At 44.6% G+C, this 245,508-nt stretch overlaps 4 protein-coding genes and 1 long non-coding RNA gene across 28 annotated transcripts; 4 read left to right on the forward strand and 1 right to left on the reverse strand.

Annotated features, from left to right (window-relative positions):
- Positions 1-21,021: 21,021 nt before the first annotated feature.
- Positions 21,022-43,902, reverse strand: TFAP2A (transcription factor AP-2 alpha). 7 transcript variants are annotated; one of them, XM_057698555.1, is made up of 8 exons: positions 43,744-43,902; positions 34,522-34,579; positions 34,145-34,382; positions 30,999-31,050; positions 28,697-28,928; positions 26,672-26,790; positions 24,609-24,750; positions 21,022-22,763 (listed from the first exon to the last, which is right to left on the reverse strand). In XM_057698555.1, exons 1-8 carry the CDS (start codon positions 43,814-43,816, stop codon positions 22,475-22,477), a joined length of 1,203 nt encoding a protein of 400 aa, XP_057554538.1. In that variant the 5' UTR covers positions 43,817-43,902; the 3' UTR covers positions 21,022-22,474. The 7 variants fall into 7 exon arrangements, with proteins under 7 accessions (XP_057554538.1, XP_057554535.1, XP_057554539.1 ...); XM_057698552.1 differs by lacking the exon at positions 43,744-43,902 and adding an exon at positions 36,825-37,899; XM_057698556.1 differs by lacking the exon at positions 43,744-43,902 and adding an exon at positions 35,464-35,636.
- Positions 37,945-40,622, forward strand: LOC130831060 (uncharacterized). Of its 2 annotated transcripts, none has more exons than XR_009047953.1 (3): positions 37,945-38,133; positions 38,807-39,293; positions 39,549-40,622. It is a non-coding gene; the product is annotated as an uncharacterized LOC130831060 (long non-coding RNA). The 2 variants fall into 2 exon arrangements; XR_009047954.1 differs by having other exon boundaries at positions 37,951-38,133; positions 39,019-39,293; positions 39,549-40,620.
- Positions 43,903-97,817: 53,915 nt separating the features above from the next.
- LOC130831390 (N-acetyllactosaminide beta-1,6-N-acetylglucosaminyl-transferase-like) lies at positions 97,818-233,402 on the forward strand. 17 transcript variants are annotated; one of them, XM_057699450.1, is made up of 6 exons: positions 97,818-98,156; positions 109,138-109,197; positions 131,861-132,146; positions 132,292-133,317; positions 225,504-225,596; positions 231,037-233,402. In XM_057699450.1, exons 4-6 carry the CDS (start codon positions 132,399-132,401, stop codon positions 231,225-231,227), a joined length of 1,203 nt encoding a protein of 400 aa, XP_057555433.1. In that variant the 5' UTR covers positions 97,818-98,156; positions 109,138-109,197; positions 131,861-132,146; positions 132,292-132,398; the 3' UTR covers positions 231,228-233,402. The 17 variants fall into 17 exon arrangements, 15 of the variants coding, with proteins under 15 accessions (XP_057555433.1, XP_057555444.1, XP_057555438.1 ...); XM_057699461.1 differs by adding an exon at positions 227,423-227,515 and having other exon boundaries at positions 131,861-133,317; positions 231,037-231,137; XM_057699455.1 differs by lacking the exon at positions 131,861-132,146 and having other exon boundaries at positions 109,138-109,294.
- Positions 143,588-144,897, forward strand: LOC130831496 (N-acetyllactosaminide beta-1,6-N-acetylglucosaminyl-transferase-like). The gene has a single exon (XM_057699701.1). The coding sequence runs from the start codon at positions 143,956-143,958 to the stop codon at positions 144,895-144,897; it is 942 nt and encodes a 313-aa protein (XP_057555684.1). The 5' UTR covers positions 143,588-143,955.
- LOC130831391 (N-acetyllactosaminide beta-1,6-N-acetylglucosaminyl-transferase-like) lies at positions 173,151-174,610 on the forward strand. Its single transcript, XM_057699463.1, has one exon. It carries the CDS (start codon positions 173,645-173,647, stop codon positions 174,608-174,610), a length of 966 nt encoding a protein of 321 aa, XP_057555446.1. The 5' UTR covers positions 173,151-173,644.
- Positions 233,403-245,508: the final 12,106 nt, after the last annotated feature.

Below are 245,508 nucleotides of genomic sequence, written 5' to 3' on the forward strand. Positions count from 1 at the left end.
AAAAGTAGTTTCAGGTTGGTTCCAGGAAGACCTTACTTGCCAGCCTAAAAGTTTTAGAAGCTGAGCTTTATGAAAGGGGAACAGTTGCAGTTTTGTGGAGAAGAGATTGATATCATTAGACCTACATTTAGGAATACAACTCTAGGCTACAATAAAATACTCAGCATTAATCCAGTGGGGCAGATGAACTGGATTGAAGAAAAACTGTCCACGGGGATCTCAGAGGGGAAGACTTAGTGCTGACTCATTCTCAGCCTAACTGTAAAGCCACCTTAAAGCACTGCAATTTTACAGTATCCATTATTTTGTCTAACCCACCCAACACTCCTGCGAGACATACAGTATCATGCCCATTTTACAGGTGAGGAAATGAAAGCTCATCTGTACGAAATAGCTTGCCCACAGCGAAAAACCGTCAGTCCCTCGGCCTCCCAATCCACTCCTCTTCCCACTAAACCACAGCCGACCCCAAATATGTCCATCTGCATTTTACAACGAGGGTTATTGACTCAGAGGTACCAAGTGCTGCAGGTAAAAAGATGGAATAAAAACTAGTTTCCTTTAGAAGAAATTGCCTCTTGGGTCATGCTTGTGTGTGAACACAGACAGACGCACACCCAAGACACTTGAAGGCCAAGATTTAAAGTGATGCAAATGTTAGCAGTCAACTTTTAAACTTTTGAAAATGGTGTCATTAAAGGAATAACAGCCACAATAACAAGGCTACAATACAGCAGTCAACACTAATATGGTGTGAATGAGAGGAATTGTTTGCTACTTTCCCTCAGGAATGTGGGTCAACCTTCTCATGGCTCCCCTTCAGCCCCGTCTGAAGCATTAACAAATGGCTTTTGTGTCCCTGTCTGTGTGACTATGGTATGTGACTGGACCAGCAGCGACTTCACACAAGAAGGGTTTATGTAGAAAGGCTTGGATCTGCAGTAGCCACTTCTGACCCAGAAGAACTGCCATGCTATTTGAGAAGCACGGCGTGGTCCCAGCCCCCTCCTGCTCGGCTCTGTCTGGGGAAGTCACTAACCAGCTGACCAGCTCTGCCCTTTGTTGGCCATGAGTCCTAAGCCAGGTTTTCTGCCAGCTGCCTCCCCCACCCTCCTTGTGTCCTTAGGACTACCCAGGACGTCATTGTGGGTGGTAGGGCTTTTTATTTTTTAAGCTTCCATGGAAGGGGGAACAGGAAGCGCTATGATTCCTTTTAAATGAAGCCATTTCAGGTAAAGCTATTTTTGTGACCCTTTTCATGCCCATTCCCCCCTCGGGCCACCATTCGTTCTCCCTTTCCACCCAAGTGGCTCCGTAATTATCATCATTTCTGCTCTCTTGATTGTTAGAGTCCAACTATTAGTATATTTCTCAAGCAGTCTTATGTTCCACTACTTAAATGTCTTTATACAGTGAAAAATTTCTTCCAAAGCTCTATCCAAAAATCTCAGATGTTGGGCCCAGCAATCTCCTAGGTTAAGCTTTGGGCAAGATATAGAAGTGGTAATTACAGTTAGCCCAAAGGATGAGAACTACAAACCAAAAGAATAAATTACTTACAACCTCTTGAAGGGACTTTATGGCTTTCTCTGTGTAAAAAATTTGATATCTTAACCTCTGCAAGAATGGAAGGATCATGTTTGCAAATTCAACAACCATCTGTTTGTAACTAAGAACATAGCACATCATCTGTCTAAAACGTCTAGCTTCCTGGGGTGTCAACATCTTATCTGGCAGCTTCCTCTGGCAGCGGGGAAACTGAGGCCAAAAGTTCATTTTCAGTGCTTCTCCAGAGTTAACTCATTTCTGAGAAAACGAGGAATATTTGGGAATTCACTCTTTTTATTTTGAGACTTGGGGGGAGCAGGGCAGGAATCTGTCTATATCAAGACACAAATCAGGAAAATTTTTATCGGTAAAATAATGAGAAAGTTTTGGACAAATTAGCCAAGCTAATTGCTGCTTTTTCACTAACTGAACACAGTAACCACAATAGCCACTCTGGTAGTCTTAGACAGTCCCTGCGTTAGTAAGGGAAATTCATCTGTCTAGCCCAGTGGTTATCAGTCTCTTTTTTTTATTATTATTATCACTCCCTCCAAGAAGAAAAAATAAGTTTGAGTTAAAGTCTATGTAACAGGGACTTCCCTGGTGGTGCAGTGGTTAAGAATCTGCCTGCCAGTGCAGGGGACACAGGTTCAATCCCCGGTCAGGGGAGATCCCACATGCAGCGGAGCAACTAGACCCATGCGCCACAACTACTGACCCATGTGCTGCAACTATTGAAGCCCATGCTTAGAGCCCGTGCTCCTCAACAAGAGAAGGCACCACAGTAATAAGCCAAGGCATCACAACAAAGAGTAGCCCCCGTGTGCGGCAATGAAGAACCAATGCAGCCAATTAATTAATTAATTTTAAAAAGTAATTAAGAAGCCAGTATGTCCTTAATAGCTCTGCTTCTTTATGCCTTGACTAACTGACCCAAGTTTCAAACAGGAAAGACATCTCCAGGTGTCGCCCCACACAAGGGACTCATGTGAAAAGGCACTAAAGGTTTTCAAACACCCACAAGGTCTAGCCCACTCTTTGGAGGATGACAGGTGCAGTAGGCTGTGACAGAGACTTGATGCTTGTTTGATGTCTTTGTGACCATTTCTCAACCAGACACAATAAGGTGTGGGAAGTAGTAATTATGTTGTCTCAAGGCAGCATTGCAAATGTACTCACCAAAATGAACACTGCACCTTTCTCACAGTTGTGCCCAGACTGGCTGCTATGAGTGATGGCTGACAGCAGGGCTGATGGCCCAGGCAGGGCAGAAGAGAGCACCCTGCAATTAGGAGGGAGGCTATTCCTAGGGAAGACTGAGGAGGGTAGGCAGGGGGCCTCAAATCCACTCCTGCCAGGCCCTGAGATCCCGCAGGAGGCAGGGAGACGACTCGGGAAGAGTCAAGTCATGTCCATTTAACCAGCACATTAAAAGTGCTGCCTCATCCCCACCAGATCCATCACCACCCAAGTCCCAAAACAATTGTTCGGCCAAAGTTCAATCAACTTCGGCAGCACGTTAATACTTTCACAATGCTTTTGAATCTTATCTTCACCACACTGTGAACAGTATAGACTAGATAGATATTTGTTCCATTTCATAGATAAGGAAGCTGAGGGCAAATGACTTGCCCTTGATCACAATGGCAGAAAGGCCTATGGTGTGTTCTCCATTCTAGAGCCAGGGGTTCCAGTTCCAGAATTCCCTAGTGGCACAGTGGTTAAGAATCTGCCTGCCAATGCAGGGGACACAGGTTCATTCCCTGGTCCAGGAAGATCCCACTTGCCGTAGAGCAACTAAGCCTGTGTGCCACAACTACTGAGCCTGTGTGCTGCAACTACTGAAGCCCATGCACCTAGAGCCCGTGCTACACAGTAAGAGAAGCCACTGCAATGAGAAGCCCAGACACCGCAACGAAGAGTAGCCCTGGCTCGTCACAACTAGAGAAAGCCCATGAGCAGCAATGAAGACCCAATGCAGCCAAAAATAAAAATTAGTAAATAAATAAATAAAATTAAAGTCCTTGCTTTTAAAAAATATTTAAAAAAATAAAGATACCACCAATAGCACTTATCTCAAAGGGTTTTTGAGAGTTTGAACGAGGTAACGCTTATAAGGCACTAAGCACAGTAACTGGCAAAAGATAAGGGCTAAAAAAAATGAGAGTTACTAGTATTAGTACTCACATCTAGATGACGAAATATTAAGCATTGTGTGCAAAACCAAAAGGACTTGATTTCGGTGGCTTTCAAAGGGAACAGGAAAATATTCAAATTGTCCTAAGTATTTACAAAAGAATAAATAAATCTTTTCTCTCCTTCAGAAATAAAGCCAGAAGACAAAACGATCACATGAAAGGAATATAAAATATTTTCCTTCAAAACATATCTTTAAAAAAGCTGTGTATATTATTCAGCCTTAAAAGAAGGAAATCTTGCCATTTGTGACAACATGGATGAACCTGGAGGACATCATGCTGAGCGAGACGAGCCAGACATAGAAATAGAATCTAAAATAGTTGAACTCATAGAAGCAGAGTGTAGAATGGTGGTGGCCAGGGGCTGGGGGGAGGGGGGATCAGGAGAAGGTAGTCAAGGATACAAAGTTTCAATTATGTGAGATGAATGAACTCCAGAGATCTAACAGTTAGCCATACTGAATTGTATACTTGAAATTTGCTAAGAGGGTAGGTCTTAAGTATCCTCACCAAAAAGAAAAAGAAAAAGGTAACTATGTGAGGTGATAGGTATGTTAATTAGCTTGAGTGTGGTTATTTCACAATGTACACATATATCAGAACATCAAGTTGTACACCTTAAATATATACAATTCCTATTTGTCAATTACATGTCAATAAAGCTGGGTGTGCGGGAGGAAGCATATTCTTTATATAATGAATTTCAGCAGTTGAGCTCACATCTCCAAAACTCCATTTGATAAAGAGGAAGCTGGAAGGTGGAAATTAAAGTATTTTTCCAAAGTTAGTTAGGAGGTCATTTGTCCAGTCATGTAAAACAATACATCTACAAAAACACCCCAAATCAAAACGTAAGCTTCATGAGGGGAGGGATTTTTGTCCGTTTTGTTTGTTTGCTGTGTCCCCAGGGCCAAGAACAATTCTCACACACAGTAAGTTATCAAAAAAAAGTGTTGAATATTGAAACTATTGAGTGCTTGAGCATCTCAGATGTCATCAGGTAGATTGCCCATTGAGTTATCTAACTTTCTGTTATTGGTCCATTCAATCATTCACTTTTCAGCACACACCTATTAAACACCTACTATGTACCAAATACTGCTGAGGATAGAAATAACAGAATAAGATTGCTTGCTCTAGGAGCTTACAGTCTGATGTGCAAAGAGAAAGGGAAAAAGCAAGGGTGTCCCGCAGGTTGTGGAAGATAACGAACTGGCCAGTCTCTCCTCTTCTAGGCATCTCCATAGGGCTCCTTTTACAGCATGAATTTTGAGGACGTTTGAGTCGATAACAAGCACTCTGTTGCAAAAGAAAAGAAATAGAGGAGCATTTCCCTTTCTCTCTGATCCACCAGCTTCTGCACCTCTACATTTTTGGCTGTGTCATTGCTGCGGCAGTTACACTGCAGTTGCTGTTCCTGTCCAGGGAAACACCAGTGGCCAACCCAGATCGGATATAAGGGTGCGACACTGGACCGGGCCTCCAACCACATTAGCCATGGGCCGCATTGTTGCTGCCGCTGCTGTTATTTTAATTATGATTGTACGTTAACCACCACCTTCCTTCCTCTGCCTCCCTTCAGCTGCAATGATGTATGTTACTTTTTGGTAACTGGATTTCATTAACATTTATGAACTCTCATAAAGTAGTAGAAAAAGCAATTTGTGTGGAAGAATTTTCCACCTCATTAAACAGTGTTCTTTTGGGGGTCAAGCTGATATTTTGTTGTTGTTGTTGGACTTTTTTATAGGTCCTTTGTCCTTCCCGGAGCCCTGGGGGATGAAAGGAGAGCGGTCCACACTCGGCGGGGCTGGTGGGACCTATAGAGGGCGCTAGACCCAGCGCGGGCTCCTCGCTCGCTTCTCTGCCGGGCTTTACCCGCCGGCTGCTCAGACGCCCCAGGTCCCTGGTAGCCACTCTCGGTCGCTGTGGCCTTGTCCCTCCTTGGCCAGGTCTGGCGCCTCGGTCGCCTGCACTATAGAGGAGCGAGATGGTGTCGGCCGGCTAAGGGGAGCGTGCGGTGGTCCCTTGGCCTCAATGCTGCTCACGCCTGGGGCATAAGAGGATGCTCCGTGCTTTCTCCGGGGCCGAGGTGCTCAGCATCCCGGCGCCTGGTAAGGACAGTCCCCAGCTCGGCTCTCGCCCTTCGAAGCGCCCCGTGGCACAAGTGCACTGGCGCCCCCCACCCAAGCCCCCTCGGCTTTGAACGCAGCTCCAATCCCGGGAACGCAGCTCCAATCCCGGGAACACAGGCCTGGGAAAGTGGGAGGAGAGACCCGACGAGGGGCCCCGGCTTGGGTCTTTTTAAAGCCCTTCGCGGTCTTTCAAGCTTAGTTGTATCCTCTAGCCACGGTCCCCTGGCCCAAAGAGATGGCGTTTCTCCCTCCATCCCCCCACCCCTCCCGCGGGGACAGCAGGCGGAGTCGACCTTGGTGCGCGGCGGGCTGCGGGGAGTCGGGCAGAGCTCCGGCCGGCCGCAGGCGACGCCTCCACTCCCCAGCTGCCCCCCAAATCCCGCATCCACCCTCCGGGCCTTGGCCCCGGGACGAGCCAGCAGGCGCGCTGCAGCCACTGAAGAGGGCCGGGGGGACCCGTGCCCGAAAGAGGAGCCTCCCCGACGGCTGGGCCCAGGGAACTGGGGGCTTTGGCCGCGATTGTGATGGGCCTTGGTTAGGGACGCGCTCTGGCCCAAGCTGGGCCCGATAACCCGCCTCTGGGCCCCGGGGAAAGAAGTAAAAAGGCCTCGGCGGCCTTGAAGCTTGGGGGAATAAGGCGGAAACTCGAAGACGCCGCGGCCTGAGAGCGCAGCCAAGTCACCTAGGAGCCAGGTGACAGGTGCTGGGGGAATTTAACAGGGCCGCCTTTCTTTATTCTCAATGTAAAAATGTAAAACAATGGTTCCAACTCAAGGATCTGTGTGTCTACCTCGATTAAAAAACAACACTCAGCTCTCCAAGAGACTATTTGGTATGTGAGATGTTTTTCTGCCAGACAGCTCCCAAATCAGGTCTTATGAAAGGAGGCCTTTGAGAGCCGTCAGCAGGTGACCCGGGCAGGGGCAGGGGCGGGTCCGCCGTCCAGCCTCGGGAGAGGTGGTTCGCCTGGGCCGGTGTGGACCGGGTCCCCGAGCTTATCCGACTTGCTGAGTCAGCTGCCGGCGCCGCGGGCTTGGCTGTTTCCAACCCGGGCGACTGTGCTTCGCTGACTGGTGTGTCGACTTGGTGGTGTAATTATTGTTTTGTTTTCTAATATGTAATTACTCTTTGTCGTTGCTATTATGAATCCGCCGAGCCTGACTCGAGCAGCAAGATGGATTCAAGTTTGGGGTTAGGATTCCTTGCGTGGGAAACACTAGCTTCCCCCCACGCACAGGACATTCGGCCCACCCGTCTCCTCCCCATCAGCCCAGCAAGGAAGAGGGCGCCTGGGGTTCCCTAGCGGACCTGAGGCCGCAAAGGCCGATCCCCGAAAGGCAGATCCCTCTCTCTGAACAGGAATTGCTGAGGCTCTTTTTTTCTCTTCAGCATATTTATAAAGAGGGAGATAGAGGCAGGGAGAAAGGAAAGGGGAAGAGAAAAGGAAGAGAGAAAACACGGGGTGGGCAGGGGCGGGGGTGATGGAGAGTTGTGGACAGGAAGAGGGGTGGTCGATTTAGAGAGCTGAGACCAAGATGAAAGAGTAGAGAGCAAGAGAAAGAGAGAGGGAGAGAGGGGAAGGTAGGAGATAGACTGAATCATTTTCTTAGACTTGAAATTCTGAAAAGTTGTCTCCATGTGCCACTTATTTACCACTCCCTGCTTTAGTAAACCATCCTCCCACTACCACCACCAGTGGCCGCCGGGTCCCAACACCAGCTCCCCCAACCTTGCCCCCCGCTGAGAGCCAGGCTCGCGCGGTCCGGTCCCTCCACCCGATGGGGCGACCCCTCGCGCGTCCCACAGAGCTGCTTGGATCCGAGGCCCTGAAAGTGCCAGAACAAAGAACTGACGCCGCGAGCGCCTCCCTGGGCTCCGCCCGCAGAGTCCCACCTCCGGGCTGAGCTCGGCCGCGGAGGCCCCCGACCACTTCGCGGACGGAAGTTCGTGGCTGGACCCGCGGACCCACCCGGCCCGCCGCCCTCTGAGGCCTGCTTGGCACGCAGAGAGCAGCCGTCAGCCTTACAGAGGGACCCGCTGCCCGAGGCCGGGAAGTGGGGTCCCCAGCCGAGGAGAGCGATCCATTTTCTCTAACCATTTGCCCAAGAGCTGTCAGGTTAGCGCTGCCTCCTCGGCCACCCAGAGAAGAATGTGTTAAAATTCTTTGCCCTGGAGTCTCCCCAGACCCAATACACCACACAGTGGCATTCGCGGCGCCGAACGCCGGTCCCTAACCTCGGCCACCTTCTCCCGTTGAAATATGCACATCGCTCTTCAATAATTTAGACACCTGGGAGACTGGACAAGTATAATTTTTTTTCCAAACACACGAGCATCCGGGTTGCCATCAATCATGCTTTTGTTTTATGTGAGATGGGCTTTGTGTGTTTAGCTGCCCGGCTCCATCCTATTTGCATGTGGCTATTTAATGGGCATTTATTTTAGCTTTGAAGATCTGCTTAAAAATCTAAACCCAGAGAAAGGGGGAGGGGCGCCCCCCCCCTTGCGGTTGGGGTGGATTTGCCTCGGGGCCCCTTCCTTTGAGGAGACGGACCCTGCGGGTCTCGATTACAGATGAATTTTGATTCCGAGGAGGGACTCCTAATGGAACGGAAAAGATATGTTCTCTTTCCTAAATCTCAGGGTTTCTTTCTAGCAAACAATGCTCCAGTCAGTATTTGTGTATGAGACAAGTAATTGTGCTCCAAATGCTTAAATAAATCATTGATGGGTGAAATTACACATGCTCACTTAAAATGTAATGTGATTAAGAGATTATGAGATTGAAGCTAATATCTTGTCTCCCAGCTCCTGGCCCCAAATCTTGACACCAGAAATTTGTCAAACTGCAACTGTCCTGAAATTTACAGATACAATAGTTTTCTATTGACAACGAATCAAAGCCAACCTATAAAAAATAAAAAATATGTATGTGTGTGTCTCTATATTGTATTGGTCGTGGTTTGTTACAAAAGGACAGGAGAGGAGAAAAAGACTGAGATGATAGAGAGCGGGTGTTGGCTTGTTTTATCTTTTATTTTTTGAAAAGTACATGTGGGGGCGGGGGAGGGCCGGGGCGGGCGCTACGTCTGCGAGCTGATTACTGTTCGTCTGAAAGCGGCTCCATTTCCCGCACGGTGGGTAAGTCCTTTATCGGGGGACGCCCCGGCCTCGCCCGCAGCCATCCTTCGCCTCGAGGCGCGCGCTGGGCCGGGGCGCGGGAGCCGCTCGGCGACTCTGTAATGACCCGGGTTCGCCGCAGCTGCGTCCTGACTCTGTGTGATGGCGCCGATAGCGCTCGGGTGAAATTATGTCCTTCTCCGGGTGTGAAATTACCATGTTTATTAATTGAGCCAGACATTAGCTTTACCTTTTCTTTTTAAGCCGTGAAAATGTGTGATTCAGGGCAAATGATTCTCCGACAGACGCTCGGCTCCGCATCCCACCCCGCCCGGCCGGCGCCCCCTCCCCTCGCGGCTCCCCTTCCCCCACGTCCCGGGCAGTTCGGAAAAGCTTTTTAGGTTGCCACGCTGGAGAGCCCAAGGAGAAAAAGCAAGCGGGCCTCTGAGTGCGCGAGCGCCTGTGTGTGTCAGTGCGCACGCGGGGTTTCTTCTCGGGAAGTGTTATCAAACAATAATAACAACCCCGACTCTGAATTACAGCCTTTCCCCCAGAATTCTTGATCAGGAAAACCCAAATCGTTTTCAAGACAAAGAAGCATCAATCAGCGACAAGGACAGATTTAACGTATTAAATCTTTACTAAAGTGAAGTCATTCTTATTGAAATGATGTATTGGGTGTGCAGAAAGATGGGATTCTTTTTTTTTTTTAATGATGCTTAAGATGGAGGTGGTGGCGGAGAACCGGCGGCGCGTCTTGCCCTTATTGTTCTGGGCGTGGGTTGGGTTCCTGGGACCCTGCCGTGGGGCCCGCGCCGGGAGCCCCGCCTTGGACTACGGGAGAGAGGCTGACCCCCTTCCTCCTACCGATCCCCACTTTGATTTCTCGAAGAACAAGTGTCCCCGGCCCCCCTCTGTAACTTCCTGGCTTGGTCCGCACGTTGGGGAAACTGAGGTCTCGCGCGCAGCCTGGCCGCACATAAGTGAGCGGAGTCAACCGCTCCGGAGGCCTAGAGAGGAGAAGGCACGCCCAGGGTTTCCCCTTGGTTTCGCGAACAAGACCCAGTCCTCTCCATGGCTTAAAGAAAGCCCTTGCGCCCCAGGTCTTAAGGGGACAGGGAACGTGTGTCTGCTCTCAGAGCCCTGCCCTCCTCCCAGCAGGACTGCAGGCAGGAGCTGACCGCTTTCCCGTCTGGGATGGACTCGCAACTGAATTGGCCCTTTGGACCTCGGGTCCTGTCAACGGCGAGGAAACCGTGACGAGAGGGAGTTCAGAGAAGAGTCCTTCCCCACCCAGCATCCCCACCTCCACGGGCTACCCAGAGGTTTCCGCATTGCATCTTAAATGACTCAATTCTCATCTGGTGGGGGGAGGATGGGGGGGATCAAAAACTGTGAGCTGCTTCTCAGAATGGCAGCCACAGCTTCAACAAGATGGATTTGTGTCTCCACCCTCAGACACACAGACATCTACCCCGACTGAAAATGAACTGTTGGAATCAATTTCCTTGGAATACCCAACTTTTTTTTTCTATCGTATTTCAGCAATGGGCTGAACGCTATAGCCCGTTGATTTAATTTTGCATTTGCATAACCAGAAGAAAAGAGGTGCTTTGCCAACTCAATGAATAGGTCTCTTGTTTGGGGTGTGTGTGTGTGTGTGTTGGGGGGGTAGATTTTTAAATACATGTAGGGAAAAGGAAAAAGAAAAATAAATAAAAGAAAATCAAATACATGTAGTGGAGGAGGCCAACAGGAGGGCATCTCTAGGACTGTGTTACTGTTCCATCAGTCTGAAACAGAGAAGTTGCTGCTGGGATGGTGACAGACCATTGTTTCCTTGATCCTAGCACTCTCTTCTTAGAGCCACCCATAGAATCTTCTACATGCGAGTATTCACTAATTGGATCTTTTCTTTCGTTTGTTCCAGGCAGTCCTGCTTTTAAAGATAAATTGCTTTGGTAAACTGTGAAATAATTCAGTGCCAAGGAAAGATGGCAGTGCTGTTTTCTACTCTGCACACAGGGAAGGAACAGACAGATTTTCAGGGCAGTCTTCAGAAATAGAGCCAGTTTTAATAGGATCCCAACCACTGCACTAATTAAATATTTCACAGCTCCCAAAGTTAATGTGCTAACATTGGGATTCTTTTTCCACCAAATCATACAAATTGGCCTTCTGTAACACCATCCCCCACCCCAGCTACCCCTCCCATCCCCACCCACACACACACACTCCCTGCCACAAACTCCTACCCACCCGTTTTCTGAATGGCATTACAAAGAATTTTGTTAAAGAAAAGTCAGACTAATTACTGCCAGAAGACCCGTCTCTCAGAGAAGTCTGGTTTTCATAAGCCAGATTCAGTAAGGGTTGTGGTTAAATCTAAGCCTACTAGAAGGTTCTTAAGGTTTTCTCAGCAAAGGAGGGAAATACAAAGAAACACTAAGTTCAGTCAAAATATTCAGCAGGGAAGGAGGGGAAGGTGAGGAGGGAGGGGGACTCAAGAGGATTCTCTGAAGCCTTGTTTCCTTCTTGCTTCCTTTCCTTGGGACTTTCTCCATACTTACTAACACCCATTGAGATGGTTTCCCTGAGTAGCTCTAGCTTTGCACAGTCACAGACCAGTGACTTGATTCTCTTAAGGTGTCACCAACTTCCAAGGGCAGGGGGTTGCATTTGACGGTATAGTGAAGAATTTTCCAACCACACTGATTGAGGCACCTCCCTGCTCCAGGCTTCCCTCAGACCTCCTGATGGACTTAGTAGCAAAAGGCCCCTTCAGAAACAAGCAGGTGGATTCTCCCTCTTGTAAGCCACATCACCGAGGAACACATGGCTTTTCTAGAGCCCAAAGGGTCGGTGCCAGTCCAGGTATCCCTGTCAGCATTCTCCTTGGCTTTCCTGAACCAACCCAGCAAGATGCTTCCCAGCCTTGTAACGGAGGTAGATGGTATCGGTGATGTCTGGAGAGATCAATATCTCTTTAAGTGTTTGAAAAAGAAAAATCCCTCTAAGAATGGTCTCCTTATTAAGGGGCTGGTTTAAGTTTCGATTTACCTCAAAAGAACTTTCCTCTATTCTCTTGTTCCTGGAACTTTTCTAGGCACAGTTCCAGGATGGTTAGAAGCCCCCTGGAATTCATCATCTCCTCACGTCTCCCTCATCCACCTGTTTCAGGAGCCACCTGCTTAGGTCTCCTGATGTGAGGAGAAAGCCACCCAGTTCCTAACCTCCGAACTTAATAGGAATCTTCAACACGATTTTGACTTGGAGAAACATCCTCAAGGTTAGAACCCTTCACTTCCATGCTCCTTGATATTCCAGAAAACAAACTCCTATCTTGGAACCTATTATCTTGGGTCCTTCCATTCAACCGACTATGGAGGGTATGATGAGAACTTGAGAGAATATGTAACAACTTCGTTTACTGATCATGGTCTCCCTCACTAGAGGATTCTTACTGTCCTTGCCATTCTGGTCTTTAACTTCTTTCTCCTTCCCAAGATTACTGCTTCCTTCCAAATTCCCCTTCAGTCCCCCCTCCCCCCACCTTACTGCGGGGATGAAAAGAGGGTTGGAGAAGGTCTTGGTGTTACTATGTCTTTCTTTTGTTCTATAATTACAGAAGGATCATAATATAAGCAAATGAATAAAGACTTAAAAATCACTCCCCTTCTTTTCCCTCTGATGATCCTTCTGGTTTAAACTTTGAAGGATCTTAACCATTCTTTAGTGTTTCATAATCGTAACAAAGTAATTTCTAGTTCTCAAGGTATGAAGCTACTTAACTAAGAAATGTGTCTTATCTTCCAGTTTCCAGGATGAGTTGGGACAGCCTTCCCCCAAAAGTCCTAACCCTTCCCATCCCACAGCCTGAACATTTTTAGAGGACGTCAGGCATCACATTTCCAGTCACCTATTTAAACTGTGGTCCTGGAGGTCTGCCTTAAACACCTGGACCTTGGCATTCACAGCAAACTTGGCTTATTCATTTGGTTAATGGAGGGGACTTCAAGGATTTCATCTGACTTTGGAAGTGGACCTTGGCTACCAGGGTTGCCATTGTAGGGTCTATGTGAGCAGGAAAGAACTTATCACTTTCAAGTCTTTCATAGTCTTCCTTAGCTTGGACATGTGAGGAGTAAGGGGAGTCACCAAAAGGCCCCATGGAGTTTCATACCATAAAGGCCGGCTGTATTCCAAGACTGTCGAACAAGTGGTCATGTCCATTCACATTGCCTTTCTCCTCCTCAATATCAGGGAATAAATTGCTGCAGAAGGAAAACTACCTAAGTCCCTGAAATCAGTCTCAATATGGGGTGATTTGGGATTTGAAGAAACCCATTCATTACTCTGACGTTCTCATTTTATAAACAAGCAGCAAAGCTGTGTTTCTATAATAGAACAACAATCTCTTCTGTTTGTGTGTATTTGCATAATAATTGCTACACAAAATCAAACCTCGTGCTTCATCTTTTGCATTTGGCTTCATTACTTTTTTCTACAGCATCAAAAATATTAAGATCTGCTGCTGGGGTCTTGCCCAGAGTTCATCTTTTCAATCTCTCATTCTCCCTTTCGTTTTCTCCTAATCAATGAAAGCTTTTTCTCCTAAAGCTGGGAATCCAGTCAAAATATTACATCAAAAGTGTGTAAGACTTCCATATTTACCAAGAGGGTATTACCATAAGGCAGAGGTCTTCAGATTCAACTTTCATTTATCCCTGTCACCAGCAACAAAAAGGAAGAGATTGGATACTACAGCACTGGGGATTTTTTTGTGAGAGCTTTCTGGGAAAGAGGCTACCAATAACATTCTTCAGACGTGGTTCTTCCCTCCTCAACGCCCATTTTCCTAAGCCTGTTTCTGCCTGTCTCTTTAGCCCACTGGACTGCCCAAGTACTCCACAGAGGCACTTGATTTCTGTAATTTCAAAGAAAAAAAATAACAGATGAAACATGTTTTCACTTTGAGGGTGACCCCTGACCTTTCCTTTCCAATACACCTGACACCAAAGTCTTTGGAAAAAGACCTGTTTGGGTCTAGGATGCTGATGGTGCTTTTTTGTTGTTTTCTCTCCTCTCTTTCTCCTCTCCTCACCTCCCCCCCCCCCCCCCCCCCAGAGGCTGACCTCAATGAAAAGTTGTTGCAATAATCTCAGCTCCCTGCTCCGCCAGGGCTGAGGGAGGCGGGCGGAACACCGAGGGTGTTTTGTTAAATGCTCCGGTCGTTCGCAGGGGCTGGGAGTTGATAAAAGGAGACAGTTTTCTGAAAAGATTTGATTGAAATGGCGTGTGCCAGGGCTGATGGGAGCCAGCGAGGGACAAAGCGCCGCGAATCCATGGACACTCGAGCAATTATGCCTCCACGCTGAAGGTGGATTAGCGCGCTGGAAAGAAGCATATGTTTGGCCTGGGGCGACACTTCCCCCCGGCTGAGCTTAGAGAATGGGAGCGCGGAGAGCGGCTGGACCCGGAATACCAACTATCTGCGAAGCCCCCCTTCCCAGCCCAGCCCAGCCCAGCCGCCCCCGCCCCAAAAGTCGGAGCGCATTTTTACAAAGAGAGGAGGAGGGGGAGGGGGGAGGAGGATGGGGAGGAGGGAGGAGGAGAGGTGGGAGAAGGGAGCGGGGAGGAGGGAGGCAGGGAGGCAGGGAGAGGGGGAGCCCAGAGGTGCAAATGGGCCTGGGATTGGCAAGGATAACCACCCAAGGCTTTCATCTCGGGTCATCTTAATGCTGGGTGTGGAGACCCAGAGCGGGGCACAGAAATGGTCCTCCATAAACCCTCCCACTGCTAAGGTAGTCCGGTCTGGGATGCTCGCTCTAACGGGTGTTGGAAGGTCAACTGAACTGTTGCAATAAAACAAGGTCTTAATGAGTTTGTAAAGGTTCACTTGGCCAACGGTCATTGTCCTGCGGTGGGCAGGAGGCGCTGGGCGGGCGGCGCGGTCCAGGCCGTGCCTTGGGTCTCGGTGAAGGGAAGCCTCGGGGGAGATGTCGGACAGTTAGATATTTGGTGAAATGGGCTGAGAATGAAAAGCTCGGGGAGGCCTGATCGGAGAGAACGGGTGAGGGTGCCGAGAGTCGAAGCCCCACGCAGCTCTGTCTGCTTAGAGACCCGGGCCGGGGATGCTGAAACTTCGCGCTGCCTTGAGAGACGAGACGTGGAGCAAGAAAGTTTCCCAAGTACCGCCTCCACTCATTAATTAAAGCGCCCTTCCCGTGAAAAAGGCCCTGAAAACTCTGACCTAAAGCCTCCCAGCTCTCGCTCGCCGCACGCCGACCTCAGGGTTTGATTGCAGCTTAATTGGGTCTAACCCGGAGGAGTGGCTCTGGCCGCCCCCCGGGCCGCCCACACCCCCTCCTGGCCTCCTGCGCACCCCCAACCCCGCCTCCGTCCCACCCCAGGCTGGGCTCGAACCTCCCGGCGCCTATCCCAGCTTCACCGCCTCGCCTCCCACCTCCTACTCCAGACCTTCAAAACCAACTTGCTAGTTGCGTCTAACCCAAAGGGGCGCGCGGCGGGATGTTTTCGGGAAATTGACCTAGGAAGGCTCCCGGGCCGGCGCCGAGGGGGTACGGACTGCGCTGTCCCCTCCCGGGCGGGGTTCTGGAACCCGGAGCTGAGCCCCGGGCGCTGGAGGCGGACTCCATGCTATGGACAAAGGCGCAGCCCAGACCTGGGGGCTCCAAGAAAACACAGGGTGGGGGGTGGGGTGGTGGGGTGGATCCTGACATAGGATTTGGTAGCTGACAAGGCAAACGGAAATTTGATCCCAGCATTAACTGAGTGCCTCGGGGAAAATTCTTTTAAGCTAGGTTAGTTACATTTAGTTTGACCAGACACCTCGGATATAAATATAAATAAATTTATATACATATGTGTGTACATTTCCCCCAAATAGGCTGGATTTTAAACGGGTGATGAGCAAGAACAACTCGAGAGAGATTGGAGAGGTGTGGGCCCAGAGGAAACCAAGGGCCTGGGGCCTTTCCACTCGCAAAAGCTGAGAATTGTGATGGACACCCAACAAGGGGCCATGAGCAGGCAGAGGCTGGACGGGGAGACTCCACCCTCAGTTTGAGGGCTTGTGTTTAGGATTGTTATTGAAATTTAGCAGATAGAATCTTTGTTTCCATAGAAAAACCACGTGCAAAAAATACATAGCATGGATTTGGGCCACTTTGAGAAAAATCCCTGCCCTGCTGTTGAAAATATTCCCACTGCTAAATGGATCTTGGTGAGGAAAATCAAACTGATTCTACCAAGCTCCCCCAAAGACATTAAACTTATTCTGGAGTTAGAAAGAGAGACAGAAAGAAAAAGAAGAAAGTGGGATGGGGAGAGAGGAAGGAAGGAAGAAAGGAAGGAAAGAGGGAGGGAGAGAGAGAGAGGAAGGAAGGAAGGAAGGAAGGAAGGAAGGAAGGAAGGAAGGAAGGAAGGAAGGAAGGAATGTAGGTATCCGTAAGTATCTGCTGTGGAAAGGTCATCTTCCCCTGAACGTCCTTCTTCACTAACACAGATTTCTCCAGCAATATGCTAAGTGGTGCTTTTTTGTTAAAAAAAATAAATCTCTCTGTGAAAGCAAAGTTGGTTCAATACTGCCCTTTCTGGCATCAAAGATGAAAAAAATACAGTTTTACACATAAATAACACTTAAAACTTAGTTATAGGGCTCCCAGGTTCAGCCCCAAATCTCTTTCATTCCCTCCTTTCCTTTTCTCAGTCACGAGGAAAAGGAGAAGAATATTTTTTTAAACATAAGACCTTCCCATATACATGATTTACACAATTTTCCATTCCAATGTCCTTTTCTCTCTGCACTCTGATGGCCACCCTGCTGTCCTCCATGGGAAACACCAATTACTTCTTTGGAGAAGGACTTATGTTCATGATTTGATTGAGAATGTTTTTCATCTATACCCACAGGGGCAAAGATGAGTTTGGGCTACTGCTTTCATAGAAAGAAATTATAATTTTCTTAAATCATACAATTTCTCTCTGTTTATAAATACTCCACCTCGGACTAATTCATTCCTGCCTTCAGAATCACAGTTGAGTAAACTCTGATCATTAATGGAGTCTTTAGTTCTTAACTCATGGTTAACTTGGCAAATGTTTTTAAAGACAAGCTTCTAGGAGAAACCCATCACAGGGTCAAACTTTTTCAGTTTCTTTCCCACGGTGTGTCCCAAGGAGGACAGTATCATCATAGTAATAACAATGTGAAGCTGAGATGGCACACCTGTGCAGAACCAAGTTTAATATGAAAAAGAATTGTTCATTGAAATTCACAAGGAAAAATACCCCTAAGCATCCTAAGCGGTAATGCAGAGGTGTGAGAACTACTGTTACCTGGTGTGTTCTGTGGTTTCATTCTTCTGACACGGGCAGTTGGGTGATGCTAGGAGTTGATTGGGGTTTGTCTGTAGTGTGTGGGGATTATTTCCTCTTCTTTCCTTGCATTTTAGATTTCTTTTTACCACACAGGACTAAGCGATAGGGAAACATGGATGTGTTTCTTCAAATGCCCCACTTGGATAATCAAACAAATTAACAAATTTCTGTACTCTTGCCTCAGGACCACTGCCATCTCTGCACCTGTAACTCAGAGAATGAAAAGGCTGATTATTTATGTTGTACTTTCCTCCTCTTGGATCTCTAGTGAGTTGACCCGATTTTTAAAGCCCTTTTACCCAAGCAGTGAGGATTCTTCCCCTCACTTCACCTCCGCCCGACCCCACAACGGAGTGGCTTAGGAGAAGATCTGTAACTGGGATGAAGCAGCTGTTGGCTTCATGCCGTCCTCTAACTTGATTATTCTTTGGACACGTTAGGCAAGCATTAGTGATTGATAATGACGCTAATTAACCCCTTTCCTTTCCAAACAGTAAACTGCTGCCAGCAGGATGCTGCAAACAATAAATATAAAACACTGCATACATCAATATCTGTTTAAAGCACAACTTCATTTGGGCACATTTAACGGCACTGCTTTCAGTTAACAATTCGCTATTTATTCAAGCACTTCTCCAAAAGCCAGAGGGGGGAAGCAAAGGAAGAGAGAGGGTTAAGAAAAGGGGCCTGCGGCTTTAAGACCACAAAATGCTGTCATACCTGTCAGCTGCAGCAAAGTTAAGCTCTAATGGAAACCATGCGTAATTTTTTTTTAAATTTCAGGTCAATACTTTTTTAAAAACTTAATTAATCCAGTTCTGTTCTTAACCTATTTAAACTTAACACAAGGCTGATGACCACATACGAGATTTTTTTTTCTTTGTGGGGAGAAAGCAGCTCTCCTGCCTGACCTGAAACTATTATGAATTTACTTTTGATTGAGAAAGGAATGGGGAGAAATTGTTTTGTAAAGAGTGGTGAAATTTCTATTTTAAGCAGGATTGGGGGAACCAGGGTAAATTTGACCTGATTGTGTAATCCAACATAACCTGAGTTGTAAAGAAATGTACATTAAATTTGAAATTTTGATAAATGAATATTCCTAGCAAGTGAATAAAATGTATTCAATTAACTAAAACCCTGTGCACTTCTGAACTGAAGTGGAATCGACTGTAATTGATTTATTTGAAACCAGAGGTTAAGGACTGAATTAGCTAAGTACAACTGGGTATTTCAAGCCACTGACTTCTCAAATGTCAAATCCCTTCTATTTTAAATATTATTTCAGCTGCGGGGCATTGCAGTCCTGATGGTAGTTCCATCAAGAACTCAAATTATATTAATATTCGATTTTGGGGAGGAATGGATTGGATTGTGATTTTTAAAGGGTGTTGGAGAATAGAAGGGGTAAGGATGACTACCAAACTGGAAGGAGCCTTGTGTTTCCATAAAAACTGGGCGTGGTAATTAGCACAGCCTAGCAAGCAACCTTATAATTCAACTGTGTATCCTAACTTGAGTTAGTCCAAAGAGAATCACCGTTGTTAGTGTATAAGAACCTGACCTGTCAAGTAATCACCATGTGTTTTAGAAGATACACATTGATCACAGCAGAGAAAGCCAAAATCCATATAGCCATAAAGTCATCTTTAATAATACCCTCTCCAATCCCCTCACCCCTTAAAAATATGCATAGTTTCTTTAAATGTTTGGTTTAAAAAGAAAAAGAAAAAGAAAGTGACAATATCATGATCCTCAAAATGTCCAACTACAGAATAAAAACAACTCATTCTGTGCATTTGGAAACCATTGTTTATTATGACCTTGTAATGTTCTAACCCACTATTTCCCTTCCATCTTTCTCAGGATGCAAGGATTATATTGGGTTCAGGTTTTCCAACATAACAAGCATCTGTAAATCCAGATATGAATGAATGGTATTTAATAAGATTGTTTTCGTTTCAAAATGAGTATTTATGTGTCGTTGGAGAAAGAGCAGCAATGTATGGCTGTTTATGAATGCTATTGTGCCTGAGGTTAGGATCCCCCACACAATCTGAGATGCAGCCAAGAAAAACAGCCTTGATAGACAATGCTTCACTTCACCTGCTACGATGCTGTGTGCATTTCATTTCTGTCAAGAGTATGTACAGTTAGGGTTCATTCGCCTCATTATTTTGTTACATCTACGTTACAGTTAACCAGTCTCTCTAGGAAATAATAAATAACCGCTTTAAAAAACAATTGCCGCATTGCGTTGTGAGGATACACTTTCCATCTGAATTTTTTTTTTTGAAACCCACCATTGTTATGAATTCTCCGGCTTTGGAAAATAGAATTTAGACTCCACCAACTCTCGTTCGTCTGTCGAGATTGATTTTACACTGCCTTCCACAAGGAGATTAGAAAGCAAAAGGCTGCAGAATGGACACCGTCTACCGCTTTGCTTCTTTAGTCCTTCAGGATGTCAAACCGGAAGAACAAATGTTGAATCTCCTCCAGTGTGTGTACCTAGACACTTTTCCTAGGACCCTTCCTACGAACCTTCCAGTTAACCACCTCCACTTTCTTCTTTAAGAACCAGTAAAAATCCTCCTCACTTCCAAAGCAAAGACTTTCCAAATCAGTTTACAAAAGCTCTGAATTCGCCATTTTTCTGTACAGGAAGTCTTTCCTTGTGTGAGAGCTAAGCGATAGGACAGGTCTGCAGAGGCAGGGTCTGCATCCCTCCCCCACCCTCTCCACCCCACCTCAGAGGACGTCCTAGGAGGAGCCCCGTGCTGACAGAAAGGGGTGGGTGGGCATTTAGGGGGCAGGCAGAAAAGATTCTGGGAATCAACAGAATTTCCCAGTCCCCTCTGCTACCTCAAGAGCTACTAAGAACAGCACAGTAATGAATTCATCTCTAAATGAAATATTAAAATAAATGGGAGGCAATTTGGCCTCCTCTATCTCCGCTCCATGTACATTTCTGCCACTCTTCCCAGAAAACTAGAGCCAGTTTTAGCGCATTTGCATGTCTTAGCCACTGAGAAGCCAGAGCAAGTAAGTGAATTTTGAAGTGGGTATTTCCTTTGTGTTAATGAACTAACAATTTAAATTTCAGTTATCCTCTGAGACAGATTCCAAAGGAGCTATAGGGGGCGAGGGGGAGGTTCTTCTGGTCTGCTCTCCATCTTCCTTGTCATCCTTAAGGTTTGGCTCTGAAGGTTTTATGTTTTGGTTTTCAAAACACACATGAAAACCTAAAGGATCAACATAAATAAAATAAAACTTTACTTTTAATAATAAAATTAATGTTTCTAGTAAGGAAAACATAGTATGTCATTCCTTTAACAGCACAATCTTTTATCCAAAAGAATACATTGGGTTTTATTGTGTCATTTGTCTGAATACAGACTCAATGGAATATCTAAATGATACCCTGCTCTGAACTCCAAGTTGAAAGTAAGTTTTTATTATACTTGAGGGAAACAATGGGTTCAGCTGCTTATTGCAAGGAGCAATTGCCAAGGGAGAGTTAAACTCAATTACTGTAACCATACTGAATAAAAAATACTGCCAAGAACAAAAATACGCCTGGGTAAAGACAGCCACTGAATAAAAAAAAATCGACATAAAGCGTATCAAATATTTATTTATCTGGGCAACAAAGGACTATGATACATTGACAGGCATGGAAACTACTGCCAGCACAACTCAATACAATACAGCTAGAACTGCTTCCAAAATGGCCAGTGAAAATACAGAATACCAGGTGGTCCCAAATGTCTGAAGTTCTTTGAACAAAAAGAGAGAGAGAGAAAGAGAGAGGAAAAAAATCCCTAACCCTTGGGTTTAAAGACAACACTCATTTATTGCTCAAATGATGCTTTTAAGGGAGGACAGTGGAATAAAATAAACTTTTTTTTTTCTCCCCACAATACATAGAACGGTTATCAAACCACTCAAGTTAAAAATCTTTCCAGGGTCCAATATCACTTCTTTCTTTCAGTTCAATGAAAAGCTAAATGTAACACTAATTATTTATAAAATTTTGACTTTTTTTTATTGGTTCAGCTGCTTCATTGTCGTCTTTAACATGCTACAACAGGGCTAAATTCATGAATCCCAGAGAAAAAAACATCCCCCAAACCTTGGATTCCTAAATAAGTACCATGAACCACATGAAGAACTAATAGGGAAGAATCAAAACCCACTAAACAAGAGGTAAACGAGATCACCAGATAAATAAAAAAAAAAAAAAAAAAAAAAAGCTTAAAACAGACTCACCATATTTACAATTCCCATTAAATTACACATAAATAAATATATACAGAGACGTGAACACTGATTCCCTTATAGAGCTGTGAATCGTGTTACCAGAGAAAGTTCAAGTTGGTCGCTTTACCTTGAAGAAGGAAAACTTCTACATCTGAAGACAAGACATGGAACTTCGAGTATCTGTGTTCAAGTTTATTCACAATACTGATAAAAATGTCATTATCCTTTTTGCCTTTTTTTTTTTTTTAAAGTATGGCTACAATCTGAACTGAAGTATGTAAGGGAAGGTGGTGATTCCGTCCAGTGAAGCTCATATAATTTTTTTTTTAATTTTTACGTTCTTTTTTCTAAAAAAAAAAAAAGTTTTAAATTTTTGTTGTCGTTGTTGATTTGTTGGTTTAAACAAACAAACAAAAAAACAGGTTCACAAACTCGGACAGAACTTTTCTTTGCTGGCTTCACGGCCTGTTCTGTTCTCTTAGGCTCCACACGAGGGCAAAGGGGAGTCGGTGCCGATGGGCGGAAGGGGTGCGGGGTGGGGTCCGGGCCGGGGCCTGAGACCGCGAGGTCACCCCCTCACAGTGGAGCGCTGTCCCGGGTACCCCGAGACTCCGGACCGAAGGCGGCGGCGGCAGCGGCGGCAGCAGTAGCAGCAGTGGGGGGGTGCTGATCCCGGAGCTGTCACCTGCCGGAGGTGGTCGGTGGGGGGGGGGATGGGGATGGAGATGGAGATGGAGTGGGTGGAAGCGCGGGAGGCGGGGGGGCCGCCGGTGAGGCGCGGGCAGGGGGCGGGGCGGGAGGAGAGCCTCACTTTCTGTGCTTCTCCTCTTTGTCACTGCTTTTGGCGCTGTTGTCCGTGTGGCTGTTGGGGTTGTTGCTGAGGTACATTTTGTCCATGGCCTTGAGGGCCTCGGTGAGATAGTTCTGCAGGGCCGTGACCGCGGCGCACACCGCCGGGCTGCCGAAGCCGTGGGAGATGAGGTTGAAGTGGGTCAAGCAGCTCTGGATGCCGGGCTCCAGGATGGGGTTGGGCCTCGAGTTCCCCAGGGGAGATCGGTCCTGAGCCAGCAGGTCAGTGAACTCCTTGCATATCTGTCTGCAGCACAAGTGGAGCGGAGAGGGAGAGAGAGATGAGGCCCCTCTGTGAGCAGCACCAGAAGCAAAGAGGAAACCTTTCTCCCTGCAGTCACCACTGCCTGGATCACGCGGACGCCTGACCTGACCCGGAGCCCCAGAGACAGACTGGGGGGAGGGGCACATATTGGGAGACCAGCGCCCTCCCAGAGCCCACCCAGACGTCTCCTGCTCCTTAAACACCTCCACAAATGCCTCTCTCTCTGTGTCTTTCTGTGTGTGTCTCTCGCCTCTCAGCTGCACCAAACTTCTAACCCCCTCCTTTCTCACTCACACCAAGCATCCTAGATGCAGGAAAACATTTCACACATCAGGAGAGAAACAAAGGTGACAGGGGCAAGGAGTCAGAAACAGGAGCATCTCCTGACTAGCACCCATCAGCTGAGCTGCTCAAAATTCTAGAGACCCTTTCCCCTGACCTTCCAGAGAGACCTCAGCAGCAGTCTGGGGGGATGAACACTCCACTCATGCACCTTCAGATCAGGGCGGATGTGGACAAGAAAGGCAAAACTTTTCTTGGGATTATTTTGCCTTTAAAACTAAAAGGCACCGGAAAAAACCTGCTACTTTGGGATAATTCAGAGCGGTTTAGAAAGAAGAAAGAGACATTTCGGTCTCCCATTCCACCTCTTTTCCCACACACCAAAAAAAAACTTGCCTAGGGAAGTTATGAGTATGGATGTGTTTAGGAAGCTAGGAGAAGAGGGGAACGTTGAAGTTCAGTGATGAGGCCTGAATCTGGGAAGCAGAGACTAGCTGGGCCCTCCTGAGGCAGCCGCAGCCTTTGGGTGGAGGACTGGGAAAGTAAGAGGGAGGATGGGAGCACTGACAGGCTGCCTCCTCCAAGGCCAGCTGATGTCCCCAGGCCAGAAACTGCCCCGCCTGAGGCCTCTGCCTCTGCCCTCTGGTTCCATGCCCTCCTGTGACATCGACTTTGATAATTAAGGGCTTCCAAACAAGCCTTTTAATTTCCAGAAAACATATCAAAACAGTCATTTTCTTTTCACACACCACCTGGAGAAGCCTATTCAGCCCAGGCACCAATGGGAATATAACTTGGGCCATTCTGAAACCTATTTGACATCTCGCCTGTAGGCTAGAACTTGTGTGTGTGTGGGGGGGGTGTGGGGGTGTGGCGGTGTGCGCCCACAGTGCACAAAACACTTTTGAGGAGGATGAGAAAGGAAGGCAAGAAATGGGAGAAGGGATTAGGGTTGAAACTAGGACAGCTTCTGGCTTGAACACTTTGCAGGCCACTGCTTAATCCTTGCCCTTGGAGAACATACTGATAAGAGACAAAAACTGATACAGGGAAGTCTGTCACTCCTTTAAGAACCTGATTGTGAGAATTTCAAAAAGAATAGATACACATATATGTACAACTGAATCACTTTGCTGAAACTATCACAACACTGTTAATCAACTATATGCCAATATAAAATAAAAAGTTAAAAAAAAAAAAGAACTTGATTCTGGTCTTTCTGAAATAACATAGTCACAAATCCACACTCAGCTTCCATCAAAGCCCCACGACACCCCACCCCCATACACTTTAGTTTGTTTTTTTTTAATGAGAAGCTGGGGCGGAAGAGAGGGAAAAGAGGGAAATACACCCTCACAATCTTCCTTGTATTTCCCCTTTAGAATTGATTATGGTTTATAAGATTGTATTGTAACTTCAATATTTACAACAACAAAGCTGATTAACACAACAGGAAAAGAGGCCAAAAGTGAGAGCAAAAACGATTTTGATTTTTGTTTCTCTTGACAGTGAGACACAGAGACCCCGAAGAGGTGAATGTCTTACTTTGTAGCCAGGAGCATGTTTTTTCTTGTCACTTGCTCATTGGGATCGGAATGCTGTCGGTTGAGAAATTCAGCTACTGCTTTGGCAGGAAATTCGGTTTCGCACACGTACCCAAAGTCCCTGGCTAGGTGGACGGCTTCTCCTGGCAAGAGGTGAGAGGAGGGAGGGCAGGGCAGGAGAATGAAAAAAGTTGGGATCCAAACTTCCTCCCAACTCCCTTATTTTCTTAACCCAGATGTTGTAGGAAACACAAACTACTTGTTTTCCCATTGCAGGCATTCCCATTCTTTCCTTCTCTGTAGGATTTGGTGGATGCATTTCCCTGGGGAAAATGGCCACTTATCCTAGAAGGCCAAGATGATTTGAAAATATAAAATCCCATCCACTCCCCTCCAGCCTCATCCTCCACCCTGATGACATCCTCCCACCTTGTCTTTTAAAATGTCTTTTGTATTCCAACCTCACACCTATCAACACATTCATAAATGATATTCATAATTACTCCCTGAGCTTTTCTGCAAGGGAACGACTAAGGGTTTACATTTTAACTTTATCGCATATAATTATCTGTTCATCCAAACCGATTAACCAAGAGGATTTGAGGGTCACTCCACTGAGTCTGTCTGTGTTGTTGATTTTCGAATCTTTGGTTTTAATTTCCTGAACCAGTTGGTTTTTACTGCAGGGCTTCCTGCCATTAGCTCCAGCTCCGGAAGAACGCATGCGCCAATTAGAGCATCAAAGCCCTCTCCGCTGAGCTTGTTTCCATAAAATGGAGCGGATCACAAACAATAACAGTTCTCCAGAAACTGCCTCCCTGCTACAGGACTCAACCCCCAAACCCATGCACACTCTCACCCTACACCCAAAGCCGCTACTACCATTTTCTCAGCGTATAATTCTTTCGGGGTCTGAATGGTGGGTTCCCAATGTACTGCTATTCTTTTTAATATAATGCTGCTGTGAATGAGTTTCTGGCACTGAACAATTGCTTATGACTTAATAGTTATGTTAGTAGCATTTTTGACACCATTAACAATGGTTCATAGGATTTCTCCTCAATTTTATGTTTTTAATATTTTTTAAATTATTTACAAAGCTAGAACTCGAATTCAATTATACTATGTCTCCTCAAATACAAGATATAAATAAGATAAAGTGCCTTCTTTAAATATAAACGGTAGTTTTGAAATCTGTGCCATAACTTAAGTGCCTTTTCTTTTTTCTATGGGCATAAGACATTTCCAACAGAACACAAAGGAAAATGCAAGAGAACTATACATTTTTTCCAACACACCCAAACTTAAGCCAATTTAGTATCAGAGAAACTTAACAGGGATCTAGAGGAAGTAAGGAGGTGACTGGATTCTGCTGCATCTGAAACAGGGAGTGAGCATAGGGTGAGCTTTTTGTTTTGAGGGGTTTAGAAGCCTCGTGTGTGTGTGTGTGTGTGTGTGTGTGTGTGTGTTAAAAGCTGACATGAGACACTTTCTGCAATGTTTATATTTCTTTTTTCTTTTCCTACCCAAATAACTCAAAGTCTAAAATTGCTCACTTTTCTTCCTCTCCAGTAGAGAAGCACAATTAAATGAGAGATAAGGGAGCATATGTTTGGAAAATAAAAAGCTAAAAGGGCATATAACCCTGAGCTTTCAGGATGGTCTTAAATCAGGATGCAGGTCAAAGATTCCCAAATTAATTCAGGAAGTAATGGTCACGCATTTCTCAAACGCAGATGTCAGAATAGCGTAAGTGATTTACTGCTGAGCTCTATAAAGGAGACAGGAACTTGAAGAATATGCAGTTCTTAAATTTTCACATTGTTTAGGTCAGAATTGGACTAGGGAGGTGTAATTTTGTGGCAGAGGGGAAGAGGAAAGGAGGGGAGGAATAAATGCAAACAGTTTTTTGACATGCAAGAATTCCATTCACTTCCGGCTATATTCTCTGGAAAAAATGAAACTGCCCAATTGACACAAAATACAACCAAACATCTGGCCACTGAGTATTGTCCATTTTCCCAGAAGGAACTTCCCTTCTTGTCAGCAAGGGAACTTGCTTACCCTCCACTAGTGACGTGAGCAGGGTGACATTGGCAGCTTTACGTCTCCCTGCTGGCAGATTTAATCCTATTTTGTCCAGTTTTTCTCTTAAAGATCTTCCTCCATTTTTAGACTTCGCCCTGTTTCACAAATATATGCGAGAAAGGGATTTAGAAAACATTCGGTTGCTCTGCATCACACTGTAGTTATTTTGACAACTTCCTAAAATGTGCTTTTAAAAATTAAGAATCCTGACCCTGAGATACGTAAGGAAGGGAAACCTAGGAAGGAATGGTACAGCAAGATCATGGGAGATAAATGCCTGTTAAACTGTAAAGAACCCCCTGTGTCCAGTTATTACTGCAACTATTGTGGCAGGTTGGAAGGTTTTGATTTTCCAACTCTGTAAAGAAGAGCCGCAAACAAACAAACACAGCTCTCATCTCTAGGGTGTGAAGTATTTTTGAGTTCAACTGATTACTGCATATTTTCCCTGTTGTTACAATCACACAAATCCCAGTGGGGTCTTTAAATTGTCTTTGCAAGATTTGCTGTTGGGTTGTTCAGAGTAACCAAAGTTACCATCACTCTCAGGTATCTTGCTCTGGCTTTAGCCCCAATGGGAAATTCATTTCACCAACTGTTTACATGCCATGTCACCAGCCTAACTGGAGATGTCAAAAGTTGCTATCAGCCTTTAAAATTTTCACTGATTTCAGAGACAATGGAGGTGGTTCTAAATAGATGTCTAAATAGACTCCCATAATCAGAAAGTGGTTAAGACAAATTGTTTAAATAAAACAGCAAATTAATTAATTTCAGATTTTATTCCCTACTCAAGTGCTCTTTAATTGTGTGGATTAGATTATACTCCCCTAGGTAAACAGTCTCCAATATTGGGGATGGGGGAAGGGGAAGGAAAAGGCAGAGGGCAGATTCAGATCTGTGTCAGTGAGACATCACAAAGGGACAGCAAATGACTGCAGGAGGAAGGAAAGAGCAGGACAGCTGATGTGAAAATCTGCCAAAAAACGGGTTTGGAGTCTTTGTGTGGGATGTACCCATCACAGCGCAACTCTGGGTTCTGTAAATAGCTCTGTGAATACAGGTCAAAGGAATGAAGTTTTTGGCCCACTCATTAAAAATTAAAAAGGAGAAGAAGTGGAAAATATTATCCGGGTAAGTTCAACGCAAGACCCACCACACACAACGTTGGGTGGAAGCCTAGGAGCAAAAAGCCCACAGGAGGGACAAACCTGCCCTGAGGGAAGGTGCTTCACCTCGCTGCCCCTTATAAAATCTCATCTGCGAAACGAATCATTCCGACCTCACGCGGGTGAGGTGAGCATCCCTGGCTACGTATACAACATGCAGGCGTCGGTGGCGGCCACACATAATGCACGTACACGTGGGGCCGCGGTGCATCGGAACCATCAGTGCGAGCACCTCGGGCACGAGGGTCTGCGTCCGGCCGGGGGGCCGCAGTGACCCGGGGGGGGGTGGCGGCAGTGACCCGGGGGCATGGCGTGCAGACTCTAGAGAAAACCATTGTCTTCTACCTTAAGCCCTATTCAAGAGACGGCGGGCTGCAATCGGAGACCCTACGTGGAGGTAAGGCAAACTGAGGAGCCTGAAAGGAAGTTTTCCAAGGCTTGCAAGGTGTGCGCGAAGAGGGGGAACCGCGGGTGCACGGCGCCCCGCGGCTGCAGCGGCCGGGACTGAGCCCGCGGCGGAGCGAGCTGCGCGTGCGCGCGGGGAGGGGCAGGAGGAGGCAGAGGGCCCGGTGAGCGCGCAGCGCCGGCCGACCAGGGCGCGCCCCCGGAGCGGCGGAGCGCGAGGTGGAGGAGGGGGAGTGCGCAGGCGCGCGCCGCCTCGCCCCGCCCCTCAGCTCCCACCCACCCCGTTCTACGCCCTTCTCCCCGCCCCTTTCTCTTCCCGCTGAGGGAGGGCCCTGGCGCGAGGCCCGTCGGCGTCGCCGCCCCAGCGCAGGCGCAGTGTCTCCCCCCGGCCGCGGGGCGGGGCGGGCAGGGCCGCGCCGGGCCTCACCTTCGCAGCACTCCGCCCAGCAGCGAAGCGTTGAGACACTCGGGCGGTGAGAGGCGTCGCTGTACTTCCGCCACCGTGACCTTGTACTTCGAGGTGGAGCTGAGGAGCGAGAGACGACCCGGAACTGAACAGAAGACTTCGTTGGGGTTCACGACGCCGCCGAAGAGGTTGTCCTTGTTGATGGGGATGGCGGAGACGGCGTTGCTGTTGGACTTGGACAGGGACACGGGGCCTGCGGAGACAGACGGGGAGGCGGCGTGTGGGCGCCGAGGAGCCCTCCCGAGCCCGGCCTGACCCCGGCCCTCCACCCAGCCGGGGCCGGCGCCCAGGCTTGCGCCGCAACCCCCGCTTTTCTTCCGGCCCTGAAAATCCCAGGGTTCCTTCCCCGCCTCCCACCCTAGTCCCTGCTCCATCCCGGTCCTGGGGATGCAGCTTGTGCCCCTCGGCGAGTCTCCCCGGCGGCCCGGCCCCGCCAGCCAGGCCTGTGCTCCTGCCCGGACCCTTTCCATTTATTTAACCGCTGGGATGCTGTCTAAAGATGGTAGTGAAATCGGGACACTCTCTCCTCTCAGCATCCGAGGAGAGTGGGCTAGACGGGGTGCAAGAGCACGGACGTGGGGTGCAGGGGAGGGGATTGTTTGTAAACCGAGAGCAAGCCATGTGGACTCGGGAGTTTTCGTGGGGCGAGGGGTTTAGTGTTGGGGAGAAACGGCTTCAAAGACCTATAATTAAAATCAGCCCAGAGTTTAGCTGGCTAAAAGCAGCCTGTAAATGAGCATTTCAGCCAAGGCCCCAAGCCGGGAAGTGGTGGATTCTGTCGTCACACCCCATCCTTTTGATAAATAAGCCCTTTCCTATGTTTATTTGTGAAGAAGACTCGAGTTGTGGAAATCCATCCCGAGCCCCGTTTTTAACTGGGAGAAAGAAGGATGAACAGGCCTACCATGGAGTACTAGCAATGTGTTATTTTAATGAGCAAAGAGTTAATAGCCCTACGCTTAAGCGTCTTCTTTGGGAACGGGGGAGGGGGAGGATATACTCTTGTTAGTTAAAATCATAAGGTCTTCATTGTTGGATCCACCATACCTAGAAAAAACTTCAAGGCCAGCAGAAAGTGGGCTAAGGTTACATTTCTAACACCAATATAGTTCAGATGTATTCATAAGCTTTTAAGTACATTACGCATTAGTATCTTAAAGTCCCACATGGAGACATACATAATAGTACACACGTACATGCTCATCACAGTACTCCTCCCTCTTTAATGGGGGTATTTTAGACGTATAGGGAGGTGGGGGGACTCTAGGTTTTGGATAGATCACTTGTGACATTAATAGCTCTGGGGAGGCTAATAGAGACAATAGGAGTTAAACGAACTCTTGAGAGATTACTAATAAAAGAGCCAATTATCATGTCGACTTGGAAAGAGCATCTCTTAAGATTTATCCCTTGCACATCTAATTTGACATGACAAAGACTTCACAGATGCAAAAATGAAACTTTAAACTCGCTAACAATATACTGATTGGCGTTAGAAATGAGAACAGTTTTATATAGCATCGTCCTCTGGTGGTGCCTAGAATCCTGAAATGTAACATTGCCACCATAACCAAAAAAAAAAAAAAAAAGCTGCTGTGAATAGCATTTAATCCAGTAAACTTTATTTCTACTCACTAAACAACACAAATTACAAATCACTTGACACTTTTTAAAAACAACTTCTGCTCTGAACAATTATGATAATAAACCTGACATCATCAAGAAGCTAATTTTACCAAAAGCCAAATTTTTGTTAACCTAATTCACTAAGTTTAAAAAACCCTTAAAAACAGCTAATGAGAAATTAAATTGAAGAACATGAAAGCTTTTTTTCCCTCTGCTAAGGAGTGCTATGTCTTTTTATCATCTGCCCCCACATTAATACTAAATTACTTGCACTGTTTTTAGCATTATACACTTAACACTCATGGCCACTCACGCAATGGATTAACTAAACTGTTAAAACCGTCACAAAATTGAAATGCCACTTCCAAATCTGTTCAACTACTGCACATTACATGTTTGTCCAGATATTAAACTAAATTAAATGGTCAAGTCATGAATCAGAACAAAGCTAGCCTGTTGCCATTACTAACACACTGAAAGCCGATCATTTAAGCACTGCTGTTCTATGCCTATCTATTCGCTAATTCTGAGCCTTTAGGAAATCCTACTTGAAAAAAATAAATACAGCTCTGCAAGTTCTTTTAAATAGCACTGTGCCTGTAAGGACATGCTTGGAATGCAGAAGGAAATGGCTTACCTTTCTTAATTACAGTTTGATCTGGGATGTTAATACCCGGGTCTTCTACATGCTGCAACAAAAGGATACACATGGATGTAAGTGTATAATCAAAACAAAAGGAAATGAATATTTCATGCAAGATAGGGGGAGGGGAAGGTGTAGAATTGAAATCCCCCCTCCCATCTAGTAACATTTATATATAAACATCTCATCTTGGCTTATTGGAATTTGGGGCTTTGCAGCTCAAGAGGTTTCACTGTACACCCACGGCCAATTTCTCATCCCCCAGCAAATAATCCATGTTTGAAGGAGGTGGGGGTGGGGAATAAAACTTTCTTTGGAAATTAAATCGAGTTTTGAAGCACCTAATCTTTCTCATAGTCAGTTCAACCTTTAAAAATACACCTAGCTTTAGTTTGGCGCCTCAGCGGCTTCGGACTTTAGCGATTCCAGTGTTCAGGCAGCAAAAGGCAGAGAAACAATGGAAATGAAAGGCAGGAGTAACGGGAGTATCAGCAATGTTTTAGGTGATATGATAAAGAGCAAATGTGTATACACACCTTCACTTATGGATAAATGAAAAAAAACAAAAAAGGTCTACTGTCTAAATTGGATATCACATAGGAATATGAAAAATGATAAAAAGAAAAGACAAAAAAAACCTCTGAGGTTTTCCTACGTCCAGCAGTCCAGCAGCAGATTTGTTACTGTAGGTTTCTTTTCTCCCTTTTTCTTTTTTTTTTTTTTACAGATGGATGGGTATACATGTGTGCTAGAGTCAAAACGTGATTAGAAAGTAAAATGAAATCATGTTTTCTAATGCAGAAACTGACAGGCAATATAATGTCTGGCTGTGTTTACAAATTAGCACCAGGGCTGCTGAGATAGAAGATTTCGCAATCGTTACCAAACACAGGCATTACCATTTAAAAAAACTATTACTTCCTTCTCTAGTCTTTGTCCAACAATAATACTGATTCCAACATTTTCCATTCTGTCTTGGATTTATGCTCCTGTTAATTGTGCCTGATCGCAATGATTCCGGGTGGATGGTACTAAGTTGCTTTATTACAGGTTTTATTATACTCAATGCTCTCATTTGTAACTTGCCTAAAGTGCTTCTGGATTTAAGTATAATTAAATTGAGAAATGTTCAGAACTGACTACTGCTGCAGTTCTTGTGTTTTAACTATATGGGGAAATATGATCCCTTTATGCATGCACCCTAAACCCATAAAGTAAATGTAGTGTGGCATAATACTTTTATTTGTGTTATTTCTAGACCTTGTCCATACAGGGAAGACTGTTAAGTTTAAAACCCCACTGAGATATTAATGATTAAATAATTTTCACCATCGATCTGATTTTCTTAAATATTTGGCGGTCGTTCTTATTAAAGGTTAACTGTTGCAGCAATGGGAAAATTGAAAACAACCCTTTTCCTGACCCAAATTCCTTTGAAAGAATTTTTTTCTTAAAAGGTGGGGGAGGGAAGGGGAAGAGCAGCAGCAACTGGGTTTCCTTGTTTTTATTTGATCTTTTGGTTAATTTCTCCTATAGGCCAATTTCACCACAAAGAGTGACTATACAGGTGTTAAGAATTCACACCAGTCACTTTGGAATTTTTGCAAAGTAGAGCAATTCTAATTCACAGTAGTTCCAAAAGCTTGCAACGCTATTTTGCAATTCAAATATTTCCAAGGAGCAGGCTCGGATAAGGATTCAGAGAATCTTTGGGAAGGGGAACTAAAATGATCCCAAGTTCCAAGTTTGTTTTTTAATGGCCCTTTCCTCAACTATTGCTCCTCTCATTTCACTTTCCAAGAAATGCACAGTTCAGTATCAGTTTCTAAAAACATGTATGAAAACACACACACATACACACAAATGCACAGAATGCTTACTGAACCCCACACTGGATCAACTGCCTACTTTCCTGCTTTCCATGCTAGGCTGCTAAACATAACCAACAAATTTCAGTCATTAACTAGGCCAAATGAGAGATGTAATAAATTTTCTATTTTCCTATGTAACTTAAATAATGTTTTAAATTCACCAAGCAAGCAGGTAAGTTCATCTGACCATTTTCTTTGCAATCTAATGCAGTAATCATTAAACTGTCAACGGACATATTGCTGCAATATTTGATGCAGTAATTTGAAATAGCATTTTAGCAAAAATCACATCCAGATACATTTCCTCTCCAAAGAAAAACAGCATTAACAGAGCCTTTACAGCTTTAACAAAATTATTGGCTTGTTCTAATTCCATTTCAGGAAGGTTGTGAGGAAACCATAAATATGTAGAATTGAGGCAGATGCTGGTTTAAATTTAATTTCAGAAAGTATTTTCAAATTATCAATAGCCTGGTTTGCATTGCAAACAGTAAATGCGCTAATACCATGCTTATTTAGAAATTATTTTAAACTGCATTTATTGATAACTGGATTAGAACTCAAAGAATGCATTGCCCAATAGTCTCAAAACATTAATTTAATATGGGGGTGTAGCAGGTTCTGATAGGCGCTGGGAACACAGCTAACGATTTATGAGGTCAGCACTTAGCACCCCTAGGAAGAGAAAAAGGCTGCATTTAATGTCCTCCTGCTCGGATTTGCTACTTACTATTCTTTAATCAGGGTAGGGTATACACATAACTTTCCGACAGCACTGGCACTCAAAAAATCCGGTAAAAATAATTTTCTTAGTGTGTCTTCTACACTTTCTTTTAAATGGCTAGGACATTTAAATGCGCTCTTTCGGTTGACTCTAACATGTTTTTCAGGACTGGGCGAAATCCCCACGACAGACACAGCGGTGGAATTAGATCCTCTCCCAATCGAAACAGTGTACTGTCGTCGAAAGGGGAAGGTACCGTCAGCGGTGACAGTCGCCTGATTTATAAATGGTAACGCAGGCATTGTGTGAAGGCGCCCCAGGAACCATTGTTCTAGGGGCAGAACTCTCAACTACATTTTCATTTTTGCAATGCGGTTGTCTAGGTGGGTCCTCAAGGTGTCCACCCGAAAAATAAAAGGAGGTTTTGAAAACGTAAACACCAGGGAGGAAAGCCGGGGCCCCCGGGCTGCACGATGCGGGGATCTTCTCGGGGGTGGGCGAGTAGGGTCTGCGTGTCCTCTCCCGCCGCCCGCGCGGCCTCTTACCGGAACGTCCTCGATGGCGTGAGGTAAGGAGTGGATCGGGAGGTCTCCGAGTCCTGAGCCAAGCCCGTGGGGGCCGTGCAGGAGGTCCTCGTGCCGCCGGTAGTCCCTGCGAGGATCCAGGCCCGACAGCTGGTGGGGCAGCCCCCGGTGCGTGTGCAGGAGCCCAGTCTCCTGGCTCTGCCTCTGGCCGGGCCAGCCCGGGTGCTGCGGCTGCGGCTGGGCGTGCAGGGGGTTCAGGCTGTAGGGGTCGTTGACGTGGGAGTAAGGATCTTGCGACTGGGGGTAGATAGGCTGGTAGGGCGGGGGGAAGTAGGGGGGCTGGAAGTCGGCATTGGGGGTGTGGGACAGCGGCGGGGCGCTCGTGTAGGGAGATTGACCTACAGTGCCCAGCTGGGGCAACCGTGCCGTCCCGTTGCTGGTGCCGTCGTGACGGTCCTGCAAGAGAGCGAGACCAAGGGGAGAGAACAAGAGATCAGGCGTCGAGTTACGGCTGCCCCCCCTAAATCCACGCCGCGGGACTGCGTGGGAAACCGCTCTTCCCTGTCCGCAGGCCGCCGCGGGAAAGGAGCCCTAAGTGGTTCTTTTCAGAAAACGCTCCAGGAGCGAACCGGGCCCTTCCCCAAACGCAGGGAATTCGATTGTGCCAACGAGGGGGCATGAGAGACTCTCCTTAGGCGTTTCTTTCAAAGGGGGGAAAAAGGCGGAAAAGGGCCTCCCAGAACACAGCCCGTTAAGCTGCAGAGTGAAACCTCCCTTAAGCAAAATTAAAATTCCTACTCAATATTCAACAGCAGAAGCGGCCTTTTCTCTGTTCCTGCGTTTGGACCTGTCTGCCACTGCGTTATTGTTTGCCCTGTTCCATTTATTTGAAGGAAAAACTCATACCCATTCAAAGGCTATTACCATTTCACGACTATTTAAGTAGAAACATATTTCGTAGAGGGGCTGTAAGGAAAGCCCACGTTTAAATTACCAGCTTAAAGACGGTTTTAACTGCGGGATGGGGGCTGTCTTTTCTGCTTCCTCAGTTAGGAGCCTTTTCCTGGATAGGGTCGATTTGTGATAGGGACGGAGAGAGGGGGACGTCAAGTCAAGGTTTAAAATGGAAAGATTCCGCCTGATATTGGGTTTTAAAGAGAGAGGTGCACCCCGGGCGGAGGCCCCCGCCCCTTCCACCCCAGCCCCAAAGGGCAGAAGAAACGCCTGACTTATGTTCTTCTATTGCAATTCGCTTGCAAAACAAGCGAACAGAGTTGATCCCAGGGAATGCGAACCCTCGGAGGTTCAGCTCCGGGCCCCGAGGGGAAGAAGGGGCACACCGGGCAGCGTTTTTCCTGGAGCCGGATTAAGCATCCAATGTTGAGAACATCTCGGGAACAAGTGAAGAGGCGAGGAAATAAAGATGAACGTGGCGAGAAACACGCCTTGGGAAGTAGCTGCGAGGTAGGTCTGCGCGCCGGGAGAGGTCGAGCGGGGGTGGGGGGTACCGCATTCGACTGAAGGATGGAAAAGAGGGAGCGAAACGAGGAGCGAGGGAGATGCAAACGGAAAGGGGGTGCCCTGAAGGAAAGCCAGGCGAGGAAGCCGAGGGCTCGGGCCGCTCCGCAACCCCAGGTTTCCAGAGTAGAATTCCTAAGGAAACAGGGATGGGGGTGGGGATGGGACTCACCATAGCTGAAAAACTGTGAACTAACATCTGCGAAGAGTCTGGGGTAACGAGTCAGAGTGGAAAACAACAAGCAAGCCCGGAGAGCCCGGCTGCCCCGCCGCCCGAGCGCGCCCCACACAAAAGGCGCCGAGAGCCCCGCGCCACCCAGGACTCCGGTCACGGCGCCGCCGCTCCCCCGAGCGCTGGAGCCCCGCTCTGGTCCATCCGAACTTGAACCACCGACTCGAGCGGCGCCTTCAGCTGGTCGAACCCACGGTCTCTATCCTGCCGTGATCGGGTAGGATTCAAAGTTCCTTTAAAAATGAAAAACCCCAAAAAGGCAAAAAGCAAAAAGTGTGTGTGTGTGTGTCTGTGTGTCTGTGTGTGCGCGCGTGTTCCTTAATCCGTGTCTCCCCCTCTTTTCTTAGCGGCGGCTTCGCTTGAGCTTCTAATAACCGCGCTGGGCAGCGTTCCTGGAGCCTCCTAATAGCAGATATTCATGACTATTAATATTACACGAATACTTAATAAGGGAAGAATGCCTGGAAATCGAGCGTGAAGCGGAGAGGCAACTCGCGCCGGAGCCGGCTCTCAATGCAGTCCATTGACGGGAGCCTCAGTGTAGCAAATCGGAGGAGGGGAGAGGGAGCGCGAGAGACAAAAAGCGGGCGAGAGAGGGAGCGGGCGAGCGCGCGGGGGGCCGGGGCGCGGCGGCTGGCGAATCACAGGGAAGGGGCAACATTTTAAAAGGTTGCAGGGCAGGCAAAAGTGAAAGAGAAAGAGGGAGAGAGGGAAACCGAGGGCGAGCGCGCAGAGAGGGAGAATGTGCCTGCGTGCGTGTGTGAGAAAGAAAGTGTGGGCGCGAGAGAGGAGCCCGGAGTGGGGAGAAGGGAGGGCGGGAAGGAGGGAGAGCCCGAGAGGAGGGAGGGAGGGAAGGAGGGAGGGAGGGGGAGGGGGCCGAGCCGGAGCGCACGGAGGGGGAGGCCGCGGGGGAGGGGGAGGGGGAGAGGAAGCGAGCGAGGACAATCAGACCTAAAAGGCTGGGGCAGACCTCTGGATGCCGCGGGGGCCGCGCGTCGCGCCCGGGAGCTGTCGGGGACCGCGGCCGGCCGATCATCGGGCTCTCGGCACCCGAGCTGCTTCCCGGCGCCCTCCGGCCGCGGGCTGCTCCGCTCCGCAGCCGGGCCTGGGGCTGGGGGTTCGGGCGCCCGCCGCCGCGCCGCTCCTCCATGGCCCGGCGCCCCCTCCCGGGACCGGCCCTCGCCTGGGCCGCCGTTCGAGCTTCCCGCGGACTCCCGGGGCCGGACGCTCGGCGGCGGCCGCCCCGCCCTCGGCTCTCCGGGGCCGGGGCTCGCGGAGGGGGAAGCCGGGACGCGGCCCAGCCCGGGCGCCGCTGGCACGGGCTCCCGGCTCCCGGCGCAAACCCGTCCGACTGGCTGGGCCACTCCCGCCCGACGCCCCCCCGGATGACACGGCTCGCTCTCTCCCAGCAGCCGCTGCCAGCCTGCCCCGCCGGGGTGTCAGAACAAGCGGCACCTCGCCTCCTGCGTGTCCCTGCAGAGCCCGACATAATTAGACAGCCCCGAGCCGGCTCGGAAACCCGAAATCCCTGCTCCGGCGCTCGCCTGCCGCAAAGTTGTTGAAACAGCCTTCACTCTATTTATCCTCCTCTCTCTCCTCTCGCTTCTCATCTCGCTCTTTTTTTTTTTTTTTTTTTTGGTTTCACACGCACATGCACACGCGCCCCCACAGGGTCCCTCTCCGGGGGTGCAAGTTCATCGCCTCCCACCTGGGTCCCACAGGCGCCTGGCGCCGCGCGGAGCTTCGGACCCCGCCCGCCCGGGGGTTCGGCCTCCGAGAAAGTGAATGCCCGAGGCCTGGGTCACGGCCCGGACGCGACAGTCCACCCTGGGAGGCTTAGGGGCTCAGTGTCACCCCGACCGGCTCGCAAAGGGTCCCCCCAGCCCTGAAAACAAAGCGACTGGTCGGACATGGAGTCTCTGCGCTCGGCACCGCGCACGACACGAGTCCCCAGATAAGCACCCGTCCCCTTGGGATGTCACCTCGGGCTCGATTCACAGAGTGGGGGCGGGGGGGGCGAAAAAGGAGGGCCCGGAAAGGGGAAAGATTCAAAAGAGTCTGCAGAAAGGAGAGGAGGAAGGGGACGCGTGACATATCGTTCACATAAGCTCGGGTTCTGATTTCAAGCAAGGAACCCCGCCGCTGCGCCCTCACAGACCTCTACGTTTGACATTCCAATCTCCAAATGCCAAAAAGGAAAGAGAGAAAAGAGAAGGGGAAAAATAGCAAAAGCCGCGACTGCTACCTATTATTTACTTAGGTAATCTCTGGTCGCAGCCCCCTCCCCAGCCCCCTCCCGTGACTCATCTGCTCTTTTTCGAGGGGGGTTGTAAGGGGATTGGGGCAGCGGCCGCCAGGCCCATTCCCATCGCCTCCCGCCGGCCGACCGGTCGTCCTGGGGCTTCCCCGGCTGCCCCAAGAAGCCGAGCTCCGGGGATCGTGGGTTTTAAAATGGGCTCCAATGCTGCGCGCTCTATCGGCCGGGCGGGCTCCGCGCACCAGAGGCTGTGACAGCCCCTCCAGGATTCCCACGGTCACGCAGCCGAGTGCCCGGCGGCTGCAGGGTTGGATGTGTAGGGACCCGGCGGCCAGCAGGCTCCGCGCGGTGCAGCCTCCCACCCCCACCCCAGGGATGCGCTGACCAAGTAGTTCTGAGAGAGAGGCTGCCTAGAACTTCCTGAATAACGTAGTGTACCTGGAGGAGCCCCGCAGCAGTTTGGGAGATGAGTGCTCCCAAGTTGAACCCGCTCACTGGGAGGTGAACCCCAGCTCAGAGTGTGCGGGCCCTTTCTCCAAACAGAAAAGAGCCTTTTTAGAAAGGGTTGGGTGGGGGGGACGGTAGGAAGGAAGGAAAGAATGGATAAATAAAAGAAGGAATATTGAAGATGAGAGACAGTTAAAGAGGGGAAAGGATTTTTCCTTTCTTTTCCTAGTGACTTGGGCCCTCAGGACCTCGTTGGAGAACACGCAAGAGTGCACAGCCGCGTGCCCAATTGCCAGCAATTGTTCAAAAACCCAAGCTCGTCTCTCTTCGCTCTGCTCTCAGGCACAGTCAAAATTGGTCAGGAGAGAAAGGGGGAGAGTGGAACAGGGGCTCTGAAGGAGAGAAATGAAAGAAGGGAACGTCCTCATCCTCCCTCTCCAGCTTCTCCCCTGCGCTCTTCGGGCGAATCGGAGAGGCGGGCGCTGCGTTGGGGAAAGTTTGTCCCACCCGCATTTCGCAGCTGGCTGCGAGGAGAGGAGGAGGAGCGGGAAGTACAGCTCGGAGCCTGCGGCCGCGAGGATGACTGAGCCAATGCCGCGCTTACCTCGCAGTCCTCGTACTTGATGTTATCCGTCAGTTTCCAAAGCATTTTCATGGATCGGCGTGAATGGATTTGCCCCCTCTCCGCCTCGCACCCAAGTGGAGCTACTCTCTGGGTAAGCGCAAAGTGCCGGCTGCGGGCGGTGAGCGCAGGAGGAGGAGGAGGAGGGCGAGGAGGAGGAGGAGGAGGAGGGCGAGGAGGAGGAGGAGGAGGAGGGCGAAGAGGAGGAGGAGGGCAAAAAGGAGGAGGAGGAGGGCGAGGAGGAGGAGGGTGAGGAGGAGGAGGAGAGACGGGAAAGAGCTCCCGTGTGCGCTCGGAGATCTCCCTCTAATGGTAGAAACTTTTCCCTTTTCCTGCTCTTTACCAACAGCCTAATCGCCTCATTAGCATATCAACAATAGTCCAATTGCTCGCCAGCACCACAATCTGCCGCCGGCCGCTCCGACCCAGGTATAAAGGCCTCTCCGAGCCGCGAACTTTCTCCTAGAGCGCGCTCCTGCCGGGGAGCCCACGAAATCTCCCCTGAGTCCCGCCGCGCGCCCCTGCCCCGGCGCCCCCGCCCCCATGCCACCCTGCTCCTCTCCTCCCCTTCTCCTCCTCGCCGGAGATGCCCCGGCGAAAGGCCGGCGCTGCGCGGGGTCCGAGTGGCCGCGCCTGGGGCCCAGCTTTCGGCACCTCTCCCCCATCCCTGCCTCCACCAGCGGCTCTGTCCTTTTCGGCCCCGTCCAATTTTATGAGAAATTATTATCCCTTTCGCAATTAAATATAACCACCAAACCAGGACCAGCGAAGTCGCTCCAGGATTTTTGCCCAACGAGAGATCGCCTCCGCTCCCGGCAGCCGACACCTCCGGCCGCAGCGTCCTGGGAGTTTTATTGGCTTCGCGTTTACCAACCCCCCCCGCCCCCCCAGGCTGGAGATTTTGCCAAACGGCTTCAGTCGCTCGGCTAGGGTTTGCGATCCTTTAATTGCCGCGTGTAAAATAAAAAGTGTACCCTGAAGAGGTTACTTGACAGCTCCAGGGGTTGAATGATTTTCCTCGCATTTGTATGAAGCTAGGGCCAACTGATAATTCAGCGTGGTATTTGGGCTAAGGACTTCCTAGGTGCGATGTGGACAGGAATACAGAACTCCTATGGAGACTCACAAGCGCTTCTAGAGTTGAGCCGAAATGCCGACAGTGTGCGCCGTGTCATGCATGCATCAAAATAAATCGCTGGGAACCAACCCTTCGCTGTGCTAATCTGCTCCAGTTTTCCCAAGATTCCCCTTTTTAATTAAAGCAGGGAGAGTTCCTTCATGATTTGGTGCTGTTACTAACGCGGGCGCGCTCGCGGCGCAGTGCCCGGCTGGCGCGGAACCGGGAGGCCCGGGAGCCACCCCCTCGTCCAGGTCCGCCAGTCTCGGCTCTCCCGCTCCACACAGGGGCCTGCTCGCCCCACCCGGGCTTTATTTTTTTTTTTTTTCTTCTGTGAAACAGCATTTTTTTTTTTTTTTTTTTTTTTTTTTTTTTTTTTAGTAAATAAAGACCCGAAAAAGACATGCTGCGATCCTTGGAAATATAGAGTAATTAATTTCTCTGACTGAGCTTCTTGGTTTGCCCTCCGTAAAAACCTTCTTTCTCCCTTTCCAATACTGCAAACTCCCCCACAACAGTAGGGCTAGCCTCAGAGTTGCTCTAGGAACGACCTCTGATTCCGTCTGGGCCTTGCTTCTTGCAAATCTCCAGGCCTCCCAGGTTTCAGAGTGCGTCCTCGAGGGGGGGAGGGGGGAGGTAGAGGCTATTGCAAATGCGAGCGCTGCCTAACAGGTGGAAGGAAGGCGAGAGGAGGGGGACCCTTCTCCCCACCAAGCTGCCAAAGGGCAATTCTCCCTCCAGACGACCGCAGCCCATTCCGCAAGCCCGGCAGAGTAGGCCAGAGGCCCCCACAAAAGTTAGGAAGAAGACCAGAGCTAGCAGGGGGATTTGGAGCCGGAGGGACTCCCTCCCCAAGCCCTGGGCGCTCGCCTGCACTCCCTTTCCCCACCTGATCACCGGCACAGCCCTTTGGCTGAACCCAGCTCCAGGCTCGGCGCCGCACTCCGCCAGCAAAATGGTCAACTTCCAGCGCGAGCGCCACGCACCCTGCGGGCTGCCCCGGGGCCGCCGCCCAACGCAGCGGCTGGAAGTCGGGAGGTGGGCCGCCGGGAGGACCGACACCCCCCCAGCCGCGGCCGCAGCCCCAGAGCGTGATCTGGAGGCCAAACCCTAGACCTGGGAGCAGGGGGTTTTACACCCCCAGACGTCGCCACTGTGTGCTTGGGAAACTCTGAAGTTTCGCTTTCTTTCAATTTCTGGGCTGGGGAAGGCTTTTAAGGGCCTTCATCTTCAGCGTCACCCCACCCCCACCCCCCACCCCACCCTTGCTGATCCGCACCCCGCAGATCTCCGGCTCCGCACCCGCCGGGGGGGCTAAACTGTTGTTGTTTTCCCGCCGAGGGCGCCTTTGAGGTGCAGATTGGGGCCTGCGGGCTCTGCGCCGCCGCCCGCGTTGCGAGCGCTGAAGAAAGGCCCGGGCGAACGCCCCGGTCGCCCCTGGAGCCAGCGGAGCCGCGGTAGCGCGAGCGTCATTACCACCACAAGTCGCTTCATTGCATGTCAATGCTCTGGCCTCGCCGGGACCCCAGGACAGCAGCGCCAGGCCTGGGGGCAGGGGTCGGGGGTCCAGGCCTAATATGGGGGGGGGGGTGGAGAGGGCGTTCGGAGAAGAGTGAGTATCTGTGTGAGAGACAGAGACACCGAGAGAGACAAAGAGACAGTGAGGGAAGCAGAATGACTCCATTTTCTCTGGCTGTCACCATCCAGTGGGTCCCAGGAGCCCCAGAGGCCATGCCCTGGAGGATCCGGCCCCTCCAGGCCCCAAATCCGTGTGCCCCACCCGAGATCCAGGCTTCCCACAGCTTGCCAAACTGTGAGCCCACAGGAGGCAGGCCCAAGGGTCACTCCTGTCTCCTTTAGGCTGGAATCTTGCTGCTTCCAAACCTCATCGGGGCCCACTGGAGGCCCAGACCCTAGCCGAGCCTGCATTCAGGGTGTTTTCTCACACCAAGGAATTCGGCAGCAAAGTTGGCCTGGCTTGAGGAGAAACCCAAAAGACCTCCTCAAGGAGGCCTCCAATCTTCACCCTCCAGAGAAGAGAATGAAGAAGGGCCCTGAGGTCCACAGGGGCAAGGGAGGGAAAGGTGTGGATGCCCAAGATTTGAGTTTGGTGTGGGATTTGTACCCTTAAACCACAAAGTCTAACTTTGGAGGTGAAATAGCATTTATTTAGGTTTAACTGGGAGGAGAGGTCTGAAAGAGCTCACAGCTGATAAAAAGGATAAATACAAGGGAAGAAATAAATACTGCAAGGTGACTTCCTTTTGCCAGCTCCAGAGAATGTAGTGAAGACAAGACTCCTCTTAACTTTACTTCTAATGGCCGAAATCTGAAACAAGCGAAAGAACTCGCCCAGGAAGGCGCAGCGCCTCACTTTTTCTTGGAGAAGGCCGGGGGGTTTGGTTCAAATCGGCTCGCAGGCTTTTAGGCACATAGACTCTCGCCCTCACCAGGCCTCCGCGTGGCTAGGGCAAAAAGAGGGCCCCGCGGTCTCCATTAGGAAATCGGCGACGGGGGAGAGGCGTCTTAGCCTCCCCAACCTGGCTGGAGCCGCCCTGTTTCCCGTAGGGGAAATGTCCGGAAGGTAGAAGGGGAGCGCGGGACGAAGGCTCCCTTGGCCGGGGTCGGGCCTGGGGCTCAGGGAGAGCAGGATCTGGAGCCTAGTTGGCCCTGCGGTGCCCGCGGCCTAGCAGGGCCAAGTTTGGGAGACATTGGTTTCGACAAATTCTAGGCCTTCTGCCTCGTCACTCGCCACTCACCGCCCCCATGCCGTCACCCCCACCCGTAGCCCAAGCGGCCAAAACTGGCTTCGGGAGCAAGACTGAGTGAGGAGCTCAACTTTGCGCAAACTCTTCTATGCATTCCCCTAAAGAACGTGCTCGCCGGCGCGACCCGTGCAGCCGGACCCCCCTTCTATTCTCCACGCCCCCTTGGTCCCCCAAACTTGGAGACGCGAAGCGAGACAGGTGCACCAGAACCCCATCTCCCGCGCAGCCCTGGGGTCTGGGGCAAGATGCGAGGCGTAGCGAGCGGGGAGCCTTCCTCCCGGCGCGGCGCACCCCCGCCCTGCGCCCTGCCCCCGCCTGGATTAGTCATCCACCCCAGTTTCTACCTGGGGTGGGGGGTGGGGCGGCTCTAGCGCAAACCACAAGTGACCCCCGGGGCCACCTGTGGAGCGTGCGCCGGACTTTCCCCAGCGCCGGGCCCGCCGGTGGCGCGCGTGGCCCCCAGCGCCGCGGCCGCCGCCCGCGCCCGTTTTTCCTGTCCTCTTTCTCTGCCGGGAACACTCCCGGGCGCTGCCAGGCGCGCCTCACCTACGACTCTGCCGCCCTGGGCCACGACTCTTCCTCTCCGCCTCCCCCCGTCCGGCCCCCTCCCCCGCTCCACCCCCGCCCACCTCAGCCCCAGCCAAGGCAAACCCCCGTACCTGCCAGTCCCCCATTTTGGCAAGTATGGACATCGCGGCTCGGCGCTCCTGGCGACGGGTCCCCGCCGGGCATGGGCTGTAGGGCTCGGCCGGGCCCGCTCCCTGGAATCGCTTAGGCAAATCCTCCTTTTTTACCTGCTCACCAACATCTCACCTGGTCATAAAGAGCTGGGTTGCTACCTGCCGACGCATGCGCGCTAGCCCAGGAATTCACTCCGCCAGCCCTAGTCCCAGCGCCTCGCAGAGCTGACCTGGGAAGTGATGGATTTATAGCCGCGGCAATCTCGCCATCAGCTCCAGCTTTTCCCGACAGCCCCAACCCGCTTTCCCGGTCGGTCCCTGGCCGGAGAACCGAAGCAAACTGCCCGCTGGAGTGTACTGGGAGCGACGCGAGTGTGACTTGGTGTGTTTTCGCACTCAAGCAATGGGGGCATCTACACGCTCTTCGTGTGGCTCTCTTCCCCTTCGGAACTTTGGGGTTAGGAGGACCTCCACCCCTAGGTGGGGGTGGGGGCAGGGCAGGGCCCGGAGACTGGGTCAGACCCCATGGTGCCGCGCGCCTGGCATGCACGCGGTGGGGCCAGATCCGCGTCCGGGCCTCCGCAGGCCCGCCGGGTTCAACCTCGAGGATCCGAGTGTGCAACCCCCAGGGCTGCTTCAGCGTCGGATCTCAGATCAAAGTGTTTCTCAGAAGGTGAAGACGTTCACGATTCTGTTTCATTTCTGGCTTTCAGGTTTAGTCTCCTCCCTCCGCAGAGAGTCTAACACGCGCGCGCACACATACGCACGCACGCACTTGCACACTCACACACTTACATTTCTATTTCAGGTCCACCCTCTCTTCTCATTTTCACGATTTCCCGCCCCTCCCCTACTCCTCTGTGGCTTTCCGGCTCTTTATCTTTTCCACTAAAACTTTTTAAAGGGAAAATGGGGGCGTCTGTGGTTCTAGAATGAGCAACTGAGGTTTGGGTGGGGTTTGCTTTCCCATGACAGATAAAATCACTCCAGTGATTTCACCGCTGCTTCTAATTAGAAGAGAGCTTTCAAAGAAGCCACAGGATTTGGGACTCCGGAGGAGCTCACCTCCCTAGGAACCACACCTGGTCGAGAGGGAGTCAAGGATAAAGAGCTCAGCCTCGGACCCCTCTGGCCCCGAAACAGCGCCAGCCCCCCGGCCGCCAACCACCAGCCCAGGGCTTGGGCCCGGGACTCCTGGGACAGGCCCAGTTACTTTCCCGGGCTGCCGTCGCGGGGACGGCGAGAGGAACAGAGAACCAGTTTCAAATCATCTTCTCTGACATGTCGGGCAAATGTGTGCAAAAGGTCAGCTCCGCGCTGAGGAGTGGAGAAGACTTGTCCCCACACCAAACCTTCCCCTTTGTAATCCCGTGCAAGAGCCTCTATCCCCGGTGGCCCCGGCGCAAACGGCCTTGCCCCCTCCCGGCCTTCCCCAGGGTGGTGTGGTGGTGTCTCTCGGAGTTCCCGCGTCGCCTCAGCATACTGATCAGCCCTGGGCTGCGGGACTTTCATGCCGGAGCCGATTCTCTTGTTGATTGGGAACTTTCTTGGACCTGCGTTAGAACCTTGCTCAACAAGTTTGGGTTCTGTTTGCAGGTGGTTTTCCGTTTTTCTTGTGAATTTTAAATAACTTAAATTATGGTGTTTGCAACCCCTTAGTGTCTGTATTTAACTTCTCCGACTTTTTCCAGCTGTCGAAATAGTTCGGTGAGAACCGAGCTCTTCAAAGTGCAGGACTCACGCGGAGGACGCGCCTGTAGCTCTGCGAGATTCCGGCGGGGGGTGCTGTGCTCCCTTAAAAATGAGCGCAGTTTCAGGCCCCAGGAGATTGGCTTCTTCCTCCTACGGCTGTAAGAGCTGGAGGGACCTGGGACCAGGCTGGCTAGGCCCGGCCCGGGAAGGACCTGCGGGCTGGTGCTAGGGCCGAGGTGTGGCGGACAGAGTGCCAACTCCAACTTCGGTACTTTTTTGGGAGTGGGAGGTTGGGAGGGGAGGTAAAGCTGCTAGTGTGTTTAGGCGCGAAGCCAAGCCGCCGTGCAGGGCTGGATGGATGTGAACAGGACAACTTTGACGTGGAGCAGCCCAGGCCTTGGGCGTGCGGGCCACTGGTGTCCGCTCAGATGCAGGGGGCAGGGACCGGGGTGGCGGCAGGGGAGAGAAGGGGGAGGGACGCGAGGAATCCGGGAGCGGCCGGGAGCTAGAATTTAGCTCTTGAGTACGACCGCTTGAGGTCCAAACTCAGCTTAGTCGTTGACGTTTACCGGCCGAGTGATCTAGGGCAAGTTACTGAACTTGTCTGAACCTCAATTTGCTCATTTGTAAAATGGGGGATTTGTTGTGAGACTTCACTAGGAGAAAGGATGCAAAGTGCTTGGCGCCGCACGCATGTGGTGCGCGGAGGCTGCTGAGCCTGCCCAAGGGCCTTCTACCCACCCCACCCCGCCCTGTCCTCACCCTCGTAGCACCCAAGGCCGGCTCACTTCTAGTTGGTGTCAACTCCTTTGCTCCTCCCTTAGGCGCACTGCAGCCGGACGTCAATTTGGGGTCTTTCCTGCGCCTCCCGCGACTCCCTCCCCACAACCCTCGTTTCCCAAGTGTGCGCCCTCCCCCCTGCTCCCCAGACACCTGCTTCGTCCCTCAGCGCCTTTCTCCATCTCGACCTCAGCGGTAGCTCCGAACCAGCCGGCTTCTGCCGCCTCCTGGAGAGAGCCCTGGGGGGTGGGGGGAGAGGAGAGGGAGGACACCTCCCAGCTTTATCCGGCGCCCAGGCTCCAGTCGGCCCTCCCCAATGTGCCAGCTGCCTCCAGTGCCAGGGCAGGCCTACAGCCACTAACGGCTCCTGGCTACCGTCGCAGCACCCAAGCAGTCTGCTGAACTGCGGCCCCAGGCCCCTTGCAAATCAGAGCAAACTTTGACTTCTGTCTCGCTCTCCTTTTTTTTTACCGGGTTAGAGGAGGGAGATCAGCAGGAATGACCTTCCGCCTCCCCCCCCCCCCCCCAAGCAGGTTCCCTAGCTTAACAGGTCCTGGGCCTCTCAGCCCAATCTCAAACTTTTCTGTGCGCTCTAGTGCAGGCGCCTTGCGCTTTGGGAAGGAGCGGCAAGACTTGGTGTCAGATTGCAGCGAGCTCTCAGCTTCAGGTAATACTGAGCTCAGGTTCTCTGAAGCCTGTGGTGTCCCTGGATGACTGGGTGGAATCTATTCCTATGCCTGTAACCCCCGCTCCCAGCTCCATCATCCCCAAAGTTGCACCGGGAAGAATCTTTCCCTCAGGGCAAAAGCTCTGCTGGAAAGACATTCACTCCACCCAGAACCTCCAGGAATCTTCCCATCTTTTCATTCAGAGGCCAACTCCCCAGCGCCCTGGTTAGGCTCCTCAAGGGATTTGGAAATCTAGACCTGAGCAATGGGTTAACTCAGAAATTCATGCTTGCGGTGGCTCCGGCTTCCCTTCTCCTTAGAGGAGTTGGGATTACTGGAAAAGAAAGAGTGACCACCCACTGTGCCCCACCTCTCTTCTCCCACAGAGGCTCACCTTCTGTGCCCTTGGGCCTGAGAGAGCCTACGTCAATTTGGGGTCTTTCCTGGGCCCCTCTGAGGATAAACTGGCACCCAGGCTGAGCAGAGAAGGAGAGGGCTGGACCACTCAGGACAAAAGGTTGAGGCGAAATGAGAAGCACCCTGGCGCGCCAGGACCTGAGGCCTTCACCTTCAGCGATTCATCCCTCCAGTTCACAAAAGCCCGCTCCAGGTGGACTAGGGCAAAGAAATAAGGTTACCAGTAACCACGGAAGAAAGAAGCCAAACCTCTTACCATAGGTGCCCTGGGAGAGCGCAGAAGGGCGGCCCCCGCAAGCTGACGTGCGCTCACCGCGGCACCTCCAGGCAGGCGCGTGCAGCCGGAGTTGTTGGAGCAGTGGGTACAGAAGGCCTGAAGCGTGCAGCAAGCCCGGAGGCCCAGGGCCCGAAAGCCTAGAGATACCCTGGAGGCCGGAGGATCGCGACCCCGCTCGGTGCGCCCCCGCCACGAGCGGCCCGGGTCCCTCCCGGCCCCAGGCGACAGGTGCAGCCGCAGCCTCCGCCGCCCGCTGTGCCAGGGCGGCCGCCGCGCACTGGTGCGGAACCACTATCGGAACGAGTTTGCGCTTCTGTTTACAAAGCAATCCTGCCATCAAAAGAGGAACAAAATCACCACTTATCACACCCTGTCATAAAGTAATCTGCCCCGGAGGGAAACGCTAGCGAAGAAGAAGCGCGCGGAGTGTGTGTGTGTGTGTGTGTTCACGCGGGGGGGGGGGGGGGGGAGCGGGCACAAAGGAAAAGGGAACTCTCCGAAATCTTTTCCAGGGAAAATCTCTTGGACACACTGTGTCCCTCCAGGCCAGGGACACAGAGGTCACTCTACGCACTGGGGCAGGGGTGTGACAGGGGAGCCCAGGCTGGCACTGGGCCTGGCAGAGCCCCTAATCACCCTCTGGACTCTTTGGAATCCGCCCATCTGCAGCTCCCCCACTCCAATGTCTACTTTTCTGGTGTCTTCCAAGACGCTCCAAAGCAAACCTCCCCACCCCCAAATAGATGGGTAGAAAGAGAAAAAAAAGTGCACCCTGGGAAACTTCAAGGTCCCTTTTGATCTCTTTCTCCCACTGGGGACTGCATGGCCCAAAGGATAGTCTGCAGGAATTCCTAACTAGTGCGGGAGGGTTTTGCTCCCCTTACTTTCCATGTACCCACCATGCACTTGCTCCTGGATGGGGGAGGGTTAAGGACAGGAGGGTTAAGTACCCACCAAAGGCAGAAGTCTTGGGAAGTTACAATGCCTGTGACCCAGTCTCTTGGGTTAGTACCTCCATCCTGGTCCTGTCTGGTCTAGAATGAGGTGAGAAACCCTTCCCACAGCCAAAGCCATTCACAGCAAGGGCTTCTGGGGGGGTGGTCCTCTGAGGTGCAGGTGCCTCTGCCACTCCTGTTGCTCTTCGGAAGGGTGAAGAGAACAACTTTCCCATCCTCACCCCCATCTCTCAGTCTTGGTATCAGTAATTCAACAAAGTATAGCCAGAGTCTGGGTGTGTGCGCAAACGGTCCTAGACACCTAATATCATGCCCCCTTGCCTCCACTCTTCTAGCCAAGGGCCAGTGAGATTTCCCCTGTAGCCAATATTAATGTGTCAGGTCAGTGTTTGGCCAGTTTGGATGCAGCCTGGATTTGGGATTCCCATTCTCCATAAATCCGGACTGAAAAGTCGGTAATCACTAACCATGAGAGATCACTTTGGCTCCTCACGGAATATCCTGAACCCCGGTGGCTGAAGGGGCTTCCATACAGTGCAGGCAGAATTATCAATGTTACATTATCATTTGCATTTTTAAGGCCTTGGGGAGAATTGTTTCGCCCTTTATAATTCCTGTATGGTTGATGAAAGCGGATATTCAACATTGTGCTTGTGTCACTGGCAAACCATCTGTAAGTTGGAGGATTTTTCTTTCCAAAGACTGAGAAGCAAGCTCCAAAGGCGGCAAAGTTCCCAAGAGCAGGAAGGGAGAAGGTCCCTGTCCCCTCCACCCCCACAAAAGTTGTCTGGGGCAATGGATAATTTAAGTCAGTGGTGTTCAAACTGCTGTATGTTAGAATCACCTAAAGAGTTTTAAAATCCTGATGCCCAAGTGGCACCCAAATCAGTTGAATCAGAACTTCTGGGGCTAGGACCCAAGCATAAATATTTTTTAAAATTATCCCAGGTGATTGCACTGTGCAGTCAAGTTTGAGAACCAATGGCTTAGACCGTGGTTCTCAAAGTGAGGTCCAGGGACCAGCAAGATCAGCATCACCCAGGAACTTATTAGAAATGCAAATTCTCAGGTGTCACTTGAGCTCTAATGAAAATTCCAAGGGTGGGGCCCAGCCAGGAGTGTAGTAGCCAGCCCTCCCAGCGATGCTAGTGCAGGCTCAGACTTGAGAACCACTTGGCCTAAGGAAATGTGTGCCTCTATCTGAAGCATAGTTTGGGGGTTGAATTTCCAATCTGCAGCCATTCTTCAACTTCGGCTTTGTGAAAAACTTGAGACCCCATCTTTACCTGTCTGGTCTTTGGCAAAAGAGGGCGTGTCTCAGTCCTAGGTATGGCGAGGTGTCAATCTCTCAAAGCAACTTGCATTAGAATTAACTAACTTAAGGACAAGTTCAACATCACTGCTAAACCAGAGGCTACGAAACTCAGCTTTCCCTCACCTCTCTCGGTGGCGTCGGCTCTTTTCGCGGGACACAGATTTAGAACCACACCTGGGTTTTTCTTGAGGTCAGATGTAACTCTGAGCTCTGGGCTTCCTCTTCTTCCCGAACCTTCCCTCGTGCACCCCTTCTCTCCCCGCTTCCAACTCCTCGAACCCTACTTGGCGTGACGGTCTCACTCGCTCAGGCCACGTGCGAGTCCTGTGGCTCTCAAGTCCGAAAACCGCGAATCCTCCCGTTGCCTTCTTCCTGCGTCTGGGGAGGGACATCTCCATCCTCCGGTCCCTCCTAACCCCAAACTCGTCGGGTTAAGTTTGCCGATCAGCTGCGCACCCAGTTGCAGCGCCCTAGGGCCTCCTCCGGCCGACCCGAGGGCAGGTTCGCGGTAGTTGGACCCAAAGGGCGCTAGGCTGGGTGGGGAGCGGCTCCGGGGCCGTACTGCCTGCAGGCTCGCATCCCGGCGAGCGCGCCCGGCCTTCGGTCCTCGGCCCTCGGGGCTTCACCCGCCGCTGTCCCTCGGGTCATGAAATCTAGAGGAGGGCGTGTGCCCGCGTGGGGCCTGGTCACCCTTCGGGCTACATGCGAGCGTCTTTTCCTGGAAGCGCATCTGGGCAAACAGGTGGTCGGCGCAAGGGGATGCGTGGGGGGCCGCTGGCGACCCGCGCGCTCGGGCTCCCAGCGCCGCAGCCGCAGCCGCAGTCGCCGCCGCCCGGGTGCGCTCCCGGGTGCGGGGAGGAGGGGCGCCCCGCCGGGAGGACGGTCCCCCCTGCGCGCGACCCTAGGGCGGGAGGGCGCTCCGGCGCCAAAGCCGCGCGGGCCGGGGGCGGGGAGCCGACGGGGCGCATCCCCATTCAGAATTTCGCGGCCGGTGGAGACAGAGAGTCTCCTACGCGGATGCAAGTCTCCTGCAAGTCTGGGAAAGGAGCCTCAAACTTTCCGCCGGGCAGAGCTGGGCGGCGGCGAGGGCTCGGGCCGGGTTTCCTCGGTGCAGATCCTTCAAGTTCGCCCCATTGCCCGCTGCCCGGAGCGGTCCAGGGTCGTGAATCAACTCAGGCGAGGCCCCGTTTATTTTCAGTTTGTCTTAGTTGCCTGTTGGCGAAACAGGCTGAAATGCGTGCTCTGAGATTTTCTCTAGGATCTGTCACTTTAATTTAGAAATACTGTACGAAGGAAGGCCTCCCTTTAAAAAGTGGAGACCCCTCGCTTTGCCTTTTACGCCTTCCTAAAGGAAGCTCCACGGGACCCGCGGACACCAAAAGCCCCTGCTTTTTCACGTGATCCCAGACTTTAAAAGATCAAACGTCGATGGCCATGAAAACGTGCCAGACGTCCGTGTCTTAATGTCTCGTAATTTCTTAATAATGCAGCCTCACTGCTTTTGCACTTGATACTGAAAGGCTAGCACCACGCGAAGGTGCTCTGCTGTGAGTGTTTTGAGGCTGTGCAAGATTATTTATCAAGTATCTCAAAATAACAGGCCAGCCTCCTCTGGATTTCCAGTTACATAATTCAAAAGTCAAAGATGCCGGTATCTTGCTTCTTGAGTCTAGCGAGGTGTTTGAGTTTTGTTTTGGGGGTTTTTTGAACTCTTTTTTTTTTTTTTTTCCAAAATAAAGCAAAACATGGCTCTGGAATCTTGGGGTATCATTGTTCAAATGACATTGTGTTTTACTGTGCTTCTTTCAACATTGCAAGTTGCATTCGAAATTTAAGTTGACAATTTAAAACAGGGCCAGATCAAGTGCATAAGGCTTTAAAAAAAAACTGACGTGGCACATTTCATCTGTTTCCAAACTCAAAATGCATTCTTTCTGAATCTTACAACATAAATTGTATGAACAGCCTTTCTAATTAGATCATTTCAGTCCCAACGTTGTGGGTTTGGGAATTATAGCATTTTCTTCTGAAGGGTGGTGCTGAGAAGAATGAAAAGGAAGTTTTTCCTTGGGAAGTGATTGAAAACAAACACCAGAACCTGACAATTTATACACACAGTTCCGTTTCTGACCTGACTCTCCCCTTTGAGAATTAGTAGTTGAAATACCAGAGTTACAGGGTGTTAAGTTAACTGTGGTCTTCGGTTTAAATATTTTATTTCTAATTTTGAAAAACTGGTTTTCATTTGCCTCAGGAACTTCTAAAGGTGAAGTTGTCAGGACACTTTAGTTGAACAAAGACTTACATGATAATAGCATTTGACTGGTTTTAATTTCCAGTTATCTTAATTTTTTTTAATTTAAAAACTACAGCTTGAATGACCCACTCAAGTGCACTGAATAAAGAATAATTACCTTAAAACTGTTCAAATATATTTTTTTCTCTTTTCATTGTTGAAGCATTCTAGCAACCATTGCATAAAATTCATGTTAAGTAAACTATGTAAAAAGTACATATCGAATTTACATATCCTTATTGTATTCAAATATTTATACCAAAACACCCCCCAGGATATTGACAAGATTTTAAGCCCTTTTTTTTTTTTTTTTTTTTTTTTTTTTTTGCTTTTCCTTTACTACTAGAAAGAGAAGCTCACAAAGCAAAACTTCTGCAAACAACAGGATTTCCCAGCCTTGGCAGTTCCAGGATGTCCCAGTGCCAGCACTAGAAGGAGAAACTCTGACTTGTTACTTTCGAGGGCAGCCAGGCTCAAACCTCCCAACCAGAGGGAATTCAGTATGTTTCCACTGAAGAAGAAACCATCAGAATCCCAGGACTTTAGAGCCTTAGAGCTCTCTTCATCATGCTTCTCACCACAAATGCATGTCTTCTGAGCCCAGCATAGGGGCCAAGGGGGTCAGAAGAACTAGGTGTCCAGGCTAGGGCCCTTCTCCTCATCACAGCTGTTACCCACCGACTTAGTCCACAATACTGTGTCCTGGGTGTGCTCAGGATTAAAGGCCTGATTAAAATGCCTTTTTGACTAAGTGTTTGTAAACCCAGCATCCAGTCTGCTTTGAAGGACTTGGAGTTAACTATGACCTATGTGTCCATTGTTAATGGCAGATGGGAAACAACCAGGGTTGATAGAAATGACCCCCAAAGCCTTGATTCTGGGTGATGCTGGAGAAATGGTTCTTGAGTCTCATGAGTGCTGCCTCCACTGACATCACAAGAAAACCAGAAAATGTAAACTGTGGGTCTGAATATGCCTGCAGTTAACTCTTTGTTTCACGTCTTTCGAATGCTGTCTAGGAACATGCCTGATAATTTATGGCACAAAATTCCAGGATGATCAATTCCTTTTTGTAACTTCATTTTATTTATTTATTTATTTAAAATTTTGGCTGTATTGGGGTTTCATTGCTGCACTCGGGCTTTCTCTAGTTGTGGCGAGTGGGGACTACTCTTTATTACGGTGCGGGGTCTTCTCATTGTGGTGGCTTCTCTTGTTGGGGAGCACAGGGGCCTTGTGTGGGCTCTAGGCGCACGGGCTTCAGTAGTTGCAGCACATGGGCTCAGTAGTCGTGGCTCACAGGCTCTAGAGCTCAGGCTCAGTAGTTGTGGCACACGGGCTTAGTTGCTCCACGGCATGTGGGATCCTCCCGGACCAGAGCTCAATGTGTCCCCTGCATTGGCAAGAAGATTATAAACCACTGCACCACCAGGGAAGTCCCCCCAGTATGATAATTTCACGGTGAATAACGAGTGATAGTAGGAAAGCAGGAATAATTCCTCAGAAATCACTATTTGGAGTTACTAGGAGTGATAAGGAACACTTGATGAATGATAAGAAAGAAGACAATAAATGAGTTAGGAAATAAAAAATAGAAGTAACCACAAAAAGAAAATGTTTTATTCATCAGTAATCATAGCAATGAAAATGTGCTATAGTAGCTAAAGGAAATCTTCACCAATAAGTTCTCCTATACTTATTCCAGTCTGTGTGACACAAAATCTCATTAACTTCTATAAGGAAGGTGTGGTTCAATATTAATAAACCCGAAGACACTGCTGAGTGATAAGCGGTGCTTTTCATAATCCCTTAGCAATGGCACATTTGGAAGTAAAATTGAATCGCGGTAACCACTACTTTCTCTGAAATCCCCAATGCCACATTGTGACATGCAGATCATAGGCAATGTCAATACCATCAAATACACAATAATCACTCCCCCCAAGTATCCCATTTCCAAACATTTTCTGAATAGATAGCTTGCATGTTAGAAGTGAAATTTTTTTCTAAACATTTGCTGCCCCCATGTGTCCCTTTAGAAAACTGAGTCTTAAAGCTAAATCATGTTTATTTACCATCTCCTATACAGTTTAGATACACAGAACTACAATCAGAGAAACTCTCTAATTATTGTAAGGATGAGCACCAAAGGCAGGGCAGGAGAAAGGTGTAGAGAAGGTCTTACTATTGCCACAGACTCCTGATGTAATCTCTAGTAATTGCATAACTTCTCTGTGCCTCAGCCTCTTCTAATATTAAAATGGGTGGCAGCCTGGGAGGATGGTGAGAGTGTGGGAGCCAGATTTTCTCTAAGATCCCATCTAATCAGATATTTGGTCATTCTCATTGAAGATAATAAAACAGAAGTAGGAAAAACTAGTTATCCCATTTCTGAAAGTAGTCCATTTGGAGGTGTGCCCCAAACTCATGAATGAATTTCCTGTTTCATCATCGAAATCCATTACCTTGGTCCTCTGTCATCTTGACAAACCTGCTTCTCAATGTCTGAGTAGCTCTGAGCCCAAGAGACAAGAAGGAATTCATTTTCTTTTGTGGCCAATGATTATGCAGTAGACTGATGTGACTTCAGAAATGAAAATCACCTTCGGTATTTATAACATGCATCAGTGACAGGTGCTCCTAGAGCCCTGCCTAGTTCTTAAATCTTCTCTGTAACGCCATGATCGACCTGGCAAAGCCATTCTCCCCTTACTTCCTTGATAACAGAACCCCAATTTTGTTCAATTATCAGGCAACACAACCACATGTCTCAAGAAGGGCTGGTCCCTCCCTTACCCAAGGGAATGAATCTCAGTTCATCTAAGAGTTAGATTGTTCACTGGTTCTCACCCCTTGCTATTTTCCTTTATTCAGAAGTTTTTATTTTATTATTATGATTTTTAAAATTATTATTGAGGTACAATTGACATACAATATTGTATGTTTCGAGTGTACAATATAATGATTTGATATTTGTATCCATTGTGAAAAATTCATTGTAATACGTTTAGTTGACATCCATCACTATAGACAGTTACACACTTTTTTTTCTTGTGATAACTTTTAAGCTCTACTCTCCTAGCAACTTTCAAATACGCAATACAGTATTATTAGCTATAGCCCGCATGTTTTACATTATATACCTGGGACTTATTTTATAACTGAAGTTTTGTCCCTTCTAACCCCCTCCAGCCATTTTGCCCACCCCCTTCCTCCCGCCCTGGCAACCGCCAATCTGCTCTCTGTATCTGTGAGCTCTTTTGTTGTTTGTTTGTTTCTTTGTTTTTTAGATTCCACTCATAAGTGAAGTCATACAGTATTTGTCTTTCTTTGTCTGATTACACTTAGCATAATGCCCTCAAGATCCATCCACGTTGTTGCAAATGCAAAAATTCCGTTTTTATGGCTGAATAATATCCTATTTGTAATAACACGTGAATAAATAAATGACTAATATCTATTTACATATATATCACATTTTCTTTATCCATTCATCAATTGATGGACACAGGTCATTTCCATATCTTGGCTATAATAAATAATGTTGCAATGAACATGAGAGTGCATATATCTTTTCAAATTCGTGTTTTAGATTTCTTTGAATAAATGCCCAGAAATGGAATTAGTGGCTCATATGGTAGCTGTATTTTTAATTTTTTGAAGGACCTTCAGACTGTTTTCCGTAATGGCTGCACCAATTTACATTCCCACCAACAGTACAAAAGCATTCCCTTTTCTCCACATCCTCTCCAACGTGTGCTATTTCTTTTTTTTTTTTTTTAAGTATGTTTGTATGTATGGCTGCATTGGGTCTTCATTGCTGCACATGGACTTTCTCTAGCTGTGGTGAATGGGGGCTACTCTTTGCTGCGGTGTTCGGGCTTCTCATTGCAGTGGCTTCTCTTATTGTGGAGCATGGGCTCTAGGCACCCAGGCTTCAGCAGTTGTGGCTTGAGGGCTCTAAAGTGAAGGCTTGGTAGTTGTGGCACTCGGGCTTAGTTGCTCTGCAGCATGTGGGATCTTCCCGGACCAGGGATCAAACCCGTGTCCCCTGCATTGGCAGGCAGATTCTTAACCACTGCGCCAACATGGAAGTCCCATTTCTTACCTTTTTGATGATAGCTGTTCTAAAAGATGTGATCACCCCTCTCTGTTTATCAGAATCTTCTGGGGAGCTCTTTGAAAATACTAATGCCCAGGCCCACCTCCAGAGATTCTTATTAATTGGTCTAGAATTTGACAGTTTTTGAAAACTTTCTAAGTAATGCTAGCGTGCAGCCTGGGTTGAGAATCACTTATTTAAGCCAGTGATGCTCAGTCAACTTCTCTCTCTGGTGATTGTTTTAGGAATGAGCACATGATGCAATTTTCAGTCTCATAAGGAAAAGTCTGATTGGGGTTTGGGCATCTGGGATAGTTTTCTTCACTCTTAGAAGGGAATAGAAAATAGGTTATGCCTTTATCTTCTTTTCTAGGTTTTGGTTGTTACCCTGGGGGATATAAGGGATGTGATGTCTGGAGGTGCTGCAGCCACCTTGTGACCATGAAGGAAGCTCCCACATGCAAAGTGTAGCAGAATGGAGAGAAGGAAAGAATTCTAGGGTTTTAATGGTTTGGTTTTTTTAAGCTGCTAAATTAACTGCCTCTATATTGTCCTACTTCAGAACTTATTTGAGCATGTGAGTAAAAGACATTTTGTGTAGTTGAACCCCAAATCATCCTAACTGATACACTGATGGTTATGAAAAAATAGGCACACATATTTTAAATTAGATTCCTCAAACCACATCCTTGGAACCCATGGGATCCCATGGTGTTTTGCTAGTATTCTCCAGGGACATTTTGTAAGCAGGATTTTGTACGGATGTGTGTATGTTTCCATGGTGAAATGTGTGAAAAGATAATCTTAACATACTATTTCTTTCATTTTACTCTTCAAACTAAACCAGTTCGTATATTTGTAAATATCAAACAAGGACTGGGGCAGAGATAACCTACAGGTGGAAAATTTCTTAGTTGACCTGGGTAAAGTTAAACCTAAAAAGGAAACAGTTTTTTCTTACAATTCATACAAACTTAGTTCCTAAACTGTCATAATAAGTACAAGTGTTGTTTTTTACTACAATTATCTTTCTGTGTGATTGGTAGTGATATAAACTTTATTACCACTTGCCTTGAACATGTAAATCATTAAGATTTTACCATCATATCAAAGTTTTCCTATTGTTTCTTAAGAACTGTTTACTTTAATGGTCGAAATGCTTGAAAACTGTACTCAAATCTGTTTTTCTTTTTTCTTTTTTTATAAAGTTATTTATTTACTTATTTATTGGATTTATTTTTTTATTGGCTGTGTTGGGTCTTCATTGCTGCACACGGACTTTCTCTAGTTGCTGCGAGCAGGGGCTACTCTTCCTTGTGTTGCACGGGCTCCTCATTGTGGTGGTTTCTCTTGAGGAGCACAGACTCTAGGCATGTGGGCTTCAGTAGTTGCGGCACATGGGCTCAATAGTTGTGGCTCACAGACTTAGTTGCTCTGCAGCATGTGGTATCTTCCTGGGCCAGGGCTCGAACCCGTGTCCCCTGCATTGGCAGGCAGATTCTTAACCACTGTGCCACCTAGGAAGTCCTTGTTATTCTTTTAAAGAGGTGCTTTTGAGGCCTTTTTCACGTTAGCCTCTGTTATCATTTTCATCATGAGTGAATGCACTACCACTTGATGCGCTGTGAAGCCCTTTAACTCTTTCCCTTTGTTCCTTATTCTTTGCACACATGAAGCAGTAATGCAATCTTTATGCATTTAATGCACAGGATTCTGAGTCATACTCAGACTTATGAACTCTTACTCTGAATATCATATATTAGGGCTAGAATATTAATATGCTAGCGCACTATGCCTGCTAGGACAATTGTACCCCTACTTGCTTGGAGGAACCTGAGTCTACTATTCTTGTTAGCATCACATGTGTCTTGCTATGTGAATTATACGCACGTGTACCCTCACTTCTGTGGATATGTATATAAGGGAGTTATTACTTTTGGTCTGATCGCTATCTACTATGACGTGAAACTTAAAAATTCAAACCCCAAAGGCAGGAAATGCAACATTGAAGGTTAACTTAGGTGGATTTCCAAACATTTTTTTCTATTACCAGATGGCCTAATATCTACGTGAATAGAAAACGGATTTATGATGTAGAAAATATTTATGTGTACTTACCTAAGTACTAATAGTTCTGTTATTCAACTTTTTCTGTGTACCAAGAAACCAATGAAATGTATAGACATTTTTACCCACCATATTCAGAAATATGTGGTGAGAGCCACAGATATACGCCTCCTTAGAGCCAGATGTGGAGTGACGGGCGTGAAGTAACCACCTTCAGAGGCATAGCGCAGTTTGGTGGAGGCTTAAGGTGCCATGACTCTATTGAGTCCACTTGTCATTTTGCCATTTCCACAAGGATTCTCACATGTCAGTCCCCATTCTCACGCTGTGCCCATTCTTTCCCAAAGGCATATGATTCGTTTAAATACAATACATATATCCTTCTAAAAATCGTTACTCTCATAGGTAAGCCAATGCACAATTTACAGTGTTTTGGAATGTCGGTGGGTTTTCTGAGTAGCGTGGGATAAAGGAAAGAGACCCAGACTGGAATTGGAAGAATGGGATTCTAGTGTCAGTTTCGCCACAAGCGACCTGTACGTCGCTGGGCAAGTTGCTTCCTGTCTCCAGGTCACATTTCCCGACTTGTAAAGCAAGAGTGTGGATTCGATGATCTGAGGCCCCTCCCAGCTCTAAAAACCCCTGGAGTCAGATTCATTTATCTGTCAGATGAGTTCCAAAAGAACACAGCCTGGAAACAATGCTTCTAAAAATGAAAGATATAACCAAGAAACCTCAAGTCACAAGACTAGAAGACAGTGTCTAATGTCTAATGTCTAATTTCGCCACCTTCAGATTGAATCTAAGTAAGTAAATAATTTGGTTCATAAGAGACTCAATCCTATTTAAGACTTCATCATTATTAGGCAAAACCTTTTCATCTCTTTGTATTTCACTCTATACCCTAACTTATAAAATCTGAGTAACTTCAGCCTGACATGGAAATAATATGCCACTTAATCACATTATTGGCTTCATTGAAGACACCTGTATAAACACATGCGAATAATATGCAGGAATATCATAAAAATTATGACATTTCCTTAAGGGAACTGATTCATACAAGCCTATGAGCGGATTCTATATAATGATCTTTACAGGCAGGTCTGCTACTGTATTTTTTATAAAACAAGATTAGTCTTAGAATGCTATTCACTGTCTACAAAATCCTCTAAGCATTTGGGTATTTAAATGCACAAAAATCGGATAAAAAATGTATTTACTTTAGCCCTGGATACCTGGTCCAGGAAGACCACAACAAGCTGACCCATCCTTCCTTTTTGTCTTTCCACCCTGTGATGGTAAAAACCAACAAATTCAGTTTATCCTATTTCCCAACATCTCAAGAGATTTGATTGTTTTTCTTTGTTTAGCTTATTGCATTGCTTAAGGATCCTCAATGTCTGATAATTTTTTTAATTTCATCTAATACTTCATGTAGTGGTTTACATCTACATTTCCTTGTTCTTCTCTGTGTGAGACGTAGATAGCTGCTGGGAATTCTTTACACAATAACCTTTCTCATTCTTAGTAATTACCTCTAGGTGAGGTAACATGGTATGGTCCCTTCAATTATTCAGCCTGTACTCACTAAGTATCTTCCAACGTACCACGCGCTGTTCTAGATTGGGGGACTGGAACAGTAAACATAAAGGACAAAAGTCTGTGCCCTTGTGGAGTTTCTATTCTAGAGGAGGGAAACAGACTATAAATGAGATAAATAAGTAAAATATGTAATATGTTCGGTAATGGTATGGGCTAAAAAGAAATCTAAATGAAGAAAGAGAGTTAAAACGTACCAGGAGAGCTGTGATTTACAACTTAGATAGGGATGTCTTGAAGGATAAGGTGACTCCAAAGCCCCTCAGCTCAAGAAAATATTGCAGGCAGAGAAATCAGCAAGTGCAAAGGCCCTGAGGCAGAAACATGACTGGTTGATGTAGTTGGAGTATTTGAGCAAAGGAAAGAGGGAAAACAGATCAGGCCAGAAAGAAACTGAGAAATGGTGGGGGAAGGGGGGTAGAGGTACACATGCTGAAGGACCTTGTGAGAAATTATCAATACTTTGGGGCCTTCCCCGGTGGCGCAGTGGTTAAGAATCCCCCTGCCAATGCAGGGGATACCGTTCCCATCCCTGGTCAGGGAAGATCCCACATGCTGCGGAGCAACTAAGCCCGTGTGCCACAACTACTGAGCCTGTGCTCCAGAGCCTGCAAGCCACAACTGTTGAAGCCTGCATGCACCTAGGGCCCATGCTTCAACAAGAGAAGCCACAGCGGTGAGAAGCCCAAGCGCCGCAATGAAATATAGCCCCCGCTAGCGGCAACTAGAGGAAGCCCGGGCGCAGCATCAAAGACCCAAGGCAGCCAAAAATAAATAAATGTATTAAATAAAATGAAAAAAAAAGACCTTAGCTTTTCCTCAGAGGTAGAGGAGAGCCACTGGAGGCATCTGAGCCAAAGAATGACATGATCTGACTCATCTTTTAACAGGGATGCCTTGGCTGTTGTGTCACCGTCGGGGCACAAATGCAGAGGCAGGAAAACCAGTTTGGAGGCTGTAGTAATTACCAGGAGCCTGGTTGAGATCACCCGAGCGTGCTCACAGATAAACAGGGAAGAGGCCCAAGACCTGAGCCCTGGGGTCCTCCACTTCAGCGTCAAGGAGATGCAGGACACCAACAAAACATAGCTGAGAAAGGAACAACCAAAGACGAGGGAGGAGAATCATTGGGCACGGACTCTGGAAGCCGCATTTCCAGAAGAGGGATTGAGGAGCTGAGTCAAACGCAGCTGCTGGTTTGAGCTCAGTGAAGAGAGAAAGTAGACACGTGGCTGCAGCCACATAGAGGTCACTGGGGTGGAACCAGCAGGAACATTGCTATTAGGGAGCCCTACAGCTTTAGCCAGATTCACCACACGGAAAGCCTGGGTATGGTTAAGCAATCCATGTATGCCTTTGACCTTCGGTGTTCTCCTTGGTAAAACAGGTATAATAACTCTTACCTCAGGGTGGTGAGAACTTAAAGCGATAATATTAGGAAAGCCTGTGTGAGTCAGCTCGGGCTGCCATACAAAATACCACAGGCTGGGAGGCTTAAATACCACAGATTTGCTTTCTCACAGTCCTGGAGGCTAGAAGTCCGAGATCAAGGTGCCATCAGGGTTGGTTTCTAGTGAGCCTCTCTTCCTGGCTTACAGACTGCTGCCTCCTTTCTGTGCCCTCACACAGCCTTTCCTCTGTGTGCCCACGGACGGAGAGCTGTCTGGTGTCTCTTCCTCGTCTTATAGGAAGACCCTTCCTAGTAGTTTAGCGCCGCTCCCAGGGACCCCGATTTCACCTTAATTATCTCCCTAAAGACACTGTCTCCAAAGACAGTCACACGGGGGGTAGGGCTTCAACACGTGACTGGGGGTGGGGTACAGCTGAGTCCATGACAAATCCCTTGGCCCCTGCTAGTGCTCAGAAATATTAAGTCCACAATTACTATATGATTGTTATTTATGTAATTACCTCTTGAAAGTTTTTTTTAAATTTTATTTACTTATTTTTATTAATTAATTAATTAATTTATTGGCTGCGTTGGGTCTTCGTTGCTGTGTGTGGGCTTTCTCTAGTTACGGCGAGCAGGGGCTACTCTTCATTGTGGTGCGTGGGCTTCTCATTGCGGTGGCTTCTCTTGTTGCGGAGCACGGGCTCTAGGTATGAAGGCTTCAGTAGTTGTGGCACACGGGCTTAGTTGCTCCGTGGCATGTGGGATCTTCCCGGACCAGGGATCAAATCCGTGTCCTCTGCATTGGCAGGTGGATTCTTTTTTTTTTTTTTTTAAATAAAAAAGGCTTTATTGAAATTTAAATAAATATTACATTTAAATGTAGTATATTTACAGTTGCGCAACCATCATCATAAGCTAAATTTAGAACAATGCTATTACCCTTAAAAGAAATCCCATGCCTATTTTTTTTTTGGTGGGGGGGTACACCAGGTTCAATCATCTGTTTTTATACACATATCCCCATATTCCCTCCCTTCCTTGACTCCCCCCCTCGAGTCCCCCCCACCCTCCCCGCCCCAGTCCTCTAAGGCATCTTCCATCCTCGACTTGGACTCGCTTTGTTATACAACAACTTCCCACTGACTATTTTACAGTTGGTAGTATATATATGTCTGTGCTACTCTCTCGCTTCGTCTCAGTTTCCCCTTCACCCCCCACCCCCTCCCATATCTCGAGTTCTCCAGTCCATTCTCTGCACCTGCATCCTTGTTCTTGTCACTGAGTTCATCAGTACCATTTTTAGATTCCGTATATGTGAGTTAGCATACAATATTTGTCCTTCTCTTTCTGACTTACTTCACTCTGTGTGACAGATTGTAGTTCTATCCACCTCATGACATATAGCTCCATCTCATCCCTTTTTATAGCTGAGTAATATTCCATTGTATATATATGCCACATCTTCTGTATCCATTCATTTGTTGATGGGCATTTAGGTTGCTTCCATGTCCTGGCTATTGTAAATAGTGCTGCAATAAACATTATGGTACAAGTTTCTTTTGGGATTATGGTTTTCTTTGGGTATATGCCCAGGAGTGGGATTACTGGATCATATGGTAGTTCTATGTGTAGTTTTTTAAGGAGACCTCATGAAACTTAAAAGCTTTTGCACAGCAAAAGAAACCATAAACAAGACTAAAAGGCAACCCTCAGAATGGGAAAAAATAATTGCCTATGAAACAACAGACAAAGGATTAACCTCCAAAATATACAAGCAGCTCATGAAGCTTAATACCAAAAAAGCAAATAACCCAATCCACAAATGGGCAGAAGACCTAAATAGACATTTCTCCAAAGAAGACATACAGATGGCCAACAAAGACATGAAAAGATGCTCAACGTCACTCATCATCAGAGAAATGCAAGTCAAAGCCACAATGAGGTATCACCTCACACCAATCAGAATGGCCATCATCACAAAGTCTGGAAACCACAAATGTTGGAGAGGGTGTGGAGAAAAGGGAACTCTCCTGCACTGTTGGTGGGACTGTAAGTTGGTACAGCCACTATGGCAGGTGGATTCTTAACCACTTCACCATCAGGGAAGTCCAGGTTTTTCTTAATTTTGCAATTTAGTGCATAATATACAATAAAATACACATTCAATTCTTTTTTTAATTGAAATATAGTTGATTTACGATATTATATTTGTTCCAGGTGTACAACATAGTGTTTCAATATTTTTATAGGTTGTACTCCATTTAAAGTTATTACAAGATAATGGCTGTATTTCCCTGTGCTGTACAATATATCTTTGTCGCTTATTTATTTTATACATAGTAGTTTGTATCTCTTAATCCCCTACCCCATCTTGCCTCTCCGCCTTCCCTCTCCCCACTGGTAACCCCTCACAGAACTAGTTCTCTATATCTGTGAGTCTCTTTCTGTTTGGTTATACACATTTGTTTGTATTCTTTTTCAGATTCCAGATTTTCAGTTACATGCGTAAGTGATAACATGGAGTAATTGTCTTTGTGTGACTTATTTCAATAAGCATAATACCCTCTAGGTCCATCCACGTTATTGCAAATGGAAGAATTTCATTCTTTTTTTATGGCTGAGTATACACATTCAATTTTTGTTTAGAAAATTTAAAATATATCTAACTTGCTCAACAAGTTTTAATTAACATCTTGAAAAGGAACTTTAATTTTTAAGGAAAAGTTGACCAATACTGCCACCTACTGGAATTTTGTTCAAAGTTCTTCCGTGTTACCCTTTCCTCAATTCTTATATGCTGCGGTGCTTGTTTTTCTCTTTTTAATGAGTGTAAAAGTGGATGACTTTGTTCTCAGTTTAGTCTCACTAAAAGGATTCTGAGAAATACACATCTGTTAGGAATTGTTTTTTGCTGCAAGAGTCAGTAACCTCATGACAGCAGCTTAAACTGTTTCTCTTGCCAGTTAAAAAAAAATCCAGAAAGAGGCAGGTTAAGGTTTTTCAGGAGACTCCATGAACCTCAGGGTCCAGCTTCCTTTATCTTTTTCTGTCTTCGGATTGGGCTGTTTCATGGTCCAAGAAGGCTGCTCAAGCTCCAGCTTGTAGGAAGGAGGGAGACTTTTGAGAAGTGTAACATACACTAGGGCTTTGATTCCAGTATCTACAACTTAGTTGCAAAGCAAACATAATTAGGTAAAAGAAAGCATGGGAGGCACTTCCCTGGTGGTCCAGTGGGTAACACTGTGTGCTCCCAATGCAGAGAGGCCAGTTCGATCCCTGGTGGGGGAACTAGATCCCATGCATTCCAACTCCTGCATGCACGCAAACTCCCACATGCCGCAACAAAGATTTTGCGAGCTGCAACGAAGACCCGGCGCAGCCTAAATAAATAAATGTTAAAAATCTAAAAAAGAAAGCCTGAGAAATACAGTTTTTCGCTGGGCAACAGTGAGCAGCCCCAAATAAATTTGGAGTGCTGTTACAGGAGGAGTGGGACCACGGTTGTCAGGCTAGGCAACTCGTAGCTGTGTCGCAGATGCTTACCTCTATGTGATGAGGAGGGGGCATAAGTTACATGCGTATGTATGTTTGTTTGGAAAATCTTGGAATACCTAGAAATACACAAGGGCCTAATAGCGATGTTGTCTTTGCAAAGAGCTGAATGACCCAGGGAAAAGTGAGGAACAGAGACCATTTTTGCAACTGACCATTTTGTGTCTTTTGAACTTTATAGTATGCCCATGTATTTTCTTTCTTTTATTTTCTTTTTTTAAATTAAAAAAAGATTTTATTTATTCGCTGCGTTGGGTCTTCATTGCTGCCCGTGGGCTTTCTGTAGCTGTGGAGAGTGGGGGCTATCCTTCATTTCGCTGCTAGGGCTTCTTATTGTGGTGGCTTCTCTTGTTGGGGAGCACGGGCTCTAGCCTTGTGGACTTCAGTAGTTGCGGCACACGGGCTCCGTAGTTGTGGCACCTGGGCTTCGTCGCTCCGCGGCGTGTGGGATCTTCCCGGACCACGGCTCCAACTCATGTCTCCTGCATTGGCAGGAGGATTCTTAACCACTGTGCCACCAGGGAAGCCCTGTCCACATATTTTCTATGGAAAAATTATAATACAGCAGGTATTCGCTAACACTACTATAGTAATCATATTACAACACAGTATATAAAATCTCAAACCAACACACTGGACAGCTGAAACGGACACAATGTTATATGTCCATTACATTTCCGATAACAAACATTTGACTTTGAGATGCTACTCCTGACCCTGTTTTGTTAGCTAAAATTTCCTGGAGGGACTAAAGTGGACAGGAGAGGTGAAGTCCCTTTGGTGGAAGAGAAGACCTGGAGAAATGTGAGCTGTGTTTGTGACCAGTGAGAAGCCGGGGGTTGGAGCTCTGGTTTCAGGCTGACTCACACCCTTCCCATGGCTGTGCCCCTCCAGCACATGCTTCTCAGCAGAGATAAGATTTGAGAGGAGTTTGCAAGAATGGAGAGAAAAGAAAAACCCAGCGGGAGAAAATGAAATACTTGTTCTTCGGCATCGGTGACTCTTCCTTTATTATGTGCCTGCCCTCCACCACAGATACCAATATAGTTACAAATGAAAAATACACATTCGAATATTGGAATCAGGCATCCTGGACAAAATGATCACATCCGTTGAGCACATCAGAATGCTTACATTTTCTTTCCTCCCAGAGGAGGGTTTGGGGAGCTTCAGCGGTTTGCCCTGTGTATCAGCTCAGTAAGAGGAAGGTCTTCAACCAAGGGTGACCCTGTGGGTGAGTGGGTCACATGCGTGAGTGACAGGCAGCCTCTGGACTGTGCCTGGACTGACCCCCCCACCTGCTTGCTGATGCCTGAAATTCCTTAACATGAGATAAAACCTCTCAATCCGCAATTTAGAGAGAAATCGTAAAATCTGAGGGTCAGGCCGTGAAAACGGGGCTGAAATGGCGCGTGTAGAATACCAGAGAGGCTGATGGGAGGCAGTCAGCATCCTGCTGTCGCCACTGAGAGGAGAAGGGAGCTGGGAGGGCAGACCGTGGAACCAGAACGTTATCACAGCGCCAGCAAGTCTCTGCTCTGATGGGGGAGACAGGCCGCCTAAGGCCCTGAGATACAAAGATATTCTCTTTTAAGGAGAAAACTTCTATGGCCTAGGGCCAAGAGGCGTACAAGAGGAAAGGTGGCCGGGCAGAGGAGAAATAGAACTGCATTCCATTCCCACTGGAGTACAAATTTAAGAATTTATGCCCCCATCATTTGGCCGGAGAACGTGACTATGCCACGTTTGTATCACCACCAAAGTCTTTACATTAACTCTGGGGAACGTCTAGAAGAAAAATTGTGTTATCCCCCAGAGGATGAAGTAAACAAGCATGACATTCCCCCAAATGCATTACTTCACAAAAACTTGGAGGCCTATCATTTTTGTAGGTTTCTACGTAAGTAACACGAAAACGGTCACGCAATTAAAGCTCCTTAATTCTTCAGCATCTTGAGCACTTAAGGTTGTGTTCTTTCCTGGTTTTACAATAGCTTAGGCTTGCTTCTTTAATAATAGAATAGGATTCTACTGTATAAGATATCTTGGGAGACTAGGATGACACCCTCTACTAAGGTGAGAGCTATACACATGGACAGAAAATCAAGGTGAGATCTCCCCCCTCCCCAGAAGTCTAATTTTTTAAAAAAGTTTCAACTGATTTCTGGTTCAAATTTGACATTCCATAAGTCAAATTACACTGTTAGGAACTCCTTCTCTCTTTCTTTTTTTCTCTCTTTCTCTTTCCTTTTCCTTCTTTCTTTCTTTCTTTCTTTCTTTCTTTCTTTCTTTCTTTCTTTCCTTCTTTCTTTCGTTCTTTCTTTCCTTCCTTCCTTCTTGACAAAAAAAGGAACATGTTAAGTTTAAAAATTATTTATTACCACTGACCTTATGTCAGGCACTTGTGATACATCAGGAAACAGGACAGAGTCAGTGCTTTCTTCTGTACCCTCATACCTAATCAAGGCCTTGTATTCCCCCCTGCAACTTTTTTACAAAAAGTAAGCTCAAATAATCAGAAAGCCTGGAAAAATGGAACACAAATACCAAAATACCCCTCATTTGGATTTAACAATGTTATTATTTTACCACTTTTGCTTATCTCTTGATAGATAGATGATAGATAGATAGATACTATAAGATAGATACACAGATGATAGAAGATAAGAGAGAGAAGGTAGGTACACATTTTTTCCTAAGCTGATTGAAAGTAAACTGAAGACACCATCATATATCACCCCAATATATTTCAGAATGCATCTCCTCAAAATAAATATATCAAGGTTAGATTTTGAGAAGAGAAAAAGTGATTTTTTGTTTGTTTGTTGTCATTGTTTTTTAGCTAGACCAAGTCACTGAGGGACACTGACTGTGTTCTGGGCAGAGAATTACAAGGGGAAGAGAGGTTGGAGCTCAGGGCGCCATGGAGCGAGTAGTTTTGACCTGGACTTGGATTTTATAACTGGCTCAAGAAAATGGCACTCATCTTCCTAAAGCCCAGGAGTAAGATTTAGCTCATTTCTGGCTGAAGCATGTTCAGGCTTGAGAGTTCTCTCATCAAGTCAGATTTGGAAAGTAAAATAAATACATCTAACTAGGTGTATCTCTGTAGCTTAAACTCCCTGCCTGTCCCCGACACCCACCCTTTAAATTCTCACATTGAATCAAGAATAATTTTGCACAACTGGCTGAGCACATGCTGTATTTTTCACCCATTTGAGTATCGAATGTACTATATTGGAACACTGTCACAATATCAAGAAACTTCTTTGCTCCTTCCCTCTCCTTGCCTTTATATATTTGGTTCACAAGAAGAATTAGCTATATACTTACGAGCACACTATTTGATGTCGGTTCTTGTCAGAGCCTTGATTTGATACAAACTATAATTCTTTCCTCAGTTCAGTACACTGCTTTTCAGTGCAGTTTGTAATTATAATATTTACTTGATGAAATATTGCCAATATTTCTGTTTAGTGCAGAAATATTTCTGTCTGTACAGTATTATGGTTTCAAAATCCATTCTAGATTTAGTCCAACATTTTTTAGAATGCATTTTTCTATATAAAAAGAAAAAAAAATATTTTGAGATAAAAAATATCTTGTAGTTACTCTAATACAGATTTTAGTCACATTTATATTCCTTGATGTTCAACGCATATATCCACTCCGTTAGAGACTCAAGGAACAAATACAGAAACTCAAAGAACAGATAAAATTGTTATATTTACTGGCGCAATAAGCAATATGGAACATTAAAAATAATATGTATTCATAAAAAGAGAGCAAAGATGGTATGGCAATCTAAAATTAAAAAGGACATTCTAACTGGGCTGTATGGGAAGAGCCTGTCGGATTTCCTCCAAGCAATGCATTTTCATCAAAACTCATACATATTCAGCAAAACAAATAGCATGTCAATGAATTCAATGAACTGCCACTGAAACTAAAACATCTATTTCCTCGCATCTGTTTATGGGAATTATGTAAAATACTTAATACAATGTGTTTTCACTGCAATCCTATTTTTGTTTCCCATCCAGTGAATTTTCATTTAAACCTATATGTTTACCTGAGACCCGCATGCATGTGTTTATTGGAACCAAAATGCAGTTACAGATTCAGGCAACATGTCTGAGGGCAAACCAATGCATTTTGATGCAACTCAGACAATTTTCCACAACATGTATTCTCTAGGGATATAAAGTCTCCTGTAATTGTAAATGCATGTGATTGTGAGGGAAGGCAGGAGAAACTCACGGCCTGGATTGTCAGGAAACACAAGAACTGTGGCTTTCTTAAAACCTTGTTACCCAAAGTGTGCTCTAGGTACCAGCAGCAGCATCCCAGGAAGCTTTTGATAAAAGTGGAATCTTAGGGGGACTTCCCTGTTGGTGCAGTGGTTAAGAATCCACCTGCCAATGCAGGGCACACAGGTTCGATCCCTAGTCCCAGAAGACCCCACATGCCTCAGAGCAATTAAGCCCGTGCGTCACAACTACTGAGCCTGTGCTCTAGAGCCCAGGAGCTGCAACTGCTGAGCCCACATGCTGCAACTACTGAAGCCTGTGCACCTAGAGCCCGTGCTCTGCAACAAGAGAAGCCACTGCAATGAAAAACCAGCTCACTGCACACAGAGTAGCCCCTGCTTGCCACAAATAAAGAAAGCCCACGCGCAGCAACAAAGACCCAATGCAGGAAAAAAAAGAAAGGTGGAATCTCAGGCCCCACTCCAGACCTTTTGATTCAGAATCTGCATCTTAACAAGCTCCCCAGTTATTTTGTTTGAAGGGTAAAATTGGAGAAGCACTGTTTTGTTTTGTTAATTACTTTATTTTTGGCTGTGTTGTCTTCATTGCTGCTCGTGGGCTTTCTCTAGTTGTGATCAGCGGGGGGCTACTCTTCGTTGTGGTGTGTGGGCTTCTCACTGCGGTGGTTTCTCTTGTTGCAGAGCATGGGCTCTAGGTGCGCGGGCTTCAGTAGCTGTGGCACGTGGGCTCAGTAGTTGTGGCAGGCAGGCCCTAGAGCGCAGGCTCAGTAGTTGTGGTACACGGGCTTAGTTGCTCCATGGCATGTGGGATCTTCCCAGACCAGGGATCAAACCCGTGTCTCCTGCATTCGCAGGCGGATTCTTAACCACCGCACTACCAGGCAAGCCCCGAGAAGCACTGTTTTAAAACAAACTCTGACATGCCCATAGTTTTCTTTGGGGTGATGACTCAGAGTTTTCTGAGGCAAGCACTTCTTGCAGTGGATGGACAGTTTTATGAAACAGAGGTTGAAACCAGCTTACTTTACATGCCCCCCTCCTTTTTCTTTTTGTTGCACGTGTGATACATGCACGCATTTTCTTTGTCAAGAATCAGACAGTCCAGAAATCTACAGAGCAGCGTCTTCTTTTACCAGAGTTAATCTCCATCACTACTTTCACTTCCACTTTCAGTTTCTCTTCTATGAGTTGATGTACCTCTATAGGTTTAAGGGCCTTTTATAAACACAAATGGGATATATTTGTTGTATATTATACGTATCTTTTCATTTTTCTACATGTTTCTAATATCTGTCCTTGTCCATGTATTTTGGACAACCTCAACACTGTGGATAGTATAGATACACGATTGTTTGTACAGCCAGTTCCTTACTTATGGCCGTTTGCTTCCATTTTTATTTCCATTACAAACAATGCCACGTGAATATCCCCGAACACCTATCGTTGTGGTGATGTTGGAGAATTTCTTTAGATTAGATTCCTGGAAATGGAATTTTAGGGCCAAGAAAAACAAATAGAAAGAGCCTAAAATCATATGGTAATATGTTGGTTCTTAGTAGTAATCACACGTATGCAAATTAAACAATAGAACCCTTCACCCTTTCCAGGTTGGCAAAAATTTCAAAGACTGATAAATTTTTGGTGAGAGTACAAGTTGGTGAAGACTTTGAGGAAGGAAGTTTAGCAATACCCAATCAAACGTTTCAGTGTTGATGAGGTCATGTGCAGTCTGCATCCAGGGCTGGTGGGATGGGCTTCAGATGGGAGGACTTATAGCCTCAGGAGGCCCAAGTGTTACGTCTTACGTACGGCTCTTAAACAAACCTCTTTCATGCCATGCATGGTTCCCCTGCCTTCACGCAGGCCAGCCCCAGGAGGGATCAGAAGAATTTACTTGGGGGAGGCCCGCCCTGTGGCACCCACACTTCCATTGTCTCATGCAGGGTCCCCTCAACACCAGGGCTGTCCTGTCCCGTGTCTCTTGCCCATCGGAGTAGCTTTATTCTGGTTATTCTTTTGCCCTCCCCAGAATGCAGGTCTTTACTGGGGCTTCCCAGGGCCCTCTTACCAGAGATCTTGAGGTTGTCTCTTAGGAAGCAGAGGTTGAGTACCTGGGCTCTCCCCTCCCAAAAGGCCCCAGTCCCCTCTTGTGCATGGCTACGTCCCCTCCAGGACCCGGTCCACATGCCAAGCACCCAGACAGCTTCTGTTCCTCTGTTCTCCAGGACAATATGTGCCCACCCTGCCTCTGTTTGCATAAGTAACGGAGGCGTGCATGCAAGTTACCTTTCACCAAGCAAAAGAGATCAGTTAAAAAAAAAAAATACTGCACCTCACCGTGGCGAGATTCGTGGGAAACACCAGGAGCATGCCCTCACGCCATGGGCGACTCCTGGTCGTGGGTGTCCTTGGTGGCAAGTCCAGCTGCATTTCAAGGCACATTTCCTCTCGAAACCACAGTTAAGCACGAGTCAAGTGGTGCAATGTTTCCCACGTTCCCTGCATCCCATCTCTGGGAGTGTATAGACTTTGCCGTTAGGCTCCTCTTCCTACGTTTTTACAACAAGACAGCTGCTCTGAGTGGCTGAGTGGGCGCAGACGGGGCTCTCCTGAATTGGAAGAAGCCCTGGATCAGTTTTCCCGCTGCGGGAGGTTTGGGTACCCTTTCAGGCCCTCACATCCGGAACACTCAGCAGCAGTTGTTCCAGGAGTAGGGGCACTGGCTGGGCCCCTGGGGAATGGAAAGTCACGGGTGGACATGGACTCCTTCTGGGAAGATGACTGAGTGAAACCAGGCTTGAGAGCAGGTTGAGAAAGTTGCTTCACCCTTAATTTTCATCGTTTGAAGAGCCTTGTCCGTGTCATTCATTAATGGCATGTTATTATGAAATAGACTCACATGCCGCAGAGATGCCCTCTTCACCTGTTCGGCTGACGCTGTCAGCGACCTCCGGACTTGTCTGCAACCGGGGATTCTAAACAGAGTCCAAAACTCTAGGCCAAGGTGAGCATCTGGAGGAGAAAAGATGCCAATTCTAGTGGAAGAGGTAAAATGAAATGTCTCTGCTGGTGGTACTGAAAGGTGAGAGATAGTAGGTCACAGGCAGGGGTTAAGTGTGAGGAGTGGAGATCAAGACCTAGTTTGTCAGCTTCTTTCCTTCAAGACTTTGGTCTAGGTGACATCAGATGAGAACAAATCCTAAAAGCCAAAGAAAAGTCTCCACCTAGTGGGTTGTTTGCTGCTTGCTGTTCATTTTCTGCCTTTTCCTTGGTGGTGACTTGTATCCTGTCTTTGCTGCTTGCTGCGTTTTCTCTAAACCGTTGCAGAATCAGGAATTTAAAGGTAAAAATGTCAAGAATTCCCTGGCGGTCCAGTGGTTAGGACTCCGCACGCTCACTGCCAGGGGTCTGGGTTCCATTCCTGGTCGGGGAACTAAGTGTTGCCAAAAAAAAAAAAATAATGTCTATGACTTTCATATACAATTACCCTTGTTTTAGAAAGACTTCTAGGAATACTGGTTTCTCCACTGTCAAATCTGAATTGCTGTATATTTAAATACATATGTATAAAAATATATTTATTATTTATTTATTTGGTTGTGCTGGGTCTCCGTTGCAGCATGTGGGCTCCTTAGTTGCAGCATACATGTTAGATTTCGTTCCCTGACCAGGGATTGAACACAGGCCCCCGCCTTGGGAACACAGAGTCTTAACCACTGCACCACCAGGGACGTCCCCTAATATATATTTTTTAAAGTTCTTCTGGCCATTTTCTTTAAGTTGCAGGCAGCCAACTAGGTACTATCAAAATGACTGACACTTCTTAACTCTTTGTGGCATGAACTAACTTGAGAACTCTGGTTGGGTCTTGGGTGCCACCGGGGAATAGGATCCGCACGGATCCCATGTTTTCTCCACTCTCCTGAAGAGAGTGTAGAAGCCTTATGTTGTGGTTTATCTTGGAAATGACCAGATGTCTGGGCCAGAGTAAGCTCCAAGAAACCTTCTTCCACCTCCTTCCATCTGCCCAGCAAAGATATCCCAGAAATGGAACTAGCTTTCGTAAAAATAGGACATTTGATCACCTGTGTGCATGACCTCCTTAGGCGTGTTTACGTCCACATGTATTGCCGAGGGTAGGGTTAGTCAAAGTTGCTACTGATTTTTAATTATGCGATGCTTTCAGTTTTCCTTCTTTATCAATTGAGTTTATAGTGCGCTGTTTGGTTAACCCTACAATGTGTAGCAAGACATCTTTGCATACTTCTGTTTCATCCTTTCCAATAACTAAACTAGAAGACAAGTTGTATACATTACTGTTTAAATAGGAATAATTCATGGCCCGCTGTTAAAACAAGTATATGTTAATCTTTCAAATTGTGGTAAGACAGAGACGCTTCATGCCTGATGTGGTACTTATCCATGTGTTATTAATTTTCAACATGACATCAAACTGAGTACAGTAAAGTTAATTTATAAGTTTATTAGGCATTGTCTTAAACTATAATATAAACCAAGTTTATAGGTGTGCTGGGTTCTGCTGTAAATCTTTGTCTTCCAAAGTATTGGTAATTTTCCACCAAAATATGGGATGGTTAGGCAGGGGAAAAGTATTTTGGCCTGTTAAGTGAATTGTTGTACAAAGATTCAAGAGCCACTGAGTATAGAGCACCCTTATTGGGTAAGTTTTCAGGCCAGATCACCTCTTAGGCAACTGAGGTGTAGATTGGAGGCATCTGTCCAGGAGATGAGGCTGTGATAGTACAGGCATGCAAAAGCATGAGGAATTGCCTAAAGCTGTTAGTATGGCAGACACGGAGAGCTTACGAGACACATCTTCAGTGCAATAACTCTGTCCAACAAACAGGCATTTTTTGAGCATTCTTGGGCATTATTTTATAATATTTATATATTGTGTTTATAAATAAAACAATTTATGTGAACTAGGCTTCTTCTAAAGTAACCTAGTAAGCAGTGCATTGTATTATGCTCTAAATCTTTGTTATCTAAATATAACTGAGGTGCCCCCTACCGTCAAGAAGCTCATAATCTACTGGGGGTGGGGGTAGGCTTATACCGTCCAACTCTAATGAGGACATATGACCAAGAACACTCATAAAAATGAAACAGAGACGCAGGTTAAGAGCAGGAACTCTAGAGCTAGACCACCAAATCTTGTTCCAAATCTTGATTCTGACACTTTCCAGCATTCAGCTACCTACTAGCTACCTACTAGCTGTATGACCTTGAGCAAGATACCTAACTACTCTGTGCTCATTTTCTCATCTATAGAACAAGGATTAATATTTGTGAAGCACTTAAGAGAGCACTTGCATTTATTTGTTGTAAAATACTGTTTCCTAAATAAAGTTCATGTTAAAAGAGTATATGGAACAAAGACTAGCTGGAGATGGTAAGATTTCCATATGAATTTATCCTTCCCCTTTTATGTGAGCCTGGGGCACATGTTATTCTCGTGATGTAGACCAACCATGTGCGGAAACCATGTGGGATATTATAGCCACTCCATGTTCTGCGTCAGGGGACAAATTTCTGCTTTAATGGAGGCAGCTTAGAGAAGCTGAAAAGGCCTGGATCTTGGAGTCCAATTCCTGGCCTAGCAGTTGTTTAAGATGAGCTCAACTTTCTGAACCTCAGTCCTCATTAATGTAACAGAAATCATTTTATCCTTACTTTAACCACTGTCATGAGAAAGCCATGAAATAAAGTGTTCAATGGCAGTAGCTGTTGTAATGTTACAATAATTTTTTTGGCTTTTGTTTTTTTAATTTTTGTTTATTTATTTATTTATTTATTTATTTATTTACTTATTTATTTATTGGCTGCATTGGGTCTTTGTTGCTGCGCACGGGCTTTCTCCAGTTGCGGAGAGTGGGGGCTCCTCTTCATTGCTGTGCGTGGGCTTCTCATTGCGGTGGCTTCTCTTGTTGTGGAGCATGGGCTCTGGGCACGTGGCCTCAACAGTCGTGACTCGCGGGCTCCAGAGTGCAGGCTCAGTAGTTGTGGCTTAGTTGCTCCGAGGCATGTGGGATCTTCCTGGACCAGGGCTCGAACCCATGTGGCCTGCATTGGCAGGCGGATTCTTAACCACTGTGCCACCAGGGAAGCCCCTGTAATAATGTTTTATAACCAGCAGCCTGTGAGGGGTTTTGCAAACGTATCGCAAGCCTAAACTAGAACCAGTGAATCCTCTTTGCCTTGTGCTTGTTCTCTGTAGCATTTGCTACTAGCCAGCATGTTCCGTACTTACCATTTGTCAGTTTATCATCTGTCTCCCTCATTGGGATGCAGGCTTCTTGAAGGTAGCAGTATTGCACATAGTAGGCTCGTAATAGATATTTGTTCAGTTCAATACTGGGTACTAAAAGCTCTCAGGTATTGAGTGCCAACTATGGGCCAAGTCTTCCACCAGGTGTTTTACATATACATTTATATTGTGTCGTTTAATATTCCTATGAACCCTAAATGATGGCTATTTTTATCCCCATTTTGCAAAAGTGAGAACTGAGAGTGAAATCAAGTAATTGGCCCCAAACCACAGTGCTGGCAAGTATCAGAATCAGCATTCAATCCCAAGTCTCAGTTTACATTTCAAATTATTCACTTACTGTATTAGTTGCCTAGGGCTGCGGCAACACATGACCACAAACTTGGTGGCTTAACACGATGACTTATTCTCTTAACGTTCTGGAGACTAGAAGTCTGAAATCAGTGTCACTGGGCTGAAATCAAGGCATCAGCATGGCCCCTCCAGAGGCTCTGGGGGAGAGTCTGCTCTTTGCCTCCTCCACTGTCTGCTGGCTGCCCTCATTCTTTGGCCTACGGCTCCATCACTCCAATCTCTGACTCTTCCTCCTCTGTCTTGTAAAATTTCCATCTTGTAAGGACATTGTAATCGCATTTTAGGGTCTACCTTTTTAAATCAGGATAATCTCTCCATCTCAAAATCCTTAATGACATCTGCAAAGTCCTTTTTTTGCCATATGAGTTCACATCCACAGGTTCCAGTGGTTGGGACATGAACATCTTTGGAGGGGCTGTTAGTAAGGCAACTATTCACACACGGTTAAGAAAAGAATTTATGTTGAGGTTCCCCAGGCCCGAGACAAAGACCGCCACCCAGGACAGTCATGCCAATGACAGCACTCAGGCAAAGTCTGCATGTTGGGGTAACATCTGCATCAAAGAGCTCAAGGGGTGAGGAGAGTCTTTACAAGATGCAATCATTTCTCACCCTGAGTCTGGGGGACATCGCCTGGGCCAGGGACTGGAAAAACTGGATGGTTCAGATGCCAGGAGGTAAAAAGATAAAAGCTTATTTGCCAGATAGGCAGTGATTTACATCTGCAGATTCCCTGAAAACAGAAGGAAGAGAAGGGAAGGAGACACATATTTCATTAATATTAAAAGAACCTGAGTATTTACTTTAAGCAAGTGATCAAACTCAGTATCACCAATTGCAAGAAAACCTAATATTATGTGCCTTCTGATGTGATGCAGTAAAGAGATACTTGATATTATCTTTGCAGTACTCTTAGCAAAGACAAAAAAGTTAAAACATGGAGAAACCATCAGACAAATCCAGAATGTGGAACATTTTACAAAACAACTGTCCTGAACTCTTCAAAATACTTCCATGCACGAAAAACATCTGAAGGGATTGTTCTAAGACACTAAAGAGACAAGACAGCCAAATGTAACCTTTGATTTTTAATTAGATCCTAGACTTTTAAAAAGTAGCAATTAAAGGCATTTTTAGAATTATTAGGGAAATGTGAATATAGACCAAAGTACCATATGATAGTAAATCAACATTAATTTTCTTAGATGTGATAACGCTCTTTTACGCCAGAAAATATTCATAATCTTGGAAGATGCATGCTGAAGTATTCAGGGATGAACTGTCCTGGCGTTTGCAAGTAATATTTGATCAATTTAAGTCAAGGGTATGTGGGTGTTGATTGTACTCTTAATCCAACTTTTCCGTAGGCTTTGAAAAATTTTCCAAGTCAAAAGGAAAAAATTAGAAAAAAAATTTTGATGGTTACCTGGTGAAACGGTGGTGCTCATTGCCAACTCTCACAGAAGATTAAAAAAACAACAAACAAACACACAAAAAACCACCTTGCCGTTGCCGCACTCTGTCTGACTTCGGATTGCTCTGTTTTCCGTAACAATCAGGAAACAGTGAGGGAGACTCGCGAGGAGCGCAGGTGCTCCGCCATGGTTTCTCTACCATCCTGCAGGACCCTAGCCGTGATGCTGAGTCGTATAGGTTGGTTATTTGTGGTTTTCTCTTATCGGTGATTCTGTTCTCCTCTATTGGAATGGATAATAAAGCACTCATTATTGATTTAACTCTTTTGAGCATTTGATTTTGAGCCTTCATTCAGTCTGAGCACTTATTCATTCAATACATTTGCACTGAGCTCCTACAAATGGCCTGTTGTAGAAACAGAGAATTCAGGGGACAAGGTGAGGTACCTGCCATCACGGAGATAACATTCTAAATAGGAACATTAAAAATGTGTTAAAAATCTAGAAAGAGTGATTCCACTTACTTGCTGCTCTTCTCTTTACTCTCATCACATCTCCCAGGGCACAAGCTGACCATGTTCATGGCCCCAAGAGGGCTGACCTCAAGGTGGCCTCATGGTCCTCCACTGTTCCTTCCCTCCTGGTGCCCGCATCCTGGTTTAGTCCCCTCTCACTAACAGAGTGCTCAATAAATGCCCTCTTATTTTTGGGACACGAAGTCATAAGAATGGATGAGCTGGCCGAAGGAATAAGTATCAGAAGAGAGAACTCCAGGACTTCCCTGGTGGCACAGTGGTTAGGAATCTGCCTGCCAACGCAGGGGACACAGGTTCAAGCCCTGGTCCGGGAGGATTCCGCATGCCACGGAGCAACTAAGCCCATGCGCCACAACTACTGAGCCTGTGCTCTAGAGCCTGTGAGCCACAACTATTGAGCCCACGTGCCACAGCTACTGAAGCCCACGCCCCTAGAGCCCATGCTCCGCAATGAGAGAAGACAACGCACAGCAATGAAGAGTAGCCCCGGCTCACCGCGACTAGAGAAAGCCCATGCACAGCAAGGAAGACCCAACACAGCCAAAAATTAAATTAATTAATTAAATTTAATTAAATTTTTTAAAAAGGAGAGAACTCCAAAATGTGAGCCCATGGGTACCGCAGTATCTAGAGACCAGGGATATGAGAAGGAACCAGAAGAGGAAGCTGAGAAGGAGCCTCCAGAAAGGTAGGTGAAAAGCCAGGTAAATATGATGTGCTGAGGACCAAGTAAGGTAAGATTTTTAAGGAAGAGCGAGAGAGAGAGATCAACAGTTTCAAATGCTACTGAGAGTTGCTAGAAGTAACAATTGAAATGAACAAGGTCATTGGTGACCTTGAAAAGAAACTTGTCAGCAGTGTTGTGGGGAAGAGTTTCTTTGCAATGGGTTCATGAGAGAACGGACAGAGATAAGTGGGAAGCAAACCTCTACACATCACTTTCAAAGGCTTCCTCTCTAAAAGAAGGGAGACCACTGAGGTAGTATGTAGGGGGTGAGGGGTAAATGGAGTTAAGAGGGGATTGGTTTTTTGCTTTGGTTTGGGTTTTTTTTTTTTTTGGACGTGCTATGTGACTTGTGGGATCTTAGTTCCCTGACTAGGGATTGAACCTGTACCCCCTGCAATGGAAGTTCAGAGTCTTAACCACTGGACCACCAGGGAAGTCCCAAGAAGTGATTGTTTTTAAGATTAAATAACAGCGTGCTTATTAGTATACTATAGTAAAGATTCGTGTAACGCAGTGAAGAGGAACACATTTATGACACAGGAGGTGGTGGGGTGGGGAATTGCTGGTGTCATGTCCTGGAACAGGAGAGGGTGGGATGGGATCCCCGATCTTCGGAATATGGTCAGTTCATCCACATCGACAGGAGAGAAGGTAGAGCCTGTGGGAACTGATGTAGGTGTGTGGAGTGATGGTGGGTACTTGTAGCAGTCCCATTCTGCTTCACTTTTTTCTGAGAATCGGGAAGTATGTTACCAGCTGAGACTGACAGCTGATAGGAGGAGGAGTTGTTAGAGGCTTGAGGTAAGAGAAGAAGCCATGAAATGGTCATTGGGAGAGAGTGGGAGTGTGCAGGGCCCACCAATACTGATGACAATGGGTTTAAACTATTCTGCACAGTTGGGTGCTTTTCTACAGCTTCATTCAGCTGTCAGGAGACAAGCATGAAGGAGGCAGAGAGCTGGGTTTAACCAGAATTGTGGTTGAGCCAACTGGGAATGACAGAGCAAGGGGAGGGCAAAAGAGTGGTGGGGCCAAGCAAGAAGTGATGGTAATAATTGACCATGGGATTTAGTTGGATAAGAAGGAAAGAATGGATACGGGGGTGATGCAGGAAGTAAAACGATGATGGGATCAATAGGGTAAAGTCCCATGGGGGTCAAAGGATTGTTGGAATTAGAGATGTGACAGGCAGAAGGCTGGGAAGACAGTGGTGGAAGGAGAGTGACTTATGAACATTGAGGTTATGTCAGGGTTGTTGTTATTCGCCATGACAACGTCAAGGGTATGGTCATGGGACTGAGCAGTTGATGTGGGGTGGTGGACGGTAAGATCATTGGAGTAGAGGCCATGGACCTGAGAGGCCAGGGTGTTGGAAGAGTCACCCGAGTGGGTATTGAAACCACCGAGGATTAGGACAGCAGTGGTGTTGCACAGAGTGGCCACACGCCTTTACAAGGAATGAGGGTGTGACCCCAAGGTCAGTAGGTGACTGTCTACAACGAGGGGTCATGAGTGGAATAGTCTGATAATGGCATGAGATTTATAGCTGGATGTATGTATGAGAAGAGAAGGAAAATGGCTTGGAAGTTTCCTCCACCCCTAAGCTCAGTGGCACACAAGTTATAGGAGAGGAAACAGCCATCTGAGCAGCTCAGGGAAAGTGGGATCCTCCGGGGGGAGCCAGGTCTCCGTAAGAGAAAGAAGGTGATGGGGTCGGTCCCAGATGAGCCTGAATGAAGGCAGCTTCCAGAATTTCAGCTAAATGATAGCCCACAGGGCATTGTTCTTACACAACATTTCAGCTGATTTAGCAAACACCATCATTTAACAAACATGGAAGGTAATTTTTTTTTTGCAAGCTCCTTTTTTTTGTGTTGCTAATAGATACAGAAATGGCAAATTGTTGTTATCAGAGAATTAACGTGAAAGCAGGTGGTAACTGGAAAGCTCTATACAGTGAGGTTTTATTATTATTCGAGAAAGACACAGCCCTCTACCCCAGGCAAAACTGCCCCACTCGATGGCTTTGATGGTGATTCCAGAATTACTTATCCCTGCACGAGGTCTCCTTTATCAGCAAGGCTTTCTCTGTTTAACGCTCTTCATAGCACTTATCACCGCCTAGCATGTGTGTTATTTGTTTATTACCTTTTTTATTTCATGGTGAGAACAAGACTTGGTTTTTGTTCATAGCTTTATCTCAGCGGAGCCTAGATGAGCATACAGCTCAACAGATAATGCATGAATGACTGAGTAAGTGAATGAATGAGAAAATGCAATCGCCTCTCTCCAATAACAGGTCACTAGATGTGGTTTCCAGTAGGGGAAAAAGCATAGGTTTGGGAGCAAAACTCCTGAAATGTAAAGCCTAGTTTCACAGTCTCTGAGCCTCAGTTTCCTCACCTATAAAATAGAGGTGACAATGAAACCTCTCACAGTTGTTTTGGGAATGAATGATTTATCACGTGTATGCTAAACATATTGTAGGTTGGGTTCCCGGCTCATAACAACCCTGTAATTGAGTTCAGTTGCTTGGAACAGGGGTGGACACTTGATCCAAATAAGGTCAATCAGAAGCTCTTTTCTGGAAACTAGATGCTGGGATTATGAGATTCCAGTTCTATCAGAAGCAGTTCTGTCACTTGGACAGAGCAGGTGTAAACTCGAGAATTCTGGAGTGACTATATTTTTACCAACTGAGAAAAGAGAGAGAGTCCATTCAAAGAAAGAAGAGAATGAATAGCTTCCACAGAGCTTCCACATGTGGCCTCCTGACTACTTTTAGTCCCTTGTTCCAGTACTTTCCAAAGCTGATCCTGAGCCTCCATCAGGCACATCTGTAGCCTTATCACAAGATTCCTTCGTTGCTCGAGCTGGTTCAAGAGCGTTTATTACCTGCAAACAAAGACATGTGACAAGAGAATGTAGTCACTCTGGCACATAGTAGTTGATTAAGAAACAGTAGCTGCAATGGGGAAAGCGGGGAGGGTTGGGGGGGATGAACTGGGAGATTGGGATTGCCATATATACATTACTAATGAGAAAAAAATACCAAATTACGCACTCTAAATATATGCCGTTTATTGTATTTAACTGTATCTCAATAAAAGTTCTTAAAAAAAAAAATAAGAATCCGCCTGCCAATGCAGGGGACACAGGTTTGATCCCTGGGCTGGGAAGATCCCACCTGCTGTGGAGCATCTAAGCCCGTGCGCCACAACTACTGAGCCTGTGCCCTGGAGCCCACAAGCCACAATTACTGAGCCCATGGGCCTAGAGCCCTTGTTCTACCACCAGAGACACCACCGCAGTGAGAAGCCTGTGCACCACAATGAAGAGTAGCCCCTGCCCTCTGCAATTAGTGGCAGCAGCGAAGACCCAAAGCAGCCAAAAATAAATAATTTTTTTTAAAGTAAAAGAAAAGAAACAGTAGCTGCCGTTTTGAACTTTTGAAATGGTTTAATTTTTCAGTTAATTGACCAGAATTGAAAACCAGATGTCGGGTGGGTGAAGAAAAAGGTCAGAAGAGGTACCATCTGGAGAGCAAACGAGGACAGAGCTTTGAATTGGGAGCCCAGAGCTGCCTGAGGGCCCTGCGGGCTTTGGAGGGTGTGGGACGTGAGTCTGAAAGGCGTAGAGAGATTTGCCTGCTCCAGGGCTCCACCTAGCGGGAACCAGCCTTGCAGGACCAAGGCACAAAACCAAGGAGAAAAGTGACACGTAAAAGCTGCAGCCAATACTTATGTTACTAGTATTCAAAGGGAAAAATATTTTAGGGCTAACTCTGATATTCCTTTTCAGAATAAGTGGGGGGGGTTGTTTTTTGTTTGTTTCTTTGGTCAACAGTCTTTAAAACATGGAAAGTCCTGCCAACTCAAAAGTAGCTTTTAATGTAGTGATAAATTATACTATACATTGTAACTATTATTCACCTTCTGAAAGTGTCGATTTAATGCTTTCTACTCATTCCTACAGCAAGTTTTGCTGAAAAAAACTTTCTTTCGGACACTTTCTGAGCCTCCTCTCCTCCGGTCACGGATGCAAAATATTTGTGTAGTTTCATTCGCATTGCTCGTCTGTCCAGTAATCTCTTTGCCCACATTCTGCAACCCACCCCAACACACAAACACACAAAGGCAAACACAAACACCCCTTTGCCCATCCTTTACCTATTGCTTCTCGGCCCCAACCCCACCTTCCCGTTGCTCTGCCACGAGGGAACTGGGAACTTCACAAGCTATGATTCTCCTTTGCCAGGTGGTTTGGCTTCTATTCTGCCCAGCAGAGGTCGGGGGTGGGGGTGGGAGATGGGAAGGCAGGGGCGGTGGGGATACTGCCCTTTTTCATTTCACATTTGGGTGCCATCCCAGCATTGGCACGTCCCCCCTGTAGTGGCAGCTGGTTCCAGCCACCTTCTCCTTGGGCACTCCTCCCAGAACCAGCCTCGTTGCTCCCTCTAAAACATACTGCCAGCATCCAGGCAGTGCCCCTTCTCAGAGCTCTGCATCCCTGCTTTGTAGGACCCTGTATTAGTTTCTTGGGGCTGCTGTCACAAATTACCACAAAATTGGTGGCTTAAAATAACAGAAATTTATTCTCTAATATTTTGGAAGCTAAAAGTTTAAAATCCAGGTGTTGGCAGGGCCAGACTCCCTCTGAAAGGTCTAAAGAAGAATCCTTCCTTGCCTATTCCTAGTTCCTGGTGTTGCCTGCAGTCCTTGGCATCCTTGGCTCGTAGTTGCACCACGCCAACCTCTGCTTCTGTCTTCACATGGCCTTCTTATATGGACACCAGTCATTGGATTTAGGGCCCACTGGAATTCAGTTTTACTTCATCAAACTTGATTACATTTGCAAAGATCCTATTTCCAAATAAGGTGACAGTCACAGATTCTAGGTGGGTGTAAATTTTTTTTTTTTTTAATGGCATGTGGAATCTTATTTCCCTGTCCAAGGACTGAACCTGTGCCCCCTGCAGTGGAAGTGCAGAGTCTTTGTTTTTCCCTTAAGATTCTTTTCTTGATGTGAACCATTTGTAAAGTCTTTATTGAATTTTTTTACAGTACTGCTTCTGTTTTATGGGGGGTTTTTTGGTTTTTTGTCAGCAAGGCATGTGAAATCTTAGCTCTCTGACCAGGGATCAAATCTACACCCCCTGTGTTGGAAGGCAAAGTCTTAACCACTGGACCACCATGGTGGTTGTAAATTTTTGGAGGGACACTATTTAATCTACACAGGCTCTTCCACCAAGCTGTTAGGTTCTGATGAAGCCGAACTCTTCTATTTGCTCCCCCAGCCCTTGGGTGGAAAAGTCATATCAGTTTCGTTTATTTTTTGGTTTCAAATTTATTTTGTTTTTGTTTTTGGGGTTTTGGGTTTGGGTGTTTGTTTGTTTGTTTGCTGTTTCAGCCCTTTAACACCTGTGGTACCAATTCCCTTTCTTGAATTCTCTCTGTTGAAATACACTCTGCTGCTTCTTTTCCCCTGTTACTTGTCACCAGAAGAAGTAATTAAATTACAGACCTCAAGATTAGAGCATCCTGGATGATGCAGGTGGGCCATAAATCCAATGACAAGTGTCCTTAGAAGTCACACATAGAGAAGAGGGGAATGCCACGTGAGGACTGAGGCAGTGACTGCAGTGATGCAGCCACTAGCAGACGGACGCCCGGAGCCAGGAGAAGCTGGAAGAGGCAAGAGGCAGAATCCTCCCACAACCCATGGAGGGAGTGTGGCCCCGCTGATGCCTTGATTTCAGAATTCTGTCTCTAGAACTGTGAGGGGACAATTTGTACTGTTTGAAAGTTGCCTGGGGCTTTCCTGCAGGTGCAGTGGTTATATGAATCCGCCTGCCAATGCAGGATACGTGGGTTCCAGCCCTGGTCCGGGAAGATCCCATGTGCCGTGGAGCAACTAAACCTGTGCACCACAGCTACTGAGCCCATGCTCTAGAGCCTGTGTGCCACAACTATTGAGCCTGTGCTCTACAGCCCAAGTGCCACAACTACTGAAGCTCACGCACCTAGAGCCCTTGCTCTGCAACAAGAGAAGCCACCACAATGAGAAGCCAGCACACCACAATGAAGAGTAGCCCCCATTCTCCACAACTAGAGAAAGCCCGTGTGCAGCAACGAAGACCCAACACAGCCAAAAATAAATAAATAAATAAATAAATAAATAAATAAATAATAAAATAAATCTTTAAAAAATAAGTAAATAAATGCTGCCTGGTTTGTGATACTTTGATCTGGCAGCCACAGGAAACGAATACTGATGAATTCCAGACGATAGAAAAAGAAATGCCTGTGCTCACTAATGTTAAAATGCCCATGTTGCCACAGCAGACAGTGGACTAAGGGACTGAAAGACAAAGAACTGTGAGTACCAAGAGGACTATACACGTAAGACCAGAAGACCTACCAGATTTTTACGTTCCACAGAGACTCAAAGAAAATCCCATTCACAGAGGCCAAAAGGTGCCTCCATCACCAAGAAGCTCCATGGAGGCTCTCGTGGCAGACAGTAGGGGAAGTTTCTACAGAGCTGGGCTCACTGATATAGCACAAAGGCACATTAGGACCCCGAGACCAGAGGGGCTAGGTGGCAGCACTTAACCCTGAGAAGTCCAATAAGTGTGATGATCACAGTCAGTGAAAAGCTTAGCCTGGCAGCTGAGGAAGGCCGGACCACAGAGTTCGGGGGTGGTTAATAACAGACCACACCCCTGGGGCAAAATACACCTCAACAAGGACACCACGCAATTTATAACGTCGGAAGAAATCGAGGATGGATAATCAGAAGGCTGACGGCAGGTACCCCACTAAAAGTCAGGATCGCCTGCCCAGTTTCCAAATATGAGCCAGTTTTCCAAGCCTGAACCCCCGACAGGGAGGAAGGCCAGGTCTCCAAGAGGAAGGACCTTGCAACACCAGGGCGAGTGGGCACAGCCGTGGTGCTCTGAGTCTTTCTGCAGAGGGACCTAAGGACCTGGGGAACTGTTCACCGGGGAAGGAAATGTCAAGTATTTGGAGAGCTGGTGCAACTGACAACTGATACGTGGAGACTGAGGCATCATCACGCCCCCGCCCCCACCGCTCTGTTGGTGTGGAGCGTCTGGCCGCCAAGTGATAAGGGGAGCCCTGTCCATGGTCAATAGGCCCACAGACCCAGCCCGTGGTCATTTTCCCAGATTCCAAATACAATTGGTGTAGATAGTATCAGAAGTTGGCACAACCCTCATATTGGGTCTTTGGCCTGTGGGATAGGAGCCTTCAGTGGGGAAGGAAAAGCAAGTGGAATTTTCTGAAACTGCCGCCCATCCACCTAGCCAAGATGGCAAATAATATACATATTGCTGTATATATTTTATCCTGGTGGAGGAGGGGAATATGGGGACAGTGAGGAGAGGGGATTAAGGGATGCACAAAAGGAGATGGGGAAGGATGACTCAAGTCAGTGCTACCCTATAAGGATAGAAAAGATGGCAGGTTCGTGCTCCCATTATATCTTCATTAATTAACCAGTCTGGTTCCTTCAGGTGTGTCCTGAAAGAGAGCAGTAAATGACAGCAACTCAAGCAAGTAGTGGCCCACATCAGACCAGACATACAACACTTGCTAGAGCAGATTCACGTAGCATCAGGCACATGGGATGCAGACATCGGTTTGGCAAACGAGTCCTTTTCCAGTGATCCAGGACAGCACTCACCTTTCCTAAGGCTCACGGAGTATCTGACTTACTGTCACGGGATCCAGGGTAACAGTGCCCTGGATCAGGGGATCTACTCCATAAGGAATCAGGTGAGCACATAACCACAGGATCTGCTGGTCCCTTTGCCACATCCCCTGCAATCTATTGACCTGATGGAAGGTTGGAACGGGCTCCTGGGGTACAGCTAGGACTCCAGCTTGGGGCAACATCCTGTAGGGGTTTCAACACGTGGAGTAATCTCTGACTTTTATATGGTTCCAAAGTGTTTCAGTTATAGCAAAGCAGAAACAAGAGGCTGGGGCCTCCCTCTAATATTTTCAGCTTGTTAGCTTTTCATGGTGCTCTGAAAAGACCAGCAGAAAAATACAAGCAGAGAACAATTTCCTTAAATTTAAAACAGATTATTGTAATTCACAGATTCACCTGCAGGTGGTGAACAATTTCCTTAAATTTAAAACAGACTATTGTAGTTCACAGGTTCACCTGCAGATGGTACCATATTACAGCTTTTTTGTTTTTTCACTTTTCCACTTTGCTTCTCTTCATTTTGTAATATTGCCCTGAACACTATGCGTCAGAGTCTATCTGGTCACTATAAACTCAGTGAAGAAAGGTCACAGTCACTGAGTTTCAAAACATTTGGAACTGATTTTATATTAATACTGTCTGGTGTGCAACCTTCCTTGAAAAAAACAAACAAAAAAAAGATGCTATCACCATTCTATCACCAATAAAATTAAAGCAGATCGTAGAATGGTAGACCACAGTGGAATTCAGGAAGCCTAACTATCATTTTCAGATAAGGAAGTTACTTCCCCCAAGATAATATAACCAGAAATTGTCACAGCCAAGGCCGTGCTTCTAGCCTTCTGTCTCAAGGTAGTTAGTCCTGTTACCCCATTACTGTCTTTTCATGGAATAGGATAAACACTATCTTAAGAACTTGAGAACATCCTTACTGAAAATGCTTTTTAAATCCAAGTTGGCAACAATTATTACTATTGGATGGGCAATGGGTTGTATAAACGACACACGGGAATGTCATAGTCTGATTACACCAAAGCTAAAATTCTACAAATTCAGATTAAATATAGAAGAATGAATTTAGGAAATTTAGAGCGTATTCACGACTGAGAAGTGGGAAGGAGGATTGTGAGATGTGTAAGGGTAGTGGTGGTGGCATGAGCAGCATATTTTTACTCTGCAGCATTGCACACTCTTCTGGGAAAGCTACAGATGTGATTAATCTCACCCATTGGCAGAGTAGACAGTGAAATATATAATGGGGTATCAGGGGCACTGGGAAGTCTTCCAGAATCATTTAATCTTAGGTTGAATGTAAGTTTTTATACCCATCATGCTACCATTAAGGCTTATCAAGATGTAAGGTCCTGGGACTCCCCTGGTGGCACAGTGGTTAAGAATCCACCTGCCAATGCAGGGGACATCGGTTCGAGCGCTGCCCCAGGAAGATACCACATGCCTCGGAACGACTAAGCCTGTGCACCACAACCATAGAGCCTGCGCTCTAGAGCCCACGAGCCACAACTGCTGAAGTCTGGATGCCTAGAGCCCGTACACCACAACAAGAGAAGCCATCGCAATGAGAAGCCCTTGCACCGCAACGAAGAGTAGCACCCGCTCTCTGCAACTAGAGAAAGCCTGCATGTAGATACGAAGATCAACACAGCCAATACATAAATTAATTAATTAAAAAAAAATCTTAAAAAAAAAAAGAATCCTGCCAAGGCAGGGTACACCCGTTCAACCTCTGGTGCAGGAGGATCCCACATGCCGAGGAGCAACTAAGCCCGTGCGCCACAACTACTGAGCCTGCGCTCGAGAGCCCTTGAGCCATAACTACTGAGCCCACACACCTGGAGTCCGTGATCCACAATGAAGAGTAGCCCCCACTCGTCGCAACTAGAGAAAGCCCGCGTGCAGCAACGAAGACCCAACGCATCCAAAAAAAAAAAAAAAAAAAAGATGTAAGGTCTTGGGTACTAAGTGGGGACCAGTGAGATGTGACTCTAAAGCAGAGATTCTCATACTTTTTGTTTATAATTTATAAGAACACTTCATGCTCTTAAAAATTACTAAGCACCAAAAAGAGCTTTCGTTTATGTGAGTTACATCCATTGACATGCACCTTGTGACATTAAAACTGTTTTTGAAATACAAAAATACACAAGTATATGACATTCATCATTGAAACAATGACAGTACATCCTATAGCTTTTGAAAAAATCTACCACATACACGTGAGAGAGTGAGAATGTGAAAAAATGAGAGTCTAAATGGCAAATAAGGTCATAGCATTATTATGAGAAGAGTTAGACCCCATGGCGCTCCTGAAAGGATTTTGCGGACCCTCTTGGTGTCAGAAATCTATTTATTGTTGTTCCAGCTACATGGTTTGGCAACATACCATGACAGGCTAAAGGTGTTGGATACGCCTGAAAACTGCAATTTTAAGTGTTTAAAATTATTGCATTATGAAGGGAAGAAAGCGCAGATTCACTGGAGAAAAGCAGACAAATTTTATGCTTATGTGACATGAGAGCCTTCATCTTAGAAATGAAGACAAAGAAATGGTGAAACTTACTTACTTGCTTTTATATTAAGTTGAACAAAGAGAAGCAATTGTAGGAAGGCAAAAGGAAGATAATTATTTTAACAAAATTTGTGAACAAGAACTCTCTCGGTCTTTCCTCCTTCTTTTTGCATTATTTCTTGTCTTTTTTTGTATGCACTTTTTTATATCTTACTCTGCAAGATACACTTTGTACTTAACTTGCCAGTTTCCTTGAAAATCTCAAGTGGAATTTTTTAAATTTGGGATTACATTGAATGCATAGTTTAATTCAGAAAGAATGCTGAATCTCCTCACTTTGGACCATGATACGTGTCTTCGTGGAGTCAGAACTTTAAAAAAACACAGGCTGAATCAATGGATTCTTGTTAAAATGTGAACTGACTGAGGAGACAGTATCTTAGGTTATGATCGCCTATTTGCGCCTAAATGTGGGTTTGTCAGATTGCAGGGGGCGGGGTTGCTAAGCAGACTGTTAGCAAGAATGACTGAAACCTGGGGTGGTGCAAAGAAATGAACATTGGAGAGTAAGAGTTGAATGAGGGAAACTCATTCTATACATTTCTATACATTTCATAATTTTTCTAGTTCATAACATTGTGAAAAAAAAAATGCTCTTCTTTAGTTAATTTAGCACTGGGTTGCTTGAAAATAGTGTGCTTCTCTCAGGAAGAATTTTTGGATTCCCCTGATCCTTCATATCATTTCTCAAGGGCTCACTTAGCTCACTTTTCCAATTTGCATGATGAAGTGTGACCACAATACATTCCTTTACGGTCTCCACCTGCATTCTCATTCTCAACATCAGCAAGCCTTCCTCGAGAATGGATTCTACTCTCCTGAGCAAAGGAGAAAGCAGACATCATGGCTGTTGCACTTAAAAGCTTCACATCTCCTTGGGGAGATAGAGTGTCTTCACCAAGAGGAAAGTAGGAGAGAAACAAAACCGTGAACATGTAGCCCACGGGGTAGAGTCACTTGCTGCCAGAGGAGGACACTGTCATTCCCGGGGGCGGTGTTGATGGAGAGACTGCGAAGGTGCAGGTGGGTCTTGAGATGGACCAGAAGGAAGGTCAGGACTGAGTTCCAGGAAGAAGGTAGATGATCCAGGTGGCGGGAAGTGGGATGAGTGTGACAGGAGATGTTAAAACCAAAGGCTTCAAATTCAGAGACAGAAAGTCGAATTTATGGTTGTCAGGGACTGGAGAGAAGAGAGTGGGGAGTTATTCTCTAATGGTACAGAGTTTTCATTTGGGGGAATGAAAAAGTCCTGAAGAAGGATAGTGGTGATGGCCTCACGACAATGTGAAGGGGCTTATTGCCACCGAACCGTACACTTAAAAATGGCTAAAACGGTAAGTTTTATGTTACATATCTTTTACCACAATAAAAAAATTTTTAATTTTTTTAAACTCAAAGTTTTCAAGAATGGGAATCTTAAAGGCTAAGAGCTATAACAAGGAGAAAACAGGTAAATCTTGAGATTATGAGGAAGCCCAGTAAATAACTCTCTTTTCCCCATCTGAATTACAAACTACTTAAATAATTAGATGAGTCTAATAAAAAGGTCAGCTCTATTTATTAATTGATAAAATCCCTTCCCAGTTATCCAATTTGGATTTTATGGGCACTATTTTACAGTTCTATTAAGTTGTAGATAACTGATAGTAAAGCAAAATAATTCCCTTCTACAGACAAAATAATAAAATAATTATTGTTCTCACTTATAGACAGAAAAATAAATTCTGTCTAGTGCCCACTGTGGAAAACCAGTTTTTACCCCTATTTGCACATTCTTTTAAATATTCCTGACCTATAAACATGTCTGTTTTCTTCAATTTCCTTTGAATTGATTGTAATACTTCACCAGTTTCCTCATAAATGAGCTAAATAAAATCTTTAACTCAGGTTCATTTTTATACCTGTATGAGAACTGTGATTTTCCTTTTTTAAAAAAATTATCCATTAACAATATCTAGCTCAGCATCAGAATCAAATGGGCCTGCTAACTGAATTCCAAAATTAAATAGGCAAGCAATGTCCAACCAGGCCAAAGGGTTTGCTCAAGGAAGACTGAAGGCATAGAGCAAAGGTGACTTCATGTTCTCCAACAGCAGAAGAAAATGTTCTTCATTTTCCTCCAAAAGGAAAAAGAGGCTGAGCTATGTACATTCAATTTATTTCATCTAAATTTACTAATCAGATAAGTCACGTTTCTTCTCCTGGGACATATGAAGGAAGGACTTGCAGTAACCAAGTTCCCTTCTCATGAAAGGACATATAAGTTGCAGGAAAGATGTTCTCTCCAATAAATCTATTCTGACCAACGCAGTATTTCCCAAAATATAAAACACATTACCACATGCCATAATTTCAGGTGGTACATGTGCATGGAACTAAATAATATTGAATCACAAAATTTTTAAAAAAAGAATCTATAATAAGAAACAAATCTTAGCATTTTGCTGACAAGTTTTTCACTTTTCCCTAAAGGTTGCGAGCTTCCTTTTTTAACGAAGAGAACGATAGCCTCAGATTCAAAGCCTTTGGCAGGCTACCGAACCTAGCCTGAATTGTAAAGGTATTTATTTTGTTTTTATTCTATTTATTATTCATTGCCTGCTGTCTATGGCAAATTATATTGACTGCTTAATTTTATGGACATGAATGTAAGGTTTCCTTTTGAATTCACTTACTTTAATATGTGAGTAAATATTTTAAAATGTATGAAGTAAAATGCAGCTGGAACACAGCTATGCTAAGAAAATATGAAGGTGGTGCCCATACAGGAAAGAACTGTGGAGACCATTGTTAGTGAGGGACGTAGTGGGAGGTCCTCCCCCAAGCCAGAGGGGTTACAGGAGCACAGGTGGGTGGGGATCATAAAAACCAAATGAATTGGGCTTCCCTGGTGGCACAGTGGTTAAGAATCCGCCTGCCAATGCAGGGGACACGGGTTCCAGTCCTGGTCCAAGAAGATCCCACATGCCTCAGAGCAGCTAAGCCCATGCGCCACAACTACTGAGCCTGTGCTCTAGAGCCCACGAGCCACAACTACTGAGCCACAACTACTGAGTACCGCAACTACTGAAGCCCGCAAGCCTAGAGCCCGTGCTCCACAACAAGAGAAGCCACTACAATGAGGAGCCCATGCACCACAATGAAGAGTAGCCCTCACTCTCCTCAACTAGAGAAAGCCCGTGTGCAGCGACAAAGACCCGACACAGCCAATAAATAAATAAATAAATTTACTTAAAAACAAAAATGAAGACGTTTGTATTTTATCACACGGGCCGTGGGGTGTTGTTGAAGATGTTTAAGCAGGATCATGATATTTAGGAATATTTATCCAGCTGCAGAACATAAGCCAAGGCATTAGTTCTCTTCTCTTGGGAGGCATGTGCCTGGAGATTTGCACGGCCAGCCTGTTTCTTTCCTTTATGTCTTTGTTAAAATACTGCTTTCTTTTTTTTTTAATTTTACTTTTTTATTGAAGCATAGTTGATTTGTAATATTGTGTTAGTTTCGGGTGTAGAGCAGAGTGATTCAGATATATATACCTGTAAGATCTATGTGTAAAATAGTGAATATAATTCCCTGTGCTATATGGTAAGTTCTTGCTGTTTCTCTACTTCATACATTTCATATATAGTAGTGTGTGTCTGTTAATCCCATAATCCTGATTTATCCCTCCCCTCCTTCCCTTTGTAACCATGAGTTTGTTTTTTATGTCTGAGTCTGTTTCTATTTTGTGAATAAGTTCACTTGTACTATTTTTCAGATTCTACACATAAGTAATATATGATACTTGTCTTTCTCTGTCTGACTTACTTCGCTTGGTATGATAATCTCTAGGTCCATCCATGTTGCTGCAAATGGCAATATTTCATTCTTTTTTATGGCCGAGTAGTATTCCATTGTGTGTGTGTGTGTGTACCACATATTCTTTACCCATTCATCTGTCAATGGACATTTAGGATGTTTCCATGTCTTGGCTATTGTAAATAGTTCTGCTATGAACACTGGGGTGCAGGTATCTTTTCGAATTACAGTTTTTGTCTTTTCTGGATATATGCCCAGGAGTGGGATTGCCAGATCATATGGTAACTATATTTTTAGTTTTTTTTAAGGGACCTCCATACTGTTTTCCATAGTGGCTGAACCAACGTACATTCCTACCAACAGTGTAGGAGGGTTCCCTTTCTCACATTTTCTCCAGCATTTATTATCTGTAGACTTTTTGATGATGGAAAAGTCTTCTTAATGAGGTCCACCTAGACCATCCTTTTTAACACTGTAGCCTGCTCCTCTTGCCAGGGCCTCTCCCAGTAACTTTTAACCTGCTCAAACTTTTCTTCTTCTCCATGGCATTTAGTATTTCCTAATGTATAAGAATATATCTTACTTATTATGCATATTGCTTATTTTTAGTCTCCCTTCTCCCTAGAAGGAAACCCCATGAGGATAAGGATCTACTGTGTGTCTGGCACATAGTAGGTCTTCAGTGGATATTTGCTGAATGAATGAGGAGACACATGATGTGAGCCCAGGAAGCAGGTGAGGAGGACCCTTGCCGTGGAAGTGGCAGCGGAAATGGGGAACAAGAGGTGAATGAGAGGCAGTTGTGAAGGAAGTGTGCCCAGAACTTGGTGACTAACTAGAAGGAGCAGGTGGGAGTATGGAGAACTTCAAACACTGGGACCTTCGACAACTGGTGAAAGATGCTACATTTGGGAGCACTAGGCAAGTCTGGGAGGGGCTAACTGGGGCAAAATGGCAATTTTACTCCTATTAAGCTTGGAAAGGTAGCCAGAAACCTCACTGAAAAGGTCCTGTGCTAGAAAAATACAATTAAAAACAAAATCTTCTCCCAACCCAGAAAACCTCTCCACAAAGGTAGCAGGGAAAGAAAACACTTTTATTATCGACTAAACATTGTCAGAATGTGATGTATATCAAAGGTAATCTGCTAAGAGGTTGCAAAGACAGAAAGAAATCTCACCTTTTTGTAGAGCCAAGAAGACAGCCTTTACCTACATGTTCTCAAGATCAACAATAATTTGTTGAGGACTGGATGGTACCATTGGCTGCCTGTAGTTCATCCTAAATTCAGCTGGTATTTAGGGTGACCATAGGTGGCAGGTAATTGACATTATTCAAAGGAAAACAAACTTTTCTTATTTTTTTGACAGGAGGTAGTTTTGCAACTTGGAGTCACAGACCTGCTGAAACAGGCTCCTACTCTGTCCTCTGCAGAGAGTATGGGATAAACAGTAAAAAATGAAATGAATTTGAAATGAAATGAAATGAAATGAAATAAAGAAGAAGGAGGAGGAGGAGGAAGGGAAGGAGAAGAAGTGTTGCCATAATAACGGCTACTCTGTGCACCAAGGCCAAATAGAAATAGGGAGACAGAGACTTTGGAGGAAGAGAGAGATGGCTTTATTTTTCTGCCAGGCAGAAGGGAAGACACAGCAGGCTATTGGCTCAAGAGCTATGCCCCGGCTCCTCAGGCGTCGGGGAAGATTTTATATGTGGGGCTTGCAGTCCAGGTAAATGATAAGAGTCCAGGTGGTGAGGATCTTGCATTCTTTTCTTCTGCAAATTCACAGCCAAAGCTGGCATCAGACAGCGCAGCAACCGGATCTGGTGTCCCTGAAGTTATTGGCCCATGACCTTCTTTCTGAAATGAAGAGTGCTACAAGCGAGTGTAGGCGGGGGAAGAAATGCCAGATGCAATGTGTAATTTGTATGGAGTCAGAAAGTAATCAGCTTTCTGAAGGACAAGTCTAGCTACAAGCGTTTGTTAGTAGTAACAGCTAAAGAATAACCAAGATTGTTTAACTCTTTCAGGCCAGGTTATCTTTCTCCTCTAGCCTGTTTGAAGTTCTCTTTGTTTTCCTTGCTCTCAAGAGGAAAAAGAGCAATCACTTCTATTTGCATTGCAACAGAATGCGGCGGGGGGGGGGGGGGGAGGGCACCTTCCCAGGTGGTGCAGTGGTTAAGAATCTGCCTGCCAATGCAGGGGACACGGGTTCCACCCTGGTCCAGGAAGATCCCACATGCCGCGGAGCTACTAAGCCCGTGCGCCACAACTACTGAACCCACACACCTAGAGCCCGTGCTCCACAACAAGAGAAGCCACAGCAATGAGAAGCTCGTGCACAGCAACGAAGAGTGGCCCCTGCTCACCATAACTAGAGAAAGCCTGAACATAGCAACAAAGACCCAATGCAGCCAATAAATAAATAAATAAATAATTGTTTTTAAATTAAAAAAAAAAAAAAAGGAGAAGAAGAAGGAGAAGAAGAAAGCAGGTCACAGGAACTACACGCCAGCACTTCTCTCAGCGTGGCTGTGCCTCCCAGCGGAGTTAGCCACCACATGACTACTGTCTTGGCAATTGGAGACCCCAGGCTCAAACTTCTCAGTTAAGTCTCTGCTATTAATCTGAATGGAGGGAGAAGAATTGGAAAACGCATACATGGCTGTGGTTCAACTCCCCAATCCTCTTACTATCTTGACACTGCGAATATTCTCCTGCGCGGCTTTATGTAGAACTAGTGTAGTAACTTGAGCCGGCTCTGATGCTAATTGACTTTCTTGTATCAACAATCTATTTCTGCAAGAGCTTCCTTCTCTGTTTTGATGGTCAGGAGTTTCTGTGACACAGGCAGCTGTTGTGTGTGTTGAGGTGGAAGAGTGTTTTGGACAAGGATGTACCTTTTGTGACATGAGTACTGATAGAGAGTATCTGGTGACACAGGGGAGGTTTGGAGGTGACAGAGGCAGGCTGCAGACACATCTGGCGGGGGGGAGAGGTTGCTAAAGGAGCAGGCAGTCAGACATTTTTCTAGAGTGAGGTCAGGCATGCCTGACTTTGGCCCTAGGTATCACCCTTGCTTGTGGTATTAGTCATGTAATACAGCGTTTAACCCTTCAGGCTCAAGGTCATAGGTGGAAAATCTGGGACACCTACCGCTCTGAGGTGAGTACCTCTTTTCTTTTTCGTCTATATCTCACATTCTGGAGCCAGAAGGGCAGGCTTCTGCCTGCGTGAGGGCTTCCTCTTCTCTGACTCCAACGTCATAACACTTTCCCTATACATTGAGAATTTGTTCTACTAAATGGGAACTAAAGGGATTTGGAAAAATCACTCTCACATAAAACCTGGCTTTCAAGTCTATTGCTTTGCTCCAAAATGCCATGTTGCATGTCAGAAGCTGGAAAACACCTCATTATTTTTTTTTTTCAACCCCTCAGTAAAGAACGCTGCTCTTCTTCCAGGAACTGGGTGCTTTGGGCTGACAAGAGGAAAATCATCTACCTAGAAAGACGAAAAAAAAAAGCACATTTATATTTTTCTAAACATTATCCTTGTTACAAGGATACAAGTGTTATTAAATCAACTGGGTTTTCAGTGAGTTGTTTCTAGAAGAATTAACGTGAGGCAAGTTGACCTCAGGCCCTTCTAACTGTCCCCCCTGCCTTTAATCTGGCGTCTCTTTGCTCTGTGTGTGTTTGTGTGTGTGTGTGTGTGTGTATGTTGTAACTTCTAGAGCCTCACTTTTAAAAAGATGAGTGGATAGTCAAGATCATTTATATAGGGCAGTTCTTCTGAGTCTTTGTTTACCTTTGCCCAATTACCTGGTTTCTTTCTCCACACCTGACCTGCCCTAGTACCCTCCCAAACATGAGCATGCAACTTTTTTCCAAGATGGATTCCAGCCCAGGGGCCTATGGGAGGCTTGGCATCCTCTATTATGGGGTGGCAACCTCTCCTTTTTGACTCCAAGGAGACTCTCTGCACACATATAGTCGGGGAGGTCTCCTTGATGTCAAGAATGAGAAACATGTGGGGCTTCCCTGGTGGCGCAGTAGTTAAGAATCCACCTGCCAATGCAGGGGACGTGGGTTCGATCCCTGGGGCGGGGAGATCCCACATGCCGTGGAGCAACTAAGCCTGTGCACCACAACTACTGAGCCTGTGCTCTACAGCCCGAGAGCCACAACTACTGAGCCCGTGTGCCGCAACTACTAAAGTCCGTGCGCCTAGAGCCCGTGCTCCGCAACAAGAGATGCCACGGCACTGAGAAACCGGCTCACTGCAACGAAGAGTAGCCCCTGCTCACCACAACTAGAGAAAGCCCGTGCGCAGCAACCAAGACTCAACACAGGCAAAAGTAAAATTAATTAATTAATTAAAAGTAAAGAAACGTATGGTCTCTTTATCTTTTATCCGGGCAGGACGCAGCTCCTCTCTGCCCCTGCTGTTACTATTATCTGAAAGTGTCCACTGGAGGCCAAGTCCAGCTATTTACCCTGTCCCTGTTGTTATTTCTATTTGGAAGTGCAAACAGGAAGCTGGCTGTAGATGTCAAACCTGGAGCCCATCTATCTCCTGCCTGAACATGAAAATAAAGATCATAAGAAATAGCTAAAAGAATTGTCCTGGGAAGCATGAGTTTAAAGAAAAATAATACCGCTATGTTCACTATATACCTTAAAGTATTTTCTAGTTTTAAAATTATGTGCCTATATTATAGTGATAAAATACATTTTAAAATAAAACATCAGGTACTTCCCTAGTGGTCCAGTGGTTAAGAATCCACCTTTCAAAGCAGGGGACAAGGATTCGATCCCAGTTGGGGAACTAGGATCCCACATGCCACAGGGCAACTGAGCCCTCGCACCGAAATGAAAGATCCCACCTGATGCAGCCAAAAATAAAATAAATAAATACATATTCTTTATAAAAAAAAAAAACAGCAAAGATTTGATTTGGGTTTTGGCTTTTTTCCACAGATGTTAGAGATTTTCAGGCACGGTTTGATCTGGGGCCCATCTCCATTTTTCTTCTACTCAAAGTGACAACCACATAAAGTATATAAGACAAGAGGCTGAATATATTTGGAACTGCCCACACCACAGGAACAAAAGCCCTGGGTGTGGCTGGCAGAATTGTTTCATAGAGCCCTGAAACAGGAAATTACTTCATTTTGTCTCCAGCTACTGAAGTCAGATGTGAATATATTTCTGGAAAGTTGGAGCGTGCTGGAGCTAGATGAGTACTGTGGTTGTCTTCAGTGTAAGGGGTGGGGGGTGGGGGGGAGGTGGTTTAGAATGTGGAAAGAAATGAAGAAATAAGACTGCTGGAAGAGAGAATGGAATAATTTTAGTGCCTAAGGACCAAACTGGCTCCTGAGAAGTCTCTTTACATTAAGGTGATACATACTGAATCAAGCCCTGAACTCTCTGCAGGGCTACATGCCCTCTAGACTCCTCTGGAGACTGGCTCTGTTCCTGTTTTTTCGACCAAGCTTCTTTCACTTCCACATCATCTTCCATCAGTTCCATGGACACCCACCAGCTTCCCTCTAGGTAAGAAGGCCTCCCCTTGGGGATCTCAGTCCATGATGGCCTGCTTCCTGCTCCAAGGCCTGAAGATGCTTTCAGGGCTGTACAAGGCCTTCTGGTCAGGAACGGGGAAGGCCCAGCAGGACATTTGGAGTAAAGGGGGTGAATGTGAAGTCACAGAGTCGTGTCATGGGCTGATCACGTGGGCAATGTGCTTTCTCAAGGATCCTGTGGGCAAAGATACCCTCTAGATATTTCCTCACAGGAGGAGAGGAAGCCTCAATCCAAATAAGAGAAACTAAGGGGTGGAATTTAAGATTTTTTAAAGTAGAAAAAGAGGAAACGGAAAAGAAAAAGGAAAAAAGAAATGTTTTGCTTTTCTCTCATAAAAACATATTTAATTGCTTTACAGGGATGTACACAGCTAACGCATAATACTCCCTCCATGCAAAAAGTGACCAATAGATGCCTCCCCCCTTGTTTTCACTTGGTTACTCCTCCTCTGCTTCCTCGTTCCCCCCACATTAACTCTCCCTCCATCCTCAGCCCCCCCCAGGTAGCTGATGTAACATCTATATAACCTGTCATGTATTTCTTCACATATGTAATGGTTAGTTTGATGTGTCAACTTGGGTAGGTTATAGTACCCAGTTATTTAATCCGACACTAGTCTAGGTGTTGCTGTGAAGGCGTTTTGTAGATAATGTTTACACCTACAACCAGTTGACTTTAGGTAAAGGAGATTACCCTCAATAGTACAGGTGGGCCTCACCCAATCAGTGGAAGGCCTTCAGAGCCCAAACCGAGGTCCTCTCAGGACAGCAACATAAAAATTCTGCCTGGGTTTCCAGACTGGCGCCCTGCCCTACCGGCTTCAGACTTATCAGCCCCTGCGGTCACCTGAGCCAATACCTTAAAATAAAATTCTGAACAGCCCTGGCTGATATAATACTTGCTCATTTAATCATATAGATTTTAATGTACTGATACAGATATAGAGACGTTTAATATCTTTTGATTTGAAAAAATGAGAGGATATCGTAAATATGTTTCTTCATCTTGCTTTTTCTCATCAATATGTAAGAGGCTGCCTAACACTCGATGGAGTGCATATGAAACATGAAACATAGCTCATTGAGTCGTTCTCCTACTAATAGAAAATCACTTTGCTTAATTTTTTTTTTCCCACTATGAACAATGCTACAACAAATATCATTGTGTGTGTATGTGTGTGTGGACAGATGTGGAAACATTGATAGGGGAGCAAGGGTCTTGGCCCCACCCCTAGCCAGGGATCCAAGGCCTGTGCTCATGTATGGTTAACATGAGGGGGGGTGAGGGAAGACTTTTCTGAGACTCCTTGACACAGGTACCCAGTGCACTGTGAATCTGAAACATGTTGGTGAAGCCTTAATGGGAGCTAAGTTTAGATGGGGAGGATGGGAATGGAATGGTTGATGGGATTAAGATGAAAGTTTGGGGAATTCCCTGGTGGTCCATTGGTTAGGACTCTGTACTCTGCTGAGGGCCCAGGTTCAATCCCCGGTCAGGGAACGAAGATCTCACAAGCTGTGTGGTGTGGCAAAAAAAAAAGTTTGAATGAAATTGGGATTTTCAAACAGATTTTATGTGAAATGGTCATGGCTCCTTTACCTGAATGCCTTGTTGGGATGAATATGACGTCCTTCTTGGCATTGCTTCTCCTCCCTAAGTTTGTAAAACAGAAGGCATGTAAGTTTGCCCTCGGGCCAGTCGTGATTGGACATGCTGAACAGGAACCACGGGAATTGCTGAGTTCATACAGTGATTAACACAAGATAGAGGGACTTCCAGGGTGGCGCAGTGATTAAGAATCCCCTCTAGGGCTTGCGCAATGCAACCAGTGAGACTGAGTGCTGCAACTACCCACGCCTAGAGCCCGAGCTCTGCAACAAGAGAAGCCACCACAATGAGAAGCCCGTGCACTGAAACTAAGAGTAGCCCCCACTCACTACAACTAGAGAAAGGCTAGGGAACAGCAACAAAGACCCAACACAGCCAAAAAACCAACCCACCCCCCAAAAAAAACACCAATACAGAACGCCTGATTGGCAAAAGGAGATTACCACTTTAATTAACGACATGCTAGAAGCTAGAGGGCTGGTACCAGTGAATTCTCTGCACGGTGGCCCTGTGTGGCGCGGGACAGAGCTGGAGGGCTCATGAAGATTCACAGCAGACTATCGAGGCTTAACTAAGGTGGTGTTGCCCAAGCCTCAGCTTCACTACACAAAAAATACAACAGGCTCAAGAAGGCTGGGACTCTGATTAATCTCTAGAATGCTTTCTTCTCAAAAAAAGAGTTTCTGGGGCTTCCCTGGTGGCACAGTGGTTAAGAATCCGCCTGCCAATGCAGGGGACACGGGTTCAATCCCTGGTCTGGGAAGATCCCACATGCCTCAAAGCAACTAAACCCATGTGCCACAGCTACTGAGCCTGCGCTCTAGAGCCCATGAGCCACAACTGCTGAGCCCATGTGCCACAGCTACTGAAGCCTGCTCACCTAGAGCCCGTGCTCCACAACAAGAGAAGCCACCGCAATGAGAAGCCCACGCACCACAACGAAGAGCAGCCCCTGCTCACCACAACTAGAGAAAGCTGGCGCCCAGCAATGAAGACCCAACACAGCCAATAAATAAATAAAGTAAAAAAAAAAAAAAAAAAAAAAATAAAGCTCTACCTATTAAAAAAAAAGTTTCTGTTTCAAACTCAAAAAGAGCCGACCATAGTCACATGAGAAGGACCCCAATTTATGTTCACTGTCCTGTCACAAGATTATCTGAACTCACCAGTTTACTGTCATAATTTGGTCAGAAGGGATTTGGCCTTGTGGCAGGTCTCGCATGTAAGACTATAGGGTATTGATGATATTACAAACATATTGGAAACTGAAGAGCAAGCTAGGACTGACTTGAGTGCAGTGATGGGTCACATGACCAACCAAAGCTGGTTAATAAATCCAGCAAAGATTCAAAGGCCTGCCTAAACAGTGAAATTCTTAGGAATGTCATGGTCCAGAGCCATTCAAAATATTTCATAAGAGACTGAAAAGAAACTGCTGTCACCACTCACCCTTAGGACCCAACAAAAACTCCAGACGTTGGTTAGCTTACTTGGATTCTGGAGAATGTATATTCTACATTGGAAATCCTCTAGATCCTACCTGTAAGACTACCCAAGGGAAAGCCATATTTGAGTGAGGATCTGAGTAAAAGCAGGCTGTATCTGAATTACAAAAAGTGATGGCTCTCTTGAGATCCCCTTGGGATCCCCACTCAAATATGATTTTGGAAGGGTCTGCCTCTCCCGCTCCTGCAGACCAGAGCCAATGGCAAAAGCCCATGAGCGCCTACCAGTGGCAAGCGTTGGGATCTTGGACCAGAAAATTTCCGAATTCTGCCTCACAGCACACACATCAGCTGAGAAACAATTACCAGTGAGATACTGGGCATTGATTTAGACTGCCTTAATGACTGTAGATCAGCAAAAATCATGAAACTTGAAATATCCATAACGTCTTGGTGATATCAGAGAAACACTCTAACTAGGAAGGCAGTGCTCAGAGGAGCTCCTTAATAAAATGGAAATGGTTTACACAGGAGAGTGCTACCAGGGGAACACAGGGAGGTTCTCACCACACCCACACGTGGCAGCTTCTTTTCCCCATGACTCACTTTAGAACCACTTGAAGAGCTGCTGCGACCTATTGCCATGTGGAAAGTGACTGTATGAACACCTCTTGACTGAGCAACAAAGAGCTGCCTGGTTTACAGATGACAGTTGCAAGATGAATAAACAGTATCCTGTCTGGAAAGACTGATTATTCAATGGGCTGAACTGCATGCTGTTTTCCTACCAGCAATGGAAGAACTGAAGCATAGAAAAAGCTCCTACGTTTGGGTTTTCACTGACTCACCTGCAGTAGCTAATGGCCTGTTCATGTGGTCAGGTAGTTGCACAGTGGAAAACCGGACTGTTAAAGGGATGCTCACATGAGGTGTGGCCCTATGGAGAACATTCTGAGAATTTAAAAGGCATGTTGTTTCCCCAACTTTAAGATATAATTGACATATAATATTGTGTAAGTTTTCAAACTGTATGGTGTATTGATTTGATACACATTGCAAAATGATTATGACCGTAGCATTAGCTAAAACCTCCATCACATCACATAAGTACCATTTCTTTTTTATGGTGAGAACATTTAAGATTTCCTCTTTTAGCAATTTTCAAGTATACCATACAGTATTATTAACTATAATCATCATGTTATACGTTAGACTCCCAGAACGTATTCACCTCAAAACTGGAAGTTGGTACCCTCTGTCCATCACTCCACCCCTGCCACCCCGCAGCCCCTGGTAACCATCACTCTACTCTCTGTTTCTGTGACTTGGGCTTTTGCAGTTTCCACATATAAGTGAGATCACACAGTATTCGTCTTTCTGTGTCTGGCTTATTTCAGTTGGCATAATGCCCTCAAGATCCAGCACAGCCTCACCACCACGTATCATCCCTTTTTGAGCTAACCATGCTAACAGGTGTGAGGTGATCTCTCAGTGTGTGTGTCTGTTTGTTTGCCTACCTATTTATTTATTCAATTTTTGGCTGCGTCAGGTCTTAGTTGCGGCACGTGGGATCTTTTGTTGCAGCACGCAGGCTTCTCTCTAGTTGCGGCACAAAGCCTCAGTACTTGCAGCACACGGGTTCTCTAATTGCGGTGCAGGGCTCCAGAAGCATGGGCTTAGTTGTCCCGCGGCATGTAGGATCTCAGTTGCCCCACCAGGGATTAAACCCTTGTCCCCTGCATTGGAAGGTGGATTCTTAACCACTGCACCACCAGGGGAAGTCCCTACCTTGAACTTTTTGTTAGGTAGATTGCCCACCTTCACGTCACTTAGTTCTTTATCTTGTTCCTTTGTTGGGAACATATTCCTGTGTCACTTTATTTTTCTTAATTTGCTGTCTTTATTTCTAGGTATTTGGTAGGTTGGTTACATTTCCTGATCTTGGAGATGTGGCCTTTTGTAGGAGACGTCCTATGCATCCCAGCACCACAGTCGCCTCTGGTCATTAGAGCTACATGCTCTAGGGCTGCTCTCTATGTGGGCAGCGTGGGTCCTTCTATTGCGGCAGGCTGACCGCTGTGGGTGGTCTGGTAGGTGTGGCTGGGCCCCCGTCTGGTTGGGGTCCTGCCTTGTGTGGAGGCTGCCAACCACGGGTCGGCAGAGCCTGGTCACGAGGTGGCTGGCTGCAGAGTCCCAGTGGGTCCCAGAGCTAGTGCTGACCCACTGGTGGGCAGAGCCAGGTTCTGGGGTGGGTGGTTGTGGACCAGGTTTCCTGGATCCAGGGTCAGCCTCCCTGGTGGGTGTGGACGGTTCACGACATGGCTGGCTGTGGGGTCCCCGGGGTCCCAGAGATGATGCTGGCCCTCTAGTGAGTGGGGCTGGATGCGGGTGCTACTGGGTGAGGGGTACAAGGTCTCTCAGAGCTGGTTGGTCTGCTGGTGGGTGGGGCTGTGTCCCCGGGGGTCCTGGCGCTGGTGTTGGCCTGTGAGTGGGCAGGGCCAAGACCCAGAGTCTCTGGCTGCAGGGCCCCAGGGAGTCCCCAAACCAGTCTCAGCCCACTGGGGGGTGGGGCCAGACCCCAGGGCTGCTGACCGAGGGGCCCACGCTGCCCCAGAGCTGGCGCTGGCCTGGGGTGACCGGGCTGGGTCCAGAAAGGGCAGCTCGTGGGGCTGGTGGCTGATGTCTGCCCCAGCGTGGGTGCGGCCAGAGCTCAGGGGACCTAGGGGGGATTCCCTCCCACTGGCGGGTGGAGCCAGGCCCTGGGCTTCGTTTGGCCCACCGGTGGGCAAAGCCAGATCCCAGGATCTCTGGCTGCAGGGCCCTGGAGGTCCATGAGGTTGTGTGTCAGCCACTGGCGGGTGGAGCCAGGGCCCGGAGGCTGTTGGGGCTGTTGCCTGCTTCCTGGTGAGTGGGGCTGGCTCACTGGATTCGGGGCGGGGCCCTGAGCTCTCCGGTGGACAGGGTCACAGCCAGGGTGGCTGTGGGTTCAGGGGATCTTAAGACAGCAGGCCTGGGACTTTCCTGGTGACGCAGTGGTTAAGAATGCCTGTCAATTCAGGGTACACGGGTTCTAGCCCTGTTCCAGGAAGATCCCACATGCCACAGAGCCACTAAGCCCAAGAGCCACAACTCCTGAGCCTACGTGCCACAACGACTGAAGCCCACACACCTAGAGCCCATGCTCTGCAACAAGAGAAGCCACTGCAATGAGAAGCCCGTGCACGGCAATGAAGAGTAGCCCCTGCTCGCCGCAACTAGAGAAACCCTGTGTACAGGCAGCAGCGAAGACCCAATGCAGCCAAAAATAAATAAATTAATTAATTAAAAAAAAAAAAGACAGCAGGCCTGTTGGTGGGTGGGGCGGTGTCTCTGCCTAGCTCGCCGCTTGGCCTGAGGCATCCCAGTTCTAGTGCTGATAGGCCAACTGGCAGGGCCAGTCCTTGCACTCAGAAGCTAGAGGGAGAGTTCCAAAATGGTGCTCCCAGCACCGGTGTCCTCATGGTAGAGTGAGCTCCCCTAAATGGCTGCCGCAGCGTCTGTGACCCCAGTGTGAGCTCCGATTGCTTCCTGCCTCTCGGGGAGGCTCTCCAGGATGAGCAGGTGGGTCTGACCCAGGTTGTTTTCAAACGCTTGCTTCTGCCCTGGGTCCTGGAGCGTGTGAGATTCTGTGTGCACCCTTTACGAGTGGACCTTCGATTTCCCGCAGCCTCTGGGACTTCTGAAGCTAAACCCCATTGGCCCTAAAGCCAAATGTTCTGTGGGCTCATCTGCTCTGTGCAGGACCCCCGAGCTGGGCCTGATGCGGGGCTCCGACACTTGCAGCTGTGTTTATCCCATCTGAGGGTCATCCCTGCAGGTGTGGGTCTCGGCTATACCATGTCTCTGCCCCCCTACCCGTCTCCTTGTGGTTCCTTCTTTGTATCTTTGGTTGTAGAAAATCTTTTCTGCTAGTATTCCAGTTTTTCTCACCAGCAGTTGCTCTGTAAACGGTTGTAATTGTGTTGTGCCCACGGGAGGAGGTGAGCTCAGGGTCTTCCGGCCCTGCCATCTTGGTCCCTCCTGGGCAGATGTCCTCTTTGGTTCTTTTTTATGTTTTCTCTTTGTTGAACTTCTCATTTTGTTCTTTTTTTTTTTTTTTAATTTTTTCATTTATTTGGTTGCACCAGGTCTTAGTTGCGGCACGTGGGTTCCTTAGCTGTGGCATGCAAACTCTTAGTTGCAGCATGCGTGTGGAATCTAGTTCCCTGCCCAGGGATTGAACCCAGGCCCCCTGCTTTGGGAGCTCAGGGTCTTAACCACTGCGCCACCAGGGAAGTCCCCTCACTCTGTTCTTGGATGATTTTCCTGATACTGTTAAATGGTTTATCTGTGTTCTCTTGTAGTTTTCTGAGCATCGTTAGACAATTATCTTCAATTCTTTGTAGGGCAATCCCTGGCTCTCCATTTCTTTGGGGCCAGTGACTGGACGTTTACTGTCTTCCTTTGGTAGACTCTTGTTTCTCTGGCTCTGCACATTCGAAGAATCAGTCCCCTCTTTCAGACTTTATGGACTGACTTCAGTAAGGATAGACTTTCACCTGCAGGTAGGGATACGCCGCAGTGGGCTGTGACCCCAAGTCTAGGGGTGCGGAGAGCCAAGAATAGAGGCCTAGGTGTCTGGGGGTTGAGGTTGTAATGTCTCTTCAGCTCAGGTTGCTGGGGTCCCCGGCACCGACAACTGTGTGGTGCTTGGCAAGTGCTTTGGGGGGGTCCTCAGTGGCTGCAGAGGCTGTTGGGGTCCTCGGTGGTCCTTCAGGTCCAGTGGCCAGGAACGAGGGCAGGCAGTGATGGTGGCCAGAGCTGGCAGTGTGTATACACTCAGGTGCTGGGCCAGTGTAGTGGCAGGGGTTGGATGCAGACACACACGTGGTGGTGGGAGGCGGGGCCAGCAGCAAAGGCAGGACCAATGGGGGGGTGACTGGCAGCTGGTGGGGTGTGGCTTGCCACAGATGTACAGCAGTGGAGGACAGGAATGGGGCTGGAGCCGGGGCCACGCGGGTGCCTAGGTGGAGGGGCTTGGGTTTTTTTTGTTGGGATTTTTCTTTTTTCTGTTTGCTGTGCCTCAAGGCTCGCAGGATCTTAGTTCCCCCAACCAGGGATCAAACCCAGGCTCCCTGCAATGGAAGTGCGGGGTCCTAACCATTGGACCACCAGGGAAGTCCCTGGAGGGGCTGGTTTTATGTGAGCCCTGTAAATATGGACAGAGAGAGAAGACAGGGCTTGACTTGGGTCCACAAACAGCCACAGGGGCCCTGGCTACCAGGCATGTTTAATTCACAGCCCTGGCCACACAGCCTCCCCAAGGCAAGCGCCCACTTGGGCAGCTGGTGATGGGTGTCTGGTAGGCGGATCTAAGGGCACAGCTGGAGGCACTAGCCCCAAGTGCACTCGATGCTGGGGGTCAGCTGTGGGGATCCAGGCTGGCATCCTCCACCCACAGGGCTGCAGAGGCCTGGGCTGGGCTGGCTGCCGGTGTGGGGTGTGGTTCCCAGGCTCCAGGGTGGGGTTGGGGGAGGCAGGGAGGGAGCAAGGAGGGACTCAGGTGGCTGGCGTCAGCACACGTGAATACCTGGAGGGGTGGGAAGCTGAGGCCATCTTCGGGGGCCCACAGGGAGCTGTGCTGGTCCCTGGTTCCTTCTTCAGTGGCAAAAGCTGCCTGGTTTGCCTGTGTAGCAGGTCATAGAATCACGATTGCTCTCACTGCCTTTGGTATCCTGCTTCTCTTCCTTGTTCTAAGCCACCTCTGCTCTATGTCTCAGGTTTGCACTCGGAACGGGATGAAATTGAAGCAGGACCTTTGTATGGTGCCCCAAAAGGCTGGGGAAACTGGTCCCTCACCCTGCTCTTCCCTTCCTGGCAACAGGAACTCTTTCTTCTCTTGGTGCTGAGAAGTGCCAGCCTGGGGATGGAGTGAGGCAGGCAAAATTAAGCTCTCTTCCTTCTCTTTGTGTGCAGTTATTCTTGGGTGTGTTGTTCTACTCTGTTGCTGAAGTCTTTGTTTTTGTTCATGGGTAGCTGTTTAATTGTTGACCTTTGCGGGGGGGGGGGGGGCAGAGGCTGGTGTCTCCTATGCCACCACCTTGGTGACATCATTCTAAGGGGCACATTAAGTAGGACATGTCATTGTCCACCAGAAAAACTCCCTTCTTGGGAATTCCCTGGCAGTCCACTGGTTAGGACTCTCTGTTTCCTCTGCAGCATGCAGGGGGTATAAGTTCGATCCCTGGTTGGGTAACTAAGATCCTGCATGCCTCTCATCATCGCCAGAAAGGAAAGGAAAGGAAAGGAAAGGAAAGGAGAGGAGAGGAGAGGAGAGGAGAGGAGAGGAGAGGAGAGGAGAGGAGAGGACAAGAGAAGAGAAGAGAGAAGAGAAGACAAGACAAGACAAGAAAAGACAAGAGAAGAAAAAGAAAAACTCCCTTCTAGGTTTGGAAGGTGATTGGAACCACCAAGTGGACCTTTTGGACAGCTGGGTCCGTGAAATGAGCAGGTGGACATGGGGCATGCTGCAGCAGCGCAGAGATGGACTGAAGTCAGACACCCTCTGAGGCACAAAACAATAACCAGAGCTGTTCTGTCAACAAGAGAGGCAGCGACTGCAGATGGCTATGTGGGAAATTCCCGGGGGGAAGGCCTTGCACACAGCTGGGGCAAATGGACTGCACTGGACCAGTGCCAGCAGCCCGTGGGAGCAAAAACAATAATAGATGCTCACTCTGGAATGGGCTTTGCATACTCAGTGGTAGACACAAATGCTCAAAATACTGTTAAAGGATTGGAACAGAAGATCCTTACCCATTTGGGCTGCCAAGTTACATTTCTTCAGACCAACGGATGTCCTTTCTAGCCCATCATATTCAACAGTGTCCCGTATCAAATGGGCACATGGCATTGCATATCCTTATTAGAGCAATGGTTTAATGGAGGAGCAGAACAGTTGACACATTTGTTGTCTAAAACAGAGGGGAGGGAAAGGCATGAAGGGTTGGCTCACATACCTTCTCCAGTGTGTCCTCACACTCAGCATGAGGGGCCCTCAGGGAGGGTCAACGCCAGATAGATTCCTCCGCTATGGGGCAGGGGACGGATGTGTGAGAGAGAGGGTGGGAGAGGATGTTGGTACAACTATGTAACTTTCTGTTTGCTGCCCGATGCAGTGGTCCCAGGACTAGGGATACGACTGCAGGTGCTGGAAGCAGGGATGATTCTTGAGCAAGAAACTGTACCTATCTCTTTCAGCCTTTGTATCAGAATTCCTAAGGGCCTGAGAGGGTGGATTGTGCGTTCACCCCGTCTAGAAAAGTCGGGGTGACAGTGAATGCTGTTCTGTTGCCTGCACCTGTGTAACCCTACTCTGTACGAATGGGAGGGGACTGAGGGGGAGGCCCTGGCTAGACTAGTACTGCTGCCAGCCATCTGGACCGGCACAGGCCGAAATGAATGTCCCTTCCAAAGCTGAAAAAGTCTGGGTAAAAATAAATGACAAACGGGGAGAAGGAGAAATAACAGCTGAGAGTCAAGGAATGAATAAGTGGGTTATGCAATGAGGGAAATCCAACTTTCTATTCACACCTCAAAAGAGGCTCAGAACAAGAGATTCATATGATCTTTTAGGACAATTTTACCCGACACCTGGAAGGGTAAAGCTCTATTTGCCAAGTCCAGCCCAGCTTTTGGAACCTGAAAATGTCTAATAGCAGCCTTCAAACCTGAGCGGCATCCCGCTGGGGGTCATCCTAGACTTATGGTTAATGACTAAGTCAACTCTAGTCAATGACTAAGTGGGCATGACTACAACCCATGCAGTCAGTAACAGTCAGTCCAGTTCTGACTCTAGTTTTTTGACTCCTATTTTTCAGGATACATTTACTGCAAGGAATTTGGGAACACTACTTCCTTCTGGGACTTCAAACCATGAGGTGTGTGGCTCCTAGTGGACTGATCTCGAATCGGATCCGTGCGTGATCGAATACTTGGAAAGGGCCCTGGTTGTAGTGGACAAAATACACTGGCAAGGTCAGAATGGCCACCATCAAAAAATCTAGGAACAATAAATGCTGGAGAGGGTGTGGAGAAAAGGGAACCCTCCTGCTCTGTTGTTGGGAATGTAAGTTGGTACAGCCACTATGGAAAACAGTTTGGAGGTTCCTTAAAAAACTGAAAATGGAACTACTGTATGACCCAGCAATCCCACTACTGGGCATAGACCCAGAGAAAACCATAATCCAAAAAGACACATGTACCATAGTGTTCACTGCAGCACTATTTACAATAGCCAGGACACGGGAGCAACCTAAATGCCCATCAACAGATGAATGGATAAAGAAGATGTGGCACATATATACAATGGAATATTACTCAGCTATAAAAAGGAATGAAACTGAGTTGTTTGTACTGAGGTGGATGGATCTAGAAACTGTCATACAGAGTGAAGTAAGCCAGAAAGAGAAAAACAAATACCGTATGCTAACGCATATATATGGAATCTAAAAAAAAAATGGTTCTGTTGAACCCAGTGACAGGGCAAGAATAAAGATGCAGATGTAGAGACTGGACTTCAGGACATGGGGTTGGAGTGGGTGCGGGGGAGGCAAAGGGGAAGCTGGGACGAAGTGAGAGAGTAGCATTGACATATATACACTACCAAACGTAAAACAGATAGCTAGTGGGAAGCTGCTGCATAACACAGGGAGATCAACTCGATGATGGGTGATGCCTTAGAGGGCTGGGATAGGGAGGGAGGGAGGAAGTCACAGGAGGGAGGGGATATGGGGATATATGTATAAATACAGCTGTTTCACTTTGGTGTACAGCAAAAACTGGCACAACAGTGTAAAGCAATTATATTCCAATAAAGAGCTTAAAAAAAAATACAGTGGCAACATGTCCAACATGCCACGGCTAAGCATGAACACACGTCACCCTTTTTTTGTGGGTGGAAACGGATTCAGCAGAATAGGGGAAAACAGTGGGTGTCTGATGAGATTAAGGCATAAACCCATGTGGGGGATCCAGAGCCCCTGGGGAACCAGCCCACTCCGAGAACAGGAAGGATGTAGGAGGCTTCGTGGCATACCTAAACTAAATTACACCTACTCGTGACTGCCACTCATCCACCCCTATTATGGGGGACCCGACATTTTGGGGTGCAAGATATGCTTCCCAATCGTACCCATGCCACAGCACACAGTGCAACAGTAGGCATGGTGGATTATGCAACACTGGCCCACAAGACAGAAAAAGACTATAGGGGACATAGGAGCTGGCCTAGGTAGTCTGGGACAGACAGAGTTGGCTTTTAGTGAGGAGTGGCATTCAGAGGAAAAGGACTGATGAACCACAATAGGCGGATTAGAGGGAGTTCTCTTCCAGGAGAAGGGAAAAGATGAAGAGTCAGCCTGGAGAGACAACAAGGCTTTAGCAAAATGGGTCAGGCAGACTCAGCAAACAATGCTGGATCAGCTAGAACCCAGCTTTGGGGAAGCTTCTGAAACCTCACCCAATGGGGCCTCTTGGCTGTTTCAAGTACAAATGGAGGCTGAAGCAGTCACAGGGCGAGGCCCTCAGTCCTCGCTGCCTCCTCCAGCTCCTGGGGCGCACCTCTAGGAGTCTTGCGCCTCCAAATCTACGGACGTCTTCTGGGGGCACTTGTAACTTCCACTGACGTACTGTGACTGCTGTCACCCCTGGAGGAGGTCCACATCAGACATACCCCATGCACAGTTAGTAAGGACAGGAACTCTTCTAGACACCACTGCTGTCCTCCCTGTAGGAGGGTGGAGGGCACTGCCGTGTAACTTCACAGACTGGAAAGCAATCTCAACACAAGCCTGTGCGATGAGGTGGGGTCACTGACTTTTCCCCCAATTAACTAGAATTAACCCCCAAATAACTGAGTCACGGCCAATCACAATGATACCTCTCCTTAATAATATCCAGCCCAAGGGCAGCAGCAGATTCTGTTGTGAAGGCAAAGCAAATGCCTCTGTTATTGTTACTAATTTGTTCTGTAATGAAATGGAACTTAAACCATGACTGTACGGCGATGTGTGTGATTCCGGTATTGCTGGTAAGAGTCAACAACTTCACGTGAATCAGTCTTAGGACTATACTGATATTGACGATCAAAAGTATTGGGCGATTGAGTGAAAGCCTCCCCAGGAAGTGATATCTACGGACAATGACTGCCTGGGAAAGAGCTGGAGCTAAGTCACCATCAGCTGATTTCTATGGTGACTAGCTCTGCACCGGCTCCTCATAAGGTACAAATAGCAGATCGAGGGCAAAAAAAGAATAATTAAATCAGTACATGAATATGAAAATGTTTGCGGTGGCTTTATAGGGCCAATTTATAGGACCCCACCCTTCACGGGCTCCTCCAAATGTTAGACGTAATTGTGTCCGTGCTGTTGTTACATCTGTTCTATGAATGCTACACCAAATGTGACACAGAGCTTCTAAAACTCTTGGAATTCCCTTAGTGATAGGGGTGAGAGGAGCATCTGTGGTTACTCATAATCAGCCCCTTTCTTCCACATCTGAGTCTAGCGCTCTTGGCGGGTCCCGAGATGGCTTCAGAATGAGGGCTGCAGCCACACCAACCAGCCGTGTGATTCAGGGCTGGAGACTGAGTTGTCATCAACGGCCTGGGATTGAATCCGTCATGCCTTCGTGATGGAGCCGCCATAAAAACCCCTCAACAGTGGGATTCAGAGAGCTCGGAACTGGGGAACACACCCTTGTGCCAAGAGGCTGGTGCTCCCAGCGCCACAGGGACAGAAGCTCCTGTGTTTGGGACCCTTGCAGACCTACCCCCGCGAGCCCCTTTATCTGGCCGTTCATTGGGTCCTTTACAATAAGTGGGTAATAGTAAGCAGAGTGTCTTCCAGAGTTTTGTGAGCCATCCTAGCAAATTATCAAACTTGAAGGAAGGGGATCCCCCGACTTTGTAGCCACGTTGGACAGAAGTGCGGGTAACCTGGGGGCCTGATACTCGCAACTTCCCTCTGAACTTGGGGCAATCTTGTGGGACTGAGCCCTTCACCCGTGGAGTCTGAGGCAAACTCTGGGTACGTAACTGTCAGAGTGGAATTGAATTGCAGGGCACCCAGTTGGTGTCCAGAGAACCGGGTAATTTGTTGATGTGAGAAAAAACCTACACATTTTGGTGTCAGAAGTTTTTTTGGTTTTTTTTTGTTTGTTTTTTTAGTTTTTTATAAAACTTTTATTGGAATATAGTTGCTTTACAATGTTCTGTTAGTTTCTACTGTACAGCAAAGTGAATCAGCTATATGTATACATATATCCCCTCTTTTTTGGATTTCCTTCCCATTTAGGTCACCACAGAGCAGTGAGCAGAGTTCCCTGTGCTATACAGTAGGTTCTCATTTGTCATCTATTTTATACATAGTATCAATAGTGTGTGTATGTCAATCCCAATCTCCCAATTCACCCCACCCCACCCTTTCCCCCTTGGTACCCATACGTTTGTTCTCTATGTCTGTGTCTGTATTTCTGTTTTCTAAGTAAAATCATCTATACCAATTTTTTCAGATTCCACATACATGCATTAATATATGATATTCGTTTTTTTCCTTCTGACTTACTTCACTCCGTATGACAGTCTCTAGGTCCAAGCACGTCTCCACAAATGACCCAATTTCATTCCTTTTTATGCCTGAATAATATTTCATTGTATATATGTACCCCATCTTCTTTATCCATTCATCTCTTGATGGACATTTAGGTTGTTTCCATGTCCTGCCTATTGTAAATAGTGCTGCAATGAACATCTGGGTACATGTATCTTTTTGAATTATGGTTTTCCGTGGGTATATGCCCAGTAGTGGGATTGCTGGGTCACATGGTAGTTCTGTTCTTAGTTTCTTAAGGAACCTCCATACTGTTCTCCATAATGGCTGTATCAGTTTACATTCCCACCAACAGTGCAAGAGGGTTCCCTTTTCTCTTGGTGTCAGAAGTTTGTGAGTAAAATCAGCTCAATATAAGATATGTCCTACTACTATAAGATTTCAGAGTAAAAGAGTATTCATATTTTCATTAACTGATGTTGCCAGGACATCCCAAAGAGAATCTTATGTTTTGTATTTTATTCAGCAACGTTCAAGAAAACACTTTTTCTCACTTAGTGAGATTTTGAGTGTCTTGGAAATCACAACATAGTGGCCTTTGGGAAATGTCAGCTCGATTCAGTAATTGTGTTTCTCCTCTGAATCCATCAGCTTGCTAGAACTGGTTTTTCAACCAGGGCCTTTGTAGGCATGGGGAACACGAGGGTAAGTCAGCCAATGGAATCATGTAATAAGGGATTGAAAGAGTTGATGATGTTCTCTAAGGTTTCACAGCCTCCAACATTGACAAATAGACCAGGAAGCCATCATTTCTGGGGAAGCCCCAGCTGAGGCCTACTGATGTTTCTCCCAGCTTCCTGCACTGTGTTGGCGGTGCTAATAACAGCTGCCTTCCACCAAGCGGCTACTGCGTAAGCAATTCGCAATCATCTCATTTGATCCTTAACATTTTGGTATTAGGTAATAGTCTTATCCTCCCTTTAAAGATATGTAGGCTAAAACTCAGATAGTAAACAACCTCTTCAGTGCAAAAGAGCCAGAAAGTGTTGCTGCCTTGTGTAGTTAGGTCCTTCTGTGAATGAGGAAGGGAAGGCCTGCCCCAATAGACGCCTGAGTAGACTATTCAACTGCACCTTATTAGTTGAGAATTCCAAAGGAGGGCAAGTACCAACCCCTATTAGACACTCTGGAAACGAGGTTATCAACATTGCTTGCAGGAAAGATGAGTGAATCAAGTGGGTGGGAAATGAAAATGAATCTCTCCTGGAGAGACCCTTCCTCATAAAACTTCTATGAATTAGTTCCTTATGCCCATTTTGCAGATAATAAGACTGAGGCGCAGAAAGGTTAAGAAACTTCTCTGAGAACACACAGCCAGTAACTGTTAAAGTTGGAGTTTTAACCCAGGTCTGTGGGACTCCAGAGTCTTGTGAGCACCACCACTCCTCTACGGGCCACTGTGCACACTGGGCCATGCATCCTGGTGCATACTGATGGCTCCTGCTCCCCCTGGGCCATGCATCCTGGTGCATACTGATGGCTCCTGCTCCCCCAGGGCACAGCCCTCAATAAACCACAAAGTGGGCAGAGTGTGTTTTGTTTGTCCTCACACTTTATCAACCTCCACATGCCTGCTTCATCTCCCGTGTTACTCGTCGGCTGGCCATAGAAGGAGGCCTGCCCCTGACTGAGCATATCAAAGAGGTTATATTTTAAAGGGATCCTCTCTTCCATCGTCCAATCAAAATTGCCAATCCCTGCTCTCACTCCACACAACCCCTCCACCAGAAAAGTCTCTCGTCTCTATTTTTGAAATAGGTCCAGAAATCGACAACTCCTCGCCACTTCCATCACTACCAGTTTGGTCCAAGCCGCCATCATCTCACACCTGGATTAACACAGTCATCTCCTAACTGGTCTCCTTACTTCTCCGCTTTCAGCCCTTGCTCCTGTGTATTAACAATGTCCTCAGTCACACCAGCAGCATTTCAAACGGTCCACAGCTACACGTGGACAGTGGTTTTCCTGTTGTCCATTATCAAAACAGCAAGCAGATTTGTCCTTTTAAAATCAAGATCAGATCATGTCTGCTCAAGCCCTTCTCCAGCTTGCCTCATAGTAAAAGCCAAATTAACACAAGTTCCTGCTGATCTGGCCCTGCTGCCTCTCCTCCTGGCTCTTCCCTTCTCTTCACCCCTTCCTTTCTCTCCTCACTCCTTTGGTTCCATGTTGCCGTGTACTATAATTTGACTGAGCCAGACACAATCCCACCTCAGGACCTTTGCACGTGCTGCTGTCTCTGCTGTACTGCTTTTTCTCCAGCAGTCTTCAGCGCTCACTTCTGCACCCCATTCAGCTGTCTGCTCAATGGTCACCTTGACTGAGAAGCCCCTTTGACCACTCAAATGGCACGGACCACCCCTCCAGTAACCCTCACACTGTCTATCCCTCCCCCCTGCTTCAATTTTCTCTGTAGCATCTGAAGTATTACACATGCGTTTCTTTATGTGTATATTAGCTCTGTGAGTACAGGAGTTCTGTCTTAGTGTCTGAAGTATTCCCAGAACAAAGAACAGGCAATATCCCCAGCATCTTGGCACATGTTGGGTGCTCAACCAATATTGGCTGAACGCATAGTAAATAGCAAATAAAACTAAAGTCTTAATGGCTATACTGTGCCACTGAACTATCTGCATTTTATTTGAGGCTCAGAAAGGGACACACTTTCATCTGAACAAATGGGTGCTGAACACAAAGAAGTTTCCTTGTAAGTAAGGGAGATGTGTTTGGTGGAGAGGCCTTCCATATACCCTCATATCATAGCATGGCAGAGAAATTCTGCTCTTGCTACCTTCCAGCTGGGCTCTGGGTGTGAATCAGGGATGGAACCCTGGATCTAACATCACTGTCTGACAGAACTTTCTATGATGATGGAAATGTTTTATATGCACTTTCCCATAGAGCGGCACAAACCACAAAAGTGTGGCTGTTGAGCACTTGCTACGCCATCAATTCTATTTAATTTCAACAGCTCAGGGGGCTGAGTCCAGATGACCAGGGTCATCTGAAAAATAGAGCCAGGGAGCTCCCTGCAGGCTTCATGACAGCCCTGCCCAGCCCCCACCCAGAGGGTATGGACCAGCCCAATGACCTTTTACCCTGCAGCTCCCACCAGCTTCTAAGAGGACCTGAGACAACGTGTTTCCCTAACTAACTAGTTCTCTAAGGCCCAGATCGATTTCTATAAGTTCAGTGTCTATTCCCCAAAAGTCCCATGACCCCATGAGACAGCATCTTCTCTCTCTTGTCAAGAAGAGGAAACTGACTCACAGTGTAACCGTCATGAACCGAGGCCTCAAAATGATTCTCAGACTATGTGAGGCTGGGCTTAGCTACGCACCAACCCTCACCCCCTCAGCAGGTGCGCAGGGCTGTTACCTAAATACAAACCTGTTAGAACCTGAGCATCATTCTAATAGCTCTAACCATAAATGCCAGATGGAGTAGATACCAGCATTATTCCATTTCACAAGATAAGAAACTCAGGTACAGACAGGTCAGGTTTGCCAAGATGACACACCTTGTGGGAAATGATCAATGTTTTAAGATGCTGCATGTGGGAGAGGTTTGTTATGCAGCAAAAGCTAACCAATGTCAGAGCTTCCTGGCAAGACCTTCTGGCATCCCAGCTACCGCAGGATGACACGTTGGCCAAAGATGGCACAGCAGGTAAACGGTGAAGTGAGGATTGAAGCCTGGGAGTCTGATGGCAGAGCCACTAACCATGGCTGTATCAGCTGAGGTTCTTGGTGGCCGGCAACAGAGAACAACGCTCGCTAACACAGGCAGAGAAAGGATTCCCAACAGTAGGCTATGGGAAGCTCACAGATTCGATGGGCATTCTGAAGGTCCAGGCTTCACACTAGACAAGGCCCAAGGGAGGCCAGGCAACAGCGGTCATGGCCAAGGTCACGATACAGACAGGATTAGGTAAGGGCATTGGCCCAGCACCCTACCGCTGCTGCTGTGAGTGATTTCTGAATGGTCTTATCACCTTCACATCACTCCCTAAGGATTCACATCACTCAGCTGGAGCATCTAAATGGCAGGGCTCAGATCACTTGCTTGGACTCTGGCTGACACCATGGGAGTTAGAAGATCTCCCCATTTTGGTTTCCGTAATGGGTGCAGGGCACTGAGTCCTGTCAATGCCACAGAGGGTTTGCACAACCAGAAAGAAGTTTGCCCCAGATGGCCAGAGCATCCAATAAATTCCTAGTGCATCGGCTTTCCTGAATTGCTCTTGTATTTTTAATGTACCCAAAAGAGAATCCTGAGCGTGCAGCTGTAATCAGGTTCCAATGTCTGAGGGCATGAGCCCAGGTGGAGGGTAGATCTAGGTGGGAGGCAGTGGGGAGAGAGGTGGGCGCCCCTGATTGATGGGGAAACAAGCACACTGTAAAAGTGCCCTCTTTGGAGTCCGATTCTTTCTTTCTTTCTTTCTTTCTTTCTTTCTTTCTTTCTTTCTTTCTTTCTTTCTTTCTTTCTTTCTTTCTCTTTCTTTCTTTCTCTTTCTTTCTTTCTTTCTTTCTTTCTTTCTTTCTTTCTTTCTTTCTTTTCTTTCTTTCTTTCTTTCTTTCTTTCTACCTTTCTACCTTTCTACCTTTCTTTCTTTCTTTCTTTCCTTCTTTCTTTCTTTCTTTCCTTCCTTCCTTCCTTCCTTCCTTCTTTCTTTCTTTCTTTCTTTCTTTCTTTCTTTCTTTCTTTCTTTCTTTCTTTCTTTCTCTTTCTTTCTTCTTTCTTTCTTTCTTTCTTTCTTTCTTTCTTTCTTTCTTTCTTTCTTTCTTTCTACCTTTCTTTCTTTCTTTTCCTTTTTTTTTTGCCACACCGCACAGCATGCAGAAGTTCCCCAACCAGGGATCAAACCCGCGCCCCCTGCAGTGGAAGCTCGAAGTCTTAACCACTGGACCGCCAGGGAAGCCCCAGGAGTCCCTTCTTGTTGGCTCTTAACTTTGCCCCTGATGTTTCCACTGGCTCCTGAAGAAACAGGTGCTGGGCACGCGCACAGTGTCGTATATCTTTGAGTGATAGGCTGAACCACTGCTCTTGCAACATGCCGTGCAAGTGATGGTAGGAAAGGTAATAGCACCGCCTGCCGCCTTCGCTTGGAGACCCTGACCCACTGAAAAGCCCGGGCCTCTGAGGTGTGCAGAGCACTGCCCGTCTTTGGTAGCCTTTCCTACCTGCCCGTGCTGCAGGCTCCTGGTGGAACTCCCGGCCGAGCTCACACTTCAGTTCCCTTTGCTGAGAAAACCCCCTCAGTGCCGGGAGAGCAATGGTTCTGAGCAAGGGAAAGGCAGTTTTTTTCCCCACCACCTACCTCACTCTGTTGGCCCATGTCTCAAGAGTACCTGTTTAGATTTGGGGCAAAACAGGGGGTAAGGGGCCATTGTTTTCACACCCCACAATTTCTATACCCCATTCTCTCGAGGAAGAGGGTCAGATGTTTATCTGTTTGCTTTTTTTATTTGATAAAAAAATAGATTTAGAATCTGAGTGAATCTGGGCCTTACAATCACTATCAAGCAGAGGTCCCTTTCGTTTGTTTGTTTGTAATTGAAATACACTTGGCACATAACACTGTGTAAGTTGAAGGTGCACGATGTTAAGGTGATTCAGTACATTTCTCTATTGCAACGTGCCCACATTGGGCACTGGCTAACACCTCTGTCCCATCCATGATGGTTCAACACATGAATCTGGGGGGAATGCAGTTTCATCCATAACAGTCTTTCTCCAAGAAATGATGAAGCTAAGACGGAGAGAGGGTGCACCCCTTGCCCAAAGTCACAGTGAAGACATACAAGAACAAGGATATGAAGCTACATGTGTTTGTCCTCAATGCCTGCCCTCTTAGCCAGCACACCACACCGCCTCGGATGTCCGGGCAGAGGGGTTGGGATGGGCACACGCTGCCTGGGGCTGTGGTTTTGTGGGAAGGGGGTGCTGTCCCACCTAGAAGCTTGTGCAGGGCGGGTGCTCTCTCTGTAAGTTATTTTTTTCAAAATAAATTTGTTTATTTATTTATTGGTTGTGTTGAGTCTTCGTTGCTGCGCATGGGCTTTCTCTAGTTGCGGCGAGCGGAGGTTACTATTCTTTGTGGTACACGGGCTTCTCATTACAGTGGCTTCTCTTGTTACACAGCACGGGCTCTAGGCGTGCAGGCTTCAGTAGTTGTGGCACATGGGCTCAATAGCTGTGGCTCGCGGGCTCTAGTACACAGACTCAGTAGTTGTGGTGCACGGGCTTAGTTGTTCCACGGCATGTGGGATCTTCCTGGACCAGGGGTCGAACCTGTGCCCCCTGCATTGGCAGGCAGATTCTTAACCCCTGCTCCGCCAGGGAAGTCCTCTCTGTAAGTTCTTAATGATGCCAACTGTAAGCACGGATTGCTGTTCACCTGTGGACACGTGTCAGGAAGAGAAGGCAGCAGGGCCCTGGCAGGGCACGACTGGCCGAGGTAGGCACAGAGCCCAAGCTTTCCAGTGTTTAGTAATCCACCAGGAGTTCATCCGCAAGTGTCTTGGTGTATCAGCAGAATGGAAGATGTGTCTAAGTGAATATTTCTATCCAATCTTTCTAGACCCAATGGCCCCAAGTTTCTTGTGGGGATGTCCCCAACCACTGGGGTTTCCACGGCAGCCCTCTGTCCAGGCACGCCCCCTTGGTTGCTACTTACCCAACGTCCTCTGCTTTGCTCACCTGGGTTGTCCTGGAGACATTTCCTAAGGAGGGGCTCTGGGCTGGAAGTGTGCCCGTGTGAGACGAACACAGGAGCGAATGAAGAATTTTAGAAATCAGACAAACATGTTTGCCGAAAGCTTTTGAAGGACTGCAGAAAGTAATTCAAAGAGACCGCATGACATGAGCTCTGATGTCCTAGGCTAATGATTTCCAGCGGCACGCTCAGTGCAGAGTAGCGGTAAGGAGAGTGGATGCTGTCGCCGGTCGGCCTGGGTTTGATTTTTATTTATTTATTTATTTATTTATTTTGGTGTGGGCCCTTTTTAAAGTCTTTACTGAATTTGTTACAATATTGCTTCTGTTTTATGTTTTGGTTTTTGGCCCCGAGGCGTGTGGGATCTTAGCTCCCTGACCAGGGATTGAACCCACACCCCCTGCATTGGAAGGCAAAATCTTAACCACTGGACCACCAGGGAAGTCCCCTGCCTGGGTTTGAATCGCAGTGTCACTGCTGCCACCACCATGTGACCTCAGCAAGTCACTTAACATCTCTGTGCGTCAGTTTCCTCTTCTGCAAAGTAAGTAGCAGGAAAGCATCTAATTCACGGTGGGGTTGTGAAGAAGTGAGTGCACATCTGTAAAGCACTTAGACTAGGGTTAGGCCAGCACGTGAAAAGGTCTGTGTATTACCCACTACTGTACTGTTTTTATTTTTTACTATGAGTCCTTCAGATAGGGCTGCCATACTCACTGTGTGGCTGTCCTGAAGTGCCTCTGACACAGGCTTTGGCCCAGGAGTGCTAGGTGCCCAGCGATGCCAGGACAGTTTGTCAATAACCACAGCCACAGTGACAGCTGTGTGGCAGGCACCGTGTACCATGCTTTTCACGTGCATCCAGCAGCCTCGCAGGATGGTCATTTAATCCCTGTTTCCCAGGCCTTCCCTGGTGGCACAGTGGTTAAGAATCCACCTGCCAATGCAGGGGACACGGGTTCGAGCCCTGGCCCGGAAAGATTCCCCCATGCCACAGAGTAACTAAGCCTGTGTGCCACAACTACTGAGCCCACATGCTGCAACTACTGAGCCTGCGCTCTAGAACCTGCGAGCCAGAACTATTGAGTCCACAGGGCGCAACTACTGAAGCCCTCGGGCCTAGAGCCCATGCTCCACAACAAGAGAAGCCACGGCAATAAGAAGCCCGTACAGCGCAACAAAGAGTACCCCCCCTCTCCGCAAATACAGAAAGCCCGTATGCAGCAACGAAGACCCAACGCAGCCAATAAATAAAATAAATAAATAAAATTTTAATCCCTGTTTCCCAGAAAAAAGGACTGAAGCCCAGAGAGGAAAGAATGTCTTGCCCAAGGCCACATCATCAGAAGGTAGAGTCAGAATTCTCATCAGAATTGTCTGAAAGATCATACAATTTTACTGTCTTAGGCTAACTTCTTATGTAAAATCATTTAATTTCAAGATGAAGGTAATAATTGTATTCACGTCTTCCCCAACATCCAGTATGTGCAGGACATGGGGGCGGCTTTACATGCAATTATACGATTCCTACCAGAACCCTCTGAAGGACTAACGATGATTATTCCCGCTTTATAGAGTGTGATGGTTAATTTCAGGGGTCAGCATGGCTAGGCTCTGGTGCCCAGTTACTGGATCAAACCCAGTTTAGATGTTGCTGTGAAAGGATTTATAGATGGAATTGACTACTGAGGTAACTAAATCAAGTGACTTTGCTTCATGGAGATTATCCTTCATATTGTGGGCGGGCTGCTTCCACTCAGCTGAAGGTGTTAAGAGTAGAGACTGAGGTTTCCAAAAGAAGCACTTCTGCCTCAAGACAGTGGCACAAAAACCCCTCTGAGTTTCCCACCTGCTGCCCTGGAGGAATTCAGACTTAAGACTGCAGTACAACTTTTAGCTGAATTTCATATCAACTCTCAGCTGTGTCTTCAGCCTGACTGTCTGCCCTACAGATTGCAGACGTGCTAACCTCCACAATTATGTGAGCCAATTCCTTAAAATAAATCAATCTCTCAATACCAATCTATCAAGAGAGACAGAGACAGAGAAAAGAGAGAGAGAGAGATACCCTATTGGTTCTGTTTCTCTGGAGAACACTTACTGATACACAGAGTAAGTGAAAACTAAAGATATTAACAATTTGTTCCTAAGAACACAGCTTATGAGGGCCAAAGAAGGGATTGAAACCCAGGTCTGGGGACTTCTCTGGTGGCAGTGGCACAGCAGTTAAGAATCCGCCTGCCAATACAGGGTACATGAGTTCAATCCCTGCTCCAGGAAGATCCCACATGCTGCAGAGCAACTAAGTCCATGCACCACAACTACTGAGCCTGTGTGTTGTGTAATACAACTACTGAAGCCTGTGTGCCTAGAACCTGTGCTCCACAACAAGAGAAGCCACCACAATGAGGAGCCCACACACCACAATGAAGAGCAGCCCCTGCTCACCGCAACTAGAGAAAGCCCGTGCGCAGCAACGAAGACCCAACACAGTCAACAAATAAATAAATACATGTATTTCTTAAAAAAAAATTTAAAAAGTAAACCCAGGTCTGTCTGTTCCCTGCTGCCCAGTTCTGAATAAGTCCTGCAAGGGATAATGAGACAGCTAGACAATCATCCCTGGCTCAGAGCTTCCAAGGACCACAGCACCTGGGAACTGACTTTAGGTAGCAGTGAGAATGGCTCTTCTGGGCACTAATTAACAATTAGTTATTAGTTAAGTAACACAGATAAAAGCAGACCTGTGACTTGTACACACTATCGGTATGCCATCTCCCCATCATCGCCAAAGCAAAGTCGAAGGGCTTGTTCCTAATTCTCCCACAGATTCACCCTCCAGGGAGTGATGTGCCCACTATTTTCCTTTCAAGAACGCTCTCAAAGCAAGACCCAGATGAAATAAAACATTGGAGATTGTACTCATGGAGTACAAATCAGAGCAGGCTTCCCTAGTTGCCCAATGGGATTCGGGGAACAGTGACGCGCTCCCCCCCTTTCCTGCCAGGCACTCACTGGGCTGCGAGAGAAACTGGAATCCTTCTTACCCTGTTTACAAAAATAGGCACTTCCCTCTGACTAGCCGGTTTTTCCACGCAGCTCCCGAGGTTTCCAGCCCTCGAGAGGCTCAGGCCGCAGAAGCCCTGGGTTCAGAGTCAGGCTCCAGCACCTTTATCATCACGAATGTCAGCAGGGCTCGTTTTTGACCTGAGATGGAAAATAGTTATGGAAAATAGTAATTATGGAAAATAACTACTTCCAGAAATAAAAACAACAGAGAATAGGCCTGATGAGCCTTTAAGAGCCCTTGGTAACACTTCTTTCCCAAGTCACTGATTTTTCTAAAAAATATTTATTTATTTATTTATTTATTGGCTGTGTTGGGTCTTCGTTGCTACACACAGGCTTTCTCTAGTTTCAGCGAGCAGGGGCTACTCTTCATCACGGTGCACGGCCTCCTCATCCCCGTGGCTACTTTTGTTGCGGAGCACGGGCTCTAGGCACATAAGCTTCAGTAGTTGTGGCACACAGGCTCAATAATTGTGGCTCACGGGCTCAGTAGTTGTGGTGCATGGGCTTAGTTGCTCTGCAGCATGCGGGATCTTCCTGGGACAGGGTTCGAACCCGTGTCCCCTGCATTGGCAGGCGGAGTCTTAACCACGGTGCCCCCTAGGAAACCCCAAGTCACTGATTTTGATCCGAAGAGAGAGGGCAAGCCAGGATTTGTGGGGGGCCACCCAGACCCAAGAGGTGGGCGACAGAGTCTCAGGAATTTTAAGACAGAGAAATGTAAGTGACCGCATTTTTCTCAAAGCAAGGTTAAAACCAGGGCAAGATCAAACTTGCTCGAGCATTCTTCCCAGTAACTGTGTCTGCACCGCCAGCAGACAATCATCAGTTCTGGACAACAGGCACCGAGAGCTGGGGCGGGGCGTTCACGCTTCAGGAAGGTACCCCCTCTCTGCTCCCTCGGGGCTCTCAAGGGACCAGGGTCCAATGCTCCTGGATCAGCCTGCAGACCACCACGAAATCCCTTAGCTAGCTGATTAGAATTACTTCTCGGGACGGCGTTCTAGACTAAGACTGAGACCATGGTGCCAGCTCCAGAGCTACCCAAGACCAGCTTGTCTCCACGTTAATGAAGGATGGTTGCTTTACTCCATAGCTAGCCTCAGTGTTGAAGAGAGATGGGGTTCTGGAAAATTCTGAGATTGTACCACTAAGGCCTGGGGGGAGGGTTACCCAGGAAGGGAAGATGAAGGAGTGAGTGTGCCCAGAGATAAACCTATGAGGGGTGTGTGTGCATGTGTGTCTGTCTGTCTGTCTCTCAGCTAGGCTCCTCTGAGTTCAGAATCTTGCTCAAATTTACACAGTAAATACAGGAACCAGAACTCTGCTCTTCTAACCAGAGCAGCAACCCAGTAATAGGATAGTATGTGTGTGTGTGCGCACGCGTGCACTTTATCCCAAACTTTTCTGGAATGTTATCAAATCGGATTATCAATGGATGCCACAATTAATGAAATAACACTTACCCTTATTCTCTTTACGGACACAGAGGACCTGAGGTCAATTTTCCACTTAGCGGCAGGTTAAAGCTGTCAATGGTTAAGCTCCCCTAACAGTGTCAAACTTAAGCCAGTTGGCACTTTAGAGACTCCGGGCTCACACTGGCAAGGTGGCTGCAGGATGGGAGGCTCCAACAGCAATGCTGGGGTGGTCTGAAAGCCAGGCTGCACCCCCGCACCCCTAAGTGTTTCTTCCTGCGCAAGAAGTGTCCAAGCTCAGCTTTTGCTTGCATAAGAGCTGCTGATTCGATTTTTAAAATACATTTTATTTTGGAATAATTTCAAATGTACAGAAAATTTGCAAAGCTGTGACAGAGAGTTCCTACATGCCTACTATCGGTTTCCATTTCTCCTAATGGTATCCTCTCTTGTTACCTTTGTGGTACATTTGTCAAAGCTTAGATATTGACATCAACACATTACTAATAACTAAACTCCAGACTTTATTCGGATTTCACCAGTTTTTTCCATTAATCTCTTTTTTTGTTCCAGGATCCAGCTCATGGGACCTCATTCACTTAGTTGTCCTGTATCCCTAGCAGCCTCTGGTCTATGACAGTTTCTGTCTTGCCATGCTTTTCATGACCTTGACAGTTTTGAGGAGGACTGGCCAGGTGTTTTCTAGAATGGGTCTTATTTAGGGTGTGTCTGATGTATTTTCTCACGTTCATAATGTGATTATGAGTTTGGAGGGGAGAATACCACAGAGGTGACATGCCCTTCTCATCACATCCTATCAGGGGGTCTCCGACATCCACAAGATACCATTGAGGTATTAACATTGATCACTTGGTCAAGGTCAGATGTTTGCCAGATTTCTCCACAATAAAGGAACGATTTTGCCCTTTCCATATGCTATTGTTTGGCAGTGAGTTACTAGTTACTAAGGCCAGCCTAGTCTCAGCAGTGGGGGAATTACTCTACCTCTTGAGGCAGGAGTAATTGGATTTGTTTTTTTGAGAACTGGGGATCACTCTGCTGTATCCCACCCTGTTGATAATTTGCTGTTTCTTTATATTATATGAGGGAGAATGTGTCTATCATCTTGTAGCTGACTTAGGGATTAAATCAGGGATATGGGACTTAGGGGAGAACAGGAAATAGACTGATGAACAAAGTGGATGGTGAGGCAGGTGACATGAAGCTTATGCTCATGTATGAAATCACTGTGGGACATGGTCTGAATTCAAGCTGTTTCACCTGAAAAACTTGGAATGATAATATCTTCTTGAGTAATTGTGAGAATTAAGTTGTACAAAGAACTCGGAAGTACTGAGCACAATGTTTGGTATACAGCAGTGGTCCCCAACCTCTTTGGCACCAGGGACCAGTTTCACGGAAGACAATTTTTCCATGGACCAGGGGTGGGGACGGTGGGGAGGGGAGGTGGATGGTTCAGGCAGTATTGCGAGCGATGGGGCATGATGGGGGGCGGCAGATGAAGCGTCGCTTGCTGGCCAGCCGCTCACCTCCTGCTGTGCGGCCGGATTCCTAACAGGCCGTGGACCACTATGGGTCTGCGGCCAGGGGTTGGGGACCCCTGGCATACAGTAGATACTCAATAAATGTTCGTTGCCTTTCTTCAGAAAAAAAAACTACATAGTGTAGTGGCCAGGAGCTTGGATCCTGGCTGTAAACTGCCTGCTTTTGATACTTGGTTCTCTTGCTTCAAGCTGTGTGACCTTGGGCTGGTTACTTAACCTCTCAGTGCCTCAGCTTTTACTTGGGCAAAAGGGTGATAATAATAGTATCCTTCTGGGGGCAGAGAAAAGGGAACCCTCCTATACTGTTGGTGGGAATGTAAATTCGTGCAGCCACTATGGAGAACAGTGTGGAGGTACCTTAAAAAACTAAAAATAGAGCTACCATACGATCCAGCAATCCCACTCCTGAGCATATATCTGGAAAAGACAAAAACTTTAATTTGAAAAGATCCATGCACCCCAATGTTCATAGTAGCTCTATCATCAACAGCCAAGACATGGAAACAACCTAAATGTCCATCAACAAATGAATGGATGAAGAAGATGTGGTGTATATATATTCATATATATATACATATATGTGAATATTACTCAGCCATAAAAAAATAAAGTATAGCCATTTGCAGCAAGAGGAATGGACCTAGAGATTATCATACTAAGTGAAGTAAGTCAGACAGAGAAAGACAGTTATCGTGACACTGCTCGTATGTGGAATCTAAAATATGACACAAATGAATTTATTTACAAAGCAAAAATAGACTCGCAGACATAGAGAAAAAACTTATGGTTACCAAAAGGGAACAGAGGGAGGGATAAATTAGGAGCATGGGATTAACAGATACACACTACTATATATGAAATAGATAAACAACAAGGGCCTACTGTAGAGCACAGGGAACTATATCCAACATCTAGTAATAACCTATAATGGAAAAGAATCTGAAAAAGAATATATATATGTATATATACTTGTATATTTATAAAACTGAATCCCTTTGCTGTACATCTGAAACTAACACAACATCGTAAATCAACTATGCTTCAATTAAAAACAAAATAATATTCCTCTCATGAGGTTGACATGAGTTTTAAGTGATTTATTGTATGCAAAGGGCACAGGACTGTGTCTGGCACATTTGCAAATATTCCGTGTCATTCAATACATTCATAGCTTGGGCATCAGGAGAAAAATACAATATGCATTATTTTCATATTTAATCATTCCACAGATTCCTCTATCCCATTTTTTCTCTGTCAGATTCCCCCTCAGCATTATGAAGTATCATTGAGATACAATAAACTGTCCACACGTGTACAATGGAACAATTTTAACATATTACTATATCTGTAAAACCATCAGTATAATCAAAATACCGATCACATCCATTAGACCCCAAAGTTTTCTTCTGTCTCTTTGTAATTCCTCTCTTTTTTGCCTCCCACTCCTGGGATACCACTGATCTGCTCTCTATTACTATAGATTAGTTGACGTTTTCCAGGTATTTATATTAATGGAATCATATAGTAAGTTCTTTCTTTTGGGAGGTGTGGCTTCTTTCCGCATGAATATTTTGAGATGCGGCCATATTGTCGCTTGTAGCAATGGTTCATTCTTCTATCCTGAGAAGTATTCCGTGATATGGCTATACTCCCATTTTTAATCCATTCCTCTGTTAATGAACATTTGTATTATTTTATTATTTATTAGTTTACAATTATCATGTTTCACTATTGCAAATAAAGATGCCCTGAACAGCCCACCCACAACTATGTATGAATACATGCTCTGATTGCTTTTGAGTAAACACAGTTGATGCACATTATTCACTGATTCTGCATTTGCCAATTCATCCACTTTCTAAAATTTGTAGTCCCAGAATCAATCCTTGCGGTCCTTGGCCCACATGTGCAGAGCTGCAAAAAAAAACCTGAGTCGCCAGACTTGTACGTTCCCACCTAAGGTTGAACAAGATGATACTCTGCCTTCTTGATTCTGCTCTGAAGCAAACGAGCTGAGAATGGAGACTGGGGGTGGGGGTGGGGGTGCTCCGTGCCAGCAAAGAACTCCCGCTCTGGGGCCAGTCGGATGGGCTTGACTTCCGGCTCAGGCTCCTGTCAGTGGGGTGGCCTCAGACAAGTCACCTAGCATGACAGAACTTCGATGGGTGGGTTTTGATTCCCAAGACCCTCACCAACTGGGCTGGGACTCTGACCCTAGGAGTCCTTCCTTCTGTTATCATGGAAGGTGCTGTGTTGGCCTTTCTCTTGCTGATTACGTATTGTATTGATAGTAGTGGTTACCAGGGATGGGGGCGGGTGGGGTAGGGGGTAAGGGAGCCGACAGTCAATGGGGAGAGAATTATCTTCATTATGCAAGGCAAGAAAGTTCTGGAGCTCTGCTAATGATATGCATGCATTTAACACTACTGCACGCTGCAAGGTGGTTATGGTGGCAACTCTTATGTTATATGCTTGTAAGCCACAATAATAATTAAAAAAAAAAAAATGCTTCAGCAAGGCTTCAGTGCCAGTGAATAGGGGTAGAATTTGAATTTTCCAGGTTTCAGATGTCGGTATCGGGGGGGCCAGAAGGGGATTCTGTGTTCAGTTTTCCTGTGTCAGCATGTGCCCCGGATGAAAGGCTACTCTTCCATTCTGCTAATTTGACAGAAATGCAAGAATGTGTCAAATACGGAAGGAGGTGGGGGGGAGGGGTTGCGGAGAAGGGTGAAAAGCTCAGCAATGGCTTTCCTCGTGGGGACCATGGCTAAGTGCTTGGAAATACGCTGAACGGTTGGGTTAACTCTTGTTTTTATGAGAAATAATCTACTTACAGAAGATAACTAAGGCTTTAGAGGACATTCATAAGTATAAATGTTATTAGAATTAGATGCCCTTAAGAGGAATTTTGAATAAACCTCTCAGTTTTGGTCGCAAAGTTTCCAAAGTTATCTTTGTTTTGCTTTGGCTGTATTTACCTGCTCCTGCTAAGATTAGCCTGAAGAAGTATCACCCCATGCTTCAAAGTGCAAATACATTTTCAGCCTCTTTTAAAAGCACAAATATTATCTTTAGCTTAGGTTTCTAAGGGTAGAAACTGAATTGAAGACCAATCTCATGTAGTTAAGATAATCTTCTTTCATTTATCCTTCAGTTGAATGGTGAGTTAGGCCTATAGCAGCACCTCTAAAATGCTGTTTCCTGAAAACCTTAAGGAAGGGAAGGAAACGTTTTTGGAAGCAGGGCATTGCGCTGGGTCAGCCCTGACCAGCCGCCCCTCCCGGCCGTGGCGCTCACAGCTGTATAACTTAAAGCAAACTGCTTTCCTTCTCTGAATGTCATCCTGTTTTCCTCTGCAAAATGACAGTAGGTGACGAGATGACCTCTAAGCGTCTTCCCAGTTTTGTCACTGGACTCTTCTCTTATGTGACCATTTAACGTTCCTGGAAAAAAAGAAGAATCAAAAATTTGTACTCAAATTACATGAGAAGAATTAAAATGAAATGACTTGATGTTGATGAGAGGGTACCTAGGACATTGGGGAAATTTTGATGTTTAAGGCTAATGTCTAAATCTGCAAATGAATAATAGAAGTGGTGGCACATAACCCCTGGTGCATCTTACTGCCTTCGTATTCTCTCCGGGCTGCTTAGCCGTACCTGCCAGAACATCCCAAAGAATCCCTAAGAGTACCCCGTGCTCCAGACCTTGCTTGCTTTCCTTCCATCTAATCTAAGCTGTCTCTGGTACTATTTTTTCAGCACCTCTGTTAAATGTCCTTTTTTCCAATGATATTTTTCCCCCATGCACGTGGCACGTGGGATCTTAGTTCCCAGACCAGGGATCGAATGCATGCCCCCTGCAGTGGAAGCGCAGAGTCCTAACCACTGGACCAGCAGGGAAGTCCCCCAAAGACGTAATGAGATGTATAGAAGTTATTGCTATGTCGTTTTTCTTGCATAACTCACTGAAACAACTTGCTTCCTTATGAGACGTCTTAAATGTCCTTGCAGAACCCGTGGCTAGCTGGTGAGGTTGGGAACTTGAGATCTTGCAGATGTTTCACCATTGTTCAAATGCCATGTGGAGCATTCTTCCTTATGTTTTCAAAGACATGTTCTTCCCTCAAAGTTGCCCCCGGTCTAGTGGGGAATAAAATGCCGTAATGGCACTTTATATAAAAATTACAAAATTTTCTATAAAAATTCTCCCTTCCCGTCATGCACAAGATTTTCCACCCTGTCAGGCTATGCTGTCCAGGCCCACTGTGTGGCAGCACCACATTTTGCCAAAGTTTGAGCCACAATGGAGTCAGGCCAAGCTCCGTGCTCTGAATTTCCAGTTCACTAGCAGCGCAGGTGAGACTCTAAAAGTGACCGTGTGCCGATAACAATAGCTAGCATTTCAGTAGATTTTCTATTGTCAAAGTGTGTGCAAATCGCAACTCCACCTATTAATGATATTCATCCACCAAACAACCTTACTGGTATTAGCTTTATTTGACAGATGACAAAACTGAAACAGAAAGGTAAAGCTACTTGCCCAAGGTCACACAGCAAAACCAGAATCTAAACCCACACCCACTTTAAGTCTCTCGTTAAACCCCATGCTCTGCTACCAAATAGGATGTCATTCTAGCATTCACGAGGAAATCTAGAAAATACAGGAAAAAGTTGTAAAGATGTACCCAGTCCACAATAGTCACCTTGGTGTGAAAATAAACAGTTTGCAGAGACATCACTAATTACAGGGGAGGGATTAGGAAACCTCTTCTGTCAAGAGGCCAAGTAGGGACTTCCTAGGTGGTGCAGTGGGCAAGGATCTGCCTGCCACTGCAGGGGACACGGGCTCGATCCCTGCTCCAGGAAGATCCCACGTGCTGAGGAGCAACTAAGGCCGTGTGCCACAACTACTGAGCCTGAGCTCTAGAGCCCACGAGCCACAGCTATTGAGCCCCTGTGCCGCAACTACTGAAGCCCACGCACCTAGAGCCCGTGCTCCGCAACAGGAGAAGCCACTGCAGTGAGAAGCCCACACACTGCAACGAAGAGTAGCCCCTGCTCACTGCAACTACAGAAAGCCCATATGCAGCTGCAAAGACCCAATGCAGCCAATAAAGAAATTAATAAATTTATTTTAAAAAAAAGGAGGCAGAGTAAATATTCTAGTCTTGGGTGGCCAGATAGTTTCTTTTACAGCTGGTCAGCTCTGCCATTGCCGTGGGAAAGGGGCGTAGACACTCTGTAAACAGATGGCTGTGCCACACTGGCACTGTATTTATGGACACTGAAATTTGAATTTCATGTGTCATGAAATATTTTTTTCTTCAAATTTTCTTTCAGCCATTCAAAAATTCTTCTTTTTTTTTAAACTAGCTGAACAATTTTATTTATTAATTTATTTTGCCTGCACCGGGTCTTAGTTGCGGCATGCATGTGGGATCCAGTTCCCGACCAGAGACCAAACCCAGGCCCCCCGCATTGGGAGCGTGGAGTCTTACCCACTGGCCCACCAGGGAAGTCGCAACGTACAACAATTCTTAGCTCACCGGCTGTACAAAAGCATGTGGCAGGGGACTGTGTTTTTGCCCACCCCTGGTATAGCGGAAGAGGAGTGGCTAGACTTGATTTAATGATGGCCGCCTACCATCCGCGAGGGGCCAAAAACCCAGTGATCAGTAGACAGAAATCATCCTCCACAGGCTAGTGGTGAGGCAAACAGACAAGCAAATAGAGGGACACCGGGTCCTAGTAGAACAGGTGGAAGGGCTCTTAACCCAGACTTGGGAGGGCAGGGAAGGGTGCCACAGAGGGGCCGATGGACAGGAGGAACTCATAAGAAAAGGCGTGGGAAGAGAATATTCCAGATAGGATATTCTCGACAATCTTAGGTTGGAGACCCAATGCTACCATGAACCCATTATTGACTCTCAGGTGGGTCAGTGCACGGATGGGCTTCCATTTCCTCTTGTGCAAAGTGGGTATCACATCAATGCTCACCTCCCAGGTTGTCGGTGAGAAAACGGAGCCAAGCGTGTGATAGAACGTCAGTGACAGTTCATTTTCAAGGTTCTCCATTTGTGACTTGAGTGAGCTGATCTGAAAAATCTGCAGGATTCCTTCCAATCCTGCATTTCTGTGACTCTTGATTTTTATCTTTAGGTAAAGAGAAACACTGTTATTGAGCAATTCTGGGGGCTGTCAACATTAATAGCAGCCAGTGCTGGTGGTGACCTGCCCCATGACAACTGAGACGCCCCCAAGGTGAAGAAATAGACTATCCCTCGTGGTCAAACAAGACATCAGTGATGGTGATGATGTCCCGCTCTGGGGTAAAAAGGCTGTAAGACAGACACATGTTATCCCCCCTTCCCCCTAGGGGAACACCCTGAGTCTGCAGCCGTGACAGATTTGTCAAGGTCTTAACTGGAGGTGGACCTGGACCAAGGTACCCAATGCCTCTCAGCTCTTGTTCTGTTGGCTGCACTGTCTCATGTTCTCAGATCCACTCAATCCCTTCATTGTAAGAGAAGAACTCCAGGCTTGTGGCTGATACCTTGTCCCTTAAGTGAGTGGCCGTATTTCTCTTCTAGCTCAAAATAAGAAGTGGAAGTAGACTTCCCAACAGTCGGGGGATGGACCTGCAGAGTGACTTCAGCATTGGTATGAAGTGACAAACACAGAAGAGACGGTCAGAAACATGAAGCTGAAGGTATTCAAGTTTGTTGTAGGGCTTATAGCCGTTTCTGTAACTCTTTTGTTCTTGTATACCAACAATTCAGTCCTGCCAAAATATCCTCCAGAGGTAAAAATCTCAAACTCTTCAGTGCTTGCAGAAGTCTGTGACATGATTGTAACAGGAAAACACATCTTGGATGGAAATGTACCAATAACACCGCTGAGAGACATAAGTTGCCAACAATACTTGACCCAGAATCACTACATAATGAAACCTCTGTCCAAAGGCGAAGCTGAGTTCCCTTTGGCATACATCATGGTCATCCACAAAGACTTTGATACATTTGAGAGGCTCTTCAGGGCTATTTACACGCCTCAAAATGTCTACTGTGTACACGTGGATGAGAAAGCCACCTCCGCTTTCAAGGATGCGGTGGGAAGGCTCCTGAGCTGCTTCGCAAATGCCTTTCTGGCTTCCAAGAGTGAGTCTGTGGTCTATGCAGGAGTTTCCAGGCTCCAGGCTGATCTGAATTGCCTGCAAGACCTCATAGACTCAGAGGTTCCGTGGAAGTACGCCATCAACACCTGCGGGCAAGATTTCCCCCTGAAAACCAACAGGGAGATAGTTCAGTATCTAAAAGGATTTAAAGGTAAAAACATCACCCCAGGGGTGCTGCCTCCTCCTCATGCTATCAGAAGGACCAAATACATGCACTTGGAGCAGAGATACCATTTGTTTTCCTTCATGCTGTGGACTTGGATCAGAAAAACACCTCCTCCCCATAATCTCACCATTTACTTTGGCTCCACCTATGTAGCCCTTACAAGAGAATTTGCGAATTTTGTTCTCCAAGACCAGAGGGCCATTGATTTACTTGGGTGGTCGAAGGACACCTACTCTCCTGATGAACATTTCTGGGTGACCCTTAACAGGATTCCAGGTATGTGGAATTTGATTTCCATTCTATATAAAGTCTGGAAGCAGTGTGTGTGTGTGTGTGTGTGTGTGTGTGTGTGTGTGTGTGTGTGTGTTACACTTTGAAAATGTCCTTAATTGCATTATGTATGTTCACCTATGTTTCCAGCTTTATGGACACCCTGTAGACTGTTTTGTGTGTCTGTTTCAATGGAATTCATATAAGTTACACTTCTTACATATCAATAAATATACTGTTTGCTTGTAGAAAATGCTTATTAAATTTTACTACGTGGTCACAAAATCTTTGATAGGACAGGTGAAACTTTTGTAAGCAGTTCTAGTATGTTGCTTAGGAATTCAGCTATCTTCAATGTGAGTTATTCATTATGGCTTCACTTTACATGAATTTGAATGGGGCAAGTTGGAAAAGTTTGAGATCTGAAAAATGTCATCAAAATCTCTAGAAGAACGATCTGAAATAAAGCAATCTCTCCAAATCCGATTTTTTTTAACTGATCAAAACTTTCCAGAATTCAGGACTGTCAGCCATGTGAACTGTAGACCACATTGAGGCCTGGCCACACAGCAGCCTCACTTTGGTGAACAGAAACCCTGCCATCCTCTGTTAGCTGTGTACTCTAGGCTTGCGGGAGTCAAGAACTCACCCTTCGTATGAAATCTGAAACGCTGTGCTAGTTATTGATGAGGAGAATATTAAGAAACATTTTTTTCTTATTAAAAAATACAGTCCTATTGTAGAAAATCCGGGAAATAAAGAAAAGCCTAAAGTAAAATTGGTATGTAGACATTGTAAGAAAATAAAAGAAAGCAAAAGTTAAATGTTACACAAATTGAGAAGTGATTGCTCTGCATATGTTTGCATTAATCTCCTTCTCCATGTTCTGATTACTGCAGAGAGATCGCACTGGTTTACACAATCCGTATTCTACTGCTTTCACTTAACACTGTATCAGAATGCTTTCCTTATCTCCTTGAATATGGGGTGATTACATTCTTTTTCATAGTGTGGGTATACTAGAATTTGCTTACCAGTTCCCCAGTTGTTGAGTATGTGTGCGCCATTTTTCACTATGTAAAACGCCATTGGAATCAATGCTGAAAAATGTCAAAAGTTGTCACACCTGTTCACATAAAGCTTTGTCAGGTGTCAGTGTTTCTGCCTTTGGAATGAACAATTTGGAATGAACTCAGATCCAAATCTGTTAAAGGTCATTCCAGATCTGGGGCTATGGCATTTCCCACTAAGTTTAAGGTGAACTTTAAGCACAAAGAATCTGTGAAGAAAATCCAAAAGTTCTTTCTCTGGGCAAAGCAACCTCTGTGTGGGTAAATTGGACAGTAGTCTCAGGAAAATACCAGAGAAGAATTATCGTGGGCCTTATTTTAGAGTGTCCTAGTGGGAGATGCAGTTATATCAAGGGCAGTCATTTCCCCATAGCAACATCTTATAACATTTCTGGAGTTAAAAGTGTTAGATTCAGAGACTTCCTAGGTGGTGCAGTGGTTAAGAATCTGCCTGCCAATGCAGGGGACACGGGTTTGATCCCTAGTCCAGGAAGATCCCACATGCAGCAGAGCTACTAAGCCCGTGCGCCACAGCTACTAAGCCAGGGCTCTAGAGCCCAGAGCCACAACTACTGCAGCCCCTGTGCCACAACTACTGAAGCCCATGCGCCTAGAGCCTGTGCTCTGTAACAAGAGAAGCCACTGCAGTGAGGAGCCCACTCACCACAATGAAGAGTAGCCTCCCCTCTCCACTCACTGCAACTAGGGAAAACCCGTGGGCAGCGACGAAGACCCAATGCAGCCAATAAATAAATAAATTTATTTTAAAATATGTTAAACATTCAATTTACTGAGCATTAGAGAAAAAAAAAAGTGTTAGGTTCAAAGCCTCCAGGACGCTGTAGGGGAGGGATAAGCTGGCATTGGGTAGCACCTGGACAGCAGTAACTTGAGACTTCAAGTTATTCTGCTTTTAAATACCAGAGTTAACTCCATGAACCGCCTCTCCCTTAAAGAGAAGGAGGGGATTCACACTATGGCGCTTCCAGGCAACTTTATCCTCCTGGGAATAGAGAGAGATAGGAAGGGGCCAGTTTGCTGGAAAACGGCCAGAGGGAGGAGGTTGGAGCAAGATGGTTTTCTGAAAACATTACCTCTTTTTTTAAACTGCAGTATAGTTGATTTACAATGTTGTGTTAGTTTCCGGTATGTGGCCAAGTGATTCAATTATATATTTTCTTTTTCAGATTCTTTTCCATTATAGGTTATTACAAGATATTGAATATAGTTCCCTGTGCTATGCAGTAAGACCTTGTTGTTTATTTTATCTATAGTAGTTTCTATCTGCTAATCTCAAACTCATAATTTATCCCTCCCCTCCCTTTCCCCTTGGTGACCATAAGTTTGTTTTCTATGTCTGTGAGTCTATTTCTGTTTTGTAAATAAGTTCACTTGTATCACTTTTTAGATTCCACAGATGTGATATCATATATTTGTCTTTCTCTTTCTGATTTACTTCACTTAGTATGTTAATCTCTAGATCCATCCTTGTTGCTGCAAGTGGCATTATTTCATTCTTTTTTATGGTTGAGTAGTGTTCCATGGTATATATGTAACCACATGTTCTTTATGCATTTATCTGTTGATGGACATTTAGGTTGCGTCCATGTCTTGGCTATTGTATGTAGTGCTGCTGTGAACACTGGGGTGCTTGTATCTTTTCAAATTAGAGTTTTTATCTTTTCTGGATACCTGCCCAGGAGTGGGATTGCTGGATCATATGGTAACTCTATTTTTAGTTTTTTGAGGAACCTCCATACTGTTTTCCACAGTGCCTACCGATTTACATTGCAACCAATAGTGTAAGAGGGTTCCCTTTTCTCCACATCCCCTCCAGCATTTATTATTTGTAGACTTTTTAATGATGGCCATTCTGACTGGTGTGAGGTGATACCTCATTGTAGTTTTGATTTGCATTTCTTTAATAATTAGCAGTGTTGAGCATCTTTTCATGAGCTTATTTGCCATCTGTATATCTTCTCTGGAGAAATGTCTATTTAGGTGTTCTGTCCTTTTTTTATTGCGTTGTTGGTTTTTTGGTTATTGAGTTGTATGAGCTGTTTATATGTTTTGGAAATTAAGTCCTTGGAACTTCCCTGGCGGTCCAGTGGTTAAGACTCCGAGCTCCGAATGCAGGGGGCCCGGGTTGGTCAGGGAACTAGATCCCACATGCTGCAACTTAAGATCTGGTGCAGACAAATAAATAAATAATTTTTTTTTTTTTTTTAAAAGGAAATTAAGCCCTTGGGCGCATCATTTGCAAATATTTTCCCCCAGTTCGTAGGTTGTCTTTTCAGGTTGTTTATGGTTTCCTTTGCTGTACAAAAGCTTATAAATTTGATTAAGAAACATTGTCTATTTAATCCCCAATAGCATTTTAAGATCTAGTAGCCCTGTACTCATTTGGGCTACAATTATATTGCATATTTCCAGAATCTCGCACAGTGCCTGCATAAATTAAGCACACAAAAAATATTTGTTGAATGAATGAATGAATCATTTGATTTCATTTCTATTTCATCTAAGATTTCTATTTCTAAAGGTCTTTAAAAGCATAGCACTTAGTGTGTTGTTTCATTATGTGATATACTTACTGGGGGATCATGAATTTTCATGTGTTTTATTAAGTCGTTAGTATCCATAGATATCTTAGTTACAACTTTTAGCTTCTTATTAAAGGACAATGTTTGTTTCTAATTAATGGTTTGCATTATGTTCCTCAGTTCCCTACAGTCAAAGGGAAAATGTTTTCAGGATTTAATAAAGTCCTTGGCACTGTCTGGCATTTAAAATGTGCTTTATTTGATTAGTCACTCCACACAACATTCCTGTGAAGAATGAACTTCATTTGATAATATGCAAAACTGATAATAAAGCCCTGGACCAGTTAGAAAAGCGATGAGGGGGGCTTCCCTGGTGGTCCAGTGGTTAAGACTCTGCGCTTCCACTGCAGGGGGGCACGTGCTGGATCCCTGGTTGGGGAACTACGATCCCACGGCCAAAAAAAAAAAAAAAAAGTGAAAAGTGATGAGATTGTTCTGCAAGTAGTTTCTATGAAAATCCATCTTCCAGAATCAAAGATCTGGAATCCACTTAGAAAAGATCGGCTAAGTAAATTCAGGTTTTTGCCAAACACAAAGCCATTTTTCTGTCTTCCTTACTTTTTCAATTTGGGCTGTTGATAGCCACCTCTTGGAAAGAAGGTCTTCCCCATCCAGTTGGCCAAACAGAGAGTGGGCATCAATGAGTTCCTTGTAGACTGTGGACTTCGAGAAGAAATGGCAACACTGTGATCCAGCACCTGGGGACCCAGAAGAGTAGGGGATCCATTTGTTTGCACTGTGTTCTGATTGAACAGCAAATTGCAATCAGAAGGAGGGGGCCACGGTCTTGCAGCACATAATTCTCAGTGATCAGAAGCTCAAGGTCTCCCTGAGGGGGAACACTCGCTGTAGCAGTGACCATGAGTTCGTATAACTTCAAAATCAAATCAAGGGGGCTTCCTAGGTGGCGCAGTGGTTGAGAATCCACCTGCCAATGCAGGGGACACGAGTTCGATCCTTGCTCCAGGAAGATCCCACATGCCGCGGAGCAACTAAGCCCATGCGCCACAACTATTGAGCCTGTGCTCTGGAGCCTGTGAGCCACAACTATTGAGCCCATGTGCTGCAACTACTGAAGCCCACATGCCTAGAGCCTGTGCTCCACATTAAGAGAAACCACGGCAATGAGGAGCCCGCGCACCACAATGAAGAGTAGCCCCCACTCACTGCAACTAAACAAAGCCCGTGCACAGCAAAAAAGACCCCACACAGCCAATAAAATTAATTAATTAATTTAAAAAAATCCAATCAAGGGGACTTCCCTTGTGGCACAGGGGTTAAGAATACACCTGCCAATGCAGGGGACACGGGTTTGGGCCCTGCTCCAGGAGGATCCCACGTGCCATGGAGCAACTAAGCTCGTGAGCTGCAGCTACTGAGCCCATGTGCCTCAACTACTGAAGTCTGTGCCCCTAGCGCCTGCGCTCTGCAACAAGAGAAGCCACCACAATGAGAAGCCTGCACACCACAACGAAGAGCAGCCCCTGCCCGCAGCAACTAGAGAAAGCCTGCGTGCGGCAACAAAGACCCAACACAGCCACAAAAAAAAAAATGAAATCAAGGACTCTGTGGGAAGCAGAGTGGAAGAAGGAAAGAGCAGAAGTCTAGAAAGGTGAAGAGCCCAGCTGGCACTAGGATTGGACCCTTGTTCTGCTTTCTCCCCGTGACACCCAATCTCTCAAATCCAGCCAAAACTCAAACCTGAGGCCTTTCTGAGCAGAGAGATGTTAAACTGTGAAAACCTCTGGAGTTCCTGGGCTTAGCCTCTTCCCGTTAGCCTTTAGCATTGAAAGCCGAGGGTTGTCAGGTATCTTTTCAAGGAGAAGGGCTTTGGGGGCACAGACTCTAGGTAATCCCGAGGCACTCTTCATCTGTCAGCTCTCTGCCTCAGCTTTGCATTGCCCCAGCGATATTTAACCGATTATTTTGAAAAGAACCAGCTTTGCTTGCATTTTCCTATTAGTCTATTTCCAGTGATTTTATGTTAAACGATTGCAACCCTCCTGGTGTCCTCCCTTCACTCTTTTCTTCCCAAATCGCTTTCCTTCAAGATCTGAAATTTCTGAGTCTCTGGCCAGCCCCCAACTGGTTGCTTTCTGTATATTACTTCTGGAACTATCCAGCTCCACCAGGAGGTCAATGTTGGAAACATTCACACTCAGAGATGTGGGTGACCTGGCTGGGAGGAAGCCACTGTTGGAGACCCCAAGTAAGCACAGGGGTTGTTTTCTCAAATTTACCCCAGAGGAAGCTGTGAGGTGTGAGAGCAGGTGACCGGTTCAAGGGTTCCTGGCTGTCGAGAGTGGCCTTGGCCCAATTGGAGACCTTCTGACACACAATCCAGGCTCTCTCTCACCACCCTCCTGAGCTTTTTAAAGTCCTGTTACTTCAAGCTACTTCCTGTGACTGAAAACAGCAACAACAACAAAACCAACCAAACAAACAGAAAAAAAACAAAAACAGGGTTAAACAGGGTACAGAATTTCACATAGTAAATACATAAATAAACAGAGAAAAAAGAGGGAGGGAGAAGAGAGCCTGGGCAGAGAAAAAGCTGGAGGAGTTAAAAAAGACAAAATGTTGCGTGCACTTAAAACCAATGTAACCCAAGCTGCTCTTTCTCTGTGACCTCCGTGGACTCTGAGAAAGTTTCCATTTGGTTTTTCTGGTTTCTCACTTGAGGACAGAGCTGATGTCTGATGAAATGAACACACGAAAAGTGCTTTGGGTACCACAAGGCCCCAAGAATAAGACAAGGATGTCTCACAGTGTAACCACATCTGTAGAAATGGAGACCTTTTCTTCTGCTCCCTTTCTACAGTCAGTTGTTGAGATTAAACTCTAAGTGCAATTTTCTTGGTGGAATAAAAATTAGTTTATGTCCTGAAGTGAGAATTTATGAGTGTATGTTATGTAGAAATAAGCAAGTATAGGTTGAACTCCGGAACATCAATGTACACCTTACCATTTACGGAGTGGCCAAGCCACAAGTCCGTATTCGTTGCCACTTCTTCAGAATTCTGTCCTACCTGATCACTGCCTCCAACTTACAATTTGGGGTATTAACTTTGATCTAGGGACTTCCCTGGTGGCACAGTGGTTAAGACTCCGCACTCCCAGTGCAGGGGGCCCGGGTTCGATCCCTGGTCAGGAAACTAGACCCAACATGCGTGCCACAACTAAGAGTTCACGTGCCACAACTAATACCCAGCGCAATCAAATAAATAAGTAAAACGTAATCAAATAAACAAAATATTTTAAAAAATACTTTGATCTAATGTTCAAGCTGAGATAAAGGAGCACTATTTTTTTTTTTTTTTGGTCACTCATTACCATCTCCTTCTACTATTTTGCACAAATAGCAAGAGCACTGTGCCCAGAATTCAGAAGAATGATGAGTGGTACATTGCAAAAGGGCCTTAGGAAACCCAAAAGTGTCAGGAGGACCAGTGTTTCGCACGTGACCAATGGGAGAATTAACATCAGATAGCACTGGGGTGATGCAAAAAAGAAAAGGTTGATACTAACTCCTGTAAAAAATGTCAAGTTGTCAAAATCAAAAGACCCTCCAAGCATTTCAGGTGAGGTGCAGTTAAGGACTCCACTGCAGCAAAGTGCTGACCTGCAAACATTCTTTACCCTGTAACTTTAAACTCAGGGAGTTGAACATTCAGGGCAGAACAGGCAGATTATTAGAGATGCTTTTATGCATGAAATCTCTGGAGGAGATGCGAGGAACTGTGCCAGGAATGAGGAGATAGCCAAAATAAACAAAGGAAGTGTTGACGTAATCATCTGAATATATGAGGAGAAAAAGTTATAGAAATGATTCAACTAGTTTAGAAAGCATAATTAGACATTAATGCCTCCATGGATTCACCCATATGGTCAATTTTGTTTGATGTGGAGAGTGGCTGCCTAGGGGGATATTACAAATAAAATAAAAATTAACTACACTTTTGTCACCATTTTAGAAAAGATTGTTCTCATACAACTACTGTATTGAAGACATGATTTGTCCCAAAGAATTCTAGGTAAGCACATGAGAGAGAGTTATGTAAATAGATATTTGAGTTGATTGAATTCATTTTGGGTATACAGAGTAGTCTGCATGCACTTGAATCGTCCTGTACGTAGAATCTGATTCCAAACACAAGTGACGTCTGACCCCCTGGTTCTGGAAAATTTCCCTAGGTCCTTTCTTATCATTTCCTATGCTCCTGAAGATTGTAAAAGAGAGCTGGCAGCCATCTCGTTAATGCATTAGCTTCCATCTAATGGGAAATGGTGAGAAAACAACAACAAATAATAACTCCAGCCTTGTGTTCTAAGGTAATGGTTGTGAAGAAAATGTCCAGTGAAAACTGAGTAGTGCAATGGAAACTGTTATGCTCTGACAGTAAGTGCAAAACACAGGATGCAAGTTTGCGTCTCCTGAGTTCCTGGTAAAATCAGAATGTGTATGTTTATGGATAAGAAGGAAAGGAGAGCACAGGACATGAAAACACTGTGCCCACAAACTGTCTGTAATATTATGTTGTCTTTACAATTAAGATGTGTTGGAAAAAATAGGTACTTTGAATGACCCCCATCCACAGATACAAATAGAGATCACAGATCACAACATATAAATCACGTACGTCAGAATCTCACACTAATTGATCAGGGAAACTGGGAAATGCAATTAGAGCACTGGATCAGCAAGTATTTCATTGCCTAATACTATGTGCAGACAGCGGTGGGAGCCAGAAACAGACAAGCCACCTGTTGAGCCCACTGCTGACAGCTTCTCCCCAGCATGTGTGCACAGCATGCTTTCACCCCTCCCCCAGCCCTGTGCAGCTAACTACCCAATAAAACAAAACTGATCGGAGTCCTTCTAGTTGTATAATCCAACTGGCGCGGATTCCCAGAGGGAGGAGTAGGGAAGGCTAAGAACATTTCAAAAGAGAGATGGTAACTGTGTCACTTCCTTGACATGAGGGTGGGGGGGAGGGGCTTCTGTTTATTCTTCTCTCCCAGCCCTGATCTCAGGGGCCGTGGGGGTACAGTGGCTTGAAGGGGGATCTTAATTCCCTGACAGGGAATCTAACAGGGAATTGAACCCCTGGCCGTAGCGGTGAGAGTGCTGAAACCTAACCACTAGACCACGAGGGCCAGCAGGCTTGAAACAGGACCTCCGTCCTTGTCTTCTTTGAAGAAAGAATTCAGCACAGAGACAAAAGGTAAAGCGTTTATTAGAAGAAAAGCACATGCAGAAAGACATGCAGGCAGGCTCAGAGAGAGAGTCACACTTTGGGGGTGGCATGAATTGCTTGCCCGGGGGCCGTTTTCCAGGTCCTCTCGGGCCAATCATCTTCCTCTGTCTTGCTTCCTGCCCCAATGGGGTCTGACTCAGGGCCCTCCCCGCTGCGCCTGAACATCTTTTAGCCAAGGTGGATTTCAGCTCAAGGGTCTCTGGGAGGTTGTCAGGACATATTACGGGCTAGCATAGCACCTCCTGCCTTTTTTCATTTTTGTTTTTTGTTTTTTTGGCTGCCCTTCGAGGCATGCGGGACGTTAGTTCCCCAACCAGGGATCGAACCCGTGCCCCCTGCAGTGGAAGCATGAGAAGCCCTAACCACTGGACCACCAGGAAATTCCCACCCCCTCCTTTTTTGTGACCCCTGAGGAACCTTTCTGCACCTGTGCAGTCAGGGAGGTCTCCTTGACCTCAAGAGTGAAGAATGTGGTTGTCTTATCATTTTACTCAAGCAGAGCTCAGCTCCTCTCTGCTCTTGCCTTTATCTTTGCCTCAAAGCACCAGCAGGAGACAAGCTCCAGCAGCTCAGCCTGGGGCCCAGCTATCTTCTGACTCAGCCCCATCCATTGCTGGGCAGGCCATGACCCCTTGATATGTTTTCTCACTGTGTTCTCCCGACAGACCTGTGAAGGTGGTAAAATTATTCTCATGTTTTACAGACAGGGAAACTGTTGTGGAATGGTTTACATACATGAGTCTAAGACCCTCTCTCCTTGAGTTCTAAAACATCCCAACCTGAGATAGTTTCCCTCTCCTACCTCTTCAGGCATCAAGGTGGTCCCCCTGCATCCTACCTGGGCTTGGGTGAAATAAACCTGACATTCACTATCTTCAGCTTTAGCAATTTGGGGTTATAATGGGCTGTTGGTTTTCTGGGGAATTTTTTTTTTTTTAATTAGCCTTTATTCATCTTAGTGTAGTAAGTTAGGTGGTGAGGTTCGCTTGCTAATGTGCCCTTTCAAGGACCTTACCTCGCAGCAGAGAAAATTAAGTGTTCAACAGTGAGTCATATGCCATGCTTTATAGCATAGCCAGCCAATATAGAGAGGGGTGTGTGTGTGGAAAAAAGACAGGGTTAAGGGATTAATTTTTAAGCACTAAATATTTATTGACAGAATATCTCTCCAGGCAGTGTTCACAGGCTTAGAACTGGAGCTTTAAACTTGGCAGTGCTGTTTAAGCAAACAAACTCGGTCAGTTGAATGCAATGATTAACAGGAAGTTGGGAGCTGACACAGTTGCCAGCCTTTTGGACGGAAGAAGAGGCTGGGGTTAAAGTCTTAGAGCAATGACTTGCGGAATAGTCACTTCAACCCTTGGCGATTTTCCTGTAGGGGAAGGTGGACACCTTGGAGTCAGAACCTCCCCGAGGCAACTAGTTTTTGTGTAGAAACAGGTTGGAGGGTGGGGGAGGTGGGAGAGAGCAAAGCAAATCTCAAAGAGTTCCTTCAGAAATTTGAGGAAGAAAGGTGGCAATACAACGCAGCGGCAAATGCGGAGAAAAGGAAGACAGAAAACGAACAAGCATGGTCAACGGAAGGTCACGGAACAGCCCACCAGAACTGCATCTACAAAGAGGATGCTTATGGATTCTGGAGAAAATGTAAGTTAAATCTGTCCATACTCTGATCAGATCCCCAGAGACATTTTCCTCATTTCCTGGTTTTGAATGATGGGCTCTTGGAAGCATTGTCTTTTTTGTGTGTCTCTGGTCACTGCCCTGATTTTCGTGTTCGTTTACAATAACGAGTTATGGGAGAATAAAAATGTCCTGGGAGCATCTCTGGCCAATGCTTCGCTATTAGCAGAAGCCTGTCATCAGATTTTTAAGGGGAAGGTTTTTTACCCAACAGAGAATGCATTGAAAACTACCTTCCATGAACCTACCTGTAATGAGTACATGGCTCAAAGTCACTACATAACAGAAGCACTCTCTGAAGAAGAGGCTGGCTTCCCTTTGGCTTACATGATGACCATCCACAAAGACTTCGGCACTTTTGAGAGACTCTTCAGGGCAGTTTACATGCCTCAGAACGTCTACTGTGTTCACGTGGATGAGAAAGCGACAGTCGAATTTAAAGATGCTGTGAAGCAATTACTGAGCTGCTTCCCAAACGCTTTTCTGGCTTCCAAGATGGAGTCCGTGGTCTATGGTGGGATTTCCAGGCTCCAGGCTGACCTGAACTGCATCAAAGATCTTGCAGCCTCCGCGGTTCCGTGGAAGTACGCCATCAACACCTGCGGGCAGGATTTCCCCCTGAAAACCAACAGGGAGATAGTTCAGTATCTGAAGGGATTTAAAGGGAAAAACATCACCCCAGGGGTGCTGCCTCCAGCTCATGCAATTGGACGGACTAAATTTGTCCACCGGGAACTATTAAACAAAAAAGATTCCTACGTGATTAAAACCACACAATTGAAAGCTCCGCCTCCTCACAACATGACCATTTACTTTGGCACTGCCTATGTGGCCCTCACCAGGGAATTCGCTAACTTTGTCCTCCAAGACCAGCAGGCACTTGACTTTCTGTCCTGGTCCAAGGACACCTACAGTCCTGACGAGCATTTCTGGGTCACGCTCAATAGGATCCCTGGTATGTATGTCTCTTAACTTCTTTTTTTATGCATAAACATTGCGTGGCCAATACTGAATAAACTGCTGAAAAATAGTAAAATAATAATAAATCACATTTTTAAAGATCTTTAGAGTTTCAAATGTTCATTAAAAAAAATCTTTACAGCAGCTCTGCTCACAAAGTGGGTGGTATAACTCATCTCCGTTTTACAGATGAGGACACGGAGGCATAGTGATTAGCAGGGCAGAGGTAGAGACTGAGAGTCTGACTTGATTTTGCTGACATACCTTTCTGAGCCCATAGGCCCACTTCACATATGTGATGCAGTCTTAAGACATGGCAAGGAATTAAGGAACACTGACTGGCAAATGAAAGATCACACCCAGTTCTCCTTTCAACGTGTTAGTATTTAAAATCAGGCATAAATATGATGTTACGTTTGAGTGGCAATTTGAATATTTAAATAATACCTTTGCTCCGTTGAAGCTCCCATAGCTAAATTCATATCCTTCCAAAACGAGAGCAGCATACAACTGTAGCATTTTTCATTTGCAAAATTCTTTCCTAGAATTGCATCCGAAATTTAGAGCATCTTAAAGTTTCCTAGACCAGTGCCTTTATTTTACAGACGATGAAACTTCAGTGTGGTTGTACCATGTGCTAAAATTACCCAGCTAGTAAGCGAATGTGCCTATTATAAACCAGGTTGCCTAAGCCTGATGTTCCCTTAAGGTGATTTTCAATTAGGTCTCAGTTCCTAAATTAACTCCACCTTTCCTTGGTCCAAGTTCCAGATGACTTGAATAATCTCAAAGTGTTTACAATGAACTGATTCCGTTCTGCTAGTTCAATTTGAAATAAAAATTCAGATTCACAGCTCAAATCAAATTGAATCAACATGAGGATCAAGCTCATGGTTTCTTGAGATTAGTGGTTCAACCCTGGATACCTATTACCGTCACCTGGAGCTTTTAAAAATAAGTTTCTTGATTACCTGGGTGGATGTGGACTTCAGGATGTGTTCAGCCTCCAGGCAATTCTCAGGAACAGCCAGGGCTGTGAACCATTGTGGGTGCTTGTTTTTGATGTTGGTGTACAAAGCTTCCTAGACTTAGAATGCTTTTTATTTTTTTGAATTGTTTTTAAAAATATTTATTTATTTGGTTGTGCCAGGTCTCTGTTGTTGCAGGCAAGCTCTTTAGCCCATGTGTTGCATCGTATGGGCTCCTTAGTTGTGGCATGCAAACTCTTAGATGCGGCATGCATGTGGGATCTAGTTCCCTGAGCAGGGATGGAACCCGGGCCCTCTGCATTGGGAATGGGAGTCTTCACCACTGTACCACCTGGGAAGTCCCTAGAATGCTTTTTAAATCTGCAGTTTTCCCAAAGCAGGAAGTGGTAATGTTGTAGTGATGGAAGAAATCAGGACAAGGACCTACTGTATAGCACAGGGAACTATACTCCGTATCTTGTAATAATCTATAATGGAAAAGAATCTGAAAAAGAATAAATATATACACACGCACATATATATCTGAATCACTTTGCTATACACTTGAAACTAACACATTGTATATCAAACTATACTTGAATTAAAATTTTTTTAATTAAAAAAATAAAATGACCTCTTTTGGTAGAGATCCTGCTCAAAAGAGAAATCAGGGCTCAAGAAAGTAAAGTGGGGGACTTCCCTGGTGGTCCAGTGGTTAAGATTCCGCCTTCCAATGCAGGGGAGCTAAGATCCCACATGCCTCGGCAGCCAAAAAACCAAAACACAAAATAGAAGCAATACTGTAACAAATTCAATAAAAGACTTAAAAAATGGTCCACATTAAAAAAAAAAATCTTTAAAAAAGAAAGTGAAGTGGGGGAGTCATAACCATTAAACTGTTTATATGGAATTGTAGTACCCAGAATAAGAGAGGTAAAAGCCCTACTTCTCTCTTATGTGCTGCTTGGACCAAATGTGATATAGACTGTTCAGGTCTGGGCACCAGACTTTAAGGGGAGACATTGACAAAGCAGATTCCAAAGAGAGAAGCCAAGAAGATTAAAAGGCCAGACCCCCCCCACCTTTTTCTTTGCTTTTTATTTTATTTTTTTAAGCTCTTTATTGGAGTATAATTGCTTTACACCGTTGTGCCAGTTCCTGCTGTACACCAAAGTGAATCAGCTGTATTTATACATATATCCCCAAATCCCCTCCCTCCCGTGACTCCTTCCCACCTTCTCTCTCCCAGCCCTCTAAGTCGTCACCCATCATCCAGTTGATCTCCCACTGTTATGCAGCAGCTTCCCACTAGCTATCTAGTTTACATTTGGTAGTGTATGTAAGTCAATGCTACTCTCTCACGTCATCCCAGCTTCCCCTTCGCCCCCTGCCCCCATTTTTTAAAGAAGGGACCAAGACAAACAAAAAGGATATTCAATCTGCAAAGAGTTGCAGAGGGATGACTGCCTTCCCGTAGTTAAAAGGTTTACTCAGGACACAGAAATTGAACCAAGTCTGTAGCTTTGGAAAAAGAATCCAGGGTGAGTGGTGGGAGATACGAGAACCCATGGACCTGGGATTAGAGTGGGTAGCATCCTCAGTGGTGAGCAAACCCAAGGGATATTCAGAAGCAAAGGCTGGAGAAACGCTGTCAATGAAACTCCTTTATCAAGTGTTGGACAAGATGGCCTGAGAGTCTCTTCCACTCTGGAGTCTCTGCTTCTAACTAATGATTCTAACCAATTTATTGAACGGAAATGTTGAGTTCTCAGCATGATTAATCTATTGGAGCTAGATTTTTACACCTCTGGTAAATATCAGCAGTTACAGATCAGCAAAACAATAGAAAACAAATGGACTGCTCCATGCATTTCGAAAACTTAAAAGAGCAAGCCCTTGGGACTTCCCTGGTGGTGCAGTGGCTAAGACTCCTCGCTTCCGATGCAAGGGGCCCAGGTTCGATCCCTGGTCGGGGAATTAGATCCCACATGCATTCCTGCCACAACTAAGGAGTCCACGTGCCACAACTAAAAGATCCCACAACTAAGACGCGACAACCAAAATAAATAAATAAATTTAAAAAAAAAAAAAAAAACTTAAAAGAGTGAGCCCTTAAAATTGCTTCTGTATTATCTGCATGGAGGATGCTTGTTCCAGGCTGGTGGCCCTTCACTGGTCCAGCCAGTGCCTGCAGGACCTGAGGCAGGCCTGAGAGTAGGGCTTGGTCGTGCGGAGGTGAGGGAACCAGAAACTCCGGCGGCTGCCTTGTTTAACTCTTCCTCCTGCTATGTGAAAATCTGGGTCATTTCTGTCTCGCGGGTTCCTCTCTGCTGATGTATGAGTTTGTTCATTGTTTGTTTTGGACATTTTAAGATTGTTCTGGTTGATTGCAGTGATTAGGGGCTCATTAGGATTCTCAAAGAAGTAATAGGGGAAAAAAAGAAAAAAGATCTCACGGTTGAAATGGCCTCACGGTGAGCTAGAACCCCACCTGATAGAAATACAGTGTAAGCCATATCTTTTGTGGCCACATTAAAGACACCAAAATTAACGGGTCAATGAATTTAAATCGTGTATTTTATTTAACCCAATATACCCCAAATATCAACTGTGCCCATGGCTACTGGAGTGGACAGAGCAGGCAGCCAGGCATCCTCCCTGCTCTAGGGAGAATGTTCAGCCAGCCGCGGCGCCGTCCCAGCAGCATGGAGACGCAACACCAAGAAGCTGGTGTGTCAGCGTCTTCACCTCTGATTCTTTCTCTAATTCTGAAAGCTTTCCCTCTGCTTCAGAGCTTTTGCTTGCTTGTGGGCCTCTCGGCTTCTGCATTCAATGTCTCCCGCTCGTGTCTCCTGCCAGATTCTGGGCTGCTCTGTTGATGGCAGTTCCTCTCTGTCTCCTTCAGATATTTATTCCCGGAGAGCCTTGCTGTGGGTCGTGTGGTCACCGTACAAGGAGCATCCCTGCTCTCATGCCAGGCCACTTCCTGGGCCGCTGCTGACCTCTCTGTAGACGCATTGTCCTTCTTTGAGGCCCTGAACCATTCAGGTCAGGTGTGGTCAGGGTGGCAGGGTCATGTGGCTTAAAACACAAAACAAAACATGGTCCCCTGATACATAGTAAGGCCCTTCAGCAGTGGCAGGTCTTCTGGAAGCCTCTCAGAAGTTGAGAATTCGTGCATGGCCCTCTCAGGCGAAGAGGCCCATGAGGACAGAAGTGTTGCAGAAAGAGAGTGCCTTGAAAGATATTGCCCAACGGACATCACCAGCTGTTGTGAAATTAGGGTTCCTGCCCTCCCCACTTCTCCCATCTTTTCCCCACTTCGCCCCCAACTCTCTCCTCCCCCCTTCCATTGCTTAATCCCATCTACAACAAGATGGCAACCTTTTATTGATAGTTTCTCATCCGACTCAGCTGTGGCTGATTTCCAAGCAGGGAAAAGATCCTTTTACTGGCCGGAGGTACAAGGTCACCACCGCCTACCTCCCTTCTGCGTTATGGATCCTGTGCTCCTCCCAGGGCTGCATGGTTTGGCAGTGGGTATGTTTCACTCACCATGTGGTCCTTGGATTTAAAGGTTTCAAAACTGACCAGTGGTTTCTGCCTCACTTTCTACAAAGGAATATTTCTAACATGATTCAGTGGGAGGTTATTTCAAATTCATATGAATGAATGAATGAATGAGAAAAGAGCCTTTCCTCTTTCTCATTCTGAAAAAAATCTCAAAAACAAAAAAATCTGAGAGCAGGTTTTGTTGGAGATGGGAGGGAAAAGAAATGCCAAGATATCTGAAAGGGAAGGAATAGAGAAAAAGGAGAAAATTGGAGATCGTGGGCTTGGAAAACAGATTCTACTTGCTTTTCATTTCTCCCCACCCCAGGAACCAGCCTGTGGACAAGCCCTGCTGGTGTTCTCTGCCGAGGAGGTACCCCTGTGCCCTTGAGAGGGGAGGCTTGTTGAGTTTCTGCTGAGCGCCCACGCTGGCCTGACTCTCTGTCATTATTGGAGGCTGGCTAGTTGCTTTAGTCCCTTTATAGGTACAGATGTGGTGCTGAGGTCCAAGTGCTGAAGCCTTGAGAGAAGCGAGGAAGAACAGATCTAAATAAAGCTGGTTCTGGGAACTCATAGTTGTGGCCCCAGGGATTTGGCTGGGCTCTTGTTGCATCCGGAGGGAATTTAAGTTTCTCAAACACATTATGCGCACAGTTTCCGGGATCACTGGGTATACAGGCAGACTTGTAAGGGAAGTAAATTTGGGGGATAAGGTTTATTCTTAGCTTGAAGGATGTCTGTTTTTGTATCTGCTAGGAATACTGACTTTTGTCAGCTGCATAAGAAAGGAAATCAGTGAGTTGGGATACCTCTGAGTTCTTTTTCAAGGAAATTGCATCTCTTCTCAAAAAAATTAAAAATAGAACTACCATATGACCCAGCAATCCCACCGCTGGGTATTTATCCAAAGAAAACAAAAATGCTAATTCAAAACCATGTATATACCCCTATGTTCATTCCTGCATTACTTATTATAGCCAAGATACGGAAACGACTTAAGTGCCCATCGATAGATGAATGGATAAAGAAGATGTGGTGCACGCACGCACACACACACACACATGCACACACGCACACGCACGCACACTGGAATATTAACTCTGCCATAAAGAAGAATGAAATGTTGCCATTTGTGACAACAGGGGTAGACCTTGAGAGTAGTATGCTAAGTGAAATAGGTCAAATAGAGAAAGAAAAATACCAGAAGATTTCACTTATATGGCATCTAAAAAACAAAACAAATGAAAAAAAACCCCAACAAAACAAACAGAGTCGTAGATACAGAGAACAAGCAGGTGGTTGCTAGGGGAGAGGGGGGTTGAGGGGTAGAGAGAAGTAGGTGAGGGAGATTAACAGGTACAAATGTCCAGGTGCCAGGTAAATGAGTCACGGGTGTGAAATGTACAGTATGGAGAATAGAGTCAATAATACTGTAATATCTTTGGGTGGTGACGGATGGTAACTTACCGTGGAGATTATTTTGGGACATACAGAAAGAGCAAATTACCCTGTTGTGTAACAGGAACAAACGTAGGTCAATGATACTTTAAAAGCAAACAAACTCATAGACAAAGAGATCAGATTTTGTGATTACGGGGGGAGGGGGGAGAGGAGAAACTGGCAGTCAAAAGGTACAAACTTCCAGTTGTAAGATCAATATATACTAGGGATGTAACATACGTTATAATCAATATAATTAACACTGCTGTATGTTATATACAAAAGTTAAGAGAATAAATCCCGAGTTCTCATCACAAGGAAAAAGTATTCTTTTTTTCTTTTTTTTTTAAGCTCTTTATTGGAGTATAATTGCTTTACACTGTTGTACCAGTTTCTGCTGTATACCAAAGTGAATCAGCTGTATTTATACATATATCCCCATATCCCCTCCCTCCCGTGACTCCCTCCCACCCTCCCTGTCCCAGCCTGCTGAGTCATCACCCATCATAGAGTTTTTTCTTTTTCTTTTGCGTATACATGCGTGATGGATATTCGCTAAGCTTACTGCGGTCATCATTTCGTGATGTGTATGAGTCAAGTCACTATGCCACACGCCTTAAACTTATACAGCGCTGCGTGTCAATTATGTCTCAACAAAGACTTTTAAAATATCAAATTAATATTAAAATGTTATTAGTTTGGAGAAAATATTATTAATACTTAATATTCAGAAATAACATTTCTTCCTATGGTGACCTATCTTAGTTTCATACTAAGGAAGCCAAAAGTAGATTGAAGAGAAAAAAAGTAACGGGAATTAGGCCCACATGAACTAAAATCAGTGGTCACCCGTTAGCATGCATTTCAGGTTTAAGAAACTGTAGAGGGTTTTGAACAAATTATTTTAAACAGAGATCTGCTTGCTCTGTAGTGTCAGACAGTGGCTCCCAATTTGCTGGTGGGATTTAAAAGCAGACAGCCCAGGCTCTGCCACCTACCGTCTGTGTAACTTTGGGCAAGATGCCTAACTTCTCTGAGCCTGATCCGTCATCAAAATATCTCCTTGTCAGACTGCAGGAAGGATGAGACGGTACCCAAATTGTACCCAGTACCTTGTAGGAATTCATTAAATGTTCAAAGAGAGGGGGAACAGATAAACTTCTTAGATGTTGATTTTCAACGTTGTAGTGTTACAACTTTAAAACTTCTGTGTGTGATCAAAAAAAAAAAGGGATATGTGGCCCACAGAGGTTACCCTTTGGCTGTTGCTTTTCTTAGCAACATCACATGCCTAGTGGCTGGTTTCTCTTTCCTCTTATTAGGAAGTAGCATCTTATAATGAGCGGAGAGCCTCTTAACTCTGCCAAGCTTCTGTCACTCTAGCAATCTAGAAGACGAACGGTCTCCAGGCCCTCGCCCGTGCTGTCCCCTTGTTCTGAAACGCTTTTTGCTTTTGCTGCTCTTCCTGGTTTGTTCTCCAGATCTAGTTGAAATGTCACTTACTCCCTCAGAGAAGCTTCTCTGCTCCTTTCGCCTCCCACAGAAGCGGCCACCCTGCCGGTCCTCTTGACTCCTCCTTCGGCCGTGGAGTCACTCCCATCGCATCATAACTATGTGTAGGTACGCTGGTCCCCCTCAACCCTGCCTCCCTGCCCCACCCCCACCTCCTGCACCCCAAAGGTGAGAATGTGAAGTGAATCATTGGCACCGGGACCTTGACTTTGGGCCTGGCCTCATCGCGTTCTGTGGGGTTCCCGCAGAATGTTGAATAAGGAGCAATGAATGGGAGAGAAAAGAGTACCATTCTGCTTCTCTTAAATACAATATTTTCGGGACTTCCCTGGTGGCGCAGTGGTTAAGAATCTGCCTGCCAATGCAGGGGACATAGGTTCGATCCCTGGTCTGGGAAGATTCCACATGCCGTGGAGCAGCTAAGCCTGTGTGCCACAACTACTGAGCCCATGTGCTGCAACTACTGACGTCCGTGTGCCTAGAGCCCGTGCTCCACAGCAAGAGAAGCCACTGCAATGAGAAGCCTGCGCACCACAACAAAGAGTAGTCCCCGCTCGATGCAACTAGAGAAAGCCCGCACGAAGACATGAAGACGCAACACAGCCAAGAAAGAAAAAGAAAGAAATCTACTTAGAAAAATGCAATATTTTCTCCAAATGAAGGAAATTCTCCTGCAGTTTTGCAGAAAGTTTATTTTGTTATTGTCAGTTCTAACAGCTTTTAAGCCGTCCTTGGGGCCAGAGCCCCGCCCCCACTTCCTTTTCCAAAGGGCAGACATCCTTGCCACCTACGCTAAATCCATCAGAAAATCTGGGGAGGGTGGTGGGTCTGCGGGAATGGCAGCTGTCTGATCGCTGAGGTCAGTATATAGTGCCCTCTGCATGCATTTTGGGGACTGAAGCTGTCTGTTTTATTTCAGGTCTAGAAAAGTAAAATGAACAACTAAGGGCATTTGCCAGTCATTTTGACCCTGAGAGGCTCTGATTTAAAATATTGAGAAAATGTAGTTAAAGTGCTTTATTTTGCTACCCCTTGAATTCCTTGTATAATTATAAGCCCCAAGCCGACAGCTCGGCCTTTATGCCAGTTTTTCCCCTAGGCTTCTCTTTGCCTGGAGGAATTCTGATTATCTTTGAGGGCCCAGCTGAGCTGTTCTGAGCTCTGTGAAATCACTCATCACCCACCACCCCCAGGCAGAGTTTGTCCTTTGTGCTCTTTTTAGCTCTCGGGTAGCCCTTATCTTCTTAGGGTTTATTGCTGTTTCAGTATCAGTGCAGAGGGACAGAGGGCAGAGTCCTGGAGGGCCAGAGATTCCTATCTTTGTGAGCCTCAACCCACACAGTGCTGGGTGTCAGACTGAATTTGATTCACCTATGTTGCTACTATAAAATAAATGTGGTGTTGAGACAGGAGGGACGCGGACAGGGCACAACCTTTAACAGAATGACAGAGCTGTTGAGGACACAACATAACCTGATTAGAACCAGCTAGGCCCAAGATGGTGGAAGATTCGACTTCCAGTGGTCCTTGAGCCTCATCATACATTCATTGTGATGCATTAGCTAAATGACACACCCACAGGCACCGTGACCAGTCCAAGGCCAACCATAAAAAGCCAACGTATGGGTGGTGACCCAATGCCTGAAAATCTCCGCCCCTTCCCCAAAATAGTTGGAATAATCTTCCCACTAATTAGCCTATGAAACGACCCATCCCATAAAAACTAACAGCCCCTCACCCTGGGGCCTCTTGCCTTCTGAGATGGCCCACACTCTATCTATGCTGTGTGTATCTCCCTGAATAAATCTGCTTTCTCTCTACTTTGACTCGCTCTTGGATTCCTTCCTGAGCGAAGCCAAGGTCCCTCACTTGGCACCCTGTCCCAGGGACTCGCCTGAGACCTGGGATGAGACCATCCTCTAGCGCCCCATTTTTTTTCCTGCAACAGTGTTGCTTTCATGCAAACCAGGAAGTTTTCTACTGCCCAAATCGCTGACAGCTGACAATTAATCCAGGCTTAGTCACTACAAAAGAAGGCAAGTACATCACCATCACATGACTTCTTTTCAATGTCAGGCACTGGATAAACTTCCTTTTTCCCTCTAAGTTACAGCTTTATTGAGGTATAATTTACACCATAGAATTGAGGTATGTAATTCAGGTATGTAATTCACATACCATAAAACACACAATTCAATGATTTTTAGTATATTTACAGGTGCACCACCATGATGCAAATTTATTTTAAAATATTTTTATCACCTGCAAAAGAAACCTCATACCCATTTACAACCCTTTGTTTTCTGTCTTTATAGATTTGCCTTTTCTGGACATTTCATATAAATCAAGCCATATACATGCCTTTTTTTTTTTTTTTTTTTTGCTACCACTTGAATTCCTTGAATTCCTTTTTCATGTCCAGCTCCTTCCACTTAATGTGATGATTTTGAGGTTTATCCAGGTTGTGATGTGAATCAATACTTCACTCCTTTATACAGATGACTACTATTCCATTATGTGGATAGATCACATTGTGTTTATCCATTCATCCGTCGTCAAACTTTTGGGTTGTTTCTACTCTTTGGTCATTATGAATAATGCTGCTGTGAACATTTCTGGGCAAGTCCTTGTAATAGACATGTTTTTGTTTCTCCTGGGTAGATTCTAAAAGTAAAATTGCTGGTCCAGTGACTTCCCTGGCGATCCAGTGCTTAAGACTCTGTGCTTCCACTGCAGGGGACCCGGGTTCAATCCCTGGTCAGGGAATTAAGTGCTGCGCGGCACGGCCAAAAACAAAAAAAAAGAAAAAAAAATTTTTATTTTTAAATTGCTGGTCCATGTGGTAACTCTATGTTTAACATTTTGAGGAACTGCCAAGCTGGTTTCCAAAGCAGTTGCACCATTTTGCACTCCCAGCAGTAGTGTATGAGCATTTCAATGTCTTCACATCCTCACCAACACTCATTATTGCCTGTCTTTTTGTTTTACCCATTCTGATGGGTGTGCTGTGGTATCTCCTGTGGTTCCATTTGCACTTCCCTACTTAGCAATGATGTTGAACATCTTTTCATGTGCTTGTTGGCCTTTGGCCTATCTTCTCAGAAGAGAACTAAGTGTCTTTTGGACATGATTTCTTTGAACCTTGGTATTGTTGCAATCTCTGTTTTACAGATGAGGAAGCTGAGGTATGGAGTTTGTATTACTTTCCCAACGACTCCCAACTCATAAGTACCAAAGACACTTGAATTTGTTTTGAAGGCTGGGTGGACTAAAAGATGAACTTGTCCAGTGTTGAATTAAGGACACACCACATGGCTAAAAAGTTAATTCAATTTTCTTCCTCCTGAATCCTTTGGCTAAGCAATTAGCTAAGAGTCACTTAAAAAATAAAGCAACCCATTTAACGGAGATACTGTCCTAATATGTAGTTACTAAGATTTGACCCCTTTTCTGGAGTTTTATGCAAAACATAATTCCTCCTCCTTTGAAGAATCAGATGGGGCTCCCCTGGTAGCACAGTGGTTAAGAATCCTCCTGCCAATGCAGGGGACATGGGTTTGATCCCTGGGCCGGGAAGATCCCACGTGCCGTGGAGCAACTAAGCCCATGCACCACAACTACTGAGCCTGGGCTCTAGAGCCTGCGAGCCACAACTACTGAGCCCACAAGCTGCAACCACTGAAGCCCATGCACCTACAGCCTGTGCTCCGCAACAAGAGAAGCCACAGCAATTGGAAACCCGTGCACCACAACGAAGAGCAGCCCCCGCTGCCTACAACTAGAGAAAGCCCGTGCACAGCAACAGAGACCCAACACAGCCAATAAATAAATAAATAAGAAAATAAATCTTAAAAACAATATATAGATGCTGAAATCCTAAGCAAAATATTTAAAAGAGAGAGAGAGAGAGAGAGAGAGAGAGAATCAAATGGCTACAATTCCCTATCTAACAAAACCTTATTTGCTCCCTCCAGTCTATGACCTTTCCCTCCCAGCTCTTTAACAGTGAGACGAAGGGTTTGTACTGGAGTCCCAATGAGTGCTTTTATAGCTTTTACTTTTTGTTTCTTCCATTTCACAAGATCTGCCCCTTCACCGCCGCGGTCTCCATTTATACGTGTGTGCATTGGCCTGTGCTAACGATATCTGACCACTCAGAAACTTAGGAGGGAGTTGTTTAAATCCACACCACTTTGCTGCTTCAAATACTATTTCTGGTGTTACCAAGCTTGATAAATTTAGGGTAGAGTCTGACAGAGTTTCGCAAGCATTTGTTTTTACCTCCGAGGATTCGTAACTCTGTCTCTCTCGTTTTCTCCTTATTAGGAAGGAAGTGAACTTCAGATTCCTATAATCTTTGCAATCCAACTAACCTCCTTCTAGCCATGGTGAAAAATCATAACAATTTTTATGGAAGGTAAATCAGCCACCCTGGTAGAATTTTCCATTCAAATGGTAAGCCGTGTGCAGCTGCTTTTAGCTGCTCTAGGTGACTTAACAGGGCTCAGTCCTGTAAAGTCACCAGGCTTCAGTCTTGTCAATCAGGCAGACGCTAGGTGTGGGGACACAGCTTTCTAGTTTCAAAGCCATAAAAGGGAAGATTATGATGGGAGGGGAAGTGAAACTGAAGACAAGGCAGGATTGGGGATAAAATTAATTGCAACAAGTCACTATTGACAAGACGTGGAGCCTGAGAATAGAAATCTGGAGTTGTTCTGAAGGTCCCAGGGACAGTCTCACCTTGAGTGCAGCTAGAAAGGGCCCCATCTTTTCCCCAAGTGTACGGAGTGCTTTAAGTTTGTTCCCAGCCTGCCTCCTGTAACGGCAGCCTTTTTGTTTGTTATACTTTGTGCGCATTGCTGAGCTTCCCAGCTCTGCTGGGCGTGGCTGCAAAAGGGCTACCTATTGATCCTGGCAGTGTGCACCTACGGCACACAAGGCTCATGGCAGCTGGGGACACTTGGCCAGACACCTGTGGATGAGAGAAATTTGTTTTTTTTTTTTAGCAGGTGCCAGACAAATGACTGTTTTCAGTATGTGTCCTGGCGTGAGAAATGGTGCAAATTATTTCCTTGTTATGCCACCCTACATTAAAAGCCAGATTGCAAAATCTCAGCGGGGCAAAATTTCTCTTTGGTCAGAAAAGGTGGGGAGGAGCTGACCCCAGTCAAGATCATCGGGTAGAACTGTTGTCCTGTGTTAATTCTGCAGACCGGGGTTATTTCCGAATTCTAGGCGGCTCCAATGTGGGCATTGTTTTGTTGCTGCAGGTGATATAAATTTTGTCTAAAGAAGAAATTCTACACAACAAATGTTTTATCAAGGGGACAGCAGATGCTTCATTTGATGAAGTCATTTAATATCTCTCAGAAATCCTCTGAGGGAGGAAGATAGTATTATCTCCAATTTGTGGATGAGAAAGCTGAGGCTGTACAAGTTAAAATGACAATCTAGGTTTGTTTGACCCCTAATTCATGATCAGTCTAATTCCATCAGGCTGCCTGTTAGAAGTTCCTGTGGCTTAAGTAATGTACTTAATGAAAATACTACTCCTTGAATATCTGGAAAATGGTCTTAATGAGTGTTCAACATTTTATTTTAAACTAATTTCAAAATTACTATACTTATAATACTTACATACTTATAAGAATAGTATGAAGAGATCTCCTATACCCTTCAATTACACTCCCCAACCCATAATATTGTACCATATTCGCCTTATTCTTTTCTTCCTCTCTCGCTCTCTCATTTCTATTTTTCCTAAACCATTTGCAAATTACCTCTTACTATTTCAAAGTGTATTTTCTAACAACAAAGATGCTCTCCTGTATGGTATCATACCATAGTACAACTATAGTAAGTGCTACAGCATTGCTCTTTAATCTACAGACCATATTCCAGTATCACCAGGTGTAGTAATAATGTCCTTCATAAATCTATGATCTGAGTAAGGATCTCGAGCTACACTTAGCTGTCATATCTCTTTAGTCTCCTCCAATTTAGAACAATTTCTCAGCCTGTCTGTCTTTCAAGATCTTATAATTTTGGAAGCGTACAGGTCTGGTGTGTCCTCAGGATTAGATTCAAGTTATGCCTTTGGGTAAAGATAGCAGAGAAATAACGCTGTGGAAGCATGAAATGTTGATTTGTTCTGATGGTGGTGATTTTTAAAAAATATTTTATTTATTTATTCATGCTGTGCAGGGTTTTAATTGCAGCATGCAGACTTTTCTTTTTTTTTAATTGGCTGTGTTGGTTCTTTTTTGCTATGCGCGGGCTTTCTCTTTAGTTGCGGTGAGTGGGGGCTACTCTTGGTTGTGGTGTACGGACTTCTCATTGCAGTGGCTTCTCTTGTTGCAGAGCACAGGCTCTAGGCTCGTGGGCTTCAGTAGTTGCAGCACAGGGGCTCAATAGTTGTGGCTCACGGGCTCTAAAGCGCAGGCTCAATAGTTGTGGTGCACGGGCTTAGTTGCTCCGCAGCATGTGGGATCTTTCTGGGGCAGGGATCGAACCTGTGTCCCCTGCATTGGCAGGTGGATTCTCAATCACTGCGCCACCTAGGAAGCCCCAGACTTCTTAGTTGTGGCAGGCATGTGGGACCTAGTTCCCCAAGCAGAGATCGAACCCTGGTTCCCTGCATTGGGAGGGCAGTATCTTATCCACTGGTCCACCAGGGAAGTCCTGATGGTGGTGGTGTTAACTTCAACACTTGGTTAAAATAGTGCTTGTCAGTGTCTCTACTATAAATTCCTAAGTATTTTGAACTGATCCCTAATAACTGATAAATGTTTTGCAGGAGAAACTTTGAAACTATGTAGATATCCTGTTCTTCAAACATTCACACCCCAGTTTTATCATCCACCTGTTACCGAGTCCAAGCTTGCAGGACAGGCCAATGAATCAGAGACCAGATGTTGCGGCAAGGAATACCATTTTATTCGGAAAGGCGGCAGACCGAGAAGATGGCAGACTAGTGTCTCCACAAAACCGTCTTATCAGGGTCTGGATGCCAGTTTGTTTCATAGACTCAAAGAGGGAGAGGCTGTGAGGAAGTAAAGTAAAAAGGTAGAATAGAGAGGGAGAGATGGTGGGGAAGTAAAGTAGAAGGGCCATCAGCCTTACAAAACATCTCTGGGAGAAATGACCAGCCTCTGTGAGGGGATGTGTTAATTTCTCCTTTCTTGCAGGCATTCACACGTGGGCAGGGCAGACTGTCTGCCTGTGAGCTGAACAGAGGCACTTTTTTTTTTTAAGCTCTTTATTGGTATATAACTGTGCCAGTTTTTGCTGTACAACGAAGTGATCAGCTATATTTATACATGTATCCCCATATCCCCTCCCTCCCAGGATTCCCTCCCACCCTCCCTTTCCTGGCCCTCTAAGTCATTACCCATCATTGAATTGATCTCCCTGTGTTATGCAGCAACTTCCCACTAGCTATCTATTTTACAGTTGGTAGTGTCAATGCTACTCTCTCACTTCGTCCCAGCTTCTCCTTCACCCCCCACCCCGAGTCCTCAAGTCCATTCTCTACATCTGCATCTTTATTCTTGCCCTGTCCCTGGGTTCATCAGTACCATTTTTTTAGATTCCATATATATGAGTTAGCATACGGTTTTGTTTTTGTCTTTCTGGCTTACTTCGCTCTGTACGACAGTCTCTAGGTCTATCCACCTCATTACAAATAACTCAGTTTCTTTCCTTTTTATGGCTGAGTAATATTCCATGGTATATATGTGTCACGTCTTCTTTAGCCATTCATCTGTTGATGGGTGCAGAGGCACTTTAACATTCAGGCAGAGGCACAACTACTGAGCCCATGTGCTGCAACTACTGAAGCCTGTGTGCCTGGAGCCTGTGCTCCTCAACAAGAGAAGCTACTGCAATGAGAAGCCCGCACGCAACGAAGAGTGGCCCCTGTTGACCACAACTAGAGAAAGCCCATGCACAGCAACGAAGACCCAAAGCAGCCATAACTAACTAACTAACTAAATCTTTAAAAAAAAAAAAAAAGCCAGTCGAAGGCCATCAACTCCCATCTGTATCCAAGTTTTTCTAAATATGGGTTTTTCTCCCTTTATTACAGAATTAATACATGCTCACTTACAAATTAATTAGAAACTACAGATAAGCAACAAGAATGTTTAATATAATGTTTTATAATTTTCCTCAAAAATGTGGAAGGTTAAATAAAATACATTCTAAACATTTGCTTCTGTCACTAAAAACAAAAAAATTCCAGCAGAGGGGCAGTGTTCCCGGAGGCAGGCCATCCTGCATGATTATAATAACAAAAGCAGCAAAAAGCAAAGGTTAAAGTCCAACAAACAGATCCAACCTGGAGTCCGATTGAGTTCTTCTCTGTTACGCACTGATGGTTCTTGCCTGACTCTTGCTAACTCCCTGCTTCTCTGTTGATTAGTGGGCTTTCATCTACACGGTCGGGCTTTCTCTTCTCCCCGTGTGTGTGTGTGTGTGTGTGTGTGTGTGTATGTGTGTGTGTTTATATTTCCACGGATGTGGGTCCCCATTTTATGCAATGGGTTACAATCCATTTCTAGTTTTACTTATTTTGCTACTCAGAGTGTTCCAGGCTTGGCCAGTGGGGGCCTCTCCAAGCTGACTCCTTCATCCTGCCCACATCATTTCTCGAGTGCTTCCTTACCCTCTGGGACAAGGAGACCTTCCAAGCTAAACTTGTACTTAACCTGCCCCAGTTTTGGAGTCACCAGTTTCTCCAAAGAACTTGGTTCTATTTAGTAGAGATTGGTATTTAGATACCAAGGCCTGGGCACACGAGGGTATTGTGACTTCTGTGCCCTTCCAGGGGTTAGACCTAGGATAAAATTACATATGTATGTGTACACACAATGTCTGTATCCACATGTGACACACACATACACACTCACACATGTGCATTCTAAAACACATACTCCAGGAACTTCCCTGGTGGTCCAGTGGTTAAGCCTGGGAGCTTCCACTGCAGGGGGCACAGGTGCCATCCCTGGTTGGGGAACTAAGATCCTGCAAGCCCTGCTGTGTGGCCAAAAATAAATAAATAAATAAACTGTCATACCTTATTAAAATTTTTTTAAAAAATAAAACACATACTCCAACTCATTCCCACACATGTTTATCATCTATCATCTATCTATCTATCTATCTATCTATCTATCTATCTATCAGTTAAAAACCGTAGGGAATTCCCTAGTGGTCCAGTGGTTAGGACTCAGCCCTTTCACTGCCTCGGTCCAGGTTCAATTCCCTGGCCAGGGATCTAAGATTCCCTAAGCCACGAGGCGCAGCCAAAAAAAAAAAAAAATCCACAAATTCACACGCTCTCCAGTTCCAATCCAACAACAAAGGCTTTATTCCTTTATTCTCCATTTCCTTCCCCAGCAGTGAGAAACCTGGCTCCCATTAACCTCGGTATGTTCACTTATTTTCTCCATCCCACTCTATGTAAGTAGTCTTTCCCATGGTGCCCAGCTCAAGTCCTGGCTCCAGGACATGGTGGTCCCACCTCCACCAACTGTAGCCTTGGCCCCTGGGAAGAGAGAAGGCCCTCGGAGTGAATTTTGATACCCTTATAAATCTATTTGTATTGGGAGGCAGTTCAATACCTAAATATATAAATTCAGAGTTCTGCTCTAATGCTACCTAAGGTTAGGTAATATGTTGGACCTTTCTATGCCTTACTTGCTCATCTGTAAAATGGGGATAATAATTGTGCCTACTTCACAAGTCATTGTGAGTGTTAAATGATAATCTACGTGAAAATTGGTGCATTGTTCTCTGCAAAAAGAGAAGAGATAGGGATGCTTCACAAGGGCTCTGTCCCTTGAGATTAGTTCCAGGTGCCTGGTTAATTATTATTCATTCAAGGATCTGGCCTGGGAAACCCAGTTTCACCTGGGTCCAGTTATTCCCCTGGATCAGGTCAAAACCTGCAGAAATGTGATTGCCTGAAGAAGGAAGTAGAGAGGTAGAATTTGGAAGTCAATGATAATATGAACCGGAAGGAAAAGATTTGTCCAGACAGTTTTCTGAATGATAAAGCTGGAAGGAAAGGAAAAGAAATTTCATACAGCTTCAGGCCCAGGTGTGTTCTCAGCACATGCTGATGGATTGAATGTGAGAGAAAGAAAAGGTACGTTGAAAAAGAAAGTCATGTTGTAACAGGGAAGGGCTTAAATTAGACTCTATGTTGGATCTGCTTCTTTAACCTTTGCTTTTTGCTGCTTTTGTTATTATAATCATACACGAAGGCCTGCCTCAGGGAACCCTGCCCCTCTGCCTGAATGATAAAGTGCCTCTGTTCAGACAACCTGCCCTGCCCACCTGTGAATGGCTGCAAGAAAGAAGAAATTAACACATCCCCATACAGAGGCTGGTCATTCCTCCCAGACATGTTTTGCAGGGCTGATGGCCCTTTTCCACTTTGCTTCCTCACAGCCTCTCCCTCTCTAATTCTGTAAAACAAACTGGCATCCAGACCCTGATAAGATGGTTTTTTGGAGACACTAGTCTGCTGTCTTCTAGGTCTGCCGGCTTCCTGAATAAAGTAGGGTTCCTTGCCTCAACACTTCATCTCCCATTCATTGGCCTGTCATGTGGCAGGCAGAGGGAGCTTGGACTCAGTAATAACAGCACGAACTCTGGAGCAAAGCTGCTCACATTCAAGTCCTGGGTCAGCCACTGCTAGCACAGTGATCCTGGGCTGGGAGGTCACCAGGAGACCAGTGACCTTATAAGTTGAGACTGAGTTTCCTCATTGAGCAAGTAGAGGTGCTAGCCCCTGATGCCAGCTACCAGCTGTATCATTCACCCTTCTTGGTACCCTGTTTTAACATACATTCTGCTTGTCCGTACAGGTGGCCCCTCCATCCTTGTCTAATTTACAAAAAAAAAAAAAAATTTTTTTTTGGCCACGCCTCATGGCTTGCATGACCTTAGTTCCCCCACCAGGGATTGAACCCATGCCCTCAGCAGTGAAAGCGTGGAGTCCTAACCACCAGACCACCAGGGACTTCTCATCCTTATCTAACGTAGATTATAAGCGCTTAAAGGGCTGGCACTCAGTTTTGCATGGATGAGCACAAGGGGTTTTGGGGGTTTTGTTTTTTGTTTTTAAATTTTATTTATTTATTTATTTATTTATTTATTTATTTATGGCTGTGTTGGGTCTTCATTGCTGCTTGTGGGCTTTCTCTAATTGTGGTGAGCGGGGGCTACTTTTCATTGAGGTGTGCGGGTTTCTCATTGCGGTGGCTTCTCTTGTTGTGGAGCACAGGCTCTAGGCATGCAGGCTTCAGTAGTTGCGGCACACAGGCTCAGTAGTTGCGGCTCATGGACTCTAGAGCGCAGGCTCAGTAGTTGTGGTGCACGGGCTTAGGTGCTCCACAGCATGTAGGATCTTCCCAGACCAGGGATCGAACCTGTGTCCCCTGCATAGACAGGCAGTTTCTTAACCACTGCACCACCAGGGAAGCCCACATAAGGGGTTTTTGAATTCAGTATGGACATCCTGTTCTGTTTTCTCTTGGCTTCTTTTCTGTGGGGCATTGCTCACCGGTAGGAAGGAGAGGTCGTCAGGTCATGGCTGAGGGTGACTGGTGTCAGGAGCCAGAGTGGAAACAGCCTTGGTCTGCTTAGGGAAGAAGTGATGTGGGCTCTGGTATTTGGTCCTGCAGAATATTTGATGATCAGCAATAACCATAAATACTAGTTGTTCCAGAAAGTCACCTGCTCCCGCTCAGCAGGTAGGCTCCCCCGGAAGTGTATTTCTGACAGAGGACTTTGACTCATTCATTCATTTCTGGTGAAATTACATAACATAGAAAGTGCACATATCATTAGGGTTCAGCATGATGCAGTTTCACAAACTAGACCCACCCACACAATCAGCATCAAGACACAGAGCACAACCAGCATCCCAGTCACCGCCCTGATGTCTGGCAGCATAAATACTTTTACGGGTTTTTGTCTTTTATAGAAATGAAATATACAGCATGTACTTCTTCTGTCTGCCTTTATTTTTACTCAGTGTTGTTTGTGAGATTCCCTTTTTGGTGACTGCAGGCAGCTCTACAGACTCATTCTCGTTGCTGTGTAGAGAGAAGGAGGTGTGTGCCGTGGGAGGGGGGTGACTTTGCCCCCCGGGGAACATTTGACAATATCTGGAGACGTGAATGGCTGTCACAACTTGGGGAGTGGGGGCAAGGGGTGCAACTGCACCTGGTGGGTAGAGGCCAGGGGTGGTGCGAAACATCCTGCACAGGACGGCCCCCTCTCCACAACGAGGCACGTTCAGCCCCAAATGCCAGTAGTGCCAAGGTAGAGAAATCCTGCTACATAACAACTGTTGGTGGGCATCTGGGTCTATTACGAACACGGCTGCAGTGAATGTTGAGCTATGTGTCCTTTGATAAACATGTATGCAAATACCTGGGGATGGTATTGCTGGCACAGAGGATACGTCTGTGCTCAGCCTGAGTAGATAGTGCCACTTTTCCAGAGTGGTCCCAATTCACACTGCCACCAGGAGCGAGTGCGTGTTCCAATTGCTCTGCGTCTGCACCAGTATAGGGTACCTTCTGACTTTTTCTCATTTTAAAAAAAGCGTTTGTATCCTCCTACACCCTCCTCCATTTCAGTTTAGGGCACACTAGATACTCAAAACATCATTGTTTGTCGGTAAATAATCCTAATCTATATTTTGTGAAAGACTGGGATTGCGCACAGGTGTGCACGCTGTGTACAGTAAATTAGACAATGCATTTGGGGCAGGCTGACCTGCCACTAGGGTTTCTCTTATTTAAATAAATAACAGCAACTAGCACCTTTCTGTATATCCATTTTCAGCCATTCTTCCTCAAAGCACCAATTAATTTTCCGTAGGAAATCTTATTCAAGGGATCAGCTTACCCACCATTTGAATTCATGTTTATTAAGTATTTCAAAATTATACGGTATTGTCTATCCAGGAACATTGGCTGTTTTGTTTTGTTTACAGTATATTGCTTAGTACTAGGAAAATGCATCAGGTGGGATCATTGAGGAAAAAAAAATCGTAGAATTTTGGCAACTGATCCATTACTTCTCAAAGTTTTGGCCTCAAGACCTTGTTAGAAATGCAAATGATTAAATTCCACCTAAAACTAACTAATGTCTTGGGGTGGGGCCCCTGCAACCTGTTATTTTAACAATCCGTCCCTGTAATAAGATGTCAACAGAAATTTGCAAACCTTTGACCTAGACTATCCTTAACCGCAAGTCCCAGGCACACTAGCTTGGCTTTTGGAAACAAGTGTTTTGGTAAAACAGTGAGTCAATTCTTCTTCCAAGGTAGAGCAATTAATTTCCACAGGTAAATTCAGTGATAAGTTTCATCCTTACTTATTTGGGATGATTGATTTTTCATTTTCTAAGCCCCCAGTTTCAGGCTGTTCACAGTACTAATGGTTTCATTTCTGCTACTAGAGGATCGCCTCCTATCTGCACAGGCTTTGACATTTGCCTATGGGGATTTGTGTAGATCGTCTTTTGCAAATATTTGCTTAGCGTCCTGTAGCATCCAGGAAATGTTTCCATGAGACCTTTGCTCCATCAAAATCAGAGGCAGATCACTTCAGCTCACACGACCATGATACGATCTGGTACAAATGCCTTCCGGACCCCCACCTAGGCCTTGAAAATTCTCTGTGTTAAACTTCCTCCCCACTCTGAGACGAGAGTTTGAAATCATGCTTTGGGTTCTGTTATCTAGACAACAACTTCTGCTGCTGCTAATTAGATGAGTGGTATAGAAAATAAAATGATTGGGTCCCAGGAGAAGGTGGATTTTCCCCAGTGAACCCCCTTGGAGGACTCTCAGTTATGGGAGAATTGTTGTTTTAGTTAAAGACGTGCTTTGGAAATGTCTTCATTCTCCTTCTCTTTAGCATCGTAATCATCACTTAGACTATAGATAGATATAGATAGATAGATAGATAGATAGATAGATAGATAGATAGATGGATAGATGGATGGATGATAGGTAGATAATAGATAGATGATAGATAGATGATGGATAGATAGATGATAGACAGATGATAGAAAGATAGATAGATGATAGATAGATAGATAGATAGATAGATAGATAGATAGATGGATGATAGGTAGATAATAGATAGATAGATGATAGATGATAGATAGATGATGGATAGATAGATGATAGACAGATGATAGAAAGATAGATAGATGATAGATAGATAGATAGATAGATAGATAGATAGATAGATAGGTGATAGATAGATAGATAAAGACTTTATTTACAAAACATCTGGTCACCCAGAACAGAATTCCTTAATTGGCTGTCCAAAGTGAATTTGATTGTCAGCATTCTCTACTTTCTTGTGAAATAATCTTAGTTCTGGGGGGAAAATATATCCCTATATTTTATATTTTAATACTTTATTTCCCTATAAAATATCCCTAATTTTATATTTTAATTAAGGAATGAATCTCTGATTCATTTGACCTGCCTCAATGACAATCCAAATCACATAAAAATGACCTTCCAAAGAACAGTCATCAGTGAGTCCAAGAAATGATACCATCTCACCCCATTTACCTAAACTTTTCTGCTGATATAACTTGGCCTCTTTATGCCACAAACTTCATCAGACCCATCCTTTTGGCGCCCTTTCTGTTATTTTAACATGATAAATCTAGCTTTTCCCCAAGCCTGTGTTTCCTCAATTTCTTTCTCAACTCCAGGATAGCAGTTAATTGAGAATGGAAAAACAAGTCCCAGAACAATTATGCAAGTATAATGAAGTTTGCATTAGTACATGCAATTAAACCAAGGAAAGAGGTGTGAGGAATTATGAATAGAATTCAGTGCTGATATGGTACATTTACATTTACAGGCATGCTGTAGGGGGAAGAAACGAAAAAGCACTGTTTGTACAGTAAAATCACACCTCTGGAGGGCTAGAAATTAGCTTAAAAGAAAGAAATCATGGCGGACTTCCCTGGCAGTCAAGTGGTTAGGACTCCACGCTTCCCTTTCCATTGCAGGGGCACAGGTTCGATCCCTGTTTGGGGAACTAGGACCCCACATGCCGCATGACGTGGCCAACAATAATAATAATGATAACAAACATAACTGTAACTTCAAGGTTGTAGTTCACTGATTTGAAGGTTTTTTATCTACTGCCCTGCCAAAGAGGTTCTAGATTCACAACTCTCCCTGGGAAATTTCTCCACGTTGGGGCTTTCTTCCTTTTGTGTTCTTGTTTGCTCCTGTGATTTCTCCAACTGGAATGCCTTCTCCGTGCTCTGAGTGTCTCCATATCACCATTGGGAGCCCTTTCAAACCATCCCAGCTCCAAGGGAATGGTTCCTCCTCTGAGTTCCTGTCACATTGGGTGGTCATCCTCTTGTTCGGAGCTGATCCATAGTCTTTCCTGTTCTGTTGATTATCTTCTCAGCTGTACGTATTTTGAATCCTAGGAAAATGTGCTCTCCTACAGGACAGGGGCCATACCTCATACTTCCTGGATTCCGTCACTGTTGCTTTAGCGATTCACCTTACAACATACTGAATTGTAGCCCATTTTTAAAAGCTCAAGGGACCATGGAGAGCATCCTTTTTAAAGGTGAAGCAAGTAGGGGCCTAGGATCACATAATCGGCTAAAGGTAGAAAAGTGATGAGGACCCAGGCTTCCTTGTTTTTGCACCATGCCCTGTTAGTAATCGTGGGGGTTAAGGGGAACCCTTCCTTGACACACAAGAGAAAGCACATCTTGCATGGTTTCCTCTCAATATTTGATTAAAAGTCGTATTTTTTTTAATGATATTTAAGCTATCCAGTCAATCTGGTCATAGTTCTGTTTGTCAGAAAACAAGATACCCGTTGCTCTGTTTCCATTTCTAGTTAAAAGAACATTTATCCATGAGCACCTGGAACCATGGGGGATGTGGACGTCTTTGATTCATTCATTCAATCAATCAACACGTATAAACATAAATTAATCACATAAGGTCACATACATATTTCTCATTACAAGGTTGAAGGTGTGGAAAAGTAATAATAGAAAGTAGACTTTCTACTAATTCCCAGGCAATTAATTCTTTAGTGACCTTGGGACTTCAAATCTTTCTTCTATCTTTATTTCTTTATTTAAGAAAATAAACAATGCAGTATCCGACGCCTACAGGACTAAAGCCTCGACTGTAAGAGCCGTGGAATTGTTTCTAGGAAATGTAGTTAGCTAAGGCATAGCTAGCACATTTACCTCGTAATTTAAGAGGTTTTACTTGCGTGTAACACTACTACTGTTATTATTATTGATGTGTGCCTTATGCATTTACAGGCTGACATGTGCTTTCCCCCATGCTTTATTTTGCTCTTGCTCCTTCTCCAGTTGGCACTTGTTGCCTGGGAGCTCCTTGACCAAACGTCTTAAGTGATGCTCCTTTGGCAACAGGTGAGTTCAAGTTTTTCAGCACAACATGCAAGGTCTTTTACGACTTTACCGATGACCAGCTGCCGCTGCCCTCAGGGGTGTATCATAGTCTGGCAGGCAGCAAACTCCACGTGCTGCTCCCTCAATGCATCCTTCAGTAGGTCTCCCAGCGCCAGGCAAGTGCTACCTGCCCCCTCCCACAGAAAGCCTAGGGGTGTGAGGCTTGCCTTTCCCTCTTTGATTATTTCTTTATTTCACTGAGATTCTGAGTCTTCCATCATTTCACCAAAAGGATACCCTCTTCATTTGGGAGCTGTGCCCTAGATAGCTTCATAATTGGAAAAAATCTTTTAAAAAAATTGAAGTATAAAGAATGTCTATAATTGAGTCACTGCTGTACAGCAGAGATTGGCACAACATTGTAAATCAGCTATAGTTTAATTAAAAAAATTGAAGTATAATTGATTTACAGTGTTTCATGTGTACAGCAAAGTGATTCAGTTATACATAAGCATATATTTATCTGTTATTTTTCAGATTCTTTTCCATTATAGGTTATTACAAGATATTGAATATAATTCCTTGTGCTCTGCAGTAGGTCCTTGTTGCTTATCTATTTTATACATAGTAGTGTGTATCTGTTAATCCCAAACTCCTAATTTATCCCTCCCACCTCCTTTCCCCTTTGATAACCACAAGTTTGTTTTCTATGTCTGTGTGTCTATTTCTGTTTTGTAAACAAGTTCATTTGTATCTTTTTTTTTTAGATTTCACATATAAGTGATATCATATGATTTCATCTTTGTCTGACTTACTTCACTTAGTATGATAATCCCTAGGTCCGTCCATGTTGCTGCAAGTAGCATTATTTCATTCTTTTTTATAGCTGAGTAATATTCCATTATATGTATGTACCACATCTTCTTTATCCATTTATCTGTCAATGGACATTTAGGTTGATTCCCTCTCTTGACTATTGTAAATAGTGCTGCTATGAACACTGGGGTATTTACCTTTTCAAATTAGAGTTTTCATCTTTTCTGGATATACACCCAGGAGTGAGGTTGCTGAAGCATACGGTAGCTCTATTTTTAGTTTTTTAAGGAACCTGCATACTGTTCTCCACAGTGGCTGCACCAATTTACATTCCCACCATCAGTGTAAGAGGGTTCCTGGAAAAATTCTTAAATGATATACAGAAAAATAAAGGCTTCTGAATGGAAGAACGAGCAAGTTTTAAGGTGGCCCCAGGGAGGGTAAACATGTCTAGCCTGATTAATTGTTTAGTTCGGGAATAATTGCTTCCAAAGTGAGCCCAAGGCGCGGTTGCTAGGCCTGCGTGTGTCAATTTGTCCTTGCCTGCAGTCATGGGCAGGTAGGCAAGGCTGAGCTGTTCAGTCTCAGCAGCAAAAAACCTGCCTGGTGTCTGTGCTGGAAAAGCAGGTCGCATGCCTATTAGGAAGGAAAGGAAACAGGTAACGGCCTTTTCCTCTTACAACGAGCTGGTTTTATAAAATGTTCTCCTGTAGGCATTTTTTAATGCCCAAGGACAGCCAAAAGGGCAGACAGGAAAAACAGCTATATTTTCAACACTCAAACAATGCTGTTTTAATTAACAGTGATGAAAATTCCTAATTTGGCTCATATCCATATTTCTCAATATAGTAACATTATTAATGTCTGTGCCCTAAGCCTGTATAAAGCCGAACCCCTTTGTTGTTGGCCAGTTGGAAGTAATACTGTAAACAGACTCTGTTGGCCTCACTAAGTCATGTGTCTGAACACTCTGTCAAACTGCAAATATTTAAAATATTTTAATATTCACTCTAAGCCAAAAAGGCTTTGCCAAACTAGATACTGAAATTACTCTCTGTTGTTTTGAAATAGGATAGACTATAACCTGACATTTAAAGGTATTATTTGGGGGAGGGGGGGAGAAGCATCTTGGGATTGAATTTTCCATCATCATGAACTTGGAACCACTCTCTTTGCTCTGCTCCGTGGGAACACTAAGAATTGGACTGATCTGCTCTGTCCAGATAAGGGCTCCCTTTACTTTTTCCACTTTGTATAAAAATCCAAAGGTGGGTTCTATGCAGAGTTTATTTGTGATGGGTCTTAGAGAATAAGGAACATTTAGCAAGAGAGAGAGAAAAATAATGTATGAGTTGGAAGTATGAAAAATGGGAGCAATAAAAGCTAGAGTTAAAACCTACCGTGGTTCAGAAGGTAATGTGTCATTCAGCCGGAGTACAAGGCACTCTGAATCAAGAGGGCTTAGCGTTGGTTTTCCTACTGAGGCAGGTTAATAACAAAAGCAGGGAAGGAAGAGGCAAACAGAAGAGAATGCAAGCCTCAGGGAATAAGTAACTGATGGCCTCTTTTACAGAGATCCTGCCATAAACAGCCCAGACATCTGAGTCAAGGAGATCAGGGAAAACCTAACGTCTGCACTCTGGCCTCTGTACCTTGCCCCTGCCTAGCGGAGCATAGCTATAGGCTCCCAAAAAAGCACAGGAACTGGTTTATAAAAGGGGAAACTTGTCTTTGGTTCGGGGCTCAGTCTTTGGATGTGAATCCACGGGGCCTGAACCGGTACAATAAACATTGCTTCCTGTATTGCCAGCCTCGGTGTCCTGCCTACCTCTACCGATCCCTCCAACATTTCCTCTGCTGAAAACAAGGAATCAGCATATGCTATTAATTTCATTAATAGCAGGGTAGAGACTTTTCAAAAGGCAGGAGGGAAAGGGCATTAAAGGACATTTGTTTCTTCATGGGGATGGGGTGTTGGGGGCTCAGTGTCCATAGTGAGGTGCTGCAACAGGATGGAAGCTCAGAGGGGTTAAGTTCACATCAAAGGGGAGGGGAAATGGGAAGTCATGCAGTAGTTGCATGGGTGTGTTGGAAGCCATCTTAAATAAAATAGGTTGATCTGTATTAAAAAAAAAAGAGCTGGTGGAAAAATAAAAGATTGAAGATGAGAACCTTGTGAGTTAAAGAGCTTGATGCTCTTCAGCTGAAACTCTGCTGTTTACAAACAGGGGAAAACAACCTTCGTTTCCTAGGTGACTTGATAGGCTTAACTGGGCAGGTATAAAACACTTCTCCGAGTATTAGATGATGCTCTCTGGGTGGTTAAAACCTGAAAGCCCTCTCGGTTCCCTGATCGGAACATCATTTGTGCCAGGATTCAAGTGCTTTCCAGTGAAGTTTTAAGGTCTCATCTAAACCGGGATTTCCTCCTTTGACCCCAACATCCTGTTACTGAACCAAACTTGGGTCTGCTCGCTGGCCGGCTGACAGGAAGGCCAATCTAATGACACCGGGTTGTGGTGAAGGAAAATGCAGCATTTACTGTAAAGATACCAATACAAAGAGGAAGGATAGCTCCTGAACTCACCGATGGTTTGGGGGAAGATTTTAATAGGCAAAATTTTGTGTGAGGGCTGCAGGGTGTGTGACTTTGTTCTGATTGGTCGGTGGTGAGGGAGCCCTGGCGGTGCGCCAGGGATCTTACCCTCAGCCTGAATGAAGTCCCTATCCTCCACCTGGGTGGGGTCCCTAGATCCTGCAGATGAACTCAAAGATATTGTTCTGTGTATCCTTTGAGGAGAAACCAGGATCTAGCCAGTAGGCTGCACTGTGGTTTCTGGGCTGTTCCTCCCTTGTTTCTACATCCCCCCCCCCCCCCCCCCCCCCCCCCCCCCGCCTCCCCTGATTAGCTAGTGTTTGAATCTGCCCTTTGGAACTCCGGGAAAGTCTAGGAGGCTGAAGGAAGCCTGTTTCCTACAAACGGGGGACACGGAAAGGATTTGTACCCAGGAGGACTCCGCAGGGTCCTGGTCCATTTCCATCCTATGAGAAGCACCACAGTGGGAGGAGAGGGGCTGTCACCGAAACTCAAAGTCACAGGACCCAGAGACCTGCACTTTCAGATCCCCTAGGACTGGAACTCCTGTAAGTACTTGTTTTAGAAGAGGGAGGGCCTGGGACTTCCCTGGGGGTCCAGTCGTTAAGACTCGGAGTTTCTAATGCAGGGGAGCCCTGTTCCATCCCTGGCCTGGGAACCAGGATCCCGCGTGCGGCCAAAAAAAAAAAAAAAAAAAAAAAAGAAAAAGAGTAGGGCGGGGCTAGAAAGCATTACAGAAGAGCCGGGTGGATGAGGTTTTCTTTTATTTTCTATCGCATCACTTCAGTCATTTTTTTCCCACTAAAACGGCATATTTGGGAATGGAGGCTACATTAAACCTCGTGGCCTGTGCTGGAAGAGTCTAGGGACCTTGCCATGAGCAACACGCCGGGGGTGGGGTGGGGGTGGGGGTGATGAGTGCCGCAGCCTGTCGGGTGAATACCAGGAAACCGCACGCCTGCCAGAACACATCATTGCAACTTTGACTCCTACTGTACTAATTCTGTGAATGACACTAGCAAGAGGGGGAAAAAGAAACCTTGAAAAATGAAAGAGAAGAGAGCTGAGAAACTAAATCTGCAGGGGAAAAGGAACTACCAGAGTTGTAGTGAAACAGCCAGCCGATGCGAGCCCGCAGTCAGAGGGAGGGAAAAAGGCTGGGCTTAAGCAACCTGCTACCGGGTTTTAGACAAAGGCTGTTTGAAAGGCTGAGGACGAGGCGGCATCCGTTGCTAATATCAGCACGCGGAGAGTGCCAGCAGCTGGACTGCCGGGATGAAACCGAATAAATTCACAGCGTCTCCTTCAGGGCAGGAATTCCCGGAGTATGCACCAAAATAGGAACTCAGAGAAAAAAGTAAGTTTGGGAGAGGACTTAACAGATTTTGACGGTCTTTGAAATCTCACTCCTCTTGGAGGCATGCCTTCATTGATGCGTTACCTCTTTATAGTTTCTGTCTCTTGTGTAATCGTTTTTATCGTGTTCTATGTGTTCAGTTTTGGGGGAGAGCAAGGCTTCCAGAGGCTAAACAACTCGGACACTTTGATGCTGAGTCAAGTTTGCACATCCTTTATCAAAGGCAAAACACCTTTCCTCTGGAGAAACAAGCTCATAATGTATGAGACATCTTCTTGCAAGGACTACCTGACTCAAAGCCACTACATCACGGCGCCCTTATCTAAAGAAGAAGCTGCATTTCCTTTGGCATACACCATGGTCATCCATCACAATTTCGATACCTTTGCAAGGCTCTTCAGAGCTATTTACATGCCTCAGAATGTCTACTGTGTTCACGTGGATGAGAAAGCGACAGTCGAATTTAAAGATGCTGTGGAGCAATTACTGAGCTGCTTCCCAAATGCTTTTCTGGCTTCCAAGATGGAGCCCGTGGTCTATGGTGGGATTTCCAGGCTCCAGGCTGACTTGAACTGCATCAAAGATCTTGCAGCCTTGGAGGTTCCATGGAAGTACGCCATCAACACCTGCGGGCAAGATTTCCCCCTGAAAACCAACAGGGAGATAGTTCAGTATCTGAAGGGATTCAAAGGGAAAAACATCACCCCAGGGGTGCTGCCTCCGGCTCATGCAATTGGACGGACTAAATATGTCCACCGAGAACACCTGGGCAAAGAGCTTTCCTATGTGATAAGAACCACAGCGTTGAAACAGCCTCCTCCCCATAATCTCACCATTTACTTTGGCTCTGCTTATGTTGCCTTGTCAAGAGAGTTCACCAACTTCGTTCTCCATGACCCACGGGCTCTCGACTTGCTCCAGTGGTCCAAAGACACCTTCAGCCCGGATGAACATTTCTGGGTGACGCTCAACAGGATTCCAGGTACGTGGGATTTCCTATTTCCCGTGAAGGCAACGTGCCATACTTGAAAGGGCTTTCGGAGAGCCTCCTCCTTTTTATTAGAGGTGGAAGATGAAAACTGAAATATACAGCTTTCACCTGAATCCTTTCTAAACACTAGACATCTAAAGAATGATGTTCTTTGGGTGATGATACAGTATTCTAACCAAGCCAAATATCACCTTTTGGTGGTATTGCTTTGCACTTCGTCATGTCCTTTTGCATTCGCCAGATTATTAAATCTTTACCACAGTCGGTGTTCTCCAGCCCCACTGGTGTTCTTTCTTTCCCCTAAATTTGTCAGACTTGTAACCCCAGGGCCATTGCCTCAGCCACCCCCCTGCCTACCCCCAGATCTTCTTATCAGCCAGAGGTCATCCACTCAGAGACGCTGAGCTGACCACCCCACCCATTTCCTGCAGAGATATTGTTATCATCTGGCATGTCATAGCTACTTACTTGCATGGATTTGTTCTATTAGCTCTGAGAAGTTGGATCACTTTCTCTCTTGTTAACGGCTGTATCCTCCATGCATAGAACACATTGTAAATGCTCAATACAAATGGATGAACAAATGAATGAATGAATGAATGGCAAAGCATGAGACTTTACTACAGCACCACAGCTGTCTCCCTAAGACCCAGCCAGCAGAGAAATATTCGGACTCATGCATGTACTATATTACAGGTGTAAAGTTTAAAATATATATATATTTATATTTAAAAATTTATATTTATATTTATATATTAAAATATATATATATTTATATTTTGGCTGCATTGGGTCTTCATTGCTGCACACAGGCTTTTCTCTAGTTGTGGCAAGAAGGGACTACTCTGTTGTGGTTTGAGGGCTTCTCAGTACGGTGGCTTCTCTTGTTACAGAGCACAGGCTCTAGGCGCACGGGCTTCAGTAGTTGCATACGTGGGCTCAGTAGTTGTGGCGTGTGGGCTCGGTCGTTGTGGCACCTGGGCTTAGTTGCTCCACGGCATGTGGGATCTTCCTGGACCAGGGATCGAACTTGTGTCCCCTGAATTGACAGGCGGGTTCTTAACCACTGTGCCACCAGGGAAGTTCCTAAAATATATATATTTTTAACTTCATATGAATAGTGAGATTCCAGGATAAGCGCCTTCCTTTCTTATCAAAACAGTTCTACCTATACTAATGGACTAGACCAATTATTTTTATTTTTAGAACTACATAAAACATGATAGGATTGCTTCTGAAGGAAACAGCGTGCTTTGGACTCAATGAAAAATACAGAATGGATCTCTGATGGACTCGACAGCATTATTATACCAAGAGAAAAGCAATCATTGTTCTAGTTTTTGGGCGCTTGCCAAGTTGGAAACACTGGTAGGTGCTCTCAGGCTGCAGGGCAGGGCCTGCTGGGCGATAAACATGCCAGCATTCTCTGGAAAATAGTGTGTTTGGTCTCCGAATCACAGGGTGACTGGCCTGGTGAACAGGGCTCGCTCTCGTACTGTGCGAGCTTTCTTTCTTGACTTCCCTCTTCCGATGGCCACCGTCTTTTCCCCTTTTATCTGTTTTTTCCATCATTGGCATCTAATTGGGGAGCATTAGGTAACTAGAGGCTGATTTTTATGTTTAAATATTTATTCTCTTTCTATTTTCACTATTCCCTTAAGATTTATACATGTTTGATACCAGCCATTTGGTTCCATAGATATTGTACTGAAATGGCAGTTCATAACTTCGCAAAAGCCTGAATTGTTTCTTAAAAAAAGAAAAACATGGATTTGGGTTAGTGTTAAAGGTCTGTTTGGTTTGCAGAAGGACGGTCAGTCTTATCAATGTCAAATCAATTTAAGAAAATCAAGGAAAATAATCATCTTTTACCCCCTCCCCCTTTTATTTTCCTTAGCCCCCCTCTTCTTTCCAGCCCTGGTGAGACAGACAAGGCAGGAGACTGAGAGTGATCCAACTAGATAGGCACAGGAAACAAGGCCATTTTTTTTTTTAATTACATTTTATTTATTTATTTATTTGGCTGCGTGGCATGCAGGATCTTAATTCCCCGACCAAGGGTCAAACCCGAGCCCCCTGCGTCGGAAGCGTGGGGTCTTAACCACTGGACCTCCAGGGAAGTCCCCAACAAGACCATTTTTGCGGTAGGTTTGTGGTGTGGCTCTCAGGCTTCTGCCCTCTCTTGGTGACACTTTGATCCCATACAAATCGCCTCTTGGAAACTCTGATCTCCCCAGCTACAAAGTAAGGGCTCCAGTAGGCAAGACCCTTTTTGTTCCTACCTATGCCTTTCTTTGCAGAGGACACAATAATGCCCAGAATCACTTAAACACCTAGCACGCAGCTGTTGAGAGTTTGTAGAGAGGCCAAAATGCTGATGAGTCTAGACTCCATCAATCTCGTTGCCCCGTAGCCTTGGCAAATGCATCTCATTTCCCCTGTAGGAAACTGGAGGTGAGAGCTCCACTAAGAGAGCCTCAGTGATCTGGTTCTGCAAGGGATGCTTTTCAGGATAACATGACATTTCCTAGGTCTTGCCTCCTTCCTCTCTTACATTCCGGATAGCAACCTGGCTCAGGGAGAAAGCAGGAGGATATCCTGCTTGTAGGTGGGCCCTTCCTGAATTATAAGTGATTTAAAGAAAACAGGCCATCACCTGCTCTAGCCCCATTGGTGGACCTCCCCATGTTCAAAGGGGAAGCAAAATTCAGTCCACGCTCCACTCACTCCACTGGTTTTCCACGTGAGCGTTCTTTGTGATTTAAGAATCTGGTTCTTTAGTACCAGGGAGCCTTTTGCCATATCAGTTCTTCTGTTTTCAGCGTCATGTTTTAAGGGGAAAGACCTTCGGTAAATACAGCATAAATATCTTTTCCACAGACGCGCAAGTTCAGATAGTACTGTTCCTTGCCTCCCCAAAGTTTCCTTCTCTCCTTATCCTAAACACCCTAAATTAAAGTGTTTGTGTTAGAAAGACCTTGCACAGGCATATCAGGCTCCCTGAAACACCCACAAGAGGCCTGAGACCACGAACATGATTAGGACCCTGTTACTAGATGATATCAGAAAGCAAAATGAGAAGAGTTTAGAATTAGTGAGACTTGGGAGTTCCCTGGTGATCCAGTGGTTAGGACTCTGAGCTTCCACTGCAGGGGGTGTGGGTTCTGCCTCTGATTGGGGAAGTGAGATCCCATGTGCAGTGCTACACAGCAAATACGTAATTAAATAAGTAAATGAGATTCAATAGAAAGTATACTCATAGAGGTAGAGCTGAATCACATATCTTCACACTGCCTTTTTTTTTTTTTTTTTTTTTTTAATGTCTTTCTATTGAGAAAATGACTTCTCTCTTGGTTCTCAACACTTAGGTCTTTCCGGAACTGCGTTAGAATTAGAAATGGTGCTGGACCAGGCCAGAAAGAGTCGCGTGGGTGCCCCAGTCTCACATCCTTCTTCAGGGAAGGCCAGAAAGAGTAGCTATCATTCCATCCTGTGTGGCTGTGTACAGGGGGATTGTCTAGATTTCCCGCCTTCTGGCCATATTCTCAAAGGACACACTTCGGGAGCACACAATTCTCTGCCTTGTACTACAGAGCTTGAGGGTAAGGGTGGGCGTGAGGGTGAGGGTGAGGGTTGGCGTGAGGCTCTGTCATACGCACCCTGTGTGATTTCTGGAGCACACTGATGTTTTCTAACTCCTCCAATCTTGGTAATCACTGCTATATGTTCCCTTAAGAAAAGCCCATGTCTTCTAGCTTTTCTGGTTATTCCCGTAGCATTTTCTTTGGCTTAGCTGCCCCAGGGCAGCGTGCCAGAGACCATGGAGATGTTTTGCTTTAAGTCTTGTGCAGTTGTTGGGTATCTGCAGAAGCCACTGCTGGTCTAGTTTTTTCACAGTCTGCTGCCGTGGCTCGCTCGTCTTCTTGTCTCACTTTACGGTGGGTCTGTCGCTAATGATACTCGGTGCTTTGGCTTCAGCTACTTTTTTCCTCCCCTTACTGCCTAACCTTGTTCTTTTTTTTTTTTTTTTTTTTAATTTTTATTTTTTTGGGGGTACACCAGGTTCAATCATCTGTTTTTACACACATAACCCCGTATTCCCTCCCTTCCTTGACTCCCCCCACAAGCTTGTTCTTATTGGATCTTTGCTCATGTGTTCCTTTGACCTTTCTCATGCCATGAGGTTTTTCTTCCATAAGAATGTTTTCATTTGCCTCTTCCTTTTTCCATTTCATATACTTTTTTTTTTTTCGGATCCTCTTTGTAAAATAAATTACCTCAACTTCAGAAGTGACCACATGATGACATTTCCTCATTTTTCAATACTAAGAATAGTGTTTCCTACTTTGATTTCTTTTGCTTTTTTAACTTTGAACTTTATTTATTATGTGGACATTCTTTGGGGATGTGTTATGACTCTTTGAGTTGCATGTGACAGAAACACAACTCAAAGTTGCTTAAACAGACACCAGAACTTACTGGGTCATGGAATTGAAGTGCCCAAGGAAGGCCTCTGAGTTAAGCTGGATCACGTCTCGGAACAGTATACACAGGACGCTTTCTTGTCAGGTCCCCTCTCTGTGAGGTCACCAACCGTCCCTGTGTGCCCAGGTCCAAGGGGGGCCTTGGGCACGGGACCTTCCGTGCTTAAGCCAGGAAAGTCCCAGTTTGGTCTGAGATGGTCACTCTGCGGGTCTGTCTGTCTGTCTCTTGGTTGAGTTTATTCAGTTTGGTCCTCCCCACACGGTGTCAGAGTTGCTCAGAAGTAGCTCCAGCTGCTGGCTTCTCATAGCTGGTGCTCCTGGAAGAAAAGAGAGATGTTTTTCCTGATAGTTCCAGCAACAGCTCAGTGGAGTCGTCAGATTGGTCCTGCTTGGTCCAGACCCCTACCTCTAAACAAACCAAGGGCAGGAAGAATGCTGGCCAGCCTCTCTTGAGTCACTTTTTCACCCTAGAGCTAAAAGTTAGGGACAAGCTTCGGTGAAGGATGGTTCTTCACAGTGAGGCCAGGCAGACAAAAGCACATGCCCACTGCAAGGTGGTTCCTGGTCCTGCAAGCAGGGGCTTGTCAGTGAGCATCTCCACCTGGAGCAGAGGGATAAGATTTAATGAGATATACAGTTTTCAGCACTTGGGCAATTATAACTTGAAGAATACTAATTAAGTTACTGTTGTGGAAAAGGCATAATCTCAGTAAGCATACTTTTTTTTTTTTTTTTTTTATTATTTTTTTGGGGGGTACACCAGGTTCAATCAACTGTTTTAATACACATATCCCCATATTCCCTCCCTTCCTTGACGCCCCCCCCCTCGAGTCCCCCCCACCCTCCCTGCCCCAGTCCTCTAAGGCATCTTCTATCCTTGAGTTGGACTCCCTTTGTTATACAACAACTTCCCACTGACTATTTTACAGTTGGTAGTATATATATGTCTGTGCTACTCTCTCGCTTCTTCTCAGTTTCCCCTTCACCCCCGCCCCCTCCCATACCTCGAGTTCTCCAGTCCATTCTCTATATCTGCTTCCTTGTTCTTGTCACTGAGTTCATCAGTACCATTTTTAGATTCCGTATATGTGAGTTAGCATACAATATTTGTCCTTCTCTTTCTGACAGTAAGCATACTTTTCTTCCCTCATAAAAACATTTTGAATAATAATTGTATTTTATTTATATTTATAGACATAGGTATATATCAATCAATAATTTATTTAACATGAATTTGATACATTTATAGAAATATATCTTTATATTTCTTTTTAATACTGTTATTATATTTGGATAGTACTTAGCTTGCAAAGGAATTTTTTAAAAATAAATTTATTTATTTATTTACTTACTTATTGGCTGCGTTGGGTCTTCATTGCCGCACACGGGCTTTCTCTAGTTGCGGACAGTGGGGGCTACTCTTTGTTGTGGTGCAAGGTCTCACTGCAGTGGCTTCTCCTGTTGAGGAGCACAGGCTCTAGGTGCATGGGCTTCAGTAATTGCGGCACATGGGCTCAATAGTTGTGGCTCACGGGCTCTAGAGCACAAGCTCAGTAGTTGTGGCACATGGGCTTAGTTGCTCTGCGGCACGTGGGATCTTCCCAGACCAGGATCGAACCTGTGTCCCCTGCATTGGCAGGTGGATTCTTAACCACTGTGTCACCAGGGAAGTCCCTGCAAAGGAATTTCTAATACATTATCTCCTTTAATTCTTATAAGAATTCTATTAAGGGGAGGACTGTTGTTCCCATTTTGCAGATGAGAAATTTAAGATTAAAATAAATGACTTGTCCAAAGACAAATATTGCATATACCTAGCATGAAGTAAGAATGAAAAGAAACATGTAGAGGAAAGCAGAAGTAAGATTTATGTGATAAGCTTAGATTAAATTGAACCTAGTTTTATGAATTCTTCATTTGATTATTGCAATAACAGCAAGTGTTCAGAAGATGAAATTTAGCTAATTCCAAGTCTCATTAAGCTTGGGGCATGATTATATAATTGGACGCACCCAGGAATTTTTTTCTTGTTCCTTGTGTCATCTGGATATTTAGCCCATTTTCCTGGAAATGTTGGCTTTTTTGTGCAAGCTGAAGGCACAGAAAAGATCAAGAAAGTAATGTTGACTGAACATCTGCCTCCAGGTCTGCATTATCTCAGTTTAATCGTCTCAAGAATCCTGTTGGGTCGGTATTTAAATCCACATTTTACAAGCGTGAAGATGGAATCAGAGGCGTTGAGTAACGTGTCCTGCTCCAAAAGCAGGAAGCACAGTAAAGAGGAGAGTGTGTGCAACGGGCACCTCAAATTCTACACACTCAGAACTCAACCCATACTCGCCTTTGTGTGCCCCTCAATCAATACCACCCTCCATGGCGTTTCCCTGGTGGTGCAGTGGTTTGGAATCCACCTGCCAATGCAGGGGACACAGGTTCGAGCCCTGGTCTGGGAAGATCCCACATGCCTTGGAGCAACTAAGCCGGTGCGCCACAACTACTGAGCCTGCGCTCTAGAGCCTGTGAGCCGCAACTATTGAGTCCATGCTCTGCAACTACTGAAGGCTCCTAGAGCCCATGCTCTGCAACAAGAGTAGCCCCCACTTGCCACAGCTAGAGGAAGCCTGCGTGCAGCAACGAAGACCCAACGCAGTCAAGCAGTCAATAAAAAGTACATAAACAAATCTTAAAAAAAATACTGCCCTCCGTTAGCTCAGACCTAGTAGGCCGGCTTCTCTCAGTTCTCACCACCTCATCCCTCTAACCCTGGAGCGTGGCTTCCAGAGTCAGGGAGAACCGGGTTGGAATCCTAGCTCCTCCATCTCCAGCCATGTGACCCAACACCTGGAAAGCCCAGTCTCAGAGTAGCCGGTGTAGCATGTTAGAAGCTGGACCCTGCAGCCAGGCTGCCTGAATTTGAATCTCTGTCTGCCACTTACAAGTTGTGTGACTTTGGACAAGTTACCTAAATGTGGGGGCCTCAGTTTCCCCATCTATAAAATGGGGGAAATAATGATATTTACATCAAATCTGTGAGGCTTAAGCAAGTTTCACCAGTGCCCAGCGCTTATTGAGTTCGTTTTTATTGTTGTTACTGTTATTATTGTTAATTTCCTCATTTGTGAAATGGATATTCATTCAATAAACTTGTTTTTTTTTTATTAAAATGTAGTTGATTTATAATGTTGTGTTAGTTTCAGGTGTACCGTAAAGTGAATCGGTTTTATATGTGTGTGTGTGTGTGTGTGTGTGTATTCTTTTTCAGATTCTTTTCCCTTAGGGGTTATTACAAAATATTGAGTAGAGTTCCTTGTGCTGTACAGTAGGTTCCTGTCGGTTATCTATTTTATATATAGCAGTGTGTCTATATTAATCCCAAACTCCTAATTTATCCCTCCCCCCACCCCAATAAATATTTATTGAGCACTTAGACACTGTGCTGGGTACTGAGATACAACAGTGAATAAGTGTATAATAGTGAATAAGACAAATAAGGCCCCCACTCTCATGGAGCATTCTAGAAGTAGCAGACAGACAATAAAAAGTAGACAGATAAGGTAACTAGAGATTCTAAGTGCTGTGAAGGAGACAAGCAGGCTGACACAGGAAGGGACCTACTTCTTGGTGAAAGTGGCACAGGAACTGCGCCTCCAAGATGAGAACAAGCCATCGGAACGAGGAGGGTCCAGGCAGAGGGACAAGGGGTTGCAAAAGCCCTGAGGTGAGCAAGGGCTCCATGTGTTCAGGAGGCAGAAAATCAGCCACGTGCTGTGGCCGAGGGAGCGAGGGTGAGGGCAGGACCTGGGCGAGGCCCTTGTGTGAGGGTCACGAGGATGCCTTGGCCTGGCAGCACCCTGTTCATAGGGTTGTTGGCAGAAGAGGCAAGGTGATTCCTGCCTGGCTCGTGGCAGGTCAGGGTAAACAGTCAACGAACAGGATCTGGCTATTGGCCTCCTCTCCCTGGCTGGTGCTGCCTTCCCTCTCTCTCTTCATCTCTCTCCTCCGGTAGTTTAATTTCTTTCTAACTACTTTCCCTGACGCCGTTCTCAGCCTGCTTTAATCCATCCTCCATAGTGACAGAATGAGCTTGATAAAAATGCACGGGGGTCTCGTGGTCACATCTCCCTCCTTCTTAGACACCTTCTGCGGATGCCCATCGCCCGCAGCCTCACGTCCTAGCCCCTTTGCTGGAAGGGAGCTCGTTGCAGTGTGGCACCTTGACCTTTGCCGTGCCTTGTCGCCCTGTGCTCCACCCCCCCACCCCACCCCCATCGCATACGACACACTAGCCGTACCGGACCACTCATGGGTCCCAAGTGCGCCACTTTCAGCCTCCCTGCCTCGACTCATGCCAGTCCCACCTCCAGGATGCTCTGGAACGCTCTTCCTCCCTCTCCCGCTTCTGATTGGCATGTGCTTTTCTTTGAAGATTCAGCTTAGAGTCATATCCTCTAAAGGGCCTTTCCTAATTCTCGCTCCTGTGGACTCCATCCCTTGTATTTCAGTGTACTGCTGTTAGTCTTGCAATGCTGTGGTTGTGCACCTAGTGGCCTTCTAGACGGACCTGCAGAGGTAGCACCGGCACCTGCTAATTTCTGTTTTCCTTATTCCTCGCACAATGCCTGGCACACGAGCAGTCCTGGCTCCTTGGAGTCATTTAACTTGCACAAACTCAACTGTTCTCTCTCACACACACACATGTGTACACACACACACACACACACACACGCACACACACACACAGAGTGTATGTAAGTTTAAATGGCCATTCCTCCACTGCGCTCCATTCCACCCAAGGAGTCTGGGGTCCACAGTGAGCCTGAGGTGGGTTCTGCTTATTTCCATGATGGGTCTTGGTTCCCATGGCTCAGGAATCTTAAAGATACAGTGTAACATTGCTCCTCAGGTAAAGCCAACTTCTTCATCTGGTGCTTGTAAGAAGAGACCACTATCTGGACCAAGATCAAAGGGAAAATTGGTAGTGTTAGAATTTTGGAGAGACTCTGTGTCATCTTATTTTATTTTATTTTTTAAAATATTTATTTATTTAGGCTGTTCCGGGTCTTAGTTGTGGCACACGGGATTTTCATTACGGCATGTGGGATCTTTGTTATGGCATGCGGCATCTTTAGTTGTGGCATGCAGACTTCCTAGTTGCAGCATGCATATGGGATCTAGTTCCCTGACCAGGGATTGAATCCAGGCCCCCTGCATTGGGAGCAAAGAGTCTTACCCACTGGAGCACCAGGGAAGTCCTGAGACTCTGTGTCATCTTAATGTGGCATATTCCCAAGGGATTTATCTAGAGGAATTTTTTTTTTTGGCCACACCCCGAGGCATGTGGGATCTTAGTTCCCCCACCAGGGATTGAACCTGCATCCCCTTCAATGGAAGTGTGGAGTCTTAACCACCGGATCGCCACGGAAGTCCCTCCCCAGAAGAATTTTGGCGATATGCTGTCTTCCCTGAACGTATTGACTTTATAACAACTTCCCTATAGGATGTATACCTTCTCTAAATATTTGTTGAATTTTTTGATTGGCTAGTAATTGGCAAAGTCAGGGCACAAATTCAGATCATCCTACCTCTGATCTACCCTCAATGCAACGTAGAGAATCACTCTTTTCTAATAGTTGTTTTTACTCAGAAAGGCAGATAGGGTAAAAGTGCTGCAAAGAGATGATTATCTGAAGCCAGCAGTCTTTGGACAATACTTTGTCACAGGACTTTGAGCAATGACTTCCACATTAGGAAAAAGCTATCATGTGTTGCCAAAAGTGTTAAAGGGCTTTGCTTTTATAATCCCTCTTTGAAAACTAGATTCTGTTCTTGTTTACCAACTACTGAACTGAGACTTGGGTAATAGTTGGTGTTAGAGCCACTATTCTCAGTGAAATGCAGAACTGGGGAGAGTTAAGTTCTCAGTAAACATCCCCTGTGAGTCTTTTCACCAGTTTGCATTTTGGCTCTTGCTGTTCTCTGTCCCTTGGTGATCTCGCCTGCCTCCAAGCTCATCACCATTCCTGTCCTGATGAATCATGACCCTGCATCGCGCTCCCCAGGCCCTCTCTGCATTTCTCCCAGGCCTTTGGACATCTCTTCCTGAGGCTCCCACTGGCACCTGCTCACGTGCCCCCCCTTCCATCATCCTACCCCGCATAAACCCCCTTCTCCGGAACGTCTGCGACAGGCACTGCCATCCTCCGTGTCAGCCAGTGTCTCCTCTTCCAGCCCGTCACACCTAATCAGCACATTCCGTACATTCTGTGTGTGATAGGCTTGCAGTGAGTACCACCAGTCCAGTTCCCATCGTAACTGCTCTAACGCCATCCCATTCTGCCAATCTCTCAAGTAGATTGTTAAATCTGTCCGTGTGGTCTCTCTAGTCCAAGTCTCCCTCTTCAAACCATTCTAACACTCTTGACATATTTTTCTTCTAAGAATAACTTCTCAATTCCAAAAGCTTCAGTGACTTGCAACAGCTTATTGAATTATTCAGTACAAACATCTCAACACGGCATGTTGGATGTTGGATGGTTGCATATCCCTGTTAAAAATCACGTCAATATCACTGATTAATTCCCACAGCTGCCTTCCCTGAAAGGAACACTCCAGAAAAACCATGCCTTGTATTCCTGGCTTTGGCGCTTTTCTTCCTGTCATTCTCTTTCTTTGGGTCATTCTTCTCTATTTCTCCTACTTAAATAATGACCCGGATAGGTCTGCATTCAGTGCCTTGTCACTTAGGAAGCATTCCCTGATTTTTTTTTTCTCCATGGTTTGTTTTGTAGACCTTTTTTGTAACTCCTTTATGTCATTCTGTAATCTCCTTTGCTTTATTATTATGAATGTGGATATCGTGTTACCCTGACAACTATTATCTCTTTGGGGTCTTTTATATTTCTGGCAGCTCCACATAGGGCACATCCAATGGGATAAGAATAAATATTTATTGAACTGAGTCAAATAGAAATAACATTCACTATGCCCCTCAGCACTGCTGCTGACTCAGCTGCAAATCACCACCCCCTCCATCACCGCATGTGCGAACACACACACACACACACACACACACACACACACACACACACCCTCAATTCCTTTGCCAAATCTTAATGGGTCAGCTTCAAACAGCATCTTTCAGCATGTTTAGTTTTTCTGGAAATTCTCCTGAAGTCCTTTCTGCCCCTGGTCAACAGTGATGGGACTGTTTTCTCTGTGTGTGTGTGTGTGTGTGTGTGTGTGTGTGTGTTTCCATAGCATCTTGCTTATCTTGGAAATGCTGCTCAATGCCAAGTTCATCCTGGGGTCAGCACCAGCTCAAGCCAGACTGTGCTTCAATCCAAGGCCCACCATCTGTGAGCGTAACCAATGAGCACCTAACTCTGCACCAAAGAAGTAAAAAGAACGACCTAACAGCAGAGGACCCTACTTTAAAGACCAGATCTGGGTTTCTATAGTGCTGCTGCTTTGATGGCAGTAACCCATTTTTTGATAAAGCAAATGACCCTATTAGAATTTTTAGTGATTCTTTTCTGGGTCTTGGAGTGGGCAATTTGCACTCTTTGAAAGCTACATCCAAAACAGTTATAGGGAATTCTCTGTGCAACACAGACAAAAAAAACCAAAAAACAAAAAAATTCCCACAAACACCACAAAGCAAAAGTTATGCTAATTACTTTTCTAACTGACCATTTCTCTTTTTTTTCATATCCATTACTTTCATTTTCATCACTACATAATTATTGATTGATTGACTTTATTTAGATCAAGAATGATATAAAAGCAATGCTGACTGAAATTAAGGTAAAGAAAGCAAACATTCTGAGCCACTTTTTAAAAATAAATTTATTTATTTATTTATTGGCTGTGTTGGGTCTTTGTTGCTGCACACGGGCTTTCTCTAGTTGCGGAGAGCAGGGCTACTCTTTGTTGTGGTGCGAGGGCTCCTTGTTGCAATGGCTTCTCTTGTTGAGGAGCACGGGCTCTAGGCACAGAGGCTTCAGTAGTTGTGGCACACAGTCTTAATAGTTGTGGCTCGTGGGCTCTAGAGCACAGTATAACCCATGAACATGGATTATATCATTTAACGCAGACCCAAGGCCATGCATTTCTTGAAGGTAGGTCTTACTTGCATCGCAGATTCTCTTCATGTAGATCATAAACATACAATACAGTGTTATGAGCCCAATTCAAAAAGTACATGCTGCAGCCTGTATTAACACTGGCAGCTCCTAAGAGAGGGAAAGAAAATTAAAATTTCTTGGTCTAACTAACCAGTTCTTAATGTGGTTTCTCAATGCCGGTCTTTCATCCTCTGACCTGAATAGTGCGTGACATTCTTTCTTGATGTGCTTTTGGACAAAGCCGTGAGTAGAAGGTTTTTCCCGAATGTGTTTACCTTTTTTAAAAACTGAGATATAGTGGGAATGTAAATGGATACAGCCACTATGGAGAACAGTATGGAGGATCCTTGCAAAACTAGAAATAGAGTTACCATATGACCCAACAATCCCACTACTGGGCATATACCCAGAGAACACCATAATTCAAAAAGACGCATGCACTCCAATATTCATTGCAGCACTATTTACAATAGCCAGCACATGGAAGTAACCTAATTGTTCATCAACGGATGAATGGATAAAGAAGATGAGGTACATATATACAGTGGAATATTACTCAGCTGTAAAAAAGGAATGAAACTGGGACATTTGTAGAGATGCAAATGGACCTAGAGACTGTCATACAGAGTGAAGTGAATCAGAAAGAGAAAAACAAATATTGTATATTAACACATATATGTGGAATATAGAAGAATGGTACAAATCAACTGGTTTGCAAGGCAGAAATAGAGACACAGATGTAGAGAACAAACATATGGACACCAAGTGGGGAAAGAGGGGAAGGTTGGGGGAAATGAATTGGGAGATTAGGATTGCCATATATGCATTACTAATAAGAAAAAAATTACCAAATTGTACACTCTAAATATATGCAGTTTATTGTCTGTTAACTGCATCTCAATAAAAGTTCTTAAAAAAAAAACTGAGATATAATTAAGACAAAATAAAATATATTTGTTTCAGGTGTACAACATGATGATTTCATATTTGCATCTACTGTGAAATGGTTACCGCAATAGGTCTAGTTAACATCTACTGCCTTGCACAGGTGCATTTTGTTTTCCTTTTGATGAGAATTTGAGATATACTCGTTTAGCAACTTTCAAAGACATAATACAGTATTCTTAACTGTAGTCACCATACTGTACATTACATCCCTATGACATGTATTTCATAACTGGAAATTTGTACCTTTTGACCCCTTCCCCCGTTTTGTCCACCCCGCCCCCACCTCTGGCAACCACCAATCTGTTCTCTGTATCCATGAGGTTTTTTGTTTTTTAGATTCCACGTGTAAGTGAGATCATACCATATTTATCTTCTTCTCTCTGACTTACTTAACTTAACATAATGTCCTCAAGGTCCATCCATGTTGTCATAAATGACAAGATTTCCCTCTTTTTTTTTATGGCTATGTGTATGTGTGTGTGTGTGTGTGTGTGTGTGTGTGTGTGTGTGTGTATGTGTGTGTGTGTGGTGTGTTTTCATTTCCTTCGGATAAATACCCAGAAGTGGAATTGATGGATATATGGTAGTTCTGCTTTTAACCTTTTGAGGACCCTCCTTACTGTTTTCCATGCTGGCTTCACCAACTTACATTCCCAATAACAGTGCACAAGGGTTCCCTTTTCTCCACACCCTCGCCGACACTTCTTATTTCTTGTCTTTTTGATAAGAGCCATTCTAACAGGTGTGAGGTGATATCTCACTATGGTTTTAATTTACATTTCCCTGATCATTAGTGATGTTGAGCACCTTTTCAGGTACCTGTAGGCTGTCTTTGGAAAAATGTCTATTCAGTTCCCCTGCCCATTTTTTAGTTGGATTGTTTGTTTTTTCGCTAAGTTGTTTGTTTTTTAATATATTTTTGATATTAACTTCTTATCAGATATATGATTTTCAAATATTTTCTCCTATTCAGAGGTTACCTTTTTATTTTGTAGATGGTTTCCTTTGCTGTGCAGAAGGTTTTTAGTTTGATATAGTCCCACTTGTTTATTTTTGTTTGTGTTGCTTGTGCTTTTGGTGTCAGATCCAAAAAATCATCACCAAGACCAATGTCAAGGAGCTTATCCCTCTACATTTCCTTCTAGGAGTTTTATGGTTTCAAGTTTCACAATCGGGAATTCCGTGGCTTCCCAGTGGTTAGTACTCTGCACTTTCACTGCTGAGGGCCTGGGTTCAATCCCTGGTTGGGGAACTAAGATCCTGCCAGCTGAGGTTCGGCCAAGGGGGAGAAAAAAGTCTCACGCTCAAGTCTTTAATCCATTTTGAATTATTTTTTGTATATAGTCTAAGGTAAGGAAAAAATGTCTCATGTTCAAGTCTTTAATCCATTTTGAGTTATTTTTTGTGTATGGTGTAAGATAGAGGTGCAGTTTCATCCTTTTGCTTGTGGCTGTCCAGTTTTCCCAGCACCATTTATTGAAGAGACTGTCCTTTCTTTCCAAATATATTTGCTCTGTATCCACTTTAATGATGTGTTTTCAGAGAATGGATGGTTGGAAGTTGTGTTTCAAAGCCTTTACCCTTGAGCTCCATACTTCGTGATATTCATTTCCCCATAATCTTTCTCTTCAGCCAGATTTAAAAGATCAGAACTTAACTGTGAAAATAGCAGAGGATAAAACTGCGATCTTTCCTAAGCAAGCTGAAGGTACTATGATCATCTTAAGGAGTTAGCTTCCTGCCATGATCAGCCTCCTCTTCTCGATATTTCCTCATTAGGCATCCCCTTCTTAGCCCCAATCCTCACATAATTCTTCCTTCGCTGAAAATCTGTAATTCTGCCCTCAGTTCAAGTTGGAGCTACTTCTTTGAGCTCCTTGGTGTTCTAGAGAGAAAAGGCCCTCCCGTGTCCCCTGTGAAAACTGCCTACCCTAGACCCTGAAGTCCCGGCTAGGTGTCGGGTGGTCTCCTGGAGAGGCTGAACACCTTCCTGTCTGGTGTCTGGTTTCTCCTCTCTCGGGACTTTGGGCTGTCTGAGCTAACTGCCCCCCACCCCAATTCCAAGCAAGCCTTCTTGATTTCTCTCTGGTCAGTTTTGCTATCACTTTTTCAACTTTCTCTGGCACTTAATCTAAGCAAAACTCCCCAAAGCAGTTTTCCTGTAAAAACAGCCTCTTCTTTATTCTGTGCAGAATCTAGTATAATCACAACGTTTAGAGCTGAAAGGAGCCTTAGAGAACATCTGTAGTTCCTAAAGTTGTACACATATGGAAATTCAGAGTCAGAGAGAGCCCATGGCTGGTTGACTGCAGTGTTCTGTAAAATGAGTGAACATTTGCTGACTTCATGCCCACTTATTATAAATTGTCAATAAAAGCATTTCCGTTCATAAGACTCCATATTTTTCTATTAATTCCTTCTTTTTTTCTCTCTCTTTAAGAACTTTTATTGAGATATAATTGACAATGAACTGCATATATTAAAGTGTACAATTTGATATTTTTTTTCTTATTAGTAGTGTATATATGGCAAACCCAATCTCCTAATTTATTAATTGCTTCTTTACAGAAAGAAGATGTGTCAAGTCAAATGTGGTATGGAGGGAGGGGATTTTAGATATAGTTAACACTGTAATAGCAGTCATTTTCCTTTTAGGTTCTCCTGTCATTGTATAGGTTGCTACTAAGACATTTTTTTTTTAAGATTTATTTTATTATTTATGTATTTTATTTTTGGCTGTGTTGGGTCTTTGTTGCTGCGCACAGGCTTTCTCTAGTTGTAGTGAGCGGGGGCTACTCTCTGTTGCGTTGCACCGGCTTCTCATTGTGGTGGCTTCTCTTGTTGTGGAGCACAGGCTTTTCGGCACTCGGGCTTCAGTAGTTGTGGCTCTCGGGCTCTAGAGTGCAGGCTCAGTAGCTGCAGCGCACGGGCTTTGTTGCTCCATGGCACGTGGGATCTTCCCGGCCCAGGGATCGAACCCATGTCCCCTGCATTGGCAGATGGATTCTTAACCACTGTGCCACCAGGGAAGCCCTAAGACATTCTTATAACCATTGGGGAACACGTGTGTGGTTAGAATGGTTTAAGTGTATTCTTTTAGGTTCATTGTAAAGCTACTGCACAATGTACATCGTTTCGTCCTCATGCCTCAGTGATTTGGGGATGCATGTGGCAGGGTCCTGTAGAGTTTCCTGCACTACAGTTTGCAGACTTTTGATGATCTGCATGCACCTCTCACCCAGATCAATGGTTTCAACATTTCCTCTCCTTCCATACTGATCAGTTATTGATTATCCTCTAGTTCAGCGGTCCCCAACATTTTTTGGCACCAGGGACCGGTTACATGGAAGACAGTTTTTCCATGGATGGGGCAGGGGCTGGGGGATGGTTCAGGCGGTAATATGAGCGATGGGGAGCGACGGAGAGCAGGGGATGGAGCTCCACTCGCTCACCTGCTGCTCACCTCCTGCTGTGCAGTCTGGTTCCTAACAAGCCTTGGACTGGTACCCGGTCTGCGGCCCGGGAGTTGGGGACCCCTGCTCTAGTTGGTATATCTTTCAGCAGTAAGGGCTTAGGACTGATGGTATCTAGAATAACCAATCCATCCTAGTTTGCCCAGGACTTTCACAGTTTTAGCACTAAAAAAAACCCATGTCCTGGGAAATCCCTCAGTTCTGGGCAAAATGGACAGTTGGTCACGCTAAGTACTGCCCTTACACTTTCCAGCTCATCTTTCCATTGCCCATGGCACCTCAGGACAGAGAATTAGTGCTGTAGATATTTAAATTTCACAGAACAGCACTAATCATTAACTGGGGGGAAAAAAGATAACTGAAATTACTGTATTACTAGGTTACAACACATTTAAGACACACTGACGGTAGTAATCAAAGCTACACTATCAGCCCTGAGAGCCCTAACCAAAGCAGACCAGGAATGGGCCTGCCCTATTTATAACAATTTTCCAATTGTTTTTGAGGAGAAAGGATCGAGTTTAAGGGTGTCATTTAAAAGGATGGATTCGTAAATATGAAATTTGAATCTAAAACCACTTTAACCAGTGGGAGAATCAAAAGCAAAGATTTTCTTCAGTACAAACACAGAACATATCTTGGAGGCAAATTTGTTCCCACTTTAATTTCTAGGAAAGCAGAAGAAACATCTGCTTTGGGGGAATTTATCCAAGCTCTCTGCCCTAACAAACTGTCTAAGCTTAAGTAAATGGCAGGTTCTGTGGGAAAGAAGCTAGTATGATAGTGGATTAAATAAACTGAAAACAAATCAAGCATTCAGCAGGGCTATTAAAATTAGAAGTTGGAGGAAACCACTGCCTATCTCTATTTTAAGACTGTTTTGTTTTTATTTCTTTGAGTATCTTCAAAATACAGATCTCTGGTAGCGGCTGAATGATAAAATACTGTCTCTTAGTAAAAAATATCTCCTTGCAACTTCAACATTCAAAAATATGGGGGTGGAGGAGTTTGGTGGTGCATAGCATGAAAAGGGGACCAGAAGAATATCCAGATTTGGACAGATGTGGGGTATACAAGGTCTTCTCTTTAAGAATTTGCCATCTTTTCTTCCCCCAGAGCAGACATTTGGAAACAGAGGAAAGTTGCACAGAAAGACAAATAGTCACTAATTTTCTCCCTTGAGATTTAACAGAATATAGCCAAAGATAAAATTTGTGTGTTTGTTTTTTGCTTTTGTTTTTGTTCTTGCTTGGAAAATTGGAATTAAATCTGAGCAATTAACCACAAGAGGGAGAGAAATTTGCTACCCCAAGGAAGCTGCTAGGGACATAGAAAAAAGTAGTGTGATCTTGGAAGAACGAGGTTAAGCTGGGGTGATGGTATGTGAAACAGTATAGAAAAATACAAAAGGCTTCTTAGCCAGATTTATTTTCGTAGAGTTTCTATGACTCCTTGTAAAAAATTGGGACACTGAGGCACAGTGATCTCAAGAAACGTTCTTAAGGTCACATAGTAAACAGCAGAGTTGGATTTAAACCCTGCTCCAAAGCAGGGCCTTCGCCAGCATGCTCTATCACAATCTTCTGCAGGGTGCACCAGCCCACTGGGTCTCTGAAGAACAGGTTCAGGAGGCAGCATTAGGGAATGAAGGGCAGTTCTCTCACTCTGGGGTGCAGGGAGAGGGCTGCAGGGCTGGCGCTGCCTTGGTGGCTCCCACCTTTACTTCGGGGTCTTTCAGGTGAAGAATGACCTATCAAGGTTGCCCATCAAGCAGTGCTGTTCTGCTTCACTAAAGGTCCCTAGGAAAGTGGGCAGGTGGTTCAGGTTCTATGGGAACCAAGACTGGCAACAGAGAGAGATGCTGTAAGATTTGTTAAGTATGCTTTCTATGCACGGCATTGCTCTGAGCTCTTTTTATGTACTAACGTATTAAAATCTCTTTGGAACGCTATGAGGTCAGTGTTCCTAATGTCTTTGTTTTGTGGAAGGAAGGAAACCGAGGCATATAGCCCAGCGCTCTGCACTGTAACCCCCATGGGGTATGCAGAGGGCTCCAGGCAGGTACAAGGATGACCAGCATTATGACTTCCCCTCATTTCACATTTCTTCACCTGGAAAATGGTTGCAAAGACTCGGATATTTCAAAATTTAGGCCTGGGGGAACTTGATTACTATCTGGAAAAGAAATCAGCCAATGACATACAATGGGCTAAATCTGGCCTATTTTTGTACTTGGCGACAAGCTAAGAATGACTACATTTTTAAATGGTTGTAAAAGAAATTTAAAAAAAAACTATTTTAAGTCATGAAAATAATATGAAATTGAGATATCAGTGCCTGTGAATAAAGTTTTGGCAGGACACAGCCACATATGGTGATGGCTACTTTCAGAACACAGTTGTAGAGTTGAGTGGTTGCCTTAAACCAAATGGCTCACAAACCTAGAACACTCACTACCTGGCCCTCTACAGAAAAAGCACTGATGTCTGATACAGAAGCATGTGGTAGACATATTTGACTAACAGTTTTTCCAGAAAAAGTTTTGTCTGAATTGTGAGTTTCCCAGATAATTTAAAGGCTGCCCTTTTGTGCACAAAATAGTTAATTAAAAGAAAAAACTGTTTGAATAAACATATTTCAGAAATGCCTTTTTAAACGGACTATGCAAATGTGTACAAGGATATATTAATATATTTATATTTCAGTAAATATCGGTACTCTGCTTGTTTTCAACCCCAAAACACTGAGTTGGCCTTCACAGCTTTCAAGCCCTTTCACTAACTTATTTGATAATTTTAAATACTAGAGGTATTGATCTATAGTAGTAAAATGGTCATGGAGCTTTACAGATGCCAGTCATTCTTTAATTGAATGATCTTGCACTGTTTGGGGAGTTTTTCTTTCCTTTTTTTAATTGAAGTATATTTGACTTACAATATTGTGTTAGTTTCACATATACAGCAAAGTGACTCAGTTAAAAGTGTGTGTGTGTGTATATATATATGTAATTTTATTTTTAGATTATTTTCCGTTACAGGTTATTACAAAGTATTGAATATAGTTCCCTGTGCTATACAGTAAATCCTTGTTGTTTATCTATTTTATACACAGTAGTGTGTATCTGCTAATCCCATACTCCTGATTTATCCCCCTCTTCCTTTCCCCTTTGGTAACCATAAGTTTGTTTTTTATGTCCGTGAGTCTGTTTTTGTTTTGTATATAGATTCATTTGCAGTCATATTTAGATTCCACATATAAAGGATATCATTTTTGTCTTTCTCTGTCTGACTTACTTCCCTTAGTATGATAATCTCTAGGTCCATTCATGTTGCTGCAAATGACAATATTTCATCCTTTTTTATGGCTAAGATTACATTGTATGTATATACCACATCCTCTCAAGCCAGGTGTCTGTTGATGGGCACTTGGATTTTTTCCGTCTTGGCTGTTGTAAATAGTGCTGCTGTGAACACTGGGGTGCATGTATCTTTTCAAATTCGAGTTTTTGTCTTTTCTGGATATATGCCCGGGAATGGGATTGCTGGACCATTTGGTAGCTCTATTTTTAGTTTTTTATGGAAACTTTTGGAGTTTTTCTTGAACTTACTTCACTTTAAGTCCATCACCTATTGCTGACAAAAGGGTACCCAATCTATCAGTTCTTTTTAGATTGGGTACCCTCTTTCTTTTTTTTTAAATAAATTTATTTATTTATTGTTTATTTATTGGCTGCGTTGGGTCTTTGTTGCTGTGCATGGACTACTCTTTATTGCAGTGTGCAGGCTTTTCAGTGCGGTGGCTTCCCTTGTTGCGGAGCATGGGCTCTAGATGCTCAGGCTTCAGTAGCTGCGGCACATGGGCTCAAGAGTTGTGGTTCATAGGCTCTAGAGCACAGGCTCAGTAGTTGTGGTGCATGGGCTTAGTTGCTCTGCAGCATGTGGGATCTTCCCGGCCCAGGGATCGAACCTGTGTCCCCTGCATTGGCAGGCGAATTCTCAACCACTGGGCTACCAGGGAAGCCCTATATTCCTCTTCTGATTTGTGAGTTCTTATCTGCTTAGAACAGAGAAAGTTTGTTATGATTGTATCTACACTAAAAGTGACTAAGCTAAGCCTCGAGAGGTTCAAATGAAGAAGCTCTGATGCTTAAACCAAAGATGGTAAATTGCATCCTAGGGGCCAGTGTGGTCTTTACGGTCCATGTGTGTGCACGCACTCGTGTCTTAAAAACTTGTTAATTACCTGATAACATTTAAAGAGCTTGGAAATTTTTTAAAATAAAATTCAGATTTCTCCTCCCTCTTCAAATATCTGGAGAGCTGGCAGCACTGGCCCCATGACCCCACATGGCATTCCTTGCTGGCTTTGAGAGGGAGCTGCTTGCTTTAGGTGGGGCAAGCACCTAAAGGCTCTTCACCACCTTGCACACCCTCCCTCAATGTCCACGACATGTGGCCGAGGGCTAGCTGCCGCTCATGAACTCACCAGCCCTACTCTTCCTGCCCTCCACCAGCTTCACCGACCTTTTTCACTTACTTTTTTGGCTACCTGCCTGTACACATTTGAGGGTGTGAATCCAGCTAAGGAGATGTGTTCATTATTTTGGTTGCTTTTCTTGTTTACTTGCTGGGTCTCACTTGTGGCCAGTTGAGGTTGTCAGAGTGACACAACCAGAGCCTTCGATGTAAGAAGGATGTTGTAACCTTGATGGAGATGAGAGAACCCAGCAAAAAACATTGCCTGGGTTCAACAGCCAGTAATTGTGCCGAAAGAAGCAATCAGAGGCGAAGCAGGACTGTAAGGACTTGGGAACAGATCAGGCCCAGATTGTAACCCTGTCCCTGCAAGAAGACATTCGTGTTTGCCTCTGACAGCCCAGCTGGGGTGGACACACAGCTCAAACAAGGTTAACGAGAACTAGAGTGACTATAAGGGAAAAAGATCCCACCATGTTCTCCAAAAGCCCCCAGATAGCCTAGCCTTTTGTTTTAATGTTTGAGCCAAGATAATTACGTGTTTTTAGTGGCTGTCCTTGTGCTTGCTGTCTCCTTGATTGGGACAGTAAAGGGTATCCTGGGGGCAGAGAGAGGCAGGGAGTCATACAAAATGTCCACTTGACAACCCCGTTTTCAATATGTTAAGCCAACTAGAGTGAACAGAGCAGAAATCCTGTCCTGGTTGGAAGTTAATAGCTCAGCCTGCCCAATTATTTGCTGGAAGAAAATGCCTGTTCAGTTGCCACAGATACCAGGAAAAACAAACCTACCGCTGGGCCAACCACTGAAAAAGGCATCGCATTCTAATCTTTGGCTGTTCATCTAAATCATTGTAAATAAGGCAGAACAAACTGTAGAAGGGTTTTTGGATCCTGCTGTTTTGAGCTGTTAATCACGTTGTACCCCCTTCTTCTCATTTGTAACCGGCTTTGACTAAATCGTGATGAAGGATTTGTGGAGTTTGCTTCGCATTGTCATTGGACCAGAGTTCCCTGTTGTAGAATCGAGGATCAAGGCAACGGGAGGGGGGAAACCAACTGAACCTGCAGTGAGAGCCGTCTGCACCCCCCTTTCCCTCTGCCTCCCTGCCCGAGGTCTGCCAAGTCCTGCCGTTTACTTCGCAGAAAAGGGTGTGGCTCTAGTAAGAAGGAAGGGAAGTGAAGGTATCAAAGCAGACTCTTGATTGAGTACTTTCCTTCACACCCACCTTTCTACTATCCCCCCCACTCCCACCCCACAGGGAAGGGAGGTAATGATGGGGAAAGAAAAGAGTGACATTTAGCCTTCACTCTTTTACAATGGCCATAAATCAACCCACTTGAAAGACTTAAGGTAAATTTTGTATTTTCCATCACTAAGAACAGAAATCAAAATATCAGTTCCTTAACAGAGTCAGAAATGTCAGCTATTCTTCTTTTTTAATTAATTAATTAATTTATTGGCTGCACTGGGTCTTCATTGCTGCACGTGGGCTTTCTCTAGTTGCTGCAAGCAGGGGCTACTCTTCATTGCTGTGTGAGGGCTTCTCATTGTGTTGGCTTCTCTTGTTGCGGGGCACGGGCTTTAGCAGTTGCAGCATGTGGGCTCAGTAGTTGTGGCCCACAGGCTTAGTTGCTCCACAGCATGTGGGATCTTCCCGGCCCAGGGATCGAACTCGTGTCCCCTGCATTGGCAGGCTGGTTCTTAACCACTGAGCCACCAGGGAAGTCCTTGTTGGCTATTTTTCGAAAGGGAAACAACAGCAACAATAATTGCTAATGCTTATTGGACATATATGAGCAGATACATAAACCCTGAACAAGAGTTATCTTACTTAATGTTCTTAACAACCATGTGAAATAGGAACCACTGTTATTTCCCATCTCGCAGACAGAGAACCTGATGCTTAGAGAGGTTAAGTAACTCTTCCTTGCTCATACAGCTGGTCAGTGACCAGCTGGGATTTGAAGTTAATTAGACTGGCTCCAGCTTCTGGACTACAGACCTTCAGAAGGCTCTGGCTTCTATCTGGCCGAATGGCTTTGAAAAAAATATTTGTATTGGTCTTAGTTTCCTCATCTGTAAAATACAGAGCTGTGTTAGGTGATCTTTAAGATCCCTGCCAGCTCTTTGGGTCTATCTCCAAATCAATAACCATCAAGTCAACTGAAGAAAAATTGCACAACCTAAAAGTTGAGAATTATGTTTTATTCGACAGACATTCTGAGGATTTCAAGCCTGGGACTGCTCTGAAGAAGTAAGGGAGGAGCCAGGATACAGAGGAGCTTTTGCAACAAAGCCCAGGGAGTAGGAATATGGAAACATTACTGTTGGTTAAAGAAGAGTAGGCATCTCAAGTTAATGAGTCTAGCACTTTTCTATTTATGAGAAGATGCAAAAGTCTGGGCTCACTGAAATCATTCCTTTGATATGCACCTCAGCTCTCTGGGGCCAGGATCCTGTGCTTTCTCATCCTGAGTCTCCTCAGGGTGCACCACTGGAGGCAGCTGCAGTGGCTGAGGGCTTGATGGCGGGCATCCTGTTTCCCCGCTGAGTTCCCTCAGGGCTCACCCTCAGGGGCGGCTATCATGTGATGTCTTGATGGCTGCAACACCCCTTGTTTACTGATATGGCAGGCACCATTTTCCATTCTCGGTCACCTGCATGCTGCTGTGGTCATTCATTAGTCCAGTGAACCATAGGAAGTTAAGGGGTAGTCGGGGAAGGGAAGGGAGACAGGGAGATTGCTACATCACACACCTATGTCTTCCTAACAGAAGCAGCTGCTTCAGTTGCCACGTCCCACCCAGACAGGTAGGAGAGTTGGGTGACTGTGGGAATGAGATGGGAGCAGGGCCACTTTTAGCTCCTGTGGCTGCCAGAGTTGATCTGTTAGTTGGATCAGTAACTTTTCCCCGGAAGCGTCCTTACCAGCTGCGTTCATCTGCACCGCACTCCACGTTTGCTGAGCGCTGGAGGCACCTGGGACAGGTGAGCTACAAGAACACATCTGTAATGTGACCAGACCTGCTGGGCTTCTCTTCTTGGCTCCCCTGAATTACATTGCCAGATACTTCCAGGAATTTTGCAGCAGCCCTGAAGCCTTTGTTCTTTCTTCGGAATAAGGAAGTGGGAGAGGGGGTTGAATAGAAAGGAGAACCTTTCAGAGTTTTATGAAATGACCTCTAATCTGAAGATGTCTGGCTTTTAAAGAGACCCAGTGGCTAGTCACTTCACATATGGTAGATAATACCGTGTCAACAGCTCAGGTTATCTGAAGCTCTGTGTGAAACGGGAACCAACCTTTGCTCTCTGGGAACAATGGCTATCACCTTTCTCCCAGGCAGGCAGAATTAAGGGGTGTTAATTTCATTTATGCCTCCACACCGACCTTTAATGTCACAAGTCACTCCTAGGTTACTTCTGCCCTCATCTCATGCCCCCAAGAGTGTAATTTTTATTTCCCTCTGCCTACAGCCTGCACAGACATATGTGCTATGTAACATCATCAGAAATTGCCTGATTTAATCCAGGGAATTCCTGCCTCTCCATCAGACGTTTTTTCCCCCTTTTTTCTGATAATTTACTTAGGCATGTTTTAAGGGTGTTTTTCCTTATCTGTGTCTGAGGTAGAGATAACACTGAAATGAAAAGAAGTGGCAGAGAAACAAACTCGAGGAGCAGAAGTCCAAAGGCTGTGGTTTCCAAGGACTACTAGCAGGTTGCTGGGCTAGCCAGAAGAATAAAGAACCACTTAATTTGAAAAGGAAGGGGAGAAAGTGTGAGAAGAGAAGAGAGATCAGATCGGAATAGTTTGGAATGAGGGGGGTGGGGTGAAGCCAGAGAAACAGCCCCGGTGAAAGGAGCCGTCATTCCAGACCGGAACGCAATTTGCTAAGATTCACTGGCGTCTTGTATGCAAATGAGAAGGGCTTCCCGGAGGCTGGGCTGAGCCAGGCTCGCCCTGCCAGCAGCCGGGATTCAGCACCGAGGCCTGAAGACCAGTGCACATTAAGAAGCATCTCTGGCCATTGCCAAGAGAGGATGGATGCCACCCAGAAACAGAGAATAGATGAGGATTAAAGGACCCAGGAAAAAGGAAGACCTCTTGAGAAGCTGTCGCAATTCAAGACTGGCAAAAGAGGTCAGTTCAGCCTCTTCACACTTGTGGTTTCAGGAACCCATCGTTTCTCAGTCCTTGGAGAGAGAGATTCCTTCCCCAGAGAAGTGGAGATAATGAACTTTTGCAGGTATTGCTTTTTTGCTTTCACGGTGGTCAGTGTGGTTATTTTTGTGATATTTTACAATAGCCAGTTAAGCCAGCTTAAAAGTTTCAGGAAGCTGAATAGTTCCAATGAAAGGGATTTTAGAATCCGTGCCTGTAATGATGCCTTAGAAGATAAGTTATCCTTTTTGTGGGAAAAGACATCGATATCACCTGTGGGAAGTGTCCCCTGCAAGGACTACCTGATCCAGAATCACTACATCACAAGCCCCCTGTCAAAAGAAGAAGCTGCGTTCCCGCTGGCATATGTCATGGTCATCCATAAGGATTTTGATACTTTCGAAAGACTCTTCAGGGCTGTCTATATGCCCCAGAACATCTACTGCGTTCACGTGGACGAGAAAGCCACAACTCAGTTTAAGAAATCTGTGTGGCAGCTACTGAGTTGCTTTCAAAATGCTTTTCTTGCTTCAAAGATTGAGACTGTGGTCTACGCAGGAATTTCCAGGCTCCAGGCTGACCTGAACTGCCTGGAGGACCTTTTAGCGTCTGAAGTTCCGTGGAAGTACGCCATCAATACCTGCGGGCAAGATTTCCCCCTGAAAACCAACAGGGAAATCATAAAGTATCTGAAAGGATTTAAAGGGAAAAACATCACCCCAGGGGTCCTACCTCCCGCTCATGCCATAAAGCGGACTAAATATGTCCACCAAGAGCACTTAGGCAGAGATGGCTCTTTTGTGAAAAATACCAATATTTTGAAAACCTCCCCCCCACATCAGCTCACCGTCTACTTTGGCACTGCTTATGTGGCCCTTACGAGAGAGTTTGTCAAGTTTGTCTTCCGAGACCAAAGGGCCATTGATCTGCTACACTGGTCCAAAGATACTTATTCTCCTGATGAACATTTCTGGGTGACACTTAATAGGATCCCAGGTAGGTACAAATTTCCTCTCCCATTTTTTCGTATCGATACTCAATCGAGTTTGCTAACATTCAGCTTCTCTTTGTAATTATTTGGAAAAATAAATAAATAAATGCCTAGAAAGCTGTGAGTTTGCTTGCTTTTTAGTGACAGTTTAGTGACAGCTCTACTGTCTTATAACTGTGCTATAGAGTCATCTAAGAAATATGCCAGGTTCCTGGAACTCTGGCAAAACTACCTTTGAGGGTGCATCACATAGTTCCCGACCTTTAGCTCGGTCTTTTTTTTTTAAAAATTGAGGTGTAATTGACATAAAATAGCTCAGTCTTTGAATGAATGTCTCTTGTAGTCTTTGAGGAGCACAGCTATAACATAATGAGACTGATTTTGAATTAGTACTCTTGAATTTACAAGTTGAAATAGGTAGTGTTTCTTTCAGAGGCTGTTACACAGTACTACACTGATGCTCAGAGTTCACGGGGCTGTTTTCAGAATCTTTGACTCCTTTTGGATGTTTACAAATTATCACTGTCACTTAAACGTCTCCAGTCTTAGACCTGAACAGGTGTCCAGGTCTCAACCGACTTGGTTCAGTAAATCTAGTCTGATATTTGATTGCCTGGAAGAATGGGTAACAGTGAGTTGAAACATACGCAGAGAGATGCTAGCTGGAGTTGACGCAAAGTCAATGCTCAATTTTTAAGTCCCATTTTCTTATTAGAAAGTCCTGTTTGCCACCTCTTGTTTTTATACACTGTGAAGTCTTTCCCAATGCTCATGATACTTTGGGGCCAAGGTATGTGAGGTGTGGAGACAGAAAATAGCATCAGATTCCCTCTTTGATTCAGGACTGGGTTTCTTTTCAAAATTCTCTTTTCCATATGTTGTCTAGGAAGCCGTGTGTGACCTGTGGGGCCTCTTCCTGGTAACGTCCCAATGCACTAGTTTCTACTGTTGTACCCGCGTGGCTGTGGGTGTCAGCCCTGCAAGGAGGTGACTGCATGCCTGCCATGCTTGAAATACCTCCCTGCTCTTGCCTGTAGTATCATTATTGTTGACACATGTGGGTGCTACCTTCATACCTGAAAGTAGACTCATAGCAATTATTCAGTGCTCAATAACTCAGCATCCCTAAGAGCTAACCTAGAGAGGCGGTTACAGAAACCTACTTAGAGGGGGGCAGGAAAAGGACCAGCAAGGTGGCTGGGGACAGAGGCATGCAGTTAATTTCAGACAATACTAGGTTAACCGTTCACAAAGACCTGCAAGAGGGGGAGTGAATCAACGTTTATCACCATGTAGTGAGCGTTCATCCTAATGATTCACAAATAACCATTTCAAACACGTCGACCTTCCATATGTGGCATCTGATACGGTTCTTGTTAATACAGTTTGTGCCAGGTGTGTTATGTTCTACATCATCTCTTTTAACTATGAGAAATAATCATTGTTACCCTCACGTACAGATGAGGCTTAGAGAGAGTGAAGTATGTGCTCGTATCACAGCTTGTCCAAGGCAAAGCTGGGATCTGATTCTGGATTTGTGTGGCCTGAAGTGTTTCCCTTGCACCAGGAAAAGGAATAGTCATTTTTCCTTTCCTGTATAGTGAAAGCAAATTCCATGCAGAACCCCAGAAAGGTGAAAGGATGAGGTTGGGGAAAAAATGCAGAGCGCGATGGAAGTAAGCCCCACCTGACGACCCTAAGGTGGAAACAAGGTTAGCAGGGATTTGGAGGGTGTGTGTGTGTGTGTGTGTGTGTGTGTGTGTGTGTGTGTGTGTGTGTGTGTTGGAGTCACAGGAAGCTGTTCTTGCTGGAACCACCCGCCATACCCCACCCAGGCTTCTGTGTCTGCTCCCCCAAACCCCGTCTAGAACAGGCTTTGGTCTGGCTCTCCCTACTCTGCCCCAGTGGACATGGGAAGTATTCCACTGGTAGTGTGCTCACTGAGGCTGGAGGGCTGACTTTGAACCTGGTCCTTGTTATGATAACAAAAGAAAATGGAGTATCTTGAGGACATTATCGTCCAAGAAGTCTTCAAAAAAATAATAGAACATTCTGACATGTCTGTTTTCAGCAATCAACAAATATTTATTTAGCCCTGCTAAACAGATTTAGCGTGGTACCCGGCACTATTCTGTAAACTGAGGCTGGCTCTGGAAGAAGAGGGATCTGACTTTATGGAATTTAAGTGTCGAGATTTGAGTGGTTGAGTATTAAGTGTTTAGTGACTCTTTAGTATCTTGGGCTAATTTTAGTATGTTGAGCTAATTTCTCCCCACTCCAACTTCTCAAAATGTTGTGGGTTTTTTTTCTGAATATCCGTCCCTATTTTAAAAACATTTTTTAAAAGTGTGTTTTTCAAAAAAACAGGAAATATGTTCATGAGTTTTAACACTTTTGAATTTTATACTCCCATCAGCTGCTGGTATTCATGCTTCCTTATATTCTTCCAGAGATACTTTATTAAGTTTATAAACAATAAAACTAATTAAACATCATGTGTGGAAAACAGTACATATACTTTTTTAAAATGTTCACCACAAAAATACACAGAAAAAGAAAAATGGTCCTTATTTTAGCCAACGTATCGTCTGTGAGAAACAAAAGATTACAAGATGTGTTCTTTTTTAAAAAATTAATTAATTAATTAATTTGGCTGCATTGGGTCTTCACGGCTGTGCATGGGTTTTCTCTAATTGAGGTGAGTGTGAGCTACTGTTCGTTGCGGTGCGTGGGCTTCTCATTGCGGTGGCTTCTCTCGTTGCAGGCGCATGGGCTCTAGGCGCCCAGGCTTCAGTAATTGCAGCATGTGGGCTCAGTAGTTGTGGCACACAGGCTTAGCGGCTCCTCGGTACGTGCTTCCTCGACCAGGCATTGAACCCGTGTCCCCTGCATTGGCAGGCGGATTCTTAACCACTGCGCCACCAGGGAAGTCCCCCTCCTTTTCAATAGAATTAGAGAAACAGTGAGTAAGTTAAGGCTTGAGGTGTAATTCCATAATAGCTAGGCCAACAAATGATACCAGTAAAGATAAGATATCCAATACCTTGTAGAATTAGCAAGAGTTCCAGTTGGAATGCTAAGAGGGCAGAATCCTTCCTTAGAAAATCTGGTTCCCCATCATGCAGTCACATCTGATGACCAGAGAAAGCATTGGTACCCTATGTGGACACCTCCAGTTAGTTTCCGTCTTACCTGCACCTGGTTTGAGTTTATCCCACAACTTGGCACTTATCCAGCCCTGTTGTTTGTTCCATACCTGGCCTACTCCCAGTTCCTTCAGTGGGCTTCTTCTGTCTAAATTTGACCTGGAGTGCCCCTTAGCTACTGGCTTGGAAAAAAAACATGAGCATTAGGAAATGAAAGGTTAAGGAAAGACAACAGTAGAAAGAAACTTGAGAAACATTTCTCCAGGTGTAGTTCTCAGCAACTGTAAACACTGAGCTATTTGGAAGGTATTTGATCTCTACAGAAAGTTTACCAGGGCCTTAAATCTGGGTGTGACGGGATCAGCCACAGGCTTTTTCAAAGTATGCATCCTGTTCTCTGTACATCAGCCTAAATTTAGAGTTCAGTTTCCAGTGCCACAAAGGATGCATTCAATCATGCTGATTGTACCAGTGACCAAGAATTATAAACACTGATGGACTGGTAGAATCATGTTCTAATGAACATCATTAGAACATTCAGGTTGTTAATTAAGTTATTTTTTTTTTTTGTGGCTCGATGACAGTCCACACTGGCACTTATTTTTGTTGATATGGAGATAAATTCAGATTGAAGGAGAGATTACATGAAACAGACACTTCCAGTTCCTATCCATTGAACAGAGTTTTCCAATGACATCATTTTTGTATGGCCAGATAATATTAAACATACTTAATAAATTAGGACATGATTTCAAAATATTGTATTAGTGATGTGGGCTTGTTTGCCTTGTTTGCCTCCTTGGTGGGTGCTCTAGGCAATTCTTGGGGCAGTAATTTGTGTGAGGTCATAGGGGAAAGCTTATAATCTACAAGGTGTCCTGGCTCTTGAGAACCTAGATGCCATGCTCCTTGTAGAGAAACCTTACGCAGGTTACAGAGTATTTACTTAATTAAACTAACCTGAAGCTAGAGCTGTTTGAAGACTTGTTTATAATGCCTCTGGATGTTGGCTGTGCTGTATAACACTTGGAACATCTTCTTCAGTGGGGAATCAGCACCCAAATACTTTTTGCCTCCCACCTGTGAAGGAAATAATCTGGAAATACTGCTCTTAATTAACTTTTAACCCCTAATCCCTAGAATAACATTATACAAGGCAAGAAAAATTAGATTATAGTATATAACATGCACATTTAATTAAGTACAAATACCATTACAATTGGTAAATATCCAGTAAGCTAAATTGAACATGAATTTAATTCTTGCAGAAAGGATTAATGTAGGTGCTGCTTTAGAAGTGGCAAGACCATTTTTCCAGCTTTCATTCCGCCTCCAGTCATTTTCTACCAACTGTCTGAAATTAATCTTTACTAGAAGCTTCAAGGTTTTAGTTGTTTTTTTTTTTAACAAAACATAGTGTTGCATTTCAGTGACTCTTTAAAACATATTTAATTAATTAATTTATTTATTTATTTATTTATTTAACTGCGCTGGGTCTTAGTTGCGACATGCGGGATCTTTAGTTGCGGCATGCGGGATGTAGTTCCCTGACCAGACATAGAACCGGTGTCCCCTGCATTGGGAGCTCGCAGTCTTAACCTCTGGACCACCAGGGAAGTCCCAATGACTCTTTTTTTTTTTTTTTTTAATTTTTAGTTCCCCTGACCAGGGATCGAAACTGTGCCCCCTGCAGTGGAAGCACAGAGACCTAACCACTGGACTGCCAGAGAATTCCCTCAATGACTTTTAAAACAGTAAAATATTAGCTGCATATCAAAGTCATAATAGATATATAATCAGTATCTCCATGATCTCGTTATCATCTGTATCTCTACTCTCTTTCTCTGAACCACGGCAGTGGCATCTCCTGACATCTCCCCTTGAGTCCACATGATGCTATGAAAAGTCTTGGGAACCAGATAAGCATAGTTTAAGTCCCAGCTCCCATTACCTGCTAACTATGTGATACTGTCTTAGTGTACACTGAGTCTCAGTGTACCATCTGTGATGATGGGAATAAAAATAGTATTTAGTCTCAGGAGAAGTTATGAACATGCAATAAAACAATGGTTCCGTTAAACACAAATTGCTGGGCCCTCGCCCCAGGGTTTCCGATTCATCAGGACAGGAGCAGGCCCCAGAATTTGTAGTTCTGACAAGTTGCCAGGTGATACTGATGCTAGAAGCCCACCTTGAGAACTGCTGGAGCAGACCACCTTTTACAGATTGGCACATTTGTAGATTTGCCGCATATGCTGGATCTGTTTATTTCCTGATAAAGAAAGGCAGCCACCAGTAAAAATGAAAGTGAGTTTGTATATAGCGAAGCTTTACAGTGTTGGTTGCCAATGGTGGATATTGTGAAAGTGGTGTGCAAATGACTGATGCTTTCTTCGCGTTGAAGAAATATCCTGGACTTTGGAGTGAGACAAACATGTTGATGAATTTTAGCTCTGCCCTTCGTAGCTTTGTGACCTTGGATACCCTGAACCTTAAGCTCCTCACCTGTACAGTCACAATAAAGATGGCTACTTAGTAAAGTTGTTTTGAGAACTGAATGAAAAAATTGGGTGTAAAGTGAGAGGTGAAATTTTTTCTATTTATTAATATGAATATGTATTAAGAAAACGTAAATAGGTCAGAATTCCTAAACTAATGAGATTCTCAAGGAAGGTGTTAAATAAAATCCATTTAAGTCTCTTTTCACACAGAAGGACGTCTACACCGTGGCCCCACAACCGTGTAGAACTAGATGTAAATAAACCCAAAGAGGAATAACAGGAACTATAAGAAAATTTAAGCAGTTTAACATGTCGGGATGGATACTTATTTTTTATAATTTTGATTTTCCCTTAATGTTACTGGTGTAATTTCTGAAACTCCTGAAAAACCTCACTTAGGTCTTCCAATAATACTGTGATGCTCTCATATCCTTGAAAAGAGTGTTTCCTTAAAAACGCAAAAGACGAGTGTCTTCAGGACTCTATTTTTAAGATCACATCACATGAAAGGAACAGGAGTGGGACTGTTTTGGAAAACAGGATCGTTTTATTTTCTTAAACCTTACATGTACAGATGTCTGTTTAGAATAAATAAAATTTCTTGGAAAAGGAAATCAACATAGCCAGGACTTGAAAGAAATTAGAGAATTTTTTCACAGTCATTCTGTACAAGTTTCTATTGACTCAGCCACATCCTTCCCATTTGGGTGTTCAACTTCCTCTATGTTAAAACAAATGTTGCCCCTCCTGGCTACTTACAAAAGGATAATTTTAAAACTCTATTATGAAATTTGCAAACACACATGATGGAGAATGATACAATAATCCTCATGTGCCCATCAGCCAGTTTCCATAACCATCAATATACTACAGTCTGAAAGCAAGAAAACTTTAAATTTATGCCATCATTGAGTTGACTCTAATTTTAAGAAATGAGTAGCTTCTTTTTTTCAAAAAAATGCGAAATTCCAATATTCCTGTGTAAGGCTTTCTACCTACCCCATAACAATGATTTGCTGAAAAGTGAAAACCTTTTTACCCAATTTTGAGGACATGTTATATCAACCAGACTGAGTTTTTTTCTTCCTTTTTAATTTTTATTTATTTATTTTGGTTGCACTGTGCAGTTTGCAGGATCTTAGCTCCCCGACCAGGGACTGAACCCGGGCCAAGGCAACGAAAGCACCAAGTCCTAGCCACTGGATTGCCAGGGAATTCCCTCTTCTTCCATTTTTTTAAAAAAATGTATTTATTTATTTGTTTGTTTATTTATCAGCTGCATTGGGTCTTTGTTGCTTCACACAGGCTTTCTCTGTTTGTGGCGAGTGGGGGGCTACTCTTCACTGCGGTGCGCAGGCTTCTCATTGCAGTGGCTTCTTTTGTTGTGGAGCACAGGCTCTAGGTGCGAGGGCTTCAGTAGTGGTAGCACATGGGCTCAATAGTTGTGGCTCAGGGCTCTAGAGTGCAGGCTGAGTAGCTGTGGAGCATGGGCTTAGTTGCTCCACAGCATGTGGGATCTTCCTGAACCAGGGATTGAACCCCGTGTCCTCTGAATCGGCAGGCGGATTTTTAACCACTGTGCCACCAGGGAAGTCCAGGAGATCCATTCTATTATACATTGTTGCTAAATTTGAAACACCCCCCCCTTTATTTTTAAATTGATAGGCAGTAAAATTCACTTGTTTCGGAGCCCAGTCCCTTGCGTGTTGGCGTTTGAGTAGAGCTGTGCACTCATAACCACAATCCAGAACAATTCCATCACCTCCAAAAATTCCCACCCCCCTGCCCCCAGTCCAAACCCTTGGCAAATCCTGACCTGTTCTCCATCCATACGGTTTTGCCTTTTCCAGAATGTGGTAAAAACGAGATCATAGAATATGAAGCTTTAGGGGTTCTGGAAAAGCAGCTTCTTATTCTTCTTTTATTTTAATGAATTCATTTTTGTATGTTCCAAGGTGAATAGAATGGTTTCTTATAGATCCTCTGGCAGATATCTGTTTGTGTTGGTTACGTTTGGCAAACTTTTCTTTTCCTGTGTTATTTATTTATTATTTTCTATAAATAATAGAATGTTTGACCTCTTATTGTTTAAAAAAAAAGTATGTTTGTTTTTAGTAATATTATTCATTTGGGGTAATAAACTAAAAGTAAATACAGGGATTTCCCTGCTGGTCCAGTGGTTAAGACTCTGCAGTCTCACTGCTGAGGGCCTGGGTTCAATCCCTGGTCGGGGAGCTAAAATCCCACAAGCTGTGCAGAGCAGCCAAAAAAAAAAAAAAAGGTAAATACAGCATGTAGTTATATCATTATTAAGCCTGAATTTGGCGATCTTTTGTTACCTTTGATTTGACAGTGTCTGTGATTCAGAATGAGTAATAGGAACATGGTGAACTTAACTGGAAGAATAAAAATGACCGAAACTATTCCACGTCTATTCCAGAAACAAGTGACAGACTCACAAAGCTTCCCGTAATGAGTCCTTTCAGTCAATCAGATTATATGGGAACATCGTATTGTGCATATCACAGTATTCCAACATGAGCTCTCATCAGAACGCATACAGAAGAGGATCTGTCTAGATTTGTAGATGGCTGAAGTGTTTATCTTTTCCTCTAAATTGAGCATGTGAGTCACTGGTCTTGATCTAAAGATGTCCACAATTCAGAGTCTCTAAAATATTGAAAAAACTGTCTCACAAATGAAAACAGCAGTATTCAAGTGCTTAAAAGTCGTAAAGCTCTCAAAACCTGAAAACGCCATACCCAAGACTGGCACTTTGATCCCTAAAATGACCCTGAGCAGAGGAGAAGGGGGCAAGGAACTGAAGGGGCCAACATTTCTTTGAAGTCTCATGTTTTGTTTTACAAATTTATGTAACTATCACATTCCCACCTACTCTATAACTTTCTTAAATGTTTCATTGAAATACAATATTATACATACAGAAAACCGCAGGTATCAGAGTTGAAATCACTGAATTTTCAAACTGATCCTCACCTGAGTAACCAGCACAAGAACCCCTATTGCTACAAATACTCCAGCAACCCTCCTCTGCTCCCTCCAGGACTGGCAGCCATCTTGACCCCCCCTAAATTAGTTCTGCTGCTTTTGTGTCGTCCTAGAGCTTCTAATTGTAGCCTAGTGCTTTTCATCCAAATGTTCAAGTTAAATAGATGTTTCAAGAAGAAATGCTTGGGCTGTACTGTGACTTCTTGTGTTTCTGAAAACTGCTGGAAACTCCATAGGGTGAGGGGTGAGGAGTGGGGGTGGGGTGGGATCCCCACATACACCAGGCACGTCCTAGGACTCTTTCTCCCATGTTTCTTCTCTTTTTAAAGTTCTTTTTTTTTTTTTTAGTTTCTCATATTTGCAGAATAGTATAAACAGAAGAAGTACTTCCACTTTTCTGTATAAAAGATTAGGCCTGTTATAGATAGGCACTCAGTTCCCAGAATTAGCAACCTATACATACCCCAGTGCATGCAGCAACAAGTGGAATTTACCACTGACCTTCAGCTCCTTTGGACCTGTCTTGGGTTGTCAACAGGGGTTGAAATTAGACAAGAGTCCTAAGCAATGGTGACTTTTATTTGGCTACTTTTACATGGAATCAGAGGGACTATTTTACAACTTGGGAATGAATTCTTGATTTGCATCCAACTGGGTGTAACCTGGTGCCTTGTTTTGAAGGTGAGGGAGGTCCTGTGTGCAGGGCAAGATGAAAACTTCTCTAATGGATCCAGTAAGGACCTTTCCCCAGACAAGAACCAAAGCAGTACAGGGCATGCTGTGTTCTATTGATTCCAATAAGGAATGACCCCGCCATGAAATCGCTTTCCGTGAAGTGTAGTAAGAAGGGCAGTCAATACTTTAAATGCTTTTATTTGAAACAGTCACATAACGTCTAGGAAATGCTGCTTGAAATGCAAATATCCAATTCAAGCTGTGAACAAACACAACTAAACAAATAGGTCACAGAGAAAACTTGCTACTTGGTATTCACATGCTACAAATAACAAAGCTTAAGTCCTAAGGAAACAGGTTTTCGGACTGATAAAAGTGGTAAACGTGTACACAAGGGATGCCCAAATTCATTTAAAGAAACTCAGTCCATGCATCTCAATTGTAAAGGCCACTTGTGAAAGTTTATTTGCAATCTATATTTGGTATAGTTTAGTCAACTAGTTAACAGCTATGCCGTAGTCTTAAGGTGACATGGAAGTATTTAATTGTACAGAAAAATGCTTTATGAAAAATAATGTTTTCCTAACGATCGTTACTTATAAATGTAAGATTTTGTAGTGTTTGGGTTTTTCCTTTTTTTTTCACCTTTCATTTTTATTCTTTGTACTTTTATGAGTCATTTGAATCCATTCGAATAAAGTATTTGATTTTTCACAAATTATAGAGTAATACTTTTTAGACAAAAAAAATAAAGATTCATAAGGTAAATGTGCCAGGATGCATAACACTAGCGAATTTGGGGAAAAAATCAATTGGTCTCTTCTTTGAACTTTTCTATATTTTAAAAATCTTCAAAATGTAAAAATGAGGTTGCTTTATTTGGTGAAAAATAAAATCTCTCCTTACCAAGGCACAATATTTGGTGTTTCAGAAGCTGAAAAGTATTATCCCTATAAAGGGATGCTCAGTGAAATAGTCTGTGAAAAACAGGGGTTCTCAACTCTGGCTACATGTTATGGTTATGTAGGCCGTTTTAAGAAATTCTGATGTCTGGGCCTCACACCTGACCAATTAATTCAGAATACCTAGGAGATGGGGCACAGTCATTAGTACTTTTCTAAAAGTACCACAGATGATTCTAACATGTAGCCAGGGTGGGGAACACTGATATAGATGAAGGCTGGACTTAGAGATAAAAACTGAAGAATGGAATTGATTATCCTGTTGACTTGGCCCACATTCATTCCCAACCATTTGTACCTGATAGCTAGTTTAAAAAAAAAAAATCAGTTAAGATTTTGCTGGGAGGAAAAGAACTTCCAAAATATAGTGGCTTGAAGAAAGTTTCCTGATCCTGTGAGGCTTTCTGACCGGGTCTGGAAGAGCTTGGATGGACCCTTTACTTGCAGAACCTGGTCTTCTAACCACATGGTCCCTCATTCCCTAGTGGGCTCACCAAGGCTGCTTCACTTGGTGGCCTCAAGAGAGGGCAAACCCTAATCAATGAATACTTTTTTAAGTCTCTGCTTGAATCATGTTTGCTAATATCCCATTGGCCAAAGCTGCGAAATCATACTGAATGAAAGCATGCATATAGCAATGGAATGAATTTGTGACCATTTTTGACAGTCAACTACAGCAAATTAAAATGTGTCCCTTTTTTAGTGAAAACATTTGATAAAGCAAGATATTTACCAGGATCTTTAAAAAAAATTTTTTTCTAGTTAATTCGGTGAATGTGCATTTAACTTACATTACAAAAGAAATTTTATGGTAGTTAAGCAATTTCTAAAACAGTTTAAAAATGAGGAAAATACAGAAAATTACAAAGACTAAAATCAAAATCATCAAAGAAAATACTCAGGTAATATTTTATTATATTTCTTTCAGTCTTTGTTTTCATATGAAAACAATCTTTTACATGTTTTTCTAATTGGTTCCCCTCATTTAATAGTACGTCATAGTTTTTCCATGTTATGAAGAATTCTTTACCATAATTTATAATAGCTCAGTAGCATGCCATCATTTGAATGCAATATCATTTATTTAGCAAAGGCTCAAATTTTGGGCTTTTAGGAGGTATTATCAGGAATAATAGTTGTTTTATTAATAAAATTGGTAATTACTGACGACTGAATCTTTTTCAGCACTTACTGTGTACCAAGCACCATTCAGGATGTTTTAAGCATATTACACACTTCACACAGCTCCATGAGGTATAGGGACTATTTTAATTCTTGTTTACAGATAGGGAAACCTAAGAACAGAGAGGTTAGGTAACCTGTCAGTGGTCCCACAGTTACTAATTGGCCAAGCAGGAATTTGAACCCAGGCAATTTAGTTTCAGAGTCTCTCCTTTTAACTACTATATTACATTGCTTCTCAAATAAGAATTTACAAAGAACTTCCTTAGGACAAATTTCAATACATTAAATGTCAAAGGGTATGCATGTTCTTCAAGGCTTTTGGTACAAAGTGTCATACTGCTTTTCCAAAAATTGGACCATCCTGTACTCTCGCTGGCAGGTCTGAAACCCCCATTTCCCTACACCCTCTCCACTAATGGGTATTATCATTTTCTAAATCTTTGCCAGTTTGCTACATATAAAATGAGGAGAGGGGCAGGGAATATGTAGGAAATCTACATACCTTCCACTCAATTTTGCTGTGAACCTAAAGCTGCTCTAAAAAAACAAAGCCTATTAAAAAATTATTTTTTAGGAGGAGAGGCTATCTTAGGATTTAAACTTTACTAACTCTAGTTTCTAACAAGTATGAGCTTATTTTCTTTTTTCTTTTTCAAAAATTATGACTTAATTGACATATAACATTAGTTTCAGGTTAATATTTGTGTATACTGTGAAATGATGATCACAGGAGGTCTAGTTAACATCTATCACCACCACCATAATTGCCAATTTTCTTCCTTATGATGAGAACTTTTAAGATTCTCTCCGAGCAACTTCCAAATATTCAGTACAGTTTTTTTTTTTTAATTTATTTATTTTTGGCTGTGTTGGGTCTTTTGCTGTGCGCAGGCTTTCTCTAGTTGTGTTAAGCAGGGGCTCCTCTTTGTTGCGGTGCTCGGGCTTCTCAGTGCAGTGGCTTCTCTTGTGGAGCGCAGGCTCTAGGCGCTTGGGCTTCAGTAGTTACAGCACGTGGGCTCAGCAGTTGTGGCACACAGGCTTAGTTACTCCGCGGCACGTGGGATCTTCCCGGCCCAGGGCTCGGACCCATGTCTCCTGCATCGGCAGGCAGGTTCTTAACCGCTGTGCCACCAGGGAAGTCCGAGCTAGTTTTCTTATATTAGATATTTGCATAATCCAAGGAACAGAGAACTACGTGAAAATGGAAGACCAATTGGGGAATTCCCAAAAGAGTTGCAGGACAGCTGGGTGTGTGTGGATAAGGGTTGAAAGATGACGTGAGCAGTGTTGAAAGGTGAGGCTTGGAAACCCAGTGTTGCAAACGACATGTCAACAGCGCCAGACGGACAACGTGAGTCGGTGAAGCATGGTGGGGACCAGGGCAGCAGGAGAGCTCCGGGCTGGATAGTTCTAATGAATTATGGACAAGTGACTCTTACAGCTCAGACTTTCATGGGAAATCTTTTTCTTTTTCTTTTTTTTCCAGTGTTTTACCCCTCTTCAATGGGGGTCTAACCAAACAGGCCTACCAATCAGATGTGGTTTCTGGGCTGCCTGTCTGCTGTGAATAACCTGGGGACATAACTGCAAAAAACATTTTGTGCCATGGTCAGCATTTTCGTATCTTCCTGGCCGGAATGTGATCTAGAACAGCGAACTGCTGCACCCCACCAGGGTCACGGTTCTGAGGAGCTGGCTGGGGCAATTGATTGGGGCTAGTGACAGTGTGAAGCAAAAGAAAAAGGTGCTAGTTTAGAGTCAGGTGTTTGAGGGAGGAGATAACATTAAACTGGGTCCCGGGGAGCAGAAGCAGCAATGTGAAATGAGAGATGGGGTGAGGAGTCAGAATTCTAGTCAAAGGTGGCATGGACACCAGCAGAAGGGGTTTGGGATGATGGCAAGTCTGAATTTGCTTTTGTTTGTCGGGAGGGTGAGTGGTTAGTGGGAAGGCATCATGAAGTGGCTTGAAGAAACAGACACAGGGCACACGATCCAAAGTGATCCGTGTTCCCCAAATAGGAAGGCAACAGGGTCAACACTAATGATAGAAAAAGCCATTTGCTCATATTGCCAGCAAAGTGAGCAGACTGGAGGCAGAGAGACTGGTTTGTAGGCAATTAAAATAGCCTTGGTGAGGGACTTCCCTGGTGGCGCAGTGCTTGGGAGTCCTCCTGCCAATGCAGGGGACACAGGTTCGATCCCTGGTCTGGGAGGAGCCCACATGCTGCCGAGCAGCTGGGCACATGCGCCACAATTACTGAGCCCGTGTGCTTCAACTACTGCAGCCTGCTTGCCTAGAGCCTGTGCTTCACAACAACAGAAGCCCATGCAGCACAAGTAGTAGCTTCTGCTCGCCGCAACTAGAGAAAGCCTGCACGCAGCAACTGACACAACGCAGCCAATAAATAAATAAATTTTAAAAAAATTTAAAAAAGATAGTCTTGGTGAGCGATGCACCTGAACTAGGGCAGTGCCAGCAAAGGAAAATGACACTATGAAAAGCCAAGTGAGGCTTCAAGAACTGCCAGTAGATTGGAAATAAGTTGGGGCTCAACTGAAAACCAGTTCATTGTTAACTGGACTTAACGGTGGTGATCATTTTGCAATATATACAAGTATCAAATCATATTGTACACTGAAACTAATAGAATGTTATATGGCAATTACACCTCAATTTTAAAAAAAAGAAAAAAAAACTCTGGGAATAGAACCCTACAGTCTTTATTTTAAGCACTCCAGAAAGTTTTGATATATTCTGCAGTTTGAAAACATTACTTCAGATTCTGTCTTTCTTCCTTTTCTTCCCTCTTTCCCTCCCCTTGGCTCAACAATGTGCAGAGTATTTGCTAGTTACTTGGCCACTTGTCTGAGGATGGATCTACCTATCAAAGACGGCGTTCTAACATTTGTTTAGACGTGATGGTATTTCTGGAACGCCTGATAAAAGTCCAATGTGAGAGTACTTTCCTCCTGTTCACGCCAGAAGTCGGCCCTGCCTGACACACACAGCTCCCCCAAAGGATACTCACTCTGAGTGAATGTTTTGCCAACCAACAGTGGGCAGATACTATAATGTGCATTTTTTCTTCAGGTGCTCTCATGAACCATTAAATAAAAGCCCACTCCTTTCAATGTGGCCACTCAATCTCCAACTTTCATGAAACATCATCACAATGAATTTGCTGATTGTTTCATACTTTACTCACAAGACTACGCACTCTCAGGAAAACAGAGGAGCTTGAGGAAAGTTACAAAGAAAAAAGAATGATCATCTTTTAGCTGCTTGAGATGAGTAATGTCAAAGAGAGGGTTCCTTAAACAGAACTAGAGAAATAATGACACAGAAAATAGTGCATATAAATTTAACCCAATTGCTCTTCATTTCAGTATTTCTTTCTCTTCTACATTGAATTAGCATAATTTTGCACTTAAAGACAAGCAAATCAGATGAAAGGAAACATTTCGCTTTGACATATTAAAAAGTACAACATGTACACACACACACACACACACACACACACCAAACTCTTCAAAAGAATATACAGAGAAAAGATGCTGAAAGACATTATTTATCCAAGCGTATTCTCAGAGAGCGGGAGTTCAGAAACTTGCTCTGTGCCCTGGGAAGCAATACTTTGTAGAAGAGCTTTCCGTCTTAAAGTTTGATTTTCTAAATTCTTTTCATTGCCTGTTAGCATAATTGTGGGGCAGCCATGGGAGCGGTCAATTTCTGGGCTCTCTGCTCACATCCTTGACATTTTTACCTCCAGATAATGACCAATGGGGTTGCTTCCCAGGCAACACTTTGAGCTAATCACACTCCACCCATCACTCAAGGTCCACCTCAAATTCTACCCATCTACCTTTTGATGGAGGCTTTTCTATAGCCTTGTTAAAATAAAGGTCTTCTAGAAATAGTCTGCTGGGTCCTATCCCCAGAGTTGCTGATTCATTCTGGAAGGGGGCACAAGAATTAGATTTCTGTGCTTCACAGCTATCGATTGAAGTTTTTTTTATTTTTTAAATGTTCCTTTTAAATAGCTATATAATTGTTTGGTGTTTTTTTTTTTTTTTAAAAAGCCAGGTAAGATTTGCAGAACTGCCACCAGATCAGAAATTGGCTGGGGGCTCCTGTACTGCACAAAACCTCAACAGACCTGGCTAGAAGGCATGAACAAGAGGCTTGGGATTCATCATGAAGGTGGAGGATACTGAAGCCTGTCTTGGTTTAGTGGAGAGAAGAAGGGGAAGTTGTCTAGAAGTAGAGACAGGAAGGCTTTTTCTGCTGCAGAAAAATTTGCCATAATTAGAGGGATGTTTAAAGATGATAAGCAGACAGGGAGAAATGTGAACGAAGCATCAGTGGATCAAGGTCAGCCTTTAGGTCAGGACGGTACTGAAATCTGAACTGCTCTGGGGTTGCCCAGGGTGGTCCACTTCTCAAAATGCTGCACTAACCTTTCCTGTTCGTCACCAGAAGATGGTCCAGGAAGCTCTTGAGTGGAGGAATCTGGACTGCTAATAAAACTATCAATACAACCTGTAACTGAATCGCTGTGCAGTGCACCTGGAAAAAAAAGATATATATATAGACATCTTTTATATATATATATATTTATCTTTATATATATATAAAATTGAATCACTGTGCTATGCACCTGAAACAAATACATTATAAATCAACTATACTTCAAAAAAAGAAAATAAAGTATAACAAAATAAAAATATCAATACATATAAACCTTTCTGGATATACTAGGCTAAAATATCAGTATCAGTAAATTAATATCAATAAATATAAACCCTTCTGGCTACTCTGGGCCAAAAGCTCCCAGAACATCTCATTTGTGGCTTTACCCCCAATATCTCTTCTAGAACATAGGAGGTCTGCAAGAAAACCATTTGAATGAGTGAATAAATTATCTTGAAACAAAATCAGCAAGTAATTTAGCATGTCCACACTTCTGGGCAAGTCACTTAAATGTTCTAGACTCTGCACAGCTTGGCGATGAAGGGAACATATTAAAATATTAAAACATGAAAATTTCTAAAATCCCTTCCAGTGTAAAATTCTAGGTTTCTCTTTTCCCCTCGTTTCATCTCTTCCTTTTACAACCAAAGACAAGCTAATTTGTTGGCAGTTATCAGAGGTGAATGCAGAGAGGTCATTACCTCAGGGACTACAGAACTCTAAGAAACACCCATAGGAAACAAAAGAGGATCTCTTTTCATAAGTTTCATGTGTTAAAAATCCTAAGTGATTAATGAATCATTGGCCGGCAAAAACAATTGTACCTTCTTATTTCTAAAAATAACCCCAATTGACAATGAGGGAAAAAGGCAACAAGTTACTTAACATAGATTTCCCAACTCTCAGGTAATTTTCCTTTTCTTTTTTAATTGTGTAAGCTAATCAGCATTGAACCCTGTATTTTTTCCTTTTGTTGAATTATTCTTAGAATACTGACAAGCACAATTACTAAATCAGCAAAGCAAGTCAGATTCCGATGTACGTAAATAAGCCTCTTTTAAAATATAAAAGCGGGAATTCCCTGGCAGTCCAGTGGTTAGGACTCCAGCGCTTCCACTGCAGGGGCCACGGGGTCCATCCCTGGTTGGGGAATGAAGTTCCCGCCAGCCACGCAGCACGGCCAAATAAACAAATAAAAGCAACGTAACATTAAAGAAAGTTTTGTAAGCACAAATTTGCTAATTGCATACACAAATATTTACACATGGTTTTATTAATAATGTACAATTTCTTGTTCTCAACCAGGGGCAATTTTGTTCCCCAGAGGACATTTGGCATTATCTGGAAACGTTTTTGGTTGTCACAACTCAGGGTTCGGGGGGCAGGTATAGATGCCAGTGACATCTAGCAGGTAAAGGCCAGGGATGCTGCTAAACATCCTACAGTGCACAGGACAGCCCCCATGACAAAGAATTCTCCAGTCTCAACGCCATTAGTGCCGAGGTTGAGAAACTCGCTTTAGGTGTTAGTAAAAAAGCAATCTCTTCCACAGCTACTCTGTCCCCGTGATTGTAATAGGACGATTATGTTTTCAACCATTTATTTAGTTAAGCATTCCAGGCACTATGGTAAACACAACACGTACATTATCTCATTTAACACGAACAACCCTGTGAGGTTTTGAAGATTAGCACACGATGTCTTAAAGAGATTACCTAACTGCTCAAGGTCACACAGCCGGTAAATAGCAGAGACGGGGATTTGTTGAGTGTTCGCGTCTTGTTGATTGTTTTATCTGCTCCTTAAGCCAGCTATACCAGGCAGGGCAGATGAGAACAGATGATTGTTGCCTATCCAGGCAGTTGCTGTAGCGCAAAGTGAAAAGGGTTGGCCCTTGCTAAGAGGGTAGAAGAAATACTTTTCCATGCATGCCAGCTATCTGGCTTCAGAGACTGTGCTGTCAGTCTTGAGGCATAAATAGTGTCATAATGAACATCTTCATGTACAGACTTTTACATTTAAAAATTTATTTCCTTAGCTTGTTTTGAAACTATTGGCTTGAAAGGCCAAAGGGAATTGGTGGTTATAGTGGCTTTTCCCATTTTTCTAAATTGCTTTCCCAGAGTTGTGCCAATTTACAGCACCACCGCGAAGTTATGAGAAAACATCTTTCAGTACACTGACACCAGCACTGCCTTTTGACATTGAAAACCAAAATTCTTGCTTATTTAATAAGCTAAAAAATGTGTATCCGAGCTTAAATAATAAGCAGTTGCTGGAATTTGTTACCACCTATACGTCTCCCAAAATGAGGACCACGCCATGTAAGAACACTAAGGAGAAAGTCAAGTCAATATAAATAAAGCTTGTGTTTTAAAGAAACACATTCATTTATAATAACAACACGTGCAGTTGTTTGTCTAATAAAGGCTAAGCCCAAGAAAAACATTCCTGCTTACTCTGGAAACTTTATCTCAAATCTTTTGTTTAAATAAGCCTATGGAGAGCAAATGAGAGAATCGGATTTCATAGTTTAAAATGTTTTCTCTGATAATATTGGTGTCTTTTTTGCCCCATCCTAGAAATAATGCAAAATAGATGCTTCCTGGGATACTTGCGAATTGAGATAGACTTCTACCCACATACCCCATAACTACCCTCCTGACAGACAATAATCATAATCATAATTATAACAGCACCAATAATAACACAATCATCGAGTCCAGTATTTTAAAAATACATAGTATGTATATAATATATATAATGGGATATAGTGGTATATCCCATTAGGGAATCATTTTAGTAGGTTTTGACCACAATTTTTAATAGGAGACTAGACTAGAAAATAACATAAACAAGTGCCTTGCATGTAATAAGTCTAAGTACGTTGTGAAACTTGTTTGTGTGTGTGTGTGAGAGAGAGAGTGCGCACGCAAAATTATTTTCCTGTGGATTGCCGTCTAAAGGGTTGAAAACCACTGATCTAATCTATCTCCTTCACTTGAAAAGTGAGTCTGGGGGACATGAAATGATGGCTGAGAATACACAGCTAGTTCTGGGGTGAGAACTTAGTTCCCCAATCCCTAGGCCAGTATGTGTTTCACCAGGGAGTTTAGCCTGAGGTCCATCTCTGGGAGGAAAACAGGAAACAGACATAGCAGATGTTTTCACGGGAGTAAAAGGAGCACCTGGATGTTGGCACGAGTAGTGGGATCGGTAGCTTTGGGGTCTCCATGTATGTTTTTGCCAAAGCCAAACTGAACTACGTACTGAATAGTGGGCACACTGTATAGTTAAGCCATTCAATCTTTTGTGGTATCTCCTCAAAATAATAACCAAGGGGGAAGTTGCTGTATAACAAAGGGAAATCAGCTCGATGATGGATGATGCCTTAGAGGGCCGGGACGAGGAGGGTGGGGGGGAGTCGGGGGAGGGAGGGAGGGAATATGGGGATATGTGTATAAATACAGCTGATTCACTTTGGTGTACCTCAAAAACTGGTACAAGAGTGTAAAGCAATTATATTCCAATAAAAAATATTGAATATAAGCATAAAAAAAAAGAATAATAATAACGAAGGGATACCTACAAAGTATTCAAATAGAGCTGTCGCCAGAATCTTGCTGAGTGTTTTATCTCCTCCCTAAACTAGTCATGGAGGCAGGGCATATGTGGAGAATAGACGATTGGTAGCCACCTAGGCAGTTGCTGTAGGGCAAACTGAAACGGGTTGACCTTGCTAAAAGGGTAGAAGAAATACTTTTCAATACTGAGAAGTAGAAGGTTATTATAACTTTAAGTACAGTGGTCTATTGGGAAGCCAAGGTAGCAACCAGGCCTGTCTGATCCACACACAAGCTAAGCGGTCCTCACCATCAGCACTACAGACTGAGGTGATGTCACATCCCTTGCGAGCCGCACTCATCCATTCCTTTAATGTTGATCAGTATCTCCTGTGGACCAAAGTCAAAGGTACCACAAGACTGGCTCTCCACTCAACACAGCTTTTCCCAGCAACAGGTGGGTGGGCTGATTGTCTTCAAGGAGGTGATCTTGAGGTTCAAATGCATATACAGTTGATCCTTGAACAACACAGAGGTTAGGGGCACAGACTTCTGAAAATCTGAGTATAACTTATAGGTGACCCTCTGTATCTGAGTTTCCTCTGTGTCCGAGTTTCCCCTGATCCGAGGTTCCTCCGTATCCAAGGATCTGCATCCATGAATTCAACCAACCTTCTAGTGTGTAGGACTGTAGTATTTACTGTTGAAAAACATCCACATATGAATGGACCCTCACAGTTCAAACCCGTGTTGTTCAGGGGTCAACCTGTATTCCCCACAGAGGGGACAAGGGTGTAAGTACCAGATTCCTTCATAAGAGCAGAATTTGCGTGAGAATAGGAGAGTGAGAAGCTACCTGGAAACTTTTTTTTTTTTATTTTTTTTTATTTTTTGGGGGGTACACCAAGTTCAATCATCTGTTTTTATACACATGTCCCCGTATTCGCTTCCCTGGAAACTTTTTGAAGGCTGAGGGGAGGACTTGCAGGAGAGGAGGAAATGAAGCGGCGTCCTCAGCAGTGTTGGTGATAGCCCAAGCTTGATCGTGCACAGAAATCCTCTCGGAATCTGGTGAAGATGCTGATTTTGGTGCAAGAGGTCTGGGCGGGGCCTAAGATGCTGCATTTCTAACAAACTTCCAGGTGATGCTGAAGCTCTCAGTCCAAGAACCACATTTCAAAAGCAACGGTCTATGCCCATTCCTGCTGGATATTTCTGTGCCTCACAGGTTCTTTGCAAAACAAAACAAAGTAGAATGCAATGTTGTCTGTGTTTGTCCTTCTCCCTACATCTGCTCTTAGCAGTGTAATTTTTAAAGCACAATCATGAATAATATTTAAACAAACATATTTGAGATTTGTCATCAAAGTATAGAAGTTGAGGTTTGTAATATTATTAGCAGGAGGTTAATAGATGTTATGTGTTTTGTTTGTTTTTGTTTTTCTTTTGGTTTTTTTGGCTGTGCCACACAGCCTGTGGGACCTTAGTTCCCTGACCAGGGATTGAACCTGGACCCTGAGCAGTGAAAGCGCCGAGTCTAACCACTGGACCACTGGGAAACTCCCTGTGTTTATTTTAAAGACAATACTCGTTAATTATAGATGTCATGGTCTTATCTCTAGAATAATGGAATGTGTTTCAGAATAAGTCAGTTTGTGATGATCAATATTAATGAGAATTAAAGAGGAAGAAATATATTTTGTCCTTTTAAAAATGCAATCCTTTAGAGGAGGGTAAGGGACCTTTCATCATGGCAATGTTTTAGTCACGCTTTTCTGCTATAGTTATTTAATCAAAATAGACTTATAAAAATCACATGTCCGCTAATCTTACTGCCATGAGTAAACATACCAGATTATCTCTTTGTTTTCCAAACTGCCCTCTCCCCACCCCCTAACTTAACCAAGACGAATTTTATTCTAAATTCTTTTAAAATGTGTGCTAAGAACAAAATAAAGAAGCTTCTCTTTGGGTATCCTGGCAAGCACTAAAGTAACTTTTAAAGTATTAAATGCAAACTAAAACAATAGGAAGAAATATTGCTTATTTCAAGTGTTTTTCTTGAGTACTCAACATTTATACACAAAGTTTTCAAGTTTAGTAGCAAGGAAAGAAGGATCTTGCCTGACAGCCCTTAGGGGTGAAGACACGCTATTTTCAGAAAAGGCTGTGCAAAATTTAATTTTAGCTGGGGGACCTTAGCACAATACTTGATTTAAATCCTCATGTAATTATTATGTGACATCAGGGCAAAAGAGCAGAGCTTTTTTTCTGTCTGAAAATGTACATTTTCATCAATGTTTTTTTAAAGAGGAAAAAAATTGTGTGCGCCTAAACCAATTAAAATTCTCTAAAAGTATTGGTCTTCTCCAGTTTTTTTCTTATTAAAAATATCCATCGTCTTGGGTAATTTTGTTCTCATCAGTATGTGTATTCGTTTTCTATTTGCCATTGTAACAATTTACCATGGACTTAGCAGCTGAAATGACATACTTGTCTCCTCTTACAGGTCTGTAGGTCAGAAGTCTGACACAGTCTCATCAGACCAAAATCAAGGCGTTGTCTGGGCTACATTCCTCTCTGTAGGGTCTGCACAGCATCCCTCTTCTCACCTTTTCCAGCTTCTAGAAGCCATCCACGTTCCCCAGTCCCTTTCTCCATCTTCTCACCTTGCACCACTCCAACCAGCTCTCCACGTCCCTTTTCCACTGTTAAACCCCTTGTGGTTACATTGGGCCCACCTGGATAATTCAGGAGAATCTCCGTAGGTGAAAGTCAGCTGATGGGCAACCTTAATTCCCCTTTGCCATGTAACATATCATATTCTCGGGTTCCAGGGATTAGGATTCAGACTTCTTTGCGTGTATGTTGGGGGAAGAGGCATTATTCTGCCTACCAGACCTTCTAAGAAAAGACTTGCAATTTGGGTACAGATACCATTTGCACGACGTTCAGATTACATCGCTCGCGGGCGTGAATGGCTAGAGCTCTTACGAAGCAGCCATCCTTTAGTTGCACTTACACTGAGTCCCATATATAGGACTCCTTTTCCTGTAATGGAAATCTTGGGGTATGACTACTCTATGTGATGAAATGAACCCTTCAATCTCTGTGACCGAGCCAAAATGTATTGAGATGGAGAGGGTTATTGGAGACAGCGTAGCACAGTGTTTCTCCAATGGGGCAGTTTTTCTCCCCCAGGGGACATTTGGCAATATCTGAGGATACTTTTGCTTGTCACAATTGGGGGGAAGTGATTACTGGCATTGGGTGGGTGGAGTCCAGAGATGCTGCTAAACATCACTCAATGCACAGGACAGGTTCCACAGCAAACAGCTGTCCAGCTTAAAGTGCCAATAGTGCCAGCGTGGAAAAGCCCTAGCTTAGCAAAATGGCAACCATGCCCTCCTCTCCCCTTTAAAGGCTTTTTACAGGTCAAAGGTGAGTTAGATAATACATTAATTAGATAATGCATCAGCAAGTAAACTCTTGGTCAAAAGAACAACTGCAAGAAATAGAGAAGATGGGTAGATCAGTGCACACAAGTCTAGGAAAAACTCAAAGCCCAAAACCCATTGCTTGGGACTCATCATCTTTATTGGGTGATCAGGAACTGTGTCTTGTTTCTCTCGCTGTCTCTTACTGCCCAGCACAACGCTTGGCAACAACAAATGCTAAACAAGAACTTTAGCATATAAAAAGGATATTGTGTTAAAAGACTGTGTGAGTTCCATGTGCCTGATACTGCAACTTCATATAGGAGTGACGCTGGAATCTCTTTCGCTTATTAGCACTAAGGACATAGAGGGGACTTTTTCCTGAGCTTTCACTTTAAGATAGATGTTATCTGGAAAGTTCTAAAAATTTTTGATATTAGCACTATTTACAATAGCCAAGACATGGAAGATACCTAAATGTCCATCAATGGAGGAATGAATAAAGAAGATGTGGTACATATATATGATGGAATATTACTCAGCCATAAAAAAGAACAAAATAATACCATTTGCAGCAACGTGGATGGACCTAGAGATTATCAAACTAAGTGAAGTAAATCAAAGACAAATATCATATATCACTTGCATATGGAATCCAATAAAAAATTATACAAATGAACTTATTTACAAAACAGAAACAGACTCACAGGTCTCGAAATTAAATTTATGGTTACCAAAGGCAAAACATGGGAGGAAGTGATAAAATAGGAGATTGGGATTGACATATACACACTACTATATGTAAAATAGATAACTGATAAGGACCTACTGTGTATCACAGGGAGCTCTATTCAATATTCTATAATAATCTATATGGGGAAAGAATCTGAAAACAAATGGATATATATGTATGTACAACTGAATCACTTTGCTGTACACCTGAAATTAACACAGCATTGTAAATCAACTATACTCCAATAAAATTTTTTTTTAAAGTAAATTTAATTGAAGGCATTGAGATGAAAAATCTCCAGTGTTTTTATCTGCATTATGATTTCATGCCATGGCATTTCTTGCAGGCTTGGGCACACATTATGAAAAAAGCCAAAAGGTTCTTTTTACTGGTGGCAAGTCTAGGTCCATAACTACCAGCTATTCTTACCACAAGACAAGCCTTTGAGGTTTTGTACAGATGATGAAAAATCTGATGTGAAAGATAATATATTGAGAGAAAATAAGCATGACTTGGAAGCTTAATTGATGAAGTTGACACCTTTCTCTCTTGGTTCTTATTTCTGCTTTTCTTTTTTATCAACATTGCAGGAGTCCCTGGCTCCATGCCAAACGCATCGTGGGCTGGTAACCTCAGAGCTGTGAAGTGGTCTGACATGGAAGATAAACACGGAGGCTGCCACGGTGAGGCATTCATTTCACACTTTGAGGCCACACTGCTTGTTGGTATTGGCATGAAGGTAGTTGTGGAAGACAGGGGTTCACACAGAGAGACCTGCTAGTTCATTTAGACCAGTCTGTGAATTTATTTATTTATTGGCTATGTTGGGTCTTCATTGCTGCACTCAGGCTTTCTCTAGTTGTGGCAAGTGGGGGCTGTTCTTCATTGTAGTGTGCAGACTCCTCAGAGTGGTGGCTTCTCTTGTTGCGGAGCACAGGCTCTAGGTGCACAGGCTTCAGTAGTTGCAGCGCATGGGCTCATTAGCTGTGGTGCATGGGCTTAGTTGCTCCATGGCATGTGGTATCTTCCCGGACCAGAGCTCAAACCCGCGTGCCCTGCATTGGCAGGCCGATTCTTAACCACTGCGCAACCTGGGAAGTCCCAAGTTTGTGAATTATTAAATAGAGTAGCTAAGAGGCTTCAAGACAACAGTCCTTGAAAAGTAAATGTAAGTATCTTAAAGACATTCTCCAGCTTATCATGACCTAGGGAGATGCAGAGGTAGGCAAATTTTAATGGTACTTTCTTCTTGCTAGTTTCTGCCTTCTCCTTATTATTCATTCCTCTTTCTGTTCCTTTGGGTGTGCAGCAGTTAGGAGGAGGAAGTGGTCAGGATAAGTGATGTCATATTCTGACCATGGAGCCCCATTTCTCACATCAGCCTCTGCTCCCCCCACAGACGGGTTTCCATGGGGTTTGGAGGTGTTTGCTACAGCTCTGGCATGATGGCAGATGACAGCAGTAAGAGAGATCTCCCCTCCAAATGGATAAGAACTAGAAAACAAGTAGTTTTCATTTCTACAGAACCTTATCAAGGAGCCTTTTTATTAGTCCTGGTGTATATTCCATTCAAACTCTTGCCTGGTACAGGGGGTGTATGTATTTGTTGCCTGGTGCTAGCATAATGAAGTACATAGACTGAGTGGTTTAAACCACAGAAATTTATTTCCTCATAGTCCTGGAGGCTGGAAGTCCGAGAACAACGTGTCAGCAGGTTTGGTTTCTTCTGAGGCGTCTCTCCTTGGCCTGTAGGCGGTGGTCTTCTCCGTGTCCTCACATGATCTACCCTCTGTGTGTGTCTGTGTTCTAATCTCTTATAAGGACACTAATCCTATTGGATTAGGGCCATCCACATGACCTTATTTTAACTTAATTACCTCTTTAGAGGCCCTACGTCTAACACAGTTATAGTCTGAGGTGCTGGAAGATTAGCACTTTAACATACGAATTGGGGGAATACAGTTCAGCCCATAAGAGCAGGCAATAAATATATATATACAGTGAACGAGTGATTAAGCCAACAGACGAGTGAGTGAGTTGCCCTGTTCTCCTGTGGTAACAAAGTTTGGCCTCCTCCACTCTTCCACCCAGTCTACGGCTTCAGTTATTAGTCCATCTTATCTACACCTGACATTTCAGGTGAAAGCCTCCCAACTGCTGCTTCTCTACAGCTCTCCATTACGCTCAGCCTCTTTCCCGTGTCCGTCTCTCAAGGGTCCATTACAGATGGCAACATCCACATGTCACTGCACAATCTATTCTTAAGCATACTCATATCTTACCTCAATCAGCCCACATTTTCCCCAGAGGACAGCTCATTGCCACCTGCCTGCATTCTCATTGTCCTGCCCTCCTACTGGAAGTAGGAGGATGGAGAGGAGGGTTCTTTACTCTTTGATCTCCTGGGTCTTCCTTAGAAAATGGACCATCTCCATCAGTCAGGGTCTCAATATTGAGGATATGTTGTCTTCTCCACATCCTTCTATAACCCCTGTCCCCTTCCCTCTAGGACCACTGTGGTTATCCTCTGATCTGCTTCTCCACCTCTTCTCCAGCTGTAACACTTGAGGACTTCAACATCCACAACAAGGACCCATGTGATATGATTACTTTGCAGCTCTAGCCTGCCCCCCATCCCCCCAGAAGCTCCTGTCCACTGTGTATCAGCCACACACACACCCCACCCAAGTAGAGCCTTACCTTCAGTCTCCTTGTCATCACCTGTATCCAGGACTATCCCAGTAGAGAAGGTATAGATTAATCAAGTTTGCATTTTTATAGGGACCTTTTCTGATCACATGACAGGTGGGGGCCATGAAAGTAGCCCCTAGTCAGGAACCTACATAGGGTACAAGTTTGAATAGCCCAAGCCCCTCCCAAACAAATGTCTTATTTTTTCTTCTCTTACTACCTGTTATGCCATCTGAAAGCCTTAAAGGATTCATAGCATTAAAATGTCTCCCCAAACCACATAGGGAAAAGAAAATGACAGAGTCCAGAGGAGGTAGAACCAGCAAGTCAGCGATACAATCTGGACCCTTTCCCCTTGGCTGTGAGAAATAGGATTTGTTCTGAATCTGTGAACATACCCACTTTACAAGCCATCTTAGCACTTAGAATCACTGAGTATCTATGGTCTTGAACTTGGAGCTCCAATCTCTGATTACAATCTCTTTGTCACCCTACTAGTTTCCTTCACTAACTTGCATAGTATATATTTTACTGTCTTTCTCTCCAGAACAGAATAGAAGCTCCAGCAGGGCTGGGACTTTTGGCCAGTTTGTTCACTGCTGTATCCCTACATCTAAAATATGTTGCTGTTCTTTTCAATATGTTTGCTTTTTTAAAAATTGGGATTTCCAGAAGTTCAACTTTCCTCCTCCTACTAGTTTCCTTCTGAGGACCTCTTGTCCAGCCTGCGTGCTTTATCAGCTGTTCTCTCTAACATTTTAGATTCGCTTGCGCTTTGACCCTAGGAGGCTGATTCCTACACGTAATCATTACCATTGTCTGCTTTTTGCCATTTGCATTTCCCCAAGCAGAACATTGCTAAACCCACCATCTACCTTGAGCTAGACCCCCTGGCTGCCTGCTTATTCTTTTATTTATGTCATTATTGTCCTAGTACTCTTCCCAATGCACACCTTTTCAGCTTTTCTAGCCACCTTTAAGCTCCCAATTTTATGCTGAAACAGCCTTTCTACTCACAATGTGATCATTTCAACTTTAGGAAGAACTTTGAAGATATTTGATTAAAAATCTCTTTATCAATTCCTTTGTCATGTCATCCCTTTCCGCCATCTTAAGAGCATTTTGGACCCATTTTTTCATTGCTGCTTCCTGTTTCTGTTTTATTTATTTATTTATTTATTTAATTTTTTGGCCACACTGCGTGGTACCCAGGATCTTAGTTCCCCAACCAAGGATAGAACATGCGCCCCCTGCAGTGGAGGCACGGGTCTTAACTGCTGGACCACCAGGGAAGTCCTTTGCTTCCTATTTCAAGACGAAGAGTTACCCATCCTCACTACCAAGGTCACCATCTGGTCTCAGTTGTGAGTGGGTCCCCCTAAATTATCCTGTTGCTCTCTTACATTCTCAGGGTCTCTCTCCCTGTTGTTTCTTTTCCTTCTCTCTGCGGAGCTGTACTTACTGCCTCTACCCTGAAGACCAAGCTGTCTAGGCACCCTCTACTTGATCCAGCCTGGAATCTTCTCTCCTGTTCACTGCCATTTCTTAAGCATGGGTGTGCTGCCCATGTACCAAGTTCTTCTTACCTATCACCCAGTTATTCTTTAATGTCCCCATACCCTGACTTCTTTCTCCAGTGATTTTCTCTGTCTACTGCACTTCCTCTCAGCCACACTGAGTTAATCACCAAGTCCCATCAGTCCTTCTGTGCTCTGCCTCTAATAGCCTTCCGTTCCCACTTAGGGAAAGGGAACTTTGAACAAACTCTCTGGTTTACACAATTACTGTAGTCTCTTGATTGGTGCCTAGTACCATGCAAAGCTCTGCAAAATTAATCTTGCTAAACTCTATTTCATCATTTGATTCTTCTATTCAAAAACCTTGTCCAACACTTTTATAAAAAAAGGGATAAAAAGGCCCAACCCTTTATGAGATAAAAAAAGGCCCAACCCTTTCATTTATTTTAAGTGAGTCAACCATAGTAGTTCTACCATATGCCAAACAAACTCTGGAAAGACTACCAGCTTCCTAAAACTCTTTTGTTTTTAACCTGTTCCCCAACAAACTCTAGTCTAGCAGAAAATTCCCATCTCTACATTTTCCAGATGCATTTTCCCACCTGATGCTTTCCCATCCATCCCCCCAATGCTTCCCAGTTCTGTCCACCCACGAACTCTCCATTCATCCTTCTCTACCCTCTTATGCAGGGGCCAGAGAAGTGAACACAATGGTCTCAAATTCCAGCTCTTCAGGAGCTTAGATTCTCGTCTGGGAGAAAGACAATAAACAAACAAACATGTTTGTTTGTAATAAGTGCCAAAAGGAAACTGAATCAGAGAAGAAGGGAAGGAGGTCAGAGAGCCTCATGAGAAGATGGCCTTGAAGCAGAGACCTGGGTGGTACCTGAGGGAGCCTTGGGGATGCCTGGTGGAAGGGTGTGGTCCAGGGGAGAGAGAGCAAACACAGATGCCTGGGATGCTTGGGACCAGCAAGGAGGCCAGTGTGGCTGATGTGAATGTGGACGGTTGTGTTAAGGGTTATAACTGAATGAGTGAGTGGTGGAGGTGAGTCCAGGTAACGAGGGACCAGACCTGAGGAGTCTTGAATGCTATTGCTAGGATTTTGGCTTTTACTCCAAAAGGAGACAAGAAGCCATAAGAGGGTTTTGCACAGCAGAGACGTCTTCTGCTTACATTTAAAACAATCACCCTCACTGTTGTGCTGAGAATAACACTAACAGGCAAAAATGGAGGCCCTGGAAACCAGTTATTGCAACAGTTCAAACAGGCGGCTTGGACTAGGATGGAGGTAGTGGAGGTGGTGAAAGCGGTCAAATTCTATTAATATTTTGAAGGTTGAGCTGACAGAATTGCTGCCAGGTTGCATGTGGGGTGTGCAAGAAGCAGGGAGAAGTGCTCAGGGCACTGAAGAGTAGACTTGCCATGGATTATCATGGAGAAGACTTGGAGAGGATTAAGGACTTCAGACCTGACCTATGGGTGAGATTTATTACTCACCTAAGAGGAGAGATAAGGTAGGCACTTGGATAGACCAGGTTGGAGCTCAGGGAAGATGCCTGACGAATGCAGCTCATAAAGGCCTCCCATCTGTACACTTCTAGAACTTCTCATCCATGAAATCCAAAGTTTTTAATACAGTACATAAAGAGCCTTGTGATGCCTATTGTGTTATTTTTTTGTATTATTTAGCTCTCATTTTCTTCAAATGCATATTTGTACCTTTATCTCCCCATAGAAAGTTTAGCTTCCTTGTGGGCTGGGCCAGCACAATCCCGTTTCATCACAATCCCATAGCCCTTGACACAGCCCTAGCCATGCAGCTGTCAGGCAGTAACCCTACCATTTTGCAAGCTCACTACCCCTGACTCAAAAACAAGCCTGTTTTGACGGTTTCTTGTTCTCTCTTTTATAGGCCACTACGTCCATGGCATTTGTATCTATGGAAACGGAGACTTAAAGTGGTTGATTAATTCACCAAGCATCTTTGCTAACAAGTTTGAGCTCACTACATACCCCCTCACTGTGGAATGCCTAGAACTGAGGCTTCGAGAAAGAACCCTAAATCAGAGTGAAATTGCACTACAGCCCAGCTGGTATTTTTGATCTACTGCTACTCACGACGAAATGGAAATCACAGCTGGAAAGGAGAGCCTTTCTTTGCTAGAAAAACTTTGCCTGGGTTATATGAACAGTCTCAGGGCCAACGTTATGACTTCAGGACCTGACTACATTATTACATGTTAAAATATCCATTGGACACTGTGAAGTACGCTATCAGGATGGTTGCACAGAGTGATGCTAGCGCTTTGGCCACTGACAGTTCCTTGAGGCTCACCTCTACGTCAGGTTACTGTTCTCAGCGATAAACTAAACTGTCGTCAGATCTTTGCACCTGATCCTCATTGTATACAAATGTTCTAATGGAAAGGAGAATTGTAGATAATACTATTTAGGAAAAAAAAGAATTGGGTTTCTTTGAAGAAGGAATCTTATATAACAGATCTATAGCCACAGATTAATGGAGACCCCCCCTGCTCTTTGTTCAACGGCACGCAGACATAGAAACCGCTTGCTGGGTAACTCACCGATCTCCTTTACAACTTGAGCTCCTAGAACTGAGAACTAGATCTTGTTCCCGAGTTTCAACAGTAGTATTTTCAAGTTTCCTGTGTCTAAAGTTCTGTCAAGAATGGAAAGCCATTCACAGGAGACAGAATTTAAGACAGCAGTCACTGCCTGCTACTTCAGTAAAAGGCCCCTGAGGAGTCCCTTTGTTGAATGTTTGTCAGAATGTGCTCTGATCCCTTTTCCTTCATTTTCCTTCGAGAGCATGGAAAAGTTCTCAACGAATGAAGAACTTCTAGAAGAGAGGTGGTATTGCATGGGTCCAGCTTCAAGCCTCGAATATCTCAGAGTAAACCACTTTCTTTTATTGCCATTATCCTCTACCCCCACCAAAGTGATCTTATCTCCAAAATGGAGATCAAATTCTGTCCTGTGAGCCTCAAAGGGGGTTCCCGGTGTTCTCTGAGTAGCTTTGCACTGCCTGCGGGTCATAGGAGTGCCTGGATTTTTAAAAGCTTTCAATTGTGTGTGAGCTTCCTTGTCACTTATCCTTTGTCGCATTCATCCGTCCAAGTCATTCATCCAGCATCCAGTCAATAAGTATTTCTGTTACACACCAGACACGTGCAGAGATAAGGAGGAGAAGTAAGTCAGAAGCTTTTTCACTCTAAAAAACCTGGCAATAACGTCAATGTTGGAAAGGCTGCTCTAGAGAATCTTACAGAGTGGTTGTATTTTAACACATTCGTGTGTGGGGTTGTAGATTGTGCTGTCAGGCCCAGGATATCAGCAATTACAAAGTGAGGTCTAAATCAGAGATCATTGCCAGGAGAGAAGCGAAGGAGGAGGTGGAAGCCACAGCCGATTGTGTTCTAGACGTTGTGCTCGCTCCTTTACATCTCATGACCTTCAAATCTCACAACACTCTTGTGAAGCTCGCGTGATTACCCCCACTTTGCAGATGAAGTGAGTGAGGCTTAGAGAGATCACTAGTCAGCATTAGGAAACAAGTTCTTTGTCCGAGAATCGGAATTTTCTTACTAGTTTCCTTTGTTCATTCCCTGAGGTGGGACCTTTAGAGAAGGTGGAGTAAAGCCATATTTAGCATCCCAACGGTCTCAGTGTTAATATTGAGAAAACGTCCTGTCACGTCAGAAAAATGTGAAGTCTACTGTTGTTTTCCATCCAGTTCCTTGATATTTATTTATTCTAATGAAAAACGGTAACTACAAATAACGATACGTTCAATCCACGCAATGTTATTTTTTTCTGTAATTGTGACTGTTGAATGTTAATCATATTTAATGAATTGAAATTTAATGACTTCTAGTGACTTTGAAGTAAAGCCTTCTTTTTTCCTGCTTTTGAAAAAGATGGAACTGTATCGGGTGTAAGAGGCAAGGGGTAAGGAACACACCCAGAGCTAAAGGCAGAATCTAAAAGTCACCTTTTTCTCAACTTATTCACGACACCACTTGAGAAGAAGGAATGCTTTACACTGGATCTTTCTCTTGTAGAACAAGAAATCTTTTGGAATAGAAGATGTTTACATGTCCCTTGTTGGTCATTTCTTCTATGTCTTAAGTACTTTAATTTTGGGAGAGTGTAGTGTTTGGACTAGTGGGTTTCTGCTAGCCCATGGAGATGCCTTGAAAACTTTGTTTTCAGTGATGTTCCATGTTGTTTTCTTGGAAATAAATTAATATATTGTTTCCCACCTTTGGGGCTATTGTGTATTTTTATTTGATTGGTATTTGTAGATAATTCTCCTAGCATTTTCTAAAAAATTCAAATAAATACATTCATACATACACACATACCTGTCTAAACATGCCCACCCACTGAAAAATAATTAAGCTTTCCCTTTGTGGAGTGTCGGGGAGAGTAATTGGGAGTGATAGAGGAGAGGATATAATGGAAGATCAGTTTCATTTAAATTGGGTACAACCATTTTAAAATCTGTGGCAGGAAGAAGTTAGCCTTCTAAACTTGCCTCCTTTATTTTTTAAAAATCAACGTACAATTTAGGAAAAAGACATGTTAATATTATCATAATTATTCAATTGTCAAATGCCAACATTTTTGAGCAGCCTTTCAGTGCTAAGTTTGGCTAAACAAATTTTGCCTCTAATAGACACATGGAAAATGATAGAAATACTAAGGAAAATAACTCATTTAAACAACATCTGATGCACCGTTTTTTTTAATACAAAATGTTTTAAAACTAAAGTGAAAAACATTTCAAACTACAAAAATAATAAAAATATATGTTCATAAAAATAGAATACATCGATAAAAATTTTTTTAAATATGATAAGATCAAGTTCATATGTTAAAAAAAATAGAAAGAATAGAGGAGAATAAAAAGAATAAAAAGTGAATTCCTTTCTCCAGAAGTGATCGCTTGTTTGGTGTATATTCTTAAGAGTCTTTTCGATGCGGTGATACACACATATACATTGATGTCCTGTGGCGATGCTGTCCAAAAGAATTTCTGCAATGATGAAAATGTTGTGTATCTACACTGTCCAAGATAGTAACCACTCAAGTTAGCTACTGGGCACTTGAAATGTGGCCAGTGTGACTGAGAAAATGTTACTTATTTTTAGCCACATGTGACTAGAGGCTATTGTAGTACACAGTGCTATAGTTCTACACCAGTTCTATACACATGCTTGTGTATACAGTGGGAATATGCACAAAGACACATGAACTGGCTTTTTTTTTAATGAGTTCATTATATATAGATGTATAACAGAAATTCTATCTTTTTGCAACTTGCTTTTTTGGGCCCTTCGAATATAAACTTTTGCTTTTAGAATAGTCTTAATTTTACAGAAAAATTACAGATAGTACCAAGTTCCCATATACCCCAAACATCTTCCCCGTTTATCAACATATAACATTAGTATGATAACTTTGTCACAGTTAACGAGCCAATATTGATACATTATCACTATTACCTAATATTCATACTTTATTTAGATCTCCTTAATTTTTACCCGATATCCTTTTTTTGTTCCAGGATCCTGTCCAAGTGCCCTATTAGGTTTAGTTCTGTTTCCACAGTCTCTTCCGGGCTGTGACTATTTCTCAGGCTTTTCTTGTTTTTGATGACTTGGACAATCTTGAAGGGTGCTGGTTGGGGATTTTGTAAAGTTCTCCTTCCACATTGGTTTTGACTGATGTTTTTCTCATGGTTAGATTGAATTTGGGGGTTTGGAGGAGGAAGATCACAGAGGTAAAGTGCCATTTTCATCACATGATATGAAGGGTACACACTATCACCATAGCTTATCACAGCTGACGCTGGCCTTGGTCACCTGGCTCAAGCAGTGTTTATCAGGTTTCTCCACTGTAGAGTGACCCTTTTTCCCTTTTGCCATACAGCACTCTTTGGAAGGAAGTCATTATTCCGAGCCCATGTGTAAGGAGTGGAGGAGTTTATTTATTTATTAAAACTATTTATTTATTATTTTTTATGGCAACATCACGGGCATGCGGGATCTTAGTTCCCAGACCAGAGATCAAACCCACATCCCTTGCAGTGGAAGCACGGAGTCTTCACCACTGGACTGCCAAGGAAGTCCCATGCTCTACCTCTTTTAGAGCAGAATATCTGCTTAAATTATTTGGAATTCATCTGAACTGGAGATTTTTTTTTCCCCAATGTATTTGTTTATTGAGTCATTTATTCATATTAATATGGATTCATGGATATTATTTTATACTTTAGGTTATAATTCAATACTATATTTTTTTTTTCTCAGATTGTTCCAGCTTTGGCCATAGGTAGTAGCTCTTTAAGTTGGCTTCTGAGGCCCTCTGACATACCTCCCTCACTGTGGGGTTTTTTTCTTGAACACTTTCTTACGCCCCATTTGCGCATCTCTTGCTGGTCCCTTGTTCAATTTTGAAGATAAATAAGTACAGTAGCCATGGTCTGAGAAGTACATGGTGATCAGAGGCTCAGATCCTTCCATTTGGGACTGGGTCACTTCACCAAGTAAGCTGTCCAGGCTAGCAGAGGTGCTAGTGAAGGATACGGGGAGTCAGAAGGGGAAGAGAAGATGGAGACCCTGGGTATCAGTTACAGCTTCAAGACCAGCTGCAATGGTAGAAGCCGTAGAATCATTCTACTAAACTCCCCTTCATAAGTTTCCCCAAGAAAAGACACTCACCCGATCTTGGAGGAGCTGGTCCCTAAACTTTTCGGGAGAAATTTATCCAAGCTGCTCAAGTGTGGGTGCTGCCCTGACCAAATAGGATGTCCCCAGGACTGCAGTTGTCAGCCTTCTCTGAGAATTACTCTCAGCCTGTGAGACTAGCCTTGCCCAAGGACACATTCCACCTGGTGTCAGCCTGCCCCCAACGCCTGGATGACGTGGGGCTATAGAGGCCCAACGCCCTCACCTTAACTTGGGCTCATTGCAGCTTTCGAGCTCTCTGGGGGGTGGACTGAGACCTTACTGTGATCTCATCACAGCCCAACTTTTCTGCCCAATCCTGATTCCTTCTCTTCCCTGCCATGTGTATTAAATCTGAAGTGCTCCCTTGCACGCTAATCTCCATTTTAGAGCCTGGTATCTGGAGAAACTTACCTGTAATGTGTTCTCCATCCAAAGCTGATGTCAAAATCCACCCATATTTTCTTTAGCTTTCATAGTTTCCCCCCATATTTTAACTCTTTAGTCATCACACCATCTGTAACTTATTTTGTCACATGATTTCAGATAGGGTTTTACATTTTTACTCAAAGGAAGCCAATTATCCCAATACCATCTTTCCCTACTGATTTAAAATGCCAACACGATCACATATTAGGTTTCATATGTTTATGGTTCTTTTTCTGGACTCTATTCTGTTCTACTGATCTTTTGGTCTACTTGTGCGCCAAAATCATATATTAAAAATTACTGTAGGGACTTCCCTGGCAGTCCAGTGGTTAAGACTCCGCACTTCCATTGCAGGGGTCACAGGTTCGAACCCTGCGTCGGAAACTAAGATCCCACATGTTGCTTGGCAAAAAAGAAAAAAAAAAAATTACTGTAAGAAAACTCTGTAGATCCCTGATATGTGGCAAGACAAAGAATCCCTTACTGTTCTTTTTCAACTTTTACTTGGTTATTTTTGCTCATTTACTTTTAGACAAATGTTAGAAACAGTTTGTCAAATTCCTTGAAAAATCCTCTTGGGAATTTGCACAGAATTCGTGTTGATTAACTTTGGGTAATTATACCTCGACAACATTGAGCTGTCAATATGTCTACTTATTCAGGTCCTTTTCTATGTCCTTTCACTAACATAATTTTTCTTATTAAGTCTTTCACATGTCATTTCATGCTTATTGCCCTGTTTTTTTGTTTGTTTTTTATTTTTTGGTTTTTGTTTTTTGGCTGCACTGGGCAGCTTACAGGATCTTAGTTCCCCGACCAGGGATCCAACTCATGCCCCCTGCAATGGAAGCACAGAGTCCTAACCACTGGCCCACCAGCAAATTCCCTATTGCCATGTATTTTAATAGAGTTCTTTGTGTTTTGGGGGGATGGGATCTTTAAAGTATATTTCTCTTTTGCTATTGATGGCATAAAATAAAACATTTGGTTTTGATCCTGTCTGTGGGTTTTATTAAACGTTTTTATTATTTCTAATAGTTTCTCAATATGTTACACCTTGCATTTTCTAGTTCTCCTCTATAAATAACAGGTTCGCTACAATGAGGTATCACCTCACACTGGTCAGAATAGCCAGCATCAAAAAGTCTACAAATAATAAATGCTGGAGAGGGTGTGGAGAAAAGGGAACCCTCCTATACTGTTGGTGGGAATGTACATTGGTGCAGCCACTATGGAAAACAGTACAGAGGTTCCTTAAAAAACTAAAAATAGAACTACCATACGATCCAGCAACCCCACTCCTGGGCATATATGTAGACAAGACGAAAACTCTAATTTGAAAAGATACGTGCACCCCAATGTTCATAGCAGCACTATTTACAATAGCCAAGATATGGAAGCAACCTAAATGTCCATCAAGAGATGAATAAATAAAGAAGATGTGGTACATATATAATATGGAATATTACTCAACAATAAAAAAAAGAATAAAATATTCCCATTTGCAGCAACATGGATGAAGCTTGAGATTATCATACTGAGTGAGGTAAGTCAAAGAGAGAAAGACAAATATCATATGATATCACTTATCTGTAGAATTTAAAATTAATACAAATGAGTTTATTTACAAAACAGAAACAGGCTCACAGGCATAGAAAACAAATGTATTGTTATCAGAGGGGAAGAAAGAGGGAGAGATAAATTAGGAGGGATTAATAGATACACAGCAGTACACATAAAATAGATAAACAACAAGTATTTTCTGTACAGCACAGGGAACTATATCCAATACCTTATAATAACCTATAATGGAAAGTAATCTGAAAAAATAAAAATAAAAAATTATTTAAAATACATAACAGTTTTACCTTTTCCTCCTTTTGCTTGTCTTCCGGCATGCAGGAATTTGCAGTACAATTTTAAATGGTAGCAGTGATAGCAGCTGACCTCGAGTCATTTCCAACATTAAATTAAAGGGCATGTTTAACTCTGATGCACGATGTTGGAGTTTTGAAGCAGATTTCCAGTAGATAATCTTCATTGAGTTAAGAATCAGAATACTAGAAAATAAATATAAATCAAAATATATTGTAATTCTAATTTTTTTAAACACCAGTTGCTCTTTCTTTTTTTGTTCCTTAATGAAATTATGAATAACTTTGGTTTTAAAATTCTTTTTCTTTGCAAATATTACTTCAAAAGTTAAGAGGGAAAGGTCACCACTCTTAATCTTATTACACAGTAAGAATGTGGGATAACAGAGACTTCCTTGGTGGTCCAGTGGTTAAGACTCCACACTCCCAATACAGGGGCCCTGGGTTCAATCCCTGGTCAGGGAACTAGATCCTGCACACCGTAACTAAAGATCCCACAGGCGGGAATGAAATTCCCACATCTCTCAGCCAAAGTAAATTAATAATTTTTTTATTTTATATTAGGATAGCAGTCTATGCCAAGTGGGGAACAGGAGCAGAGGTCCATTTGAACAGACCAAGCAAATAACTGGAGACTGGGAAGACTAAGGACAGAGCTAGAAGTTTCCTGTTGTGACTACTCCCTCTTCTGGTCAGGATGGCTTGAGGGATGAAGAGGTCAAGCCAATGGGAAAGACATTGGAGGTCAGCCTCCCAGGGCCAAGTTCTGAGATCTCAGAAAGAGGACGGACAGTGATGTCTCTGCAAGAAGGAGGGTGAGAGGTGACACTGACCACGCTCTCTGTTCCACCAAGAACACCTAGAAGCTTTGAAAGTGGTGGGCTTCCATGTGACTGTCAGGAAGACGAACCTTGGTGAGTCCCTGCTGGGAGCCCAGGAAGCCTGACCTACATCTTGGGAAGGATCCCGGGGGCTGCATTAGGTGGGCTAAACGGTCCCAAACGAAAGGGTTCTTATGAAAAGAAGGCAAAATTCAAAAACCAATGTCCAGCATCATGTGTCAGACTGTAAAAGTGAATCTCAGGCATGTGATCAGGACCGGAGGCTATTAGGTGAAATAGTTGAAAAAGTTAGTGCAAGGTGAAAGTGAATTATTTATGAACTTCAGGCCATTTATTTCCATTAAAGTGAATTATTAGTGAACTTCAGGGCATCAACTGTACACAAGGCAAAATGGAAAGTTTTTGATGGCTTTCTAAAAAGTTTTATTTTAAAATAGCTTTAGACATCAAAGAAAAGTTACAAAAATGGTGCAGAGCATTCTTGTAGACCTTTCACCCCAAATCTAATGTTAATATCTTACAAAACCAAAGTTCAATGATCAAAACCAGTTTTGCTTGGTTTTTAATTCTGTGCTGGCTGTGTGTTGAGTGTTGGAGTCAGGTGACTTTCACCTTTTCACAGACCAGATGTGTAAGGCGAGTCCCGGTAACACAGTGCCATTACATTAACACAAACGACAGCAAGGGACTGGTCTCAAGTGATATTTCCTGATGAAAATGGTACTATGAAAAGGAAAATTTTATGCATTCTTTATTCTAGATTATAGAAATGAGATAAAAGAAAAGGATGGGGAAGAGAAAAAACCTATAGACACATCACTAAGAAACTGGTGAGGAAGGAAGCAGGGGTACGGCAGTTAAACTGTGCCCTGCATCTTACAGATCACCAGCTGGGAAACTCTAGATTCATTTTCTTAGGATTTTACTAAATAGGTGTAATGGGTTGTGAAGAGCTGGGAGGAAAAGAGCTGATTATTGCCAGGTCCACACATTTAAACTCTGGTTCTCATCATCTTAGGTGATCCCCTGTCACATACCTCTGAGTAGGTGAAGCATGATGACACCATGATTAGCATTCCGTGGTGGCTTTCACAGAGGACTCAGCAGGAAGTATCCGAATTAGACTTTCCAGTTGCATGGCTGTGTATCAGAGATGACCCAGTGGGAGAATGATGGTTTAAAAGATAACCACAGTAATAACATGAGATTCTTTGGGGTAACAGCTACAAAAAGCAACAGAGTGACTTAAATACATGACAGGCTCGTAAAGAAATATTTGAAAATGTAGGAAATTTACTACGACACTGATATTGTAGTCATTACCATACGTGGAAATTTTCCAATTTGGATATGTGATCAAGAAATTTTCCTAAGGGATGGTGGGAATCTGGGCAAATGCCATTTGAAAAACTTCCACCAATATAAAATGGGGGTAAAGAAATATTGTGGTGTTTTCATAGGATTTTTTGAGCAGGAAGCTTCCACTCATTCCTTTATATATTTAACAAATGAAATGTGTCAGGTGCAGGTTCTGGGTATACAGCCATATATTAAGACTGGTAGATCTTGTACATCCTAGTTGAAGGGATAGAAAAATTACAAAAATATATCAACAAACAAGATGATTTTAGATAGTGATTAAGTGTTACTGTGAAGAAAATAAAACAAAGTCAGGTGACAGAGGTCAACAGATGTGGAGGGAGGAGGTCTCGCCTAGATCAGGCTGTCAGGCAAGACCTCTCTGTAGACGGAAAATTTTGAGACTACAGTTTTGCTCTCTGCAACTGATCACAAAGACTGTAGCTGGACGTTAAGGCTTGCCTTTGCCAATGTATCTCTTGGCTTTGTTGAAAATCCAGCCAGTCAAGGGATCCTTGGAGAAAAAGCTGGTTCCAGTGCTTGGGCAGGGAAAGAATAAGGATGCAATATAATGTAGCACCAGAAATTAGGGTAGTGCTAAGAGAGACCACATCAAAAGGCACAAAAGTCACCTTGAAGAGGCTCCTGCTGGCTAATCTGGGACACTTTGAGCATCCAAATAAATATGATAGTAATAGGTTCTAATTCAATAAATAGAGTCCATGGATCCTTACATGCATATATACATACATATATACATACCTAAATGGAGGAGAAGGGAAAGCTTTTATAGCAAAAGGCCAACAAATAAATATAGAGGGAATGATGCAATTAGAAAATCATAAAAAAAAGAAAGAAAGCAAATCATGAATGGTTGCTATAACTAATGGGTGAAAGTTTGACGAGAAAGAATACTTAGGTTCAAAATATCTTCCCACACATTATCTATTAATTATAAACATACAATTGTAACTTTACAGTGGAAAAACAGCCTAAAGACATCATCTAATCAAGCAATCAAAGTTACATCACTGCCAGGAATGGTTAGGACTCTGCACTTCCATTGCAGAGGACACAGGTTCGATCCCTGGTCAGGGAACTAAGGTCCTGCAAGCCACACCACACGGCCAAAAAAAAAAAAAACAACTTACATCACTGACACTGGGACAGATGGACTCACATCAATCTGATAGGAAGCACTGAGGACAGAACACCATTTTAGTGGTGTTCCTACCAAAACTGCATAAACTGAATTTGTAGTCATGAGAAAACATCAAACAAACCCAGATTGATCAACATTGTAGAAAATAACTAGCCTGCGCCCTTCAAAGATATCAAAATCAAGAAAGACTAGAGAATGGTCCTAGATTAAAGGTGATTAATGAGAAATGCAAATCAATGCAACACATGTTCCTGGATTAGATCCTAAACTGGAGGTATAAAGAGAAGCTGTAACGGACATTACTGGGAAAACAGAAAAAAAAATAGTATACAGATTATGAATTAGATAATACTACTGTGTCAGTTTTAAATTTCCTGATTATACAAAAAAATTCTTTTTACTTAGGAAGTACCAAAGTGTTTAAAGTGTAAGGTAACCTAATGTCTCCAACATATTCTTAAATGGTTCAAAATACGTACATACACATACAGAATCGTAAAGCAAATGGAACATATACGAACAATTAGTGGATCTTGTACTACTACTTCACTTTTTCTGTAAGTATGAAAATATATTAACATCTAAAGTTACCAAAAAGTCAAACAACTAACAAAACATAAACACCCAAAACCTCACTTGCTTAAGCTTTGCCTTGGTGGTATGACTGAAGTCATCATTTCTGAAGGAACTCTGACCTCCACGGCACAGTTGTGTAAGATGGAACTGAGCTCCTATCAACTTGTACCCCTGGATGTGGTGGTACCACAAGCCAAGTTCCAAGCATAATCCTCTCTGCCCTTTGAGTACAGCAGAAATCTTAGTTATCCTTCATAATCAAAGCTATCAATCTAGTCAAAACCATGATCTTTCTAGGATCAGCTTGTAAACTTCTGATAGGAATCCACTGTGATTCTTTGGAAGATGTCAACAAAGTGTTTAGTAATCTCCTTTCACAGATACTATGCAAAAGCCAGGAGGAGAATGAGAACTAGATCTAACTTTGATGAAACCAGAAGAAATTGAAACTCTAAACCAGAAAGGGTATAAAAGGATTTTCAAAGCAACAAAGATGGAACACTGTTGCATGTGAGAGGAAGCAGACAGGGGATGTGTATTTCTACAAATCTGCAAAAGAGCCAGCAAAGATTTCTCCAAGGTGAGCGGACATGTCCAGAGGTACAAAACCAAAAAGCCTCCCCTTTTTTACATTAATGAGTCCAGGGTGCCTAGTCCGGCAATAAGAATGTCTATGAACCAGGTTTGATTCCAAAGATACAAAGGAGATGAGGCTAAATGAGAAAACTCACAGACAAGCTGAATTTATAACTACCTACCAAAAAACCTACTGCAAACACATTATTCTTTTTTCTTTTCTTTTTTTTTCTCTTTTTTTTTTTGCAAACACATTACTCTTAAAGGTGGACTCTCAGAAGGATTTCTTTTAAAATCCGTAATAAGGATATTATTACTACCAATCCTATATTCAACATTTTTAATGAAATTTTAGCCAGCTGAATAAGCTAAGAAAAAAAATTATAAGAATTGGAAAAGAAATTACTTTGTCATTATTTTCAGACAGTGTGATTGTCTAGAAAGTAAATAAGCTGAGTCTATAGGAAAGCTACTAGAATCCGTAAATAAAATCAGCAGGTTGTTGACTAAATGTCCATCAACAGATGAATGGATAAAGAAGATGTGGTACATATATACAATGGAATATTACTCAGCTGTAAAAAGGAACGAAACTGGGACATTTGTAGAGACATGGATGGACCTAGAGACTGTCATACAGAGTGAAGTGAGTCCGAAAGAGAAAAACAAATACTGTATATTAACACATATATGCGGACTATAGAAGAATGGTAAAATCAACCGGTTTGCAAGGCAGAAATAGAGACACAGATGTAGAGAACAAACAAAAGGACACCAAGTGGGGAAAGTGGGGAGGGTTGGGGGGGAATGAATTGGGAGATTGTGATTGCCATATATACATTATTAATGAGAAAAAAATATCAAATTGTACACTTTAAATGTATGCAGTGTGTTGTATACCAATTGTATCTCAATAAAAGTTCTTAAAAAAAATCAGCAGGTTGTTGAATATAAGATCATTATATGTAAGTGAATGGTGTTTATACCAGCAAGGAATATTTCAAGCAATAATAAAAAAATCATAAATTACTAAGGGCAAATCTAATAAAAGATATACAGACTTTAACATACAAATTTATAAATTTTATAAAAGACAAAAATGGAGTGCTACACTTTTCATGGATTGAAAGATTCAATATTTTATTGAATTAAATAATTATTAAATATTATAACTGAATGAAATAATCTCCCAAATTAATTTATAAATTGCATACAGTTCCAATAAAAATCACAGCAGAATTCTTAACAGAATTTTACAAGCTGATCCCAGTACCCATTTGCAAGTATAAGGACCCAAAACTTAATATCTCTACAGTTTTACTTTAGTTTTCTTTTGTTTATTAAGTGTTTTCTTAGATGGTAGTGCTTCTCTTTATTGAATTGGGGGGTTCTCTTTCATGTTTCAGGTTTCTTCAATTGTTTTTGATATTTGTTGGTATGACCCAGCCATTTATACCAAGAACCGACGAACTTTTTCTGTAAAAGTCTTGATAATAAATATTTTATGCTTTGCAGGCCACATATGGTCTCTGTCATGTATTCTTTGCTTTTTTTTTTTTTTTAACACTTTAAAAGTAAAACTGTAAAATGTAAAAACCATAGTTAGCATGTAGGAAATACAAAATAGGTCACAGGCTGACTGGGGACTCTCGCTCTGAGTCTACATTCACTACGCCTTCCCGTTGCTTCCCAAAAGTAGAGGATGAGAGAGAGGACCAACTTCTCAGATTTCTCACCATTTAGTTTTGCAACCGCAGTCCCCGGCTTGATCTATGGAGAATGCCGCTGTGTGACAAAGTCTCACTGGTCCTTGGCAAAATGAGAAAAAAGGAACAGCAAGTTTTTCATAGAGCTCGATTTCTAAAATTTAAAGGACTGTTCTTTCTTTGAAATTAAGTCCTTCGTCTCCTGTTTGCATATTGACCCCATATTTTAAAATGCAATGATGGGGGAGTTCCTTGGTGGTCAATGTGGAGCTCTCGGTCAAGGACACAATAAAAGAAATCCCTGGACTGAGTGCAATAGCAGCTGTCGACATGGGCTCTCTTGACCTTGGCCGAACAGCCCCCAACTCCTTACTAGGTAAAATGTTCAACATATAGCAACCTGACCAATCACCTAACGTCACCCTTCCAGCAGGAAATCTTATCGTTTTGAGGGTATAAAAATTGGCTGCAAGCCCAGGAAAGGGTCGGCTCTCCCTGTCCTGCCAGGAAGTCATCCCACTGTCTTTGCAGCGCCCCTCACTAAACTCTGCTTTTTGTTCCCAATAAACTCACTCCCTTCTGAAACGCCTTGTGTCTGGAAATTCTTTTCCAACCCGTACTCGGACCACAACAATCTAGTGGTTAGGATTTGGCACTTCCGGTACCATGGCACAGGAGAAGCCCCTGGTCAGGGAACTGGCATCCCACAAGCTGCAAGGCATGACCAAAACAAACTTTTTTAAATTAAAAATAATAAAAATGAAATGATGGGAACAGATGATAGAAGTCCTTTAATTAAGTGGTGAAGCAAAAAGTTGGCCATTGTACAGCCACTGAAGATCGCACTTCTAAAAAAATTTCTAACCCATCAAATCAAAATGTCTGGGAGAACAATGTCTCTGGGCCATTTCTCTTTTTAAAAGTGTTTCTTAACCATCTGTGATGAAAAGCCAGTGTTCTCCCTCCAATCAATGGTGTAGTGATATCTTTGTAACAGAGAATGAAATGCATTATTAGAAAAATAAAATGGTGCTTGGATGTTGCACTGATGTCAGAGTGCTATCAAAGTTTCCAAACCTACTCAATTTCTGCATTTATCTTGCTGCAA

This window comes from Hippopotamus amphibius, chromosome 11 (assembly GCF_030028045.1).
Source record: "Hippopotamus amphibius kiboko isolate mHipAmp2 chromosome 11, mHipAmp2.hap2, whole genome shotgun sequence".
Classification (NCBI taxonomy): Eukaryota; Metazoa; Chordata; class Mammalia; order Artiodactyla; family Hippopotamidae; genus Hippopotamus; species Hippopotamus amphibius.

Excerpts from the sequence above, each read along its gene's own strand:
- TFAP2A (XM_057698550.1), bottom strand. The coding sequence starts at position 37,362 with ATGTCGGGCTCTGCAGGGACACGCAGGAGGCGAGGTGCCGCTTGTTCT. Across the intron at positions 31,051-34,144 it reads ACGCCATCGAGGACGTTCCG|CATGTAGAAGACCCGGGTAT; the intron begins GTAAGAGGCCGC and ends CTTTTGTTGCAG. Across the intron at positions 24,751-26,671 it reads GCTCACGTCACTAGTGGAGG|GAGAAGCCGTCCACCTAGCC; the intron begins GTAAGCAAGTTC and ends ACCTCTTGCCAG.
- LOC130831496 (XM_057699701.1), top strand. The coding sequence starts at position 143,956 with ATGATGGGCTCTTGGAAGCATTGTCTTTTTTGTGTGTCTCTGGTCACT.
- LOC130831391 (XM_057699463.1), top strand. The coding sequence starts at position 173,645 with ATGCCTTCATTGATGCGTTACCTCTTTATAGTTTCTGTCTCTTGTGTA.
- LOC130831390 (XM_057699447.1), top strand. The coding sequence starts at position 200,312 with ATGAACTTTTGCAGGTATTGCTTTTTTGCTTTCACGGTGGTCAGTGTG. Across the intron at positions 201,237-225,503 it reads GACACTTAATAGGATCCCAG|GAGTCCCTGGCTCCATGCCA; the intron begins GTAGGTACAAAT and ends TCAACATTGCAG. Across the intron at positions 225,597-231,036 it reads TAAACACGGAGGCTGCCACG|GCCACTACGTCCATGGCATT; the intron begins GTGAGGCATTCA and ends TCTCTTTTATAG.